Raw genomic sequence first — 285,693 nt, 5'->3', positions numbered from 1 at the left:
AGGGGGTCAGGGTGGGGGGAGCAGCATGCGGGGGAGACAGGAGGTAGGGAGTCAGATCAGAGGCATGAGAACAGATGGAAAGGGTAGGGACTATTTATCCAGGAGAAGATAAAATACAGTGGATTTACTCCACCAAGGTTATCCTAAGGGGAAGGTTGGCCAGCTGTTCCCCACACTCACGGGGTGGGGGGGGGTGGCTTGGACTGCAGTGGAAGGGTGGGCAGACACACTCAGAACAGTGAGAGAATGGAGAATAGGCGCAGAACATCAGAGCTGGTGGGGCCTTCAATCCCTTACTCTAACTCTCTCCTTTTATAGATGAGGACAATGAGGCCCAGAAGGGAAAGTGACTTGCTGAAGGTCACACAGTGAGATGGTAGCAGGGCCAGACCTCAAACCAGGGGTCTCCTCTTCCCAAGCTCATTGCTCCCTTTGTTACATTTCACCTTATTGCTTCTCCTCTCATCTCCTCCCTTCCTTGGGGGAGCAATTGGACCCCATAGAATGATACTATGGCTTCACTCTCAAAGATCTTTGGGGGAATCCCTACTGAGCCCAGAAAAATCCAAGGTATGTTTACGCTGTTGGTAACATTGCCCACTGCAACTTTCTTCCTTGCTACAGGGATTCCATTGCTGGGCCTTAAACACTTAAAAGCTATGCGTGTGTTTAAATCTGGCCGCTTACTACTCATGCTTTCCAGGCCTCACCAGTACAATGGGGACAATAATAGCACCCACCTCACTTAATCTGAGCCTCAGTTTCCTCACCTGTAAAATGAAAATTATAGTATTTGTACTACTTATATCCCTGGGGTGTTGCGTGGAAAGCACTTTGGAAACCTTAAAATATAACAAAGATGTGATTTATCAGAGAGTCAGAAAATCAGAGGACCTCAGAAGGAACTTCAGAGGCCTCCAATGCTTCTCTGGGTCCAGGCTGTGACTGCTCTTGTCATCCCCAAGGCTGGGCCCCCGCACCTCATGGTGCTGCCCCCCACACAGACAATGCCTGGGCACTGTGCCCTTCGGGGAGGGGGAGGGGAGCTTAGGACAGACAGTGGCAGCTGCCGTCCTATCTATAGCTCTCTGTGCCCTTCAATTGTTGTTCCCAACTTCAAACAATAGTCAGACAGAGGATTAGGACCTTCTCCTAGGCCCCTCCCCCACCAAGTGAAATGGATCCCCAAGGGCCTCCCCAACCTTGGCCTGCTGTGTGAAGGCCCCAAGGAGCCTGTGGCCCCGGGGCATCTCTGACCACATGGGGTATCCCTAACAGGCTAGAAGGGCCCTGGAGAGAGAGGCTAGACCCAATGCTAAAGGGGAGGATGAGCCCTCTGTGAGGCGGGGGAGCAGCCTAAAGTGGAAGGTGGATAGGCACTGCTGAAGGGAGCAAGGGAAAGAGATTGGGCAAATGGAGGGGTTGGGGGAACGTCACAGGCCATGGACTGTCGGATGAGGAAACTCAATGAAAGACCTAGAAATAGCTCAGTAAACAGACCACAGAATGTCCAAGTGAACTTTGGACCATAGAACATCAAATGGCAGACGAGGACAGAATCTCAAAAACTACATAGTGGAATGCTCTCATTTTACAGAAAAGGAAACTGAGTCTCAGGGAAGGGCTATGACTTTCCCAAGGCTGTAGAGCAAAAGCCAGGATGTGAAACCAGATCTCCTCATTCCCAGACCAGCAATCTTTTCTAGTATATCATAGCGAAGTTTTGGGGAAGGGGAGGGGGAGAGGGCCAGGTAAAAATGAGGGATTATAGAAAAGGAGTCAGGCTTTGGTGTGTTCTGGTTTGTGGCAGCTGAGCCAGTGCTGGTGCTGGACGGAAATGGGGTGATGGTGGTGGTAGTTGTAGTAGTAGTAGCCAGCATTTATGTAGCGTTTTAAGGTTTGAAAAGCTCTTTACATATGTTTTCTCATTTGATTTTCACAATCCAAGGAGGGAGGTGCTATCATTGCCCCCATATTACAGATGGAAAAACTAAGTCCAAGGGAGGTTAAGTAAATTTGCCCCAGAACACCTAGCCAGTAAGCATCTAAGACAGGATTCGAACTCGGGCCTTCCTGCCTCCATGTCCAATACTCTACCCACTGTGGTACCCAGCTAGAAGCTCCAGCTATAACCTAGAGACTAAATCCTTAGAGAGAGGGACTGTCTCTTAACTTTGAATCTTCCTCAGCAAGAAGCACAAGGCTTGGCACAACAATAAACACTTGCTAGAGTTCACTGAATGAATGAATTATAGAGAATGGATCACTGACTATGGTATAGGGGTACAATCTAAGAGAGGAGGACTGTAAGCTATAGGTAGACAAAGGCTATAAAACATGATAATGGGGGCAGCTAGGTGGCACAGTGGATAAAGCACCAGCCCTGGATTCAGGAAGACCTGAGTCCAAATCTATCCTCAGACACTTGTTTATTTTTTGGTAAGACAATGAGGGTCGAGTGACTTGCCCAGGATCACACAGCTAGTAGGTGTCAAGTGTCTGAGGATAGACATGATAATGGGCCACATCTGGCTAACAAGCTGTGCTATGGAGCCATGGAAGCCTGTTGGACTCTAATTGAGAAGAACTGCCTGTGGCCTGGTGAGGCCCAGAGCCCTAGCAGCCTAACATGGCAGAAAGAACCCTGAATAAGCAAGCAAGAGGCTGATTTTAGTCCTGGCTTTACCACTAATTTTCTGGGTAGCCAATCTAATGCTATTACAGATCCCAGCACATAGTAGGTGCTCGTTGACTTGAGGAAGGAAATGTCCCTTCAGACCTCAGATTCCCTAGATGTAAAATGAGGGTAAGAAGTATTATCTCCGGGCAGCTAGGTGGTGCAGTGGATAAAACACCAGCCCTGGATTCAGGAGGACCTGAGTTCAAATCTAGCCTCAGACACTTGATACTTACTAGCTGTGTGACCCTGGGCAAGTCACTTAACCCTTATTCCCCCCCCCCAAAAAAAAAGTATTGTCCTGATTCTCACACCAGGCTGCATAGAGAATAAGAAAATGTATTGGAAAGTGTTTGATAACCAAAGAGTGGCTACCTGACTGTGAAGGAGGATTCTTTCTAAGTTCCAGATGGTGAATGGCCAAGTACTTGACTTGTACCTAGTTTCTCCAGGCTTGTGTTGGGCCCTTCGAGGAGACCTGGCATGAGAAGACACAGTCTCTGCCCATGGGAGCTCGCAGTCTGATAGTGATACAAGAGTCATCCATAAGTAGAGGAGGGAACAAGGTAGAAGGGTTCAAGTCCTGCCTCTGGTGATTTGGTTACCTTTGTGACCTGGGGCAAGTCATGTCACCTCTTAAGACTCAGTTCCTCCTTTATAGATCAAATGAGATATTTGTAAAGGGCTTAGTCTGCTACCTGGCACATAGTAGGTACTCGATGAATGCATGTTCCCTCCCCTCTCCCTTAAAATGAGGAGGGCCTAGGTAATTTCTAGGTACCTTCCAGCTCCAAATCTTGAGATCCTACTTTTTACTCTTCTTTTTTTCCTAGCTCAAGGCAGTGGGGAAAACATTGGATTTAGAGGCTGAAGACCTGTGTTCAAATCCTGTCTCTGCTGCCTGTTACTAGTAGTGTGACCTTGTGCCAGTCACTTAACCTTTTCAGGCCTTGGTTTTCTCATTCATAGAATGAGGAGGGTTAGGTTTGATGACCTCTTGGGTACCTTCCAACCCTAAACGGATGATCCTTTGCAAGAGCCCTAAGCTGGGAATAAGGAATGCCTGGGCTCTGGTCCTACTCTGCCAGTCCAGTTTCCTCTACTCTAAGAGGTTGGCATTACTGACCCCTTAGGGCCCTCCAGCTCTTATTATTCCAGGAAAGAATCACACAAGCAAGGCAAGAGAGGAAAGTCTGGACCCATGCACTCCATTACAAGGTACAGTTATTTGTCCTTCCATCTCGAGGAGGACTGGAACATGGGGAGGTGATGGCATGACTTTCAGTGAATTGGATTAAAGTGAGGGAGGGCTGAAAGTGCTTTGGAAAGGAAGAGGGAGATATTGGGTACTTGGAGTAATCTCAGCAGGCTTCTCGAAGGAAGGGACCACAGAAATGGGCTCTGACTTGTCTCACCAGGGTTCTGGCCCACACTGATTCTCTCCAGTCAGCTATTCCCTAGCCCCACCCCCTATCTCCGCTCCTTCCCAGTAGCTATTCTTGGCCCAGAGATAAGGCCCTTCCAGCTGCTGCTGTTTGTCTCTGTCTACTCCCGGAACCACCACAGCCCTGGATAAGGGGCTGGAGCCATCCGAGGCCCACAGGCAGTTGGGGGGTGGGGGCCCGGAGGGTCCTGTTGTCAGGCCAAGGGGCCTACTTCATGCGCTGCTCCTCCCCAGTGACACATGGGCTAAGCAAGACAGGTATGTAGTAGGCGTCTGTCTGGCAGGCAAGTAACATTCAGGGGGCATGGACAGCAATACTCTCTTTCCTTGGGGCCCCAGGCTGGGGGCTCAGATACCAGACTTCCATGCAGAGAACCAGACTAGATGCTCTCTGAAATTCTTTACAGAACCCTAGGATTCTATGACCTTTTTAGGCCACAGGATCAAGACTGGAGATACCACAGAGGTTCAGGGGTGGGGTGGTGATAAACTGAGCTTTCTAACCCATAAAGAATATAACCTCAGCAACTCCCAAACTATCTCTGATAAAATGGGTGGAGGGAGTTTTAGGGGGCTCTGATATTCTAGGGGAAATATCCTAGATGCTCTGACACTTTGGGGGAGGTTGAAGTTTGGGGAAGTCTTGCAGAATGAGGGTTTGGGGACTGCCACTAGGAAGGAGTTATGAAAAGGGCTCTGACATTTCAGGGGGAGCTGAGTCCTTTTGTGAGGAGGAAAGAATAGGAAAGCAGCATGGTATAGTTAAATAAAAATTTTAAAAAGCACTCAGAGTCTGAAGATCTGAGTTCAAATCACATCTCTGACCTTCACTCCCTGTGAATCGATTATTCTTCTTGGGCTTTAGTTTCCTTATCTATAAAACGGGTGGATGGGGGTGTGTGTGGTGGGTGAAAGCACCTGAGAGCTGGTTCTATAAGCTCCATCTGTGAAGTTCACATCAGGACCACCTAGAATGGTCTCATCCGAGTTAGAGGCACTGCCACCCCCAGGATCCAAGAATGCCCACCCCCTGGAAACCAGCCCAAACTGCACACTCTCCCTAGTGACCGAGCCCGTATGCTGAGACTATGCAGAAAGAGGCCAGTGCTATAGAGCTGGCAGGGAGTCTTTTAGCCTTTATTGGACACTTGTTTCTTTCCAAATCCCAGGAAGCACTCCCCTGACCCCCCAGGATCCTTCAGTCCATCCCCAGGGTATTACTGTAGGACAGAGAACTTTGAGGGGGATTAAAATGTTGGATGGCCTAGGTCTGTGTCTGCTTTCATGCGAAAATGCTTTTTTCTATGTATGTGCTCATGCTGATGTGCTTGCGACGGCTTCTCTATGTGCATGTTCATGTCTGCGTGTGCCTGTGTGTCTGACCATTCACAGTAGGGCTTCGGGCTAGCACACCCTTGTGTGGGACCCAGGTCTAGATGAGGTGGCTGTAGGAGCCTGGCTTCAGGCTGAGGAGAGCCCCAGTATCCTGTGGTGGGCCGGCCTGCTTCTGAAGTTCCGTGATACGCCTGGCACACCCGAGTCTTAGGCCACAGCTGTCTGGCGGGGTCAGGCCTCATGGAGAAGGAGCTCATCAGCTCCTTCCTCTCTTCTGTGTCCATCCTCCAATCACTTTGTCTGGGGTGGGCAGATGCATTCTGCGAAGAGTTGCGTGTCACTGTCTCTGTGGCCTCCGGGAGAGAGAAGAGTGCTATGGGTCCCAGCTGCCCACAGTTACAGCTAGCAGGGTGCTCCGTGGTTGGGGCCCCCAGTGCCTCAGAGATGGGGACGAGGCTAGACTCCCACAGCAGCTTGCTTCTGTCCACGACCCCGGTGGATCCCTCCCCGTCAGGGAATGATACCGCATCCCAAGGGCCCTGGTCCCTCTCTGTACTGCTCATGCTGTCTCCCTCGGGGAAGTACTGCATGCTGTCTGGAAGGATTTCATTCTCCAGAAGGGCATCTTCCGCCTCCGATGGGGGGCGACCCATGATCTGCAACAGAGGGCCTTCAATCTTGGGCAGGAAAGGCTGGCTGTTCTTAGACCCTAGAAAGCGTCCAAAGCAAAAGCTCAGGATGTTCTGGATACTGATGTCCATTTCCCAGGGACTTGGGGGCCCACACTCATGGGCGGGCACAGAGATGGACCTGATCCTCCAAGGGGGAAGAGGAGGGGGGATATTCTTTTTTTTTTTTTTTGTAGTGAAGCTCTCGGACAAAGAGGTTTGGAACTACACAAGGAGTTGCCCAAAGGGTGAAGTCTCAGGCTGAGGGGATTTGACTTTTCTGTTAGACATTAGTTATCTGTGTCCCTGGGGGTGAGGGAATTGGTTTCCAGTCTTCTTAGTGAATCAGGTTTCTTTAAATCTGGGTGCTGGTAGCCAGATTTGTAGGCCTGGCCTTTGGTTTCAGGGTCTTGCTGTCTGACTCAGCTGCCCCTGGAGCCAGGGGTGGTCCTGACCCTACGTGGACTGAGCAGGCAACGTCCAGAACTCTCTTGGGCTCAACAGCTGGTGATGGTGTGTGGGGCCTGGAGGGATGGATGGATGGATGGATGTTCAGTTCCAGGTCCTGATTACCACCGAGTGGCCACCAGATGATCACAAGGGCAGGGGGATGTCTGACAGCCTCTCCCAGGCCCTGGGCCAAGGGACTGGGACAGCTTCCCTGCAGGAGAGAGGGTGGGATTGGAGAGGACAGGGTAGCTAATATTTTCAGGGCCCTGGGTAGCTGAGGTAGGGACTGTCCCCACAGGAGATGAATCCTGGGTTCTCTTTTACCTAGGAGGTAGGAGAAAAGGAGACCTCTATCCTTCTGCCCTGTTTCAGTCACTTATTATTCTAATTCCTTGACTATCTATCTCCCAAGGAGGGACAATTTTATAGCCCAGCAGAAGAGTGCTGTCTCTCTCTACAGTGGAGGGATGGAGGCAAGATGGTTCAGTTGACTTACCTGCCTAATGTCTACAGATAGTTAACCAGCCAAGGCCTCCCTGATGTCTTGGGACACCAGAAAAAAGTCTCTATCTAATACAGGTAGCAGGTATCCTGCTGGAGGAAAGGGATGTCTCCCCATGGCTATATTAGGATTCATCACTGAGAAGACTGCTAAATTTGCAGCCAAGGAGGTATGGCTTGAATTCCAGCTCCAATATCACTAGCTGTGTGACCTTTAATCTTTCTGAACCCCAATTTCTCAATATGCAAAAAATAGGTAGGGAATAATGCCTAATACTATCTACTTCACAGGTTTATTGGTAGGAATCCTGCACTTTGTTATCTTCAAAGTGCTCTGTGTGTGTGAGTGCACGTGTGTGAGGATCATTATTTTTCCTGGACTTCAGTATTTGGGTTTCTTGAGGGGAACATTATGCGTAGGCCAATTGGAATCTTCCCGGTGGGGATGGGGAGCTCACTCCTGGGTGTTTCCTGCCTCTTTGTCCCAGAGCCATCCCGGGCCCATCTCCTCCTCCCTCCTGGGGTCCTGTGACAATACAGCACAAGTAACACCACTCCCTTGGTAGACCGAAACTAAATTGAATTTGGGGAGAGGCTGTTGGAGGAAGAAAGAGGGGGGGGGTAATCTCTTGGGGCGGTTGAACCATCCTTACCCCCAAATAGTTTGTAGGAGACCTGGGCCGATTTCTGGGAAGTCCCCTCCCCATCCCAGCGTTTTCCCTTGAGTCTTGAGTTTTCATCATGCCCCCCGGGACTGCTGTAACTTTTCAGTGTCCACCCAGAGCGGTGTCCCCTGCCCTGATCCATCGGCGGGACAGCTCCTCCTCCCCAAACCCTCCCTAAGCCCTCCCCAAGCCCTTTTACTCACCTGCAGAGTCTGGCGCCGCCCGGGGTTCTGGTCCTTACGAGCATTGTGGGGGTCTCAATGCTGGTGCCGACGTCACAGCAGCCCCGGCCCCTCCCCCATCCCACTGTGAGCCAGGCTCTGGTCCATGTAGAAATCCCTCTCCCGTCTCTCCCACACCCACATTTCTAGGGGCGTCGTGACCTCTTTTTCCCGGCCGGAACGGAAGCGAGCCCAGGCGCACAGGGCTGCCTCGCGCTGACCTCCACTGGACGCCCTTGGACCCACGCCAAAGGAAGACTGCAAAGCGAAGACCCGATAGCTTCGCCCTCTTGAGTGGGGGGAAGGTTGGACAGCGCACCTACAACCTCACCCCACATCCCACGGAATCAAGTTCCAAACGACGTGTAGGAATGGATAAGGCATAATGTGAAAGAGGCTTTGTGTGGAGACCAACTTAGACAGCGGGATTCTGGTGGTACTATGGTGTCTGGGAATTCTCTCACCTATGTCACAAACTAGCTGTGTGACCTTAGACGAGTCATTTAACCCTTCAGTTCCCCCAGCTGTCAAACTGGGGCAGCTAGGCGGTGAAATGGCTAGCATACCGGGCCTGGAGTCAGAAGGACCTAAGTGCTAATCCGCCTCAGGCACTTACTAGCTGTGTGACCTTGAACGAATCACTCAACCCTTTTCCCAACTGTAAAATGAGTTGGGGAGGGGGCACCTAGATGGCACAGTGGATAAAGCACCGGCCCTGGATTCAGGAGTACCTGAGTTCAAATCCAGCCTCAGACACTTGACACTTAATAGCTGTGTGATCCGGAGAAAGTCATTTAACCCCAATTGCCTCACCCCCCCCAAAAAAAAATGAGTTGGGGAAGTAAAGGGCCAAACTCCTCCAGTCTCTTTGCCAAGTATATCTGCCAAGAAAACCCCAAATGGGGTCAAGAAGAATTGGACACTACTCAGAAACAACCAAGAATGGGGGCGAGGGGGGTATTGACCACTGCAGATGGCCTCAAACGTTCCCATGATTCCATTCATTTTAATTAAAGAAACATTAAGTGCTGACTATGGTCTACTCCCGACCCTTAGCGATTGATGTGGCTGCTACAAGCTAGTTCCTATCCAACGCCAGGTACTTTGCTAAGTACACTTTACAAATATAATGTAATTCTCTCTGGCTGTCTCCTGTGCCTGGTGTTTTCCCTCCTCCTTTCTGATGACTGACCTCCCTGGTTTCAACTAAAATCTAACTACAAATTGACTCCTCTTGATTCCCATACTTTCCATCTTTTCATTATTTCCTATTTATCCTGTATATAGCTTCCTTTTCATATATCTGTTCACATGTTGTCTCCCCATTAGATTGTGAGTTCCTTGAGAGTTCTTTAGCCTCTTTTTGTATCCTCAGTGTTTAGCAATGTCTGGCACCTATCAGATCCTTAATACATATTTATTAGTTGATTTTTGGATTGCTCCAATAACCCTGGGAGGTAGGTGTTAATATTATCCCCATTTTACTGTTGAGGAAACTGAGGCAAACAGGTTAAAGTGACCTTCCCAAGGTCACACAGTAAATGTCTGAGGTCACTTTGAACTCAGGTCTTTTTGAATAGGCACATCCCAGTAATAGCCATCACTAATGTTCTTCAAGTGGAGGCTGGATGACCACTTGTCAGGAATGTTCAATACAAGGGATTCTTGTTTGGGTCTGAGAGTCAGAAATGATTCCAAGCTTGAGAACCAGAGGATGTTAGATTGGGAAGAGTGTCATCTTAATGGGGGAAATTTGAGCTTTGCTTCCTGCCTCCTACCCACCAAGGGCAGAGCTGGAAAGAATGTGTGGAAGCTGTGGGAGAGACAGATCAATGTAAGGAGATTTCTCAGTGTAACACCTGTGGCCCGTGTGTTCACTAGGTGGATACCTGGAGTGACACTTGGGGTGCTGTAGTAGCAGCAGCCTACATCAGCTTCTAAACCACCTTCCTTAAGTCTACAAAAAAGTGTACCACTAGATGAGGGCAGTATCTGAATTGTCCACCAGGAGGCACTCTATCCACTCCCTCAGCCTACTGGTCTCATCAGAGTCTCTCTGGCATGCTTGTGTGAGCCTCCCACATTCTGGAGCTGTTGGGTTCCAGGTGGCTGAATAAATTAAAACCATTGCTGGCCACGTTCTGGATTTAGACTAAGGAATGATGAAATAATAGCTTTACAATTTTTAAGTATTAAATCTATGTTCTGAACACAGCTCTCTAGAGCTGTGACCCTTTACCTGCATCCGGACTCTTCTTTCTTATCAAACCCCAACCTTCAACAAACTCAGGCAATCAATATATTGTGGCCACACAGTTTATTAAGCATAGAGAAAGTAAAAAGGAAAAAAATAGGGGGCGGCAAGGTGGTGCAGTGGATAAAGCACCAGCCCTGGATTCAGGAGTACCTGAGTTCAAATCTGGCCTCAGACACTTGACACTTACTATCTGTGTGGCCCTGGGCAAGTCACTTAACCCCCATTGCCCTGCAAAAAAAAAGAAAAAGAAAAAGAAAAAATGCTTATGTGCTTCCCCCCTCTCCCATGGAGCCCCCTCTCTACTCAACCATTGGGGTGACATGGTAGAGTAAAAAAGAATATAAAAGACTTTGGAGTCAGAGGACCTGAGTTCAAACTCCATCTCTGATATTTCCTAGGTGTGTCCTTAGGAAAACCACATAACACCCTGGGATTCACTTTCTTCATTTGTAAATGAAGAGGTGGTTTTTTAGAGTCTCTGAGGTCTTAAGATCATCTCAATGTTGGTCACCATAGCTAAGAAGCTTGGGGTTGCAGCTGCCTTGGTCACATGCAACCTTCTCTCAGCTGGTCCTACTTACAGAAGATAAAGGTGCACATGGCTGTAGCAACCCAGGAGTCTTGACTGCCAAAGGCTGCTTCTCTGCTAACCCACGTGGAGGGCAGGGGAGCCCCGGTCTGATTATCAAAGCTTTTTGCTCCCCACACCAAGAATGATGGATGGGACATCTCATGGACAAAGGAAATAGGGAACCCAGAGCTCTGTTTTTCAGAAATTTCATCCCTTCCCAGTGTCTCACGATTTTGTTTCTCTCTATAGGAATTATTGGGGGTCCTTCAGCTCCCAGAAATGAGACAGTGCAGACATCTTTTACATGAGCTTTCCAACAACGGCAATAGATACTTCCAGATGTAATGGGTCTTCGGTTACTGCAGGTCTTCAAGAAGTGGCTGGATGAACACTAATCAGGAATGTTGCATCAGGGGATGCCCACACCTGGGGGTCTCTGCTGCCAAGGGAGCCTGAGATTGTGGAGTGCTTGAGTTTGGGAGTTCTAAGCTGCATTGGGCTATGCCTGGGAGGGTCTTTACTAAGTACAGCATCAATGTGGGGAAGGGGAGAGATGGGGGACACCAGATTACCCAGGGGGTGGTGAGCCTGCCCAGGCTGAACACAGATCAGGTCAAAGCTCCTATACTGGTAAGTGATTGGACAGAGTTTGCAAGTAGCCCTTGTACTTCCAATGTGGGCAATACGGGGAGGAAACTCAGTTTAAAAAAAAATGTTGGACAGCTAGGTGATGCATTGTATCTAGTGGTAAGAGCACTGGGCCTGGAGTCATAAAGAGCTGAATTCAACTCTGTAAGTGTGATCTTGGGCAAGTCACTTAACTTCTGTCTGCCTCAGTTTCCTCATCTATAAAATGGGAATAATAATAGCACCCACCTCCTAGGGTTGATGTGAAGTTCAGATGAAATAACTGTCAAGGTCTTAGCCTGGTACCTAGCATATAGTAAGCAGTATTTAAATGTTATTGTTGTTGTGGAGTAGCTTCAGGAATAGGTTGGACTAGATGCCCTCTGAGTTCTCTTTTACCTCTGAAATCCTGTGGGGTTTTTATATTTTCGCTTTCCTATTGTATATCCTGGTACAGAATCCTATATGAGCAAGTGCTATATACACTTTAAGCCATAATAAAGATATTGTTCTTTCTGTTTATAGACCTGCTCTGCCATGGAGCTCAATTATCTGCCAAAACTTGTGGGTTTTTTTTGTTTTGTTTTTTATTGGGCCTAGATCAGTGATTTAATTGACATTTGTTGTTGTTGCTGTTTAGTTGATTAGTCATGTGTGACTCTTCGTGTCCCCATTTGGGGTTTTCTTGGCAAAGATATTGGAGTGATTTACCATTTCCTTTTCCAGATGAGGAAACTGAGGCAAACAGGATTAAGTAACTTGCCCAGGGTTGCACAGATAGTGTCTTAGGCCAAATTTGAACTCAGGCCTTCTTGACTCTAGACCCAACACTGTCTCCACTTCACCACCTTAACTGCCCTTCAATTGATAATGAGAACTCCCAATTAAATATTCTTGACTAGTGAAGATCTGGCTGTGTGACTTCTCAGCAAACTACATAATCTCTCAGTGTCCCAAGCAAATTTCCAAGATTGTCAAATCCTTGAACGACATTAAAGATAATTCACATTTCTATAGCACTTTAAGGTTTACAGGGTGCTTTTCTCATAACAACCTTAAGTTGTTATGAGCAGTATATCATTATTCCCATTTTGCAGTTGAGGAAACTGAGGCTCAAAGGGGTTGGATGTATAAAATAGCTAGAATGGTGCTAGAATGTCTAGCATCTGAACTATTTACCCAGTTTCCCTGACAAGATCGATCCATAGGTGACTTGCTCCCCTGTTTCCCCCCACCCCACCACAGTCAGTTTGGGCAGGGGAAAGAAAGGTGGGAAATGCTATAATATGGAGTTGAGGGTGAGGGAAGCTTCCAGGCTATTGTACCTGGGTTGAAAGATTTTGAATGCATCATCTTTGTAACCTTCACCATCAATGCTTTGTACTTTTTTGTTGTTTTCCCCCAATAATTATGTAGCACTTGGGGACACCTCCCAGTTTAGAAAAGGATCCCCCAGACAAGGTTACTGTGGGGTCAATGTATTTGGCGGGTTCCCATCTTCTCAAAACCATAACTCCCACTAGTGTCCTTTTGGGTCTTGATATCACTCCCACATGAAATATACACCATGGAAGGAATGCTCATGGGGGATATGCAAATACCACTTTGTAGTATGGTGTTCACTTAGAGTTTGCCTTTTATGCACAATCACATAAGGTAAAAATCCAGCCAAGGGGGGCAGCTAGGTGGTACAGTGGATAAAGCACCAGCCCTGGATTCAGGAAGACCTGAGTTCAAATCCAGCCTCAGATACTTGACACTAGCTGTATGACCCTGGGCAAGTCACTTAACCCCTATTGCCCCGATACCCCCCCCCCCCAAATCCAGCCAAGGGATCTGAATGAGCTCAGAGTGCATTGGCTGAGTTATTTATTTAGGTCTTTCTGGACTGCTTATGCATGAGCTTGTCACTTTTTAGCAGAATGATGACTTGAACAAACTCAAACAGTTTTTAAGGAGATTCCTGCTATACACACACACACACACACACACACACACACACACACACACTATGAATGGGGAGAGGTGAGCAGGAATGAAGGCCCTGTTATTCTCATTGACTCATGTGCTCCCATTTCACTGAGAAAAACCCCATTTCCTACTAGATCCTCATGGTGCTTCACAAATCACTTCAACCTGTTAAACAGTTCAATTAGATGTGTAAAAGTGTGGTCATGGCAAGAAACATTAAACATATCATAGGATACAGTAACCCAAGGACTATATAGTCCATTTTCATTCTCCTAAACTGTGAAAGACAGCCAACTTCCAAATGTCGTATCTTTTAATAAATTTCCCATCTCCCATTGTGCATGCTATGCATGGGTTATTCACACTGGGATTGGAAAGTGCTGCAAAGGCTTCTGGTGACTGTTTTGGTCAAGGCTGCATGGGAGAACCAGACAGCCCAACCCCAACTCCACTGTCCCAGAGGCTGCCAAATTCTAGAAGCTACGTGGGATATTGCTCTGCTTCAAGAGAGGGAGCGTCTCTGAAACACCAGCCCAGGAAAGGAGTGCTTCTTAAATACCTAATAGACTAATAATGCTACAGGATGCTACACATCAAAAATCTAACACCAATAAATTGGGGAGAGGGAGAAGGCAGTCATAGCTATGTAGAAACCTTGGCCACCATTTCTTTTCCTGCTCTTTAAGGTCCTCATGCCATCCCTGATGTCTGGTATCTCATCTGTAGTCAAATGAATTTGGGTCCCGCTGACACCAAGCCAACTGTAAAGCGTCTTGGTACTGGCAGTCTGTGGAAACACTGTACCTCAATAGACACATTACGTATTTGAAGAATTGTAAAAATGTAAGCTATGAGCTACACTGACTATTTTGGATTATAAGTTCCCTGTGGGCCAGTTCGAAGACTTTTACCTTCTCTGGCATGCCACAGTACCTAGCAGAGAGAAGGCAATCAAATTATATACTAGATCAATGGAGTAGTAAAATAAAAAAAACACAACTGTTAAGGGAAATAGGGTAGGGGGTTTGGGGTAGGGGTTGGGGATAGGGGTTTGGGGTTCTTAGGAATTCCTCTTTAAAGAATTACACCCTCTTGCACACAAATCCAATAGAATATGATAGGAGTTTATTTAGGAGTTGGGGAAGGGAAACCAAGAGAGAAATCCTTGGACTCATGGGGAGAAGGCATGGCACAGAGCATGGCTCTGAGATACCAATCTCCTCGAGAAGGAGACAGGCAGATATAGAGGACTGATGGGGGTGATCATCTGACTGTGGAAAGTTCCCTTATTGAGGGAGGACCATTCCCCACTGGTGGTGGCTGGGGGAATTGGGTGAGGGGTAGCTTCGGATCTCTCAAACCATCTCTCTCCTCCTCAGGCCACAAAGGCAGCAGCCACATCTAATCTTATCTCCCCAGGGGTGGGGGAGGCTGGAATGAAGGGTGATGGTCACAGAGCTAGCTCAGTCCTGATCAGGTTCCACTTATCTCTTTAGGTGTGTCTGTCCTTTGGTTTAGTTTCTCAAGGAGAAGGTTCTTTGAGGTACCCCAGAGAACTTGTGGGGTGGCCTGGGCCCATAACAATAACCTTGCAAACAACATGCCTATCTGCAAAAATGGAAAGTATGACGATCTTCCTCCTTTTACAGCAGCTAATTTTTATATGATTTTGAAGTAGGATCTGGGTGGTCTTTTAGAAGCCCCAAACTACAACTTGGGGAGTTCATGCAAAGTCAATCGGCCCCAAATCTTTATTTCAAACCTTTCCCACTGTGGTTCTGTTCTCTGTTCTTTCTTCCCCCTCCCCCCCCACTTCATCTCATTAATTTATTCAACATTTATTAAAAGACATCCTACCCTTCTGTGTAAGGTCCTTATGGGAGCTGGGGAGATGCAAAGATGACCTAGTCACTGTCCAGGCAAGACTCACAGTCTAGTGGGGAATACACAACATGTTGGTGAACAATTAGAATGTAAGAGAATGTGTAATAAAATGCATCTAAACAGACGGAGCATGGGCAATGGAAAGAATGTTGCATTTGGAGTCAGGGGCCCTGGCTGCCAAGCCCAACCTTGCCATTTACAAACTTTGTGAAACTCATAACCTCTCGGGCCTCAGTTTCCTGATCTGTAAAAGTGAGGAGTTAGATTATTTCTAAGATCCCTTCCAACTCTAAATGTACGATCCCATACAAGGAAAATGGTTCCGTAGTTTGAGGAGAGAAGAGTGGTGGTGCAGTCTATGTTCTGCCAAGAACTTCCTATGTGACTTTGCAAGCCTTCTCTGGCCCTCCTGGATGGGAAGGGTGAGGACCAGGATCAGGTGGTTTGAGGTCCCCTCCGGCTCTGAATTTTTGCACTTGATAAGGGAAAGCTTTGCGGAAGGCAAATTTAACGATTTCAGAAAAATCTTTAAGCCCAGCCTTCATCAGCCGGTGCCTCGGGAAGGTGGGAAGGAAGCCTTTCTCCCGTTCCCATTGGAAAGGACCTTCAAAACGCTCATTTTACGGAGGAAGAAACTGATGCATGGAGGGTTGAAGCGACTTGTCCAAAGTCATACTGCTAGTAAATGGCGGGTAGGATTTGAACCCTTGTCCTTGGAGCACCGCACCACGCCTCCGGGGTCAGATTCCATCCCGTGAATTCCACTGTGTCACCGCGGGGCTCCGGAGCAGCGCGCGGAGCCAAGCCTGGGCAAGCTGGCGCGCGTGCGCGCCCGGAGTACCCAGCTCCCGCCCTTGCAGTCCGCGAGCCAGCCTGCCCTCCTCCCTCTCGGCCTCTCCACCTCCAGTGCACGTCTCTTCCCGGCCGCCGTCCAGCACTCCTTCTACCACTAACCTTTATCCTCCAGTCACATCTCCCGTCTCCCCGGCAGCACCCAGCGCGCAGACGTATGCTCCCCGGCCCCGCCTCCTTCATGTTCCCCTCCCTCCTCCGTTCCTCCCCTCCCTTCCTGGGCTAGGGGGCCTCCCACCCTGAAGCGGCGCTTGAAGCCAAGTTGCTGCGGCCTGGGCTGTGCGAGCGCTCGGGTAAGTGAGGGGACGCTCGGGACGGTGGCCTGCGAGGGACACGCTTCAGGAGACTTCTTCCAGAGAGTGGGGAGGGGCTTTCGCCCGCTCGCCTGGACCCGGGAAGGCGGGGAGGGAGGGACGGCGATGGCACCGTGGGTCCGCCCGCCTTGGCTGAGCCGGTGTGCGGCCCACATCCAAGCTTGCGTGGGTGAAGGAGGGAGCTTCTGAGCCTAGAGGAAAGATCGGGTTGGAGCTTCCAACCAAAGGTCCCACGAGGAGGCTGTGGGGCCCTGAACCCGAGGACAGTCGCGCCGCTTTCCCCGGGCCACTCCCTGCCTTCCCCTCCCCCCTCCCCGTCTTTTCCCCTCTTCCCCCCTCTTTCCACCTCCCTCCTTTCCCCTTCTTTTCCTCCTTCCTTTCCTCTTTCCCCCCTCCCACTCTCCTCTTTCCCCTCCCCTTTCCTGCTTCCCCCTTCTCTTTTTCCCTCTCCCCACATTTCCCCCTCCTTTTCTCTCCTTATCCCACTTCCTTTCCCCTCCTCTCCCTTCTTTATACCTCCCTTCTTTCCACCTTTTCTCCTCCTATCTCCCTTCTTTCTCCCCTTCTCCTTCCTTTCCTTTCCCTTTTTTTCTCCCTCATTTCCCCCTTCTCTTCTCCCACATTGCTTCCTCTCCAACCACTATTTCCCAGCCTCTTCCTCTCTCTTCTGTCCCTCTTTTCTCCCCAACCCCATCCACTGGGATGTCCAGCAACTTCTTCCCATAATGGGGACTTAAGTTGTTTAGGCTCCCAGGGAAAGAGCTCAAGGTTTGGAATCAGGATCTGAGTTCAAATCCTGTCTTTGCTTGTGTGACCATGGGCAAATCTCTTCTTTCCTACTGCAGACCCTAATTTTCTAATCCGTAAAACAAAATGACAGGTTGGACTAGGCGGTCTTATTTGAGGCTCCCTCCAGCTCTGCCTACTGTGATTCATGAACAAACCCAGAGCTTGGTTCACTCCTCTGTGCTCTTCTCTGGGGATGAGAGTACCACATTGTTCTTTTCCTTTGAGGAGCTCACAGTCTGACAGGAAGGTAGGAGGTAGAGGAGGGCGTGGGACAGAAGATGAGGTATGTAATCAAAATAAATGTTACAACAAAGAGTAGGATAAAAGCAGAGGGGGGTGCCGGGCAAGGTGCTATGAGAAATTTGAAAGCTAATCCTTGTGTTGTGAGGGGGAAAAAACAGTTTAAGCCTTCAAAACCCTATAGAAATGTGATGCTATTATTCAGGGCCTAGAGTCAGGAAGCCTAAGTTCAAGTCTATTCATCTAACTGCAGGTCATTGTCTGGACAACAGGCATGTTCAGTTGGTGGTTTCCCTCCTCCTTCCCCCCTTTGAAATTATTATAATTGTTCCATTTTTGTCTCTGTTACCCAGAATACCTCCTGGTTTATTTTTTAGTGGGGTAGAGAGAGTGGAGAGTCTAGAACTATGATATCACCCCTATAGGAAAGGCTGCATCCCTCATGGCAACATCGCTACTCATCTGTAACTTAAAAGTACTGGATTTGTCTGGGTCCCTGAGAGCCAGGATGTGAGGCCCATTCTCTGTCTACTATGCTACAATCCCATCTTGGCATAAAAGACCAAAAATGTCCCTTCCCTCAAGGAGCTTACGTTCAGTAGAAATAACATGTTTGGGCAGCTAGGTGGCACAGCGGATAAAGCACTGGCCCTGGAGTCAGGAGTACCTGAGTTCAAATCTGCCCTCAGACACTTGGCACTTACTAGCTGTGTGACCTTGGGCAAGTCACTTAACCCTCATTGCCCCACCAAAAAAAAGAAAGAAAGAACATGTTTGTATATTAGTATCTACAGAATAAATAGAAGGCAATTTGCATATATACCTCATGTATTTGAGCTGATCTTTGAAGAAAACTAGGGATTCTGGAGCATGGAAGTGAGGAATTGCTTTCCAGGCAAAGCACAGAGATGGGAAGATAGCATGTCTTTTGAGGAACAAGTTGAAAGCCAGTTTGGCTGGATTGAAGAGTGTGTGAAGGGGAGTAATGTATAAGACTGGAAAGGTAGGTTAGTGCTTGGCTGTGAAAGTCAGAAATTGAACCCAGATCTTGCTGACTTTGGGAAGGAAGCTATACTGACTGAGCTGCCTCTCACCTGGCATTTGGCAGTTGTTTTTTGGGGGGTTCTTTTTTGCAGGGTATTGAGGGTTAAGTGACTTGCCCAGGGTCACACAGCTAGTAAGTGTCAAGTGTCTGAGGTCAAATTTGAACTCAGGTCCTCCTGAATCCAGAGCCGGTGTTTTATCCACTGCGCCATCTAGCTTCCCCCACTTGACAGTTTTTAATAAAAGTTTGTTGAATGAACATTGACACTTAGTAGCTTTGTGACCATCTTCAAATTATTTCACCTCTGTAAAAATTGAGTGATACTTGTAATACTTACCTAACTGATTTTTTTGAGCGTGGTGGGGTGGGGTAGGTGGGAAATGCTTTGTAGACCTTATAGTTTTGTTATTATTAATTGGGAGCCAGAAACATATTCATTTGCTAGACCTGAATTTCCAGTAGTTGTTTTTCTTCCAAAGTACCTTAAAACATCTACCCCATTAATAAAGCTAAATATTCTGTCTTCTCTCCTCTTTATTCATCTTTCTTTTACTTTTCTTGTCATTCTCTTCTTTCCTCTTTCTCCTTTCTCTTTTCTTTTCCTCTTTATCTTTCCTTTTCCTTTTCTTCCCTCTTTCTCCTTCCTTCTCTTTTCTCATTCTCTCTTGTCTTTTCTCTTTTCTCTATATCTCTTCTCCCTCTATTGTCTGTTTCTGTCTATCTCTCTTCCTTCCTTCCTCCTCCATGCCTCACCCCACCCCCCATGGGTAAAAGGAATTTCTTCACTTTGTAGTTCACTGTACTAAAGAAATCACTCTATCCAATCCCTATGTATCTATATCTTTAAAGCTCTACATTTTCTAAAACCATCTGACTGATTCATCTGAATAGTCACTGAACAAGACTACACTGTTTAGTTTCAATTAAACTATGTGTTTTCTAAAACTACTAAATCAGATCATTTGCATAATTCCCTGAATGAAAATATATTTGGTTCAGTTTGGGACCCCATCTCCTATTTACTTGAAAACCCGAGGAGGCACAAACATACTAACAGGTTCTGTCTGCGTGACCCTGGTCTTAGAACTGTTAGCTGATACAGAACTGTTACTAGAGAGGTATGACCCAGAACATGTCTGACTTTGCCATGAAGCAGGCCTGGGCATAGTGTCCATCTGTTTGCCTCAGGGCAGGATTGAGGAAAACCTGTTTCCTGGTCCCTCTCCCAAGTTGACAGTGCAGTGGCTGGCAGAGCAGCTCCCCAGTTAAGGTAGTTAGAACTTTTTCCCCCGCTAGCAGCAAGATAGCCAGGAAGCTAGACTTTGCTTCTCTTATGGAATGTGTGGAATGGCTCCCGCCTCCTGCTAGGTGGAGAAGGAGAAGCAATAGAGCACCCAAGTCAAGAGACCGAGGTCCTCACCTCCTGTCTGCACCAATATGCTTTGTCATGTTGGACAAGTTACTTCACCTCCAATCTTTACTTTCCTCATGTTTAAAATGGGGATGATCCCTCCCAATCAGATTAGGTAATGTATGTGAAAATATGAAAAGTCACTGGAATGTAGCAGAAGAAATGCTGGATAGTGAGTTTGAGGATCAGGTTTTGAATCCTGGCTCTCTTATTTCAATACATGTGTGTGTACTAAGTACTGGGGAGATAGAGAGAGGCAAAAATATGGTTCTCTGCTCTCAAGATGCTCACAGTCTACTGGGGGGACAACATGCAAATAATTGTGTGCCTACAAGATAAATATAGTGTGAATAGAAGATAATAGAGGGAAGGGATGAGGGGCTGGGGGACAAAGAGACTGGGAAGGGCCTCTTTGAGCTGAGTCTTGAAACCAGGCAAGCCAGGCGGCTGGGATGAGAAATCAGGCGTGGGGCACAGCCCAGGCAAATGTTCAAAGATGGGATATCTTGTAGGAAGAACAGCAAATAGGACAGTGCAACTGGATCAGAGAGGATGGAAGATAGTCAAGTATCAGACGACTGGAATGGTTGGAAGGGGCAAGTTGTTAAAAGGTCTTTAAATGCCCCAAAGAGGAATTTATATTTGATCCTAGAGGTAACAGCGAGCCACTGGAGTTGGGGGGAAGGGCAGTGCATGAGTGGTGGCATGGTCAGAACTGAGTTTTAGGAAAATCACTTTGGCAGGTAAGTGGACTTTGGTTTGAAGTATGGAAAGACAGGGCAGGGAGACCCAATAGTAGAGTAGACTATTGTAATAATCCAGATAAGAGGTAATCAAGTTCCAAACTAAAGTCATAGCTGAGTGGAGAGAAAGTGTATGTCTATGTGTGTGATTTCAATCCTGTCCGACTCTCTGTGACCTCATTTGGAGTTTTCTTAGCAAAGATACTGGAGTGGTTTGGGTTTGCCATTTCCTTCTCCAGCTCATTTTACAGATGAGAAAACTGAAGCAAACAGGATTAACATACTTGCCCAGGGTCACATAGGTAGTAAGTGTCTGAGGCTAGATTTTAATTCAGGTCCTCCCGATTCCAGACCAGGTGCACTCGCCACTTGGCTGTCCCGTATCTTTTTTTTTGGGGGGGGGGGCTCGGTGCATTGAAGGTTAAGTGACTTGCCCAAGGTCACACAGCTAGTAAGTGTCAAGTGTCTGAGGCTGGATTTGAACTCAGGTCCTCCTGAATCCAGGGCCTGTGCTTTATCCACTGTGCCACCTAGTTGCCCCTGTCCCATATCTTTTGAGAGATGTTATGAAGGTAAAAATGACAAGATTTGACAACAGAGTGGATGTTTCTAGTGAATGAGCCAGTAAAATAACAGACCTGAGACTATCACCTTGGTCTCTCGATTTCCCGCAGTCAGCCGACAGTACTCTACCATGCTGCCCAGTCTAAGCACCAGTCCGAATTTAGAAAGCTTAAACAACTTTGGGGATCATGGCTTTAGAGCTGAAGTGGACCTTGGAGCTCATCCAGCCCAACCTGCTCGTTGTATAACTGAGACAGACAGAGGTAAAACAGTTTGCCTCCTGTTTAAGCATAGCCCTACTGCCTTCATGAAAGATGTATTAGTACAAAAAGCTCTTCTCTGGTGTTGTTTGGTGTGACTTAGTAGGCTCTAACTTTGTCTCTTACCTGTCCTAGCAGGGGTGATGGCGGCAAGCTGGGAAAGCATTCTGCAGAATGAACAGCAGCTGGAAGAGCTGGCCCGGCAGGCCGTGGAAAAGGCCTTCATGGAGGGAGTGGTGATGAGGACCAAGCAGGATCCCAGCTCCTCTGATGTAAGCTGCCCCGAGTGTTGTCAGGGGGAGGAGGGTGGTGGCCTGGAATGAGATTATTGGCTGCTTTGCTGATAGGGCAGCCACTGGATGCTGGAAATATCAATCCAGTTGCAATGGCTGGAGCTTCTCTGAGCCATTTGTAAAAGCCATGACAGGACAAGACTTTCCTTCCTGAGATTTCATTCCTCCAGTCAGTCAGCAGACACTGATCTATTGATAAAGGCTGACTGAGGTCCTGTACTTGGTCGGAGAGTTAACTCTGTGTGTGTGTGTTTGTCCATGCCAGCACATTGATTTGTATAGAGAGATAGTTTTGTAAGCAATAGCACCTACATGTGGGAATGCAGGTGTTGTAAGTTATGAGGCAGCTGGGAAGCAGCTAGGTAGTGCAGTGGAAAAAGCACTGGCCCTGGATTCAGGAGGACCCGAGTTCAAATGCAACCTCAGACACTTGACACTTACTAGCTGTGTGACCCTGGGCACTTAACCCTCATTGTCCCACAAAAAAAAAGGAGAAAAGAAAAAAAGAAAGTTATGAGGCAGCTGGAAGTTGTTGGGGCCTGCAGTCCACATTTGGGAACAGTGTGTTCCAACAAGCATAATTTTAAAGACGGGAAAGGACTGTGTAATTCTCATCAGTCAGTGCTTATTCCAGAGTTGAATTCCTAAGCTACCCTTGTAAACCTGTAACACTGAAAAGCTTTTCCCTCATAAAATTCTTCAGCTTAATATTGTTTGAAGACTGATGCCAATTTCTTTACTCTCAAATAACAGCCAAATACATTCACTCCAGTGCAAAACTCTTTTAGCTTTGTGAATTATGCACTCAAGCCATATCAGTTCTTGCCAGTTTCCTGATACAGAGAGTCCCCAAATTGTGAATATACTTTTTTTTTGCAGGACAATGAGGGTTAAGTGACTTGCCCAGGGTCACACAGCTAGTAAGTGTCAAGTGTCTGAGGCCGGATTTGAACTTAGTTACTCCTGAATCCAGGGCCAGTGCTTTATCCACTGTGCCACCTAGCTGCCCCGTGAATATTCTTTTTCAGAAGATATTTGTAAACTCCTTGTTTGGAACTCGGACTATATTTTTGATAGACGTGATATTAATGATATAGTTCAACTAATAATGGCTTAAATACGGGCTTTTCTAGATTGACTTGGGAACCTAACCTGAATATTAATGATTCTCTTACCCATTCTGAATTCTAATTTGCTGTCCTGGGAATATTTTTCTCTTCGGAAACCCTATCAGTAGGATCAGAGACCCTCCTCCCCCTCCTCCTGGAGCCCAAGAAGGACTTGGGAAATTTCTAGGGGCCTTGGAGAGAGGGTCACCATCATGGCCTGAAACTAGGAACTAGCACACAGAAGGTTAATTGAATATCCAAGACTCTGGCTTCATAGGGTTTACGAGGGCCAGCAGGGAGCAGCAGTGACCCAGCAAAGAACTTATTGCTCATGGGACACCAAGAATAGGAGGGAGCAATCAGTAAACCACAAGCACTTGCGTTGGAGATACCTACTTAGAATAGGGCAAAAGGCAAGGCCTGAAGCAGAATGACAGACAGGAACATATTTATGATATAAGCTGGGAATTGAAAGGCTTGGGAGGCAAACAGAGCACAGAGTCAACAAAACCAAGTGGATATGAGTGAAATCACAATCTATAGAATCAGAAAAAAACCCCACAAACAGGAAGTTTGAGCAACAAATGAAAGAGGTGAATTACCCCCTGACTGGGTTATAGGAACAAAGAACCAATGTGGATCTGTGTAGAAAATACCATCTTCCCTTTTAGGGTAAATGGTAAAGTAGATAGGAGAGTGCTGGGCCTGGAATCAGGAAGACCCAAGTTCAAACTCAGCTTGAGAAACTTATTGGCTGTGTGATCCTGGGCAAGTCACTTAACCTCTGCCTCAGTTTCCCCAATTCTAAATTGGGAATAATACTTGTACTTGCCTCATAGGGTTGTTTAGGATAAACTGAAATATTTGTAAAAAAGCATCTGGCAAATAGTAGGCACTATGTAAATCTCTATCCCCCCTCCCCCTAGGGTGGGATATTTCCTGGGGAGGTGGGAATGGGCATTTGGTTGGGCAGTAGCCATAGAAAGTCTTTGGAAGTCTTGAAACACAAATATCAGTTCTTAAATGTAGTCCTCCAGATAATAGCCTTTCCAGGCCACTATGGTGGACAGGTAACACATTATCTTATAAGCAGTAGGTGCTTCATAAATATTTAGTTAATTAAGTCATGGCAGCAGCCCAATACCCTAATGGCCCAGGTCTTATTCTTACTCATTTAATACTGGAAGGCCATCTTGGGAACTACAGGGTGGAGAGTTGGGTTGAGCCAGACTTGCCAGGACAAGGTTGGATTGGATGTGAAGGAAGTAGGTTATTGAAGGCAAGAGGTCATTGGTATAAGAAGGGGTCCCTCCTATAGGTAGTAGTCCTCTGTTTTTCAAAGTGGAAAGCTATTTCAGAAGTTATAAGTAGAGAGCCATAGCTGGTATCCTATTTGGAATGACTCCCTAGAGAAACAGAATAATATTGATATGACCATTGGAGGGAGCTTTTAGATTGACTTGCATCATCTCTAGTTTCTTCAAGAAATGTCTGTGGCAGATAACTTCAGTGTATAGAAGAGATAGAATCTGGGAAGTACAAGAGGTCAAAGCCATCATTTATTATGGAGAAGGGAGTCATCTATGCAGCTGACAGGTTATGGTTACAACAAAATTCAGACTAAAAGGTGACTTGGTTCTGTAGCATCAGATACTGCTTGAAAGTTTGTGTAAAAATGGAAAACAATAAATGTTGGAGAAGCTGTGGAAAAATTGGAACACTAATGCATTGTTGGTGGAGTTGTGAACTGATCCAACCATTCTGGAGAGCAATTTGGAACTGTGTTCATGATACATTGTGTGTGTGTGTGTGTGTGGGGGGCAATTGTGGTTAAGTGACTTGCCCAGTGTCACACAGCTAGTAAGTGTTAAAGATATCTGAGGTCGGATTTGAACTCAGCTCATCCTGAATCCAGGGCTGGTGCTCTATCCACTGCGCCACCTAGCTGCCCCTGTGCCTCTCTTTTGACCCAGTAATACCACTACAAGGTCTGTATCCCAAAAGATCATAGAAAAGGGAAAAGGACCACATGTACAAAAATATTTATAGCAGCTCTCTTTGGGGGGGCAAAGAGTTGGAAATCAAGGGAATGCCCATCAATTGGGAATGGCTGAACAAGTTGTGGTATAGGAATGTAATGGAATCCTATTGTGCTGTAAGAAATGAGCAGGCAGATTCAGAAAAACCTGGAAAGACTTAAGTGGACTGATGCCAAGTAAAGTGAGCAGAACCAGGAGAACATTGTACCATTGTATCCAACACTTTGTGATGATCAACTGAGATAGACTTGGCTCTTCTCAGCAGTATAATGATCCAAAACAGTTCCAAAGAACTCATCATGGAAAATGTTCTCCACATCCAGAAAAAAGAACTTGGATTCTGAATGCAGATTGAACCATACTGTTTCTACTTTTTGGTTGTTGGGTTCTTTTTGAGATTTTTCCCTTGTGTTCTGATTCTTTCACAACATGACTAATGCAGAAATATGTTTAATGTGAATAACCTATATCAGATTGCTTTCTGTCTTGGGGAGTGGGGAGGAAGGGAGGGAAGAAGAGAAAATTTGGAACTAAAAATCTAATGAAAACAAATGTTGAAAACTATCTTTACATGCAATTGGAAAATTACTAAAATACTTTTATGATTTAAAAAAAAGAAAGGTTTTATCTGGTGTGGTCAGCCTTTCTACCAGTTGAGGGAGATAGGTGGAAGTGAGTTCTCCTTTTGTTTACAGGATAGAGAACAAGGAGTTTCAGAGGTGGGAGATGATCTAGGAGTGGCAGTCCAAGTTGAGGGGCTTGGGAGTCTGTGGAGGCAGGTCATTTATTTTTATTTTTTTATTTATTAGTATTTTTCCAGTTACATGTAAAAACAATTTTCAACATTCATAATTTAGAAGATTTTGAGTTCTAAGTTTTTCACCTTTTATATATATATGTGCCTTACAGCCCCTTTAGAGGTATGCCACCCTACAACAAGCTTGCTGCCAGCTCATGCTTCCTTAGGTTTAAAAACATTGGTAAGCCTTCCCACCCTCAGCTGCTGGTTCTTCATCTCCACAGCCTGTTTCAGAGTTTGACATGTCTTCAGAGCTACATCAGCTCTCTTCTTTTTTTAAAAATTTATTTATTTGTTTATTTATTTTGGCGGGGCAATGAGGGTTAAGTGACTTGCCCAGGGTCACACAGCTAGTAAGTGTCAAGTGTCTGAGGCCGGATTTGAACTCAGGTCCTCCTGAACCCAGGGCTGGTGCTTTATCCACTGCACCACCTAGCTTCCCCCCATCAGCTCTCTTCTAAGGAAGCTGGTTTTCTGTCCATCCTGGTATATAAGATCCCATGGTGTTCAGGCAATCCAGACTGGTTCTGTATAGGGGTGCAACACAGTGGTTGCCAGGTCCAACCAAACAGCAAAGCAAGTAATGTAGTTCAGTCAGTACCTGTGCACAATCAAGGGCAGGTGAATGATGAAAACAGATAAGATCAAAGAAGAAGATCAGGAAACAGGCAAATAAGGAACTGTTCCAGAGGGCAGAACCACCCAACAAATGTGAAGGAAAACACTATTTAAATTTGAAGGTAACTTTGATTTTGAGAGTGCCAATGCTCAGTTCAACAGAGAAGAACTTGGCAAGGAATTTAAGAAGAAACTGAATTTTAAAGATGACAAAACAGTCAGAAGAGGAGGGAGATCCATCGGTAGTAACTCAGAATGATGACAGCACCCCAGAGGAGGGCCTCCTGGGGCCTGACTGCTATTAGGACAAATCCAAGTCATTCTTTGACAATATATATTCTGAACTAAAGTCCAGTTCTAGGTGTACAACATGGGCTGAAGAAAGGAAGCTCAACAGAGAGACATGACAGAGTGTCAGAAAGATTTCTTCAAGGCCATAGCTTGAGGCACGGCTTTAGAGGTGGAAGAGGCACTTGGAACAGTCTAGCACAACCACCTTCCCGAAGAGCTGGTACTGGGAAAGTTTAACTATTTGCTAAGTGGCACAAAGGTGATGCTGTATATATAAAACAACATTGAAAATGCTGCACTAATGTGGGGAGAAAATGGGTCATTTTGTTACTACTTTCTGGAAATCCCACAGTACTATAGCTTGTAGTTTAGACTTTAACTGAGCTTGGACTTGATCTGAGTAAAAACCCACTTGTTTTTTTTGGAAGTTTTTATGGGTAACCTCTTTTGAGATAGCTATCTTGGTATCTCCCCCCCCCCCCCCTGCCTTTTTTTTTCCTCTTAAAGCACAGCCTAATTTTAAGCTTTTGTTTTGGTATTTTGCAGAAGAGTTTCTGTATTCTTTAGTGAAGGTTTAATTAAACCTTCTCTTTTTTTGAGATAATAGCTTTGACTTTTTTAAAAGTTGAACTAAATTTCATTAAAAACAAGCCAATTGGGGGCAGCTAGGTGGCGCAGTGGATAAAGCACCTGTTCTGGATCCAGGAGTACCTGAGTACTCCTGAATTTGAATCTGGCCTCAGACACTTAACACTTACTAGCTGTGTGACCCTGGGCAAGTCATTTAACCCCCATTGCCCCACAAAAAAAACCAAAAAGCAAGCCAATTACATTTTTAGTAACCAGACTGACCCTTTGGTGCTACTGATCTATCACTCCTACTTCTAAGAAACCACATATTTCAATAACTCTTGGTGTCTAGAGACCTGGATGCCCAGTACTAAATGGAATTTACAAGTACTTGGGGTTGGTTTGGGGTGGGTTGAGAGGGAATAAAGGGATTATCTCATGGATCATGGATAAGCAAGCCACAGAATACCCAGGGTAGGTGTCAGCCAGAAGGCAAAGATGAGTTGTCAGAAGAGGAAGAGTTAAAGGTGCTTTCCAAGAGGCTCTGTGAATATTCAGAGTTAAGGGCCCAGAGTAGACCATTATCCCTATGGGAACTGATGGTGGGGTATAAAACTCGGGGCCAACCTCCCTAGAAAACTCTTCACCAGCCCTTCTTGTTGCTGCCAACCTGTCTCTGGTACATGCTGTTTACTAGTCATGTGCCGGATTTTGGCATAACGCTCTGGAATGGGGGGAGGAGAGAGGGTGGAGTAAAGGGCAACCCCCACCTCTAAGTGAAGTTGAGTTGGCAAAAGGCCATGTTTCTTCCAAGTTGTAAATAGTTCTGTTAGTGTTTTATTTGTTTAAAGGTGGGGCAGAGGCTGAGTGGAGAACATTAACTTGTTGCTTAAGTAAATGGGTTACATCTTTAGTGTAGCCATGTGCCCCTCTAGTTGACAGGGCATTTTGTTGAAATAAACACCTTGGTAAATGAAAACTCCCTTAAAATAGCTACAAAGGTTTGACTTACACATTGACTAAGTTACTGTAAAAGCTTGGGTTTATTTTTGTAGGAGTTAATTGCTAAGAATTAGAAACATAGCAATGCGGCTGCTCTGTTGGGGTATTGTAAATCATAATAAAACATGCAAATGTTTTTTTAAAAAAGTGTGACGTGTGTGGCCCCGTGTTTACTGGTGAACCCTGATGAAGGAAATTCTGCTAACTTCTAGTTGGGTACCTGGATGGGGACCATCCATGATGGCTCCCAGTATTCAGTTTTGTGTCAGAGTACCCTAGCCCTCTGATTCTTATGCCTAGACAGCTATAGAGTATATCGATTTGATTATATGAAGACTAGAGACCAAACATTTGCCATCAACTTAGCTTGTGGCTGTTGATAGAAAAATGAGGTTGGGGTGATCTGCTCTCCTCTTCCATGGCTATTTGGGCCCTACTTAGGTGGTATTGCTAAGCCTTTAACATGGCCTTAGTGAACAGGGGCTCCTTTTTCTAGGGGGGGTGCTTAGTGAAACTCGAGGTGGGGGGCCGGAGTTGGGTAGTGTGGTATATAAAGGACAAAGTTAGGAAAGCAGGAATACAGCCCTACAGGAATACAAGCCAGAAGTCCAGAAGCCAGGAGAACAGACTGATTACTGAGCCAATGAAACAGTCTGGAAAGCAGGGGACACAGTCAAGAACTGGACAAAACAGACTGGTAGGAGCCACCGAAGATTGGAGGTGGGGCGAGAGAGCCAGCAGACATGGAGCAAGCCGCGATTGGGAACCTGGGTAGTCGACTAGAGAGGTGTTTGGTGTGCCCAAGACCAATGGGGAAGTTGGAATGAGGGCTGGGAAGGTCAGGTAATTGTACCCTGTTTGTGTTTGCTCATCACTCTCTGCCCCTGAAAAATGAGAATCATGGATATTTATGTGTTGGGGGCTAGGAAAGGGGCTTCTCACCAGCTTCTATGGTGAGTGAGAGCTTGTCACTGTGCTATTGAGGAACAAGAAGTGGAAAAGCTGGGATTGGGATTGTAACGATTGGAATGATGCCACCTACTGGAGATTTACTGTAGAAGAGTTCTGCCCATGAAGCGAAGGTCTTTGAGGGCAAGACCAGGAGTCAGGAAGTGACCGGGCTAGTGGGAGGAGGAAGGAAGAGACTGGCGCTCACTCTCGCGCTCTTTCCTCTGGACTCTGGTGGAGAGCGGAGCTAGAAATGTGCTCTCCCTTTAATAGATAGGAATCTAGGCCTTTTTCTCTCTCTTTACCAAATTCTTATTCTCCTTAATAAATGCTAAAAGTCTAACTCTTGCTAAAGCTTATAATTTATTGGCGACCACTCATTAGATATTTTAGACAGTTTAGCTAGAATTTTAGCCCTTAACAGGATAGAGGGTGCCTATACAGCTGCTGTGGCTGCCTGTGTCTTGTTAGGTTATATTTTTCCCACCTTGAGGAGTCATCCTCCTTGTAGCCAGTGGAAGTCAGCTATAGGAGCAGGCAGAGCAAAGGAGTGTTGAACAGAGATGGCATGATTGTCATAATTGGTTATGAGGAGAGGGAGGGTGGGATGTGACCTATCTTCCCACTCTCTATTTATTCACTATACCTTGGGATCAAAGAGAATATGTGATCATGGATGCTGTTTCAGGATCTTAGTGGTCCAGAGATTTGGCTACCATGCTGCATGGTTGGGTGGCAGAGGTTTCTAGTATATGTGAATTGTTTCCAATTCTGGAGTAACTGTAGCTGGAATACAAGACCCCCAGAATATTTTCCATCAATCAGAAAACTAGTGGTTAGAGAAGTCTTGGCTTAGGAAGGGTCCTGCTTGTGCATGAGATATTTCTGCTGCCTGCATCATATCCATGTGTATAGAAAGGCTAATAAGTTATTTTGTCTTCTGTCATCTTTTCCTGTTTAGATTGTAAGTTATGCCCCCTTCACATTGTTCCCCTCCGCAGTACCCAGAGAACTCCTGGAGCAGGCCTACGAGGTACAAGCAGACTTCAACCTCCTTGTGGACACAGTTAGCCAGGACTACACCTTCTTGGAACAGACTCTCTCCAGGTACCAGGGCTTGAAGGTGGGAGAATGGAGGCCAAAGGAGGGGGATGTGCAGGGACTCAGGGCGGGGCCTACGATTTGACTAGGACTATTGACTTCTTATTTTGAAGACTTCTTTCCATTTGCAGTCAGATTGGGTGTGAGTGACATAACCAATATTTTCAACTAGGTTTGCCCAACTTCACTCCAGTTAAGAAATAAATACTCTGTTCTCCGTGCTGCTGCTTTATATATAGCCTGCCCCTCTTGAGCACAACCCAGGCCCATGCCTACCCTGCTCCCAGCATGATTGTGTAATCTGTTACACCCCAAGAGCAGCTGACCTCTTTTCTCCCAAGGGGCCGGGGGAAAGAACTGGCTTTATTCCCCAAAGCTCAGATGGTTTGACGGTGTGCAGTGCGTGACCTGTGGCCTTTAAATAGATAGAAATGTATTTCCACCACTGTTAATGGGGGCCATTGTTGGCCGTAATGGATTTCCTTTCCCCCACATGTTCCTGCTTCCCTAACTCACCCTTTCCACCATCTTCAATCTCCTGTATTGTCCAGGTTGCAGGAAGATGAGTCTAGGCAGGCTCTAGGGGTTCAGATAAACAGAATGATATCCCCTTCATGCCTCTGAGGGCAGAGCAGCACTCAGGACATTCTTATTTCCCTGAGGTCTAGGATGGGAATTTTCATATGAGGGTGATCTGCAGTCTCCAGCCTGACTGAGGGCAACAGGTTTCTAGCAAATGACAAACTGATCTGCTCTTTCATGCTCTTTCATCTCTTTTCTCCATCTCGGCTGGGTCACCATGGAAGAACATGTGATGAAGGTTACTTTGGCTCTGATGATGCAACAAATGTAATGTTACCCACAGGCCCTTGCTAGGGGCAGGTAGGCAATAAAGTGGCTAGAACACTGAGCCTGGAATCAGGAAGAGACTTGAATTTAAATCTGGCCTCAGACACTTATTAGTTTTGTGAACCTGGGCGAGTCCCTTAAACTCTCTGCCTCACTTTCCTCATCTGTATGTCTCACAGTTTTTATAAGAATTAAAGGAGATAATATTTGTAAAGCACTTTGCAAATTTTAAAGTGCTGTATAAATGCTAACTATTATTACTATCATCATCATCCAGTGTAGTTCTTCCTGAGCCTTTTACAAAATGGTAGCAGGACAGGGATAGCTTTTCCTATTTACAGCCTCAGATACATATCCCGAAAAATAAATCCTTTCTATGGAGAACCCTGCATCAGGGAAGGATCCTTGGTGGAAATAGGAAAAAGGTGATATTTGGTATTTACTCTGTGGTGAATAACTCTGCTTTCTGCTTCTTCTTCTAGCACCATTAAAATAGATGACTTCATTGAGAAGCTCTTTAGCATCTACAAACAAGTCCTGAAAGAGGGTGTTGCCCAGGTAACTTCCCCACCTCCCCCACCTGGCCCCTGACCCCACCACCTGCACTGCTGGGCATGGCTGCCTACGGGGCATCTTTTTCTTTCTCTAAAGCATTGTCCAGTGCAGGGGATCACTTGAATTTATCTGGTAGAGTTGACCGGGAGGAACAGATAGTGTCTCACTGGATTTGAAAAGTGTTAATGAGCTCCCGCAGGGTCTTTGGTAGATTCTCTAAGAGTTGTCCTGTAGTGATATGGCCCCAGGGAACCTCTTCCCCCCCATGGAAACAGGTCCGAGTCCCCTGCTTACTGACAATGCCCACACAGATCCCTGGTGACGGCCATCCTCGGCGTTTTGTTTTCCATCCTGCAGACGGTGTTTCTAGGACTGAATCGCTCTGATTACATGTTTAAACGCAGTGCAGCTGGCCCCCCGGTCCTGAAACAAATCGAGATCAACACCATTTCTGCCAGCTTTGGGGGCCTCTCCTCCAAGAGCCCAGCTGTGCATCGGTGAGCCCTTGATACACAGCCACTTCTAGGCCAGACTTTCTCAGGCCACGAGGCAGACCTAAGGTGTCTCCATCCACAAAGGCTGTTAAGACCCAACCTGCTGTAGGCAGAGAGCACTGGCTGTAATGAGAGAGTTTCAGTCACACCTGGGGGAAAAGAACACAACCTTGACTCACAAAGACAGGCCTGGGCTTTAGGATATCTAGTTCCTTAACCTCTCTTTATACCTTACCATAAAATTTTCAGGATTTAGTTCATTTCCACAAGTCGGTACTGAGTGGACTGCTCTGTGCCTAGCCCTGTTCAATACACTTTGGAAGTACAAGAGAACCCATCATCCCCTAACCTCAGCAAGTTTGTGGTCTGCCTGGGAAAAACGAACCATGAGGCAGATTTAAGAGACGTTGTGCAATGGTACAGCAAGGAGACTGATTGTCCTCCTGATGCTGCCAAAGCCCAAGAAGTGTTGTCCTGTAAGCACAGTAGCTCCTGTAGGAGGCTGTGCACTTATTTCAACTTAAAACATGCTTGGGACTAATCCTTAGAAACTGCCTTCAGTGTCAGGTTACAGGCCATCTAATGAGAGAATCAGCCTCATTACTTAAGGTATAAAAGCAGCTGACATTTACAGAACATTTCGAAGTTTACACAACACTTGTGTTCCCTTGTTTGATTACCATATAACCACAGCTTGTTTCTATCCCCAGGTAGTAATGCTTGATCCACCTTATTTGCTAGACTCCACTTAGCGTATTTTTTGCCAGTTTCTGCCTTTACAGGACAAAGATTTGCCACTGTTAAGGTTGTTCCAAAAGAAAGGGCTTTGGGCTCTCTCTGAAAGAAGCTTCCAATGCAGCAGTGGCCTCACTGAAATCAGTATGATGCTTCCCAGGGGGACTCCTTTACACAATAACACTCCCGTGGACAGATGAGTTCTGACGTAATTGATTTTTTTAAAAATATGTGTTTACATTATATTCACACTTCATATGAGATAGTATATAATCTGTCAAGGTGTGTGGTGTAAACAATGAGGTAGATCTCCCTTCAGCAGGAAGAGACCATGGGCTGGAATTGCCAGGGAAGACTCTGGATGAGGTGGGACTCATGGTGGGTCCTGGAAGATCACATTTCTAAAATTCTTTCTAAAATAGTTACTCAGTGGACAGCGTGGAGGCAGCGTTTCTGTTAGGAGGGTGATTAGTTAGTGAGAAGCAGAAGCAGAACACATTCTCTGGGCCCTCAGTAACCATTGCCTTTCCTCCTGCAGGCACGTCCTTAATGTCCTGGGCAAAACAAAGGAAGCTTCCTGTATCCTCTCCAATAATCCCAGCAAGGGGCTGGCCCTGGGCATTGCCAAAGCGTGGGAACTCTACGGTTCACCCAAGTAAGGATGAGAGCAGGAAGGGGCGTCTTTATTCGAGTTATGTGCAGATAGCAGCACCTCATGTACTCCACAGCTCTAAAGAACAGTTCTAAGACTAGGGAGGGGATAGTCCTCTCACTGCACTCTGATCTGGGTAGAGCAGATATGGAGAATGGACGTTATTCCTGAGCACCCCGTTGTGGCAGGAACATTGCTGAGCAGAAGGATGCCCAATATGGTGGAAAGCTTGGAGATGATGCCATGAGGATCATTGGGAGGAAATGAGAATGTTTCTTCTGGAGAAGACAAGACAGGATTCTCTTCAGAGGATCTGCCCTGGAGAAGAGATATTAGGCTTGTTCTGTTCAACCCTAGAGGGCAGAAACAGCGGGTGGAAGATACAGAGGCCTATTGAAGCTCTGGCTGAGGAAAAACTTTGTTACCAATGGGAGTTGTCCAAGGAGACACTCCCTGGAGTAGGAGCTGGAGCTAGGGGTCCTTGTGGGGTTTGTCATAGAGAGAATTCTTGTTCAGATAGGATTGAACCAGATGATTTCTAAGGCCTCTATAATTACAGTTAAATGCACAGTTGCCTGCTAGCAAACCCCCATGTCCCATCTCGGTCTGTCAAAGTAGAAAACCTTCCCTCTCTCCTTTTGCGGTGCCAGCATGATGTATGCTGGTCTAGTTGCCCCTACACCAAATTTTCTGGGCTCTGTAACATGGTGTTTACTTTTTATAATAGTTGTTTGACTGTGACTGCATCTAGAATCCATGCTCTTAGAGTTTGTTGCTTTTCATCTGCTTTGGCAAGCCAGAAATGCAAGTTCATTAGAATTATGAGCAGAGTAAGAGTAGGAAGATCCTGAATGAGAGCTGAAGGGCTTCCCTAGGAGCTTTAATGCCTAGACTTTTGACATTTGTTTTGGATACTTATTTTGAATTACTTTTTTGGTTTTCTTTTGGTTCTCACCTATGTTCTAGACCACTTTAGTTGCTAAATATTGTGTGAGTATTTACCATTGGCTACTGATGATCTTTAGACAAAAATTATTAAGAGATGAGGGGTAAGGGGCAGCTAGATGGCACAGTGGATAGAGCACCAGTCTTGGAGTCAGGAAGACCTGAGTTCAAATCCGACCTCAGATACTTAACACTTACTGGCTGTGTGACCCTGGACAAGTCACTTAACCCCAATTGCCTCACCCCCCCCCCAAAAAAAAAAGAAAGAAAAGAAAATAAAGAGATGAGGGACTGATACTACAATTAGCATTATTATTTATTCTTCGTGAGGCCCTCTCTAACACTTGAGGAAGTCCAGGTTCCTGTTGATGAAGTGGCCTTTCAGAATAATCTGTCGGGGCAGCTAGGTGGCGCAGTGGATAAAGCGCCGGCCCTGGATTCAGGAGTACCTGAGTTCAAATCAGGCCTCAGACACTTGACACTTACTAGCTGTGTGACCCTGGGCAAGTCATTTAACCCTCATTGTCCCACAAAAAAAAAAAAAAGAATAATCTGTCAAGCAGAAGAATTTGTTAAATCATATTTTTAGAGTCTTGGGCAAGAAAAAGATGAGCCTGGAGATTTGGGGGCTGTGCTGTTTGTTTTTCTGATAAGAAGAAGGGGCAGCGGAAAGTGTGCGTGAGAAGAGAAAGCTCATTTGCATAAACTCAGCTAGGGAGCAGCCCCTATTTGCATTTTTTGTCTGGTTCCCTAAGGGAGCACCCACCTGTTGGGAAAACTGTAATGGTGAGGTAGGCAGCACACTGCCCTCAACAAGCTGTCTTCTCTCTTCCCTTTGCCCCTCTTCTCTTATTTCTCTTCTCCTTTCCCATTCCTCTTTTTTTCCTTGTTTTCCGCTGCCTGCCAATGACCTCTGCAGCTAGAACATTTTTCCTTGGTCAGATGAGATGGCATGCTGGCTTACCCAACTTACATATTAATATTTTATAACCCATGAGGCCTCCAGCCTTTGCCCCCTCCTGAAAAGAGGGAAGTCCAGGGCCTTTCACCATGTCCAAAAAACGTGTTGTTAAGCACATCTACATTTCATCCTGGCTCTCAGGCAAATGCTATAGCCAGTCTTTGGGAATGTCACAGGATGGAGCGGATAGTAGCTCCATCTTTCTTGGACACCTACCCCTCATCCTACCATGAGACTAATACTCCCTGTATTACACCAGGCTTTGGACAGTGACTAAATCAGGAAGGCCTAGATTTGAGGTCCAGGAGAATCAGCTAAGAAAAGTCCCAGAGGTTCAGGTAGGGAATAGGTCCAGTTTCAGAAGTCAGGCAGGAGGCGTCAGGAATATGAAGAGAAAAGGGAATCCAGGCCTTGGGATCTAGGCAGATGACCCGAGCATCAAGTGATTACACTAGAGCTGCTATAGCTTCTGAGGCAGCTGGATGCCACTGCCTTCAGTCCATCTTCATTCAGCTCTCACCCTGGAAAGAGCCTATCCCTAGTGAGCCCAAACTGTCGACCCTCTACCTGCCCCTACATCCTTCCCTTCCTTTTTTCCCTAGGTGATATGCACATAATGCAGAGCCCTAGGAAATGATTTAACTCTTGCCTGGGCCTTCCCCATCTATTGCAGCAAGCCAGAAATCCAAGGCCATTAGAATTATGTGCAGAGTAAGAGTAGGAAGATCTGTGTGTCTTAGCATCAAGAGATACTGGGAGGGGGCAGCTAGGTGTTGCAGTGGATAGAGCACCGGCCCTGGATTCAGGAGTACCTGAGTTCAAATCCGGCCTCAGACACTTAACACTTACTAGCTGTGTGACCCTGGGCAAGTCACTTAACCCCAATTGCCTCACTAAAAGAAAAAAGAGATACTGGGAGGCTCCTGATGATGATAATGTTGAGAAGCCTCATATATGGAGTTCTGCATGAGTTGAAAACTATGTCTCCATGTGGGAAATTGACTGACCTCTTAGGTATTGGGGAGGTATAACAAAAAGAAAATGGGATCTATTAAATCAGTGTCCTTTTTGTAGGGCTCTGGTTCTTGTCATTGCTCAAGAAAAGGAAAGAAATGTGTATGATCAACACTACATAGAACATGACCTATTAGCCAGGTAAGTGTGACCCCTTTGAATCTTGCCTGCATCAGCAGTCCAGGGCTTCTCCCAGTGACTTGTGCCTTCTTTCAGGAACATCCATGTGATTCGGCGAACATTTCAAGATGTTGCTAAAACAGGAACTTTGACCCAAGACCGGAAGTTGTTTGTGTAAGTTCCTAGGTGGGCTGCTTCCTAAGCAGGGAAAGTGAAGAGGACTTTGAAAAAGCCACACACCCTTTACCATCTGTAGGAAAGAGTGTGTCAGCCACAAAGTATTCCAGTCAAGGAAAGTGGGTTTCTAATGGGTTGGACAATAATGTTAATAAATGTATTCTGGCCCATAAATGAGAGTATCCTTAGCATTGCCCTCCCTAATCCTGCCAAAGCCAGTATACATACCACATTGGCTCCCGTGTTCTGTCTCTTGTCCTCCATGACTGGGCAATCATGGAAGAGGAAGGGGGAAAGGAATTGACATCCAGTCCAATGGAAGATGTGCCTGGTATTCTGAGTTGGCTTACCCAATTTACATATTAACATTTTATAACCCATGAAGCAAGTTTTTTAAGAGACTGCTTAGTTCTTCCCTGAACTATGACCTTCTCATTCATGAGTTAATTTAGCCACCTGTTTAGGCAGAGACCTTTACGGTGGGAAGCCATGAATCCCTAAGGAAATCCCTAATCTCTGAGGATTTCCCTAAAGTAATCCTACACCAGAGCCTTTATACCGAGAATACCCATTTATTGTGATAAAACTAAAACTGATTTCTCCTTCTTTTAGTTTCCTCTGGCACATTGTCTGGCTCTCTCCTTTGTTTTTTCCCCATTCTCCTTTATGTTATGTTTATTTGTGTGCACATCATCCATCCTGTCAGGCCATAAGTTCTTGGAGGACGTGGTCTGTGTTGCTTTTCTTTATCCCCAGTGCCCATCTTGTATATGGGAAGCAACTTGTTGAATTGAAATGAATTCATGAATTACTTCTGTCATTTATCAACTTAAATAAACCAAACAGTACTAAGTATGGCAAAGGAAAGGGGGAGAAAGCCTTCCAAGTGCAAAAGAACTGTGCTAATTCACACATCTCAGCCTAGTCCTAGGTACTTTAAGCATTAAAGTCCTAGCACCTCGTCACCATAACCACGACATTGTACTTGCTCAGTTAAGAGTAGCACAATGGGGGGCAGGAAGGTGGCACAGTGGATAGAGCACTGGCCCTGGATTCAGGAGGACCTGAGTTCAAATCTGGCCTCGGACACTTGACACTTACTGGCTGTGTGACCCTAGGCAAGTCACTTAACCCCAATTGCCTCACAAAAAAAAGAAAAGAAAAGAAAGAGTGGCACAATGCCTTGGATTTACCTGACCTATTATTTTGTTTGTTTTCCTCTGGTTCTTGGTGCATCCGGTTTCTTCTTTTCTCTTCTTAGCCTAGCTCACCTTCTGGAATTGCCTCCTTTCTTTAGATTACCTGTACCTCCTTTCTTTAGATTACCTGTGCCTTTTGTAGTGGGAGGCATGTAATGTCATGAGGGCTTACCTAGACTGGTTCCAATTAACTCCTAGCTAAGCTTTTGCTATGTAAAGGACACTGCAACCTAGCTTTCTTTCTTTTTTTTTAAATGAGGCAATTGGGGTTAAGTGACTTGCCCAGGGTCACATAGCTAGTAAGTGTTAAGTGTCTGAGGCCAGATTTGAACTCAGGTCCTCCTGACTCCAGGGCCAGTGCTCTATCCACTGCGCCACCTAGCTGCCCCTCAACCTAGCTTTCTTAAGAAGCAAGACTCTTTGATCTGTAAGACATAGGTCACATTTAATTCAATCATTTAATCACCATTATGCATTAACATAAAAAGATTTCTTCATATTGGATTCCAGGAATGGCCAAGAGATTGCTGTGGTTTACTTCCGTGACGGCTACATGCCCAGTCAGTACAGCCCCCAGGTTGGTATTTTGGGTTTAAACCACTGTTTCCTTCCCAGAATACATTTCAGCCTCACACTGGCCCCAAGTGGCCTCCACTTGGGACTCTTCTACTATCAGCCCCTCTACCCCACCCTTTTTTTCCCCATCTTATAAAAATGCATGCATCTTTTTCTTCCCTCTGCTTTCCTGAATGTGATCCCTGAGAGGGGTTCACAGCACCTCCTCCCTGATCCTTTGGAGCAGCTGGGTATCAATGTCCCTTTCTTCCTCAGCTCCCCTCTTCGGTATCAGAGGCATATGCAGTCTTTTCAGAAACCTTCTCTGCCCTCTCTTTCGTGGCCACTTCAGGCCACGGTGGGACTCGTTTCTCCCCAGGCATGCTGTGGTTAGGAAAGACATGCCACAGAAGGGATGGAGGATCACAGGGAACATTAGATAGGCACAGGCTAGCAGCAAGTCATGCTGTGTGTGATACACGGGCACAGCATTGAGGGTTTGTCATACAAAAGTGTTCGGGACCTGGGCTGTCATTTTCTCTTTCCATCAGCTTGCTCTGTGACATTGGGCAGCCCCTTTCTAGGCCTTGCTTTCCTCCTCTAAAATTAGAGAACTGGACTGTAGGTTCTTTAAAGCATCTTCCTGATCCTCTGTGAGTTCATGAAAAAGTAAGAAACCCTGCCTTAGATTGGAGGCTGGCAGGATGGGAGATGGGAATGTCAGGACAGCTGCAATGGGCCTAAAGCTGGTCAGAGAATTGCCTGGGGGCTTCTGGGTAAATTGGGGTATATTATCGGAGGATATATGGAGGGAGGGGAAAACCAAATGAAATGTTTTTACCTCCACTTCTGACTGGATCACACCGTCTAGAGAATGGAAAGTATGCTGGGCAGGAGGCCAGGGAGAGCCAGGTCGGGAGGGAAATGTGCCTAAAGATTTTTTGTCTCAGAGGAGAGTGATTCCGCAGGGAACTGACTGAGAAAGGGTGACTCCTTAGGGGACTCCATACATTCTATGCCAAGGAAGCCGAGCACTTCGGGAGCTACAGAGACGTCCAGTCTGAGTGACATTCAGGGAAAGACATTCAGAGGCTCTGTCTGGTCTATGTGCCCGTGATTGCCAGCCTCATAGACAGGCCATGTAATAGTGTTATATTGGATAGGACTGACATGAAGACTGTGTTGTTTTGGGATACCCAATGACAGAGAAGAAGGGAATGGAGAAAGGACTAAATGAACTCTAGCAGGTTCCTGCTAGTTCTGATATTCCTGGTTCTGTCAGAGCATCTCCAAGCCCTTGGTTGTAAAATACAAGTGCTGTGTTGTTTCTGAAGACTGAGACAGGCTTCCCCAGTTGTCTTGGCTGTGAAGCCAGCTGCCCCATCATGACAGTCTGGGGCAGAGAGTGGAGAGAATGGAACATTTTTTTCCCCTTCTTGCTGCAGAATTGGGAAGCACGCTTGCTCCTGGAGAGGTCATGTGCTGTGAAGTGCCCAGACATAGCCACTCAGCTGGTTGGGACCAAGAAGGTCCAGCAGGAGCTGAGCCGCCCAGGGGTGCTGGAGACCTTGATACCAGACCACCCAGAAGCTGTAGCCCGCCTCAGGGCCACATTTGCAGGCCTGTACTCCTTGGATGTGGTAAATAGTCACCCAAAGCCCTCCAGACCGTTCTATCTCCTAAGATAGAATTGGCCCCCAAGGAGGAGGAAGATTTGGTGGGGAAAGCTGGGCTGTTTGTGGCATGGGTCCTTGGTAGAGAGAGGGGGACCCCTAGTCAGGGTCAGACCCGATTTGTGAGGAGGGAAGGGCTAAATGAACCTCTTGGTGGGACAGACATCAGCACTCTGTGAGAAGGAGCTTGGGAGGTGTGGCCATGGTCAGTCTCAGGCTGTGAGGGGGTCTGGGCCAAGGCAGGGTCACCCTTTCGGTGAAGATGGTGAATTTCTGCAGCTGTTGCTATTTCTGTGCCCATTGCATAGAGCAGTGGCCCCTGCCAGTGCTGGTGCCAGGAGAGGAGGGGCCGCCCTCATGAAGCTCATTTGTTGCTTCGTCTCAGGAGGAACGAGGGGCAGCCCCGAGCTGGCCCAAGGAGCTGGCTCTGACTGTCCTCCATTCCTGACCACTCAGTCCTCGGGTGGCCCGGTGCCAGTATCTGCTCCGGGCTCTTCTCCCAGCCCTGTTTAGTATTTGGCTTAGTGTTGGCCAGGCCCCCACCCCCACGTTAGAGCCATACACCAGTGATGCCAGTGATGGGTCCATTGCCTCATGCCAGGGTGAAGAAGGTGACCGTGCTATCATGGAGGCCATCGCTGCCCCAGACCGATTTGTCCTGAAGCCCCAAAGGGAGGGTGGAGGTAGGTGGCCGGTGGCCCTCTTTCTCTAGGATGTCCAGCGAGGGAAGTAGACAGTGGGACCTCTTAGGCCTTAAGCAGTACTGACAGCCTCCCCCTTCCCCAGCAGTGCCCCCACACCATGCCTCAGGGGTTCCATCCTCTCACCAGATCCTAGGGCCTTGTTTCCTCCTTCCTGCTGGCACCTTCAGACATGTGTTCCCAGAAGATGGAGGCTTTCCCTGGCTGCCAGGAACCAGAATTGTGCCTCTAGCCCAGGGGCAGGGTGGCATTCTCCTTCCTGTTGCCACCTGAATTTGAATTACCCCAACAATCTAATTACCCTATCTTAATAGAACCCCTTATGTGTCTGCCATTTAGGGATTAATTTCAACACTGCTTGAGCCTGTTTATACCTGCAGCCTAGACTGTCTCTTGGGGGAATGAGTTCCTCAGGATTTCAGTTCACTTGTACTCATCCTACACTTACTTCTTTTGAGTATTTATGGGATCTCCCAGTGCCAGGGGACAAGCCCCTGTCTGCCCTGCCCATGCACGGGATGATTTTGTACATGCCTGCAAGGTCCTCTCTGCTTCTTTAGGTAAATGGAGAACCACAAACCCAGCATGTGCAAACAGCCACCAGTGATTGGTGACCTTTGACTTCATGAACAGATGCACTGTGTTCAGGGGTGTCAGGCCTCCATCCAGGTGCTTTAATTAGTACCAACTCCAGCGCTAGGGGCCATATTTGAAGGACATTGACAGACTAGGTCCGTGGCCGGGGAAGGTGATCTGAATGTTAAAGGAACTGGAGGCCCCATAGGAGGAGGAGGAGAAGTAGTAGAGTATATTGAGCATTTTAAAGTTTGCAAAGCATTTTCCGTGCCCACACGTCATTGGAGCCTCTCATCAGAGCCTTACTATCAGGGCACAACCTCCGGCACCCTCCACACTACAGATGAGAGAGTTGTCAGAGTTTGTCAGAGGTAGAATTTGAATCCCGAATCTATTGACTCCAGTTCCATCATTCCATCCACTTACATGAAGGGGAATAGATTGGTTGGTTTTATACCTGAAAAAGACTTAGGGGGAATGTGATCACTGTATTCAAATATGTGAAGGTTTGTCAGGTGAGAAATTGTCCTAGAGGATGGTGGAAGTTATAGGATGCTAAGACATTTGAACTGTTTAGCACTGGAAAGAGCTGCCCCAGGATACACTGAGCTCACCAGGAGTGTTTCTGCAAAGGCCTCTTGAAGGGTCTTTCTCATTCCATCTCTTGCTCTCTCTGTAAACTAGGAAACTAGCTCCCATCATCATTCCTGGTCCTACTGACAGCCATTAGGATAGCCTTCTTGGACTGACCTAATAGGCCGCAAAGCCCCAGTGAGCTAAGCACACAGCTAGGAGCTGAGCTTGCTCAAAACTGGATCAGCTTGGCCCCTTGCAACTGCTAGGGCCTGAAGCCCTCATGGAGCCTTTGGGGTGGTCTGTTTCAGGAAACAACCTGTATGGGGAGGAGATGGCACGAACCCTAGAGCAGCTGAAAACCAGTGAGAAGAGGGCTTCCTATATTCTCATGGAGAAAATTGAGCCTGAGCCCTTTGGGAACTGTCTCTTGCAAGCTGGGATCCCTGCACGTGTGAGCCAGTGCATTTCAGAGCTGGGCATCTTTGGTGTTTATGTCAGGTGAGCCAGTGTGAAGGCTTAAGACAAGAATTGGAACCTACTTTCAGTCGGGAGTCAGGCCACCAGGTGGGTAGGGGTGGTGTGAGGGGATAAAAGGGACAGTGGGTCTCAGGACCTGGGGGAACTCCTTGGTCTGCCCCTACAGAAAGTCAGCCATTGACTGACTTTCAATTAGTCCACATTTCAGTCAGTCAATATTTATTGGGCTTCTACAATGTGCATGGCACTGAGGTTACAAAGAAAGGGGGTGGGGGGTGAGAGACTCTCAGCTCTCAAGGTGCTCACAGGAGGGAGATAGCATGAAAACAGCTGAGTAGAAACAAGCGGTATACAAGATGATTGGAGGCAATAAATAGTGAGAATGGGGAACAGTAAAGGCTTCTCATAAAAAGATGGAATTTTGGCTAGATTGGATATGGGAAGTGAGAGCCTGGGTGGATGGGAGGATGGCGGTGCTCAGAAAGGGGGAGAAATTGGGGGAAAGCATACTGAGATGTCTCAAGATGTCTGCATGACACGGCTATTAGGCAGTTGGAGATCAAGAAAGAGGTTAAGAGCTGAGAATATGATTGACTCCATGGGAGCTGATGGCGTCAAGTGAAATAGTATATAGAGGGAGAGGAGAAGAGGGTCTAGGAGAGGCCACTAGAAGATAGCCATCATTAGTGAGGGTGGGACTGGGACAAAAACCCAGCAGAGGAGACAGGAGCAGTGAGAGAACCAGCATGGAGTGGTGTCACAAACCTAGAAAACAGGCTGTCAGCAGTGTCCAAGGCTGCAGAGAGGTCAAGAAGGATGAGGCTTGGAAAAAGGGTTTGGCATTTAATGATCTCTTAATTTGGAGAGAGCAGTTTGAGATCAGAAGCTAGAATGTACAGAGCTAAAGAAAGCAAGAGAAGTAGAGATGGCCTTCTCAAGTTTAGCCACAAAAGGGAGAAGAGATGTGGCGCAATGACTAGTGAAGGTTTGTTGTGGTTGGAAGACAAGGGTATGTTTGCCAGCAGTAGGGGAGCATCTAGCAAACAAAGAGAGGTTGAAGGTAAGTGGGTAAGTAGAGATTGATGGAGGGCATAATCCTCTGGGGAAGATGGGACGGAATGGGGATCGCTTGGAACAAGGGCCACCTCTTGGTGTGAGGTGGCCAGGGGTAAAGGAACAGGAAGTGGCAGAAGTCTTCTGAGTGATGTGAGCTGAGGAGGGGGAGTAGGAGAGCACTTGATGAGTGGCATCAGTGCTTTTAGGAAAACATGAGGAGGAAAGGTTCTCAGGTGGAGAGGGGGCCACAAGGAGGGAGCTGGTGATGAAAGAAAGGCACCTGAGTTAGAGTCAGGGCTGGTCTTTACTAAAAGCCTTTCATGTCACTCCTCTGGAGTGAGACTCTTCCTCCTTTGCCCCTTCCCCAGCACACACACTCCCCCACCCCTCTGCCTAGGCCTGTTGGTTTCCTGCCAATAAGTATTTCTTCCTCTCTGTTTGCAGGCAAGGGAAGACGCTGCTGATGAACAAGCATGTGGGTCACCTTCTCCGTACCAAATCCACGAAACATGCAGATGGTGGGGTGGCTGCTGGGGTCGCTGTCCTAGACAACCCCTATCCAGTGTGAAGGGCTGGTAGAAACCTTGGTCACAGGGCCCCTGACCCCTGTGTGGATGCAGGTGTGGGGCAGGCCTGGTTAAGTAAATGACCTTGGATTCTCCCCCCCTTTCTTCAGACTTCCCCTCCCTCTCAGCCTAGATTGCCTTCAGATGGCCAGAAAAGCAGCAGGAAACTGTTTTTTTTCCCTGAGCCTTAGGCCCTTGAAACCCCGTGGGATCAGAGGCCTGCCCTCGCCCTCCCCTCTGCCTGTGGACTAGCTCCGCACCCCTCAAATAAAGATGCATTGATTAAAGCTGTGTTCCTGGTTTACTATTGTTCATGCACAGTTCTGTCCAACCCAAGCACAAAGCAGACATTTTCTCGCTTCCATATGAGCCTGAGAAGAATGGTCACACACAGCCAACATTCTTCCACTCGAGAGGATCAACCCTCAACTTACAGCCTTTCTGTCATGGCCAAGGCCTACCAAGAGCACTTCATATAGACTAAAGGCAAGGGTTCTTAGCCTTTTTGGTAAAAGTAGCTGGAGAAGGAAATGGCAAACCATTCCAGTATCTTTGCCAAGAAAACCCCAAATGGGGTCATGAGAGAGTCAGACACAACTGAAATGACTGAACAACAAAAATTTGTGAAACCAAGATGTAATTATTTTTTCCCATCCAGGTTCACAGACCCTCTAAAGCACTGGTGTGTGGTGAATAGGTCTCAAAGAAAGAATGTCCATTTCCTCCATTTTAGAGACTTTATTCCTACAACCACAGGGCTTGAGGGATTCTTTAGCCCCAATGACAGTGGGATGGAGGCAGGAAAGAAATCTGAGACCAGCACAAATGGCAGCAACAGCCCCTCACTTTCCCTGACCTGGCCATCGTGGGGCCTTGAGTTTTGTTCTTCCAGGAGAAAACATCAATGGGGCCCAAGAAAATAGAGGAGGTGCAGTCCTTCCAAGTGGTGAAGCAAATAGGAATCTGTGGGCATTCTTCCCCTCTCCTGATGCCTCCACCAGTAAAGGAAGCAGGATTTTGCTTTTGTTTTTCTTTAAATGGCCTTTTGCAGGCTGTCAATAAGGAGTGATTTCTAGAGAGATCTAAGATAAGTGCTGAGGTAAGTGGCTGGTGCTTCTGGGGAAGGGTCTGTGACCCAGTCCAGCTGAACGTGGACCAAGTGCCTGCCTTCATTTCCAGGACTGCAGCTCCCTTCCCCACCCCCAACCCCTCATCACCTGACTGGCAGAGGCCTCACTTCCTGGGGAGGCCTAGAGGAAGGGGCTGAGCCTGGGCTGTGAGGGACAGAAAGGCCCTGCCCCACATCTTCTGGCCCTGAGGGTACAAGCTACATCTCCTGTTAGTACTCCTGGGTGATGGTTGGCAAGGGGTGGCAAGTTGAACACAGCTTTGGAGAGTCAAGCAGGGATGTCTGGAGAAGGAGCTGTAGGTGGAACCTTGGTTCATAGGACTGTCTGGCAGCGGTGATTGAAAAGATGGCTGATGACAGACTGGTCAGCCACGGTGGATGTATCCCCCAGGTCATGGTCATTCTGTGCAATCTTCCTCAGTACCCGCCTCATGATCTTCCCTGTGTTGCATGACCAGACTGCGGTTAGTTACCCCGGCCTCCCTTTCCTTGACTGTCCCCCTCCCCAGATCTAGCTGGACCCGAGTCCAGCTCCCACTGCTATTGGTCAACCTCAGCCTACCCACAGGAATGAGGATGCAGGCCTACCTGAGCGTGTTTTGGGCAAGCCAGGTGCATTCTGGATGTAATCCGGGGTGGCAATAGGGCTGATTTTTTCTCTAACTGTAATCAAGCAACAAACCTTTACTGAGAATTTGTGCTAGGCACCAGTACTCAAAGAGGTTTTTATGGGGAGATGGTCCTGCTTTTGCTGAACCAAAGCCCATACCCTTGGTCCCCAGTGGGCCAGAGGGATGCTTACCCTGCTTCTTGAGCTCCTCAGTGAGGGTAGGGGTGAAGGTATGGCCTTCCCGGAGAGTGACAAAGCAATAGAGACACTCTCCCTTTACGGGGTGGGGGTGGCTGACCACAGCTGCCTCGGCAATGGCCTTGTGCTCCACCAGTGCTGACTCCACTTCTGCTGTACTCAGCAGGTGACCTGGCAAGGATGGGCATTGTGAGAAGGTAGCTAGTCTTGCTCCAGGCCTCAGAGAAAAGAACCTTGGCTCCTCACACTGATCCTGTATTTGCCATCCACAAGATCACCGAATAAAGGCCACAGGTGATTGTCCAAGGCTGCTTAAATCTCAGAGTTGGAGGAGGACCTCAGAAGGCATCTGATCCAAGCTCCTTCCCAGGCCTGACATCCCCAATGAATGGTCATCCTGCCTCTGTTTGGACGCCCCCACTTGCTCCTAAGGCAGTCCAGCTCCACTTGAGTAGTTCTCGGTTTCAGAAGTTTTTCCCTGAGCTTAGCCGAAATCTGCCTCCCTTGAACCTCTACCCTCGTACAAGTTCTGCCTAGTGCGGCTAAGCAGAGCAGGTCTAATCCTAGCCCTTCAGATATTTGAAGACAGCTATCTGCTCAAAATTTGCTTTTCTCCACGTTTATCGGTCATGATTTCTTTCTTTATCCCAATTATTTTCTTGTGGGTGTTCCGACTTGTCAATACCCCTCCTAAAATCTGGTCCCAGATGTGAGGCTAGGTTTGGAAGTATGGTGTGAAAAGGGATTGGTCAAATGAGACAGGTTGGCATTCCTCACCAGACACGTTGAGCATGTCATCGATCCTGCCTGTGATCCAATAGTAGCCATCTCCGTCCCGCCGACAACCTGAGGAAGCACACAGGGTCACACTCCATAGCTTTCTTGGCACAGAAGCCCTCCCCAGGCAGGGACCCACACCCAGGGAAGAAAGTTGAAAATGGTCCTGGAGCTAAGCAGCTCAAGAGAGGTATGATGCTCTACACAGGCAGATTGAGCCCTGCCTTTTCTGGGTGATACAGCCACAAGAGGTCAGAGACTGGGGAAGTGGGAGGGCTTACCATCCCCTGTTACATAGTATCCTGGGAACTTCCGGAAATAGGTGGCCTCGAAGCGCTCATGGTTCCCATAGACTGTACGCATGATCCCAGGCCAGGGCTGCTTGAACACCTGAAGGGTAGGGAAGGAACATATGGTATCCCTGTTAAGTGTCACATGCTCCAACTTACCCATCCTACTATAAGATAGTAACTGTGTAACCTATCTCATGAATCACATATACATGCCATTGTCATATATCAGCCCACAGGACCATGCTGCCTGTCATAAATCACAAATATCTTCCAAATCCCATTTCCTGTATACTCAGTCATCCACGTCATGGCTGTCCTACACCTGTCACCCCAGGCCTCAGATGCAGCCTTACCAGGTAACCTTCTGCTTCTCCTTCCAGCTCCTCCCCAGATTCGTTCAAGATTGCCGGTGCCACGCCAAAGAACGGGAAAGTCTGGGGGTACAGGCAGATCCAGTGTAGGCAAGGGGTGGATACTAAGGGGATCCTCAGTTTCCCACTGAAGCCCAAGAACTCGGGGCCCATAGAGGCATGAAGGCAACCACTCAACCTCTCACTGCCCCCTCATTCATTATCCTCCCTTTGGGAGATGGGGGGGCGGGGATGGCCAGGATGGCCTCACTCACCGCAGAGCCTGGCTTCATGGGTGTGGCACCAGGCAGAGAGGTCAGCATATGGCCACCCTGTTGGAAGTCAAAGGTCAGTCCTGACATCAGGTTCTCGGCCCCCCAGTTTCCCAGGCATTTCTACTCACTGTCTCTGTCTGCCAAAAGGTGTCCACAATAGGGCAGCGCTGGGCTCCCACCACGCGGTAGTACCATAGCCAGGCCTCCGGGTTGATGGGTTCACCCACTGTCCCTAACACCCGCAGGGATGCCCGACTATATCTGTGAGGACAGGAGCAAAGATTTGGGCACCAGCGACACCAACCAGTTCCCCTGTTACCCAGTGGAAAGAGCCCTGGCCTGGGAGTCAGGAGATGCGAACCCAGGCTGGAGGCTGCTATGACTTGTACATAACAAGGAAGGTGGCCTCCCAACTTTGCATGTCTGTGATGGGGCCAGCCTCTACAAAGAACTGATTCCTCCACCTCAGGGTCACTGCAGGGGTGCCAAGGAGGAAGGCAAAGGTGAGATGTGGGGCTGGGCCTTACTTGGTGACGGGCTCATCCCCAAACTTCATGAGCAGGCGGATAGCTGTGGGTGCTGTGTAGAACTTGGTCACCTTGTACTTGTCCACAACGTTCCACAAGCGGCTCACATCAGGGTATGTGGGGATCCCCTCAAACTGTACCCAACCAAGATGTTACCCCGTGTTACCTCAACCATCTCCAGGGCCTATGCACTGGAACACCCTTACCCCACCAGAACCACTGCCTCCCTCTCAGGAGCCCTCTCCTCTCCAAAACCACCCAGGCCCAACTCCCCAGAGTCCTTGGGGCCTGACCCCTGTCCCAAGCTGGACAGCCCACCCTGTCTCACCAGGACACTGGTGGCCCCATTAGCCAGGGGCCCATAGGTGACATAGGAGTGCCCAGTGATCCAGCCGATATCTGCTGTGCACCAAAACACATCATCCTCATGGAAGTCAAAGACATACTTGAAGGAAGTCGCCGTGTAGAGCATATATCCCCCTACTGTGTGTACCACTCCCTGTGGCAGGAGTGTGAGGCAGAAAGTTAGAGCGCATCGCAGTCGCAGTCCCTTTCTCCTGACAAGCTCAGCCCTAGCCCTCACCCTGCCGGGCCCTTACCTTGGGCTTGCCAGTGGAGCCGCTGGTGTAAAGGATGAAGAGTGGGTCCTCTGCATCGCACCACTCCGGCTCACACTCTTCTCCTTCTTCCCCCAGGATCTCATGCCACCAGAGGTCAACCCCCTGATTCCAGGGGATCTGCAGGGACAGGAGGAGGGAGGGAGGACAAGAACTATGTCCAGGATGGCTTTGGAGGAATTCCCAAAGGGTCTTGGACTCCTCAAGTGGCCATAAGCACCACAGTCTGGCTGGCATTGGTAAGCAAGTCCCACAGATGCAGTCAGGACTCTGTCCTGATACTTCCCTCTTCAGCCCTGGATGGGCCTCATTCAGCTTCTCACACAAAATCCCAGAGATGCCTTGAGGGTGGTCGGTCCCAGCCATGGGGCCTATCTGGTTCTTCAGTGTCTCAGATCTAATTTCTCCACCCTTTCTGCCATTACCATGCTACGTTTGACCCTTAATCAACTCTGGATTGCTGTCATAGTTTTCTCCCCCATTTTCTGGCACTGCCCCCACAATCCAGGGCCCTCATACTACAAGATGACTCTTCCCAAAGCTCAGATTTAGAGCCAAAAGGTCCTGAGAGATCACCAAGAGCACCTTCATTTTGCATATGGGGAAAGAGGCCCAGATGTCCTTTCCCTCCCCATGAACCTAGGGTGGCTTTCCATTTCCTTGGGGGGCTCAAATCCAAGCTCCTCTGCTTGACATTCAATGCCCTCTACAATCCAGCCCCACCGTCCTGCTCCAACCTCATCTTCCTCTCTGGTGAACCCTCCACTTCAGCCAAATTGGTTTCCGCCCTTTCTGACCAACCCCCATTTCCCCTTACGCCCACCCATCAAGGTTAGTACCCGTACTTTCTCCCATGACTGCACCCCTGTCCTTCAAAACCTGTTCATGCTTCATGGTTCACTTCAAGTTCCCCTCCACTGGGAAGCAACAGCTGATCACCCCAGCTCCCGATTCCCCTCCTCTGATTTCCTACAGTGCCTGAAGACTAAACCACAGACCTCAATTCCATCGTCTGGTCTGTGATCATTAATATAGTTTCACACGTAAGTCACCTCTGCCCAACCAGGATGAGCTCAAGAGCTACACTGCATTTCCTCCTCCCCTCTAGAGAGTCTCATAATGCAGCAGCCACAGGGCACCTAGTAGGTGCTCCATAAAGTCATGGGGACTTGAAGATGTCACAGTGTGGGGTACGGCCCCAGCCTCCCCTTTACCTCACCTCCCCACCCCAGAACCACTTTTCAGGGGTAGTGGTTCATGCCAAGAAGTTCCACCAGGCTCCCCAGGGACCAGCTCCCAAGGCCGTAGTAATATACTCTCACCACACACACACACACACACACACACACAGTGTAGATGGACAAACATGTTGATACATGAGTGTCCACAGCTTAGAAGCAGGAATGCATATGCACAAACGTTAGAAGCAACAGGCAGTCGGTGCCCAAAAGCCCAGATGCCACTCTGGCAGCCTGGTTAGCTCTGCGGCAGCGGCTGCTGCATCCCAAGGCTCCAGGCCCTCGCCCTGAGTCAGCAAAGAGGTGGTCTTGTTGCTACTACTCAGGGTAGTGGGCCTCAGGAGCTGGAGCTCCCTCCACTCCCCATGAGCAACTTAGGAAGAGTTCATGTACACATGCCCCACTGGGCCTGGGCACCTGGATCTGAAGCCTCAAGCCCCAGGCCGGGATGCCTACAGAGGCCTCTGTTGACAGGGTCAGGCTTTGGAAATGGATCAGCCCCAGTCATCCCAGAGGCCTGGCACTGATGGTGTCACTCACACTAGCTATCCTCCCATAATGTCTCCAAACAAATGAAGTTCTCAGCCTTGTATGTCTGTCCTCCAGCAATCTATCAAAAATCTCCCTAAATCTGCTTTTACTTTCAAACTATGTCATCTCGTGGGGAAATCAGTTTATATGCTGAGTGAGCATCTAAAGGCTTTGAGTTTGTGCTAAAAAGGCCGGGGCGGGGGGGGGGGGGGGGGGAAGGAAAAGTGATGCAACTCCACTGTCCAGAGCTAGTGAATAAGCATCCACTCCCCATTCCTCATGGCTTCTACTTGCCCCCTCTTCCTGTACCTCTCCACACACACAATTTAGCCATTCATTTAATCTGCACTGAGGTCAGGTAGTCTCTGAATACCATGGTATATTGAGGGCCAACCCCAAGGCCAGTACCCAGGAATGGCTAATCCAAGACCCACCTGCAAGGAAATAGGCCAAATCCAGTACCCAGAGTTTGAAAGGACTCTGAGACATATGAAACAAAAGCAAGCCAAGTTTTCTGGTTCTCTATCCTACCGACACTCATCTTATTACCAAAGGAGCCTTCAGGGAGGTCCCTTAAAATAATAACCCCAACTTGTGGGGCAGCTAGGTGGTGCAGTGGATAAAGCACCAGCCTTGGATTCAGGAGTACCTGAGTTCAAATCCAGCCTCAGACACTTGACACTTACTAGCTGTGTGACCCTGGGTAAGTCACTTAACCCTGATTGCCCGCCCAAAAAAAAAAAATTAATCCATTAAGGGGGTGGCTAGGTGGCGCAGTGGATAGAGCACTGGCCCTGGAGTCAGGAGTACAAATCTGGCCTCAGACACTTAACACTTACTAGCTGTGTGACCTTGGGCAAGTCACTTAACCCTAATTGCCTCACTAAAAAAAAAAATATGAACTATATTGTGACCTCTATCCAATCCAGCACTTGATTCTAGCTACCAATGGACATGCATACCCCTGCCTTCCCAGCAGGCTTTGCTCTGGTCCCATTTCTCCAGCAAGACTATCTGCCTCGCACAGGTCTAGATGCCACAGATCATAGAAACTGGGCACACACACCCCTCCCACAGCATGGTGTGGTTTTGGGTGGCTCACTGCCCCTCCCGACGTCCTTTGTAAAAGAGGTTGCCTCTGGCTTCCTTTCAAGTTCTAATTCCTGTAACTAAAGGCCACCTCCTTATCTTGCAGACGAGCAAACAGGTTCAGAAGAATGCAAGCTCCTGGAGGGTAGGGATCTCCATTTCTCTCCTCACTCAGAGCCCTGTACATGACAAGCATTCGATAAGTGCTTGTTGAGTTGAAATTGAATTGAAAATATTTGTGCAAGGGCACATAGCAATGAGAGACTGTCAAAGGTAGAACCCAGGCCTCCTTAACTCCTCCCACTGTATTGTACCTTTTTTTTAAAGCTGATTACAGGACTCCCTTCCCAGAGAGATCGTCAGAGTCCAATAGCAGGTATTAAATACCTACTATGTGCCAAGCTGTTAAGCCCTAGAAGCAGATGCACAGCCTAGTGGCTGATGACCAGGTTAAGGTCAGCAGGGGTCTCAGGGACCATGAAGCCAGCTCAAGTCCACACTAACAGAGCAAGCAGGTGCCAAGCAGATGGACACATAGACAAGGGCACAATGAAGCAGTGCCTGGGACAGTGGATACCTGGGGCCGCTTGGACATGGGTTTCTCTTTCGTTTTGTCCTGTTAAAAGCCCATGGAGAGGCTGGTGAGTAAGGGAGGGAAGTAACAAAGGGATGGAACTAAGATCCCCAACCCCAACCCACCCCCCAGGGGTTCCTCTGCTACTCCTCTGACTGGTCCCCCACCTCAGCAACCCTCTGACCTCAGAGATGCCCCAAACTTAGCTCTTGGGTCTGCAGGCCCAAATATCTCTACCATTTTCCAGCCAAAAGCAGATGAATAAATAACTAAGTTTCCAAGCCTTTCCCGGAGGCTCAAGATGGAGCTGGTGGTACCATGCTTGCCTGTGCTTATCCAAGACTCTTTCCTGGAGGCATCCCCTAACCTCCACACCTGGGCTCATCACAGGGACCCACCTCAGAGCATCCCTTGCCAAGAGTGTCAGTCCCCAACCTTGTAGACCAGTCCTGCCCAGAAGAAGGCAACAGCTCACCAAGAATGGATACCAGCCCCCAGGAGATCTCATACCCACTAGAACCCCAGGGTGGCTGGATGTTCCAAATGGGTACTTCAGTTCTACCTCCCCCATATATACACATATATATCACAGCCTCCCAGACCAGGCTATCTCCTTGCTGTGGATGTTGTCCATTCTTCCTGACTACATTCATCTTGTTGCCTGAGTTCCTCCGGGAGTAATGATGACAATAGTGTGATAGTTGTAGGTATCAATGAGGGCATGTAGGAGGGAGGGGCCTACCTGCAGGTCCTTGCATGGTCTCTTCAGTGGGGGGGAATGGCCAGGAGAATCGCCTATGCCCAGCTCTGCTCGGCCGAGGTGCTTGACTACAATACATTTCTTCACAGGGAAGCCCCTAGAGAACAGATGGGGCCCAGTGAGGTGTTATGGTGGGGAGGACCTGAGGAAAGCCCAGGGGGAACCCAGGATAGACTACTTACTTCTCCTGGCACTTGTGCAGGGCCTCATCCACAAGGTCCTTCAGGTTCACTAGTTTCTCTCCTCTGTAGAAGGCATCTATGGGAAGAGTAGGCATTATATGCTCCCAGGTCCCTCCCTAATTGCCAGAGGCAAGAGAAGGCCTTACTTAGCTGACAGGGACAGTGCCAGTGAAGGGAAAGGTGACAAACGAAAGTACTTGGAAGGGGGCCCTCCTGAACAGCTACTGGTTTTCCCATCAGAGCCCAAAGAGGGGTTTCACCCCCTTTCAAGATTCAGTGCAGCCTTCTTCCTCCCCCCCATTCCCACTCCCCTACCCCAACCTGGGAGCTGAAAGGTTGCCTGGAAGAGCCAGCCTAGCCTCGCTTGGGAGGAGCCAGTCACCTGCTGTAATAAGAAGGCTACAGCTTGAATCCAAGATCCGCTCACACAGGGAATCCGCTGAGAAGCCTGCAAACTGAGAGTTAAGGGGAAACTGAGGGTGGAGTCTTGGGGTACGGGAATGAGCTCCACTGGGGTCCCAGAGCTTCTGTCATTTCCCCACCCAATACGTTCTGTCCCCTCAAACCCCTACCACGATAGAATGCAATGCACCAAGACGAGCACAGGCAAGCATGGCCACCACCAGCTCCAGAATCATGGGCATGTAGATGGATACGCGGTCACCCTTCCGAATGCCTGCAATCAGGAGACACGGCCTATGGGCTTCTTGATCTTCCCACTCTCCAGCCACTTGTCCCCTCCTCTGGCTGACTCTCTCCCAGTCTTATGCCCTCCTCAAGTCTCCTGGCCCATGGACATCACCATGAGCTCTATCTTAGGCCCTCCTCTCTCCATCTACTTGGTACTATCAACGAATCTCCTGGATTCCATGATCTCTTTGCTGATGAAAGACCTCACATCTAACTTATCCAGCCTTAACCTCTCTGCTGACCTAACCTCTGGCCTGCATCTCCAACTGACTAGTGAACATCTTTAGCTGGGTGTTCTGAAGACACCTTAAGTTCAACATATCCAAACTAAACTTACTATCTTTGCCCCAAACCTCCCTCTTCCTCACTTCCCTATTACTGTGAGAATTACCACCGACTTCCCAGTGTCCCAGGCTCAAAACCTACGTGTCGAGCTCAGCTTTTCACTCTCCCTCACCGCCCCACCCCCACATCCAACCTGTTGTCAAGCCCTTCTCTCTTCTGACACTGGATCCAGGCCCACCTCACCTCCCCTGGACTACAGCAACAGCCTGCTAGTTGTTCTCCCTGCCTCAAGTCTCTCCCTACTCCCATCCATCCTCCACTCAGCTTCCAAATGTCATCTTCCTCAAGTGCAGATATAATCGTGTCCCCTCCCATTCAATAGATTCCTGTGGATCCTTACAACCTCCAGTATCAAATAAAAGCCCTTCATAAACCTGGCCCCTTCTTACACCTCAATCCCTACCCCACATCTTTGACCCTAACATTGAACCTTAGCATTTTCATTGGCTATCTTCCATTCCTGGAATTTTCTCTCTCCTCATCTCCATTTTCTGACTTCTTCCAAGTCTCAGTTAAAGTCCCACTTTCTTCAAGTTGCTTTTCCTGATCCTCCAGTTATTCCTCTATATACCTTGTTTGTACAGAGTTGTTTGCATGCTCTCTCCCCCATTAGGTCGTGAACTCCTTGCAAGAGGACACTTATCTTTTTTCCACTTGCCTTTGCTGGCATGCCCAGTGCTCAGCATAGTGCCTGGAGCACGGGGGGCATATAGGAATGCCTTCTGACTAGCCTTGCCCTATTCAGCCATCAGTACTTACCCAGTTTCCGGAGGGCATTGGCACACCGACACACCTGGGTCAGGAGCTCTCGGTAAGTGATCTGGGTGGCTTCCCCAGGCTCATTGCCTTCCCTGCGAGAGACACCAGAGGAATTTGTATCAATAGACCACTTTGGAAATCCCCAAGGAAAACCACAGACGAGGATACGCCCCTGTATTCAACTCACTGGCAGCCAAGCTGACCTCTAAGTTCTCTGTCACAGCTATTGCTCACACGCCTGTGCTCCAGATGGTTACACTTGCTGTGTGACTTTGGGAAAGGCATTATCCCTCTCTGAGCCTCAGTAAAACAGGGTGATTATCCCTCTCTCTCCCTTCTTCCCTCCCACGCCTGTTTAGAGGAGGGACTGAGTGAGTGGGAAAGCTGGCTAAAAACTACTCGGGGCCTCCAAACCTAGGGCTTTTTCACATGGGGTCAGGTGCAACAAGTATCTGAGGTAGCAGAGTGCAAAAGGAGGGATGGATGCAGGGCCCATGAGGATGGGACTTTCCTAACCTGGTCAAGGGCTTCAAAAGCTAAGAGACTGCTGGGCTGAGCATGTCAGTCATGCTCCTCACCTCAATCCAAACCTGGAACACTGAGGAAGCTCCTTAGGAATCAGAGAGCTCAGCTCAATGAACCAGGGCCTGGAGGGTTCAGGGTAGAAAAACCATCTCCTGGGCCAGACCCCTGGTAGCTGAGAGCCTTGAGAAGGCCTCTGGAGAGTGTCAATTAGAGTACTTTAAAAAGTAAAGGCCTCAGGGCAGTTAGGTGGCACAGTAGATAGAGCACAGGCCCTGGAGTCAGGAGGACCTGAGTTCAAATTCAGCCTCAGACACTTAACACTTACTAGCTGTGTGACCCTGGGCAAGTCACTTAACCCCAATTGCCTCCCCCCCTCCCCCAAAAAAAGTAAAGGCCCCGGGGGCAGCTAGATGGCACAGTGGATAAAGCACTGGCCCTGGATTCAGGAGGACCTGAGTTCAAATCCGGCATCAGATACTTGATACTTACTAGCTGTGTGACCCTGGGCAAGTCACTTAACCCTCATTGCCTGGCCAAAAAAAAAAGTAAAGGCCCACCTAGCATTCCACATAGCCATGCTCAACTGAATGCACATACATGTGCATGCTCCCTCCCCGTGAACCAGCATGTATATGAGGACCAGAGTGGAAGTGTATTTTAAAAATTCCTTTTTTGGCTTCTTCAGAAATATTAAGAAGTATTTTCCTCGGGGCAGCTAGGTGGCGCAGTGGATAGAGCACCAGCCCTGGAGTCAAGAGTACCTGAGTGCAAATCCGGCCTCAGACACTTAACACTTACTAGCTGTGTGACTCTGGGCAAGTCACTTAACCCCAATTGCCTCACTAAAAAAAAAAAAGAAAAAAGAAATATTTTCCTCTATGCAAATGGATTAAGATGGTACCAAACCTTTTTTAAAAAAAGAACTTTTCTTGGTCACATCATTGCCTTTCCTAGCCCTAACATAACTTGATTATTGACCTATCTAAGGGCAGTCTGCTCTTTATTTGTCCATAGGAAGTGACTGAGGGCTAGCACCCACCCTCCTCCATTGAGAAAGGAGCAAGTTAGTAATGAAAGGAAGAAGGTCCCTTTATTTAACTCCAGGAGTGAGAGAAATGGTCTCGAAGACATGAGATGGTGACTTGATTGCTCAATTAAGAAATGTTAATCCAAAGGAAATGTTAAAACATCATCTTTTGGTTCAAGATTCTTACAAATGCTACCTGAAATCTTCTTGGGACAGAGAGCCATGTCAGAAGACATGGAGGACTATACCAGTTTGGACATCTCTCCAAGATAGGAATGACTTGGATATAGATTAACAACAAATGAAATAAAATCATTTCTAGCAAACTGGTGCCTAAACACAGAGTATGTTATTAGCATTCATATTTTTTCTTCATTACCAGCATGTACAAAATATACATATCTTCTACATAAATCTACCCAAATGTGCACAGATAAACAGGCATACACACACATACTTGCATGTACAAAGCATGTGGGATGCCAATCTGTCCTTATCCTGAATTATTGATAGTTACCCCATAATATTCACTTTCTGTGAGAAAATCTGGCTCTAGGCCAGCTTTCCCCCCCATAAATACTGTTCTTCTAAGCAGGGGGTCAAACCATATGTCCCAAGGCCCAGCCCAGGGAATAGATGGATTTCTAACCTTGCCTAGGAAAGGAAAGAAACAAGCATTTATTAAGTACCCACTACATTCTTTGACAAATCCTATCTCATTTGATCTTCACAACAACCCTGGACAGTAGGTGCTTTCATTGTCTTCATTTAACAGATGAGGGCTGAAGCATACAGAGGCTTAAGTGATTTGCTAGTAAATAAGTGTCTGAAGCTGAATTTTTAACTTTCATCTTTCTCAATCCAGGCCCAATGCTCTGTCCACTTAAGACACCTAGCTGCCCAGATGCCAAGCCCTCTGCTCTTTAACCTAGAATCTAAGCCAAACAGGCTCAACCTCCATCAGCAGAGCTAAACTAGCCCTAGGCCAGATGATTCCCCAAGGGTTTTGATCAAGCTTTAAATCTGATTTCTTACATGAAACCTTCCGCTCACTATTCCATTAGCCCAGAATGATCACTGCCCTTTCTGAGTCCCCACAGCAACTGGGAGCCTGAACTATACACTCTGGCACCGAATTCTATTCTGTCTGATCTTGTTTTCTGACTGTACCCTGTGTGAGTTCTGTGTGTCTAAGCAGGCACTACATAGAGACAGGTTTCCTCCTTCTATCTCCTCCCTACAGCATAGTAAAGCCCAGACTTGGCAGTGTGAACTAGCCCAATCAGGGAAGATTCATAATACTCTTTAGATAATTGTTTCTTTTTAAAGGATAGCAATATCCTTGCTGCCTCCTACCCTCAGAATTTGGATTAGGGTTTGGCTCTGGGGGAAAGGGGAAGAACAGTCAGTCGGCAAGATGCAGCTGGGCATGCTCTGAGGTTCCTCCCCTACCTCATACATCATCTAAAGAGCCTCTTTCAAAAGAGGAAGTGAAGGCCCTGACCCTTGTAACCAGTAAACAAAGGGGTCCAGGTGACCCACACATAAAATAATCCTCTTATTGCCAGTAGAAATGGTCTGTGTAACTGAAGGCTTAATCATTTGCCATATTATGCTATGGGATTGTGGAAAGTTACATGGTGTGGAGCAGAGAAAGGCACTTAAGTCATGAGTTATCACAAACAGACCTGAGAAAGTAGGTGGAGCTAAGAAGCTAGTCCTAGGGGTGTCTATTAATCCAGCTCTGTGAATGGGCATCTGAAAACAGGAACTTGGACGGGGAGGTATCATGAGGTAATAAAAACAGTGCTGGGCACATAACAGATCTGCAGTTTTATATATAATCCTGTTTTTCAGTTCTTTGGGTATGGAAATGTTCATGTTAATTGATATTTGCCAAGTATAAAATATCAAAAAATTTTTTTTTGCAGGGCAATGGGGGTTAAGTGACTTGCCCAGGGTCACACAGCTAGTAAGTATCAAGTGTCTGAGGCCACATTTGAACTCAGGTCCTCCTGAATCCAGGGCTGGTGCTTTATCCACTGTGCCACCTAGCTGCCCCCTGAAATATCAAAAATTAAACCATTTTTTAAAAGAGTCCTGGCTCTGCCTTTACCAGCTGTGACCTTAGTTTCTCCCCTTTCAATTAAAGGGGTTGCACAGTCTAGTGCAAAGAGCACTGGATGTGGATTCAAATGCTGGCTCTGCTGATTTCCAGCTCCTTGATCTTGCACAAGATGGCGTCTAGGATCACTTCCATCTCGAATGTTATACAACTACCTCAGGAGATAACTGTAGCTTTATTGACTCTAGTGCACCATAGAGAAGATGAGAAGGAAGAGTCACTGCCCACCCCATCTACGGAGCTCAGTCTTGGCCAGTTGGTGTCACACTGTACTTCTCCTGCTTTGCCCTGGCCTCTCATTCCTGCCCAAACACCACCCTACCCTTCCTCAGGCTATTTCAGTCCTAGACCCAGAGCTCTCCTGCCCACCCCTAGGCCTTCTGCCAAAAGAGCTCAGGTACCTGTCTTCCCTGGCCCCCAGAGACAGCATGGCATAATGAAAAGAACACCACAGCCTGTTTGTACATAGTTGTTTGCAAGTTGACCTACCCCTCCTACGCCCACCTCAGCCATACACAAAGACGGTCATAACCTTGATCTTGCTATCACTGCCAAGAATTCTAGGATCTCCTTATCAGACTATAATCTATTGGCTTTCCACCTCTCCCCCTGCCTCCTCATATCAAATCTGGCTCTTCATCTACAGCATGATCTCCAATCCTTTGGCCCCTCCATTTTCTCCCAGGTACTCTCCTACACTAGTCATTCTCTCCTCTTTTTTTTTTTTTTTTTTTGCAGGGCAATGAGGGTTAAGTGACTTGCCCAAGGTCACACAGCTAGGAAGTGTCAAGTGTCTGAGGCCAAATTTGAACTCAGGTACTCCTGAATCCAGGACTGGTGCTTTATCCACTGTACCACCTACCTGCCCCACATTCTCTCCTCTTTTCCCTAACTTGAACCCTTAGTTATCCAGTTCAACTCAACACTTTCCTCTTCTTTGGAATCCCTGGACCCCTTAACATATCATCAATTGCACCCTGCCAAATCTCAGTTTTGGATAACTCCCACCATCTGTTGCTTTCATTCCTACACAAGTATTGCTGAATGAAGATGGAGAAAATCAAGAAATTATTCTGACCGGTGTACAACTTCAACTGGGTCCTCACTGATGCTAGGCAATCCTACTATACCTCCCTCCCCAATTCACTATGCCACTCTCTGTTGGCTCTTCCAAACCTTTTTATCCATCTTCAAACTGCCCATATCTCTCCCTCCTCCCACTCTTGCAGCTGAGAATCTTACCTCATATTTTACAGGAAAAAATTGAAGCCATCCACCAAATATTCCCTCTTCTTTTCTTCACCTATTATCACTCAGATGCTTTCTGCCACTATCTCCTCCTTCACACATATCTCAGAGAAAGAGGTATCCCCACTTCTTGTCAAGGCAAACCCCTCGACATGCACAAGTGATCCCATTCCATTCTGTCTCCTCCAACAGATCGTCCCCTCCGTCATCGCCACGGTCACTTATCTTCACTCTCTCTCTGTTTACTGACTCCTTCCTTCCCTATAAACATGCTAATATCACTTTCAGTCTCCAAAAAAACCCCTCACCTGATTCTTCCATCTTGCTATCATCCTATATCTCTTCTGTCCTTTGTAGCAGATCTCCCGGAAAAGCCCATCTACAATAGGTGTCTCCACTTCCTCTCTACTCACTCTCTTCTTAACCCCTAAAAATCCAGCTTTCGGCCTCATCATTCCACCAAAGCTGGTTTCTCCAAAGTTACTCATGGTCTCTTAGCTGCCAAACTCAAGAGTCTTTCCAATTCTCATTCTCCTTTCAGCCTTTGATGCTGCTGATCACTCTCCTCCCTGATCCTCTCTTCTCTCTTAGATGTTCAGGGCGTTATTCTCTTCTGGTTCTCCTCCTACCTCTCTGACTGCTCTTTCTCAGTCTTACTACATCCTCATCCAGACCATGCCCTTTTACCACAAGTGACCCACAGGATTCTGTCCTGGGCCTTCTCTTTTCCCTCTATACTTCTTCCCTTGGTGCTCTCATCAGCCCCCATGGATTTAATTACCCTCTTTATGCTAATGAGATTCTCAAAACTGCCTCCTGTCCCAACCTCTCTGCTGATGTCCAATCTCACCTCCACCTACCTTTTAGACATCTTAAAATGGATATTCAATACAAATCTTAAACTCAACATGTCCAGGGCAGCTAGGTGGCTCAGTGGATAAAGCACTGGCCCTGGATTCAGGAGGACCTGAGTTCAAATCCAGCCTCAGACATTTGACACTTACTAGCTGTGTGGCCCTAGGCAAGTCACTTAACCCTCAATGCCCCACAAAAAAACCCACAAAAACAAAAACAAAACAAAACCTCAACATGTCCAAACCTGAACTCATGCTCTTTCCCCCAAATCCTTTCCTCTTTTAACTTTCTTATTACTATAGAGGGCAACACTGTCCTCCCAGTCTCCCAGCCTCACAACTTAGGTGTCATCCTTGATTCTACATTATCTGACTCCCCATATGCAACCTGTCCGATTTCACCTTTGCACTTTCATTTATGCCCCCTTCTCTCCTGATACTCGCAGCACTCTAGTGCAGACCCTCATCACCTCACACCTAGATTACTGCAACAGTCTGCTATGGGGAGGGGGTAGAGATGGGGGGGAGCGCTGCCCACCTCAAGCGTCTCCTCTCCAGTCCAGTTTCCATTCAGCCCAATTATGTCACCCTCATACTCAATGAACCCCAGTGGCTCCCTGTAACCCCCAGGATCAAATACAAAAGCCTCTATTTGGCATTCGAAGCTCTTCGTGGCCTTCCAGTCTCCCCCTTTTACAGTCTTATTACAACTTAACTTCCTTCCCTCCCCGCCAAGTACTCTTCAAGCCAGTGACACGGGCCTCTTGGCTGTTATATGACAAGCTATTCCATCTCTCAGTGCTGGGCAGCCATTCTCTGGCCAGCCTCCTCTCCTGGAATGCCCTCCCTTCTCATTGCCATCTCCTACATTCTCTGGCTTCCTTCAAGTCCCAATTAAAATCCTACCTTCTACTGGAAGTCTGTGCCAAACTCTCTTAATTATGTCTGTTAATTATTTCCAGTGTATCCTGTATAGAGCTTGTTTGTACACATTTGTTTGCTTGTTGTCTCCCTCATTAGACTATGAGCTCCTTGAGGGTAGGAATGGTCTTTTTGCCTTTGTATCCCTGGAGCTCATGGTGATTTTTTTTTGGTAGGGCAATAAGGGTTAAGTGACTTGCCCAGGATCACACAGCTAGTAAGTGTCAAGTGTTTGAGACCAGATTTGAACTCAGGTCTTCCTGAATCCAGGGCCAGTGCTTTATCCACTGTGCCACCTAGCTGCCCACTCATGGTGATTCTTTGTTGTTGTTGTTGTTGTTGTTGTTGTTGTTGTTGTTGTTGTTTTGGGGCAATGGGGGTTAAGTGACTTGCCCAGGGTCACACAGCTAGTAAGTGTCAAGTGTCTGAGGCTGGATTTGAACTCAGATACTCCTGAATCCAGGGCTGGTACTTTATCTACTGTGCCACCTAACTACCCCTCATGGTGATTCTTAATAAATGCTTGACTGACATTTGGAATCAAGAGATCTGAGGTCTAGTCCTGGGCCTGCTACTAATTCTGTGTGACAAATAATGTATGTCCTTAGAGTCTAAGTTTCCTCATCTGTAAAATGGACATGGGGGTAATGTAAGACCCAAATAAAATAATGGAGAGAACTTCAAATCCTACAAGGATGTTCTTCAAGGAATGGTTAATGGTTGATAGACAACAGTCTAGTTGTCCTCCAAATGGCCTACAAGGAATAGTTTAAAGGCCTGGGGATTTTTAGCTTTAAATAAAAAGGTTTAGAGGGAATATGCTCACTGTGCTCAACTATGTGTCACAGTAAAGCATGACCGGGCTTATTCTGTGTGGCTTCGTAGGGAGGAACACGTGGGTTGGAGTTATAATGAGGCAAATATCAGCTTAATAGAAGGAACAACTTCCGCATAATCAGGATACTGCAATAATGAGGTACTTCCTGGGGTAGTGGATTTTTTATTACTGGAGGAATAAAAATTGAATCTGGATAACTCCTTAAGGATGTTATTGTAAAATGGGATTCAGGGATGCTGAGTGAAATAAACAGAACCGAGAGGGCAATTTACACAACTAACAATGTATATGAAAAGACCACTAAAAAGAAGCTGAGCTCTGTAATTTAAAAAAAAAAAAAGTAGGGGCAGCTAGATGGCGCAATGGATAGAGCACCTGCCTTGGATTCAGAAGGACCTGAGTTCAAATTTGGCCTCAGACCCTTGACACTTACTAGCTGTGTGACCCTGGGCAAGTCACTTAACCCCAATTGCCTCACCAAAAAAAAAAAAAGTAAATGGTGACAAAATAGAAAATAGACATATTTCCTCTCATAGCTGGGGCAGGGGGCAGGCAGGGAAGGGGGTCTTCTAGACCAGAATATTGTATACATTAACAGTCATGGTCAAACACCAGCTGTTTGAAGCTGGAGGAAAGGGGAAGAGAACAGAGAACAGAGAGGAAGGAAAATAAAGGGAGGATAATTATGGACAGGGAACAGAATTCTACAGGAGCTTGACAAGAGTCCTGGATGGCTAGAGAAGGGATCCTGAAGGACAGGAAAGAGATTCAGACTTAATCAAGAAGCCGGCAAAAAAGAATGTGTAAGGTTGCTTGCTCAATGAAATCTGTTCTGTGGGTGTAAACCTGACTTACTATAGAGACAAGGAATGTTGCAACTGAAAAGATTTTAGAGATAGATGATCCCATCTACCCAACATCCTCCTTTTGCAGATGGGTAACCTGAGGCACAGAAAGAGGAAATGACTTTCCAAAGGCCACACAATTGTTAGATGTATAGTACAAAAGAAAGATTACCAGATTCAAAGGGCCTCGGCTCACAACCCGGCTCTGCTACTTGTTACTTATAATACTTTGGCCACATCACTTATCCTCTCTAGGCCTCAGTTTACAAATCCACAATATATGGAGACAACATCAGATGACCTCTGAGGGATTTTCCGTTCCAAATCATAGGATCATAAGTCTTAGTGGCAGAACTGAAACAAGTCCCACAGCTACTTAGTGGCAGAAACCAGCAAACCTCGTGTGTGCCCCTATGCGGGGCATTTAGCCTCTCTAAGACTCTATTTCCTCATTTGTAAACTGTGGGGGTTAGATGAGATGATCTCTCCGGGCTCTCCCAGCAGCATTATGTGAAAAGGACACTTTGAAAACAGCAACCTGAGGCTCTGAGAAGGATCCAATTTCTTCCTTCACAGAGACTGGCGATGCTCAGGTGACAGCTGGAACAAGGGAAGAGGGGAGCCCCTGCACCTGGGCAACAACCCCACCCCCTTCAGCTGCTGTGATGCAAGAAAAAAACACCGGAGCACCAACTCTCTCCTTCCCAAGTTAAACTCAGGTCTGGAGGTCAAAACTCCACCCTAATTGTGGCCCTGTGGTAGAGCAGAAAAAACCTTGGATGGATTGAAGTTAGGCTAAATGGGTTTTCTTTCTAGCTCTGCTATGAATTTGTTGATTGATCTCTAGCAGGTCACTTCTCTTTTCAGGGACTCAGTTTCTTCCTCTGAAAAAATAAGGTCCGGCCTGGTGATTTGTAGGGCCCCTTTTAGCTCAGAAATCCTGTCTTCCCTGTTGTGTGTCTATCATGCCTATAGTTCAAAAGCTACTTGGCTCCTTTGTGTAATATTCACAACCAGCTTCCACCTGGCCAATCCAACTGTTCCCCACCAGTACTCAGCTTTCAGCAAGGGCTTCCTCACAGCCCCAGGACCAAAGACTTGGCTTTTTGAGGTTAGCAGCCCACCCAACAGCCTGATCGTCTACTGCCTTCTGTGACTATGCATCCTGACCCCTGATTCTCCCATCCTCTGCATGTAATACCACCATCACTTCACACATGTACAAGATTTTCCCCTCCTTTATCTCTTATGATTCTCACAAGGCCTTTTTGAGGCAGTAAGGGCAGGGTTTTTTTTTTGTTTTTTTTATCTCCATTCTACAGAGGAAATAGACGTTAAGTAACTTATCCAAGATCACATAGCAAAACAGTGGCAGAGTCACTCCACAGAACCCCAGCCTTCTGACAAGTCCAGAGCCCTTTCTACACACTTCCCTGTCTATACCTCAGATCGAGAGAATAACACATACCTTATCAGAGGCCCTTCCCAGCCTTCTCCAGTATCACTAGCTAGCTCTGTGTGTCCATGCTGGCGGCTGGACAGAGCGAGGGGACTTCTAAAAGAACTAATATGATCTTCGGCTGCATAGGACCCATGTCCAAGCACTCTTGCCAAGTCACATCTTGGATTCCTGTGTCCAGTTCTGGACACAGCATCTTAGAAGGAACACTGCAAAACTATGGGGCATACATAGGAAGGCTACCAGAAAAAGAGGATGGAAAAAAACATGTCAGGGCAGCTAGGTGGTACAGTGGATAGAGCACTAGCCCTAGATTCAGGAGGACCTGAGTTCAAATCTAGCCTCAGACACTTGACACTTACTAATTGCGTGACCCTGAGCAAGTCACTTAACTCCAATTGCCTCACTTAAAAAAAAACAAAAAACAAAAAAACATGTCATGTCAAGATCTATTAAAGAACCTGAGGTTGTTAACCTGGAAAATAAGAAAAATCAAAGGGAATGGGAAACCTACAGAACCATAGAGTAGTCTTCATTATCAACTGCCTGCTGAACATCTCTGCCTGGATGTCTGTAGATATCGCCACGTACCAAAACAGATTCACTGTCTTTTCTGCCAAATCCACCTCTCCTAACTTTGTCCATTTCCTACAGAAGGAGCCTGCCAATCAGTCAGGGTTGAAACATACGCATCATCCCTGACTTTTCACTCTCATCCCCCAAATTGAATGGGTTGTCAGATCTGGCCATTTTATTATCACCACATCTCTGGTCCTTCTCTCCACTCATGCATTGCCATTCAGGTTCCAGCCCTAGTCATCTTTTGCCTGGACCCCTGGAATAGTCTCCTAATCACCACTCCCCCCACACACACATCCAACTTCCACACATCTTCCAAACTGAATTTTTTAAGGTACGGTGAATGACCATATCATTCCTCTCCTCTGAAAGCCTTAGGGGCTCCTTATTAAAACAAAAAGTTCCAATACTATCTATCTCCTGTATGACATTTATAGCCTTTCACAATCTGGCTCTTGCCTACCCTTTTAAGTTTGTTCACATTATACCTCCTTATCCATTCTATGTTCTTTTTTTGTTGTTGTTGTTGTTTTGTTTTTTTAGTGAGGCAGTTAGGGTTAAGTGACTTGCCCAGGGTCACACAGCTAGTAAGTGTTAAGTGTCTGAGGCCAGATTTGAACTCAGGTACTCCTGACTCCAGGGCCGGTGCTCTATCCACTGCGCCATCTAGCTGCCCCTCCATTCTATGTTCTAACCAACCTAGCCTATAACTTGCTCGTGCCTCTACCTTCAGACAGGGCATCTCTCAGGCATGGGATGTTCTCCTCAAGGCTCAGCTCAAGTGTTAATTTTTATGCACTGGCTCTCCTGAGTCTCTATTCGTGCTCCCCTCCCCTTAAAAAACTACACTGTGGGACAGCTAGATGGCACAGTGGATAGAGCACTGGCCTTGGAATCAGGAGTACCTGAGTTCAAATCCGGCCTCAGACACTTAACACTTACTAGCTGTGTGACCCTGGGCAAGTCACTTAACCTCTATTGCCTCACTTGAAAAAACAAAAACAAAACTACACTGTAAATAATTTGTGTTTACTTCTCTGTGTATATAGTGGAGCCACCGAGCAGAAGATAAAAGTTCCTCAAGGGCAAAGACCACTTCACTTCTGCCTTTGAATTGCCCACCAACTAACACAATGCATTACACACAGTAAGTACTTAATAAATGCATGTTGAATGAATGGAAAAATAACTGAAGGATTGTCAAGTAGGAGAGAGGAGTTCTGCAGAGGACTGAATTAGGTGCTAATTCTGGGGCTAAGTTATAAAGAGGCAGATCTCAGCTTAATATAAAGAAGTGGCTTTTCCAGTAACTATAGCCTTCCACCAATAAGACAAGCTGCCTTATGAGGTATAGTGTTCTCCCCATCACTGGAAATCTTCCAGCAGGGAAGCTAGATGGGTGGTCACTCACCCAGTGGCTGGAGGGCTGACTCTGGAGTCAAGAAGGCAATGACTCCAGTCCTAGCTCTGATATTGAATAGGCAGGAGATGCTTTGCAAGTCATTTAGTTTCTCTGAGGTTGTAAAATGAGGTTTAATACCTGGAGAATCTAGCTCCAAGGTTGTTGTAGAGAGGACTCATGTACCATATAGGAGTTGGATTAGATAAGCTTTGAGGTATGCTTCCAATACGAACATTCTAGAATAGGGGTCTCCAGAAGATAAGTACTAGGGCAATTGTACCAGTTCCAGCAGGAGGCTCATGTGCCCAATGTCTCCCAAACCACAAGTGGTAAACGGATGGGAGATTTCCAGCTCCATGGCTAGTATTCAGTGAGCCACTTTGGTGGGTGCTTGGAGGGGGGTTCAGGAAAAATCCAACCTCAGTGGGGAGAATGAGACATTTCCCCCATGGTATCCATCCAAATGTTTCCCAAATGCCTATTCAGTCACACAATGGAAGCATGCAGGTAGGGGCTACTCCCAGAACTGGGAAACCAAATCAGAAACTACCACCTGATGAAACGGTCCCTAAGAAGAACACAGAATAGATAAGAAGTCAGTAAGGAGATGGTTTGTAAATGGATTCTAGTTGAGATATGTGTCTCCTCACTTCAGTCAAGAAAGCTGTTGATTCATCCCCAAAAAAGAGAAAAAGACCCATTTGTACAAAAATATTTATACTATCTCTTTTTGTGGTGGCTAAGAATTAGAAATCAAGGGAATGCCCATCAATTGGGAAATGGCTAACCAAGCTGTGGGCATGGAATATTATTGTGCTATAAGAAGTGACAAGCAGGATAATTTCAGAAAGGCCTGGAAAGCCTTGTATGAACTGATGAATAGTGAAGTGAGCAGAACCAAGAAAACATTGTGCACAGAGACAGCAATATTGTTTGATGAAGAACTGTGAATGACTTAACCATTCAACAATACAATGATCCAAGACAATCCCAAAGGACTATTAATGAAACATTCTATCCACCTCCAAAGAAAGAACTGATATTGATTGAACAAAGACTGAAGCATGCTATTTTTTACTTTCTTTCATTTTTTTCTTTTGTTCAAGTTTTTTGTGTAAAATGACTAATACGGTAATGTTTTACATAATCGCACATGTATAACCCATATCTGATGGCTTACCGCCTCAGGGAGGGGGAAGGAAAGGGAGGGAAAGAGAAAAAATTTGGAATTCAAAACTTTAAATAAAAATGTTTATTTTTTTTTAAAAAGAGGGCAGCTAGGTGGCACAGTGGATAGAGCACCAGCCCTGGAGTCAGGAGTACCTGGGTTCAAATCTGGCCTCAGACACTTAACACTTACAAGCTGTGTGACCCTGGGCAAGTCACTTAATCCCAATTACCTCACTTAAAAAAGAAATAAATAAAGACAGAAAGACAGACAGAGCGAGAGAGCGAGAGAGAGAGAGAGAGAGAGAGAGAAAGAAAGAAAGAAAGAAAGAAAGAAAGAAAGAAAGAAAGAAAGAAAGAAAGAAAGAAAGAAAGAAAGAAAGAAAGAAAGAAAGAAAGGAAGAAAGAAAGGAAGAAAGAAAGGAAGAAAGAAAGAAAGAAAGCTGTCAACTAATTAATTATAATTTATCCATCACAAGCTAAGGTTGTTATGGCAAATGAAATTGGTCTACATGGGTTCTGGAGTACCTAAGAGGAAAAAAGTACCTACACTTCCCTGGGAAGAAGTTCTTCTGGTTCTAGGTGACACCCAGCTTCTTTAGTCAGAAATATCGTTATGGCTAGAGAAAGAAAGTTTACCAAGCTATTCTAGCTTGCGAGAAACATCCCTTAATAACACTCAGTTTCCTTCTTCTCTGATTCTATGCTTACCAAGGAAACTTTCTGACAAATTGGGTTCCCTGAGTAGGTAGACCTACTCACTAAAGGGGGAGCTCCCTACAAACAGGTAAGAGCATTTCTGGAGCCAGGAATATTCCTATTGTAAATTAATACATTGGCATCTGGTTAATCAATCTCTGGTTCATGTGATCAATGGGAAGCAGGTTCCTGTAGCCCGATCACCTTTAAGAGGATGGATAAGATCAAATTAAGGAGCCTCTGGAGCTAAGGCTCAGACCTGGGGCCTGAAGTGACCCCCAGAGGACTACCACCCCATGAAGCCTGCTGCCTCTTTATATCTTCATTATCCATTAACTGCAATGCCTACGTGAGTCCAGCCTGGTACAAAGGGAGACAGGAAAAGGAGATGTGATTCTTCTCTTTCACAAAGCTCTCTAAAGGTTGCAAAAGAACTCCTGAAAACCACTTCCTTCCTCCTACTGAGAAATAGTCACAGAACCATTGGATGTCAGAGCTAGAAAGGATTTTGTCCAATTCCCTCATTGTGCAGCACTAGAAAAAGAGGCCTAAAGAGAAAAAAGGCGGGGGCAGCTAGGTGGCACAGTGGATAAAGCACTGGCCTTGGATTCAGGAGGACCTGAGTTCAAATCCAGCCTCAGACACTTGACACTTAACTAAGCTGTGTGACCCTGGGCAAGTCACTTAACCCTCATTGCCCTGAAAAAAAGGAAAAAAAGAAAAGAAAAAGAGACAAAAGGGGCTCACCAGAGATCACCTTAATCATTCTCAAATGTTTATGGAATTAATGACACCCAGAAGAGGAAGCCACTCAGCAAGGCCACAGGACATGGATGTAACGATCCAACAACATACCCAACCCCAATCAGTCTTGCCTCCTCAGGAGCATGAAGGGAGAAACTCAGTACCTACAAAAGGCAATCAGGCTGAACAATGGTGACAAAGATAAATCCATTAAATGCAGGAGCAGGAAAAAGAAGAATGGTGCTGGGACAGAGAGGAAAACCCCTTCCCTTTCTCTCAAATCTGGGACCACATCCTTTGAGAGCAAGAGTAGAGGAATGATAAAAAGCCATGACACCTCAGGAAAACTGGCACCTTGGGAGAAGGAACACAGGAAAAGGATGCACTTTGAGTCAAGGCCCAGGGGCCTTAGGGTTAGTGATTCTTTGGTTAGAGGTGCCATGGATATGGGCCAAGACATAGACACTCCTCCTCCCCCCTTTCTCTTTCTCTGACCCTCTACACACAGACACACACAGCCCAAGAACATAGACACAAGGAGCACATCTACATTCTCCCCAATCCAAACACATACAGCAATTTACATGGACTTAGACATACCCCAGATATGCAGAACCCTTTGTAGAACCTGATTTTATTATCATGCCCAAAGCTTGCTCCCTTCTCTATGGGTTTCACCACCAACAACCCCACCCTACCTAGGATCCTAAATCTCACATTCTGAGACCCAAAGCTCAAGGCCATCTGGAAGAACTCAGCCCTCTGGTGCTTAAGGTCAGAGCAAGCAGAAAGCAGAGCCTTCAAGGTTACCCACAAGGTCATCAGTTCCTCAACATCTCTAGTTTCAAAGGGAAGGTTTGAAATTGGTCCAAGAGCTGGCAAAGATAGAAAAGTGATTTCAGCTGACCTTGTCCAACTAGGGAAGAAGGGAGACCTTTCAATGGGCTTAGTCCCAGCCACCATACTGCTACAATACCAAATTTCCATGACTAATGACATGCCTGCAGGAGACTCAAGAGCAAGGACAGGGGGGTGGCCCAAAAGAAATAGCAAGTAGGGGTTTTGGCTAGGGCTTGCCTCCAGACATCCTAAGGTCATACAGTGAGAGGCAGTGATGCAGAAATCACTAAAGGTTCAGTGATAGCCCCCAAACCCAGCCCTACTCCTCTAATACAGACCCCTCCTCAGACTCTCCTCTTCCCAACTGTCCCCACTGCCTCTTCCTCTTCCTACCTACTTCAACCAAACACACATACTGTCCTACTTCTTTTTCTTTTTTTTGGTGAGGCAATTGGGGTTAAGTGACTTGCCCAGGGTCACACAACTAGTAAGCATTAAGTGTCTGAGGCCAGATTTGAACTCAGGTCCTCCTGACTCCAGGACCAGTGTTCTATCCACTGCGCCACCCAGCTGCCCCCACTACTGTCCTACTTCTAAAGCCCAATAGCTGGGAAGAGTTACTGATTAGGGTTATTGACTAATTTTGGTGGGGAATATGTGAGGTTCTGGGATCAAAGAAGCTAATACCTTTTCAAAACAAAGTTCTAGGTACAGATGTCAAAGCCCTATAAAATCTATTTTGTAAAATCTCTCAAACCCACCCCCACTTCTCCCATCCTTACTACCACTCTAGACTATACCCTCATCAAGAATCTAACTGTTCGGGGCAGTTAGGTGGTGCAGTGGATAGAGCACCGGCCCTGGAGTCAGGAGTACCTGAGTTCAAATCCAGCCTCAAACGCTTAACACTTACTAGCTGTGTGACCCTGGGCAAGTCACTTAACCCCAATTGCCTCACCAAAAAAAAAAAAAAAGATATTGACTGACTAACTCATATAGGGGTCTCTTCCCCATCTGTCTTCCCACTTTCTGGATCCCTTTATTGACCTGTAAAATAAATAACCTCCATTCTTTCAGTCTGTCTCCATATAGCACCTACCCCAGGAGGGTGGACACAAGATTTCAGGGCTCCAGCCAAGTAATAATAATATTATACTATAAAGTACCCAACAATAGTTCCTAAGTAGAGTCTCCTGGGTCCTAGCAGTTAAACATTCATTCCTGGATGGCCTTTAATGGTCTTTGATGTCCCCCAAATGCTCGGGAGGTAGCCTAAACCCACAGGAAACAAAGCTGGAAGCTGAACAGTGACTGAGAGCAGACAGTCGAGTGGTGCTGGAGACAAGATCAGAATAATAATAAATATAACCATAATAGCCCATCATACGTAGATAGCACTAATAACTTTTCGTTTGTTTTTTTTTTTTTGATGTTTTTTTTTGGGGGGGTGTTGCAAGGCAATGAGGGTTAAGTAACTTTCCCAGGGTCACACAGCTAGTGTCAAGTGTCTGAGGCCGGATTTGAACTAGGTCCTCCTGAATCCAGGGCCAGTGCTTTATCCACTGTGCCACCTAGCTGCCCCCTCACTAATAACTTTTCAAAGTGTTTTCATGTCCACAATATCATTTCACAGGACTACAGACTTAGAGCTGGAAAAACCCTTAAAGGTCATCTAATCCAGACTTCTTATTTTACAGTTAAGGAATTGAGGCCCAGAGGGGTGAAGTGACTTGTTCACAGTCACAAAAGCTATGAGTGACAGAGCCAGGATTTGAAATGAGGTCCTTTGACTCCAAATCTAGTGTTATGCCTTTTGTGATTCTCACAAAGATCACTCACAGTCTTAGGGCAGGCCAAAAAGATATTATCCCCGTTTAAAAAATAAGGAAACTCGGGCTCAGAGAGTTTAAAGTGCCTGGTCTAAAGTCACTAGAACCCAGGTTTCCTGACTGCCTGCCAGAGCTCTTTCCAGCAGACCATACTACAGAAGACTAATGTAACCAGGAACGATACTCCCAAAGGCCAAGCTACTCACAAAGTTGGTTCCCAATTCACCCTATCCTCCACCCTTTCCTAGAGTGACTACTGAAGGAGGCAGAAAAGCCCCCAGAATATAATAGCAAGGTTCTACCCACATTCAAGTGTGTAATGCCCACACCAAAGGGCACTGGGGCTAGGGACTCTCTGGTGGGGATGGAAGCAGATTCCAGGAGGGAAGAACAGACATCCTGGTCCCCATGTACTATGCAGGAATAAGAGAGAAGCCAGAGTTGCCCTTTTCTAATTTCTACCCTAGCCTTTACTCTGGCTCATGTTGCCTAGGATTCTATTACTAGGAACTGGATGTTTTTACCAGGAACTGGATGTTTTTACCAGTAAAAGGCCACTCGGTCTCCAAGTTTCTTCTCATTAACATTTCGATCTAGCACGTTGTAGCAGATGTTGGTGGTTGCTCCCTTCATCCATTCAATGAAGATCTTCCCTTTAGTCACATCAAAATTATACTGAAGGAAGGGGCCAGAACATGAAGTCTTCCAGTAAAATTCCTTAGCAATGTCTCCCCAAAACTCTATAGAAAAAGAAAGCCAGATTATTACTAACTTACCAGAAATACTTATTTTTTTGATCACTTCCAACTGCCTAGGGACCGAATCCAAACATCTCCCTTCCAGTCTGACCTCACCTACCCTCTTATCTCCCTAAAGTTCCACCAACTGCTACTGGCACTGGGTCTCCTCCCTATTCTCTACACACACCAGACCTTAATTTTACCTCTTAGCTCCTACTTATTCCTTTCTACAACTCCTTCTCCACTGATTCACAGATCCTGCCCTTCAAGGGAATAGGGACTGGACCCTGTAGTTTCATTTATTGTCATTCTCGAAGAGGATCATGACAAATGTCATCATGACTTACAATGAACTGGATTTAAGTGAAGAATGGCTGTGCAAAGTCATTAGCCTCCTTCTCTCCTCTGAAGCCATTTGGGTCGGGAGGCAAGATATGTTATCAGGATGACTGGAGATGGTCCCGGATGGTTAAGGCAATAAGTGACTTGCCCAGGGTCATAACAGCTAGTGTCTGAGGTCAAATTTGAATTCAGGCCCTCCCAACTTTAGAACCAGTGCTCTATCCATTGTGCCACCTAGCTAGATAACTCTTTTGGGGGGGGGGCAATGAGGGTTAAGTGACTTGCCCAGGGTCACACAGCTAGTAAGTGTCAAGTGTCTGAGGCCAGATTTGAACTCAGGTCCTCCTGAATCCAGGACCAGTGCTTTATCCACTGCGCCACCTAGCTGCCCCCATGGATAACTCCTGAATGGGAAACGCTCTTTCTATTCTCTCCTCTACAATTTACAATTTTAAAGAATTACCTAGAGCACTGAGAGGGTAAGTAACCTGCCCAGGATTACACAGCCAGTTTGTGTTTGAGACAGGTCTTGAACCCGGATATTTTTGGTTATCCACTGTGACAGACTGACTCTTTACTGGTCAAGGCTTAGCTCAAATCCAGCTTTTTCGGATTCCCCATGGATCTCTTTTCTTTGTCACAAGACAAAATATCATCAAGAGTTAGATTGTATGGAACAGATTGCAAATGCTGAAGGAATTCAGAAAGGAGAAATCAAAGTGGAGGACAGCAGAGAATATTAGGAAATGGTACTTGGTCCCTAGGCAGCTCTTTCTAGCTAAGGGACCTCGGGTAAGCCATCTCCCCTTTCTTGAGATTCAGTTCCCACAACAATAAAATGGGGATAACATTTCGGTTATCTACTTCACAGGGCTGTTGTGAGGCTCCAATGAGACCATGTATATAAATCAATTTGAAACCATAAAACACTGTGAATGGACACTATTGGTTATTATCATCACTAAATCAGTGTGGACTTTGGAGGTCAAGGGAGCCTTCCTGAAAGAGGCTGGATTTGAACACGCAAATAAAGGATGGTAAGGTCTAGAGAGGTAAAAGGAAATGTAAATAGGTTCATAAAGGGGAGGGAAGAAATGCCAACCACTTGCAGATTTGACTATGTACAGAAGCATGGAGACAGGACTAAGCATGGTATGTGAGACACTAAGAAGACTGGCTTGTGGAGGGTCTTGAGTGCCAAGTTAAGCTTGGGAGACACAGAACATTTTTGAATAGCAGATCTTAATCCTAGCTGCATACAAGGAAGATTAGACGGCAGAAAGTATAGGAGGGGAAAGAGACCGGAGGCAGGAATAATTAGGAGGCTATCGCAATAGTCCAGGGGAAAGGCAACAGGGATCTGACTCAGGGTGTTGGCAGCAGTAACAGAAGGAAAGGGAAAATTTGAAACACATTTTACAGGAAGAATAAACAGGACTTGGTGACTTGGTGAGAGAGGGAGTAGTCAAGGGTGACTTTTCAGTGATGAAAGTTTCAAGTTTGAATGACTTGGGGAAATGACAAATGTCACTAATAGACACAAGGAAGTCAGTCAGGAGGAACAAGTTAGGTGAGGGAAGATGAATTCAGTTTTAGCCGAAGTTAAGTCTGATCTCAGATACTGGAGTATCATGGAAGCAGAAACTCCCCCAAAGTTGAAAATGAAAGAACTGAAGAAGTAGGGAAGGCAGCTAAAACGGAAAAGGAGAGAGGCAGATCATAGAACAAGGAGGAAACTTAAGAGACCATCTAGCTCAACTCATTTTATAAATAGGGAAAATGAAGTTCAGAGAAATGACTTCCTGAAATGGCTTCCCTGAACGCAGGTCTCCTTGGCTCCTAATTCAATTCAATATGCACTCTGTCTCCTACGTACGGGCACTGTATAAGGGAATCAGAGACACAGACGAAAAACAAACGGTCCGTGCCCTCAAACAGCTTACTTTTACTGAGGTACACACCATGCATTTAGATAAGTAAACCAGACAATCTGAGAAGAGGATGAGGAAAGGAAGAAGTTGCCTCAGGTGAGGAGGAAAAGGGCTGGGGAAGGGATGCCCCTCAAACCCGGGCGGAGCAAGCAGAACCCGCCGTCCTTTCCCTTCCATCTCTCAACCTTTTCTTCCCCTTCCTCTAATTCTTGTCTCCTTGACACTCCACCTTGGCAAATCTCTTTCCCCCCTCATTCACCCTCCAAATCAAACTTTATCACCTCCACTGAGGTCTCCCCTGTCAACTATACTTCCTTCCCACCAACTCCCCTCAATAGTCTGTTCGCTGACTCCTCCCACTGAACCCTACCTTTGTACAGCCCTCAAATCATCCTCTTCCCACTCCCCACTACAGACAACCCTTTCACTCCACTCTCCCCCACAAACCCCCCTCTACAGACCTCCCCTCGATTCTCCTCCCCTTATAATTCCCCTGTCCCCTTCTCTAAGCTTCCCCGCTCCCAGAGCACCCCCCCACACGCCGCCCTTTGGGGCGCGGAGGCGCAGGCGCAGACTGGCACACTCACCCCGAGGCTCAAGCACCGAGCGCCCATGCAGCTCCCGGTAGCGCGCCATGGAAGGGACGTGCGCGGTGCGGCTGAGCTCCGGTGGCGGGGACCAGCTCCTCTTCCGCTCTCCATTCCCAGTACCGCCCCCGCTCCCGCTCCCACTCCCGGTACCGCTCCTTTCCTCGGGCAGCCCCATCTCGCCTAGTCCCAGTCCGTTCCTGTCACTGTCCGACAGCCCTGGCGCCCTCGCGTCAGTCACTGCTACCAACCCCGGAGAAAACAGCCCCGCCTGTCAGGTCGGGGGCGTGGCCAGACAGGAAGGGGAGTGTCCCTTCAGAGGGAGGGTCTAGGCTAGCGTGAGGCGGGGCCCAAATGGGAAAGAGAAGGAAGGAGATAGGTCGGGAAGATGTGGAAGGGGAGGGGCCAACTCGTGTAGGCGGGTTCAGGGCGGGGCCTGTTATTGAGGGGGTTACTAATGGGCGGAACAGGAGCTCCCTCTTCGGGACACCGCCCCATGGTGAGATAACGCTAGGAGAGGTGACTCTGATGGAGGCGGGGAAGAGGGTCCCAGAGTAGGCTCTGACCATCCTCAGCTGAAAGGACAAAGACCACCACCACCAAGTAACTCCCGGCCCCCCTCCTCCAGTCTCTGGAGTTCCATAACTTCCTCCAACCTCAAATTGACATAGACACCCCCTACCACCACCTTCAACCTCCAAGAGTGATCCCTTAAGCCTAGGGGCAGAATGCAACTCCGACCCTAGGGACGGAGCTCACCACCCCCAACCCTAAGTATAGAGACCTCCCTCCTCCTCTCTATTCTGGAGATAGACACCACCCCAGGAACAAACCTTCAACCCTCAAGGATTAAAACACCCTCTACCTGAGAGATAGAAATGCCCTCGACCCCACTCCCAGCCTAAGCCCCTTGCGGGGGTTGGGGAGATGTCTAAAATCACACGGTGAGTTACTGGTACTAAAATCAGTATCTCATATTCAGCAGATCAAAAACAGAACTCATTATTTTTGCTTTTACGCACTCCAACCCCAACGGTTCCTCCAAACTTCCTTATTCTTGTTGAGGCCACCATCATACTTCTCATCACCACAGTGTGCATCCTTGACTTGCATCACTGACTTTTCTCTTTCCTTTATTTTCATATCCATTTAGTTTAGAAGCCCTGTTGATTCTACTTCTATATTCTTCTTCTTCTTCTTCTTTTTTTTGCAGGGCAATGAGGGTTAAGTGACTTGCCCAGGGTCACATAGCTAGAAAGTGTCAAGTGTCTGAGGCCAAATTTGAACTCGGGTCCTCCTGAATCCAGGGCCTTTGCTTTATCCACTGAGCCACCTAGCTGCCCCCTCCTGTCCTTTTAAAAAAACGTATATTTTCTGTTTCAAATTCCCTCTCTCCCTCTACCCCTTATCTTTTTTTTTTTTTTAAAGAAAAAGAGCCCTGGATCTGGTGTCAGAGGACCTAAGTTCAAATCCTAGCACTGTCACTACCTGGGTAACTTGAACTTTTCTGGGTCTCTGTTCTCTCATTTGTAAAATGAGGGGGTAGGACTAGATAAATCCTGAAGCCTCTTCCATTATTCCCCCTCAGGAACTCTTGGGTATGGCCAAACTGATTTTGTTCTTTACACAAAACACCTTTTTTCTGTCTATATACATGCCTTTACACAGGCTGACCGCCATGCCTGGAATGCATTCCCTCCTCGTCTCTGCCTCTTAGAATCCTTAGTTTCCCTCAAAGCTCAGTTCAATTAGTACTTCTTACCTAAGACAGGTTTCCCAAAACTTGCAGCCTGATGGTGCCTACCACAAAAAAAAAAAAAGTTGCCTTGTATATTCTTTCTTATTTGGTAATCAGGTTAAGTGACTTGCCCAGGGTCACAGCTAGTAAGTGTCTGAGGTCATATATGAACTCAGGTCCTCCTGACTCCAGGGCCAGTGAGTACTCTATCCACTGCACCACCTAGCTGCCTCTATATAGACTTGTTTTGTTTGGTTTTGGTTTGGGTTTTTTGTGTGTGTTTTGGGGGTGGTTTGGTTTTTTTTTTTTTGGTGAGGCAATTGGGGTTAAGTGACTTGCCCAGAGTCACACAGCTAGTAAGTGTTAAGTGTCTGAGGCTGGATTTGAACTCAGGTCCTCCTGAATCCAAGGCCAGTGTGCCACTTAGCTGCCCCTATAGACTTATTTTGTATATACTAATATGTGTATATGTCTTTCCCTACAAAATGCCCTCCTGGAAAGCAGGGACTTGTATTTTTGTCTTTGTATCTCTAGATCCCATTACAGTGTCAGGCACATAGCAGGCACTTAAATGACTGTTGATTGATAGACTAGTTAAATTGTAAATCTATAATCCTATGATTCAATTATTAATATTCTCTCTCTATCATCAAAATATCCTTATCTGTGTACATGCTGCATCCCCCAGGAGAGTGTAATCTTTAGGTCAGAAGCTGTTTTGTTTTTGTCTCTGTACCCTTATTGCCTTATGCCTAGTAGGCACTTAATGAATAAAATAACAAAAGGTACATTTACAACCATTGCCTCTCCTCTCACTTCTCACTTTCTGCAATCTGACTTCTGACCCTACTACTCAACAGAAATGGCTTTCTGCAAAGTTACTAATGATCTCAATTGCCAACTCTTAGGGCCTTTTCTCAGATGTCATTCTTGACTTTCTCTTGCCTTTGACATTGTTGGCCAACCAAATACCCTACTGAATAATTTCTCCCCTCTGGGTTTTTGTGACACTGTTCTCTCTTAATCCCATTCCTTCCCTTTTTTTTTTTAAGTAATAAACATTTTTATTTATAGTTTGGGGTTCCAATTTTTATCCTTCCTTTCCTCTCTCCCCTCCCTCTTCCCTGAGGGGGTAAACAAGCAGATATGGGTTATACATGTACAATTATGTAAAACATTGCCATATTAATCATTTTGTATGTGAAAACTTGAATAAAAGAAAAAATGAAAGAAAATAAAAAATAGCATGCTCCAGTCTGTGTTCTATAAACATCAGTTCTTTCTTTGGAGGTGGATAGTATGTTTCGATGATAGCTCTTTGAAATTGTTTTGGATCATTGTATTGTTGAGAATCCACTCCTTCCTTAATCCCAATCCTTCCCTGTTCTCTTTGTGGACCATTATCCTCAGTTACTTCTAGATGTGGGTCGTATCCCAAGGCTCTGACCTACACCCTCTTCTCTTTTTTTCTCTATACTCTCTCACTTGGTAATCTCATTAGCTCCCACAGATTTCAATATGATCACAAGGCAGATGACTCCCTAACCTATAGATCCAACCCAAATATCTCTTCTAAGTATTAAAGACTCAGGAGACTTCCCACATTACCAGTTGCCTATTGGACACTTTGAACTCTATATTCTTTCCATAGGCATCTCAACCTTAATGTGTCCAAAATGGAACTCAATATCTTTTCCCCCAAACCTACCCCTCTCCCAGAGTTCCCTAGTACTGTCACAATGTGTCTTTTCATTTCTACTTTTACATCTCATTCATCCAACCCCTTCTCTTCACTCACACAGCAACTGCCCTAGTTCAGGCCCTCATTATCTTTTTGTTGTTGTTGTTGTTGTTGTTGTTGTTGTTTTTGTTTTTGTAGGCAATGGGGGTTAGGTGACTTGCCCAGGGTCACACAGCTAGTAAGTGTCAAGTGTTTGAGGTCAGATTTGAACTCAGGTACTCCTGAATTCAGGGCCGGTGCTTTAACCACTGCACCATCTAGCTGCCCCCTTCATTATCTTTTACCTGGACTTTTACTATAGCCTCTTGATTGGTCCCCAAACCAAGCCACCTTCACACATATGACAAAGTCATTTCCCAAAAGCACTGATCTGACCTCATCACTCTTCTCCTGAATAAACTCCAATGTTTCCCTATTGGCCTCTAGGATAGAATATAAAATACTCTTTGGCATTAAAAGTTTTCACAACCTGGTCCCAAACATGTCATGTGGGTCTTCTTATTGATTTTCATATCTGACTCTTCATTTCCTGTTTTTGTGTCTTTGCTTTGATTGAATCTCATGCCTACAACGAATTAAGCAATCAACAGGCATTTTTTTTTACATTTAATTTTTATTTTATCCTTTTTTCAATTACATGTAAACAAAAATTTTTAACATTTGTTTTTTTTTATTTTGAGTTCCAAATTCTCTCCCTCCCTGAGACAACAACCAGTTTGATATAATTTATATATGCGCAATCATACAAAATATTTCCATATTAGCCATGTTGCAAAAGAAAAAGCAGAATAAAAAATAATATATTAATTTTTTAAAGTATACTTCAATCTACAATCAGATTCCATAGTTCTTTCTCTGGATGTGCATAGCATTTTTCCATCATGAGTCTTTTGGAAATATCTAGGATTATTATATTGCTGAGAAGAGCTATAGGTCTTTGGCCATAGTTCCAAATTGCCCTCCAGAATGGTTGGACCAGTTCCCAACTCTACCCACATTGCATTAGCATCCCTACTTTTCCACATTCCCTCCAGCATTTGTCATTTTACTTTTCTGGCATGTTAGTCAATATGATAGGTGCAAGGTAGTAACTCAAAGTTGTTTTAATTTGTATTTCTCTAATCAATAGTGATGTAGAGCATTTTTTCATATAACTATTGAGAGCTTTGATTTCCTCCGAAAACTGCCTTCAATGGGCATTTATTAAGCACTAGGTATGTATTTGGCATTCTTCTAGGCACTGGAGACACAAATACAATAAATAAAACTATTTCTACTCTCAAAGAGCTTACATTACATTTAAAAATTATATTTTATTTTCAAATGATCTGCCTTCTCTCTTTCCCATCCCTCTCCCTATACATTGAGAAAGCAAGAAAAACAAAACCCCTGTTATAAACCTATATAGTCAAGGAAAAAATTCTTGCATTAGCCATGTCCAGAAAAACATGTCCTAATTTGTACTCTGAGCGCATTATCTATTAGGAAATAGATAGCATATTTCATCATAAGTTCTCTGGAATTGTGGCTGGTCATTGTGTTGATCAGAGTTCCCAAGTCTTTTAAAGTTGTTTGTCTTTGCACTATAATTGCCATTGTATATAACTTGCTCTCCTGACCTCATTCTACATCAATTCAGGCACATTTTCCCAGGTTTCTCTGAAACCATCTCCTTCATCATTTCTTACAGCACAACACTTTTCTGTCACATTCATTTACCATAACTTGTTTAGCCATTATCCAGTTGAGTTTCCCATTCTTTTCCACTATAAAAAGAGCTGATATGTATTTAAATTTTTTTTTACATATAGGTCCTTTTCCTTTTTCTCTGATCCTTTAGGGTAAAGACTTACTTAGTAGTGGTATCTCTGTATCAAAGGATTTATTAACTTCTGGGCCATAGTTCCAAATTGCTTTCCAGAGTAGTTGGACTAGTTTACAACTCCACCAACAGTGCATTAATTACATACTTGTTTTCTCATAGCCCCTCCAGCATTTGTCATTTTCCTTTTTTTTTTTTTTGGTCAATTTTTCCAATTTGATATGTGTGAGAGAGAACTTTAGAGTTGTTTTAATTTGCATTTCTCTAATTATTAGTGATTTAGAACAGTTTTTCATATGGCTTTTGACAGCTTTAATTTCTTCCTCTCATAGCTGCCTCTTCATATCCTTTGACCATTTATCAAATGGGAAAGGGTACTTGTTCTTATAAATTTGAATTAGTTCCCTACATATATCTTGGAAATGAGACTTTTATCAGAGAAGCATGCTACAAAGGTATTTTCCCTTTGCTTGCTTCTTTTCTAGTTTTAACTATATTTGTTTTATTTGTACAAAACCTTTTTGTCTGTTTTACCTGCTGCGATCCTCTCTATATTTTGTTTGGTCATGAACCCCTATCCATATATCTTACAAATAATTTCTTCCGTATATATATATGTGTGTGTATATATATATCTATATCTATATGTATATGTATAGAGATATATAGATATAACCTATATCAGATTACCTGCTGTCTAGGGGAGGGGGGGAGGGAGGGGAGGGAGGGAGAAAAATCTGAAATTGCAAAGCTTGTATAAACAAAAGTTGAGAACTATCTTTACATGTAACGGAAAAAATAAAAAAACCTCATAAATTTCCAAAAAAAAAAAAACCAAATAATTTCTTCCTTACCCCTCTAATGCTTTTATGATGTCACCTGTTATGTCTAAATCGTATATTCATTTAGAATTTATCTTGGTAGATGATATGAGGTACCTAGTTTCTATTTAACTCAATTCCTAGTTTACCTAACATGCAACTCACTTCTCTTCTTTTTCTACCACATAGGTGGGAGGTAGCTTCCTTTGTTTGGATGACTACTTTATATTAGAGAGACTGAACATTTGTTGTCTCTTTTTTCTGCTGTGTCCTTTTCAACAACTCTTATCTGCTGCATCTAGAATTCATCGACAGCATGGGAGAAATGGCCTACACAAGTGAGAAGGAGAGGAGTTTTCCTCCCTGCACCCTCTCTTTAATCCGGTTGCAAGAAAAGGGCCTGAGGACCCCTTGGTTTTCTGTCTATGTTGTTGTTTTTTTAGTTTCAAGTACTAGAGATGATCTTCATGTGACCTGGGAGTTCAAGCCATGCAGACCTTGGAGTAAGGATTGCAGGCAGGCCACCTGGCACAGAATCCCCTAGGGTGTCTAGATTTAAGCCCCCAGGGGGGTTTGAACTTAGAATTGGGACTGTGCTGTATAAAAAACTAACTAAACTATGAACCTAATATCTTTCCCCTCTCCAGAGATTGAGGTGGGGTGGGGTGAGGGAGAGGAGGATTATCCATCTCAAGTTGGGGGAGCAAATTTGTACTTTTATGATTTTACCTTTAGAAGTAAACATTTCTGGGGCAGCTAGGTGGTGCAGTGTATAGAGCACTGGCCCTGGAGTCAGGAGTACCTGAGTTCAAATCCGGCCTCAGACACTTAACACTTACTAGCTGTGTAACCCTGGGCAAGTCACTTAACCCCAATTGCCTCACTAAAAAAAAAAAAAAAAGAAGTAAACATTTCTGTATAAAAACTAATCTGACTGTTATTGGCTAAATGGAATTGGGGTGTAAGTGACCATCCCGTACAATAAAGGGAACAACATTGGAGGAGGCCGGAGCTATTTGCAGAGTTCCTAGAAACCTCTTAAATCCCTTTAATGGTACTGGAGAACCCTGGGGGTGGGAGAAAAGTAAAAATCTAATACATCTGGCTTTCATGTACTGGGGGCCAGGGTAGCCTGTGTTACAAACACACACACACACACACACACACACACACACACACACACACACACATATACACACACCCTAGCAGGGATTCCTCCAAGCATTTACACTATGTAGCATAACTGTTACAGGGCTACCATGGTAGAGTAATTCCACATGTAGTAATGAATAGGAATAGATTTCTTTAAATGTTTCCAGAGGAAGAATACTTCTATCTTTACATCTCTCTACATGGGCTTGGGAGTTTTCAGGGAGAGTCCATTGCTTGGCTACCACTTCCTACCTCCCACCCCTGCCCCATACATGCCCCTAAAGTGGTCGTGCTAGATAAGTTTAACATATTATCCCAGACTTTACTGACTTTTGCTTCCATTTTATGGGAGAGTTCATCCCATTCACATTCACAGTTATGATTACTAGCTGTATATTTCCCTCCATCCTATTTTCCCCCTTGTTTATACTTTTCTCTCTCCTTTCCCACTGTCCCTTCTCACCAGTGTCGTCCTTCTGACTGCTACCTCCCTCAATCCACCCTCCCTTCTATCAGCACCCCACACTTTTTTCCCCTTTTCCTTCTTACTCACCTATAGGGTAAGATAAATTTCTATACCTGACTGAGTGTGTATCTTTTTCCCGTTTTGAGCCAAATCAAATATGTGTAAGGTTGAAACTATGCCCACCCTGTCCATCTTTTGTGCTTTTTCATATGTTGTGATTTATCCCATTCTGTCTCCCTTTTCCTCTTCTCCCAGCATAATCCTTTCTGTCACCCTTAGACTTTTTCTTTAATATCATCACATCAAAATCAATTTATACCCACATCCTCTGTCTATGTGTATCTGCCTTAGAGATCTTAGAAATACAGTTCTCAAGAGTTACAAGTACCTCTTCCCTTATTGCAAAATGTTTTAGCTTTTCCCCCTTGTTTTACCTTTTTAGGCTTCTCGAGTCTTGTATTTGAAGACTAAATTTTCCATTCAATTCTGGAATTTTCATCAGAAAAGTTTTAAAGTCCCCTATTTTGTTCAATGTCTAGCTTTCCCCCTGAAAGATTATGCTTAATTTTGCTGGGTAATACATTGTTGATTGTAATTCAAGTTCCTTTGCCCTCCAGAATAACATATTCCAAGTCCTCCAATCCTTTAATGTTGAAGCTGCCAGGTCCAGTGTAATCCTGATTGTTGCTCCTTAATATTTAAATTGTTTCTTTCTGGCTGCTTGCCACATTTCCTCTTTCACCTGATAATTCTGGAATTTGGCTACAATATTCCTTGGAGTTTTCTTTTTGGAGACTCTTTCAGGAGGTAATCAATGGATTCTTTCAATGGCTACTTTTTCTTCAGGCTCTAAGACTTGGGGCAGTTCTCCTTGATAATGTCATGGAATATGCTGTCCAATCTCCTTTTTTTGATCATGGCCCTATGGTAGTCCAACAATTCTTAAATTGTCCCTACTGGATCTATTTTTTAGGTCTATTGTTTTTCTGAAGAGGTATTTTACATTTTCTTCTATGTTTATATTCTTTTGATTCTGCTTTACTGCTTCCTGATGTCTTGTTGAGTCATTAGCTACCATCTGCCCAATTCTGATTCTTTTTTTTTTTTTTTTTTGTGAGGCAATTGGGGTCAAGTGACTTGCCCAGGGTCACACAGCTAGTAAGTGGTAAGTGCCTGAGGCCGGATTTGAACCCAGGTACTCCTGACTCCAAGGCCGATGCTCTATCCACTGCGCCACCTAGCTGCCCCGCCCCAATTCTGATTCTTAAGGAATTATTTTCCCCAGTCAGCTTTTGTACCTCCTTTCCCATTTGTCCAATTGGATTTTAAAGGGGTAATTTTCTTTTTCCAAGCTATTGACTCTCTCAAATAACTCATTTTTTTCCCCAATTTTTCTTCTACCTCTCTTATTTGATTTATAAAATCCTTTTTGAGCTCTTCCAAGAGGGCTTTTTGGTCTTAAGACAAATTCTTCTTCCTCTTTGAGGTTTCTAGTATAGACATTTTGACATTGTTGTCCTCTTCTGAGTTTATTTTTTGGTCTTCCCTGTCACCATAGTAGTTTTCTATGGTGAGGGTTCTTTTCTGTTTTTTATTCATATTTTAGCCTCATTCATGTCTTTTAAAGTTGAACTCTGCTCCTGGGGTACAGGGTGCATTGTCCCAAGCTTCTTTTGCTGGGGGTCAGAGGCCTGATCACTGGCTTTCTGCTCTGAGGCCTCAGTGACTTGGAATTTTCTCATTGCAGTGGTTTGGCCCAGCCTAGTTGAACCTGTTGTATATCAGATACCCCAACTGGCAGGTTGCTTTCTGTGCTGAAGCTGGAGCCTTCACAACTGGCCTGCCTGTGCCACTAGCTTGCTGAGCTAGGACTGAGGGTCCTCAGCTGCTGATCTGTGCTGTGTCTGAGTCTCCTCCTGGCTTGCCCAGACAATCTCTGCACTGAGCTGTGCTTCCTTTTTATTCAGGTGAGATAGACCTTTCTTGAAGTCCTTCTAGGTTATCCTAAGCTGGAAGATTGTTTCACTATGTCTTTTGTAGGTTCTGTTGCTCCATTTAAAGGCTTAATTTAACATTGTTTCTGAGGAAAATTTGGGAGAACTTAGGCAATTTCCTGGTTTCTCTCTGCCATCTCCTTTCACTGGCTTTCCATTGCTATCACTCACATTACATCATGCAAACAAACATTAGTGGCCACTAATATATTTTGTATACCATTAGAATAAATAGTGACAGGGGCAGCTAGGTGGCGCAGTGGATAAAGCACCGGGCCTGGATTCAGGAGTACCTGAGTTCAAATCCGGCCTCAGACACTTGACACTTACTAGCTGTGTGACCCTGGGCAAGTCACTTAATCCCCATCGCCCCGCAAAAAAAAAAAAAAAAAGAATAAATAGTGACAAAGGAATGTATAGAAATCACAGGGATAAAAGGGGAATCTCTGTGAATATATGCTAACTAGGTAGAATAAGTGAATCACAAACTCTGGAGGAGTGGTGCATTTAATAGCATTTGCCTTCTCTCTGGCTTACAGCTATAGTAGAATGAAATTGTTTTTAGGGGCAGCAGGGGTAATCTGACCCAATCTAGACCACAAAGTTAAGTGCTCACTGATTGAGGTTATTCTTACTTTGTCTCAGCTGTTTTATTAAACTGGGTGACTGCTGCTGTGCTAGCAATAACTGCTTTTTTCAGTCTTTGACAAGAAGAGCCAGTTGTTAGTTGTTGTTTGTTCTTCATTCTCTAAGAGGACCATGACATCAGGAGGCAATGTTACGACTTGCAGTGAGGAAGGGCTGTGCAAAGTCACCAGCCTCACTCTCTCTTCCCAAGCCATCTGAGTCTAGTGACAAGTTATATATACATATACATATACATACACACACACACACATACATATATATATATGTATATGTATATATATCAGGACAACTGGAGATCTTTTTGTAAAAAAGGCCCTTCTTTGCCTCCTTTCTTAATCAAATGGACATTGCCTCAGGCAAACTGAGACTTGTGAAAGGCCTTAGCTATATCTTGCCAGATGGTCCTAGAGGAGAGAATGAGGTTGGTCACTTTGCACAGCCCTTCCTCACTTAAATCCAATCCATTGCAAGTCAGGACATCACCTCCCCAATGTCATGGTCCTCTTCAAGAACAAAAGACAAGGGCAGCTAAGTGTGAAGTAGATAAAACACTGCCCCTGGATTCAGGAGGACCTGAGTTCAAATCCAGCCTCAGACACTTGACACTTACTAGCTATGTGATCCTGGGCAAGTCACTTAACCCTCATTGCCACCCCCCCCAAAAAGGACAAACAACAATAATGACCAAGAAGAGCAGAGAAGCACAAATACAGTAAGTACTTGACTCTACAAAAATCTGCCAGATCTTAAGATGGAGATAAGTCAAACTTTCACCCCCAGGTCTTAATATACTCCTACTTCTGGCATCTTTCTCTCAGAATTCTCTCTAAATATGCCTTCACATGACTTCATGTGTCATGACCTCAGCTATCGATGAAATCAAGAAAATCTCTCTTGTTAAACTGATCCAGAGCCACATTCCTATAGGAGATGACATACCTTCCCGGGACCAGAAAATTTAGTTCCTTGCAAAAATCAGCCAGCATCCATCTGAAAACTAACTATATAGCACAAATACAAACTTCAATACTTTAAGAGAATAAGGATTATTTTCCTGGATTCCTATGTACCATTCTAAAGAACCTGTGAAAACAAATGCTCATTGACCCTGCATGAGATAGCTATAGCACTACACAAAACATTATTTGATGCTCTACTTCAAAGGCAAACTGTCTAGGTTACAAGCAGAACATAGTACATACACATCTCAAGAGTACATTTTTTTTTTAAAAAGTACATTCACATCCATAGGACATAGGAAATAATAATAAATAGCAAAAAAGCAATAATCATTAGTATGTACACAAATAAACAATGAGCAAAAACCAGATATTGTTATACTATAAACATAACATATGTACATAAGCAAATAAGCACAACAGCAAAAGAATAAATAAGCAAGATTCATAATTAACATATATGGTGCTAAACATGTGCCATTAAGTGCAAGGTGTACTTCACATGAGCAATCTCTAGTATTGTCAATTAATAAATATTTATTAAGTACCTACTAGGCACTAGGCACTAGGCACCATACAAAGCATCAGAGATACAAATATGAAAAAGCAAACAGTCCTTGCTTTCAAGACAACATGCAAAAGGACTATCACCTGGCTACATATGTAATTATCTCCAAACAGGTTTAGTTAGCTTAAGGGACTAGATGGATGGTGTCTAGTTCAGATTATCACTTGCTGACCTCTTCACTCCCATCTAAAGATTATAAATACAAACAAATACATTGTAGTTGAATACAAGATAGTTTGAAAGAGAGAGCCCTAATAAACGAGATTGGAAAGGCTCCATGTACAAAGTGATAGCTGAGTTGGTACTGGCAGGAAGAGAAGGATTGATTCTTTGAGGCAGAGGTGAGGAGATCGTGCATTCCGGGACTGAGGGATAGCCAATGGCAAGGCACAGAGACCAGAGATGGAGCCTCACATGTGAAGAACAGAAAAAAGGCCATTTTGACTAAATCAAAGACTGTGAAGGAGAGAGTAATGCCTAGTTGGGCTGAAAAGATAATTTTGGGGAAATAAAGTGAAGTGCTTTAAAAGCTAAACAGGAATTTGTTGCAAGAATTATTGGGGTCCTGGGGCAGGTAGGTGGTACAGTGGACAAAGCACTGGCCCTGGATTCAGGAGGACCTGAGTTCAAATCCGGCCTCAGACACTTGACACTAGCTGTGTGACCTTGGGCAAGTCACTTAACCCCCCCAACTGCCTCACACACACACACACACACACACACACACAAAATATTGCCTGGCCACAGGGAGAACACCCAAAGGAGAAAGGTGTCTTGAATAGGGAGGTGAAGACGGTTATATTTATAGTGAAAAATGTAGGTTATTTCCTCATTATCCTAATCTCCTTGTGGGAGGTTCATATCCTATTTTGGAGTTCTTAGGATGCTAAAATGTCCCTCAAGGCAGGCACCCTTTTCCCTAGGAGTGTGTTTTTGTGGTTTAAATGTCATAAGGTGAACTTGAGGACACATTTGGTCCTTCTGCGCATGTATCTAAAACATGTTTAACCGCGTCAGACCCCAAGGGTCTCTCTGTTTAGGATATCTCTTTAAGATCTGGTTTCTAGGTACAGTTTGTTTCCTGTCATCTGGGATTGTTAATTCCTGGCTACTGTTTCCTTAAACTTCTGTTGATAGTGTTTGTTGATAAGGACTCAACTCAAGCCTTAGTTTTTCTATTAACCCTTTTGGTCACCTCTATCACTATTATGATCCTTTTTTACAACTGAGGGAAACTGAGGCAGGAGTTAAGTGACCTGCCCAAATTCACACAGCTGAATTTGAACCCAGATCTTCTTAATTCTAGGTCCAGCTAGCTGTCTATCCACTGCACCACCCAGCCACCTCACTAAGGGAACACAAGACCACGCTTGGAAAACAGATCCTACAGAAGAAATACAGGCCCTGCACAGAGACAGGCCCTATTAAGAGGGCACAGACCCGACTTGGGAGACATACAACCCACTAAGAGGGACACAAACTCCTGTGAATATAGGCTTCACTGAGAGGCCACAGACTCCACTGAAAGGATAGGGATCTACACCCACTAGAAGAGACAAGGATACTTATAAGGAGACAAGCCCCAAATAAACGTTTCACTGAGAGGACATAGACTCCAGTGAAAGAGATAGAATTCACTGAAAGGACTTAGATCTTACCAAGGGAACACAGCATGCACTAAAGGATTCTCAGACAGCCTTAACAAGACGCAGACCCTGCCCCGAGCGGGATCTTTTCCACTCCAGGACTCGTGCTCCCGCGATCCCAGCGCTCTTCCGAGGAGGGGACCGGACGGCAGGATCGCGAGAATGACTGAGGCCGAAGTGAACCCCAAAGCTTACCCGTGGGCAGATGCCCAGCTCACTAAAAAGCTGCCGGACCTGGTACAGCAGTCCTGTAACTACAAGCAACTGCGGAAGGGCGCCAATGAAGCCACCGAAACCCTCAACAGAGGCATCTCGGAGTTCATCGTGATGGCCGAGCCCTTGGAGATCATCCTCCACCTCCTGTGGCTGTATGAAGACAAGAACGTCCCCTACGTGTTCGTGCGCTCCAAGCAGGCACTGGGGCGGGCTTGTGGCGTCTCCCGGCCGGTCATCGCGTGCTCCGTCACCATCAAAGAAGGCTCCCAGCTGAAGCCTCAGATTCAGTTTGTCCAGCAGTCAATCGAGAGACAATCTAGGCCCGCACCTGCAGCTCAGGTGTCTCTGTAGGATCCTACCTGGGAGGGCTGTGTGGCTTGTGGGTGAAGGATGGTGGGCAGAGACTGTTCTCAGGTGACTTTCAATGTTAAACATTTTTATTGCTGTTAGAAAAAAAGAAAAAACACAACACACAGACCTTGCTGCAGGTGCAGAGACAGTGTTCTTATTTATGAGACTCAGCCCTTATGAGCAGAGGGGAGACTGAGAGGAATGTGACACGGAGCCCAAATAAGGACATAGACAATATTGGGAAGCCATGGACCTCACTGAAGAGGGCAGACACCTTGAGAAGAAGACACAGACCCAACAAAAGACCCTACCTAGGGGCATATATCCCACTGGGAAAATGGGGTTAGCCCCTCAGGGAAGGGTCACGTACAGGAGTGTGCCGGAACCAGGTTGGAGCTTGAGAGCTCCCCGATTGTTAAATTTTAAATGTGAGCATTTATACCCAAGAAATCAGCAATGCTACAAATCAGGGCTTGACTTGTTTTAGTGATCTGCTAGACATAAGAAAATATTGACAATGTAGGTTAAACTAAAAAAAATATGTGTCAAACTCACATTTCTTTTGTTTCCCCCACCCCCATACCTTGGCCCAGTTGTTAAACATTTACCAGCACAACTTTGGCTACATGGCTGAGCTGGAGAAAGCAAGGGTTCCTCATTACTGAGCTGCTTCCCTGACAAGGACAGAATGAATGAAATGAATGAGTTCTCATTAAGCACTTACTATGTTCAAAGTTCTAACTATGCTCTAGCACAAAGTGCTTACTGTTGGGAGATACATACAGAAAATCAAGACAGTCCTGATCTGAAGGAGCTCACATTAGAATAGGGTGAAAGAACTTTTGTATCATGTCAGATGGAAAGACCTCAAGGTCTTTAGGGTGCAATGGACACAATGCAGATAGTAATGCAGATTCTTTACTGTTATTCCCATGAATAAAACCATGTCTGTTTCAGATGTTGAACCATTTGATGATGCCAAGAACTTTGGCATGAGAACTTTCTTTTCTGGGTCTTGAGTAGCAGGTGCTGATAAGGAAGAGCAGGGTGGGGAAACACTGAAGCACCTGCAGAGTCAGTTGCCAGGTCATATCTTCAGAGAAGGGTTTCTTCCTTAGAGAAGAGCTTCCAGAACAGACTAGAATAGAGGCTGATGAAATGTTGGTAGGGGTGTAAGACTGCTGTTCCTTTGGGCTTCTTGGGCTTATCTGTCCTACAATGGCAGCTGGTTGGTTGTTAGAATAGGTGGTGACAGGGGGCAGCTAGGTGGCACAGTGGATAAAGCACTGGCCCTGGATTCGGGAGGACCTGAGTTCAAATCCAGCCTCAGATACTTGACACTTAATAGCTGTGTGACCCTGGGCAAGTCACTTAACCCCCATCTCCCCACAAAACAAACAAACAAAGAATGGTGACAGGGGTGCTGACCCCTCTCTAGAGGAGGAGCTTCCCCTAGATGATAGCTGTGGTAACTTGGCTGGAAGCAGAGCAAATGAGGGGAGGGGGTGCTCTTGTTCCCAATATGGTATGTCATGAATTAATCCAGTCAGTCTGCATTTAGTAAGCACCTACTAAGTACAGAATGAATAAATGAATAAAAACATTTATTAAGGACCTTTTTTGTGTCAGGTACTATGCTAAGTGCTATGGCTACAAATAGAAACAAGCAAGATTGTCCCTATCCTCAATGAATTTACATTCTAATAGGGAAGACTATAGATATTGGGTGGCCAGGAAAGGAGGTTTTATCCTGCAAGTAATAGAGATGGTGATTGGAGTCACTGGGTAATTGATTGACTTGTACTTTTTAGTTGTGATGTGTTGATTACTGTGGATTGTGCTGATTTGTGTACCATTCTCTGAGCAGGGGGAGAGGTGAGTAGTTTGGTGAGTTTGAGTCTGGACTGGATATGGTAAATGCTCACCAGTCATGAGTCCAGGGTCCCAGGTTGAGAGCTTGAGTTCTGCGCTGGAGGTGGAGGCTAGACTATAGAAACATAGCAGCTCGAGAAACTTGGCCTTGGTCTTTATCCAAAGGTCAGATCAAACATAGTCACTGCCCTTATGGGATTTATAGTCCCTTAAGATAATGAGACACAAACACAGTTAACTGTAATAGTATTACAGAATGGGGGCAGCTAGATGGCGCAGTGGATAGAGCACTGGCCTTGGAGTCAGGAGTACCTGAGTTCAAATCCGGCCTCAGACACTTAACACTTACTAGCTGTGTGACCCTGGGAAGAATAGTATTACATAATGAATGCATCAAAGAGGTGAAAATCCGGTGCTATGTGAGGTAGGATCCTAGGATTATCAGAGTTTATGAAGCTGGAAGGGATCTCACAGATCATTAGATCTATAACTGGAGGGGGCGCAGTGGATAAAGCACCGGCCCTGGATTCAGGAGTTCCTGAGTTCAAATCTGGCCTCAGACACTTGACACTTACTAGCTGTGTGACCTTGGGCAAGTCACTTAACCCCCACTGCTCCGCAAAAAACCAAAAAAACAGAAACATAGATCTATAACTGGAAAGGACCTTGGAAGTCATTGGGTCAAACACTCTTATTTTTTAAAAACATTTTTTTTTTCAGGAAAGCTGGGACAATAATCCACTGTTGGTGGAGTTGTGAAACAATCCAATCGCTTCAGAGAGCAATTCGGAACTATGCCCAAAGGGCCATAGAACTGTGCATACCCTTTGATTCAGCAATACCACTGCTAAGTTTATATCCCAAAGACATCCCAAAAAGGAGAAAAAGACCTATTTGTACAAAAATATTTATAGCTGCTCTTTTTGTAGTAGCTAAGAAATGGAAATCAAAGGGATGCCCATCAATTGGGGAATGGCTAAACAAGCTATCGTATATGATGGTGATGGAATATTATTTTGCCATAAGAAATGACAAGCAGGATGATTTCAGAAAGGCCTGGAAAGACTTGTATGAACTGATGTATAGTGAAGTGAGCAGAACTAAGAAAACACTGTGCACTGAGACAGCAATATTGTTTGATGAAGAACTGTGAAAGATTTAACTATTTTCAACAATACAATGATCCAAGACAATCTCAAAGGGCTATTGATGAAATATACTATGCACCTCCAAAGAAACAACTGATATTGATGGAACATAGACTGAAGCATGTTATTTTTAACTTTCTTTCATTTTTTTCTTTTATTCAAGTTTTCATATACAAAATGACTAATAAGGTAATGTTTTACATAATCATACATGTATAACTCATATCTGATTGCTTAACACCTCAGAGAGGGAGGAGGGGAGGGAAGGAGGGATAAAATTTGGAACCCAAAATTATAAAAAAAATTTTTATTATTTTAAAAAAAGAAAGCTACCTACCTGTTTATATGATTTGATCATTTATCATCTGGAGAACGACTCTTATTCTTAAATATTTGAATCAGTTCCTAATATATCTTAGAAAGATCTTTATCAGAGAAAATTGCTGCCAAGATTTTTTCCCAATTGTCTCCTTTCTAATTTTAACTAAATCGGTTTTGTTTGTCTAAAACATTTTAATTTTATGTAATCAAAATGATCTGTTTTATCTTCTTTAATCCTTTCTATCTCTTCTTGGCTCATGAACTTTTCTATTTATGGGCCTCAAAGGTAATTTCTTTCTTGCTTCTTTAATATATTTATGATATGGGGGCAGCTAGATGGCGCAGTGGATAGAGCACTGGCCCTGGATTCAGGAGTACCTGAGTTCAAATCCGGCCTCAGACACTTAACACCTACTAGCTGTGTGACCTTGGGCAAGTCACTTAACCCCAATTGCCTCACCAACCCCCCCAAAAATATATATATATATTTATGATATGACTTTTACATCTAGTCATATTTCCATTTCAAACTTATCTTGTATATGGTGTGAAGTACTAATCTAATTTCTCCAATATTTCTTTCCAGTTATCTCAACCATTTTTGTGGAATAATGAATCCTTGCCAAATAACTGGGGTCTCTGGTTTATCAAACACTAAACTACTAAGATTTTTGGCTTCTACAATGACATGTGCCTCTTCTTTTTGAGAGCTGATACTGCTAAGTCCCCACTTCCGCCCCCCCCCCATTACTTCCCTTGAGATTTTTCACCTTTGTTCCTCCAGATGAACTTTATTGCTGTTTTTTCCTAGCTCTGTTAAGTAATCTTTTGGTCATTTGATAGGTATTGTAATGTCCAAATAAGTTAATTTAGGTTGTATTGCCATTTTTATTATATTGGCTCAGCCTATCTCTGAGCATTTAACATTTTTACAATAGCTTAGGTCTGTCTTCATTTCTATAAAGTGTATATGACTAATCTCTCCATGAATCTACCATTCCTCTTATTTTACCTTTTCCCATTTCATCCTGTTTCCCTATACCAGATTGTGTTTTCTACCCTCCTTTGACTACTTCAGATAAATGGGAGGTTCAAGAGATATCTGCTACCCCTCTCCTTCCTCCTTGGTTGTATAGTCTTCTATTTACACACACACACACATATTATGATATATTATGTGAAATAGCACAGTTTACTGGAAAGACCTACATGAACTGATTCTGAGTGAAGTGAGCAGAACCAGGAGAACATTGTACACAGCAACATTGTATGATGATCAGCTATTATAGACTTAGCTCTTCTTAGCAATACAATAATCTATAACAATTGGAATGATGCCACCTGCTGGAGACTTACTATAGGAAAGCTCCACCATGAGGAGAAGGCCTCTGAGGGCAAGGCCATGTGGCTTTTCTTTGGTGTCAGGAAGTGACGTTTGCTTGTGGGAGGAAGAGGGGGTGAGGCTGGTGCTCTGGGGCTCTTTTTCGTCAGGACTCTGGTGTAGAGTGGAGCAAGAAATGCGCTCTCCCTTTAATAGATAGATGAATCTAGGCCTTTCTCTCTTCACCAAATTCTTATTCTCCTTAATAACTGCTTAAAAGTCTAACTCTTGCTAAAGCTTATAATTTATTGGCGACCACTCATTAGATATTTTAGACAGACTAGCTAGAATTTTAGCCCCTTACAAATCCAAGACAATTCCAAAAGACTCATGATGAAAAATGCTATCTACATCTAGAGGAAAAACTACTAAATAAGAATGCAGATCAAAGTATACTTTTCACTTTTTTTCTTCTGTCTTTTTCTTTCTCATGGTTTTCCCCTTGTGTTCTGATTCTTCTTTGACAACATGACTAATGTGGAAATTTGTTTAATATGATTATACATGTATAACTTATATCAGATTGCTTGCTGTCTTAGGGAGAGAGAGGGAAGGAATTTGGAACTCAAAATCTTATAAAAATTAATGTTGAAAATCAATAAAGAGGTTAAAAGAATGAATGTTGACCCCCCCCAAAAAAACCCAACAAAATTAAGAATGAATGTTGAAAACTTAAAAAAAAAAGATAAGAAAACTCAAGAACCTAGAGTATCTGATACTGATGCTCACCCAATACTCTGCCATGTGACTGAATTTATGCTGTTCTTATTTGTTGCGTGGGTGGCAGATTAATTCCAGAGTGGTTAGTCAGAAGCCAAGACTAGAACTCTCCTGAGAAGACATGACCAGAAGCACTAGCTCTAGGAAATGTGTGGTGAGAGTATTTGCTACTCTATTTAGCTTATTTTCATTAACCTTTTATTCTGTTAATCATTATTCTTTTCATTAAATAATTTAATTTCTTTTGCTATTAAAAAAAGATAGCACAATTTAATTTTCTTCCTATGCCTTTCTTGTTTAGTATATTCATATTCCCCTCCTTTTTCTCTTTTTTTTTTTTTTTTTTTTTTTTTTAGTGAGGCAATTGGGGTTAAATGACTTGCCCAGGGCCACACAGCTAGTAAGTGTTAAGTGTCTGAGGCCGGATTTGAACTCAGGTACTCCTGACTCCAGGGCCGGTGCTCTATCCACTGCACCACCTAGCTGCCCCCTCTCCTTTTAAGATGAAGAAAGTGACTTCCAGTCCCTTTGTCTTAATTAATTTCTCCTATGACCCCTGATGATATTAGGGTACTGAAGGGACATTTGGTTCTTCTTCCCCAGTTAGAATGCAAACACTTCAATCCTTGAATAGTCCCTTCTAATTACTCAGATTATTCACTTTTTTCCCCACTTGATGACTACGTTTGTATTTCAAAGTTTCTAATCACCTCTAGTCTTTTTTCCCCCTCAGAAATCCTTGGAAAGTTTCAATATCATTAAAGGTACATTTGGATTTGGAGGGTGGGAGTGGAAAGGGAACTGAATAAATTATTTTTGGTTGTAAATCTATTCATTTGCCCTTTGGAATATTATATTTTAAGCTCTCTTTTCCTTTTTGGTACTAGCTACCAAATCTTATGTAATCTTGACTACAGCTCTGAACTGTGTGTTGGGGGGGGGCGGTTATCATAAAAGTATTTTATTATTTTCCAGTTACATGTAAAAATAGTTTTCAACATTTGTTTTTATAACATTTTGAGTTCCAAATTTTTCTCCCTTCCTCCCTTTCTTTTTCCTTCCCCAAGACAAGGCAACCTGATATAGGTTATATATGTACAATTACATTAAACATATTTCTGCATTAGTCATGTTGTAGAAGAAGAATCAGAGCAAAAGGGAAAAACCTCAAAAAAAGAAAAAAAAAGTAGAAACAGTATGGTTCAATCCGCATCCTGATTCCACGGTTCCTTTTTTCTGGATATGGAGAGCATTTTCTATCATGAGTCTTTTAGAATTATATTGCATCATTGTATTCCAGAGAAGAGCCAAGTCTATCATAGCTGATCATCATACAGTGTTGCTGTTACTGTGTACAATGTTCTCCTGGTTCTGCTCATTTCACCCAGCATCAATTCATGTAAGTCTTTCCAGGTTTTCCTGAAATCCGCCTTCTTCTTATTTCTTACAGCACAATCATATTCCATTACATTCATATAATGCAACTTGTTTATCCATTCCCCAATTGATGGACATCCCCTCAATTTCCAATTCTTTGCCACCACAAAAAGAGCAGCTATAAATATTTTTGTACATGTGGGTCCTTTTCCCTTTTTTTATGATCTCCTTGAGATATAGCCCTAATAGGGTTATTTCTGGGTCAAAGGGTGTGCACAGTTTTATAGCCCTCTGGGCATAGTTCCAAATTGCTCTCCAGAATGGTTGGATCAGCCTGAACTATTTTTTAATGGATACTTGAAATATATATATATATATATATATATATATATATATATATATATATATATATATATATATATATATATATATATGTATATGTATATATATACATACACACACATATATATATATTTTTAAGAACCTTAATAGCTTCCACATGCACTGCCTTTGGCATATCCTTGGCATATCTTGGTCAGATAGGATCACCAACACAGAAGTGCTCCAACATGCGCAACTTCCGAGCATCTACACGCTACTGAAACAAAGACAGCTGTGCTGGCTCGGGTCGTATGCACCACATGCAAGGCGGGTGCATTCCTAAAGACCTACTCTATGGCAAGTTAGCCTCAGGCCAAAGACCTGCTGGACGCCCCTAGCTTCACTACAGAGATGTATGGAAGTGAGACTTGAGGGCTCTGGGAATAGACACCAGCAGCTGGGAGATGGCCAAGAACCACGCCTGATGGAGTTCAGTACTCAGGAGCAGCTTGCGCGCAGCTGAGATGGGCATTCAAGCTCTGGAGGAAGAAAAACGAATGAGACACAGGAACCGACAGGCAGCAGAGAGCGCAGTTTTCTGATGTCCTTGTTGCGGCAGGAGCTGTGGCTCCCATATCAGACTGCACAGCCACACTGTGGCCTGTGGCTCTTCAAGGTGCTGATCCATGGTCAACTGTGACTGGTGGAAGCCTACTAATCTGGAAGCTCTGAATTTGAGCTATTGCATTCCTGGGAATTTTCATTTTGGAGTTTTTATTTTTGCTTTTTCTTCTGGTTCTAAAAAGGGTGGATAGGTTTCACTCATGATCTGGTATTTCCACTCTTTTTTTTGAGGGGGGGGGGTCAAAACTTTCAGGTAGTCCATTGATTTAGAAATTATCTCTTCACCTGTTTTCCAAATCAGTTTTTCATGTTACCTTATATTTTCTTTTATTTATTTCTAGTCTTTTGACTTTGTTTTAATATCTCTTGTCCCATGCAGTCATTAAATTCTGCTTTCTTCATTCTAATTTTCAGGGAGTCTGTTATTTGAATGAAGTTTTGTACCTTTTCTTCTAAACTGTTAATTCTCCTTCCAAGTATTTTCTCTAGTGTTCTCATTTCTTTTCTAATTCTTTCCTTGAGAGATCGCATATGATTTATAATATGATTTTTAACCTCTTGCTGTATTTCTTCCAAGAATTCTAGTTGACCTCATGGCTAAACTATATTTTTCTTTGAAGCTTCACGTATAGATATTGTGGAGTTATTCTCTTTTTCTGGTTGTGCGTCTTGGGCATCCTTACAGCTCTTTTTCATAATTGTTGCTTTTTTTGTTTACTCATTTTTCCAGCCTTAATTCCTAAATTTTAGCTTTATATTAGGACAAAGCTCCATACACTTGTGGAGGCAATGTTGGAGCCTTGCTTGGGGTGTATTCTTTGAAATCCTATTTGTTGTTGTATGTCCTTCATTCTCAAAGAGGACCATGACATTGGAGTGATGTAATGATTTGCAGTGAATTGGATTTAAGTGAGGGAGGGCTAAGAAAAGTCACCAACTTCACTCCCTCCTCCAGAGCCATCTGGATAGTGACAAGATATATATCAGGATGACTGGAAATGACTCCAGATGTGTTTAAAGCAATTGGGATTAAATGACTTGCCCAGGTTCATACAGCTAGTGTCTGAGGCCAGATTTAAACTCCAGTCCTCCCAACTTCAGGTCCAGGGCTTTAGCCATTGTGCTACCTAGCTGCCCCCAAGAGATCCTACTATTGCTTTCTCCAGGTAGTAAGGGCTGTGTTCTTCAAGGATCTCAGAGGTGGCTCAGCTCTGGGACTTATAAACTTTCAGTGTGCCTTAAGTGGTCTGATCTGAGGCAAAATGTCACTGCTGCTCTGAGCTTCGCAAGCTCCTGGTGCCAATTTGGAACTAGTAGACATAACTGCAAGCTTGTCCTTGACTGAAGGTCTAATAGACTGCTGCTAGCACTAGCCCCTGCCAGCTAGATGGGATATGTCCACAGGTTCAAGCAAGAAAAGTATAGATTCATCTTTGGTCTGAGCACCTTCCCCAGGTTACTCAACGGCACACCCCATTCCAGATCTGTGGGTTAAATCCACAACTCCCACCCAGCCACACAGCTTCTGATAAACCCCAACCATTCCTCCTACACAGCTTCAAAGCCCCCTCAGAGACCCAGGTCCTGGGTCAGAGTGATATAGCTACCTGTTATTGAGGTAGCTGGTGGCACAGTAGAAAGATTGAGGAGCCTGGAGTCAAGAAAGACCTGAGTTCACATATGGCCTCAGACACTTACTAGCTGTATTATCTTGTGTAAATCACTTAACCTCTTCCTCAGTTTCCCCAACTGTAAAATGGGGATAATAATAGCACTTATCTCCCAGGGTTTTTGTGAGGATCAAATGGAGCAAAACAAACAAACAAACACTTAATACAATGCGTAGCAGGCAGTAGGAGCTATGTAAAAGCTTATTCTCTTTCTAGCTAATTCTATTCCTGATCTTTGCATGGTACTTATCCCATTGGTTCTGTGATCCTGATCCTCGCTCTGGAACATAGCCCTGTAGGCTCTGGCCCAGCCATGCAGTAAAGGCTCTGCAAAACATTTCCATGGGGGTGCAGCTCTTACCATTGAGAGCTTCTGTATTGACAGGGAAGAGGCAAACACAAACTCAGATGAGGACAATACTCCCAAACTGCCTACATGTGAAGCCTCAAGAGGGAAGATGAATTGGTCTCAAGAATAAAAAGCCTTCTTAGAAGAGCTCAAAAAGGATTTTAAAAATCATTTGAGGGGGCAGCTAGGTGGCGCAGTGGATAAAGCACTGGTCCTGGATTCAGGAGTACCTGAGTTCAAATCCGGCCTCAGACACTAGCTGTGTGACCCTGGGCAAGTCACTTAACCCCCATTGCCTGGCCAAAAAAAAAGACTTTCAGGAAAGACTTCTGCTCTCCAATGCTCATGGGTCTCTGACTGCCTCCCTATGCTACCTTGGTTGGAAAAATGACTCACTCTGATTTCTTTTTGGATGTCCTGATCATTACTTGTTGTAGTGTTCTTCCTTTATGTATGTTAGAGTAATTATGGGAGAGAGCTGGACTGTCCTCTTACCCTGCCATCTCTACCATCCTCCTCCCTTCAGTTTGCAGATGGGGAAAATAGCACCCAGGGTAGTGAAGTGACTGCCCAAGGTCACAAAAGTAGTAGGCATCAGTTGGACTTGAACCAAGGTCCCCTGACCCCAGAGCCAGTGTCCTTTCTAGTGTATCAGATGATCATAGAATGTCTATATTTGGAGGAACCTCAGACACCATCAAACTCTATCACCTTAAAGATGGGTGAAATTAAGGCCTAGATAGGGGAAGGGACTGGCCCATGGTCACACAGATAGAAAATCATATTGATCAGAGTCTGAGAAAGAGGAACTTTAGTAACAGTTGGAATCAGGGAAAGCTCAATAGAGATGGTTACATATATACTGAGATCTACATAGACATGGAGGCAGCTAGGTGGCACAATGAATAGAGTGCCAGGCTAGGGGTCAAGAAGACCTGAGTTAAAATCCAGTCTCAGACACTTACTAGCTGTGTGACTCTGGGCAAGTCACTTAACTTCTGCCTCAGTTTCTTTAATCCCCTAGAAAAGGAAATGGCATTTGGTACTGGCTAAGAAATAGAGTGGTGAATCAGTGGAATAGGTTAGGTACAGGAGACACAGTAGTAAATGACTTTAGTAATATACTGTTTGATAAACCCAAAGACTCCAACTTCTGGGATAGGAACTCAGTATTTGACAAAAACTGATGGGAAAACTGAAAGATAGTAAGGTAGAAACTAGGCATAGACCAACATCTTACACCTTATACTAAAATAAGATCAAAATGGGTACATGATTTAGACATAAAAGGTGATACCATAGGTAAATTAGGAGGGGAAAGTATAGTTTACCTCTCATATTTATGGAAAGGAGAACAGTTTATGATCAAACAAGAGATAGAGAATATTATGAAATGTAAAATGGATGATTTTGATTACATTAAAATAAAAAGGTTTTGTACAAACAGAAGCAATGCAGCCAAAATTAGAAGGGAGGGAGAAAGCTGGAAAACAATTTGTATAGCCAGTATTTCTGATAAAGGCCTCATTTCTAAAATATATCAGGAACTGAATCAAATTTATAAGAATCCAAGTCATTCCCCAATTGAGAAATGGTCAAAGGTTATGAACAGGCAGTTTTCTGATGAAGAAATCAAAGCTATCTATTGCCATGTGAAAAAATTCTTTAAATCACTATTGATTAGAGAAATACAAATTAAAACAACTCTGAGGTAGCATATGACACCTATCAGATTGAATAATATGACGAAAAAGAAAAATAATAAATGTTGGAGAAGTTGTGGAAAAATTGGAACACTGATGCATTGTTGGTGGAGCTGTGAACTGATCCAACCATTCTGGAGAGCAATTCAGAATTATGCCCAAAGGGCTATAAAGCTGTGCATACCCTTTGGCTCAGCAATACCACTACTAGGTCTTTTTCCCAAAGAGATCATAAAAAAAGGAAAAGGACCCACATGTACAAAAATATTTATAGCTGCTCTTTTTGCGGTGGCAAGGAATTGGCAATTGAAGGGATGCCCATCAATTGGGGAATGGCTGAACAAGTTGTGGTTATATGAATGTAATGGAATACTATTGTGCTATAAGAAACGGTGAGCCCACGGATTTCAGAGAAACTGGGAAGGACTTACATGAACTGATGCTGAGTGGGATGAGCAGAACAAGGAGAACATTGTACACAGTATCAACAACATTGTGTGTTGATCAACTGTGATAGACTTGACTCTTCTCAGCAATAAAATGGTCCAATATAGTTCCAAAGGACTCATGATGGAAAATGCTCTCCAAATCCAGAAAAAAAGAACTGTGAAATCTAAATGCAGATTGAACCATACTATTTCTATTTTGTTTTTTGTTTTTCTTCTTTGAGGTTTTTCCCTTGTGTTCTAATTCTTCTTTCACAGCATGAATAATGCAGAAATATGTTTAATGTGATTGTACTTATATAACCTATATCAGATTGCTTGCTGTCTCAGGGACAGTCTAGGTGGTTCAGTGGATAAAGCACCAGCCCTGGATTCAGGAGTACCTGAATTCAAATCCGGCCTCAGACACTTGACACTTACTAGCTGTGTGACTCTGGGCAAGTCACTTAACCCCAACTGCCTCACCAAAAAAACCCAACAAAAACAAATGTTGAAAACTATCTCTACATGTAACTGGAAAATAATAAAATGCATTTATGGAAAAAAAGAAAAGGAAATGGCAAACCTCTCCAGTGTTTTTGCCAAGAAAACCTCATGGACAGCATTGGTGTGCTATTGTCCATGGGGTCATGAAGAGTTGTGCATTACTCAACAACAACAACAACCCAACATGGACAGAAGAGGGTTGGACTATATAATCTCAGAACAAAGTTCCTGTGATCCATATGATTATTTGTTTCATTCATGCTCATACTCATACATGCATATACATATTTGCATATGTTTATAAGGGATAAATATCTTTATTCATTTATCTGTTCAGATACCCACTTATGTTTACACATAATAGGCAGCAGTGTGCTGCAGCCAGTTCATACCTGTTCATAAGAATCAATTGTGAGGCAGCTAGGTGGCACAGTGGATAAAGCACCGGCCCTGGAGTCAGGAGGACCTGAGTTCAAATCCAGCCTCAGACACCTGACACTTACTAGCTGTGTGACCCTGGGCAAGTCACTTAACCCCAATTGCCTAATCAAAAAAAAAAAAAAAGAATCAATTGTAAAATTTTCACTATGACTATTAACAACTCAGAAATTGGCAAAAGCTACAAATAAGGGCTTGATTTATTGTTTTGTCAGTTTCCACACTTGAGAAAGGAATAGAGCTAACTAGGAAGAGAATACCCTTTTACATAGTTTCTACAATGTGTTAGGCATTGTATTAAGTGCTTTTTATAAATATTACCTCATTTACTAGCACATCCCTGTAGTATGGACAAAACCATTTGAGCATACACAGGGAACATACAGTCACAACCATAAGAATGCACACTCTCATGCACAGTATTTGAACACTACCTTTCTGCTTTTAACCTTGTTACCTTCTAAAGTATAGTGATCCATACTGCAGAGTTCTGATCATGTGCTGCCCCCTCCTGTCTATTGGGAGCTTTGCAGGCTCTGAAGGTCATATGTTCTTGCTGTTATTTTTATTTTTTTCCAATTACATGTAAACAAAAACTTCTTAAAATTCAGTTTTTAAATTTTAATTTCAAATTCTCTCTCTCTCCCTTTCTCCCTTTCCCCTTCTAAGAGAAGGCGAGCAATTTTATTATTACACATGTGCAGTCGTGTAAAACATTTCCATGTTAGCCATGTTGTAAAGGAAAACACAGACAAAACAAGAATAATAAAGAAGGTAAAAGTAGAATGCTTCAATCTGCATTCATCACCACCAGTTCTTTCTCTAGAAGTAGATCATATGTTGTTGCTGTTTGTCCTTCATTCTCTTCATTTGCCTTTTTTTTTTTAAGTGAGGCAGTTGGGGTTAAATGACTTGCCCAGGGTCACACAGCTAGTAAGTGTTAAGTGTCTGAGGCTGGATTTGAACTCAGGTCCTCCTGACTCCAGGGCCGGTGCTCTAACCACTGTACCACCTAGCTGCCCCTTGTCCTTCATTCTCAAAGAAGACCATGACTTCAGGGTGATGTCATGACTTTCCATGAATTGGATTTAAGTGAGGGAGAGCTGTGCAAAATCAGCAACCTCACTCTCTTCTTCAGAGTCATCTGGGTCCAGTGGCAAGCTATACATCAGGATGACTGGAGATGGCCCCTGATGTTTAAGGCAATTGGAGTTGAGTGACTTGCCCACAGTCACATAGCTAGTAAGTGTCTGAGGTGAGATTTGAATTCATGTCCTCCCAACCTCAGGGCCAGCGCTCTATCACTGCACCACCTAGCTGCTCCTTCAAGCTTCCCCTGAGACCTTTACTCCAAAGGCATAATAACAGTATGGCTTGTAGGATAGCGTCATTCTCTCAACAAGCATTTTTTTTTTTTTAGTGAGGCAATTGGGGATAAGTGACTTGCCTAGGGTCACACAGCTAGTAAGTGTTAAGTGTCTGAGGTCGGATTTGAACTCAGGTACTCCTGACTCCAGGGCCCATGCTCTATCCACAGTGCCATCTAGCTGCCCCTCAACAAGCATTTTTAAGGACTTACTATGTTCTGGGCACTGTGCTAAGCATTAGGGATATATAAAAAGAAAGCAAAAAGCAGGGTCCTTGACCCAAGAAGCTCATGTTATAATGTAGGAGACAACATGCAAATAATTATTTACATACAAGATATATACAGTATAAAAGGAAAGTAATCTCAGGGGGAAGGCATATGAGAGAGAGACAGAGAGACAGAGAGATAGAGAGAGAGAGAGAGAGAAGGGTGGGTGGTTCTTATAAAAAGTGGGATTTGATCTAAAGCTTGAGGGGGCAGTTAACAAAATGTGCAGAGTAGGGAAATGAAGTATCATGGGCAGGAACAGCAAGAAGACCAGTATAAATGGATTGTTGGATATGTGGAGATGAGCAAAATGTAAACAGACTAGAAAAGTGGAAAGAGGATAGGTTGTGAAGGGCTTTAAAAGTCAAACAGAGGGCAGCTAGGTGGCGCAGTGGATAAAGCACCAGCCCTGGATTCAGGAAGACCTGAGTTCAAATCCAGCCTCAGACACTTGACACTTACTACCTGTGTGACCCTGGGCAAGTCACTTAATCCTCATTGCCCCACAAAAAAAAAAAGTCAAACATAGGATTTTATATTTTATTCTGGAGACATAGGAAGCCGCTGGAGTTTATTGTATGGGGGGATGGAAAGGAGGTGCCATGGTCTGATCAATGCTTTAGAAAAATCACCTTGGCAACCGCGTGGAGGATGGGAATGAGATGAGATTTGAGACAAGGAGACCGACCAATGTCAGCATGAGATGATGAGGTCTGCACTGGGGTGGTGGCTAGGTGAGGAGAGAGAGGTCATCTCATAGGAGTAGAAATGACAAAACTTGACAACAGATTAGATGTGTGGGGTGTGTTTGAGTGAGGAGTCTTAGGGTGACAACAAGATTACAAGCTGGGGAAACCAGAAGGATGGTGGTGTCCCTAGTAATAGGAAAGTTAAGAAGATGGGTGGGTTGGCAGTGGAACAATAATGAATTTTGTTTTGGACAAATTGAGTTTAAGATGTCTGTGGGAGGGGGCAGCTAGATGGCACAGTGGATAGAGCACCAGCCCTGGAGTCAGGAGTACCTGAGTTCAAATCTAGCCTCAGACATTTGACACTTACTAGCTGTGTGACCCTGGGCAAGTCACTTAACCCCAATTGCCTCACAAAAACAAACAAACAAACAAAAAGATGTCTGTGGGACATATAGTTCGAGATGTCCCATAGGAAATTGGTGATGTAAGAGGAGAGTTTAGGGCTGGATAACTAGTTTCAAAAATCATCTGGCTAGAGATGATAATTGTACCCACGAAACCTGATAAAATATCAACAAGTATGGGGGAAGGGAAAAAAGTCAAGGACTGACTCTTTTTTTTGTGTATGTGGCCAAAAATGTAAATATTTGTAAGGAGAGGCTCTTGAGAGAGACATACAGTTTGGGAGTATAAGCTGAAGGAAAATTCAGCAAAGGAGACTGAAAAGGAACAATCAGACAGGTAAGAAAAGAACCAGGAGAGAGCAAAATCATGAAAACCCAGAAAGAAGATATTATCCAGGAGAAAAAGGCAACCAATAATGTCAAAAGCAGAAGAGAGGACAAGAAGGATGAAGACTGGTGAAAGTTCATTGATTTGATAATTAAGAAATCATTAGTAATTTAGGAAAGAGCAGTTTACAGTTGAAAGATGAAGTCAGAAACAAGACTGCTGAGGGTTTCTTAGAAAGTGAGGGGGCAGCTAGGTGGTGCAGTGGGTAGAGCACCGGCCCTGGATTCAGGAGTACCTGAGTTCAAATCCGGCCTCAGACACTTAACACTTACTAGCTGTGTGACCCTGGGCAAGTCACTTAACCCCAATTGCCTCACTTAAAAAAAAAAAAAGTGACAAGAAATAAAGTAGAGGTACTAATTGTAGGTAGCTTTCTCAAGTTCAGCCACTAAAGGAAGGTGATATAATTGGACAATAACTAGCAGAAATGGTTTTGGTTTTTTAAGAATGGGAGAGACATGAGTATGTTTGTGGGCAGCAGAAACAGATCTAGTTGATAAGGAGAGATTAAAGATTGGTGAGAAAGCAGGAATAGAAAAGAAATTAAACTGTTAGAGAAGATAGGATGGAAATAGGATCCAGGATGAATGTACAGGGGTTTGCCAAGGCATAGAAAAGGGCCTTCATGTGAGACAAGGGTGAAGGAGGATTTAGGAAGGAAGATATTTGAGTCATGTGAATGAGGAGCAGGAAAGAAGAGGGAGATCTCAGAAAATAACTTCCATTTTTTCAGTAAAGTTTGAGGCAAGGTTCTCAACTGAGAGGGTGGGAAAAAGGAATTCTATGGGAGACTTAAGGAGGGATGAAAAGGTTTGTAAAACTCACTGTAGGGGGCAGCTATGTGGCACAGTGGATAAAGCACGGGGCCCTGGATGCAGGAGGACCTGAGTTCAAATCCAGCCTCAGACACTAGGCACTTACAAGCAGTGTGACCCTGGGCAAGTCACTTAACCCCCATTGCCCAGGCCCCCGCGCCCCAGGGCCATAAAAAAAAAATTAAAAAAAAAACCTCACTGTGGTAAATGAGTTGACTAGTGAGGGAGTTGACTAGAGAGGTATGAGTTATTGACTTACTGCACTGATAGCCTAGGTGAGATTATGTAACATAAATTCATAGAATACATACTAAATACGATTTCATGATTTTATCCTGCTCCATCAATAGCACATGAATAGGACTGAAGGCAGCTGATGAGGGGAATAATTCTGAGTTGGGGTGTGACAAGACATGACTTCCTATAGGATAAGGGGACAAGAAACTCAAGTAGAGAATAGTGTAGATTGAACTAGCCCACCAAAAAGTTTCTGTATCTATGTATGTGCCTGTCATTGTGTGCATGTCAAAAGCATCTGAGGAGGTAGTATACATGGTACAGTGAAAAGAACACTGGGGGCAGCTAGATGGCACAGTGGATAAAGTACCGGCCCTAGATTCAGAAGGACCTGAGTTCAAATCCAAACTCAGACACTTGACACTTACTTAGCTGTGTAGCTGTGTGACCCTGGGCAAGTCACTTAAGCCTCATTGCTCTGCAAAAAAAAAAAAAAGAGAGAGAGAGAGAGTATGGAATCATTTATCTGTCAGACATGGGCAGAGGAAGAATTTAGGATCAAAGAAGATATAGAGTAAATCAAAATTTAAAATGATCATTTTAATTATATAAAATAAAAAAGCTTTTGCACAAACAAAACTAATGTAACCAAGATTATAAGGGAAGCAGAAAACTGGGAAAGAACTTTTGAAACAAATATCTCTGATAAAGGCCTCATTTCTCAAATATATAGAGAACTGAGTCAAATTTATAAAAGTACAAGTCATTCCCCATCACTGTGTGACCTTGAGCAAGCTCCTTCCCTTCTCTAGAATTTATTTTCATCATCTGGCCAGACTAGAATCCACTATTTGGTCTCTTTGGTTCCTTCTAGTTCTGACATTTTATGGTTATATGCCAATGCACACTGACATTAAAAGAAAAAGTTTTAAATAAAAGTTTAATTTTAAAGATGAAGAATCCAGAGAAGCATGTGAAGACCTATATGAATCAATACAATATGAAAAAAGCAGAGTAAGGAAAAGAATACATACAAGCCTGCAATAATGTAAATGGAAAGAACATAAAAAATGAAAATGAATGTTGAGCAATTAAAACTAGTGGAATATTACACATATTTTCAGACTTTTTCAATATATTGATTGATTTTGCTGATTTTTTTTTTACTTTACAAAACAATATTTGTTATATATGAGATGGCTCTCTGGGGAGGGGCAGAGAGAGAAATGCTGGAAGAAATTCTGGTGATACAAGAAAAAAAGAAAAAAAAAGATCAACAAAATTTTTTTTAACAATAAATGTTTACAAAAAATAATAAAATAACCACAAAGAAAACAGAAAACACACCTAACTCCTTTTTTTGCACAAGTAGAGAGATCCTGGGTCTGGACTATATTACATATACTATCTGATTTGGTTAATGTGTTGCTTAATATTGCAGAACTGCTTTTCTTTCTCTCTTTTTAAAATGTGTTGTTAGAAGGGATGGAAAAAGGGAGAAATTAATTTGGAAATGAATATTATATAGACATCAATAACATTTGGGGGGGGTGAGGCAGTTGGGGTTAAGTGACTTGTCCAGGGTCACACAGCTAGTAAGTGTCAAGGGTCTGAGGCTGGATTTGAACTCAGGTCCTCCTGAATCTAGGGCTGGTGCTCTATCCACTGTGCCACCTAGCTGCCCAATAACATTTTTAAGAATAAAAATGTTTTGACTAACATGGAAATATGTTTTCCATGACTGCATAACCTATATCAGATTGCTTGCCATTTTAGGGAGAGGTAGGGGAAGGAGGGAGAAAAATTTGGAACTCAAAATCTTATGAAAAATAAGTGTTAAAAATTATCTTTACATGTAATTGGAAAAAATGAAGTTCTAGTTACATTAAAAATAAAAAAGGGGGGCAGATAAGTGGTGCAGTGGATAGAGCACTGGCCCTGGATTCAGGAGGACCTGAGTTCAAATCTGGCCTCAGACACTTAACACTAGCTGTGTAACCCTGGGCAAGTCACTTAACCCTCATTGCCCCGCAAAAAAAAAATAAATAAATAAAAATGTTTTATTGATGCTCTTTTCTTTTTTGTACCATTGACACTTCCCAATGACTGTCACCTCCCTCTCCCCCTCCATCTTCCCTTGTAAAAAATTAAGTACAGGCAAACAGAACAAATAAACATGTTGGCCACATCTTGTATATGTCCATAATAGAAATACCCTAGTCTTCGGTCTACAAGGTACAAGGCAGGAACTTGCTGAACTCTCCCAAATTCACCTCCAAACAACTAAATAATGCATTCAGAATTCTGGAGTGGCAGAACCAACAAAAAGATGGGGTGAAACAATTTTCTAGCCCAAGACAACTTAGAAGGTCAGCAGGAAAGGTCTGTCTCACTTTGGTAAAAAGAGAGCATACGCCAATGTAGGTAGTGTCCTGGTAAGCCAGCAGTAGGCCATACCCCAGCAAGCCAGTAGGAGACCCTGAGTCCCAGTTGATGCTTAATTAGTACTTCTTGATTGATTGATTGATGGTTGATTTTTTTTAAACTTTTGCCATCTTTGACAATCTTTTTTTTTTTTTTGTGGGGCAATCTAGCTGCCCCTCTCCTTAATCTTTTAAAAGTCACTGACAGGGGCAGCTAGATGGCGCAGTGGTTAAGCACCGGCCCTGGATTCAGGAGTACCTGAGTTCAAATCCGGCCTCAGACACTTGACACTTACTAGCTGTGTGACCCTGGGCAAGTCACTTAACCCCTGTTGCCTGCAAAAAAAAAAAAAAAAAAAAAAGTCACTGACAGAGATCATTGTTCTCATCTCCAATTCTTAATCCTATCCTCAATTCTTTTGCTATCCTTGTTCCATTCTCAAACCCAACCCCATTACCACTGCTTATCTTATCCCTATCCTCACCTCTAACTTCATCTCTATCTCCAACAACATTCCAATATCCATACATATACTATCTCCAACTCCAGCCCTATGCCTCAGGAATTTGACCTCACACCTATAAGATTGTCAAGGGGCAGCTATGTGGCACAGTGGATAAAGCACCAGCCCCGGATTCAGGAAGACCTGAGTTCAAATTTGACCTCAGACACTTGACACTTACTACCTGTGTGACCCTGGGCAACTCACTTAACCCCAATTGCCTCACACAAACAAACAAACAAACCCAAAACCCAAAACAAACAAAACAAACAAACAAAGATTATGGATAAAGAGGAGTACTGTGTCACAAAATTGGAGAAGGGAAAATATCAGCCTGATTTTCAAAAAGGTGGAAAGAATGCAGTTTGAAGACTACAAATCAGTGAGATTGACTTTGATTACTGGAATTTCTAGAATTAAATTTATGGTTAGTGAACATAGAAAAGGAATCAATGATCAGAAAGAACTGGTGTATAATAGTATACTGATTCAACCACTCCATAGAAAAATTGGGAACTATATCCAAAGGGCTATAAAACCATGAATATATTTTTTAGTTTTTTAGTTCTCGTTTTTGGTTTGGGTTTTGCAGGGCTAATGAGGGTTAAGTGACTTGCCCAGGGTCACACAGCTAGTAAGTGTCAAGTGTCTGAGACCGGATTTGAACTCAGGTCCTCCTGAATCCAGGGCCAGTGCTTTATCCACTCTGCCACCCAGCTGCCCCCATGGATATTTTTAAATTTTTTCAAATAATAAACATTTTTATTTTAAAGCTTTGAATTCCAGATTTTATCCCTCCTTTCCTCCCTCACCTATCCCCCTCCCTGAAGTGGTAAGCAATCAAATATAGGTTATGCATTGAGTAAAAGGGAAAAAAAAGAAAAGTGAAAAATAGCATGCTTCAGTCTGTGTTCAAGCAATATCAGTTTTTTCTTTGAAGGTGGATAGTATTCTTCATCATTAGTCCTTTGGGATTGTCTTGGATCATTGTCATGAATACTTTTTGACCAAGCAATACCACTACTATTTCTGTATCCCAAGGAGATTTAAAAAAATAAAGAAAAAGGATATATATGTACAAAAATATTTATAGCAGCTCTTTTAGTAGTGGCAAAGAATTGGGCATTGAGGGGATATCCATCAATTAGGGATTGGCTGAAGAAATTGTTGTGTATGATTGTAATGTAATGCAATTGCACTATAAGAAATGATGAGGGGGCAGCTAGGTGGCACAGTGGATAAAGCACTGGCCCTAGATTCAGGAGGACCTGAGTTCAAATCCAGCCTCAGATACTTGACACTTACTAGCTGTGTGACCCTGGGCAAGTCACTTAACCCTCATTGCCCACCAAAAAAAAAAAGAAAGAAAGAAAAGAAAAAAGAAAAAAAGAAATGATGAGCAGCAAATATATAGAGAACTGAATCAAATTTATAAAAATACAAGTCAGTCCCCAATTGATATATGGTCAGTGGAACAATGTAGACAATAACAGCAACATTGTGTGATGATCACCTGTGATAGATTTAGCTCTTCTCAGCAATGCAATGATCCAAGACAAAGCCAAAGAACTCATGATGGAAAATGTTCTCCATATCCAAAAAAAAGAACTGTGGATTCTGAATACAGATTGAACCATACTGTTTCTACTTTTTTTTTCTTTTTTGAGGTTTTTCCCTTTTGTTCTGATTCTTCTTCCACAACATGACTAATGCAAAAATATGTTTAATGTGATTGGACATATATAACCCATATCAGATTGCTTTCTGTCTTGGGGAGAGGGGAGGGAAGGAAGGGAGGGAGAAAAATTTGGAACTAAAAATCTTGTGAAAACAAATGTTAAAAATTATCTTTATGTGTAACTGGAAAATAATAAAATACTTTTATGATTAAAAAAAAAGAAACCATGAATATGACTAACTACAATGCCAGAGGACTGATAATGATCCATGCTACCCACCTCCAGAAAAGAGGTATTGGACTCAGAGTGAAAATTGGGAAATACATTTTTTGGACATGGCCAATGTGGAAATTTGTTTTGTTGGACTATACCCATTTGTAAGAGGGGAGTATAAAAGCTGACTTGAAGCTTAACATAAAAACAAAACAAAACAAAAATAACAAACAAAACCAGCCTAAGATCTTAGCAACTGTTCCCATAATTTCCTGGCAAATAATGGAAGGAGAAATGGAAACAGTGTCAGATTTTATATTCTTGGGCTCAAAGATCACTGCAGATGAAGACTGCAGCCATGAATTAAAAGATACTCCTTGAGAGGAAAGCTATGGAAAATCTGGACAGCATACTAAAAAGCTAAGACATCACCTTGCTGGAAAAGGTCTGTATAGTCAAAGCTATGTTTTTTCCAGTATGACTGTGAGAGCTGGACTATAAGGAAAGCTGAGTGTCAACACTTTCAAATTGTGGTGCTGTAGAAGACTTTTGAGAGTCCCTTGGATAGCAAGATCAAATCAGTCAATACTTAAAGAAATTAATTCAAGCTATTGAGTGGAAGGTAAAATACTGAAGCTAAAGCTTAAAGACTTTGGCCACATGCTGATGAATAATACCCTGATGTTGGGAAAGATTTAAGGCAAAAGGAGAAGGAGATGGCAGAGAATTGAGATAGATAAATAATGTTGTGGAAACAATGAAGATGAACTTGGATAGACTTTGAGAGATAGTTGAGGCGAGGAGGGCCTGGCATGCTATGGTCCATGGAGTTATGAAGAGTTAGAAATGACTACACAACTGAACAACAACAAAAACCATTTGTAATGGGGGGATGTTTTTTTTCTTTCTTTCTCAATTGGGGTGAAGGAGGCAGGAGGGAAAGGAGAACTTTCATTGATTTTTTAAAAATGTTTTTTAATATACAGAAGAGAACAGAAGACCAAAAGGAAACACAAAGACAGCTTTGAAAATCCCTAGTCAAATTTATTATTTTACTTAAAGGGAAAGGCAAAATGTACACCAGAGAGATTCACAATTTCATTTACAATCCTCTTTTTCTGTTCTACTTTGTATATGAAAATACTTTAGTTGATGCTTGTTAAGTTCAGAATTTAAAACATTAAAAATAAAAATAGAAACTGAATATGAGAAATTCAGAGAAACATGGGGAGAATTGTTTGAACTGATTCAAAGTGAAATAAGCAGAACTAGTTGAACAGTAAACACCAATTACCACAATAATGTAAATGAAAAGGATGACTTAAACAAAGCTGAATGCTATATATTTGTAATGACCCATCCTGACCCCATAGAACAAAAAGAAAATTAACCTTCCTCCTTTCCTTGGGAGGGAGAACCCAGAATGTGGTATATCACAAACAATGGTAGACATGGTTGCTTTGTAAATTGGTTTAATTGTTTTTCTTTGTCATGTGCTCACACTCTAAACTCCATCTCCTGGCTTGGTGCATTTGTGTTGGAATTCCTCCCTGCCTTCACTCCTCACCTCTGTCTCCTAGCTCCCCTAATTTCCTTTAAGATTCAGCTCAAGGGGTAGCTAGGTGGCTCAGTGGATAGAGCACTGGCCCTGGATTCAGGAGTACCTGAGTTCAAATCCGGCCTCAGACACTTGACACTTACTTGCTGTGTGACCCTGGGCAAGTCACTTAACCCCAATTGCCTCACCAAAAAAGATTCAGCTCAGACTATCTTTGTGTTTTTCTAATGCTATCAGCTGAACACCCGTTCTAGTATGTTTTTCTCAATGCCAAACACTAGGGATTAATGTCCCAGTATAATTTGACATTAAGATCTCAGTATCATCAACAGCAAGAATTAGCACTCCATTATCAATTTAGCCTATTGTTACCTTCTTCTTCTTCTTTTTTTTTTTGAGGGGCAATGAGGGTTAAGTGACTTGCTCAGGGTCACACAGCTAGTAAGTGTCAAGTGTCTGAGGACGGATTTGAACTCAGGTCTTCCTGAATCCAGGGCCAGTGCTCTATCCACTGAGCCACTTAGCTGCCCCCTATTGTTACCTTCTTAACATCACTGATGATCACTCAATATCAATTTGCTTTTATAAAGGAATATTTGCTAGGTAGATATGGTAACATCAGAAGTATAATACATTCAAGGTATACTCTCTGCTCTACCACCTTGGCCTCTAGCGAGAATGGGTTCAAATTTAAAATAACTGTTACAAAGATTGAACTCATTAAGTTCATATCTGAATGCAGCATAATCAAATGGATGGAGTCCCTTGCTGGCTTGCAAGATACAAATTTCTCAGCTCCTGGAGCTGATCCACAAGGCTAAGTAATCCAGGTCATTCCAAAAACGACTTACTCTTGGCTCACTGAGCTCAGTTGCCATCAAAGTCTGGTAAGGACTCTACTTCCTGGACTTCTAGGAGCTCTTCAGACCCTACACTTAATTGTAGCCTAATCCATTTCATCTTCTACATTCTTTTACCCAACTATAGGAAATAATAAACACAAGCTAGAAAACCAACATCACCATGTGTTCAAAGTCACATAGTAGCCCAGGTACAGAGATAACAACATGAGACCTCTCAAGGTAGGAATGAATATTGGTTCTGAAAATGGGAAGAGCATAGAGTTGAGGAAATGGTTTGTGTTAGGAAGGGGTTAGAGATGAAAAGAGACCGTCTTGTTGACTTGTTTTTCCAATGGAGACACAATTGTGTGGCAGAAGAGGTTAGAGAAAGAGAGGGATTTGAGATCCATAAGGAGAAGGAAATTATAAAGGATTTCTAAGACTTTGGATTTGTGAAGATTGTGATTGGATAGGCAAAGGAGAAATTTGGAAGAACTTGAGGAAAAATTGAAGGCAATCAACTCAAGCAGAATGAGGAGTAGGGGAAAAGCTCAATCAGGTTTTTTTTTGGTTTTATTCTTGTTGTTGTTTCGGGGTTTTTGTTTGTTTTTTGGTGAGGCAATTGGGGTTAAGTGAATTAATTGCCCAGGGTCACACAGCTTGTAAGTGTCAAGTGTCTGAGGCAGGATTTGAACTCAGGTCCTCATGAATCCAGGGCCCATGCTTTATCCACTGTGCCACCTAGCTGCCCCAAAAAGCTCAATCTGAAGGAAGAAAAGAATTGAGGAAAAGGAATATGAGGCGAGGGAGAGGAGGAGAAGAAGGAAGAGGAAAACTCAAGAGAAGGTAGTTGGCAAGTGTGGTAAAAATTGTTTGTGGTAAAGATTAATATTCCCGTTTTTAGCTAACTCATTTGTGAGAGGCCACACCTGGCCCACCCGGAGGTTACAAAGGCAGCTTTTTGAAGGACCTCCCTTTTTGGGGGAGGGGAGACTGAACGCTCTGGAAAGGAGGCAGGCTACTTTCTGTACGCGATCTCCCTCTCGTTTTCTTCTGCTTGGGCCCTTGAGCTGGCTGTGCATGTTCATGCGCTCTCTCTGTCTGGCAACTCCCCTTGTGGTGGTGCATGTTCGCTCTGTCTCGGTGGTTGGTGAGTTACTTACAGAAAAGCCTAAATTCCTTTGAACTAGCTAAATTGGAAAGGGTCTGGGTTAAGCTTAGATTTAAGAATATCTATCTGTATTTCTATTTTCCTATTTCCTTATCTTTGATTTTTATTAGTTTCACCTTTGTTGTTTAATTAATTCCCAAGTAATAAAAATCTGATCCTTTTGTGAACTAAAGCTTAGAGGCTCCTTTCTTATTGGCCTGGGAGAAATATCTAAAAAAGGGCTGTTCAGAGGGGAGGGTTGAAACTTAAAGGTCCCTCATATTTCCGGGACCCCAATATTTAGGCGAGTCACCCAAATAACGCTCAGTATATCAAATTTTGGCCCTCACACAAGAAAACATAAGTTAAATTTTGGTAAGACAGGGTCAAGAATTTAGTGAGAAAAGGAAAAGGAAGTTGAGTGTGCCTCTTAAATTATTGAGAGGTGATAAAAAGGGTACAGAACTAGAAAAGGGTGGCCAGTCAAAATGGAGAACGGGGGTTATTTTGTTGATTGATAGCCATCTTTTTTTTTTTTTTTAGTGAGGCAATTGGGGTTAAGTGACTTGCCCAGGGTCACACAGCTAGCAAGTGTCAAGTGTCTGAGGCTGGATTTGAACTCAGGTCCTCCCGACTCCAGGGCCAGTGCTCCATCCACTGCGCCACCTAGCTGCCCCTGGGGGTTATTTTGTAATGTCTTACACCAAATGTTCTCCATTTGTATTTCCACCATGGTCAACTGACTGCTGATTATGTTACTGATTATGAAAAGGGCAGGCTGATTTCCTGCTTAGGAAAAAAGCTGACATGGCTTAAGAAATATCTTTCCACCATTCCAGGTTTTTAAGGACAATGAAGTATTCCTAAAATTAAAAACAATAACAACAAAGGGTTTTGGATATGAAAATTAAGAAGAAAAAGGATCTCAAGATTTAGAAGGGAATCTTGATTTTTGTCAGGAAGTTGTAGGGCAGAAGAATGTGATATAGAGGAGGAAAAGAAGAATAGCTACACTTGTAGCTATGAAGAAAATTTGCAGAGGATAGAGCTGGATTCCATTAAAGAAGAAGAAGGTCCTTGTTTTCCAAGGAATGGTGATATGGATCTCCAGGTGCTGCCATGTTGGACATCATCCAGTAAGAGTCAGAGAAGAAAGAGAACAGAATGGGTCATTCTTTGCTGAGGGGAATTGAGGAGGCTATTTGTTAACTTGACATCAACAACAAAGAAATCTGTTGCTTTTCCAGGGCATGTATCCAAGATAATGGAGAATCTCCCAGGACTTATGAAAAAGAGTGACTCCTACGTACTTTGGGTGGTTTACATCGACACAAATAATACTGCCAGAAAGAACCTAGAAGGCATTGCCAAAAATTAGGCATATGGGGCCAAGAAATTGAAGATGTTAGGAGCAATGGTAGTATTTTCATAATTGCTTCCCATTGAAGGTAAGGGGTATAGAATAGGAAATCAGGTTTGAGAGGGGAACAGTTTGTTAAACACATTGTTGTTATTGTTTGTCCTTCATTCTCAAAGAGGGCCATAACATCAGGGTGATGTCATGACTTACAGTGAATTGGATTTTAAGTGAGGAAGGGCTGGCTGTGCAAAGTCACCAACCTCACTTTATCCTCCAGAGTCATCTGGGTCCAGTGGCAAGATATATATCAGGACAACTGGAGATGTGTTTTAAGGCAGTTGGGGTTGTGACTTGCCTAGGGTCAGGCAGCTAGTAAGTATCTGAGATGAGATTTGAACACAGGTCCTCTGAACTTCAGGGCCATTGTGCCTCCTAGCTACCCCTGTTAAAACAGATAGTGTATGAGAAAAGGATTTGAATTTCTGGACCACAATTTAAAACAGGAGAGAAAGGTTCCTGGTGGGGAATGGAATATAACTAGTTAAGGCTGATAAGAATGTCTTTTCCTGGCATCTTGAAAATCTAATAAAAAAACTTTTAAAAGTTTTTACAGGGGCGGCTAGGTGGCACAGTGGATAGAGCACCAGCCCTGGAGTCAGGAGTACCTGAGTTCAAATCCGGCCTCAGACACTTAACACTTACTAGCTGTGTGACCCTGGGCAAGTCACTTAACCCCAATTGCCTCACTTAAAAAAAAAAAGTTTTTACAGAGATATTTACTTCTCAGATATGGCAAAAACAGAAGTATAAACATTCCCCCCCAACACCTCAGGGGACATACTCTGACACCATCTTGGTCTCTGGATAGAGTAAGCTAATATAACTAAGTAGCCTTGGGTCTTACCAAGTCCATGTTCAGGTGAGGAATGAGTGTTCATCTCAGCTATCCCTGGCCTGATATCCCAAAGGCCATTCCTGAAAGTCACTTCTCAAGGTGTTGATACTAAACTAGCTTCAAAATCCAGAAGCTAGAACACTGGGATACCACTCTCCCTTCACCTAAAACCCAAAGAACAAATGCCAAGGTAGGCAAAGAACACAGATCTGTATTCATTAAGCCACATGGACTTGGAGGGGAGCAGGCCCAAGGCCTCTCTCTTTATTTTAAAAAATATTTATTTATTTATTTATTTGGTTGGTTGGTTGGTTTTAGATTTTTTAAAACATTTTTCCAATTACATGTAAAGATATTTTTTTGAGTTCCAAATTTTTCTCCCACCCTCACTTCCCTCCCCTTTCCCAAAGCCAGCAAGCAATCTGATATAGGTTATACATTATAATCACGTTAAACATATTTCCACATTAGTCATGTTATAAGAGAAGAATAAAAACAAAAGGGTAAAAAAACATAAGAAAGAATAAACAACAACAGCAACAACAAGAAAGCAACAATAAAAATGAAAATAGTATGCTTCAATCTACATTCAGATTCCATAGTGGTTTTTTCTGATTGTAGAGAGCACTTTCCATCATGAGTCTTTTGGCACTGTCTTGTATCATTGTATTGCTAAAAGAGTTAAGTCTATCACAGTTGATCATCACACAATGTTGCTGATACTGTGTAGAATGTTCTCTTAGTTCTGTTCATTTCACTCAGCATCAATTCTTGTAAGTCTTTCCATGTTTTCCTGAAATCCATCTTCTTATCATTTCTTACAGCACAAAAGTATTCCATTATATTCATATACCACAACTTGTTTAGCCATTCCCTAATTGATGGGCATCCCCTCAATTTCCAATTCTTTGCCACCACAAAAAGAGCAGCTATAAATATTTTTGTACATGTGGGTCCTTTACCCTTTTTTTTTTTTTTTGCGGGGCAATTGGGGTTAAGTGACTTGCCCAGGGTCACACAGCTAGTAAGTGTCAAGTGTCTGAGGCTGGATTTGAACTCAGGTACTCCTGAATCCAGGGCCAGCGCTTTAACCACTGTGCCATCTAGCTGCCCCCTCCTTTACTCTTTTTTATGATCTCTTTGGGATATAGAACTAATAGTGGTATTACTGTGTCAAAGGGTATGCACAGTTTTATAGCCTTTTGGGCATAGTTCCAAATTGCTCTCCAGAAGGCCTCTCTCTTTATAGAATTGTCCTTCACTGGACTCTCTCAGTGAAGGAGTAAAATAGGTAATTTTATTCCTTCATCATCATTTTTAGTTTAAAGTTCTTTTGACTGCTCTTCATCTGTGTTCAAGTGGTTTTAATCCTTCATTGAAAATGACATCAGATTTAGAATTAAGAGATAACTAGGAGCTTTAGGAAGAGGAATTTCATTTGAAAGATGAGGCTGAAAGCCAGATTGCAGAGTTGAAAAATGAGAGAAGTGGAGCAAATGACTATAGGCAGAATTTTCTAAGGGTTTAGGGGAGTATTACAAAGCAGTAATCCTCAAAACCATCTGGCACTGGCTAAGAGATAGAGTGGTGAATCAGTGGAATAGATTGGGTAAACATGCACAATAGGTAATGAACATAGTAGTCTAGTGTTTGATAAATGCAAAGATCCAAGCTTTTGGACAAGAACTCACTATTTGACAAAAACTGCTGGGAAAACTGGAACAAAGTTTGGCAGAAACTAGATATAGACTAACACCTAACACCATATACCAAGATAAGGGATAAGGTCAAAATGGGTCCATGATTGAGACATAAACAAATGAGGAGAGCAAGGAATAGTTTACCTGTCAGAACTATGCATAAGGGAAGAATTTATGACCAAACAAGAGATAGAGGGCATTACAAGATATAAAATGTATAATTTTGATTACATTAAATTTAAAAATTTCTGCACGAAAACCAATGCAACCAAGATTAGGAAAGCAGAAAGCTGGGGAGGGGGGAATTTATAGCAAGCATCTCTGATAAAGGTCTCATCTCATTTTTCAAATATTTAGAGAACTGAGTTTATAAGAATTTATAATTTATAAGAATACAAGTCATTACCCAATTGATAAATGGCCAAAGGATAAATAGGCAGTTTTCAAATGAAGTAATCAAAGCTATCTATAGTCATATGAAAAAATGCTCTAAATCATTATTGATTAGAGAAATGCAAATTAAAACAACTCTGAGGCACCACCTCACACCCATCAGCTTGGATAGTATGACAGAAAAGGAAAACAACAAATATTGGAGGGGATGTGGGAAAATTGGATCACTTATATAATGTGGGTAGAGTTGGGCACCATTTGGGAGAGCAAGTTGGAACTATGCCCAAAGGGCAATAAAACTGTGCATACTAGTACTAGGTCTGTATCCCAAAGAAATTTTTTAAAAAGGAAAAAATATATATCTATATATACACATAAATACAAATTATAAATGTATGTATATATACATGTTATAAATGTATATACACATATATGTATATGCATACATACCATGTGTGTGTGTGTGTATGTATACACACACACACACATCAGCTCTTTTAGTGGTGGCAAAGAATTGGAAATTGAAGGGATGCCCATCAATTAGGGAATGGCTAAACAAGTTGTAGTATATGATTGTAATGGAACATTACTATGCTACAAGAAATGATAAGCAAGCTGATTTCAGAAAAACCTGGAAAGACTTATATGAACTGATACAAATTGAAGTGAGCAGAACCAGGAGAATATTGTAAACAGTAACAACAATACTGTATGATGATCAACTGAGAATAATTTAGCTATTCTCAGTAATACAATGATCTAAGACAATTCCAAGGGACTCACAATGAAAAATGCTATCCACCTCCAGAGAAAGAACCAATGGAGTCTGAATGCATATCGAAGCATACTATTTTTCACTTTTTCATGTTTTTATTCTTTTAGGTCTGTGTCTTCTTTTACAATGTGACTAATATGGTAATATGTTTTACATGATTGAACATGTATGACATATATCAAATTGCTTACTTTCTCAGGGAAAGAGAAGGTGAGAGGAGAGGAAAAATGAATGTTTAAAATTGCCTTTATATGTAACAGGGGGGAAATAAAATATTATTTAAGAAAAGAGAGAAATGATGAGCAGGATGTTTTCAGAAAAACCTGGAAAGACTTACATGAATTGATGCAAAGTGAAGTGAGTAAAACATGAAGAACATTGTACACAGTAACGGTAAAATTGTATGACAATCAACTGTAAATAACTAACCTATTCTCAGCAATACAATCCCAAAGGACTCATGATGAAAAGTGCTATTTAAATCCATAAAGGGAAAGAAACTGATGGAGTCTGAATGCAGATCAAAATATAACATTTTTCACTTTATTTTGTGTGGGTTTTTTGTCTGTGTTTTCTTTTATAACATGATTAACATAGAAATATGCTTTACATGATTGTACATGAATCACCTATACCAAATTGCTCAACATCTCAGGGAGGGCAAGGGGAGAGAAAGAGGGAATTTGGAACTCAAAAAATTTTAACAAGGAATGTTAAAAATTGTTTTTACATGCAATTGAGAAAAATAAAATATTATTTTTAAAAGAGTTTAGTGGAGAAAAAGAAGAGAAATATAATACAATAGCTCAAGGTGGGAGTGATAGAATCCAGGAGAGTTTTTTAAGGATAGGGGAGACTTAGGCCTGTTTGTAGGTAGTGAACAAGCCAATACATAGGGAGAGATTGAAAATGAGAGAGGGTGCAAGCTGCTGGAAAAGATGGGAGGGTATGTAACTCGAACAATACAAGTAAGGGTGCTGAACTTTGTGAGAAGAGCCACCTTTTCATCAGAGATCAGTACAAAAGAAAATGGGGGATAATATTAAACAGTTATGAGATATAGGATCGGAGATATGGGATAGATAGCCCCCCCTTGTCTAAGTGTGAAATGAAGTTCTCTGCTAAGGAGAAGAGTGTATAGCTTGAGAAGACAAGAAAAGGTTCAGAATAGAAGTTATGAGAAGCCCAATAGTCAATCAAAGAAAAGTAAAAAGATTGTCTTGAAACAAGTACCTAATTAAGGTTAACTAACTTAAATTTGTAGTAGACCCACACAACACAGTTGTTTGACTTCCTCTAGCGATTTAGCAGCAGGTGAGTAAGATCAGGTAGAATGGTGGGATTAATCTGGGGCTGGGATTTGGCAAGGCATGAATGATGATAGAACAAGAGGGCAAGAGATTCTAGCAGAGTCCAGTGTATAGTTGTACTGGCTCATTATAAGCTTAAGATTGAGAAGGGGGAAAAGGGAAGCCAAAGCAGCAGTGATGGCTTAGAAAAGTATTGAGAGATGGAAGAACTGGGAGACAAAGTGAGGCTACAGAATAAATTTAAAAGTGAGGCACAAGGGGCAGCTAGATGGCGCAGTGGTTAAAGCACCGGCCCAGGATTCAGGAGTACCTGAGTTCAAATCTGGCCTCAGACATTTGACACTTACTAGCTGTGTGACCCTGGGCAAGTCACTTAACCCCAATTGCCCCACCAAAAAAAAGAGAGAGAGAGAGAGAGAGAAAGAGAGAGAGAGGTACAAGGAGAGATGGAAGGATGGAGAAATTTCAGAGTTCTTGAACATGGACATGGAATACTTGTGTATGATGGTGAATTCAACAAAATGACTATGTCCATATATGGTTGAAGTGGAGTAGATGTGAACGTCATGAAACCTAAGGGAAGTGGAGTAGATGTGAATGTCATGAAACCTAAGGAGACTGATGAAATTGGAGGTAAACATGTATATTGAATTCTTCAAGTATAAGAGCAGGAGTTGGGATAGAAAGGAAAACTGTGAGTCAGGTATTGAATTTAAGAAAAGTGAGTCACCTAGGGTGATCTGGCTGATAAGATACCTGCCACCCAAATGTAGATAAGATAATATATCTAGGATAATATATCTAGGTAGGGTGAACTTCAAAGGATAAGTGATCTATGGAGAGGAAAATAATAAATGTCCAAACAAGAGATAGAGAAAAATATTATTAAATGCAAGATGGAAGACTGTGATTACATCAAATTTAAAAAGGTTTTATACAAACAGAAACAATGCAGCCAAAATTAGAAGGGAAGCAGAAAGCTGGGAAACAATTTTTACAGCCAGTATTTCTGATAAAGGCCTCATTTCTAAAATATATAGGGAATAGGGGGGCAGCTAGGTGGTGCAGTGGATAAAGCACCGGCCCTGGATTCAGGAGGACCTGAGTTCAAATCCAACCTCAGACACTTAACACTTACTAGCTGTGTAACCCTGGGCAAGTCACTTAACCCCAATTGCCTCACTAAAAAAAAATACATAAAAAATAAAATATATAGGGAATTAAATCAAATTTATAAGAATGTAAGTCATTCAGCAGTTGTGAAATGGTCAAAGGATATGAACAGGCAGTTTTCTGATGAAGAAATCAAAGCTATCTATTGCCATATGAAAAAATGCTCTAAATCACTATTGATTAGAGAAATGCAAATTAAAACACCTATCAGATTGGTTAATATTACAAAAAAGGAAAATAATAAATGTTGGAGAAACTGAGGAAAAATTGGAACACTAATGCATTATTGGTGGAGCTGTGAACTGATCCAACCATTTTGGAGAGCAATTTGGAACTATACCCAAATGGTATATGGGACTTGTTCATACCCTTTGACCCAGTGGTACCACTGCTAGGTCTGTATCCCAAAGAGATCATAGAAGAGAGAAAAGGACCCACATGTACAAAAATATCTATAGCAGCTCCCTTTGTGGTGGCAAAGAATTGGACATTGAGGGAATGCCCATCAATTGGGGAATGACCGAACAAATGGTATATGAATGTAATGGAATACTATTGTGCTGTAAGAAACGATGAGAAGGGGGCAGCTAGGTGGCGCAGTGGATAGAGCACCAGCCCTGGAGTCAGGAGTACCTGAGTTCAAATCTAGCCTCAGACATTTGACACTTACTAGCTGTGTGACCCTGGGCAAGTCACTTAACCCCAATTGCCTCACTAAAAAAAATAAAAAAGAAGAAACGATGAGCAGGAGTTCAGAGAAACCTGGAAGGACTTACATGAACTGATGCTGACTGAGAGGAACCAGGAGAACATTTTACACAGTAACGGCAACTTTGTGTGGTGAACAATGTGATAGACTTGGCTCTTCTCAGCAGTGCAATGATCCAAAACAATTTCAAAGAATTCATGACATATATTTTTAAATTTTTTTTTTGGGGGGGGGCAATGAGGGTTAAGCAACTTGCCCAAGTCACACAGTTCGTAAGTGTCAAGTGTCTGAGGTTGGATTTGAACTCAGGTCCTCCTGAATCCAGGGCTGGTGCTCTATCCACTGTGCCACCTAGCTACCTCAAGAACTCATGAGAGAAAATGTTCTCAACATCCAGAAAAAAGAACTATGGATTATGAATGCAGATTGAATCATACTGTTTCTACTTTGGAGATTTTTTTTCCTTCTTTTTTGAGGTTTTTCCCTTGTTCTCTGATTCTTCTTTCATAAGATAACTAATGAAGAAATATGTTTAATATGATTGCACATATATAACTGTGGTAAAATAATGAAATTTGGTAGATGCCCAGGGGTCCAACTTGATTGACTTAGTAGTACTTGAATTGGGTGTGAATGAGAAACCACTAAATACCCACTTAAGGTGATTAGATCTTGAGCCACACCTGGCCCATCCTGTCAGACCTTAGTCTAAATTTAGCCAACCCTGAGGAGTGTCCCCAGAGGCTGTGGACTTCATCATCAACAGAGAACCAGTCTCAGCCACAACTGCTTGAAGGACCTCCCCTTTGGGGGAGGGAGAAAAGGTAGAAAAGAGGACCCCAACAGGAAGTCTAATTGGGGGGCAGCTAGGTGGCACAGTAGATAAAGCACTGGCCTTGGATTCAGGAGGACCTGAGTTCAAAGCCAGCCTCAGACACTTGACACTTACTTCCTAGCTGTGTGACCCTTGGCAAGTCACTTAACCCTCATTGCTCCGCAAAAAAAAAAAAAGAAATTAGGCAGAGACCAACATCTTACATCATATACCAAGATAAAGTCAAAATGGGTACATGATTTAGACATAAAGGGTAATATCATGAGCAACTTGGGGAAGCATGGAAATTTTTAACTCTCAAAACTATAGGTAAGGGAAGAGTTTGTGACTAAACAAGAGAGGAATGGATAATAATGGATAATTTTAATTACATGAAATTTAAAAGGTTTTGCACAACAAACCAATGCAGCCAAAATTAAAAGGAAAACAAGAGACTTTGGTAAAGAATTTTTATGACATTTCCTTGATAAAGTCCTCATTTCTCAAATATATAGGTAATTGAGTAAAACTTATAAAAATAAGAGCCATTTCCCAACTGGTAATTGCTCAAAGGAAATTAATAAAGTTTTCAGAAGGAGAAACCAAGGCTATCTATAGTTACATGAAAAAAAAATTCTTTAAAATCACTAGGGGGAGATCTTTTCTTTAGACAATTAAAATACTAAATCCACTAAAATCCCCTTATGCTGTCTCCTTTTAAATTACTGCTGATTAGAAAAATGCATATTAAAACAACTCTAAGGCAACACCTCACACCTATCAGATTAGCTAATATGATAAAAAAGAAAAAGACAAATGTTGGAGGGGATGTGGAGAAACAGAAACACTAATGTGCTATTGGTGGAGTTGTGAACAGATTTAACCTTTCTGGAGAACAATTTAGCCCAAAGGGCTATAAAACCATATATACCCTTTGACCCAGAAATACCACTACTAAGTCTGTATCCCAAAGAGATCAAAGAAAAAGGAAAAGAACCTATAGGTACAAAAATATTTATATCAGCTCTTTTTGTGGTTGCAAAGAATTGGACATTGAGGGGAGTCCCATCAATTGGGGAATGGCTGAACAAGTTGTGGTATATAATTTTGATGGAATACTATTGTGCTCTAAGAAATGACATAGGAAATGATTTCAGAAAAATGTATATGTGTACATATATAATATATATGTGTGTGTATGTATGTATAAAACCTAGTGATCCCATTCAGAATATGCCATCTTTTGTTAGTTCTACATTCTCCAACACTTTGTTCAGTTCTGCATTTTCCCTTTTGTTTAGCTTTCTATTAGATTTGTCCAACTCCGGAAGAAGATTAAAGTTTCCTCCTATTATTGTTACTATGCCATTTTGCAATTCAGTTAACTTTCCCTTTATTAATTTAGATGTTATGCCAAGAATGCAGATGGGAATTAGGATGGGGATGCAACTGGGGATAAAGATAAAGTTAGGGATGAAGGAAGGTTGGAAGCATTGTGTAATGATGAGAACACTAAATATGGAGTCAGAAGACCTAAGTTTAAATGCTGTCTCTTCTACTTACTGCATATATGACTTTGGGCAAGCTGATCAATCTTTCTTAACCCTAGTTTTCTCACTTATAAAATGAGTGAGTTGCAGAAGATGACTTCTAAGATCCCTTTCAGCTCTAATTATATGATCCAGGAAAGGATGGAGGTGCAGGATAGAAAGAAGGATGGGAATGGGGATAGCAAGTGAAGATAGAGACAGGCATAAAGATAGGGGATGGAGATGGAGAGGGAGGATGAGGAAAGAGTCATGAAGATAGGTGTTGGGATGGGACTAGGATTGGGGTTGGGCCTAGGGATGAAGATGAGAATGGGAAACATGAAGAGGATGCCAATTATAATGGGCTTCCAATGAATGAGAAACAGATGAAAGAAGAGTGGGTATCCAGCATAAGTGGGAGGAACTGATGGAGAAAGAGGCATGATCTACTGGTTGCCTCCTGGGATCAGAGACCCTCCTGAGAGTCATTGGTAGCCTCTTCCATCTCTTCCTCCACACTGTCCTTCCTCCTCCAACTCCAGGGTTCTACCTGGACATGACGGACACTCAGATTCAGGGTCAACCTGGGACATAGCCCCACTTGGTGGGGTCACCTACCTTAGTGCCCCCAACTTAGGGCTTCAAGCCCCGCCCCCAGACCACAAGCCCCGCCCCCTCTCTGCTCCCCATCCCCCACCCCTCGCCCAGGCCCCGCAGTCACTTCCGCCGCTGCGCTGCTGGGGCAGCTTAGGGTGAGGATGGCGGCGGAGAAGGAGGCGAGCCAGGAGAGCGCCTTGGGCGCGTACTCGCCGGTGGACTACATGAGCATCACGAGCTTCCCGCGGCTGCCGGAGGACGAGCCGGCTCCTGCCGTCCCGCTGCGCTGCCGCAAGGACGAGGACGCGTTCTTGGGGGACCCAGACACAGGTGAGGGAGGGCCCCGCGGAACCGGGACTGACCACGACCCGCCGCGGCTGACCTGGCCTGACTGCAGCACCGCGGGCCCACCTCTGCATCCCTTCCCCGGTTTCATCCATCTTTCCTCCATTCGCCCTCTCCTAACCTTCTCTCCCCATCCTGCACCTCTGTGTCCCTTCTTCTCGGCTTTTCCTTCATCTCCGCTTCCATCCCCATCCTCGATCTGCCCTCCATCCCCTATCCGCATCCCCTCCCCATCTCCCTTCCCCTCCTCCTCCCCACATCTCCTCCCATCCCCCTGCTTCCACACTTCTATTATGGATCCAAGAGCAGAGAATTGCACTGGGGTGGAGGGGGGGGGGGAGGCCGAGAAGAGAAGTATATTTCTATCATCAGAGATAGGCTGAGGAGAGTGCCCAGATTTTTCCCTTACCCCAGGACAGAGCAGGGCAGGGAAAGGAGGGAAAGAACCAGAACTGTAGTAAGAGAAAACAAGGTCTGGGAAAAATAGGTCTGGGAAAAATTGACAGCAGCTGTGCGTGGGGTAGGGGGGTGATGGAATAGGGTACCTTAAGGGGAAGGGGAAATTGAATGGGTTTTCTTAGGACTCCAGTGGCTTACTAGAAAACAGGGGGATGCATTCAATGACCTCTCAAGGTCCTTGGAGTGTTCTTTCCTCTCTGGATTCCTCAGCATTCCATGGGCAGCCTAGCACCCTCTTCCCCAAACTGTGTCCCATCTTTTTTCATCAGGTAATTGTTTTGCATAAAATCAACATAGTTGTCTGATGGGTTTCCAAAGTCATTCCACTATCTAGTGCCTATCTTGGCGTTCAGGAAGAAGCAGGTCCCTGAACTCTCCTGCTCCCCCACCACAGAACAGATCACCAGGCAGGTTTCTTCTATTCCCACAAAACTTAAGGGGGTATAGGGCTGGAAAAGCACAAAGAAGCTGGGAGATCTGGAGAGAGAGAAAGGGCACCTACTGTCCCTGTAGTCTTCTCTCTGGTCTCCTCCACTTTTCCATATGGCCCAGCTCTCTCTCCATCCTTCCCCCATTTCCCATGACCCCTTAATCAAAAGCATCACTTCCTGTCTGTGAAGCATCCTTCCAGTAGTAGGCCTTTGCTTTGGGACCCACTTGCATCCCAAGGCACCCAAATGTTCCTTCCATCCTGACCCAGTAAGCTTCACTGGGTCCTTCTGCTCCCCTGTTTCTTCATTAATAGCGTATCTTGGGGCAGCTAGGTGGCACAGTGGATGGAGCACTGGCCCTGGATTCAGGAGTACCTGGGTTCAAATCTGGCCTCAGACACTTAACACTTACTAGCTGTGTGACCCTGGGCAAGTCACTTAACCCCAATTGCCTCACTAAAAAAAAAAAATAGCCTATCTCCCCCCATGCTCCTAACCCCAGACTTTTGTGTTCCTCGTTCCTTTGTCTACTCTGTCCCAGCTTCCCCAATTCCTGCCCTTCAAACACAAACTTCTGCATCCCAACACCCTCTGTCTTAACCTCCCAGTTTAAGTTCTCTGTTTCAATCTTTCCAGTTTTAGCTTTCCAGTCCTCATTTCCCATCATCTGCAGCCCTCTGTGTGTCCCTGAATCTCTAGCCTGATCCGTCTCAACCTTCCCAGTGCTGGCTCTTTAAGCATCAACTTTGCCATCCCAGCTACCTCTGTCTCACCCTCCCTATCCCAAACCTCTTTGTCTCTGTCACCAAGTCCAAGCTCCTGACCCCAGCATTCCAATCTCAATCCTGTCGAGTGCCTAGAAACCTAGCCCGCTGTGTTACTGATTGCCCAACTCCTTCTACCTCAGCCTTTCTGACCCAAGACCCTCTGAGCCTCTCCAGTTCTAGTCCTTTGTTACCCAGTTTTTCATATCCTAGCTAGCCCACAACATATTTGGCCCCCACAGTCTTGAGTCTCTAACGACTCTTATAGTCCTGTCCCTGCCCCTTGGATCACAACCTCCAGACCTTCTCTGATTCTGTCCCCATCTCTCCCAGGTCCAAAAGTTCTCTCAGATCTATACTTATCCCCTTACCCCCCCCAAAAAAAGTGATATACTTATCCCCTTATGCAGAGGATGTGGATTAGATGGTCTACTTCAGTCTAGACCTTTCCCCACCAGTAGATGTTAGTGTTGCTGTCAGAACCAAGTCACCCCTCCACCCTGCCTCTTATGGCCTTGTAGGAAGGAGGTTGGGGTGCTAGCCCTGCAAAGAACTAAGAGGTTGGGAGTTAGTGTCTGAGTCTCCACACTCAGACCCTCTTCCCGGGAGTCTTACCTACTGACTGTGTTGGATTGGAGGAAGAACTTCAGGTGGAAACACAGTACCTGAAAGTTTCAGGGATTGAAAGAGTTGCAAACTCATTGTGATATTGTGAGCCAAGAAGATAATGTGATTTTAAGCTGCATTAAGAAAGGCAGAGTGAGGGCAGCTATGTGGTGCAGTGGATAGAGCACTGGTCCTGGAGTCAGGAGGACCTGAGTTCAAATCTGGCCTCAGACATTTAACACTTACTAGCTGTGTGACCCTGGGCAAGTCACTTAACCCCAATTGCCTCACTAAAAAAATAAAAAAAATTTAAAAATAATAAAAAAAGGAAAGGTAGAGTGACCACCAGGCCTAGGAAGGTGATAGTCCCACCATCCCTACCCTAGTCAGGCCACATCTAGGGGATTGTGTTTAGTTCTGTGTGCCATATTTTAAGGGCATTCCTAAGCTAGAGACCATTCACAAGAGGGTGGCTAGAATGGGAGATAGACCTCAAGACCAGGCCATAAGAAGATCTATGGAAGGAACTGGGAATGTTTATACTAGAGGAGAGAAGACTTGGATGGGAGGGAGGGGAGACATGATAACTGTCTTCAAATATTTGAAGGAGTATCATGTGGAAATGGGATGAGATCTGTTCCTCTTAGACTCAGAAGGCAAAACTAGGAGCAACAACAGTTGAAAATTGCAGAGAAGCAGATTTAGGTTTTGATGTAAAGGGAAAACGTCTTAACAGTTAGAGCTGTTCACAAGTGAATGGGCTACCCTGGGAGCTACTTGATGGTGATGATGTAGAGAGAGAGAATTCTTCTTCAGGAAAGCATTGGACCAGGTGGCCTCTGAGGTCCCATCTAACTCTGAGAATCTCTGATTCTGTGAATAAGGGAAGAAGGAGGTTTTCAGAGCCAAGCAGCCATGTGGGTGGTGCCACAGGAGCAAGGAATTCAGACTCTGACCTCCCTTCTCCTGAATATCAAGCAGCCTTTAAACAGATTGTTTTCCTTGGCTCCTGGGGTTTTAGGGGAGATTCAGGAAGGAAACCCAAGTAATAATGCATGTATTTTGCTTGATGGCCAACAAGACTATGTCTCTTGTCCAGAAATTAGTGAGACATAACTTGCCTGGTGTAAGAAACTCTAAATTGGGCTTCAACCCTGGGTATTGGGGGAATCTACTTATGGTTTCTGGGTATGACTATGATCCAGAACCTGTCACCTTAGTTTTTAGATCCGTGGTTCTCCAGCTTTGTTCCCCAGAGGTCTGGGCAATACCCTCTGGTTTTTGGGTGTTTTTTTTTGGTTTTTTAGTAAGGCAGTTGGGGTTAAGTAACTTGCCCAGGGTCACACAGCTAGTAAGTGTTAAGTGTCTGAGGCCGGATTTGAACTCAGGTACTCCTGAATCCAGGGCCAGTGCTCTATCCACTGCGCCATCTAGCTGCCCCTGGGCAATACCGTCTGGAGCTTAGGGGAAGATATGGGCCCCATCTTTGGGCTTCCGCTTTTTTCTAAGGGGGAGATATGGCTCTGTCCTCAAGAAGTCCTGAGTCCAAGGGGAAATAATTGGTCCCTGCCTTGGAAGACTCTCCATCAGAGTATCCTAGCTCTGGGGTGGAGAAGAAATACAAATAGGACATGGTATTCAGAACAATTCCAGGAAAACATCAAGGAGGATGAGGTTATACAGTCTTTTAAGGCAGGAACTGGGTACTTCTTCTGTAATTCTATAGGACTTTGTACATAGCCTTGTCCTCTCAACTGATGACTAGTGAATACTTACTGAGTGAGTGAACTCGAGGCTGATATCATGCCATTTACCTATCCCCACCTCAAGTGGATGCAGTGATGGTGTCAGGTGGGCATCCTGCTAGGGTAAGATGGGAGTTTTGATCAGAGATGCACTGCACCCTATCTATATTGACCCAAGCATGGAAACAATGACTTCTTCCATTGACAGGTTTAAGGGGGGTAATTTTTCCAAGCCACTAACAGTAAACACAGAACACTAATGAGAATCCAGAAGGTGATTCAGTAGATGGAAGGAGGTACAAGCAGAAAGTCTTTGTTGAACTCAGGTGTCTGAATAGCTATGAATACTAAACAAAGGTACTTGTCTCATCACATTATGAAAAGGAAGCCTCCTTACTAAAGCAGCTAAGAATGCCATTTAGTAATCATTAATTATTGTGTTTTCTTTTGAATAGATTGTATGGATATCTTTTGTTTTGACCACCTAGATTTCCCCCCATGTCTCTCCTGAAGAGCCATCCCTTCCAACAAAGAATTTTAAACAGAAAGAGGAAGAAGAGAGAAAATAATCAGCAAAACCAATGATCACACACACAAATCTGTTTTATACAAATTGTATTTTCTTTTTTTTTATGTTTTGTTTTGTTTTGTTTTGTTTTGTTTTAGTGAGGCAGTTGGGGTTAAGTGACTTGCCCAGGGTCACACAGCTAGTAAGTGTTAAGTGTCTGAAGCCAGATTTGAACTCAGGTACTCCTGACTCCAGGGCCAGTGCTCCATCCACTGCACCATCTAGCTGCCCCTACATATTGTATTTTCAAGAATGGTATACAATTTAGAACAAGACTGAAAGAGATACCCTTAAATAACCCTTAAATGTTCTCAATCACACTCAGTAAGCCTCATCTGTCCCCAGTATGATGTAGATTTTTATTGACTCATTCTGCATCCCCAGATTTGAAGGTAGAAACTCCCTTGGGCTGGTCCATGGCTCTGGTCTGTTTAGGGGTTTTAGGACAATTTTCTACCAAAAGTCCTCAGATGGGCAGCTTCCATCAAGATGCTGCACTCTCAATAACAGGATATACTTTTATCTAGCTGCCTGCTTACTTCTAAGGAGCACTTCTTCCATTTTCTCTGGTTTTTCTTCTCCATACAGTTCTGTGAGGAAATTCACACAACTTTGTGTTATGCTCACCCTAAAAACTGTCACCAACTTTTTCCACACAGAAGGTAATCTGACAGCCCACCAGAGCCTCCCACCATAACTTCTCTCCCTTTCTATGATTCACCTTGGATCTATATATTCATCAGTTTATAAAGGAGGAAACTGAGACCCCAAGAGAAGGAACTTACTCAAGGTCACACAATTATTTAGTCTCCAAACCTAGATTTTTGACCTAGGGTTCTTCCCACCAAACCATACACTTTTTTTTTTCTTTGTGGCATAGATTTGGATAGGGACATCTGGGTTTCCATCTTGGTTCTGTAATGGATTTCCCCTCTCTGAGTATCAATTTCCTCATCTCTAAGATGAGGATAAGAAGAATCTGTCTAACATCTCTCTCTCACAGGGTTGTTGTGAGGCTCAAAGGAGATAACAGATTTAAAGCACTTTGTAAGCTTCGAAGTGCTATCTAAATGTAAGCTGATATGATTTTACAATTTTTGTCCTCCCGAAGAAAGCTTGGCAGGAGACCCAAATGAGCCCTATATCCTAAAAGCATTCAAAGATGAATCAAGTAGATGGAAAATGGGATAAATTTGTCCACATTTCCGTACCAATCTATTTTCATCATCAACATAAAAGGAACGACTACATTTGGACTCTAATGCCTCTGTCTCTGAAGTACAATATGGAGAAGCAGAAATGGCCGTTAGGAAAATGAACTTACCAAGAGTAATCAGACCAGACCATGCACACACCAAGGAAAACTGTACTGTAGGCAACACAACATCAAAGGATCCCTAAACAAGATATCTCAGAGAGATACTAAAAGAATGGAAAAAAATAATAATGTAGAGCCTTGTATAGTAGCACATAACTGTAATCCTTTCTACTGGGGTAGCTGAGGTTGGGGGATTGCTGGAGTTCAGGTGTTCTGAGCTATATAATAGGGCTAAACTGATTAGATGACTGCACTACGTTTGGCACCAATATGGTGGGCCCCCAGAAGGGTGGGTCACCAGAATGCCTACAGAGAGGCAAACCTGCCAACATCACAAATGGAGCTGTTCAAAGTTCTTGTGTTCATCAGTAATTGGATGAGTCCCATGAGCCCACTGCACTACTAGCCTGAGTGAGATGATGAGACCTAGTCTCAAAAAAAACTACAATCAGGAGCAGCTAGGTGGGGCAATGGATAAAGCAGGGTCCTCTATTCAGGAGGACCTGAGTTCAAATCCAACCTCAGGCACTTGACACATACTAGCTGTGTGACCCTGGGCAAGTCATTTAACTCTCATTGCCCCACAAAAAACCAAAAAACTACAATCATGTATTATAATAAAAATAGCTAACGTGTATATATGGTGCTTGCTATGTGCCAAGCACTATGCTAAGCACTTTATAATTATTATCTCATTTGAGCCTCACAACAAGCCTGAGAAGTAGGTACTGTTATTATTCTCATTTTACAGATGAGGAAACTGAAAAACGGGTTAAGTGATTTGTCCAGGGTCACATAGCTAGTAAGTGTCTGAGGCTAAATTTGAACTCAAGTCTTCTTGTCCCTTATCCACTGCAACTCCTCGCTGCTTCAAAAAAGACAACTGAGAGTATATAAACAATAGCCCTGCCTATTTTGGTATCTTTAAATAATCGTTATGTGAGTGATGTATTTACATATCAAAAGTATCCTTGGTAGAAATAGAATAAGGGAAAGGAATGCTTTTTTCAAAGGATTCTCTACATCAGACCACATTTTTTATAATTACACATTTGACTGAAAGATGGAGAAAATATAAGCTGCCACATCATGGTATTGTTTGTTGGTTACAAAAAAGATTTGACTCATTAAGAGAACCTTAAAGTCTATCTTCCAGAGTCACTCCCACCTATACTCTCATCTTTTTAAAAAATCTCTTTCATTTCCCAGCAACTCACTCCCACCCCCCCACCCCCCCTGACAAAAAAGAAGTCTTCCATTCTAACAAATGAGTGTACTTAAGCACAACAAATCAACCTTTTGGTCACGTCTGAAAATGTGTGCCTTGGTCTCATCCATCACCTCTCAGCCAAGAGGAGGAAGGCACGTTTCATCAGGCTTCTGAAGTCATTGTTGGTTATCTTTAATCAGCATTCTAAAATTTTTCAGGATTATTTTCTTTCACATTATTGTCATCATCATGTAATTTTTTCTCTTTGTTCTGCTCACTTCACACTCCATCAGTTCATTTGAATATTCCCGAGATTCTCTGAATTCTTAATATTTGTTATTTTTCATGGAGCAATAATACTTGATTTTATTCAATTAAAAATTTTTAATTAACAAGCATTTACTTTCTTTCCTTCCCACTCCACCCAATTTAAAAAGAAAAGAACTCAAGACCTTTTATAATATGTGTAAAACAAATTCCAACATTGTTCATGTTCAAAAATGTATGTCTAATTCTGCATCATGAATCTGTCACTTCTCTGTCGGGAAGTAGGTAACATGGGTCATCGTCAGTCTTCCGGAATCATGGCTGGTCGTGGCATTGGTCATAGTTCTTAAATTTTTAAAAGTTGTTTGTCTTTACAATATCATTGTTATTGTATAAATTTCCTACTTCTAGGTGCTTCACTCTGCATAAGTTTATACAAGTCTTCACAGGTTTTTCTGAAGTCATGCCTCATTTCTTTCTTTTTTTTTTTTTTTTAGTGAGGCAATTGGGGTTAAGTGACTTGCCCAGGGTCACACAGCTAGTAAGTGTTAAGTGTCTGAGGCCGGGATTTGAACTCAGGTACTCCTGACTCCAGGGCCAGTGCTCTATCCACTGCACCACCTAGCTGCCCATGCCTCATTTCTTATGGCATAAAAGCATTCTATCACATTTATATAGCAAAACTTGTTTAGCACATTCCCCAGTTAAAATGTTTCTTCTTAGTTTCCAGTTCTTTGCTCTATTACATTCACATATCTCTTTTGTTTAACCACTCCCCAACTGATAAACATCCAATTTTTTTCCATTTCTTCCTCTTGTGCATGTTAGGATCATACATGTTACTTTGTTTTTAAATTATATTTTTTATTTTGTTGAATATTTCCCAATTACATTTTTACTTTTAAAATTCATTTTCTTAAAATTTGGACTTCCAAATTCTATCTCTCCCTCCCTCACTCCATCCATTGAGAAGACAAACAATATGATATTGATTATATATGTGGAGTCATGCAAAATATTTCCATGTTAGCCATGTTGCAAAAAACAAACAAAAAAGCAAGAAAAATAAAGAAATCGAAAAAGCATGCTTCAACTTACATTCAGAATTTATCATCAGTTCTCTCTCTCTCCGTAAATAGCATTTTTCATCATAGGTCCTTTGGAATTGTCTTGGGTCATTTTATTGGTAAGAAAAGCTAAGTTGGGCAGCTAAGTGACACAGCGGATAAAGCACCGGCCCTGGAGTCAGGAGGACCTGAGTTCAAATGCGGCCTCAGACACTTGACACTTACTAGCTGTGTGACCCTGAGCAAGTCACTTAACCCTCATTGCCCCACAAAAAAAGAGAAAGAAAAGCTAAGTCATTCACAGTTGATCATTATAAAATATTACTGTTACTGTGTACAATGTTCTCTTGGTTCTGCTCCCTTTGCTTTGCATCAGTTCATATAAGTCTTACCAGGTTTTTCTGAAACCATCCTGCTCTTCCTTCCTTAGGGCAAAAGAGTATTCCATCACAATCATATACCACCACTTGTTCAGCCATTCCCCAACGGAGGGACATCCCCTTAATTTCCAGTTCTTTGCCACCACAAAAAGAACTGCTATAAATATTTTTGTACAAATAGGTCCTTTTCTCTTTTCTTTGATCTCTTTGAAATACAGACCTAGTAGTGTCATTGCTAGGTCAAAGTCTATGCACAGTTTTATAGCCATTTGGGCATAGTTCCAAACTGTTCTTTGGAATGGTTCACAACAATTCATTAGTGTCTATATTCTCCATATCCCTCTAGTGTTTGTCCTTTTCCTTTTCTGTCATTAGCCAATCTTATGGGTGTGAAGTAGTACCTCAGAGTTGTTTTAATTTGCATTTCTCTAACCAATAATGATTTAGAGCTTTTTTCCATATGACTATAGTTTTTGTTTCTTCTGAAAACTGCCTATTCATATCCTTTGATGATTTACAAATTGGGAAATTGCTCTCATTTTTAAAAAATTTGACTTATTGGGGCAGCTAGGTGGCGCAGTAGATAGAGCACCAGTCCTGGAGTCAGGAGGACCTGAGTTCAAATCCAGCCTCAGACACTTAATACCTACTAGCTGTGTGACCCTGGGCAAGTCACCCAATTGCCTCACCAAAAAAAAAAAAATGACTGATTTCCTTATATATTTGAGAAACGAGACCTTTATCAGAGAAACTTGCTGTAAAAATTATTTCCCAGTTTCTTGCTTTTCTTCTAATTTTGGCTGCATTGGTTTTTAAATTTCATGTAAACAAAATTATCCATTTGACTTCCCATATGTATCACAGAAATAACAATATCCATTCACCCCCTTGGTTATTAATACCAACTAACACATAAATTCATGCTTGTCAAAGTTGCTTGATGCTGACATAAAGGATGTCTTGTGCAAGGTTTAAATGGAAGATAACTTTACAGATGGTCTGAGGTCCCCCAGATGTTCCTTTTTTGCAGATGACATTGTGTTGATTACATCAAGTTCTAGAACATCACAAGGCTTCCTCAATGAGATTTCTGATTTTTCAAAAGTGATCATACTAAAAATCCATACAGGAAAAACTAAATGGATGAAAAATTCTTGTCCAGAATGTGATAGATGGGTCCAGTAAAGTAATATATTAGTGCATATCTGGGAAAGACTGCAAATGGAAAATGGCTTTGCCTAGAATAGGAGGAAGAGAGTGGGGTGGATTACATTTGGGAAATTACTCAGCTTTTTTTTTGTTTTTTGTGAGGCAATTGGGGTTAAATGACTTGCCCAGGGTCACACAGCTAGTAAGTGTCAAGTGTCTGAGGCTGGATTTGAACTCAGGTCCTCCTGAATCCAGGGCCAGTGCTCTACCCATTGTGCCACCTAGCTGCCCCTGCTTTTAACACTCTCGATCTGCTCCCTGGTACAAAGTTGCATTTGTTTAACCTAAACATTCTGTGATTATATGCCTGAATGATTTAACAGGGGTCACTTTGCTATACGACCTTCTAATTATTAACATCAAAATAGGCATAAAACAGGAAGATGTTTGTGTGCCAAAAGTGTTTGCCAGAATCAGGGAGTATGTTTACCACAAAACCTAAATGGAAGATGGATTCCCCATAGATAGCAAGATCTCTCAGATGCTCCTTTGAGTAGGTGACATTTACTGCTTACATCAAGGCCTGGAACATTGCACAGTTTCCTAAATGATCTCCATAACTATGCCAAAGAGTTCACTTTAATTATCCACATAGGAAAAGCCAAATTAATGAGTGCCCATTGTCTAAATTATGATATACATTTAGATGGACAGTCCATATAGTTGATCCATCACGTCATTTAGCATGTACAGATGACAGCATGGACAATGAAATGAGCTCAGAGTTGAACAAGGAGAGGAGAATGAGCTGTATGACCTTTGGGAGATGGCAGTCTTTTTAAGTACTTGAGTACTTTTTAAGTACCCTCTGAGATGATGGCTCATTTTTTTAACAGCAGTATTTTCCCCCAGGATGCTGTATATCTATTTTTGTTTTTGCTTTTTGCAGGGCAGTGAGGGTTAAGTGACTTGCCCAGGATCACACAGCTAGTAAGTGTCAAGTGTCTGAAGTCACATTTGAACTCAGGTCCTCCTGAATCCAGGGTCAGTGCTTTATCCACTGCACCACCTAGCTGCCCCTGATGCTGTATATCTGTGAGTCTAGGATGTCACAGTTTCTGAATAATGAAAGTAGAGGGTCGCTTAAAGTTCATTGGAGAGGAACATGGTAGGCATGAACAGGACATGAAGCATTACCAACCAAGAATTGTGTAGAAGTGATATAAAAGATATTATGAGAGAACTGAAATGGAAAAAAGAAAAACATAGAAGAATAAATGATGGGCTGGCCACATAGCAAGAACAAGGTGATAACAGTGTCAGCTCTTGTACTCTAATGATATCCACACAAGGTCAAGACATCTATAAGAAAGCCCCTGGCTTGATGGGTGGACCCTTGTGAGAGATGAAATAATATACGTAAAGACCTTTGCAAAGTGCTATATAAATAGGGGCTGCTAGGTGGCGCAGTGGTTAGAGAGCACTGACCCTGAAATCAGGAGGACCTAAGTTGAAATCTCACGTCAGACACTTACTAGCTGTGTGACCCTAGGCAAACCTCAATTGCTTTAAAAAATATCCGGGGTCAGGGCAACTAGGTGGCACAGTGGATAAAGCACCAGCCCGGGAGTCAGGAGTACCTGAGTTCAAATCTGGCCTTGGGCACTTAACACTTACTAGCTGTGTGACCCTGGCAAGTCACTTGACCTCAATTGCCTCACTAAAAAAAAAAAAAAATATCCGGGGTCATCTCTAGTTGTCTTGACATATATCTTGCCGCTGGACCCAGATAGTTCTGGAGGAGAGAATGAGATTGGTGATCTTGCACAGCCCTCCCTCACCTAAATCCAATTCAGTGCAAGTTATGACATCACCCCAATGTCATGTTCCTCTTCAAGAACAAAGGATAAATAACAACAACAATAAATGTTATTTAAGGCAGGTCATGGAGAAGAACCAGGATGGGCAAGCCCTGGAGGAGGATGTAAGTTCAAAACCTAGTTCTGCCACTTACTGCCTGAGTGACTTTGGGCAAGACAACTTTTCTGGGACTCAGTTTCCTCATCTGTAAAATGAGCAAGTTGGACTCAATGATTTCTGAGGTTCCTTTGGACTCTGATTCTATGAACCTCTAATTTATAATCTATCACTGAATGGAGTACTGATATCAAAAAGAGTATAGATAGGGACAGCTGGGTGGCGCAGTGGATAAAGCACTGGCCCTGGATTCAGGAGGACCTGAGTTCAAATCCACCCTCAGACACTTGACACTAGCTGTGTGACCCTGGGCAAGTCACTTAACCCCAATTGCCTCACCAAAAAAAAAAAGTATAGATATATAGAAGTATGTATGTGTGCATGTATATGTATGTATGTTATTCAAATGTTATTCGAAAGTTATTAGTACAGAAAAGATACCATTTATGGGGTTTTTTTGTTTTGTTTTTTTGCAGGGCAATGGGGGTTAAGTGACTTGCCCAGGGTCATACAGCTAGTAAGTGTCAAGTGCCTGAGGCCGGATTTGAAACTCAGGTACTCCTGAATCCAGGGCTGGTACTTTATCCACTGTGCCACCTAGCCACCCAAGATACCATTTATGTGACTTTGTATGGTTAGTTTGACTGGATGGATGACTTATCAGGTAATTAATTCCCTGTTGGGAGTTTTGAGCTTCCATTTGCCCATCAGCTTGAGTAGAGCCAGACAGGACAATAACCACTGGCTTAACAGCTTGGGACAGCTAGGTGACACAGTGGTTAGAACACAGGACTTGGAATCTAGAAAAATAGAATTCAAATTCAGCTTCAGACATTTACTAGCTGTGTGATCCTGGGAAAATCCCTTAGCCTCTGTTTGCCTCTGTTTGCTCATCTATAAAGTGGTGGTAATAATAGCACCTAGCTCTTGGATAAATAAACTGAGATAGAGCATTTAGCACAGTACCTGCCACAGAGTAGGTGCTATATAAATGCCTAGTAGTAGTAGTAGTAGGTCTTCCTGACTCCTGGTCCAGTGATCTCTCCATTGCACCACCTGGCTGCCTGTATGGGTTGCTCCATTGGGCAAGTTGACTATTCAAATGTTATAAGCAAAAATAATAGCTGACTGGATATGAAAAGCCCTGGGCCTGGGGCAGCTAGGTGGCGCAGTGGATAGAGCACTGGCCCTGGAGTCAGGAGTACCTGAGTTCAAATCTGGCCTCAAACACTTAACACTTACTAGCTGTGTGACCCTGGGCAAGTCACTTAACCCTAATTGCCTCACTAAAAAAAATTAAAAAGTCCTGGGCCAGCTGCATACTCATTTAGCTTATGTACCTTATATATTCCACCCTTTGTTTATTATTATAGATAATCAGGAACATTGGAAAGTAAAATAATCAAACATAACATGATGAATATAACAGTACCAATTGATCCTAAGTATTACATACATATATGAATGGCATCTTGAATTGTTGTGGACCCAGTTTTCCTTCATATTCTCCCCTTTCTTCCCTAATAGACATAAACAATCTTAAGTGTTTGCAATGGCCACATGGATAGCCATCAATCCTCCTATCCGTACTTATCTAGTCTACATGATAAATGACATGCATTCAAATGATACACAGCAGCCTTCAGTCAGTCCTTTTGCCTCTGAGAGATTGCTTTCTCTCTGGTCCTCTCAGAACTCTCCAGTTCTCTCCTCAAGCACTTTTATCTGGACTACATTTTTTTCCTCTAATCCTCTCAGAACCACCTATGGTTTTTTGTCTGTGTCCCCAATGCCTAGATAGCATAGTGTCTAACACTTAGTAGGGATAGAGATAGGACCTTGATATCATTGATATAGAGAACTCCCAGATGGGGAAATTCTCCATACTGATGCAGGTCAGTACCTTCCCTGCAATTTATGTAGTCTTAGAGAGCTGCCGTAAGCAGAGAGGCTAAGGGACTTATCCAGAGTCACACAGCCAATATGAGTCAAAGGTAGGACATGAATCCAGGTTTTCCTGGCTCAATGCTCATTAAGTTTTCTCCTCATTATCTCTCCCAAAAGCAAATACCATTTCCTGAGTACCATAGGGAAATTCCAATATTGGAAATGACTCATTAGATCTTTTAGGACCTGGTAGTGGCTCCAGGCCCCCCATAGAGTACAAACAGTAACAGAAAATGGATCCGATTGATGTCCACTAAGGTTGACACAGTGGTCATGTTGATGTTCACAGTGCCCATACCAATCAACTGGTCAACATTGTAGACACCTATCCATCATGTTAAATACTTTGCAAAATTGAAGACTCTATTTTAACATATAAACAAACTTAACTCTTTTAATCATAAAAGTATATTATTTTCCAGTTACATGTAGAGATTTGTTTTTATGAGATGTCTAGTTTCAAATTTTTCTCCCTCCCTCCCTTCCCTCCCCCTCCCCAAAACAGCAAGCAATCTGATATAGGTTATACATGTATAATCACATTAAACACATTTCTGCATTAGTCATGTTATGAAAGAAGAATCATAATAAAAGGGGAAAACCTCAAAAAAAAAAAAGGTAGAAACAGCCTGGTTCAATCTTTATCCAGATTCCACAGTTCTTTTTTCTGGATGTGGAGAACATTTTCCATCATGAGTTCTTTGGAATTGTCTTGGGTCATTGAACTACTGAGAAGAGCCAAGTCTATCACAGTTGATCATCACACAATGTTGTTGATACTGTGTACAATGTTCTCTTGGTTCTGCTCATCTCACTCAGCATCAATTCATGTAAGTCTTTCCAGGTTTTTCTGAAATCTACCTGCTTATCGAACAAACTTAATTCTTAACACACAATATCATATCATACCACAATAACTAAATCCAACAATCAAAACTAATTCCCCAATATAAAAAAATTGAATATTAAAGAAAAAAGGTAATTAAAACATTTCATTGAAATCTCAGGCATGATAGATAGCTCTTGCAGAACTCTATTCCACATTAATAGGCTTAGGAAGCTTACCCAAGCCAATAGATCCCTCAGGACATCCCTTGTTCATTCATTTTATTCATTCTATAGGCATTTTTTAATTACCTATCATCTACCAGGCACTAGGTTCTAGTGATTAAAAACAAAAACAGCCCCTGCCGGGAAAGATCTTCCATTGTACTAGGGGGAAATAATGTACACACAAATAAATACAAAGTAACATTAGGAAAGGCAGAAACAGTCTTGACAACTATGGCCTTCCTGTACAACTCTCATATAAAGTAAAGACCAATACAGTCTCCAGCTTCTGATCCCCTACCGTGGAGTATACTTCCAACCCCATTTCTTTGGCTACCAGGGAAAGAATGGTAAGCTAATGTTGTCAGAGAATTATACAAATGGGGAGGCACTAAGGTGGTAATATTGTTTTCAGATTACAATTTTTAGAGGGCAGCACAAGCCCTCTCAACTGTTCCTTTGTGCAATCAAGATTGGTTTTAATTTTCTGGGTTGGGGCCAATATAAGGTTTGTATCACTCCTGGGGGCTTATCATATGCTGCAGCACACTGCAGCTTGGAACTCCTTAGCTCACTTTTCCTGCATTAGCATCCCTAGCTGGGACTTTAGGGATGCTCAGTTGCTTGTTACGTTTCCTTTGCAAAATAGAAATATTCTCCCTGGATGCATACTCTGAGCCTTTTCTGGAGGAATCTCAGCCCATTTTTCTAATCCCTTCAAGAAAAATTGACTTCTGTGCCTTTAGTTCTCTTTGCTTACCATTTGCTAAAACTGGGAAGCAGTCACCACCTCACACCATAATTCCTGCCCTCTGAATTTCTCTTACTTTATTGTTGTGACCACTTTCCATTCAAGTTCCTCCCCATCCATGGGAACAACCTCTTGATACCATGGGATTACAGGGATGAATTGGACAAAATGTTGTGACTCTGGACTCTCTCAGTGCCTCCACCCCTGATCTAGGAGATTAGATAATATCTTTACTAGGCTGCTGGGGAGATGAAATCTTATAGTCCTCCAAAAGGCTGTGGCAATATCCAATGGGTCATTAAAATTCTTTTTTAGGGGCAACTAGATGGCGCAGTGGATATAGCACCCGCCCTGGAGTCAGGAGTACCTGAGTTCAAATCCAGCCTCAGACACTTAACACTTACTAGCTGTGTGACCCTGGGCAAGTCACCTAACCCCAATTACCTCACTAATAATAAAAAAAATTATCCTTTTGTTGATACCATTCATGCCACTCTTGTGGAATATATCTGTTAAGGCAAGGGCCAGTCAGTCAGTTGACTGATAGTAATAGGTCCCATCCCCTGAGTAGGATTCTCCTACTGACCAAATTGAATATCCAAATATTGTAAGCATAATAGCAGCAGAATGTGTGATAAGCATTGAATTTATAGCAAAATCATTTAGTTTATCTCCTTGATATGCTAATTTATATTTCTTCTGTTTCTAAAATACATATAAACAGAGCTTAACATGCTTAATGGGCAGCTAGGTGGCACAGTAGATAGAGTGCCAGGCCTAGAGTCAGGAAGACTCTTCTTCCTAAATTCAAATCCAACTTCAGACACTTACTAGCTATGTGACCCTGTGCAAGTCACTTAATCCCATTTGCCTCAATTACCTCATCTCTAAAATGAGCTGGAGAAGGGAATGGCAGAACATTCCAGTGGTACTCCAGTATCTTTGCCAAGAAAACCCCAATAATGGGGTCATGGAGAGTCAGATACTAAAAAACAAACAACAATAACATGCTTAACATTAACAAAACTTATCTTTTATACCAAGATACAAAGTGATTTCTTTACTGACCTCAACACCTACATTTTTAAAGGGACAAGAGGGAGGGAAGAAGATTGATACCTCCAGAGCACAACCACTTTGCTTATTGATCAATTGTGGGCAATCTCCAGATCCCTTCTTTTTTTTTTCTTTTTTTTTAAATTTTTTTTGGGGGGTTGAGGCAATTAGGGTTAAGTGACTTGCCCAGGGTCACACAGCTAGTAAGTGTTAAGTGTCTAAAGCCAGATTTGAACTCAGGTCCTCCTGACGCCAGGGCCAGTGCTCTATCCACTGCGCCACCTAGCTACCCCTCCAGATCCCTTCTAACTCTTAGACTCTCCAAGAATGATTTTAGAATCAGAGGACCTAAATTTTAGTCCTGGCTCTGCCAGTTACCTGTGCAACACTAAGCAAGCCATATTCATTCTCATTTTCTCTCCCTCCTTCCTTTCATCTCAGTTTCTTTCCTTGGTAAAATGAAAGGGTTACACTAGATGATCTCGATAGGGCAGCTAGATGGCACCATAATGCACAGAGTACCAGGCCTGGAGTCAGGAAGACTCATCTTCCTGAGTTCAAATCCAGCCTGAGACACTTGCTAGCTGTGTGACCCTGGGCAAGTCACTTCACCCTGTTTACCTCAGTTTCCTCATCTGTAAAGAGAAGAGGAGAGGGGGCAGCTAGGTGGTGCAGTGGATAGAGCACCAGCCCTGGAGTCAGGAGGACCTGAGTTCAAATCTGACCTCAGACACTTAACACTTACTAGCTGTGTGACCTTGGGCAAGTCACTTAACCCCAATTGCCTCACTTAAAAAAAAGAGAGAGAGAGAGAGAGAGAACAGGAGAAGGAAATGGCAAAATCTTTCAGTATCTTTGCCAAGATAACCCCAAATGGGGTCATGGAAAGTCTAAAATGACTAAAAGGGTTGAACAACAAGGCCCCTTCCAGATTTAAATGGTGCTATCTTGGGACTTTGGCCCCAGACCCAGGTTGTGAAGAGAGCCTTGTCTTTAACAGAAGTAGGCACAAACAGGGCTAGAGAAGTCAGCAGACAACAAAAGATGAAAATAATCAATGTTGAAGGGTCTATGAGAAGACAGATTCTCTAATGTATCGTCAGTGGCCCTATGGTTTGGTGCAACCATTCCAGAAAATAATTTGGATTTGTGTTAGAAAAGTCATGAAACTGTTTATACCCTTTGATGCAGAGATCCTTCTCCTGGGCATATACCTCAAGGGGGACAAAGACAGAAAGTTCCCATATACAGAGTGTCCCAAAAGTCTTAGGGTAAGCAAAGACTTTTGTTCTAATAGCTTAAAACTGAACATAGGAAGATTTGTATTAACTGATGCAAAATGAAACAGAGCCAGAAAACAGGGATCATTAAAACTACATAGTGTTTGGCTTCTTTTTGTATTTTAAAAAATTGCAAAAAAAAATTTCTCCTATTATACTTATTGTGTATAAATTTGGCTCTAATATAGATGAGGAAATGCAGAAATGCACCTTCCTCCTTTCTTTAGGGAGAAAGAGGGTTGGCTAGGTGGTGCAATAGATAAAGCACTGGCCCTGGATTCAGGAGTACCCGAGTTCAAATCCAGCCTCAGACACTTGACACTTACTAGCTGTGTGACCCTGGGCAAGTCACTTAACCCCCATTACCCCGCAAAAAAAAAAAAAAAAGGGGGAGAAAGAAAAGATGATGGGCATAGAATACTACATATACTGTCAAAAAAAAAAAAAAAAGAGCAGTGCAGCTAGAGTTTTGCCCTTGAAGGCTCTCAGGGCCCTCTTTTCTGTTCCCTGCTGGTGATTGGCCCTATCTGTAACCATTGCCCCCTAAGGATCAACTTTTCCAAGTTATAGGGAACAAGAACAGAATCTGGCCCTGTCACCCTTCCACCTTGATACCTTTCCCTCCCTCATCTCTTCTGCCACTTGTGGGAAATTAGAGTTTTCCCTGTGTTGGGTTTGGGCAGACAGAGACTGGGGGAGTCAGGAGACTGAGAAGATAGAATTGTGTGACCTTGAACTGATTATTTCTTTTTGAGCCTCAGTTTTCTCATTTGTGAAATGAGGCACCTGGTTGACACAGTAGACAGAGTGATAGGCCTGGAGTCAGGGAGACCTGGATTCCAGCCTCAGACAAACATTGACTAGCTGTTTGACCCTGGGCAAGTCCTTTGATCTCCATCTGCCTCCATTTCTTTAACTGTAAAATGGGGATCATAATAGCATCGCCTCCCAGGGTTGTGAGGATCAAATGAGATCATATTTGTAAAGTGCTTAGCACAGTGTTCGGCACACAGTAGGTACTAAATAAATGCTTGTTCCCTTTCATCTCAAATAGTTCTATGAGTCAGTGATTAGAGTTGGGGAAGGGGGAGGGGGGAAGAACTTAGGACCTCTGCTTCCCAGAGCAGGGAAGGAGGTGGTGGTCTTCTTAGCTCAGGGGCCAACCCCTGTCCCCACCCATCTTAGAACAGAGTGCGTCAGAAAGAGAATGAAAGATGATACAGGTTAGGGATTAGGGAACTGGGGGAACAGGGACTGGGGGAGGGAAAGACAGAGTCAGGAGGAAGCAGGAGGAAGGCAGTTTCTGGGAGGCAGGTGGAAGCATCACCCCAAGGCCACTTATTTGATGTAAGAAAGTGCTCCAAGAGGACAGCCCAGGGGCTGGAAGGGATTTGGGGGGAGGGGGGCAAAAATAAGCATGAGGAATTCTAATATTTCCTCCTTTCCCTTCACTCACTTTCTCCTCCAGATCCCGACTCTTTCCTGAAGTCTGCCCGGCTACAGCAGCTACCCTCATCCTCCTCGGAGATGGGCAGCCAGGATGGGTCACCTCTAAGGGAAACCAGCAAGGACCCCTTTGCAGCCGCAGCAGAGTGTTCCTGCCGCCAAGATGGACTTACAGTCATCGTCACAGCCTGCCTCACCTTTGCCACTGGGGTTACTGTGGCCCTTGTCATGCAGATCTACTTTGGGGATCCCCAGGTGAGACTGGAAAGGGGCAGATTTGGAGAAAATGGGGGGGGCTGAAGGAGAAAGAAAGATATGGCAGTGAAAAGGAGGGTTCTGGGGCTTGGAGGGATGGGGCGCCTAGGGATCTAGAGGCAGGGAGCTGACTAGGAGACTAGAGGGAAAGAAAGAGGTAGGTTAGAAGAGAGGCCATGGTTAGGAGATCGTGGGGCCCAGGAACTGGCAAAATAACCTTGGTTCAACAGACAATTACTAAACACCAGTTCTATGCTCAGTAATGGAAGGCTTTTAGGGAAACGCTTACCTTGGTGGGTAGTGGGCTGTCATTATCCTTGAACCCCAAAGGGTAGCTTGTTTTGTTTCCTTGGCCTCCTGCTTCAGAGTTTTGCCACCTACAGTAGAGGGTTAGTATGAGAGAGAGAGATGTTTCATGATAGCAGATTGCAAGCCTTTTCTACTGCCCTCCCCGCCCCCAACCTCTCCTTCCCCATTCTTTCCTCAAGATCTTCCACCAGGGAGCAGTTGTCACAGATGCTGCCCATTGCACAGCCCTAGGCATTGAGGTCCTGAGTAAAGGTGGCTCTTCTGTGGATGCTGCTGTGGCTGCTGCCCTATGTGCTGGCATTGTGGCTCCTCACAGCTCTGGCCTGGGTGGGTAAGTGATTTATCTGGAGCTCCCTAAATCTTTGCCTCAGAATCCCCTAATTTTCCCTTTCCAGTTCCTCCAGTTAGTGCTCAACAGTGACCCAGTTGGTCTCCTAAGAGTCTCTTAATCAGTCCCTCGGGTTCCTCTAATCATCCCTCATCAGGTTCTCCAAATAAGCCCCTCTGGGCTCTCCCAGTTTTCTGCTCTAGATTCCTCTGTCAGCAGCCTTCATTTTTCTAATAAGCACCCCCCCTAGTCCTCCAACTGCCTCCTCCAGACTCTTTCAGTTGGTCTTCTAGGGCATTCCCTTGCCTCTACACAGAAGCCCTGTTCATATTCCTGGGAAGGAGGGTGAGCAGGTAGGCCTTAGCTACTTCTCCTCAGCCTTTCTGAATTTAAACTAGGTGTAAAGGCCAGGGGTACTGGGAGCTAATGTCCACGGCCTAAAGTCTTCTCCCTTACATAAGCCAGCCCCAGGGGGCGGGAGCTAGCTGCTACTTCTTTAAGACAGGTGCAGGAAACTGGCAGGCACCCAGCCTAGGCCCCCCTAGGATTGGCCCAGTGCCCTCCTCTGGCTGATTCCTGCTAATCTGGGATTAAAATATTGGGTGTCTTGGTGGGGGGAACCTCTTCAGGCTTGCTTTGGAGAGAGCCAATACCCTTTCCCCTTACTTCCCCCATTAGTCTAGTCACCTCCTCCAACTCCAAGCCCTAGAAGAGGTTTATCCCAACACTGGGGCAGGGAGAGAGTGTCATAGAGTGAGGGGTATCTCATGCTTTCTCCTTGTTCTCCAATACTATTCCCCTTGTCCCTCCTGTTTCCACATGCTCCCGCCCCATGCTCCCCCCTCTCCCTACCCAGGGGAGGAGTGATGCTTGTCCATGACATCCGGAGGAATGAGAGCCGCCTGATTGACTTCCGGGAGACAGCTCCTGGTGCACTTCGGGAAGAAGCCCTGCAAAGATCCTGGGAGACCAAGGTGGGGGCCGCAGGGGAGGGGCTCCTATCCCCTTCCCTTCAGCCACTGAAATCAATTTTTGAGCACCCTTTTTGTGCCAGGCTGCTCTGCATTTACTATGTACCATGCCACTGTCCACCTGTAATATACAAGACTCATGTGAGCTAACCCTAACCCTCCTCCTTCTCCTCAATTCACATCATTCAAGTGCTTTCCCCCACTATCTCCTCCTTCACTCCAGTCTCAGATGAAGTGGCCCTTCTCCATGTAAATTATTCTCATTTTCTTTCTTACATTCAATCTATCTAATCACACCTTTCCTTCTGCCTATCAGCATACCCGTGTCTCCCCCGTCCGTTAAAAAAAAAAAAAGCCCTCACATGATCCTATCATTCCCCCCAGGTCTTGTTCCATATCTGTCCTCTCCTTATGGCTAAACTCAAGAAAGTTATCTACATTTGGTGTCTCCACTTCCTCTGCTCTCACTTTCTTCTAAACACTGCAATCTGGCTTCTAACTTCATTCAACTGAACTTGCTCTTTCCAAAGCTACCAATAGTCTTTGAGTTGCCAGATCTTTTGGCCTTTTCTCTATCCTGATCTTTCTTGACCTCTCAGCACTATTGATAGCCTTCTCCTCCTGGATGCTCTATTCTTTCTAAGTTTTTGTGAAATTACTCCTTCCTGGTTCTCCTCCTATCTGTCCAGCTGCTCTTTCTCAATCTCCTTTGCTGGTGTTCTGCGTGCTCTTCTCTTTTCCTCACTTGGTTCAGTTAGCATCTCTGTGCAGATGATTTTCAGATCTATATACCCAGCCCTCACCTCTCTCCTAGGCTATAGTCACACATCTCCAACTCCCTCTAGCACAGCTTGAATTAGATGTCTCAGAGAAGTCTCAAACTCAACATGTCCAAAACAGAATTTGATCTTTTTCCTAAGTCCTGCCTTCTTCTGAATTTTCCTATTGCTGTTGAGGGTACTACCCTGTCCCCAGGCACCCAGGCTCAAAAATTTTGTGTCATCCTCTCATCTCATTACTCTTACTCATCCCCATATCCAATCCAATATCAAATCATGTCATTTCTACCCTCATAACATTTCTCATTGGTGTCCCCTTCTCTCAGCTCAGATAGCGATAATGCTAGTTCAGGCTCTCCTCATCACTTGGACTACCAGAATAGCCATCTGCTAGGCCTCTCTTTCTCAAGCATCTCCTCACTCCAGTCTATTCTCTACTCAGTTACTCAAGTGATTCTTTTTTTTTTAATTATTTTATTTTTTTTCTCAATTACCTGTAAACAAAAATTTTAAACTTTTAAAAAATTTTGAGCTCCAATTTCTCTCCCTCCCCATTCCTTGAGAAGGCAAGTAATGGGCAGCTACATGGCACAGTGGTTAAAGCGCTGGCCCTGGATTCAGGAGTACCTGAGTTCAAATCCAGCCTCAGACACTTAACACTTACTAGCTGTGTGACCCTGGGCAAGTCACTTAACCCCCATTGCCCCGCAAAAAAAAAAAAAAAAAAAAGAGAAGGCAAGTAATTTGATATAGATTCTACATGTGTAGTCATGCAAAACATTTCCATAATAGCCATATTGCAAAAACATATAGAGCAAAAACAACAACAACAAAAACACCGAACCTAGAATAATTAAGAAAGTTTTAAAAAATACAGGTATGTCTCAATCTGCATTTAGATTCCATCATTTCTTTCTCTGGAGGTGAATAGCATTTTTCACCATGAATCCTTTGAAATTGTGTTGAATCATTGTATTGGTGAGAATAACAAAGTCATCCACAGTTGATCATCATAAAATATTGCTGTTACTGTGTACAATGATCTCCTGGTTCTGCTCATTTCACTTTGCATCAGTTCCTGTGAGTCTTCCCAGGTTTCTCTGAAACTATCCTGTTCATTTCTTACAACATAACAGCATTCCATCACAATCATACCACAACTTGTTTAGCCATTCCCCAATTGATGAGCATCCCCTTAATTTTCAATACTTTGCCACCACAAAAAGAGCTGCTATAAATATTTATGTATACCTAGGTCCTTTTCCTTTTTTTTTTTTTTTTTTTTTTTTTTTTAGGCAATGGGGGTTAAGTGACTTGCCCAGGGTCACACAGCTAGTAAGTGTCAAGTGTCTGAGGCCGGATTTGAACTCAGGTACTCCTGAATCCAGGGCAGGTGCTTTAACCACTGTGCCATCTAGCTGCCCCTGCGCCATCTAGCTGCCCCAAGGTCCTTTTCCTTTTAAAAAAAAATTCTTTGGGATACAGACCTAACAGGGTGGTATTGCTGGGTCAAAGGGTATGCATGGTTTTATAGCCCTTTGGGCATAATTCTAAATTTTTCTTCAGAAAGGTTGGGCTAGTTCACAACTCCAACAGTGCATTAGTGTCCTTACTTCTCTACATCCCCTCCAACATCTGTTATTTTCCCTTTTTGTCATGTTAGCCAACCTGATAGGTGTGAAGTGGTACCTGAGTTGTTTTAATTTGCATTTCTCTAATCAATAGTAATTTAGAGCATTTTTTCATATGACTATATAGATGGCTTTGACTTCTTCTGAAAACTGCCTATTCATATCCTTTGAGTGATTTTTTTCTACAGCCCAGGTCTGACCATGTTACTCTACTGCTTAATAACCTCTGGTGGATACCTGTTACCTTCAGAATTAAATATAAGGTCTGTTAGGCATTTCAAGCTTTTCATAACCTGGCTCCTTTCTACATTTCTGGTCTTCTTAAATTTTATAATCACACTATGATCCAGCTACACTGGCCTCCTTGCAATTCCTCCAAAATGACATACCTCTTGCCCTATGCCTGGGGGTCTCTGCCTCTCACTGCTGCCTTAGTGTCCCCAGCTTCCTTCATGACTCTGCTCAGATCTCACCTTCTGCTTGGAAGTCCTTTCAGCTGCTTATGTCTCCACTCTCAGATTACCTTCCATCTTTGTTGCTGTTGTTCAGTCATTTCAGTCATGTCCAACTCTTTGTGACCCCATTTGGGGTTTTCTTGGCAAAGAGTGGTTGGCCATTGCCTTTTCCAGCTCATTTTATAGATGAGGAAACTGAGGTAATCAGGGTGAAGTGACTTGCCCAGGGTCCCACAGCTAGTATGTGTCTGAGGCCAGATTTGAACTCAGGAAGATGAGTCTTCCTCACTCCAGGCCTGGCACTTTATCTACTGTATCACCTAGCTGGCCTCTACCTTCCATCTACTCTGTATGTATTTTTTGTATATACCTAGTAATTTAGATGTTGTCTCTCCCATTAGATTGTGAGCTCCTTGAGGGCAGGGACTGTTTTTTGGTTTTTTTGCCTTTCTTTGTATTCCTAGTGCTTAGCACAGTCCCTGGCACATAGGGAGGTGCTTAATAAATGCACATTGATTACCTAAGCTTACTGTATGCCTGACTGCAATGCACCTTCTGTATGTGTGTTTGCTAGGGAGCTAGTTACTGTATAGGGTGAGCACTGGCCAGACGTGTATCTCTTGTGTGCCTAATATATTCAAAGCTACTGTAGAACTATGATATACCAATGAACCTTGGGGGTTCCCTCTACCCTAGGGCTGTGGGCCCTTTAGAGCTCAGCCTAACCCCTCCCCTTCTAGTGACTTGGTCTCCTCTTTCCCTTGACTGCTTCACCTGACCCAGCCGGGTCTCCTTGTGGGGATCCCAGGAATGGCCAAGGGGCTGTATGAAGCTCATCAACTCTATGGAAGGTAAGGGGGAGGGTAACACCAGGGGCTCCCCCTGCCCTCCCCCAGCCCCCCCCAGATTTTTCATTCTCCTTCCCCTGCCTTGGGTTTCCTCTACCCATATTCCTCCCCCTCCTCAGGTTCCCACTTCATAGAAGTTTTGTCTCCACTTTCTCTTTTCCCACTCACACATCTCATCTCCCCAAATTCCTCCTCCCCCAGCTTGGGCTCCACCAACCTTGGAGTCCCCTGTCCTTTTTCCCCTTTCAGTTCTCATTTCTTTAGGTATATTCCCTTTTCCATGCTTCTCCCCTGCTCTGAGGGTCTCTTCCCCCTCTACCTCCCTTACCATGTCCTCCATCTTCTCTCTCTCAGGCTGCCATGGTCCAAGGTTCTGGCATTCGCCTCAGCTGTAGCTCAAGATGGCTTCAATGTGACCCATGATCTTGGTCAGTTAGGGGCCCTGGAGGTGGGTGGTGAAGCTGCAGAGGGGCTGAGAACAGAGGGCTGGGGCCCGGAGGGCTGGAAGTCTGTTCACCATGTTAGGAAGGGTGGTGAGGGGGTATCTGGGTTCTTAGAATGGTCAGGGGAGGAGAGGCTCAAGGCTGAGATACATTTCTGTCCTTCTAGCCCGGGCCATCCTGGAACAACCAGTGCCCAATGCTTCAGAACGTTTCCGAGAGACCTTCTTTCCTGAAGGCCGGCCTCTGGTACCTGGCACCTTTGTGCGGAGGCCAGACTTGGCAGCTGTTCTGTCTTCTCTGGGCTCTGCAGGAGCCACAGCTTTCTATGGGGGTGGCAACCTCACCCAGGAGATGGTGTCAGAGGTGAGCAAGGGACCAAGCCAGGGTAGGCTGAGGTAATAAAAGCATAGACCAACAAAGATATGTGAGGGATTTTAAATAGTATTGTACTAAAATAATAATAATAATATTATACTGAGTCCAGCCACTTTACTAATAGCTAAATTGAAGCTCATTTTTTAGCAAGTTTAGTGGCAAAATCAGGAGGAGAAGAACCCAGGTCCTAACACCTACTCCAGGGATTTCTCTACTTCTGCATTCTCAGGATCAACAAAATGTCCTGGACATTTTTTTTTTAATTTTATTTATTTTTTGTTTTGTTTTTTGGTGAGGCAATTGGGGTTAAGTGACTTGCCCAGGGTCACACAGCTAGTAAGTGTTATGTGTCTGAAGCTGGATTTGAACTCAGTTACTCCTGATTCCAGGGCCGGTGCTCTATCCACTGCGCCACCTAGCTGCCCATAAATTCTTTTTTTTTTTTTTTTTTTGGTGTGGCAATGAGGGTTAAGTGGCTTGCCTAGGGTCACACAGCTAGTAAGTATCAAGTGTCTAAGGCCAGATTTGAATTCAGGTCCTCCTGAATCCAAGGCAGGTGCTCAATCCACTGCGCCGCCTAGGTGCCCTGTATCCCGGACATTTTTAAAGGCTTTACAAGTCCTAGGAATAAAGATCAAGGAGCCCTTGGGGAGAGAGACATTGTCTTCACCAAAGTGGGAAGTGAGGGGAGAGGAAACGGTCTCCTAGGAATTATGAAGCTGAAGCTGATAGGAACCTCAGAGACCATCTGGTTCAACCCCCACATTTTATAGATTTGCCTATAGTCCCATGGATAGTATGTGTCAAAGGCAAGATTTGAACTCGGGTCCTCTGACTCAGAGTCAGTGCTTTTTCTGCAGTGTCCCAGTTTCTAGGGCTTGTATTATTATTTGGGGTGGAGAGAGATTAAAGCCACCAATCAATCCCTTCCTTGTGGTGCCCTGGGAGTGGGCAGAGTGAGGGCTGCGAGAGATGTTAACTGAGGCCATCTTCTTTTCTCCCTCTCTTCATCCTTGCCTCTAGGTGCAGCACCATGGTGGAGTCTTGACGGAGGAGGATTTCAGCAACTACAGTGTATTAGTGGAAAAGCCTGTGCGTGGCGTGTACCGAGGTGACCCTGTCCCTTCTTTCAACAGCCTCGCTCACCCTTCTTCTATGCTATCGGGAGGCTCCTGCCCACTATAAAATTTTAAAAACTCCAACAACCCCAAAACCGAGAACCTTGAGTGAGGCAGTGACTTCCCGAGGAGCCAGGGTCTGAAGCAGAGACTAGAGTTCAGCCAATTTCCCAAGTGCCTAGAATGTCAGGATTTGGGGATAAGGTGTGAGGTCTAGTCTTGCCAAATTTCCCTATTCACACCCTTCTTTTCTCCTACCTTTTTTTTTTTCTTTCTCTCTCTTTTTTTTTTTTTTAGTGAGGCAATCGGGGTTAAGTGACTTGCCCAGGGTCACACAGCTAGTAAGTGTTAAGTGTCTGAGGCCGGATTTGAACTCAGGTACTTCTAACTCCAGGGCCAGTGCTCTATCCACTGCACCACCTAGCTGCCCCTTTCCTACCTTTTCAGTGCCACTTGTCATTCAGTTATTTCCAACTCTTCATGACCCTATCTGTGTCAAAGATACTGGAGTGGTTTGCTGTTTCCTTCTCCAGTTCATTTTACAGATGAGGAAACTGAGGCAAACAGGGTGAAGTGACTTGCCCAGGGTCACATAGCTAATAAGTGTCTGAGGCCTGATTTAAACTCAGTCTTCCTGATTCCAAGCTCAGCCCTCTATCCACTGTACCACCTAGCTGCCTCTTCCCAATGCCACAGCCTCGGCCTAAAGGAACCACAGAAAGTCAGTACTAAAAGGGATTGAGAATGTAGATAATCAGAGCTGGAAAAGAGCTGAGGGGGAATCTAGTCCAACCATCTCCTTTTATAGAGGAGAAAACTGAAAAATGGAGATTGAAAGAGATTCACCTGAGGTTACACAGCAAGTATCCTGATTCCTAGGCCAGGGCTTTGGGTTCTCAGGACTCTGGTGAGACTTAGGTAAGATTGTGAAGTTTGTCTCCATCATTCTCAACCTAACCTCTCTGTGTCATCCTCTTATTTCTCTTCCCTCCCCTCCCCTCCCCTCCCCTCCCCTCTTCCTCTTTAAGTGCTCATAAAAACCTGCTTTCAGTGATAATTTAGCCATGTGATGTCCTGGGGATCAATCATTAAGCAATCTTCATTAAGCACCTACTATGTTTGCTAGGGGATAAAAAGGCCAAAATTTAACAGTCTGTTTTCATAGAACATATTTTTTTTCTATTGTGGGATATATATACACATACATACATATATACAAAGATGCAAAATAGATTCAAGATAGTTTTTCTTAGGAAGACACTAGCAGCTGGGGAATCAGGAAAGGCCTTGAGTAGGAGGTAGAACTTGAGGTTTTTTTTCCCCCAAATACATTTTAAAGCTATTATTTATTCATTCATGCCATCAGAATGGACCTCTGATGAAACTATTTAAATTCAGATTTTTAAGAACAGTGGATTTTGATAAAAATGAAATTGTCCATATTGTCTTTGCCCACATTTCTTAGAGTTTATCCGAGTTTTGAAGAAAACTAGGAATTGTTAGAGGTAGAGAGAAAATGGAATGTATAAAGAACGGGAAGGTGGCCAGTTTGGCTAGACTGAAGAATGGAAGAGTGATGAAAGGGTATAATTTATAATAAGGCTGGAAAAGTAGGTTGGAGCCAGATTGTGCTGAGCTTTAAGAGCCAGAGAGAAAATTTTATATTTCATCCTAAAAGTAATGGGGAACCAATGGAATTTATTGAATAGAGATATGAGTGATGTGATCAGAGCTGTGTTCTAGTAAGACTACCTATCATTTTGGCAGCTATGTAGAGGATGTATTGAAGGGGAAAGGGACTTGAGGCAAAGAGACTAATTAAGAGGCTAGGAGTATAGCCACATTTGGGTGGAAGGATAAGGATGATAATCTGTAATCTATGATAAGGAAACTAAGAAGGATTGATCAGCCAGGTAGAAGGATAAACAAGAGCAATGTCATGAAAATTCAGAGAGGAAAGACTTTCTGGGAAAGGGTGGTAAAAAGTTTCACATACTTCAGAAATGCATTTCAGAGACATCAAGAAAGATGAGGCTTGCTACTGAAAAAAAAAATCAGTTTTGTTTTTGTTTTTGCAGGGCAGTGAGGGTTAAGTGACTTGCCCAGGGTCACACAGCTAGTAAGTGTCAAGTGTCTAAGGCCAGATTTGAACTCAGGTCCTCCTGAAGCCAGGGCCGGTGCTTTATCCACTGCGCCACCTAGTTGCCCCTCAAACCATCAGTTTTGACAACTAAAACATCATTATTAATGTTGAAGAGTACAATTTCTGTTGCATGATCAAACCAGAAAACCCAACTGTAAAGACTGAGAAGTGAGAGGAGAAAGAATAGTAGCAATGATTGTAGATAACTTTGCTTTTTCTAGTATTCTGGCTATGAAAGAGAGGAAAGACTTGAGTGGATCACAGCATCAAATGAGAAATTTTTAGGATGTTGAAGGCCTAGGAATGTTTTTAGGTTGCAGGGAGGTAATCAATGACATGGGGAAGGGTAAAAGATTAGAGACAGAAGTTGAATAATTGTGGAGATAATTAGCTAAAGGAGTCAGAAAGGGATGGCCTTGGTAAGGAAAAGGGCTACTTTTCATCAAACTAGAGTAAAAGAAAAATTACTAATATGATAATGTTTTACATAATTGCACATGGATAACCCACATCTGATTGTTTACTGCATGGGTGGGGGGAGGGAATGAAGGATAAAATTTGGAACTCAAAACTATAAATAAAAATATTATTTTTTTTAAAAAAATTTTAAACTAGAGTAAAAGAAGAGAGAATGGGGAAAAAGATGTCAAGGAGTTTTGAGATGTGGAATAAAGGATTAGAAGGAGCTCATAGTGAATGGCTTCTGTTTTCTCAGTAACATATGAGGGGGCAGCTAGGTGGCGCAGTGGATAAAGCACCAGCCCTGGATTCAGAAGGACGTGAGTTCAAATCCAGCCTTAGACACTTGACACTAGCTGTGTGACCCTGGGCAAGTCACTTGACCCTCATTGCCCCGCAAAAAAAAAAAAGTAACATATGAGATGAGGTCCTCTGCTGAGAGGAAGGGGAAGAGAGATGTATAGGAGGAGAGAAGTGAAGGTTTGAAATAGTTCTCAATTACAGAGGAGTAAAAGGATTGCCTCGCTGTCCTGAGGGCCCTGATAGGATTACTCATATCAGTCATCTAGGTTTGGATCTTCTCTCTCTGCCTGCCATCTTGTGCAAGTCTTGGCCGTCTCTTCTCATGAGTCTGCTAGTCCTCCTCACCAAATAATCAATGCCTTTCCTCAATTTCTCCTGATATTTCAAGAAAAGCAGTAGAGCACATGACTGCCAGCCTTAACACTTGACTGGTCTTCCTATCATATGTTTCCCCAATGACATCTTTTACTCTAGCTCTTCTATGAAAGTCCTTATTGGTTACATGTTGCACTTGCCTCTCCATGTGGTTCTCCATGGTTCATGTTCAGTTCTTCAGAGACCATTGTGCTCCATGTCTCACAGTTCTACAGTGTTTCTAAGAATGATGGTTTGGAAAAGATGAGTCTTTGTTTCTGGGAGAAAGCTTGGGCTCCTCAAAAGAACCTTGCAGTTTCCTAAAAGCAGGCCTGCTCCCTCTTCTCTTCCGGGTTTAATACTGAAACGACCTCATTGTCCATTTGAATTGTCTGTCCTACATATGTATACTGATGGATGAGTTCTATAGTGGAAGTTAGATAACAAAGTTATAGTGGACCCTGTCTTCGTGGGATCAGGAGGGTCGGCCTTATCTCACTCACTGGGCATGAAATGCTTTGTCTTTGTTAGAAGAGTCATTTTTGGCTTTGGCAAATAGAGTGGGACGGGGGCTGGGGGGGTTAGGAGTATGTGTGTGGTGGGGATGGGATTGGAATGGGTCATTGTACAGCCTTGAATGAAGCCAACCTTGAGTGAATGAATATCTTGGATCCTTGTTTCTGAAGAGCTCCAAGCATTGGGCTGGACTTTAGGAAGCCTCCTGAGTTCTAGCTCTGCTTTGCCACTAACTTTACCAAGTCCCTTTTTCACTCTGAGCCTCAGTTTCCTTGTCTGTAAAATGAATACTTCAATTTCTAAGAATTTATTTTTAGTTTCTTTACCTCAGTAAAAGTTCTTTGCCCCTTTGTCCTTATACCTAGATTTGTTTCCCTTCCCATCCTTAACTTGGCCTCTCCCTTTCTCAAAGGCCACTTGGTGCTCAGTCCCCCACCCCCTCACACGGGACCCGCCCTCATCGCTGCCCTGAACATCCTAGAGGGCTTCAACCTTACCAGCCTGGTGTCCAGGGAGCAGGCTCTGCATTGGGTGGCTGAGGTATGGCTCCCCTTCCCTTTCCCACCATTCTCCCGGTCAACTTCTCAGCTTTCTTGTCCTATTTCCTGCTGTCCAGGGGACTGGGGTCAGTGCCAACCACCCACTTTCCCCCCTCCTCTGTCCTTCCCTGTGGGTTCTGGGGATACCAAGCAGTCCTTGGGGAGTGGTTTGGGTGTAAGGGAAGCCTTTTGGGCATGAGGTCAGTAAAGGTATTTTGGGGTATAGGGGAAGGGAAGGTCTTTGCAATTCTGAGGGGTGGGGGCATGTATGTTTTGGAGCTTGGGAGTCACAGGTGGATAAGAAGTCCTGATGTGCCTGGTGCTTATGCATGCCTTTGTAAACACAGACCCTGAAGATTGCTCTGGCCTTGGCTAGCAGACTGGGAGATCCCTTCTATGATTCAACCATCTCAGAGAGCACAGAAGACATGCTCAGGTAGGGCCAGGAGATAGGAAGGGATTGGGGGTGGGAAGGGAGTGTGGAGAGACCTGAGAAAAGCATTTATCTGAGGATTTTGCTTCCTCCTGATTTCACACACACACACACACACACACACACACACACACACACACACCATATTTGTATATGTGTATTTATGTATATGTGTATATTGATCTCTAAGATCCATTCTATCCCTAAGTCTTATAGTACTATTTATGCATAGACAGGGAGTCCCAAAAGTTTTGGTGCAGTTTTAAGCTATTAAGACTTAAACCTTATTAAACTCTATTAAAGCTTAAACTTTAAAGCTTTCAGTCACTCTGTATATATGTGCATATGTACACATAATTAATCACCAGCAATTGTGCTAGGTGTTAGGGATACAAAGACAAAATAGGAAACAATCCCTGCTCTCAAAGAATTTACATTTTATTAAAGGAGATAACTGTACATATATAAGTATATAGAGAATAAATGCAAAACAAATCCAAATAGGGAGGGAGGGCATTAGCAGATGAGGGGGATAAAGAAGGGTTTCCTGTAGGAAGTGTGTTTGAGTTGTATTGAATTTGTGTCTTATTATTGTCTTATTTCTTGCATTATGGTGTTTGGGTTTTTTGACTTGTCATGTTCTTTTAGGATACCTATAATCCTTAAGCTGTCTCTGTGTATCCTTTCTTCAAGATCAATATGTTTTGCTTATATGAATGTTTTCTTTTAACGTTATTGCATTTTGCTTCTCTTCTTCTACATCATCATTTACTTTTGCATATTTGCATTTCTTTGGGGACACTTGCTACCTTGAGTTCAAGCTTTTTCTCCCCATTCTGCCCATTATTTCTGCTATGCAGGCCACATGTTCTATTTCACAATTCTTATATTTTCTTTTAAACCATTCAGGAACATCTTACTGTGGTTTCATGCTTTCTTGTGAATCCATAGGTTCCTTGGCCTCATCAGATGTTGATTTATTTTCCCCTGTCTTCTTCTTGTTGTTTTGTCCTTCATTCTCTTTTTTTTTTTAAAGTGAGGCGATTGGGGTTAAGTGACTTGCCCAGGGTCACACAGCTAGTTAAGTGTTAAGTGTCTGAGGCTAGATTTGAACTCAGGTACTCCTGACTCCAGGGCCGGTGTTCTATCCACTGCACCACCTAGCTGCCCCTTGTCCTTCATTCCCTCAAAGAGGCCCATGACCTGAGGGTAATATCATGACTTGCACTGAATTGGATTTAAATGAGGGGGGGCTGTGCAAGGTCACCAACCTCATTCTCCTCCAGAGTTATCTGGGTCCAATGGTAAAATATATCAAGACAACTGGAGATGGCCCCACATGTTTTTTTGGTTTTTTTTTTAATTAATAAAGTATTTTTTCCCCATTACATATAAAGATAGTTCTCAACTTTTGTTTATACAAGCTTTCCAATTTCAGATTTTTCTCCCTCCCTCCCCCCTCCCCTAGACAGCAGGTAATCTGATATAGGTTTTATATATATATACATACACATAATAACATTAAATATATTTCTGCATTAGTTATGTTATAAGAGAAAAATCAGAGCAATGATGAAACACCTCAAAATAGAAAAACATCAGCAGCAAAAACAAAAGAAATAGTATGGTTCATTCAGCATCTACTCCACAGTTCTTTGCCCCACATGTTTTTTAAGGCAATTGGAGCTAAGTGACTTGCCCAGGGTCACACAGCTGGTATGGTACATACTTCCTATAGTCCTCCATCTTGTTAATATGTGACTCAGACATGTCCTATTACTGTTGAGGGTACCACCATCCTCACAATCACCTCAGTTCACAACCTAAGTGTCATCTTCAACTCCTCGATTTCTCTCACCACCCCATATCTGATCTATTGTAAAGTCCTGTCCTTTCTACATTTGTAAAATCTCTCACACATACCCCCTTCTCTCCTCAGCTACTGCCACTACTCTAGTGTAGACTCTTATCATCTCAGGCATGGACTATTGCAATAGCCCTCTGGTTAGTCTCCCTGTTTCAAATCTCTTCCAAACCCAATCCATCCTCTACTCAGCTAACAAAGAGATCTTCTTAAAGTGCAGCTCTGACCATGTCACCCCTTCCCCCTTTCAATAAATTCCAGTGGCTTTCTACTGAATTGAATCTAAAATCCTCTGGCTTTTTGTTTTTTGGGTTTTTTTGGCAGGGCAATAAGGGTTAAGTGACTTGCCCAGGGTCACATAGCTAGTTAAGTGTCAAGTATCTGAGGCTGGATTTGAACTCAGGGAGTTCTGAATCCAGGGCCGGTGCTTTATCCACTGCGCCACCTAGCTGCCCCCAGTCCTCTGGCTTTTAAAGCCTTTCATAACCTGCCCCATAGATTTCCAATCTTTTTACACCTGCCACATGCCACATACTCTTCAATCCAGTGTCACTGACTTCCTTGCTGTTTCCCATACCATCTCCCAACTCTGAATTTTCATTGACTGTCTCCCATACTTGGATTGTTATCCCTCATTGTCTCTGCTTCTCGCTTCCCTGACTTTCTTCAAATCTCAGCTAAAATCTCAACTAAAATCTCAACTTCTGCTAGAAGCTCTTGCCAGTCCTTCTTTGCCTTTCTTCTGAGATTACCTCCAATTTATCCTGTATCTATCTTATTTGTACCTAACTGTTTGCATGTTGATTCCTTCACTAGATCTTGAGCTTCTTCAGGGCAGGGACTGTGGTTTTTTTGTTTGTTTTATTTTGTATTCCTATCACTTAGCATAGTATGCAGCACACAGTAAGTGCTTAATAAATGCTTATTGACTTGACCTCATTTGACTTCATGAGCCTGAGAACTGATGGCTTAATGCAAAGGCTTGGAGATGGGAAATGGAGATTTTGCATGAGGAACAGATAAAAGACCAGTTTGTCTAGACCATACAGTAAAGGAAAGAAGATGCTGTATAAGGAGACTTAAAAGGTAGGTTGGGCCCAGGTTATGAATAGGAAGCCACTAGAGTTTATTGAGTAGAAGAATGACATGCTCAGAGATTCACGTAAGGAAAAATCACTTTGGCTGAAGTGTGGAGGATAGAATGGAGTGGGGAAAGACTTGAGGGAGGGGGACCAACTGAGGGACCATTGTACTAGTGCAGGCAAGAGGTGATAAGGGCCTGATCCAAGATTGTAGCTGCATGAATAGAGAAAAGGGGTCAGATATGAGAGATGTTGTAGTTTTTGAAATAGAAAGATTTGGTAACTGATTGGATATCTAGGGTAAAGGAAGAGTCAAGAATAACCAACCAGGGAGGCTGGAAAATGGGTTTGTCTGGGAAAGCTAGGTGGCACAGTGGATAAAGCACTGGCCTTGGAATCAGGAGGACCTGAGTTCAAATCCTGCCTCAGACACTTGACACTTACTAGCTGTGTGACCCATGGCAAGTTGCTTAACCCTCATTGCCCTGCAAAACAAAACAAAACAAAATAAAACAAACAAAAAGGAAATGGGTATGTTTTAGGGAAAAGATAATGAGTTCTGTTTTGGACAGGTTGAAGTTGAGAAGTCTTGGGATGTCTAGCTTTATGTGTCCAGTAGGCAATTGGTCTGGAGCTGACATGGTCATCAAAACAGAGAGAAGAAAACAGGTCCCAGAACAGAGCTTTTGAAATTATCCACAGTTGAGGGACATGATAGGGATGATGAGCCAGCAAAGGATACTGAGGAGTGGTCAGAATGGTCATGTATGCATGTGTCTATCCATATGTGTGAATATATTAATATATACATACATAGATGCAAACAAACATATAAGTATATTCATGTGTGTACACTTTGGTGCATGTTTATGAGTGTATACGTGTGTGTATATATATATATATATATATACTACAAACACAGTACATGTGTGAGCATGGGTATTTATGTATAGGAAAGATGTTCAGTCATTTTTCAGTTGTGTCTGACCCTGGGGTTTTCCTGGCAAAGATACTGGAGTGGTTTGCCATTTCCTTCTCAAGTTCATTTTACAGATGAGGAAACTGAGGCAGACAGGGTTGAGTGACTTGCCCAGGGTCACATAACTAGTAAGTGACCGAGCTGATTTTGAACTCGGGTCTTTCTGACTCCAGGCCTGGTGTTCTATCCACTGCACCACCTGGCTGCCCAGTGTGAGGGGTATCACAAGGCTAGCTCTCTCCCTTATAACCATTTACAACCCCCACAACTTTTCAGCCCTTTCTTTCAATTCCAGCTTTAGCCTGCCTCTCCTGGGAGTATGGAAACTGTAATTAAAGTGCTCACTCTCTAAGTCCTGCCTGGCACTGCCCTCTTAGCTCTATCTATTGTGTTCCCACAGCAAGCTGGAGGCTGGGTACCTTCGAGGCCATATCAATGATTCCCAGGCAGACCCTGGCTCACTGCTTCCTGCCTATGAGCTGGATGGCGGTGCCACAGCTGCACAGGTGCTGGTGATGGGGCCTGATGACTTCATTGTAGCTGTGGTCAGGTACAGTCCAGTGTCCAGAATTTGGAACCGAGTTCAGAGCCCTACCCAGGCCGGGGAGGTGGAGTAGGGATTGTCCCTGGCAAGCATCTTCTCCTTCCTTTGTTGGAACAGGGAAGTGGGTTTGGGTGCAAGGAGGGCAATGCTGATCCTATGGGCATACCCCATGGAGAAGAGCCAGGAAATAGATGGGGTCTCACCTATGTCTCCTGTCATTCTGCAGCTCACTGAATCGCCCCTTCGGCAGCGGCCTCATCACGCCTTCTGGGATTCTGCTAAACAGCCAGATGCTGGACTTCTCCTGGCCCAATAAAACTGCAAACCACTCAGCACCCAGCCTGGTACTTCCTAGGCTTGTCCAACTGCCCTGCCCTCCTCTGCCCCTCCCCTCTTTCTTTTTCCCCTGCACTTTCGGATAATTCTCTAAATGTCCCCAACCTCCCCCTCCCCACCCCCCCAAGTATACTGTTCTGGTCCCTGTACATAGCAGGTACACAGAAAATGTTTGTTTAATGATTTAGCCAACTGTATGCCCAGTCCTGTGCTCGATGCTATGGGCTCATCAAGGAACTTACACTAGCTGAGGAGACATAACATTTCATACATGTGTAAACACAACTAACTTGACTTATCCCAGGCAAGAATTACATCTGGGGATTGAGAGATATCACTAGGGGTTGGATGGTCCAGAAAGGCTTCCTAAAGAGAGGGCCCTGTTCCTTAAGCTGCTTCCTTCTGTTCCCCTGTCCCTTCTGTTCTCCCCCCTGTTTCTTTTCTCATCTTTTTGTTCCTAGCCTATTATTGAACACCTCCCAGATGGCCCTGGGGTGCAGGCATTCTGTCCATTTCAAAGACAGTAAACTGAGGCCTAGGGAGACAAGGACACTGGCAGAGCTGAGCTTGAAACTCCTTGCTCCAGATTTCTTTGAGCCTGGAAGAAGCTGGGGGCAAAGGGAATCAGTTCAGGTTCCCCCTCCCATCACCTATGAGATCTATGTTACTATGACAGGAGAATGCCATTCATCCTGGGAAGAGGCCACTGTCCTTCCTGCTGCCCACGGTGGTGAGGCCAGCTGAAGGACTTTGCGGGACTTACCTGGCACTGGGGGCCAATGGTGCTGCCCGAGGACTTAGCAGCCTCACCCAGGTGAGCCCTCCCCTTTGTCCCTCCTGACAGAGAATCATGGGAGCTGAGTCCTTAGAATTCTTGGCCCTGGGACCTTGTTCATGGGAAATGGGAGAGGGGCAGGGGCTACATTTCCCCTGGCCCTTCTCAGGTCTACTTCCCCATTTCTTTCATTTTTTTAGAGGACTTTAAAGCTGTCTTCCTGTTTTCCTAGGAAGCATAAGAGAAATGTAGTAGGGCAGCTAGGTGGTGTGGTGGATAGAATGCCAGGCCTGGAGTCAGAAAGACCTGAATTCAAATACAGCCTCAGATATTCACTGACTATGTGACCTTGAGCAAGTCACTTACCCTCTGCTTTTGTTTTCTCATATGTAAAATGGGAATAATGATAGCACCTTCTCCCTGTGGTTATTGTGAGGATCAAATGAGATAACAATTGTAAAGTACTTAGCACAGTGTCTGGCACATAGTAAATACTACATAAATGTTAGTAGCTGCTGCTGCTACACTATTACTATTATGCTAACTACTGTTATAATTATTAATATTTATTATTATTAATAGTACAAACAATAAAACAGTATGATACAAAGAGCACCGAAGAAGTAGGAGACCTGGAACTCAATTGTAGTTGTGATACTAGCTATGTGAGTAAGCGCACAGATCACTTAACCTCTCTGAGCCTGTTTCATCTTCTGTGAAATGGGCAGAGTAATACTTGCCTTGTTTACCTTGTAGGGCTGTTTTGTGTAAAGTGTCTTGTATACCTTAAAACATGATGGAAATGTGAGCTATTATTAATAGACAGTGTAAAGCAGCATGAAAGGAATTTTGAACAGGGAGTCAGACTAAGGTTCTAGTTCAGATCTGCCACTAACTTTTTCTGTGGCCAGTGGACAAGTAATTTTCTTTCCTTGGATTTCAGTTTCCCCTTCTGTCAAATCAGAACAATAATCTCTGACTTTCCTGACGCCAAGGTGCTGTTGTTAGTGTCTGAGATAATGGGTGAGGAACTGCTTTGATAAGTATTAATAATAGTGACATTTGTAAAGTGCTTTAAGGTTTGCAAAGTACTTTACAAATATTTCATTTTATACTCACAACCAACCACCCTGGGAGGTAGGTGATATTATAATCCACATTTTACAGGTGGAGAAACTGAGGCAGACAGAGGTTAAGCAATTTGCCCAGAGTCAGGCAGTTAGTAAAGGTCTGAAGCAAGATTTGAATTTATCCATTGCATTACCCAGCTGTCTACTGACAAGAGTGTACTGGTAAATGTTTTACAACAGGCTTTCTGGGAAGAAAAAAAATGTGCCCATGACATACTTTAAAATTTAATCTGCGTTAACATCTTCTCCATCAATTTCTTAATTCTAGACAATCAACAAAACAATGAATCAAGCTTCTATGTGTAGCATTTGCCAATTTCTAAGGTGTACATGATCACACAGAAAATGTAACAATTGGTACTAGTGAGTCAGTTGGAGCTGGCATCCCCGTTACTGTACCACCTAGTGCCTAAAAGTATATAATGTGTTACAGCTGTTATAAGGGATGATTTGCCTGGGCTCCTTGGGGATACTTCCTGACTGTATGCAACTCTCACCTCTGTGGCATCCTGCAGGTCCTGGTGAATGTGCTGACCATGAACAGAAATCTGAGTGACAGCCTGTCCCTAGGGCGCCTCCACCCTGAGCTCCAATCCAACATCCTCCAGGTGGACAGTGAGTACAGGGAGAAGGGCAGGCTGGTGGGGTCCTGATTCTGGAGCCTAGGTGGGCCACACCAACAGCAGGTACACCCCCCAAGGACTCTCTGGCTTCTGTTTCCTTCTGATGTCTCTGGCCATCCCTATGGTCTTGCACACAATCACATCCACACACACATCCACCCCCACCCTCCCACCTGCAGGGACACCTCCAGGGAATTTATTGGAACTTTGGAGGGATTATGTGGCTCTTGTGTTTGTATTCCTAATCATTAACACTGTTTGGGGCACATCGTAAGTGCTTAATAAATGCTTGTTAATTGACTCATTACTTAGTCATTCTCCCCTGTCCTGGAAGCTTAGTCTACTTTGCAGAGATAATCTTTTCATTATCTACTCCGGGCCTTTATGAGGAAGAAAGCTATAGACAGGAGTTGCTATCATCATCATTATTTATTATTTAGGGGCACAGTTTCTCTGAATGCTCTTTAAAAATTTTGAATGGACGTTTGTTTTATTTTTGTTTTGCGTTCAATTCCAATTATATCCTTCCTCTCCCCTCCCCAAAGAGCTTGTAGCCCAGAATAGAGGTACAGGTAGGGGCTAAACCTGTGATTTTTATTGGTATAGGGAGCTCCCAGGTGAGGAAATTCTCTTCTTGGCTGTTTTTTGTCTTAGAGGACACAAGGGTCAAATTTAGGCCCAGGGGACCACATGCAGCCCTCAACACCTTCAATTGCTCCAGAATCACAATGTCATTGGGAAATATTTGACGAAATAAATAAAAATGCAATAGAGCATAGATAATGTTAACATGTGACATTCAAAGTCACTAGGTAGCTCTGTGGATAGAGTGCCAAGTCTGGAGTCAACAGTTCAAATCTGGCCTCAGACACTTACTAGCCGTGTGACTCTGGGCAAGTCACATAACTGTTTGCTTCAATTTCCTCATCTCTAAAATGAACTAGAGAAGGCAATGGCAAAACACTCAAAACACTGCCCCCCCCCCCCCCAAAAAAAAAAACCTAAATGGGGTCCCGGAGTGTTGAACATGACTGAAAACAACTGAACAACTTGCTTTACCTTCCTCGGTGTTGTTATTGGGAGGAAAGGGCTTTGTAAACTTGAAAATGCTAAAAAGAGGTACTGTCTTTTAAATTGCTGTTATTTGATGACACAAAAGATTAAAGGTCAAGTTCATCTACATATCAGAAGCCTAGAGTTTTTTCCACCCAGTTCTCTGTGGGTGGTCTTTCTTTACTGAGTTAGGCATTTCCTCCCTCGCCTCAGGGTTTAGAGCCCTCAAGGGCTGGGGGGGGGGGCAATCGGGAAACTTAACCCTTTAACCCAGTTTAGGCTGGTAGTTCTCTGCTGAAGTGCTTGAAACTATGGCTCAACAGATGAAGACACCTGGTTGATGGCAGAATTACTGTTAGTCAAGTTTGTCTCAACACCAGCAGCTGCCTCTTTCCCACCTCTTCAATGCGTCCTTCTGATTCCTAGTGTCATTTCGCCACCCATCTACCCAGAGACTGCTCTTGGAAAGTGCTTTGAGATGACTTTCAGCCGCTTTCCCCGTTATAGGACTTGGGTTCCCTACCTTTAAAATGAGGATGGTTGGACTAGACCCTCCCTTTCAAACACTAATTTATCTGACAGTGGTCATATGACTATAGGTCAATCTCTTCACCTTTCTAGACCTCATTCCCTTGATTCTTATTACTTTTCCCCAGGCCTGGACTAATTCTGTAAGCCTTCTAGTTGGTCTTCCAGCCTCAAGCCCATCTCTCTTCCATTCTATCTTTCATACAGCTGCTAAAGAAATATTCCTAAAACACCTCATTAAGTGCTCATTGATCTGTAAAATGGGGAAGTTGGATTAGATAGCTCTGTTACAGACTGGTTGTGGTCAGAGTTAAGCTGTTTCATGTGTAAAATGTGAGGACTGGAGTAGAAGATCTCTAAGGTTCCTTCCTACTTTGACAGTTTATAATTCTCTGATGGGAATTTACTCTTTCCAATCTGATTTCTGGAGAATGTTGGGATTTGTCAGTGGTAAAGAGATTTGGGGAGCTGGAGAGAGATTTGGGAAATGATGGTGATTTAATAGGGGTGCTGGAATCGTCTACAATTTGCCCTGGACAGACAAGCCTGTCCAGTCCTGAAGAAGAACAATTCCTCTTGGCCACCAGTTGTGGGGTTATACATGAGTTGACGCAGCACCCAGTAGAGGGTTCTGTACAGAGGAGGTATTTAATAAATGTTTGAATTGATTTTGTTGCATGTCATTTCTTTCAGGTGAATTCACTGAGAAAGAGGTTGAGTTCCTGGAAGCTCGGGGCCATCGGGTTGAGAAGGTAGATGTTCTGTCGTGGGTCCATGGAGGTCGGAGAACCAACAATTTCATCATTGGGGTGAAGGACCCTCGAAGCCCTGATGGAGCTGGTGCCACCATCTTGTAGGGGTCGGTGGGTGGGGCAGGGGCAGGCGCTGCAGCACAAATACCCCTTTGCATGTTCCAAGAGCCCCTTGGAGCCCTGCCTCCCCCTGGGCAAGGGAGGGAGGGGGGACAGGCACAGAGTGGGTCTGAAGACCAGAGGCTCCCATTTGGTGCCTTCAAGCTCTACCCAGGGCCTGGGGACCAGAGGAGTTTTATATCAAACCCAATTCCAGCATAACTGACAAATTCCACAGTCGATGGGTGTGGCCTGACAGACCTCAGGCAAGAAGGCAGAAGAATAGTTCTGCCCCCTTCCTATACTTCACACTCCCGAGAGGCTTAGGGAAATGCTTGCTTAAAAAGAACAAAACAAAAACAAAAAAAACCCCACCCTGGTGACCCTAACCATTCTTCCTTCCCACCAACCCTCTGCATCTTTCCCCTTCCCTTTCCCCAGTCTCATTTCTTAAATGACTTTTTTTTTTTTTTAAACTGACCATCCAGAAGCAAGGGGCCCTCTTTCTCCTTCTCTCTGTCCCAGAAATAGTGAGGATCTGAGGGAGAGATGCAGGGAGAAGGGGCCACATAAGGGTGGGAGGGGGGGGGGGCGGGGAACAGCTCAGGGGCTTCCACTTCCCAAGAGGAATTAAAGAGAAAGTTGCTTAAGAAACCTTATCTCTGGCTTGGTCTGTTAGCTGGTCTCCAGGTCTAAGTTGGGACAGATGGCTGAATTTTGGGGAGAGAGGTCTCCTCACTTAGGCTTCTAATATGAGCACGTTAGGCTATCTGCAACCTTGGAGGCCATTTAGACCATCTCTGTACCTCTGGGCAACGTTGCCCCTGACTCACCCCATGAACAATTCCAGTCCCATGAAGTTCGACAGGAAATGACCCTAGGGAGGGAAAGTGGATCTTCCCAACCACTCTTTTTTTTTTTTTTTTTAGTGAGGTAATTGGGGTTAAGTGACTTGCCCAGGGTCACACAGCTAGTAAGTGTTAAGTGTCTTAGGCCAGATTTGAACTCAGGTACTCCTGACTCCAAGGCTGGTGCTCTATCCACTGTGCCACCTAGCCGCCCCCCAACCACTCTTTAAAAAATTTTCCTTAGTCTCTAGTAGACTGTGTCCTGGAAGTGGGGTGGAGTGGGGCATGTGTCATCTGGCACTTTCTTCCTCATTGAATGCTGACGTTGGAAACTTTTACTGACCCTCTAGTTGTACAGAAATGGAAACTGAGGCCTGGAGAAGGGAGAGTACATGCTCAAGGTCCTCAGCCTGGAGTTAATAGAGGTGGTACTCAAAGCACAGTATCCAACAGAGAGGAACCTCAAAGGTCACCTAGTCTGAATGGGAATGGAACGTAAATTCCTTTTTCAACAACCTTGACAGGTGGAGCTTTCCATGTTAGGCAAGCATTTTCCTTTATTGATCCCCAAATCGCCTACCTACCCTGTAACTTTCACCTCTACGGCTAGTTCTGTTCTCTGCAGCCAAGCAGAACAAAACTATAACCTCTTCCATAGGACAGCTCTTCATATACCTGAAGATACCGATCATGTTTCCCCTATGTCTTTTCTTCTCGTGGTTAAACAATCTGAATTCCTGCCTCCCAATCTAGTACTCTTTCCATGCCATCAGACGCATAACCCTGTTCTTACATGTCAACAGTGATCTCAAATTTACATCGTTTTTAGGCCGTTCCCGCTGGCCTCCCACCCCGAGATCATTTAGATGACTCCTCTTTCCAACCCCCACCTCTCTCCCTAATTTCAGTTCTGTCTTTAGCTTCTCAATGGGCCACTCCTACTCTTTAGTCCTACCATCTGACTCTACATAGATGCCCCACTAGTCCCCCAAATTTAACATGCAAGATAATAAATAGGATTTTAAACCTGGAGAATTGAGACCATGCAAGTCTCAGAAAGGTGAAGGTACTTAGGCCACGTAAGTGCCAGAGCTGAGGATAGAAGCCACGGAAGGCACAAGTCCATAGGAGGGAGATTTCGGACTGGTTCTGCCGCTGCATTTCTGGAGGGCAGACTATGGGCCAAGCGCTGAAGGCATAGGTTCCGAAGAACCAACCAGCCAGGCAGAAGAAGACCGATCCCTCGTTACCATTTCCTTAAGAGGGCAAAGCAGAGGGGACACGGTCCACACAGGCTGGGGATTGCGAAAAGAGGGAGGGTACTATGGGCTCTGGACTACGGGGAGTCGGGGAATGCGGAATCTGGCCTGGAGAAAACAAACCAATGGTTCAAGTCTAGCAAGGAGAAACGGGGGGCTCAGGAAAGAAAAACTGCCGAGAATCAAAGGGAAAAATCCGAGCTCCATCCAGAAGGGACCAGGGCGGGGTGGGGTGGGGCGGGCCTGGGCGCGCGTGCGTGCGGCCGCCCCGAGCTCCCGGGGACGTTCGCTCCGGTCACGTGCGCGGGGCCCCGCCTGCCCGGCCCCGCCCCGCTCCTCCCCCTCCCTCTCCCCCTCCCCTCCCCCTCCCGGGCCCCGGTCCCCTCCCCTCCCCCTCCCCGCCGGGTCTGAGGCCGCTGCCGGGTCCGGGAGTCCCGGTGTCCCGCTGTCCGGCTCTCCGGGCCGCGGGGACGGACAGAGCGGCGCTCGCAGGCCACGGGCCGGAGTGGGCCGCCGTCGGAGGCCCCTGGCCGGGCCGCAGGTGAGACAGAGGCTTTAGCTCGGGCTGGGTCCGGGGGGTGGGGTGGGACGGGACGGGACGCGAATGGGACCAGCCTAGTCCCTGGCCCCGGGAAAATGGCGCCGCCGCGCGGGGCGGATGACAGGCCCGGCTCGGCCGGGCCGGGAGACGCCGCTTGCCGCCGCCCGCCGCCCGCCGCCGGGTTCGCTCGTGTCCCCGCCGCCGCCGCCATGTTGGGGAGCTGGCCCCGGCCTGTGGGGGGCCGGGGCTCGGAGGGGGGGGAGGCCGGGGTAAGGCCTGCGGCAGGAGGGGGGGGGCTCCCCGCGGTGCCCGAGTCTGAGCTCCGCCTCCCAAACCCCCAGCCGGGCCGGGGGAGGCAGGTGTCCAAGTCCCGGCCCGGGAGGGCGAGCAGGGCAGGCCCACCTCATTGTGTGCCGGGGTTACCGACCCGGGTGTGTGTGAGCGAGTGTGCTCCGGAGGGAGAGGGTACGCAGAGGGGAAGGAAGGAAGGACGCGGGAGGACCACTGAGGCAGAGCCCGGGCCGGGGGAGTTTGACAGCGGGCGCTACAAAGGAGCAGGCTTCTCCTTCCCCCAGGCTTCCGAACCCTTAAGGTGGGGAGGAGAAATGAAGCCTCGAGATGCTCGGGGCCTGGCTGTGTTGTATGTATAAAAGAACCGTGGCATTGTGTGGGGGAAATGACCCCAGGCACTCACCCAGGGAGGATCCCCCTCCCCCCCGCATCCGAGTAGGGGTCACGCGGGGAGGTCATCACTATAGGGGGTGAGGAAGCAAGGAGGAGAACTAGCGATTTGGAACCCGGGAGCTTGGAGTCTGCAGTAATGACAGTCTAGATAGCCCAGCACGAGTCCACTGGACTTGATATGATTTAAACGTGTTGTGTAGTTGCACAGAGCGCGGTGCAAGGTGCTGGGAATACAAACTCGAAAAGGGCCCCGTCCTCAGAGAGCTTGAAATCTAGCTTGAGACTTTTGGGACACCTTGTGTAAGGATTTGCAGAATAAATACAAAGAAGCAAAGTAGGGAAGGAGGGCGCTAGAGTTGGAGGTATCGGGAAAGGTTGGTAGAAGATCTTGATTGAGCTGCTCCTTTGGAGGAAGTGGGGCTTGTATTCCAGGCACAGACGGCAAGCGGAGGTGCCGTGAATGAAGAACAGAGAACTTATCCCCTTTGGTTGTACCCTAGACTGTGGGAAGGGGAGTAATCTATAACAAGGTTGAAGAGATAGGTCGGGGCCAGGTTTTGAAGGACTTTAAGAGACAGAGAGGAGTTATTAGTGAAGCAATAAGGAGCAATCGAAAGATTTTTGAGTGGATGAATGGATTGACCATTAAACCTGTGCATTAGGAAGATTTATCAGTTGTGTGAAGCAGGGTAATGGTGTTGGAAAGGCATTGAACTATAGGTGGTAGTTCAGGCTCTGCCACCACCTGTGTGATTTAAGACAAGTCACTTCAATGTTTCATCTAGGTCTCAGTCTCCCCGTCTTGGAGTAATTCTCTCTGCCAAAATCTTATCAGCTCCCCTTCCCCAGAGTTACTGGTTCTAAGTTTTACTCATCCTAGCCTTTCACTAAAAAAGAACTCCTTTTTATCCCCTTTCAAATTCCTCATAATCCATCTCCTTCTCTTTTTACCTGTTCTAATTTCCTTCTTTGAAGACCATACTTAAGAAGTCAGCCCTTCTTAGTCACTCATCTTTTCAGTCTCTCTTCCACTGGCACCTTCTCATTAAGTTATATGTTCATTTTGATACATCCACTTTAATAGCTATCATCCCATCTTTTCCCCTTATGCTGCTAAACAGCTTGAAAAATTGTCTTTACCAGTTGCCTACATAACTTCATTATCCATTCTTCTCCGTTAGGAAAGGATTTTAGTTCCCATCTATCTACTAAAACTCCTTTAGGATCACCATTGTAATCACAAAATCCAGTGGTTTCCAACCCCCTTGACTAGTCAGTGTCTTTTGACATTCTTGACCACGATCTTCTGTTGAATACTCTTGTTTGTTGGCTTCAGAGATACCGTACTCCAGCAGTTTTCTTACTTTTCAAACCTTTTTCTGTGCTTTCCACTACCTGCTTAGCTTGGTCTCTATCCCTTAATGAATGTTCCCCAGCCATCTGTATTCAGTCCCTTTTTCTTCTCTATATTTTCCATTGACAAGCAAACATTCACTCCCAGTACGGCAGCTACTGCCTCTATGCAGACAACTCCCAAATCTATATCTCCAATCCTGACCTATATTCTGACCTCTAGACCTGAATTTCCAATTGCCTACAAGAAAGTTTCCCCTATTTGTCCTTTTGGCATCTCAATCTAACATGTTCAAAACTAAGCTTATTTCTTTGGGCTCTCTTCCTATCTTCCTTATTATTGTCTGATCTGCCACTGTTCACTGTGCCTCCTTCCTATATTTGAAACTTTGCGATTATCTATTAATTAGTCTTTCCTTTTCCTCATCTCATTCAACTAGGTACCAAGTTCTGCCCATTCCTCTGCAACATCTCACTCATCCATTTTCCTCCTCATTCTTCCCAACTACCACCCTAGTACAAGTGCTCGTTTCTAAGTCTATTTTAGGGGCCTCCTGCCTTCTCAAATCCCGTCCTTCATATTACTGCCAAAATATGCTTCCTTATGTATAGATCATAGTGCTCTTCTGCTCAAAAAACTTTAATGGTTCTTCCTACCAAGAAAAGCTCAGATTTCTTTGCCAGGAGTTCTAGGTCTTCTACATTTTGGGGCTTCCTACCTTTTCAGCCTTGTTTCTTTTTATTCCCCTCTGTTCATACAGTGCTTAAACCAAACTGTTTTATTCAAACACAGATTGTCCTCATTATCCTCTTCTTCTGTTGAATGCTTATTAGTCCTTTAGTTCTCAACTCATTTGTCACCTCATCCATTAAGTTTTCCTTCATCAGTAACAATTTTAAGATCTCATACCATTTTTAAATCACAAAAGTATTTTATAATTTTTTAGTCTCATGTAGAGATAGTTTTCAACATTTGTTTTCATAAGATTTCTAGTTCCAAATTTTTCATCCTCCCCTCTCCCTTCCCCAAGACAGCAAGCAATCTGATATAGGTTATATATGTACAATCACATTAAACATATTTCTGCATTAGTCATGCTGTGAAAGAAGAATCAGAACAAAAGGGAAAAATCTCAAAAAAGAAAAACAAAAAAAGTAGAAACAGTATGGTTCAATCTGCATCAAGACTCCACAGTTCTTTTTTTTTTCTGATAAAAGTATTTTATTTTTTTCCAATTACATGTAAAGATAGTTATCAACATTTGCTTATACAAGCTTTCTAATTTCAGATTTTTCTTCCTCCCTCCCACCTCCCCCTAGACAGCAGGTAATCTGATATAGGTTTTCATATACGTGTATATATATATAACATTAGACATATTTCTGCATTAGTCATTTTATAAGACAAGAATCAGAGCAATGAGGAAAAACCTCAAAATAGAAAAACAACAGCACCAAAAACAAAAGGAAGAGTAAGGTTCAATCAGCATCTATATTCCACAGTTCTTTTTTCTGGATTTGGAGAGCATTTTCCATCATGAGTCCTTTGGAGTTATCTTGGACCATTGTATTGCTGAGAAGAGTCAAGTCTTTCACAGTTGATCAACACACAATGTTGTTGGTACTGTCACACCATTTTATTTGCTCCTTTCTATCCCAGCACATTGAGATTTCTTTTTTTTTTTTTTGGTGAGGCAATGAGGGTTAAGTGACTTGCCCAGGGTCACACAGCTGGTAAGTGTCATGTGTCTGGGGCCATATTTGAACCCAGGTCCTCCTGAATCCAGGCCTGGTGCTTTATCCACTGCACCACCTAGCTGCCCCCCAGCACATTGAGATTTGCAAAGTGCTTTATATATTATCTCATTTGATCCTCATAACAACACTGTGAACTAGGTACTATTATTATCCCCATTCTACAAATGAGAAAACTAAGGCAGATGGAGGTTAAGTGACTTGCCCAGAGTCATACAACTAATAAATAAGACAGGAGTAGATTTGGGGTCTTCCTTACTGCAAATCTAGTTCACTACCAGACTACTTCTCTTGTTTGGGGAAATGTAAAATTTCTTACTTACTCTTATTTAAAAATTCACTTCCTCAGAAAGTATCTTAAATATTTCATTTATGTAGGGGTATTGTCAAGCATTTTAACAGCAGTAGAGTCCAGGATAGGGAGAAATATTTTGCTTTGAAAGATTTTACTTAAAAAAAAAAAAAGTCTAATTGGGTTTGCAGCTAGGTGGCGCAGTGGATAAAGCACCAGCCCAGGATTCAGGAGGACCTGAGTTCAAATGTGGCCTCAGACACTTGACACTTACTAGCTGTGTGACCCTGGGCAAGCCGCTTAACCCTCGTTGCCCTGCAAAAAAAAAAAAAAAGGAAAAAAAAGAAAGATTTTACTTAATTGAATTTAAATTTCATTTTTCTCTTCTTGAAATATTCACAATCAGTGCCTCAACCACATTATAATCATCGTAATTTTTCTCTGCAGTTGTAATCCCTTTTGATGGTGATGTGATTATTTCCAAGCTGCTTTTATTTGATTTGATAAAAGTTACAGTTTCTGGAGTAGAAAAAGAAGTTAATTTGGAGCCAGGAAGTCTGTCTCCAAGTATAAAGGTTCTGCCAGTTAAAACATATAAGAACTTGGGTAAGCCACTTAACCTCTCTGGGTCTCAGCTTCCTTATCTGTAAATGAAATAGTTGGACTACTACATATTTAATGCACTTATTGTGTAATATTATGTTTATGTTTACCCCTCTGCTAGAATGTAAGTTTCTTGAATAAAACTATACAAATTTGCTTTATTTAAATTACATCTCTCCAGCACCTAACACATTGTTCTTCATATAGCAGATGCCTAGTAAGTGTTCATTGAATGAGTGAATGAATAAGTGAATTCAGTTTTTAAAGAGTGGTTGGGGGGCAGCTAGGTGGCACAGTGGATAGAGCACTGGCCCTGGAGTCAGGAGGACCTGAGGTCAAATCTGGACTCAGACACTTAACACTTACTAGCTGTGTGACCCTGGTCAAGTCACTTAACCCCCATTGCCTTCAGTCAGAGGTTGAAATCACAGCTCTACTTTTACTACATTTGTGAGCCTGAGTTTCTAGGAAAGATGCCATAGGAAAATTGGAGGAAGAAAAGAAGACTTTCACCTGAGTTGGGGGGATTGGAGATTGGTATAATCTGGAAAGGAATCTGAATTTGAACTTTCAAGGATTCTGAAAGTTGGTGGCTAGGTGGCATAGTGGATAAAGCACTGGCCCTGGATTCAGGAGTACCTGAGTTCAAATCCAGCCTCAGACACTTACTAGCTGTGTGGCCCTGGGCAAGTCACTTAACCCCAATTGCCTCACCAAAGTAAAATTAAAATTAAAAAAAAAAGAAAAAGAAAAAAAGAATTCTGAAAGTCAGAAATAAAGAGGGGAATTAATTCCAGGCTTGGAGGACAGGTTTCATGGAGGGAGAAGATGGCATGTCAAGTTTGAGAACAACTAGTAGTCCAGTTTGGCTGGAATATTGACTGTAGGGAATGGGGGTAATAGAAAATTCAGAAAGAGAGGAAGATGTGGAAGAACTTAAGTTCCAAGTTAAGGAGTTTGTATTTTATTCTCTAGGTCAAGTGTTCTTAACTTTTTTTTGTGCCAGAGACTCCTTTGGCAATTAGGTGAAACCTATAGACCCCTTCTCAGAATCATGTTCTTAAATACATAAAATAAAATACATATGATTACAACAGAAACAAATTACATAGAAGTTATTATTTTTTAAAAATAACCTCAGATTAAGAACCTCCGAACTAGTTGATGTCCACGAGCTCCCTTAGCTCCTGCAAACAGGAACTGTGGAGTCAGAAAAGAGGGAATGAAAACAAAGGTGAGAAGATGGAAATATGTGATCTTGCCTTGAATGCCTTAATGTAGCATCTGTGCCAGTAGATTGGATAAATGAAAGTCACCCCTCCCTTTTACTATAGAGAGGATCTTGGTTCTTTCTTTCAGACAGTGCCTCCTTCAACTAGTCCCCAATTGTTTTCTGGGCTCTTTGACTTGAAATAGATGCATATGGCTTGGGGGGGGTGGGAAGAGAGGGAGGAAGAGAAGTTGGAACACAAAGTTTTTAAAAATTGATGTTAAAATTTGTTTTTACATGTAATTTGGAAAATAACATTCTAAAAAAGAAAAAGAAATAGATGCATATATGATGTGGGCTGTCCAATGATATTTGTGTCTCCTACAGCTGTAGTAGAGCCCATTTGAATTCTCAGCGACTATACCTTTACCATGATAGGACCTTTTGAAGCCAGATGATCCAACAGAACTGCTAAGGGATATTTTACCCCCCAATCAGCTGCTTCCTTTTGTTGTTAATATTCAAACTGACCTGTACCACTTTTATAGAGGAAGAGAGGAAGAGGAAGTGTACTAAAGTAAAAAAAGAACAATGATTTCAGAATTAGGAAACCTGAGTTTTCTTTCACCCATGCCTTTTAGATATGTGAACTTGGGCGAGTCATTTCACCTTTCAGTGCCTCTTTCTTCATCTGTAAGATGGTGATAATAATGCTCATATACCTACTACCTACCTCACAGACTTATTGTGAGGAGAGTGCTTTGTAAATCTTATAGCTCTAGAAAAATGTTAGTTATTATTTCTTTAGTAGTTCTTTAATTTCTTTGATGTTGGTACTTTCTCTAATGATACAGCTCACAACTCATCTACAACTCATCTTCCAGTATGATTCTTGTCCTTGTTTATCCAATACACTGGACATTTTCCTTTAGGGCTTTTTATGTATATGACAGGTAAAAGGGGCCATCCCGTGACTGATCCACCCTCCGGTTGGTATCTCTTATACTGCTTCTTGCACACAGGTCATGATTGTTAATAAGTAGGAGCCTACTTTTTTTGTTGTTTTTTAAAATTTTTTAAAAAATTTTTATTTTTTCGGGGGCAGCTAGGTGGCGCAGTGGATAAAGCACTGGCCTTGGATTCAGGAGTACCCGAGTTCAAATCCGGCCTCAGACACTTGACACTTACTAGCTGTGTGACCCTGGGCAAGTCACTTAACCCCCATTGCCCAGCAAAAACAAAACAAACAAACAAAAAATTTTATTTTTCTTTGCAGGCAATGAGGGTTAAGTGACTTGCCCAAGGTCACACAGCTAGTAAGTGTCAAGTGTCTGAGGCCGGATTTGAACTCATGTCCTCCTGAATCCAGGGCCGGTGCTTTATCCACTGTGCCACCTAGCTACCCCTGGAGCCTACTTTTGACTACCATGTTTTTCCTCTTAAAATTTTTTAAAATTTATTTTTAACATTCATTTTTGTTAAAACTTTCAGTTCCAAATTCTCTTCTTCCCTTCAGTCCCTCCCCTACCCATAGAGAAGGCAAGCAACATATCAATTATACATGTGAAGTCATGTAAAACATTAACCATGCTGCCCCCCAAAAAACAAACCAAAAAATCCCAAAAACAAACCCCGAAACATAAATAGTGAAAAAAGGATGTTTCAGTCTGTACTCAGAATTCATCAATTCTTTCTCAGGAGGTAGATAGCATTTTTCATTGTGGGTTCTTTGTTGCTGTTACTATATACAGTGTACTTCTAGTTCTGCATATTTTACTTTGCATCAGTTCATATAAGTCTTTCCCAGTTTTCTGAAACCATCCTGTTCTTCCTTTCTTAGAACACAATAGTATTCCATCAGAATCATATGTTCAGCCATTTCCCAATCGATGGACATTCCCTCAATTTCTAGTTCTTTGCCACCACAAAAAGAACTGCTATAAATATTTTTGTACATGTGGGTTCTTTTCCCTTTTCTATGATTTCTTTGGGATATAGACCTAGTAGTGGTATTACTGTGTCAAAGGGTATGCACAGTCCCATGGTCCTTTGGGCTTAGTTCCAAATTGCTCTCCAGAGTGGTTGGATCAGTTCACAACTCTACCAACAGTTCATTACTGTCCCAATTTTTCCACATTCCATCCAGCATTTGTCCTTTTTACTTTTCTGTCATGTTAGCCAGTCTGATAGGTATGAGGTGGTACCTCAGAGTTGTTTTAACTTGAATTTCTCTAATCAATATTCATTTAGAGCATTTTTTCATGTGACTATTTACAGCTTTGATTTCTTCTGAAAACTGTCCATTATCCTCTGACCATTTATCAGTTGGGAAATGACTTGTATTTTGATAAATTTGACTCAGTTCCCTATATATTTGAGAAATGAGGCCATTGTCAGAGAAACTTAGTATGAATTTTTTCTCCAGTTTCCTGCTTTCCTTTAGATTTTGGTCTGCATTGGTTTTGTTTGTGCAAAACCAATTTTTATATGTTCAAAATTATCTATTTTGGATAGGCCGAGCTAATATAATAAATATGACATTTCTGCCTAAATTAATTTACTTATTCAGTGCCATAATATACAGCTAGAAAAAATAACAACAAAATTCATCTGGAAGAACAAAATTATTCATTTTACTTCCCTACATCCCCTCTTATGTCTTGTTTTGTGATAAACTCTTCCCTTATCCATAGAACTGACAAGTAAAAATTTCCATGCTCCCCTAATTTACTTATGATATAATCTTTTATGTCTAAACCATTTACCCGTTTTGACCTTATTTTGGTATACAATGTGAAATGTTGGTCTCTGCCTAGTTTCTGCCCAATTGCTTTCTAGTTTCCCAGCACTTTTTATCAGATGGTGAATTCTTGCCCCCAAAGCTCCGGTCTTTGAGTTTATCAAACAATAGGTTAATATCATCCATCTCTCTCAATGACCCTTTCCGTTACCAGAAACTTCTATTTTGTGAACACTGGTATTGCTTGATTTCCAGACATATAAATATTACAAGCTTATTGGTGTTCAAAGGATTGTTTTTAGTGCTAATCAAGGAGGCATCATTGAATGTGCTACACAATTTCCTAAAGGTAGTCCAGCTCTTTCTTCCTCCTGTTTAATTTTGAGTCTAGTTTATTATTTGTTGACAGGTCCATAAATACATTTTGGACAAATTCAGTGGACTGCCCATCCAACAGCATGTAATGATTTGGGAGTGCTACACATTTTTCACCTTTTGGTTGGGGGGTCCTCAGGTGAATCTTGACCTTTTGACTGTCCCTGAATATCAGTGAATAGGCCCTGAAATACAATGCAGTCAGTTCAGTGTTACCTGGAAAAAGAAGTTTCTGGAGGACCTCACTATTTATAAGAAATCCCTCTTTCATTGCCAGAAAATCCTTTATAACATTTTGGTGAATATGTGTCTTCCTGTTTTATGCCACTTTGAGTCTGATAGAGAATTGAACAAAGCTATTTCTATGATTTTTATCAGTCCAGTAATCTTATATGATTTTAACATGTGCATTGAGACACATAGAGGGTTACTTTTTTGCTCCACTTAGTCAAGTGCTTTAAAAACAACAAATAGAAGAAAGCTGACAGGTAGGTGTCACTTAACTTCTAGTTGCCTCAGTTTCCTCATCTGTAAAATGGGGATAATAATAGCATCTACTTCCTAGCATTGTTGTAATGCTCAAAAGAGGTAATATTTGTACAGTGCTTAGTATAGTGCCCAGCACACAGTAAACACTATAGAAATGTTGGCTATCATCATCATAATTTTCAGTCACTTTTATGATTATAAAGATGAAAGCCTGCCTGTTTCCTTCTCATTTTCATCAAAGTTATCCTTAGTATCTGTGTACATTATTTTCATAATATTTTATAGTGATCTGAAAGTAGACAAATCAGTTGGTAGTTTCTAATGTCCTCTCAGTTGCCTTTTTTGGAGAATCATACTGTTTGACAATTTTTTCCTCACTTGGTATCTTACCTTTCCTTAAGATATCTGGAAAATGGATCTTTTAATGCTTCTAAAATTGTGTGTCTTTAGCCACACAGAGTGTACTTAGTCTTTTTCCCAACTTTATTTTCTTGATTTCCATTTCAGCTTCTTCATTATGGTATATTTGGTCGGTACTGAGATACTAGAGTCAAAATGTAATCAGTGATGTCAACAGCTCTGTAGAAACACTGGTAAATCTGTTCCATTTTCTAGATGGTTGTTGTCCTCCTTAATTTTTTTCATGGATGAATATGATAATCTTAGGTTAGCTGGGTTTCTCATTAAGTGATTTACAGACTCATTTTCTTCTGCTTTCCAGCTGCAGGACTTTCCCATCTCCTACCTTCCTGACTTGCTGCAGAGATCTTCAGGGTTTAGAATGTCTTCTCTGGCCAACTTGTGGCACATAGGGATGAAGGAGGGTGGCCCTACCAGAAAATTGGAGTTTGTGGAGGTAGAGAACTTCCAGGTGAGTTTGGAGGCGTGTAAAAATACAAACCTATTTCTAAGGTTAATTCTAAAATATTGTCAAGAATAATTTGCTAAATAAAGTGGTTCATGAGATTAAAAGATAATGGTTTCCAATTATATAATGCTTTAATGTTTGCAAAGTACTTTATATACATTGTCATTTGATCCTTAGACAACAACCCTGAGATTACTATTTTTCCCATTTTATGGATAATGAAACTTAGGCTCTGAGAGGTTATATGACTTACTGAGTCCCCCAGGGTCACATAGGTAGGTAGGTAGGTAGGTATCAAAGGTAACATTTGAATGAAGAGCTTTGTGACTCCAAGTCCATGATTATTTCCACTGTACCATACTGCTTAGCATTATGGTACACAATGAGGGAGGGCTTTTTGTTATTGTCGTAGAGCTCTTTGTAGTGAAAATAATTTGAAAAGGAGTAGGAAATAGGAAAGATCCTTGAGGGTAAAAGATAGTGAAGGCTTTAGGAACTATGTCTTCTCATCTCAAGAGCAGTGGAAAAAACAGTAAAAGGAAATGTGATAGCAGTTTTTAAATATCTGAAATTACATTTTAATTTTTTAAAAAAGTCTTGGACTTGGTTTCCTGGTCTTTCAACCTTTATCACTAATTTGTGAGATGGGGTTAGTATTACCACCCTGTCATATTCACAGATCAAATGAGATAAAGTCCTTTTTAACTATTTGTACAGGGTACTGTACAAATGTAGGTATTTTTAATTGTAGATATTTTAAGGGAGATGGGTCATGGTGGTTTTTTTTGTTGTTGTTTGTTTGTTTTTGGATAGGGCAGTGAGGCTTAAGTGACTTGCCCAGGGTCACACAGCTAGTAAGTGTCAAGTGTCTGAGGCCGGATTTGAACTCAGGTTCTCCTGAATCCAGGACTGGTGCTATATCCATTGCACCACCTAGCTGCCCCTGGGTCATGTTTTAATGTCAGGAAGAACTGTATAGAAATCAAGCATATTTATCAGTGGAATGAGAATGCTTCCTATCATAGAAAATATTCATACAGAAGTTCAAGAAGAGACTGGATGGCCGTGTCTATCAAATGATTTTAGAGCTCAGAGGGACCTGAGATATAGAGCTTTCTTTTTTTTACATGAGGAAACTGAGGCTTAGAGAGATCATAGGGTTACAAATCATAGCTCTAGATCTGAAAGGGATCTTGGAGGGAAGGGCTCTTTAGGCCAACCTAATTTACAAATAAGAAAATTAGGACTAAAGAGGCTAAGTGATTTGCCCAAGATAACAAAGGTAGGCAGGATTTGAACCCAGCAGTGCCCTTTCTTTCCTTTTTTAAAGTAATAAACATTTTTATTTAAATTTTTTAATTCCAAATTCTATCCCTTCTTCCTTCCCTCACCTGTCCCCTCCCTAAAGTGGTAAGCAATTAGATATAGGTTATGCATTGAGTAAAAGAAAAAGAAAGAAAGTGAAAAATAGCATGCTTCAGTCTTTGTTCAATCAATATTAGTTTTTTCTTTGGAGGTGGATTTTATTGCTTCATCATTCATCCTTTGGGATTGTCTTGGATCATTGTATTCTTGGTTGTTTTTTTTGTTTTTGTTTCTGTGGGGCAATGGGGGTTAAGTAACTTGCCCGGGGTCACACAGCTAGTAAGTGTCAAGTTATCTGAGTCTGGATTTGAACTCAGATTCCCCTGACTCCAGGGTTGGTGCTCTACCCACTGCACCACTTAGCTGCGCCCCCCCCCCCCCCCCCCCCCCCCCCCCCCCCCCCCCCCGTCTTGGATCATTGTATTGCTGAGAATAGTTGTTATTCACAGTTCTTCATCAAACAATATTGCTGTCACTGTGCACAATGTTCTCCTGACTTCATTATATATCAGTTCAGGTCTTTCTCAGATTGTCCTGCTTGTCATTTCTCATAGCACAGTAATATTCCATCACCATCATATACCACAGCTTGTTTAGCCATTCCCCAATTGATAGGTATTCTTTTGATTTCCAATTCTTAGCCACCACAAAAAGGGTGGCTAAGAAAGGACAAAGGAAAAGGAAATATAAACATTTTTGTACAAATAGGTGTTTTTCTCTTTTTTGGGATGTCTTTGGGATATAAACCCAGGAGTGGTATTGCTAGATCAGAGGGTGGGTATACACAGTTTGGTAGCCCTTTGGGCATGGTTCCAAATTGCTCTCCAGAATGAGTGGATCTTTTCACAACTCCACCAACGTTGGATTAGTGTCCCAGCTTTCCCACATTCCCTTCAACATCCAATATCTTCTGTTTTTGTTATATTTTGTTATATTTGCCACTCTGATAGGTGTGAGGTGATACCTCAGGGTTGTTTTAATTTGCATTTCTCTGATCAGTAGTGATTTAGAGCATTTTTTCATAAGACTATAGATGACTTTGATTTCTTTGTTTGAAAACCCAGCAGTATTCGTTCTGCTATACTAAATGACTTTTCTCAATATAGACAGTTCTCACTTTATGTAAATTTGCAATACACAAATTCGACTTTTACATAAAGAATTCTGAAAGAAATCTGGCATTCCCAAAAACCCATCTCTGTTAACTTTATTATACAATACTGTGCGCTGTCTGTCTGTCTGTCTCCCTCCTGCCCCTCAACTAAGTGCTCCATGGTTTCTCTCCTCCCTTTCCCATCTTCTCCTGTCTTTGGTCCCCACTTGTCCTTGAACCATGTAATCTCCCCCTTCCCTCCCTCCACTTCCTCTGGCAAATTCACATAAATTCACATTAGATCATTTTATGTAGAGGCCTGCAGAAAAGCCAGAACTGTCTGTATCTTGTGGGAATAAAGGAAAGAAGTGAGCATTTATTAGTCCCTATGTGCCTGGCACATTCTAAGTACTGAAGATGCAAATACTGTACATATAAAAAGAAAGACACTTTCTGCCTTCAAGGAGTTTATATTCTAATGAAAGAAGACAGCAGACCAAAATGAGCTGGAAAATTGGGGGGGTGATGTTAAAGAAGGGTCTCCTTCATTGAGTGATAGGTTGGATAAAAATAATTATTCGCGTTCTATACTATGTTTAAAATTTTGACATTATGATTCTTTATCAGAGAATGAAGTATGGTATAACGAATAGAGAGCTTTCCTCTGAGACTGGAAGACCCAGATTCAAGTCAGGCCTCCAATACTTGGCTTTGTGGCCCTGGGCAAGTCATTTAATCTCTTTTTTCTTTCTTTTTTTTGTGAGGCAATTGGGGTTAAGTGGCTTGCCCAGGGTCACACAGCTAGTAAGTGTCAAAGTGTCTGAGGCTGGATTTGAACTCAGGTCCTCCTGAATCCAGGGCCAGTGCTCTATCCACTGTGCCACCTAACTGCCCCAAGTCATTTAATCTCAAAGTCAGGACAACTCTCTTAAGATCAGAAGTTGTGGAATTGTTGCTGATGTGCTTTAGTAAAGGGAAATCTCTGGGGGTGGGGAGAGGTAGAAAATTATTCTGTATGAGTTTGTACTCAGGAAGCAATAAAAGTATTTAGTGTGAAGGAGAACAGCTTCTCTGTGAAACAAAAGGAAACCTATCATAATTGATTAATATCTGAGTACCTATTTAGTGCATGGCATTATAGTGTTTACAGAGCATACATAGTGGAGCATTGACAAGAGGCCAGAGGGACTTGCTTGCATTCCCCCAGTCATCTGCATGCCTTACTGGAATGGCCTATTGGCTGAAGAGAAATGGGGTCTATGAAGACTCTTCAAGAGGAGGCTAGTAGAGGGCTTTGTGCTTCTGGTAATGACTGGAATAGATAACTGCATAAGGTCTCTTGAATCTCCGAGCTTCTCAATCAAAAGAATTCTGATGTCAGATCCTCCTTCCCTTATTCATATGAAGGATTAAAGGATACTTTCATTAGGTGGTTAGGATCTTCCTTGAGATGATAAGGCCAGTAAATCCCCCAGACCATGAATTTTTTTTCCTGCCGCTTGATTCCCCCAACATTCTCTTGTAGTAAGAGCAATGTAAGGGAACTAGGTGATAGCCACTATTGTATTCTGGTTTCAACTCATGAGAAGAAATGTCTTGGGGAGGAGTAATTAGATTTATCCTCCATGGTGAAGCTAAGGAGGATATATGGCAGAAGCTATAGGGAGAAACTCAGAAAGAATTTTCTAACCATTAGAGTTATTTAAAAATGGAATAGGCTGCCTCTGAAGTTTGAGGTCCCTATTATCAAAGGTATTCCAGTACAGACTCAGGAACTTGCCAGGAAGGTTGTAGAAAAGATTCAAGTTTCAGTTACCCTTGGTTGACAAAATGTCCTCTGATCTCTCTTCCAACCCTCATCCTCCTGTATTCCTTTCTTTTTCTAAGGGTTAGAACCATGATTTTCCTGACAGTCTTCAACAAGCAGACCGAGGCTGAGCTTCCAGTTCTAGCATATATGATCAAAGATATGTTCATGTAGTTCAGTAGCTCTCATTGTGCTGGTGTCGTCTATGTTAGATATAGGCCTTACTGATTTTAAAATCTAGAAATTCTGTACTTAAAGAGGATAACAGCTGAGGAATATGATCGAAGGGATTGTTACCGTGGACAATTAATTCTTTTTTTTTTTTTGCTGGGCAATGGGGGTTAAGTGACTTGGCCAGGGTCACACAGCTAGTAAGTCAAGTGTCTGAGGCTGGATTTGAACTCAGGTACTCCTGAATCCAAGGCCGGTGCTTTATCCACTGTGCCACCTAGCCGCCCGGACAATTAATTCTTAGTAATTATTGTTAGAGAAAGAAGAGGCAGAAGTATCTATAGGGCATGATCTGAGTGTTACTGACCTTAGTACTAAGCATAAGGCTTTATACTACTGTCTTTCCAGGAAATGCTACCCTGCCCTTCTAAACCAGTCTCGTCTCACAACTCCCTTCCTATGCTCCAAGCAACTGAACTATTCTTTGTTTCCTTTTTATGTTCTGTGCTTTTCTCAGGCTTTTACTAATTCAGCTATCTATGCTTGAAATGCCCTCTATCAGCTCCTTCCTTCTCTACCCCGTGTCAACGTTTTGGAAGCCTGCCCACACCTTCCTTGAAGCCTTTCCTAATTCCCTTAGTCAGAAATGAAATCTTTCAACTCCCTTCATGGAGCTCATGTAACACTTGGCTTATACCTCTCATGTACTTAGCTTATTCGGTTTTGCATTATGGTTATTTGTATAAGTGTCATCTCTCCCAGACTGTAAGGTCTGTGAAGACAGAGGTCAGTGTCTAATTTATCTTTGTTCTTCCCTAGCCTAGCAAAGTGCTCTCTGTATAGTAAGTACTTAGTGTTTGTTCAGTTTTACTCAGTTTACATGGAGGTTTTGATTGCTTAATTGATAAGTATTTCTTATTATCTTGAGGTAGCATGGCATAGTGGATGGAGAGCTGACCTCAGGGTCAGAAAGACCTATGTTCAGTTCCTCCCAGGCCCTTGTGACCCTGGGCAAATCATTGAACTTTTCAGTGTGCTAGACAGCTCTCTAGCACTGTAATTTGCTGAGCAGTTGAAAGGAGTTTTCCCAGCAGTTCCCTGTGGGAATGAAATCATTGGTCTAGTTAAGAAAAAAAGAACAAAGATGATGCCTAGAAGCTATACTATATATTTTTTATGTAACTTTTTATTTATTTATTTAGAATTTTCTCCAAGATACGTGTAAAAACAAATTTTCACATTGATTTTTTAAAACTTTGTGTTCCAGATTCTTTTCCTGCCTCCCTCCCCAACTCTCCTTAAGAACTCAAGCAATTCAATACTTGTGCAGTCGTGCAAAACATTTCCACATTAGAACTAACAAAAAAATTATATTTCAGTCTGTATTCAGATACCATCAGTTCTTTCTCTGTAGATGGATTGCATTTTTCACAAGTCCTGCTCATTCTTTCTCAGCATCCTGCTCATCATTTCTTTTTGTTTTGTTTTGTTTTGTTTTGGTGACTTGCGCAGGTTCACACAGCTGGTCAGTGTCAAGTGTCTGAGGTCAAATTTGAACTCAGGTCCTCCTGAATCCAGGGACGGTGCCCTATCTACTGCGCCACCTAGCTGCCCCCTGCTCATCATTTCTTTTTTTTTTTTTTTTTTGGTTTGTTTTTTTTTTTTTTTTGCAGGGCAATGAGGGTTAAGTGACTTGCCCAGGGTCACACAGCTAGTAAGTGTCAAGTGTCTGAGGCCGGATTTGAACTCAGGTACTCCTGAATCCAGGGCCAGTGCTTTACCACTGCGCCATCTAGCTGCCCCTGCTCATCATTTCTTAAAGCACAGTAGTGTTCCATCCTAATTTCATCCCACAATTTGTTCAGCTATTCCTCAATTGATGGCCATCAACCCAGTTTTGTATTCAACTTTTTAAAAAAAATCTCTTTTAGGGTACCAACCTAGTAGTGGTATTGCTAGGTCAAAGAGTATGCATGGTTTTATAGTCCTTTGGCCATAGTTCCAAATTTCTCTACAGTATGTTTGAATCAGTTTACAGCTTTACGAAGAGTGCATTAATGTCTCATTTTCCCCATATTCCCCACAACATTTGTCATTTTCCTCTGCTGTCCTATTATCCAATCCCATAGGTGTGAAGAGGTACCCAGAATTGTATTGACCTGAATCTCTCCAATCAATAGTGAATCAGAGCATTTTTTTTGTATGGCTATAAGTGGCTTTGATTATTTCATCTGAAAACTTCATGGCTTTTGATTATCAATAGGGGAAATGGCTCTCTTTTTAACAAATTTGACTCAGTTTTCTATGTTCCCATACTATATATATATATATATATTTTTTTTTGGAGGCAATTGGGGTTAAGTGACTTGCCCAAGGTCACACAGTAAGTGTCAAGTGTCTGAGGCTGGATTTGAACTCAGGTCCTCCTGAATCCAGGGCCGGTGCTCTATCCACTGCACCACCTAGTTGCCCCTCCCATACTATATTTTTGATACTTTTTGGTGTTACATTAAAAATATCTTGGTTTTTTTTTTTGTTACTGGGCCATAAAGGATAAAAATTCTAAGCCGTTGTAAAATTTTGTTTAGTGATCTTGAGGATTGTAACATTTGTTATACTTTAGGATATTAATCCTTTTAATATAGCATCCAGTATGAGGGGAATAATTAATGCCTGAGCTTTTGATTTGTCTTTCAGACCTAGTATGCCAGGTCAAGTTCTTAATCACAGATGTCAGTCTATGGTTTTTTGTTTGGTTGGGTTTTTTTGGTATTTTTTTTGCGGGACAATAAGGGTTAAGTGACTTGTCCAGGGTCACACAGCTAGTAAGTGTCAAGTGTCTGAGGTCAGATTTGACCTCAGGTCCTCCTGAATCCAGGACTGGTGCTTTATCCACTGCCCCACCTAGATGCCCCAATGTCAGTCTATGTTAAGATGGATGGTTTAATAGGTTAGTTTCTTATTCTTTCTTTAGCTAAAGTGATAAGATTGTTGGCCTTAAAAGTTAATATGATGTTTGTTCCCTGAGTTTTTTGGCGGGGGTCACTTTGATGTAACACATAATTATTAATTGCCTAATATATCCACAGCCCTGGGCTAAGTACTATATTAGAGAGATGAATTTGGCATTGCCCCCCTTTCATGGAGCTTAGTAATATGTTATACTTATATCATACTTTATAATTTGCAGAAAGTTTTCTTCACAAAAATCCTGCAAAGTAGGTAGCGTGTTATTACTCCCATTATACAAATGAAGAAAGTGAGGCTCAAATAAGTGAAGCCAATTTGCTGATAGTCATAGGGATAGCTGAAACTTTTAATTTGTTTTCTGATTCCAAGGTCTATGTTCTTTCGCAGTGTAACAGGTATAAAATGACAGTATATAAGAAATGTGTAAATTATTATGAGGACTCAGAAGAGAAAGAGAAAACCTCAAAGATTGGAGGGAGGTACATGGAGATAGATACCAAAAAAGAGAAATCTACTATTTTTACTTTATGATCATCCCACTGTTAAAATTCTAATTTATTGACCAGACATTTTGTCAGCTATTCAAAATACTAACTTTCTCTTTTGGTCTGTGAGTTGCCCAAGTTGACCCTGAGGCCTCTGGACTTGAGAACACCCCCCCCCCCCCAAAAAAAAATAGTGCTTAAGAACCTCATATAACAGTGGATAGAGCACCGGCCCTGGAGTTAGGAGGACCTGAGTTCAAATGTGGCCTCAGACACTTAACAGTTACTAGCTGTGTGATCCTGGACAAGTCACTTAACCCCAATTGCCTCACTAAAAAAAAAAAAAAAAAAAACCTCATATGAGGGGTTGGAAAGATCAGATTTGTCTTGTATTAAATCTCCTATGGCTGTGTCCCTTTGAACAATTCATATTAATTATTCTCCCAGGTACTTTCTATGTACCTTATAAAAGTTAAGCCAAAATATTAAAATTTTGTGGTCAGAATATGTATTTCAGTTCTTAAGTGACAGATACAGCCATTTATTTGTTAGGCGACTGAGTTCTTTTTTTAATACATTCATCCTATGATCCAGAGGTTTCTATACTTGGTGAAGAGAGTCACATTTTAAATGTCCCCAGATTAAATGAAAGTATCAATATTACATTGGTACTGAATTAAGAGGAAATTCTCTCCTTATGTGTTTCCTCACCACATTGAGTTCTCAGTAATAGGTCTTTTTTCAAACTTAATGGAAATCAAATTTTTAGTATCCTTTAATAAAAAATATTAAAACCATCACCTGTAGAAACTGCATTAATTTAAAACCTGTTTACCTCACATTGATAAGTGGCAAATGTAAATCACCTTTGTAACAGTTACTTATGTAACATTATGATTTTGTTTTTCCCTATTTTTCCCCCAACTGTTACTGCAAACTACAGGTCCCCAAATGCCTGTTTGTTTGGAGTTAAAGGCAGTGGTCTGGCTAAATGATAAGACAAGACATCATTTTGGTAAGTGAAACCCTATCTATGTGAGAGACTTTGGGTGGGTGTTTAGGAAGCAATAACTATTACCTTTAACTCTCCATTTCCAACCCTGACTAAAAAGGATTATACCAGTAGTACTTGTCTGAAAGGATTTTGAGACTTAATTTACTCTCCCTGTCATCTTGTAAGTGTTCTTTCTTTGTTTTGCTAAATAGAATTGAGACCATTATGAAACTTTTAAAAAATTACCTTATTGTCTGGAAAGGGCTCATAATGCCTTGGAAAAGGCACGGTTTTTTGAGTCTGAGGACCATACGCCAGTTTTCTTAAACCTTATTCCTCATTCTACTCTTTTCTTTTCTTCTTCTTCTTCTTCTTCAGTGACTTTCCCAGGGTCACACAGCTAGTGTCAAGTGTTTGAGGCTGGATTTGAACTCAGGTCCTCCTGAATTGAAGACCAGTGCTTTATCCACTGCACCATCTAGCTGCCCCCACCCACTCTACTCTTTGATCCAGTGACATTGGTTTCTTGGAAGTTTCTGTTCTTTTTTGGGGGGAGAGGGTGGGGTGTTGTAGGGCAATGAGGGTTAAGTGACTTGCCCAGGGTCACACAGCTAGTATATGTCAAGTGTCTGAAGTCACATTTGAACTCAGGTCTTCCTGAATCTAGGGCCTGTGCTTTATCCACTGCACCACCTAGCTGCCCCGGTTTCTTGGAAGTTTCATGAACAAGACACTCCATCTCTTGGCTCCAGGCATTTTCTCTGGCTGTCCCCTATGCCTACAATGTTCTCCCTCTTCTGCTCTACCTCCTGGCTTCCTTCAGGTCCCAACTAAAATCCCATCTTCTACAGAAAGCCTTTTCCAACTCCACTTAATTCTAGTGCCTTCCCTCTCAATTATTTCTTTCCTTATTTTTTTAGTTGTTTCTTACTCGTCCTATATGTAGCCTGCTTGTATATATTTTGTTTGATTGTAGGCTCCTTGAGGGCAGGTACTGTCTTTTGCTTCTTTTTGTATTCCCAGAGCTTGGCATAGTATCTGACCTATAGCAAGTACTTAATAAATGTTTATTGATTATTTTCCTGGGTACAAATTCTGGCTCTGCTACTTACTACTTGTATAACCTTGGTCATATCACTTAACCTTTCTGGGCCTCATCTATAAAAGAAGGGAATTCAGACTTAAAATTTTCATTTAGCTCTAAATTCTCTGAATCATAACTGACTTCATTTTTCATTATCTGTGGCTCTGGAATGTCAAGATGGCAGCTAAATTACTGATTTTGATTATTGGCAAAGACTAATGAGAGTTACTTCATGAATGGGAAAAGTCCTAAACTTGGAGTCAGAAGACCTTGATTTGATTTGAATCTTGGCTCTTCCACTTATGTTTATGGCTCTAGAAATTTAACCTTTTTGAGCCCAGTTTTCTACATTTGTAGAAGGTGGAATAATTATCCTTGCCCTGTTTATCTCACCGGGACTGTCATGAAGATAATTGAGAATGAATTCAAAAGTGCTTCATAAATTGTAAAGCACTATATACAAATAGAAGAAATAATTATGGAAATATAAGAAATAACTGTAGTCTTTGGAGTCCAGCAAAGAAATTCACTAGTACCTATAGGGAACTGCATCTAATTATTGTTATTGCTGGGATGGGTAACTGGAAAATCATGCTTCCCTAGTTGTTGATCAGGGCTTCATCTGCTAGCTTCACCTCAGCCATGAGTCATGACCCTACCACCTCTGAATCTCTAAGTCCAACTACTGAGAGGTTATGCTTTTGTAAGTTTTGATGAGCAAGACCTCTTATCCTTTCTGGAATGCCTCAAGGTGAGTAAAGTCAATTCAACTACAGACTCTTCAACAGTAAGGAAATCCCTTTTTGGAAAAATACCTTCAAAAGCTGGCAGGAAATATATACCTAAAAAACAAGATCAAATCATTAAATTTATTCTTTTGTTCTTTCATTCATTCATTGAACATTTGTTGAATACCCAGTATGCTAGATGCTGCCTTGTTTAGATGATGCATGGTCCTTGCTCTCATAGAGCTAACAGGTGTAGTAGAGAATTGGTAACACACAAACATTGATGACTATAATATAAACATTACATGATGTATGTTAAAGGGTTACTCCCAAAAAACTACAAAATAACTTTTTTTAAAAGACCTAATCATATGTTCTTTGTATTGAAGAAGGAGATTTTTTTTCTTGATTATATTCGGGTAACTAAAAGCATGTAGTAAATTAACAAATTTGTAGTATTAAAAAAATTATCTGATAAAACTTGGTGCATTCTAATTTTATATTTAATTTTATTATATGTTTGGGTATTATTCAAGGCATATGTATGGTAATCATATACAATAGCTTTGGGCATCTTTTGATGAATGATGTTTGCAAATGTAATACAAATCCTAATGCTTTGAGGGTCCACTCTTCTAGAATAAGGTCATCAGCCTTTGGCATGACTACTAAGTATGACATACTAGGTAACTTTTTATTTTTTGCATTCTAAAGTAAATTTTTATTAATAAATTTTATTTTTTCATCACTTACACTTAGCATGTCTCTTTCTCTCCCTCTCCCAGACAGCAATACTTCATATAAAACAAAGAATAAAAGTTAAGCAAAACTAATCAACATATTTTAAAAGCTTGGTATTATATACCTTTAAACCCCTATCTTTTCAAAGAAGTAGGAAAGAGTGACTTCTTTCATTTCTCTTTTTCAGAGCCAAATTTGATCATAAAATTTTGAAGCATTGAGTTTCAATTTTTTCCCCATTTTCACCATTGTAGTTAATATTTATATAATTTTCTTGGTTGTTTATTTTGCATCCATTCATATAAGTCTTCCTATGCTTTTCTGTACATCATATTCATTGTTTCTTTCAACTTTTGTTTTTCAAAATGATCAAGCAGTACTTTTTTTCCCTCCCTCCCACAGAATGCTCAATTGGAGAGGTATTTTAAAGACATTTTGAAATGTATTGCAGGTTTGTTTTTTTGTCCTTGTGGATGTCCTTCACAAAAGGAAACAAAAATCACAAAGTTAACTTTTGAGACTTAGCCACTTGTGGATAATTCATTGTGTTATTGAATCACCTTCTCTAGCCATTCTTCAGTAAATAATATTTATCTTTTTGGTATAATTTATGGACATAGAAGAAAGGAAATAGATTGGTCTTCCAGATATGTATCTGTGTATGTATTTCCTAGATAATATACAGTGCTAAACACATGATCAGTGCTGAATAAATATTTATGGAGTTGAACTTAATTCTTTTTTTGCATTTATCCTCTCACCATTCCTTCCTTCCTGCCCCATATGCTATATGCATCTGACAGTAACATGAAATGGAAATAAAAGGAAATGTTCTTATTAAATTTAAAGCATTCTTTTAAAAGTTTTATTGATGCCTTTTGCTTTTTACACTGCTCATTTGCCAGCATCCTGGTCCAGGGCTCTTTGTAACAAAGAAAACTTAAGTAAAACTTTGTAAACTAATAGTATATGTAATCAGTATTCCATATCCATAGTCCTCTTATTTTTTATTGATAGGGAGGGATTATATATGCCTGTTTTTAATTTTGTTATTTTTTATGTTTATTGGGATACTCCAATTAAATTTTTTAAATTATTGGGGGGGGGCAGGGCTTTTCTTTTTCTTTTCTTTTTTTTTGTAGGGCAATGAGGGTTTAAGTGACTTGCCCAGAGTAACACAGCTAGTAAGTGTCAAGTGTCTGAGGCCAGATTTGAACTCAGGTCCTTCTGAATCCTGGGCTGGTGCTCTATCCACTGTGCCACCTAGCTGCCCCAAGGGGCGGGGCTTATTGATTGAAAAATTACACCTCTCAGAATACCATGGAATACAGCTGATCTATATAAGCACACATTGTAATATATGTACAATGAAAAATTTCATCTTTTTTTCTCTTTTAAAAGGTTGCCTCACTGTCTGCTTGGTGTGTTTGTACTGAATAATCAATCACCATGGTTTTGGATGACCTTCCAAACTTAGAAGATATTTATACTTCCTTGTGCTCACCAACAATGGAAGACTCAGAGGTGGATTTTGACTCTGGACTGGAAGATGATGATTCAAAACATGACAGTATTTTGGGGGATTCTACTATCTTTATGGCTTTCAAAGGAAATATAGATGATACAGACTTGAAATGGAAATTGGACACTATATTGGAGAATGTTCCCAGTCTTTTGCACATGGGTAATCAGCTTTAAGTGTCTGTTCTGGTGTTTATGTGGTTGTCTTGAATTATATATAGTCAAACCTTATTGGCAGGAATATAGGAGTGACTGGGGTTGGGACATTGTTTGGATTAGTAAAAAAACCTGAATTGTAGAACTTTAAAAAGAAGTTAAGGTATGTTATTTTCAAATAGGGAATTGTAACTTGACTTAGAGTTTTGCCTAATGTCCCTAGAAAATGTTTTATTAGATAAGAATGATTAGGAATTAGCTTATATACATAGAACTACACATAAGTACTAAAGAAGACTAGAACTAGAGTTTGTCCTCTTAATGCCTTAAAATTTTCCCAGAAGTCTTGTCCATACCATTAACACCCTAGTGCTAAGGTGGACTTTAGTGTAGGTTCTCTCAGAATTACCCCAAATTCTGATTTGTTGTAGTCTGAATTAAATAATTTTTCTGTAGTGTAATTTGTTTTCTATGGAGAAGAAATCTTTTTTCAAGGAATTTGGATGTTTTAAACCAACTTATTAGCATTTACTTAGTGTATGTATTCAGAACCATATATTTGTAAGTCACATTTATCAGTATATACTAAGAACCTTTTTATTCACGAAGTAGCTATTACATCATATTAGAATGGTGCATTTGGCATTGCTTTGCTGACTTAATAAAATATATAATCCCCCCTTTTTTGGTAATTTTAAGAAATATTACAAAGTAACTAAATTTAAAATGATAGCATTAGGTCTAAGTGCTTGTTCTAAAATAGGAAATGCTTTTAGACAGTCCCCTACTTCTGAATGACCTTTACATTTGCATATATGTATGATATCTCTGAAAACCTTTGATCTCTTCTCAGAAGAGTTGGATTAATGCTTTTGAAAGGACTTATGTTCTTAAAGTCTTGGAACCAATAACAGGAAGGTCATTTCCCCTTCTGCCTGAGTTTTTCTCCTGCCCCAGCAGACTCAACGCCAGACGCTCCAAGAGCCCCCCCTCCCCCATCAGTCTCTTCAATCAGCTCCACTATATCTCTTCTCCTCAAAGAATCATAGAACTCTAGAGTTGGAAGCACCTTAGAAGTTGTCAAGCTCAACACTTAATCTGAAATGTGATTTCCCATTATAATATACTATCCTTATCAGAGCTCCCATTGGACTAGCTATAGCAGAGCTAGGGGTAAGATGGTCTTCCATTCACAATTGGGACTTAGAGTCTGAGAGTGACAGAATTTAAAACCTGGAAGAAACTTCAAAGCCCATTTAATCCAATGCCTGCAATTTATAGAAAGGAAGAAACTGAGGTCCAGGGAAAGGATATCACTTGGCAAAGTCATGCAGTGAAGTAGTGGAGATTCTGGACTAGAATCCAGGTTTCCTGACTTCTAGCCCTGTGCTTTTTCCATTATACCATGATGGCATTCCCATCTATCACTTCCCACTTGAGAGTTATTCCTTAGTATTGAATCTAAATTCATGAACTTAGCATTCTGGGACTCCTACCAATATATTTCGTCTTGCCAACCTCAGTTCTCATTACTGTTGGGTGAAGAAGGTTTTAATCTTTTATCAATTCTACTTTTGCACTGTCACTTCAATGTAATATTCACACACTCTTACTTGTTTCTAACTTCTCTTTAGAAGTCACTTTTTTTCCTTCACCATCTGTCTCTTACTCCCTTTAAAACTTACCTCTTGGGGCAGCTAGGTGGCACAGTGGATAGAGCACTGGCCCTGGAGTCAGGCGTACCTGAGTTCAAATCCGGCCTCAGACACTTAACACTTACTAGCTGTGTGACCCTGGGCAAGTCACTTAACCCCAATTGCCTCACTTAAAAAAAAAAAGAAAAAAAAAATTTACCTCTTCCTCAATTTGTGTACTCAATTTGAATTCATTTAATTTTCATTAACAACTTATATTTAATAATTATTAACTAATTAATAATAAGCCAATAATAACATATTGCTTTACAGAAGACAAGGAGATTTCCTCATAATATTGTAAGGTAGGCAGCATAGTCATGATCATCCCCATTTTACCAGTTAGACAACTAAGACTTAAAAAGGTTACATGACTAGCCCAGGATCTTATCATTGTGCAGTAGAAAAAGTACTGTATTAAGGGTTGGAGGACCTAGATTTCAATCCCAGCTTTGTTATTTGGTATCTCTGTGACCTTGGGTAGGTCACTTGACTTCTTTGTTTCTCAGTTTCCTCATCTACTAGATGACAATTGTACTACCTGACATCTAAGACCCTTTGCAGCTGAAAATCATCAACAGCAACAACAATATGACTTTTGTAGTTAGTAAGTGGCAGAGCCAAAACTCAAACTGTCTTCCTGGTCCTAAGTCTTGAGCTAAGGCTGTATTATAGGCTTCATTACAATGAAATTTCACAAATTTGGAATAATTCCCAATAGTTTTACCAACTTCCGTGGATTCATGTTATATGCAGATGATTAATAGATTTGTATATTCAGACCTAGTCTCCCCCTAAATCCCAGTGGTACATAACCAACTGCCTTTTAGACATCTCCAACTCGGTGTCCCATGGGCATTTCAACCTCAGTGTATCCAAAGCAGGACTTGTTTTTAAAACTCTTTTATCTGCCTAACTGCCCTATTCCTGTTGGAGGTACCACCATCCATCCTTCTAGGTTTGTAACTGAGGAATTATCTTCAACTCTTCTTTTTCATGCCTTCTATCCAATTAGTTAGCAAGCCTTGGTGATACTATCTCTACAACTTCTTTGACATCTATCCCCTTTCTTCTACTCACACATGGTCACCCCTCAAATTCAGTCCTGTCTCACCTATTGGTCTAGACTATTTTAGTAATTTCCAAGGTGGTCTCCTTGCCTCTAGTCTCTCCCTTTTCTTATCCATCCTGCATATCACTGCTTTGTCCAAGAAGCTACAGTAGCTCCCTCTTGCCACTAGGATAAAATAATATGAACAACTCTTGTTTGACATTGAATGTCCTGCATTCGGCCTCCATTGTAGAGTTTCTATACAGTGTTCTTTATACACTCTATTTCAGCCAAACCAGCCATTCCCTATTTGGGATATTTCATCTATTTTAATACCTCCTCCTGAAGTGTACTTGCTTCTCACCTTTGACTCTTAATTCGTAGCTCCCTACAGGGCTCAGTTTAAATGACACCTCTTAAAGGGCCCATCTTGATTCCTTCTAGTACTTGATCCCCAGTAATCCTCTGAAAATTACTTTTTATTTACCATTCTTCCTTCCTTCCTTCCTTCCTTCCTTCCTTCCTTCCTTCCTTCCTTCCTTCCTTCCTTCCTTCCTTCCTTTCTTTCTTTCTTTCTTTCGCGGGGCAATGAGGATTAAGTGACTTGCCCAGGGTCACACAGCTAGTAAGTGTCAAGTGTCTGAAGCCGGATTTGAACTCAGGTCCTCCTGAATCCAGGGCTGGTGCTTTATCCACTGTGTCACCTAGCTGCCACCAGAAAGACTTCTTAATGGAGAAGGTTGCACTTAAGAAATGTAAAGTCAAACTCTTCAGTAACAAAGCTTTCTAACAGTTTGTTGGGACAGTCCCTTCCCTTTGGCCTTACTTTTTCTACTTTGAGTATCATAATGGTAATATATTGTGATGCTTTAACCTTTCTTGCCCCTGAGGTTTTCTGTACTTCCGTGAAGATTTATGGTAAAGCTTAGCAGAAAAGGATGGTAGCTTAACATAAGAGGTGTTAGAAGCTATCTTACTTACCCAGATTGACAGAGAGCATATTTCTGTGTGCCAGGCACTGTGCTGATATTGGGGTTACAAATACAAGCAAGCAAGATAGTCTCTGATGTTAAAGAGTTTTCCTTCTAATGGGGAAAGACAGACCGTAAAGGGGAACTGGAAAGGGAGGGTTGGGTGTACACATGAGACAGCATTATGTGGAGGCTTCACTCCAGACAAGAGAGGCAGGTGTTCACACCTTAGGGTCAAGAGACTGACAAGCAGAATCCAAGGTTGCAGTGGCAAGCCAAAGATGATTATGATTAGAGTCTAGGCACCATGGTGAGGAGATGGCTAGGAAGAGCATGCTTAGCTCCTTTCCATGACTGACACACTTTTTTTCTTTTCTATTTCTCTTTTAACCAAGAATCCAACAAGCTCAAAGTACAGAAGGTGGAACCTTGGAACAGTGTCCGTGTTACATTTAGCATCCCCCGGGAAGCTGCAGAGCGGTTACGAATTCTGGCTCAGAACAACAATCAGCAACTCCGGGACTTAGGAATTCTCTCTGTTCAGATTGAAGGTATCTCACCCTGCCATTTGCTCATGTAGATAGTTTCAGTTATGGCAGTGGTAGGAATCACCAGAAATAGAAAGCCTGCATTGTGTATTGGAGCAGCTTTATAGATATTTTAAAGTTATATAATTGTTAGGCCTGTTGAATGATAGCCAGATCATAAACCAATCTGTGTTTCCTGTTTTAGCAGCTAAGAGAGGAAGAGTGGTTGAGGTTGGTGCTGTCTTGTCACTCTGCTACCCAGTCCCCTTTGGGATCCAACTATACTGAATTTGTGAGTGATGAAATTCATGGATATAACAATGGTTGTCATGATATAAACATAGTTTTTTAACTTTAGGATGTGTGTACAGCAAACTTTACACCACTTGCTCCCCCTTCTCTCTGCCCTATGATGCCCAAGGGTGTTCAGACAAATAGTAGAGATGGTGGCGGCCACTTTTGCTGTGCTAATAGGATGAGGTGTTGCCATCTTATTGTCTATGGCTGTGGGAGAGTCGTCCTTAAAGTTATCACTTCCTATCCTCCCTAATCCATGTTTGGCCTAACATTGGGAAACAGTCTTTTTCTAAGGATCATTCATAGCTTTGCTATAGCTTCTCGGCAACCTGACCTTGAGTTATGACTAAAGATTGAGAACTAGTACTTTAATAACTTTATTAGGGTACTTATTGAAAAGACCCTGGCTTTAATATATTAATATGTTCATGGTTTCCTTCCTTCTCTTGGAAAGCAGTAGAAACTTGAGGATTTTTCCTTTTAATTCAATTACTTAATTTCATACTCTCTATTTAATAACATCTTCAGACAGTTTCTGCTAAAAATGTCAGTACTTTTATAAGCCTTCAGTAGACAAGTCAGAGTATCCCTCTAACAGCCCCTAGTAAACATGTACTTCCAGGATACACAAAATTAATACTATTTATTTTGTCATCAGTATGATGTGAACATTGTTTTTTAGTACTGGAAGATGGATTTGCACTGGTTATTCTACTCACTTTCTCTCTGTTCTCTTTTTCTTTAAAAACCTTAGATTGACTCACAAAAATTTTAGAGCTACAGAGAACTTAAGAGATCATCTGATCCAAACCTTTTATTTTATCACAGAAGAACCTAAGTCTCAGAGAGTTTACACAATTGGCCACAGTTATATAGCTAGTTAGTAGCCCAAACACCAACATGAGTTTGACTCTGTGCAACAGAGAGCAAAGTAACTTTCTTTGCTTTGTTAATACCATATTTTAGCCAACTGGGTTACATGGCTACAAATTTCAGGAAGAGAAGTTCTTACTGCACATGTTTTTTCTTTTTCTTTTTTTAACATATAAGGTATTTTATTTTTTCTGTTACATGTAAAGATAGTTCTCAACTTTTGTTTATACAAGCTTTACAATTTCAGATTTTTCTCCCTCCCTCCCCCCTCCCCTAGACAGCAGGTAATCTGATATAGGTTATATCTATATATCTATTTATCTATATACATATACATATATCTATACACACACACACACACATATATATATATATATACACATAATAACATTAATCCTATGCATTAGTCCTGTTATAAGAGAAAAAATCAGAGCAATGATGAAAAACCTCAAAATAGAAAAAAAAAACAACAGCACCCAAAACAAAAGAAATAGTATGGTTCATTCAGCATCTATACTCCACAGTTCTTTTTTTTTTTTTTCCCTTGGATTTGGAGATCCTCTTCTATCATGAGTTCCCTGGAACTCTTCTGTACCATTGCATTGGTGAGAAGAATATAGTCCATCACAGTAGGTTAGCACTCAATGTTGATGATACTGTGTACAGTGTTCTTCTGGTTCTGCTCATCTCACTCATCATCAGCTCACATAAGATCCTCCAGGTTTCTCTGAACTCCTGCTCATCATTTCTTACAGCACAATAGTATTTCATTGTATTCATATACCACAACTTGTCCAGCCATTCCCCAATTGATGGACACCCCCTCAACTTCCAATTCCTTGCTACCACGTAAAGAGCAGCTATAAATATTTTTGTACATGTGGGTCCCTTTCCCCTTTCCATGATTTCTTTGGGAAAAAGACCTAAAAGTGGTATTGCTGGGTCAAAGGGTATGCACAGCTTTATCACCCTTTAGGCATAATTCCAAATTGCTCTCCACAATGGTTGGATCAGTTCACAGCTCCACCAACAATGAATTAGTGTTCCAATTTTCCCACAGCTTCTCCAACATTTATTATTTTCTTTTTCTGTCATTTTAGCCAATCTGATAAGTGTCAGGTGGTACCTCAGAGTTGTTTTAATTTGCATCTCTCTAATCAATAGAGATTTAGAGCATTTTTTCATATGGGAATAGATAGCTTTGGTTTCTTCATCAGAAAACTGCCTGTTCATATCCTTTGACCATTTCTCAATTGGGGAATGAATTGGATTTTTATAAATTTGATTTAGTTCCCTATATATTTTAGAGATGAGGCCTTTATCAGAAGTACTGGCCTCAAAAATTGTTTCCCAGCTTTCTGCCTCCCTTCTAATTTTGGATGTGTTGCTTCTGTTTGTACAAAAATTTTTTAATTTAATATAATCAAAATCATCCATTTTGCATTTTATAATATACTCTGTCTCTTGTTTGGTCATAAACTGTTTTCCTTTCCAAATATCTGATAGGTAGACTATTCCTTTCTCTCCTAATTTACCTATGGTATCACCTCTTATGTCTAAATCGTGTATCCATTTTGACCTTATTTTAGTATAAGGTATCAGATGTTGGTCTATGCCTAATTTCTGCCATACTATCTTCCAGTTTTCTCAGCAGTTTTTGTCAAATACTGAGTTCCTATCCCAGAAGCTGGAGTCTTTGGGTTTATCAAACACTACATTACTAGTTGCACATGTTTTTTCAACTCTAGTAATCTGTGCTTCTCTCTGTCCATGAGATGGGGCTATTTTCCTGGAAAGAAAATTTGGGTAAACTACCAGATGTCTTATTCTTTGGAATTCCTTTGTTTCATGTATGGACCATTTCTCCTAGTACAAAAGTCAGTCAATAGTACTTTGGTAAATGGATTTTTTACTCCTTTCTGGATTAAAAAAAAAATGTGATATTCAATTCAAATCTAAGGGTTAACATTGCTTCAGCATTGAGTATCTAATTAAATATTTTCAGTCCACAAAATGGTATCTGGCTCCTAGTTTGGTGGAGGGAAGATGCAAATCTCATTTGGATATTGTTTTTCACTGCTAGGATTGTCTGGAATTCTAGAACTGGGAGAGACTTGAAAGGTTATCTAGTTCAGGGTTTCTTAAACTCTTTCCACTTGCTATCCCTTTTCACCCTAGAAATTTTTACACGACCCCAGGGGTGTGTGTGTGTGCGTGTGTGTATCTGTGTGTGTGCGTGCGCACGCGTGTGTGCATGTGTATGTGTATAAAATATAGGTATATAAAAGGTATATATTACCTTTTATTGTTGGCCAAATTTTTCGTGGCCCCCACATTGTTACACAATCCCACATGGGGTCACCACCCACAGTTTAAGAAGCTTTGATCTACTTCAACTCTTTTGCCTTTGGATAGACCCTTCTATACCAACCCTTGATAAGAAGTTGATCTTTTTTGGGTTGAGTTGTGTTTGGGTTGTCTCTGCTAGAAATGAACAAAGAAGAAAAAGGTGGAAGGAGACCTTTTTGACATTTTTCCTTGGGGACCCAGAATTCAAACTTTTGCCAGAAGATAATATGAAATTTTTCAACTTAAAGCTGACGTGGTTGTGAAATTGCTGGTAACAGTGGGGAATGGTCATTTGTTTACCTATACTTCTTTTGGTTTTGGTTTTGGGTTTTTTTGGCAGGGCAGTGAGGGTTAAGTGACTTGCCCTGGGTCACACAACTAGTAAGTGTCAAGTGTCTAAGGCTGGATCTGAAGTCAGATCTTCCTGAATCCAGGGCCAGTGACTTATCCATTGCACCACCTAGCTGCCCCCTTACCTATACTTCTTACCCCAACCACTTTATGTGTCCGAGTCTTGACACTGTCTTTAATCTGTTCCATACATCCACCTTATTTATGCATCAAAGCATCCCACTGATTGGGAAGCAGTGCATTGATGCCCAACATGGAGAGATTGTGAAAGGTCTCAGGATACTTTGTGTCTATTAATTTCATAGGGAGGGATTAATTTATCCATGAGTCTTATCTGATTCGTAGAAAATACTTAGCACCTAGAAAATTAGTTTCTTCTGAAGATATTAAGTCAATGACTAATCATCAGGAATATTTACTGAGGCACTTCCTATACTGGGAAGGAAGTTGGACTAGATATTTGAGTTCCCTTATAATTCACAAAATCACATAACTGTAACTTCGTTTTTTTAAAAATCTTTTTTCTTTCTTTAAGTTTTCAGCTGTACTTCGATTTTATATTTTAGTGGAGAAAGGGTTAAGTTTAGAAATTTGGCATTCTAATGCTCCCAGAGCAATTTATGCTTAGTGGCTTTACCTGTTACCTATCACTAATTTTATTTCCTTTTTAGTTTGTTCTTGATAGGTTTTATTTATATTATCTTTATTTTCAAATATATGCCCTACACTCCACCCTCACAGTGAGCTAAACAGTCCTTGTAACAAAGAATAAAAAAGGGGGAAAACACAAAACTAAACAACAAATCATCTATATCCAACAATATACACAGTATTCCATATCTATGGTACCCCATATCTACAAAGAAAAGAGGGAGATGTATTTTTCTCATCTCTTCTCTAGAGCCGAGCTCCTTTCAGCTTTCTTTTCTTCTCTTTTTTGTTCTTTCTATTTACATATTTATTTTGTAAGTTATTTTTCTGGTTCTGCTTACTTCACTGAATCATTTCAGAAGTCTTCCTATGCTTCTCTGAATTCTTTTTATGCATTATATCTTGTGACATAATATTCCATGACATTCATATGCCATAATTTGCTTACCTCTTCCCTGTTTGATGAGCATCTACTTTATTTTCAATCTTTGCAGCACAAATAGTGCTGTTCTGAATATTTTAGTATGTATGGAGCTTTTCTAACTGACTTCCTTGGCATATATGTACAGCCAAAGGGTGTAGACAGTTTTAGTGACTTTTCTTGAATGATTCCAAATTGCTTTCCAGAATGGTTAGACCAGCTCACGATTCTAAAAGTATATGAGTGTGCTTTTTTTTTTTCTACAGTACTTCTAAGACTATTCCTATCTTTTAACATGATCTCCAGGGGCAGCTAGGTGGTGCAGTGGACAAAGTACCGGCCCTGGATTCAGGAAGACCTGAGTTCAAATCCAGCCTCAGACACTTGACATTTACTAACTGTGTGACCCAGGGCAAGTCACTTATTCCCTGTTGCCCCGCAAAAAAAAAAAAAAAAAAAAAGATCTCCAATTTATTTGGTATGAAGTAAAAACCTTAAGTTTTTTATTTGCATTTCTTATTTCTTATTGGTTATTTGGAGCAGTCTTTCATAAAGTTGTTAATAGTCTTCACTTCTTTTGACAACTATTCATTCATATCTCTTGACCACTTAAGGCCCTACATCATACATATTTCTGTTAGTTCCATGTATACTGTGGATATCATATCCTCATCAGTGCTGTCACTAATTTTAAAAGCCATTTTAAAATGATTGCTGGACCTAATGTTTTGCCTTTTATTTTTAATAAAAGCTGCCATTTAACACTATACTGGGCTGTTGAAATGTTTTGGTCTATTTGGTAGATAGTAAATTAAGTCTTGTTTTTGAACAAGTTTCATGGTATTTACATTTATGTAACCTTTTCAGGTTTCAGTTTTTGGTTGTTGTGTTCCCTTTTAATTTCAGCACATGCTGCTTTGGAGAATTACAAGGACCTTATTTAGTGCTGTGTAGCCATTGTGTGTTCATGGGAGGACTCTTTCTAACTTTGTCCTCTCCTGAAAGTATTATTTAGCATTAGGATTGAAGTATCACTTTAACCGCCCATCCTTGGTATCTACTATTCATTGCATTATAGTGAGACTTTGTTATTTATGCTTTCTGTAACAATAATAAATATTTAATAAGTGACTTTTGTGTACGGGGCAACATGCTAGACCATAGGAGAGAGAGTTTAGATAAGACATGGTTCCTTCCATTTGGGAGAGGGCTAAGACACTGAGATAAGTAGCTTTACTACACAACGGTACTTCTGGTAAGTAACCCCCTTTAGTCAGGGAAGGAGCCATATGATACTGAATTCTAGACTGTATTCTTTCCTCCTATATAATAGTAACTTGTATAAAGGCACTATGGTAGAGTGGATTTGAGAGCTGACTTCAAAGGCAGTAGGACCTGGCTTCAAGTCCTGCCTTTGTCATGTACTGTCTGTGTGGTCCTGAGCAAGTTACTTAACCTCTCATTGCTCTTGGCAACTCTCTGAGACTGGAAGTTGCCCAGAAGTTGCTAACCTGCATTGGAGAGAAAATTTTCTCACTGAGGAATTCCTTGTATTATTAGCTACCTTGTATAGGTCCAACTCTTCATGACCTTATTTGTTGTTTTCTTGGCAAAGATACTAGAATGGTTTGCCATTTCTTTGTTCAGCTCATTTTATAGATGAGGAAACTGAGGTAAACAGGGTTAAGTGCCTTGCCCAGGGTCACACAGCTGGTAAGTGTCTGAGGCTGGATTTGAATTCAGAAAGATGAGTCTTTCTGACTTTAGGTCCAGTGCTTTATCCACTGCACCATATAACTGCAAATCTATCATAGCCAATAGAAATGATTGACATTTAGCCTATTAGGACTGTATGCTTATGTTTGTCGGGAAAAGATGCAGCTTATTCTCATAATTGACTTGGGAAGCATGGTTATTCTCATTGAAATAGTTTCCTCTTTTCAACCCGACTGCCCTTTTCAGGTGAAGGTGCAATCAACCTGGCTTTGGCTCAGAATCGAAGCCAAGAAGTTCGAATGAATGGCCCTGTGGGACCTGGAAATTCTGTTAGAATGGAGACAGGATTTCCCATGGCAAGTGGCCCAGGTAAGAATTAATTTATCACTATTAAGTATTTTTTGTTAGTAGCAACTTGAACTCTCTAGGACTCATTTTTGGTTGGCTGTGTCACTTATGGGAGGAAAAGAATGTCAATATATTATTTTTTTCCAATTTTAATAGTATTTTTTCTAGTTACATGTAAAGATAGTTTTTTGTATTATAGTTTTTTGTTTTGTTTTGTTTTTTTGGTGAGGCAATTGGGGTTAAGTGACTTGCCCAAGGTCCCACAGCTAGTAAGTAGTAAGTGTCTGAGGCTGGATTTGAACTCAGGTACCCCTGAATCCAGGGCCGGTGCTTTATCTACTGCACCACCTAGCTGCCCGTAAAGATAGCTTTCAACATTTGTTTCTATAACATTTTGAGTTCCAAATTTTTCTCCCTCACCCCTTCCCAAGACAGAAAGGAATCTGATATAGAGTATATATGTACAATCCACATTAAACATATTTCTCATTAGTCATGTTGTGAAAGAAGAATCAGAACAATAGGGAAAATCCTCAAAAAACAACAAAAAAAGGAAAAATAGTATGTTCAATTTGCATCCAGATTCCACAGTTCTTTTTTCTGGATGTGAAGAGCACTTTCCATCATCAGTTCTTTGGAATTGTCTTGGATCATTATATTGCTGAGAAGAGCTAAGTCTATCACAGTTGATCATCACTCAGTGTTGCTGTTACTGTGTACAGTGTTCTTTTGGTTCTGCTCACTTCACTCAGCATTAGTCCATTTAAGTCTTTCCATGGGTTTCTGAAATCTACCTGCTCATCATTTCTTTTGATTTTTTGTTTTTGTTTTGCAGGGCAATGGGGGTTAAGTGACTTGCCCAGGGTCATATAGCTAGTAAGTGTCAAGTGTCTGAGGCTGGCTTGAACTCAGGTCCTCCTGAATCCAGGGCCAGTGCTTTATCCATTGCACCACCTAGCTGCCCCCTGCTCATCATTTCTTACAGCACAATTGTATTCCATTACATTCATATACCACAATTTGTTCAGCCATTCCCCAGTTGATGGGCATTCCCTAGATTTCCAATTCTTTGCCACCACAAAGAGAGCTGCTATAAATATTTTTGTACATGTGAATCCTTTTTTTTCCCTTTTTTATGATCTCTTTAGGATGCAGGCCTAGTAGTGGTATTACTGAGTCAAAGGGTATGCACAGTCCCATAGCCCTTTGGGCATAGTTCAAAATTGCCCTCCAGAATGTCAATATATTATTTAAGAAACGACCAGTTGTCAGTCTTTAGCATCTGCAGTGAATTTGTTATGTTCAGGAAATCCAAACTAAATGTAATATTGACCTAACCCAGACAGAAACAAACTAGTCTTTTTGGGGAAAGAAAGCAAACCAAGTCAATCATGTAATTCATTTGCAGTGAAGTTCATGTTTTTTGAGAGTTTTCTTCTGCTATTTTTCTTCCATTAGTGATAGGTAACTGAGCATTGACTAATGAAATTTTCCCATTGCACTTAAACCTTAATCTTCAACTACAAAGTGTCTGCATTAGTATTTATTATACAATGTGAATATGCAAAGGATCTATGATTTTTTTAATTGTTGATATATTTTATTTTTAGACATCACCAAAATTTTCCCCATTATCCTTCCTCTTCCCCATATAACAAATAATATTCTCTCTATGTACTGTTTTCTTTCTTTTTAAAATAAATTTTATTGGTATCTTTTATTTAAATCACCAGACTTTCCCCCAGTACCCTTTTCCTTCCTCTCTTAGCCATCCCATATAACAAATAATAACTTTTTAAAAAAAAGAAAAAAAATGAACAGAACTGATCAATACATTGAAAAACTCTGAAAATATTTGCAGTATAGCAAATAGTAGGGATTGTCCTCATATTTTGCATCATTCTCTAAGTCTTTCTGTTTACATTGTTGTAGACATTGCATATATTATTTTCTTAGTGCTGCACTTTGGATCATATTATGTAAATCTTTCCCTTTTTTGGAGACTGTGAAACATTTTTACTTGTATATTCTTGAGGGATAATTTTAGCAAATAATCAAGACAAGTTAACAAGCAATTATTAAGCACCATCCATATGAAATAGACTGTATCTGTGTCCTCGAGCTCACAGCCTAAAGGGGAAGATAATAAGTAAAGAACTGTTTCCAAATAAAATATTCACAGGATAAATTGGAGATAATATCAGGGGGAAGGAACAAAGATTTAGGACTGGAAACAGCTTCTTATAGAAGATGGGACTTGAGCTAAGACTTGAAGGAAGCCAGAGAAACCAGGAGTTGAAGATGAGGAGGGAGATGCACATCTTCTCTGTGCATAGGAGAGAGCTGGGAGGTGGAGTGTCATCTAAGGGAAGTAGTAGGTCGTTAAGGTTTATGAAGGGCTTTAAAAGCTAAACAGAGAATTTTGTATTTGATCCTGCACATGATAGGAAGTGACTGGAGTTGTATGCCTTATATTTCTATCTCACTCTTCCTAGTCTTCATCCTCACTTCAATTTCCACTGCTTCTCTCTCTCTGTTCCCCCAAGTTATTATCCTTGTTCTGGCCTTAATAGTATTAAGTTAATTAACATTATTAACTCTATAGTTAATCAATTCAACTATATATTGTCTTCCATCCTTGACTGACTCCCTTTTCCTGGTTCTCTCAATCATTATGCTGAAGAAAGTTACATCTCTGTGCTAACTGGGTCCATTCCAATTTTATGTTATCTTATCTCAACTGGATCCTCATTGCATGGCATAACTTTTATTCTTTGTCTTGGTTCTCTTTCCCAGCTGATTCTGCAGTAGCTCCAGCTTTCTCTTCTCTCCCGATTCCTCCAGCTCCTCTAATCTCTCTCCTAGTAGTCTTTACCCCTTAGTATCCTGAGGAAATTGAAGTGATCCATTAGCTCCTCCAGCTCTTTTATCTCATATCTTAAAACTCCTTTGCATCTTTACTCAACCCCTTCTCCTTTGAATACAAGGTGAATCTTCTTGCTAAAGTCAACCCCTCTATAGCTATTGTAGGTCCTCTCTTCTCTCCCTTCTTCTGTGAAAGCTTATCCCATAGATCATTTCTTTAATCTTCAATCTCTTCCTATCTATTGGCTCCATACTGTGACAACTTCTCCCCACCCCCCAGCCCCTGCCCCAAACCAAAAATACTCAAAAAAAAACCCCTTCACTTGACCCTGCCATCTCATTAAACTTTCATCCTACAGCTTCCTTTTTCTTGCCACATATTGAGAAAGAATCATCTATGCTTGCTGATTCTACTTGATCATCCAGCCCCTTGCAAAATGGCTTCCAAGCTTATCTCCTTCTCTCCTCTAAGCTCCCCTCTTGATTTGGAGAGTACTACGGGCCTTTCCATTTTCCCAGATCTCCAAACTTGGAGTAATCCTCAATTTTACCTCATCCCCATAACCATCAGTTGCTAAGTCTTGCTGATTCTACTTCTATCATGTTCCTTGCATCTGTCACATTCTTTTGACTCACATAACCACCACCCTTTCTTTTTTTTTTTTTTTTTTTTTTTTAGTGAGGCAATTGGGGTTAAGTGACTTGCCCAGGGTCACACAACTAGTAAATGTTAAGTGTCTGAGGCCGGATTTGAACTCAGGTACTCCTGACTCCAGGGCCGGTACTCTATCCACTGCGCCACCTAGCTGCCCCCCCCACCCTTTCTAACCCTAATTTCATACTACTCCGTATTTATGGGTTTTATGCCCCATTCATAGCTTGTCTCTGAACTTGACTCTCATTTTCTGTCTCTGTATTTGCACAAGCCATCTCCTATATCTAGAATGTACTCCCTTTTTATTTATACCTCTTGAAATCCTTTTATTCTATTAAGGTTCGTCACAGGTATCCTTGTCCATGAAAATTTTCTTGACCTCCCACTATCCTCTAGTTGTTAGTGCTTTTTTTCCTCTTTAGTTTTCCTTGTATAATATATTTGTGTATCTCTCTTATCCCCTTAGTAGGATGTAAGCTTGTTAAGAGCAAGGACTATTGTTTTTTTTCCTTAGTATCCCTAGAACAATATGTAGTAGTAGCATATAGTACACAGTGCATAACTTAATAAATGTTGATTGGATTGAATTGAATTGAATTGAATGAGGCAGCATGGTATATTAGAATACTGAATTGGAATAGAGAGACTTGTGTTCAAATCCTAACTCTGACACCTATTAGCTGTGTGCCCTCTGGCAAGTCACTTCCTCTCTCTGCTTCTCAGTTTCCTCTTTGGTAATATAATACTTATATTGCCTACCTCATAGGGTTGTTCTTTTGTTTTGGGGCAGGGTTCTTTTTTAAAAGATACTTGGTTAACCTTAAGGTGCTATGGAAATGTGTATTTTGAGGATAATTCTAAGTCATTATTCTGCTCTTAGAAAAACTAATGGATTTCAAATTTTTTTAATAGGATTAATAAGGATGAACAATCCTGCAGCTGTTATGATGTCCCAGGGTGGAAATGTATCTTCTTCCATGATAGCAGCTGGTGCTAACCCAGAGCTGCAGACCAGAGCACCTCGACCTGCTTCACAGTCAGGTAATGAACTCAGGTATTTGGCTAAAAGTCCATTGTAAAGTTCAGGATGGCATTTTGTGGCGCTGAGCTTCTACCCACTTGTTTAGGTTAAGAGTGTGTTGAGAAGTTTTTAAAAAGGAAAAAATTAAGCCAAAATGAGTGGATCAGAGTCATTAGATAACGACAGTATGTATAGTGCCATATCCATTGTCCCCTACCTCTGCAAAAAAGTGGAAGATGTAATTTTTCCTACCTTTTGTTAGGGGCCAAGCTTAACAGCAAACATTTCTTAAATACATATTATGTACAGGGTTGTTTTTTTTTTTTGTCTTAGTAGCTTTCTTTTTTTTTTTTTTTGGTGAGGCAGTTGGGGCCAAGCGACCTGCCCAGGGTCACACAGCCAGTAATTGTTAAGTGTCTGAGGCTGGATCCGAACTCAGGTCCTCCCGAATCCAGGGTCAGCACTCCATCCACTGCACCACCTAGCTGCCCCCTTTCATTTTCTTAAAATGACAAAGGGTTCTGGGGGTAAAGTGGGGGAAGACTTGTTAGTTATCTTCTAGGTTATTCCTCTTAACACATTCATAGAATGTGAGAACTATAATGAATGAACAAGCATTTCTTAACCACTTACTATATGCAAAGCACCTTGGATACAGGTAGAAAGCGAGACATTTCCTTTTTTCATGGACTTTTTTCATATTCTTATAAGGGGATATAACACACAAAGAAGATTTGAACACAATCAGAAGGTAAGGCCTCTGACCCTTAGGTTTGCTGAAGCAACAAAGCAGATAGTAATGCATCTTCTTTAATATTATTTCCACTGATAAAGCCATATCCATTTCTTTTGTTTGTTTGTTTTGGTTTGGGTTTTTTGCGGGGCAGTGGGGGTCAAGTGACTTGACCAGGGTCACACAGCTAGTAAGTGTCAAGTGTCTGAGGCCGGATTTGAACTCAGGTCCTCTTGAATCCAGGACCAGTGCTTTATCCACTGCACCACCTAGCTGCCCCCAAGCCATATCCATTTCTGCTATCGAATCATTTGATATTGTTTGGTGGGCTTTGGTGACAAGAACTTTCCCCAGTGTTTTGTAATTGTGACTGTGGCACTTGCAGAAGCGGTTTCTAGGTCTTATCTTCACAAGAATTGATTCTCTGAATGATAACTATAGTAATTGTGTGCTAGAAGCCTGGAAAACGCTATTCCAGCCACCATATTTTAAAAGGGAGGAATCAGATCCAAAAATATTTAGATGTTTAACCATTTTTATCTGGGATTTTTGATCTTTTGCCCATTTAAACATTCTGGCAATTAGCTATTTTGAGGGACCTTATTATTAGCTCATGTTTATAATAGTACAACAAGATTTTCAAAGTCCTTAAGACAACCCCCTGAGACAGAAAGAATGTTGTTGTTGTCATTTTTATAGAGAAAGAAACTGAGGTAAAGTGAATTATCCATACTCTAATGAAAGTTGGACCCAAAATTTGCACCTGGGTTTTGTGATTCTGAATCTAGTTCTGCTCTTATTCCATCCTGCCTACTATTTCTTAATATTTGTGTAATTATTAGATTATTTAATTTACTTAAAGCAAAAAAAGTATTGTTTTTTTCTATTTGAAGGTCATGTAGAATCTCAGAGATGGAAGAAATATAAAAGGCTTTCTATTTCCACCCAAGATTATAGTAATAACTAATAGGATACAAATTTTAAGCCTGTTTTTTCATAGTTGGGGTTAGATTTATTTTATTTTACTTTAACTTAATGCCTTTATTTGGTCCCCTTTGTAGCCAGTGACACAAATTCCCAGACAACTCGCCTGAATTAGGCATGCAGATTGTAGCTAGGGAACAGAGCAGAGGCGACTAGACAATACAGGGATTGAACCTTGACATTGTGGGAGTATGCTTTAATCAATCCTTACTATCCACAGTCGTGGGGGTAGGGGCTTGATTATGTCATCTTTTCTTAGTGTTTATCTTGTTAGTTGTTGGATTCTTTAGAATATGAAAGTAGCTTGTGTGACGCGATTTTGTTTAGTGCTTGGCTCCTTTCTTTGTCAAGAAACACTAAGTTAAAATTAAAAAAAAATTTTTTTTTCAAAACAGTAGAAATTTGCCTCCTCTCCACATTTAGGATGAAAATAAACCACCTCTGTTACAAACTAATCAAGCGGAACAGACTTCCACATTGGCTATATTCTCATACACATATAAGTGCAGATATATGACTTGTTAGCACCAATTTATTTTTCAGTGAGCCTTGAGAACCTAGCAAAGGCATTGACTTTAGATAGAATTGATCTTGTTATCTTAGACAGAAAACCTATCTTTTCACCATTTCTTAATGTCCTTCCCTTTGCTGACTATTTTTCTCTTTGATAACATTAGTTTGTCTAAGCAGAAAGCTTGTTAGTTTTACTTTAGGCCTGTGGTTCCCAGTAAGGAAATTCCTTCTATTAGTGTAGTTTGGGACCTACTCTACCACTTATAGTAGTCCATTGCTGGGCCACTGAGGTTAAGTGATTTGCCCAGAGTCACACAGCCATTATAAGTCAGAAGCAGAACTTAAAACTCAGGTCTTCTGATTCCTAGTCTAGATTGATGTCACTATGCCATGCTGATTCTTACATGAGCATTTTCAAGTTGAAACTTTTTTGATTCTTTTAAAGCCTGTGAATGGGCCATTGCTTTAGGATTTGATTCCATTTATTTCTTTTCTTCTTCTTCTTCTTCTTTTTTTTTTTTTGCAGGGCAGTGTGGGTTAAGTTATCTGCCGAATTTGAACTCAGGTCCTCCCGAATCCAGGGCCAGTGCTTTATCCACTGTGCCACCTAGCTGCCCCATTCATTTCTTTACGCTTTACAGAAGGCATTCAACATATGATTAGATATGTGTACTTTGATTTTCTTGCTCTTCTCATTGAATAAATACTACATAATAAATACCTCTACTTTCTTTTTTACTGCTTTTCTTTAACAATTTTCATTGATATCAAACACAATAACACATGCACACATATTCAGTTTGCTTTACAACAATCACCGTTTTGTTGTAGTTTTTAGTCCAATGAAATTAACAAGCATTAAGTGTTATGTGTCAGGCCCTGTGCTAAGCACTGGCGATACAGAGAAAGGCAAAAAGCAGTCTTTGCCCTCAAGAAGCTAACAGTCTTTTTAGGGAGACAACATGCAAACAACTAAGTACAAACAAGATACATACAAGATACATTGGATGTAATCTAAGAGAGCAGATACTAGCCTTAAAGTTGATCAGGCAAATCTTCTTGCTGAAGGTAGGATTTTGGCTGAAATTTGAAGGAAGTCAGGAGGCTGAGCCCCTAAAAATACCTGGAGTCAGGCGATGTAGCACTTTGTTTGAGGAACAATAGGCAGGCCAGTGTCACTGGATTGTAGAGTACATGGAGGGGAGTAAAGGGCAAGAAAAGGAAAGGTAGGAATAGACCAAGTTATAAAGGGCTTTAAAAAGACCTGCCCTTTGAAAGCTGATTGGAGGATGGGCTGGAGTGGGAAGAGGCATGTGGCAGGGAGACCTACCAAAAAGCTATTTCAGTAGTCTAGGCTTGAAGTGATGAGAGCCAGCAGCACCAGTGTGGTGGTAAGGTCACAGGAGAGAAAGGAGCATATGTGAAAGATGTTTTGAAGACTGAATCAACAGGACATGGCAGTTGATTAGTTATAGGAAGTAAGGGAGTGAGGAATTGAGAATGACACCTAAGTTGTGAACCTAATTGACTAGAAGGATGGTATCATTCTTGATAGTAATAGAGAAGTTAGTTAGAAAGAAGTGAAGGTTTTTGAGGAAAGATAATGAATTCAGTTTTGGACATGTTGTTAAAGATTTCTTTGGGACAGGATATCCAGTTCAAGATATACAATAGACAATTGGATTGGGTTTCAGGATGGAGGTCGGGGCTGGATAAATTGATCTGAGAATCATCTGCAAAAATGATAATTGAATCCATGAGACCTGTTGAGTCATAAGAGAACCTCGTATAGACTGAGGATCATAAGTCCTGGGACTTTTTTTCCCCACCATTGGCACTAAATGTATGATTATGGGCAGGTCACTTCACCTTTTCAGCCTCTTTAAAATGGGGATGATAGTACCTAAGCTACCTATAATAAAGTTATTATGAGGAAAGTGTTCTGTAAAACTTCAATCTAATAATGGTTTGTAAACCTTAAAGTCTTATAGAAAAATGCTATTATTACTTGTCAGTGGCATTAGGAAGATTATCCCTTTGTTGATTTTCTTTAAAACAGATTCAGGGGATCCACTTCTCTCGGGGCTTCCTCTACAGCAACAGAGTCATACCTCAGGGTCTTTGGCTCCTCAACTCCACCAAATGCAGACTGTGCCAGTTAACAGACAAATAAATCCACCTAATTTTCAGCAGCTTCAACAGCAGCAGCAGATGCAACCTAGACCCCCACAGCAACATCAGCAGCAGCAGCCACAGGGTATTCGGCCTCCTTTTACTGCTCCCACTCAGGTGCCCGTGCCTCCTGGCTGGAACCAGTTGCCTTCTGGAGCTCTTCAGCCTCCACCAGCCCAGGGTGCTCTGGGTACTTTGACAGCAAACCAAGGATGGAAAAAGGCACCCCTTCCTGGTCCTATGCAGCAGCAGCTTCAGGCAAGGCCAACTCTAGCCACAGTACAGACTCCTTCCCATCCTCCACCTCCATATCCCTTTGGAAGCCAGCAAGCCTCACAGTCCCACACAAACTTTCCTCCAATGAGCAACCCAGGTCAATTTACTGCTCCTCAAATGAAGAGCCTTCAAGGGGGACCTTCCCGGGTTCCTACACCACTTCAGCAGCCTCACCTAACAAACAAGTCTCCTGCTTCGTCCCCCTCCTCCTTTCAGCAGGGATCTCCTGCATCATCTCCAACAGTTAACCAAACACAGCAGCAGATGGGACCAAGGCCACCTCAAAATAACCCTCTTCCCCAAGGATTTCAGCAGCCTGTCACTTCTCCTGGTCGAAATCCTATGGTTCAACAGGGAAATGTACCACCCAACTTCATGGTGATGCAACAGCAAAATCAGGGTCCACAGGGTTTACATCCAGGTCTAGGAGGTGAGCTGGACTGAACATATTTTTGCCATTCAATTTCTTAGAAAAATTGCTAGAACTTCATCTGCCTTTTTCAATTAGCATGGATAAAGCTATAATGTTAGGATCTAATTCATGTTTTACACTGCATGGTTAGTGTTGTCATATTAATTTAGCTACTTTGATGTATCATATGATATCTTGATAATTAAGCCAACCATCTTTTTGCAAATACAGGTAACCAGGTTAGGTGTGTTCATTTTGTTTTCTGAAATCCTTTGACTTGTCAAGTAAGAAAAATGTGTCAAGAAAATCACATTTTATAAATAATTAGTTCAGTCACAAAACTGAAATGTTAGGTTTTTCCTCACGCCAAAATAAAAAGATCAAGTATGGAATTTTATTTTAAGTCTTGAGAGAAAAAGAGCTGTCACCCATCACAGTCTATTGATTTTAGTACGTTGTTATTTAGTAGTTTAAGTTGTGTTCAATTCTTTGTGACTCCATTTGGGCTTTTCTTGGCAAAGATACTGTGTTTTCTTGGCAGAGATACTAGAGTGGTTTGCCGTTCCCTTTTCCAGCTCATTTTAGAGAAGAGGAAACAGGCAAACGGAGCTAAGTGACTTGCCCAGGGTCACATAGCTAGTAAGTGTCTGAGGCTGGATTTGAATTCAGGAAGATGAGTCTTTTCTGATTCCAGGCCCAGCTCTCTATCCACTGCACAACCTAGCTGCCTCTTTTAGTACACCAAATACTTATAAAACAGTAAACGTGATCTTTTGATAAGTTTGGTAAAACTTTGTTAAAATGCAAAAGAAGAGTTCAGAACGCATTGACTTTTACAGTATTGTAATGCAGATAGCTGCTCCTTAGAGAGGGAGCTCCACTAGTTAAACCTAAAGGAGATTTATTTATTAATTTTTAAGGTGTCTCTCGTATGAAGAAAAAGCAATGGAGCTTAATGTGTGAGAGGTAAAACGATTACCGTAAAACTTATCCATCTCCATGTTTATTATTTATTGTTATTAATCATTTATCTAGTGCACAAGAATGTGCTTGGAGCTTTTCAATAAGACATAGAAAGCACGGTTACAATTATCATCTGATAAAACATGCTAAAAAAAAAGTCACTTTCCCACCCCCAAAATATTCCTTAAAGCACTAGTACAGCATAGTAAAGGCATGTTCTCATAGTTTCTGGTGAACTTGAGTTGCTCATCGATCTTTTCACTGGCTTGCAATTTATTTTATTGACATGGGCTATAGTTATGGCTTTAATATTTGCATCTCTTGGAGAAAAGGGCCCTACCAAATTCATGTTTTCCGAAAAAGAAAAATGATTTCAACCCTAAACTTCAGCCCCCCAATATTCTGGACATTCTGATCCAGATCACCAGCCAGGTTTTATCTGGGTCCCGCTCTACAGATTTGATTACTGTCTTTTCAGGTACCATTAGATGGTGCAAGGGGACACGCTATTAAACAGATGCATAATTGCATGCAAAAAGTGTCTTTTAAGGAGAATGGGATTGAAAATATAACTGTTAAAGAGAGAAACGTGTTTTAATACAAGTAAATTCAAAAGAAGATTTTTGAGTTAAATGCCTTCCATTGAGTCCTTGATGGGTTCACCTAGATGATCTGACCACATCCAATCCTATATATTTATTCTCCTTCTAAATTAATTCTCAGACATCAAACCTTGTTATAAAAGAGAAGCAAGATTTCAGCCACTTCATATTAGAATGATTCTTTTTATCATGCCCATCAGAGGATGGAGCAGAGAACCTTAGGGCAGGTTCTGTGTAAAACTGATGATATCTTCATTTTGAAGCTTCTCTCTCTACCACCCATTATAAGGAGACCAAGACTATAATATTTAAGGGGGGGAGGAAGGGAGGGATGGAGGAATATCATAGAAAGAAATATCACATATCTCCTTAGATGGGATTGAAGCTACTTATCTACTTTTAATATCAGGACTCAACTGTTCACCCTGATATCTTGCATATCAACCTCTTCTCATGCTTTTTTGCATATTTCAAGGTTTAGCATGTTCCCTTGTTTCAGATGCTCCTTTGGGGTCTGTGCTGAGGAAATTCGGATTTTCCGGATTTGGTAGGCTACAGAACAGTGTGAGCACGTGAACCTAGCTGTGCCAGTGAGCTCTGGTCACCTCTAGGTAGAAAATTGCCCTCTTTTCCTTGGCATGTTCTGAGTATAAATTTTTAAATATTTTCTTTTCATTTTGACAATGCTCATGTGAGAGATTGTGTTGATTTTTTTAACCATCTTTTCTGAACTTACTATAAAGATATAGCCAGTGTGACTAAAAAAATACTAAGTAAGTGGACTCCTCATGCTGTTCATCCTTCCTTATTCATTCCATACTTGAGCAGAAGTACAAATTTGCTAGGTAACTGCCTTACTCGTTGTTTTCTATTAAGGAATGCCTAAACGGCTCCCACCTGGCTTCTCGACAGGACAGGCCAATCAGAATTTTATGCAAGGCCAAGTGCCTTCAACAGCCTCTGGAACCCCTGGGAATACAGGAGCCCCTCAGCTACAAGGAAACCAGAGTGTACAGCACACAGGTTTGTCTCATTCTCTCCCTCTGTCTGTGGACAGCAGCCTTTCATCTTATTGATTTTATCCCTCTCTTATGCCAGATTTGAACAAAGGAGACTTGAGGCTGGTGGGGTAAATAAAACAAGCATAATTGCTGTCTTAAGATATTTCAAGGATTGTGGAAGAGGTATTAAACTTATCCTCTTGTCCTCCAGAGGTTATGGCTATAGAAGTTAAAACTAGCTGTATGGAAAAACTGCTTAGCAGAGCTGTCCCCAAATGGTCTAGACTACTTCAAGTGTTCCTCTGTTGCTGGAGGTGTTTAGACAGAGGCCAGATAAACCACTTGCCAGGGATATTAGAGAAGGAATTCATCCATTGAGAGAGAGGTGAAACTAACTGAACTTTATGGTTCCTTCTAAATCCTAGGATTAGTTGATGAATATATGTCTCAATGAATGTCAGTGAAATAGGCTGGGTGAACAAGTTGGGGAAACTAACACCTTAAGCTTTCAAATTAATTAGGGAAAAGATTTCCAGGAAAGAACTTCAGGTCAGTGACTCCCTTCTTTGACTAGAGCTTTAAGGCTTCAGTAAAGTATTCCTATAATTAACATATTTTTTTAACCCTTTCTCAATTGAAATAAGGAGAAATGGAATTTGTCCATGTGTGGGCCAGGTTGATTGTCAGCCAGTGCACTTGAGAATCTGGGTGTAACGCTACCATCCACAGCTGCTGACCATGTATTCTGGGCAGAGTGAGTAAAGCTAGATTGAAGATAGGTGAAAGTAAAGGTCAAGGAGATCTGTAATGGCTTATCCCTTTAGCAAGGGACTTTTCTCTACAATCTATTTGAGAAGTGTTAGGTCATGTGTATAACTGATTTAGAACTCAATAAGTAAAATTTGTACTACATGTTAACTTGACACACAGAGAGTAGCTCCTGGTTCACTGTGTATTGGTTGCAGAAGCAAGAAAACATCCCAGTATAGAGTCAATCCCCATAGTATACTATACTTACATGAAATATTGGGAGAGGCTGAATCTGCTTACTCCAGGAATGAGCCAAGAAGTACTCAAAGATCCAAATTTCATCTCCATGATTATGTATGTACCAAGTGACTATTTCTATTCCTGTCTTACCCCTTTGTGTCATGGCATCATTTTAATCATAACATTAGTCTGATGTCATCAAAAAATATCCTAATAGCCCTATGTTCTTTCTTGGGGTTAATTTGATCATTTGGTCCCACTTTTCATTGCATATTGTTGACAAATTAGAAAAGCTTTATTTGCAGCTGATGGCAATTCGTATGACTTTTTGAGAAGGAAAGGCAATTTCCTTGACTTTTCCTCTTTGCATATGTAATAAATAGTGTTTGCTGAGGTAGCTGAAGAGGAAAGTCCAGATTAGCTCCCCAAGAAACTTTGTAGGTCTCTCTACCTTCTTCAGAATTTGCTTGATAGTAAGGAAGCATCTTCTCTTAAAAGTCTCTGCACTTGCATCTTATATTTCCCCAGCTGCTCTTGAGGCAAAGTTTAGTTCACTCACCAAAAGTGTTTTTAATTTTCTTCATCTTGCAGGTAGCAACAATCATCTTATTCAGTATTGACAATGAGATTATGTCCTCTTCCCTTTGTAATCTGAGAGAATATAAGCTTGATTATCCAGCAAAAAAATTTGTATCATTGAGTTGCCAGGCAGGAGTGGGGAGAACTTGTTTACCTCTATCCCTGTTGTGCAGTAAGATCTCAATGTAGATGATTATACAGCGTCACACGTTTATGACCCAGAAAACCCACCAAAAGCATTCTCAAGTGTGTTGACAGGTAATGGTATTTAAATTGGTCAATCAGAATGGTGGGGAGTGGGGTATCTTTGTAGTTAAGGTAATTGGAATGTACTGATGCCAACTGACTCATAAAAATTTCTTTCTAAAGTCATGCTTTTTCTTTTAAAGGTGGCCAAGGAACTGGTCCTCCCCAGAACCAGATGCAAGTATCACATGGGCCACCAAATATGATGCAGCCCAATATGATGGGACTTCATAGCAATATAACCAGTCAGCAAACTAGTAACAGTGGAGTTCCTCAGGTGAACATGGGCAGCATGCAAGGTCAGCCTCAGCAAGGACCCCCATCTCAAATGATGGGCATGCATCAACAGATTGTGTCCTCCCAAGGACAGATGGTGAACTCTCAGGCTCAAGGAGCCTTGAATCCTCAAAACCCAATGATCCTTTCTCGTGCCCAACTTATGCCACAAGGCCAAATGATGGTAGCCCCTCAAAACCAAAACCTGGGGCCTTCACCACAAAGAATGACCCCCCCAAAACAAATGATTCCCCAGCAGGGCCAGCAGATGATGGCACCACATAATCAAATGATGGGACCTCAAGGCCAGGTCTTGCTACAACAGAACCCAATGATAGAGCAAATAATGACCAATCAGATGCAAGGAAATAAGCAGCCATTTAATGGTCAGAACCAATCCAATGTTATGACGGGACCAGCTCAGATAATGAGAGGACCAACTCCAAACATGCAAGGAAATATGGTTCAGTTTACAGGACAGATGGCAGGACAAATGATGGCGCAGCAAGGCCCTGTGAACAGCAATCCATCTCAGGTTATGGGAATTCAGGGGCAGGTTTTAAGACCACCAGGACCTGGCTCACACATGTCCCAGCAGCATAATGATGCCACTACCCCCACAAATAATGAAGTCAACATTTCCCAGATGATGCCTGATGTTTCCATGCAGCCATCAAACATGGTGCCACCCCATATGCAGGCAATGCAAGGAAACAGCACCTCAGGGAACCACTTTTCAGGGCATGGAATGCCTTTTAATGCACCCTTCAGTGGAGCACCAAATGGAAATCAGATCTCCTGTGGTCAGAATCCTGGTTTCCCTGTCAATAAAGACGTCACTCTAACAAGTCCATTATTAGTGAATTTACTACAAAGTGACATATCTGCAGGCCACTTTGGGGTGAACAATAAACAAAATAATACAAATGCAAATAAACCCAAGAAGAAGAAACCACCACGGAAGAAGAAAAGTAATCAGCAAGGAGAACTTAAGTAGGTTGAAATCATCTTGCCTAAATGTTATTTGTTTGTTTCTATATCGAGGGGGACCCTGTAGTAGAGAGATCAGTAGACTAGGAGTCAAGAGAACCCAGTTGTAGTCCAAGCCCTGCCACCAACTTATGTACTTATGTAATTTGTATGTCACTTCTCTCTGGGCCTTAGTGTCCTCTATACAACGAGAGGGTTGGAATAGATGATTTCTTAGGACTCTTTAGCTTTAACATTTTATAATTTCATCACCTGGTGACTAGTAAAGACTAAGAAAATAACTTGTTTTGGGGAGCCCATGGCTCATCCCCCTTGGGAAGTCAACAGGGCTACTGTAGCGAAAGAAATAGATCCTCTGCTGCTATTGACTATATTTTCAGGCTTAATAATGACTAGTGAACCAGAGTGGGTAATGTTTTAGAAAAACAGCCTATGTGACCGATAAAGCAAAACCTGCTTAAGAAAACTCCCTGCTGTTTCACAGAAAATGGGTTGGGGTTTTTTTGACAGGTGTCTTCATAGAACATTGGTTCTTAATCATTTCCAGAGGCTTAAAATCTATGTTAAGAAGATTAGACACTTCAAATCAGGCCCCCTTTCCATCCCTGACAGATGGGTTCCTTGCATGTTCACAGAAGGCAGAACGATTAACAAATTCATTTATACTCTATTTCCAAAGGCTAAATGTTAGTTTGACTTGTTTTGTACCTTGATGAAAAGTGTTTTCAAGGAAACTTTTAACTGTTTCTCTCTGCTTCAAAATGTAAGACAGAAATGTAGTAGAATTTACGAAGACACTAACTGCTCCAGTGAAGGTAGAAAAGGTTGATTCAAATATGTAATTAGAATTGACGGTAGAGGCATAAAGAGGACCATAATGAATGAATGACTAATTGTTCTTCCCTATGTCTGGTCTGGGCTTTAGCCTGATATATACCATAACACAAATACGTGATAGATTTTAGGCTACAAAGCAAAGACTTTAGCAGTTGCAGATTTCCCCTGTGACCACTGCAGCTAAATTAAAAATACCAAATCTGATAAACCACTTTACATTTGTAAGAAGTACATTTTTAAAGCCTCATTTTGTGGTTGAGACCTGGCAAAAATTAATTTGTCGAATGAACTGCCTCAGAAGGTCCAGTGGGTGCCCCCTCCTTGGAAGTCTTCAAGCAGTGGCTAAATAATCCCTTGATGAGTTTGTTATGAGCGTTCCTTCTGTGTATTGTTGGATTAGATGGTTGCTGAAGTCCCTTTCAGCTCTCATCCTGTGATTCTGTTAATTAAAGAGGGGCTACCTCACATATGTTTTTACCTGATCATCTGGGACAAGAACCATGCTGTTGGAAAGTTACCTGTTGGTAAAGTTAAAAGTAAGCATTTAGTGCCTAGCACCACTGCTAATCTTACAAAAGGCTTTGCCATGATTATACTTCAAGATTAGTGAGCAAAGAAGTATTCATTACTTGGTGGCAGCATCAGATTGAATCTAAAGTAGAAAGCATCTGCCTTATGTACAAGTACACTTTGAAAGATCAGTGATTTCATCAGTATAGGTATTCCCAAAGCTGATGCAAATCTGTTAAAGAGTTCCCATGGCAAAGAAGAAATATATCCCTTGGTAGCCAGGCCTCCACACCAAACCAGGCTGGTGCATAGGTGGTGCATTTGCTTGGCCAAAGATTGTACTCTCTTAGCCTCTCCTTTGAGAACTCAAAGCCCCTTCCATACTATAATGAGACCTTCAAAGAAGACTTTAGTGGTGGTACAATGAACCACCAAAACCCTTGCATCGGCTTGAAAAAGATCAGGTTAGTTGAATGGCTTGTTAGTTTTGCAGATAGAAGTTTTTCCCACATACATTTTCCCCCTGCAGTTACTGATTTATTTATTCATTCTTTTTTTTTTTTTTTTTTGGTGGGGCAATGAGGGTTTAAGTGACTTGCCCAGGGTCACACAGCTAGTGCCAAGTGTCTGAGGCCATATGATTTCATTAATTCCTCTAGGCCATAAGGATATTTTGAATCAGACACCCTAAAAACTCATTTTTTTGTCTGATGCAAAGGATCATTTTGTAGAGGGTAAGTCTAGCAGGATGTGAATCTTTGTCATTTCCAGGATGGTAGAATGCCTGTTAGCATCATATTTCTTTAAGGGTGGTCTGGATTCTTCAGTTTTTGAGCTTTCGTGGGTTGGCTGTATGAATGTAGGCAATCCACTTAATCTCTCAGTTCCCCAAGGCTAATCTTTTTGTTTGTTTGTTTTCATAAAAGTATTTTATTATTTTCCACTTACATGTAGAGATAGTTTTCAACATTTGTTTCTATAAGATTTCCAGCTTCAAATCTTCCTCCCTCCTCTCCCTCCCCCCTCCCCAAGACAGCAAGCAATCTGATATGGATTATATATGTACAATCATACCAAACATATTTATGCATTAGTCATGCTGTGAAAGAAGAATCAGAAAGAAGGAAAAACCTCAAAAAAGAAAAACAAAAAAAATAGAAATAGTATGGTTCAATATGCATCTAGATTCCATAATTCTTTTTTTCTGGATTTGGAGAGCATTTTCCATCATGACTCCCCTGGAACTATCTTGGACCATTGTATTGCTGAGAAGAGTCAAGTCTATCACAGTCGATCAACACACAATGTTGTTGATCCTGTGTACAATGTTCTCCTGGTTCTGTTCATCTCACTAAGCATCAGTTCATGTAAGTCCTTCCAGGTTTTTCTGAAATCCACCCAAGGCAAATCTTTGACTGAATTGCAAAATTGGTACCAATATACATCGACAAGAGGAAGTTATTAGGAATTTCCTCTAGAGGACAGGTTATTAATAATTTTTAGAGACATAGTTTGTCGTTGTTTATGTAACTTTGTTTTGTGCGACTTTGCTAAGTTTCTGAAAGGTCTCAGAATATTATATACTAACATATCCATGTTTAGAATAAGAATTCCCCACCCCCAAAAAAAGAATTCAGTAAGATTTGGCTAGACTAGACATTTTCCTCACAAGAAAAAAGGGCAAGACTTTCTATTAATGAAATCCTACCATGTATATTCTCTTGTTTTTATGTGTGCAGTTTGTGATCTTTAACACTGGAAGTTCTTTGATTATTTTAATCATTAACTAATATAGATCATAAATTAAATGTTAGAATTGATGCAGAGGAATTAACATTCTCCCACAACTTGTCTTTTCACCCTAGCTGTCTAAACTTTGCCTGTTTGATGCAGAAGTTGGGGGTGGGGGAAATGAAGATGTAGGAACTTTGTTTCCTTAAAAGGTTGTATGACCTGGGTCAAAACACTTTAAGTTTTGTAGGCCTTTTTGCTAAAAGGGTATATAGGGTTAAGATGACTTTTTAAAAATTGCTTCAGCCTTCTTTTTTTCTTGCAGTTCAGGGACTGACTTGGGAAAAGCATGTGTCTTTCCCCAGCCTCTGACCTCAAACATGTAGATTTTGCTATATAGAGATATAGCAGATCTCTGGGGTTAATGGGCCCCTCTAGCATTTCATATGTTTTTGTACTCTTAAATGTGGTAAATGTTAACATCAGGATGTATTGTTTTACATACAGGTGAAAAATTAAGTGCTCTTAAGAGTTACGGAGAATCTAAAAGTGTTTTGATTTCTGAAACAGGAAACAATGATTCAACCGCACTCCTAACATGAACATAGCACTGTTCTCCCTCACTTTATGCAAAGATGTGTTTTTGAAAAATTGCATAAAAGCCAAATTTTGCAAAATTTTAATACAAAACACTGGGAGAGCTCATAATTTAAAGATAACTCTGATTTCGGGTGGTAGAACAAAGGCATAATGCTTTTGTTTTCTTTGTCAAGAAGGATGATCATTTGACAGGGAAAAAATAGGTCACAAATGTTTAATGAGGAATTGGAACCTAAGATAACTAATGAGATAATAAAAGCATACCTGGGTTCTCTCATCAAGCCTAGCCAGATTGCTTCCCAGAATTCTCCAAAAACTGGCAGATGCTATTTCTGACCCACTGTCAGTAATTTGTTTTCTTTTTAGTTTTTATTTTTATTAATAAATTGTGTTTTGACATTATACAAAACACCCTGGTGCTCACCGTTGAATCCCAAGTACAATCCCCCAAATCAATTAAGCTTAATTGTAACTGATAATGAATATACCTTTACACTTTCGTGGTTTTTCTATTTGTTTAAAGAAAGGATGGGTATGTACTTTATAAGTTAAACTCTGTAATGGTCAAAGTTTTTTATTTGAGTTTTGATGCCGTTTAAAGTTGTCTTCATTTAGATATATGTAGTAATTTTCATGTTTTATGTTTTTTCCTCGCCCCACATTATTTCATAAGTTTTCCCATATTTCTTTGGATTCTTCATAGTCAGTGCTCCTCATGGAGTAGTAGCATATCATTACTTTTATATACCACAGCTTTTTCAATGATTCGCCAGTTCAGTAGGCACACAGTTTACTTCCAACTTTATTGCTATTACAACTAATAATGCTTCTATGACTATTTCCATGCACATAGTTCTTTTCTTGTTGTTAAATAACTTCTTTTGGGTACAAACCAAAGAATAGTATCACTTGGGTCAAAGAATACAAGCAGTTTTGTAAGTTTTCTTTCCTAATTTCAAATTGTTTTCCAAAACAGTTGAAATAATTCATAGCTCCTTACTAGTTAGTCTATTTTCCAGCATTCCCACCAACATTGACTTTTTCCATCTTTTCCTTTATTAGCCAATTTGATGGATGTAAAGTGATTCTTCAGAGTTGTTTTAATTTTTATTTCTCTTATTAATGATTTTGAGCTCTTTTTAAGATAGTTCTTGATAGTTTACATTTTTAAAATCTTTGTTCACATCCTTTGATCACTTAACTATTGAGGAATGACCTTTTATCTTAGAAATTTGTACTGATTCCCACTGGAGTTTGAATGTCATGCTTGAATCAGAAATGTTTCATGACAAGTTTTTTTTTTCCTCCAGTCTTTAGCATAAGATACTTATATTTCAACAAAGTATTTAACAAATCCTCTCATTGCATCTTTATGGATAAGATGGAGAGAAGTGTGGTAGAGTTGATTATCTAGTTAGATGGATTCAGGTCTATAGTGGAAAGGCCCAGAATCTGTCTTTGACCCTGTGCTATTCAATACGTTTATTAAACTTGTAGGTAACCCAAACCTTCAAAACTGATAGGGACAGTAATATGTTAGGTAAAAATCAGGCTCCAGAGAGATCTTAGCAGGCTAGGATGATGAGCCAAATTTAGTAAGATCAAATGTAATAGGGATAAATGCAAAGTTCTGTTGAGGGGCAAGAAGAGAGGTGAGTCCTATCTGGGCTCTGTCCTGATCAGACCACGCCTGAAGTATTGTGTTCACTTTCAGAAGCTACATTTTAGGAAACCCATTGCCAACTTGGAACAGGAATTTAATAAGTGCTTGTTGACTGATAATCAGATGAAATTGACCAGGATGGTAAGGAGACTGTAGACCAAGTGTACTTATCTGAGATAATGCCTCAGAATATGAGAATTGATTGAAGGTGTTAGGCATGTTTAGCCAGGAAAAGAGAAAGAGGATATATGTAATAGCTATCCTCAGATATTTGGAAGAATGTCCTCTGAAAGATGGATTAAACTTGTTTTATTTGGCCTCTTAAAGGCAGATCTAGGAGCAAATTGACAGAATTTCCATTGGAAGGAACATTGGAGGTCTTTTAGTATAATTTGTACTTGAACAGGAATAAATACCCTACAGCATCCCTGAGCAAGTAGTCATCTTGCTTTCTCTTGAATATCTCTAGTGATGAAAAATCCACTACTCCTCAGTGTAGTCCATTCCATTTTTCAACATCTTAAATTTCTAGGAAGCTTTTAATTACATATAATCCACAATTTTCTTTTCTGCAACTTTAACTTATTACCCACCTTGGCAGTCCAATAACCCTTTCAACAAAGGAAGTGAAGTTCAATCTGGGGCAGCTAGGTGACACAGTAGATAAAGCACCAGCCCTGGATTCAAGAGGACTTGAGTTCAAATCTGGCCTCAGACACTTGACACTTGCTAGCTGTGTGACTCATGGGCAAATCACTTAACCCACATTGCCCTGCAAAACAAAACAAACAAAACCAAAAAAGATCAGCTCTTTTAGGGGCAGCTAGGTGGAGCAGTGGATAACAGTACCTGCCCTGGATCCAGGAGGACCTGAGTTCAAATCCAGCCTCAGATACTTGACACTAGCTGTGTGACCCTGGGCAAATCACTTAATCCTCATTGCCCTGTTCTCCCTCCTCCCCCCCAAAAAAAGAGTCTGTATTGATCTCCTTTGTTTCCAAATGTATTCTACAGGGGAGAAGAACAGTTCGACAAAACTAGCCAACGTATCACTGCTTCCCTTTCTAAATGTTCTTTAATTAGCTTTTTAATAACGCAATTTAGAATTTTTTTCCTAAGTTTATTGGCCGATGGTTTGGCGATGTCACTTTTCTCTTTTTTGAAAATTAGGACAAATTAACATGCTCCTATAGTACCAAATCACTTTTTCCATTCTCTATAACTTTTCAGACGTCGTTGATAGAACCTGAGAATGTAATTTGTCAGGCCTTTAGGACTTTAATTCAATGAAGGCAGCTAAATGGCCTCTTACTATCCTCCCACTTGAATTTGGGTTCCCTTTTAGCCATTTAGGGGGGGAAAAATCTATCCTCAGCCATAATCTCAGAAGGGATTTGTTGTCTTGAATTCTGATTTCATATACATTTTATTTTCTGTAAAAGTATCTGTTAATGAGATAATTTGTTTGGTGCCATCATTCTTTTTCTCTTTTGAGATGGTGGTTATTCTCTTCCCAATAGTCTGAATGTTAAAGACTGAAATGCATAGTTTTTTGCTATTGGCATATTCTTATTTTCTTGCTCTCTGTCTCCTTCAGTACTGAGGGAGGAATACCTCTCCTTGGCATCAAGAGACTTCCACCATTAATAAACTACACACTAAATTAGGGAGCATCCTAAGTCAGTCAATGACTGGCAGCTCCCTGAAATAATCTAGCAATGGAGTACAGTAGTGTATAGTGGTAAAACTTTTGAGATGGAGAGTTGGGTGTCCTAGTACCAGGCTTGCTTCTGATTTACTCTATGACCTTAGGCAAGTTCCTTCTTCTATTTGGTCCTCAATTTTCACCCCTTTAAAATGAGGAGTTTAGACCGCAGTCTTTGAGGTTCCTATTAACCCTAACCTTCTGTGATTCTAAAAAGAATAGTAAACTCCAACTCAACTTATTGGCAATATAACCTTTGAAAACCGGCAAATAGGAATATTGGTAGATTATAGTAAGTCATAAGGGAGGTAGTACAAGTATTATCGTTATCATTTACTAGCATTATGACTGTCCCACAGTCATAATGCTAGTAAATGTCAGCTACAGTTTTTTATTTGCAGTTTTCCCATTGTACCTTCTCCTCCCACTCCCTGTGGGAGCCACTGTTGAGGCTACTCACTAAATAAACAAATACTAGGCCCCTTGGTTATATTTTTCAGCTTCTGAGATTGTAGTAATGCAGATATTGATATTTCAGAATCAGCATCTTCAGACCTATTTCTGTCATAGACTGATAGTCCAGAACTTCTGTGAACTCTTGAACTATTCCTTCCACCTTCAACTCTAGGGAGGTTGGTATGGTAGAAAGGGAACCAGGAAACCTGGGTTCTAGCTCTCTGTAACTGACTTTTTGCTTCGACCTTTGGCAGGTCAGTTAACTATCTTGGTCCCTTAGTTCCTCATCTCTAAAACTAGGGGACTAGATTAAATCTTGAACTAAGGTAGAGGGCAACATGGTACAGCAAAAAGAACATTGGATTTAAAGGCAGAGGAACAAAATTAAAATCCTGCTTCTGTCAATACCTGGGCAACTCACTTAACATCTTTGGGCCTCAGCTTCCCAGTCAACAATCAGCAAACATTTATTGAGCACTTACTATGTGCTAAACACTGTGCTAAGCACTAGGGGTACAAAGAACAGAGTTTCCCTTTAAAAGCTCATGGGGGAGACAATTTGCAAACAACTTATGTACATACAAAGTATATATAGTATAAATGGGAGATAGTCTCAGAAAGAAGGCACTAAGAAGATTAGGGCCAGGAAGGAGATAGAGGGAAGGCATTCCAGGCTTGGGAGACAGCCACTGAAAAGACCCAGGGTAGGGAACTGGAGTGATCCTGCATTACAAAGTACAGAATATATTATAAGAAAACTGGAAAGATAGGAAGGAGCCAGGTTATAAAGGGCTTTAAAGGTCATGCAGGTAACAGGGAGGCATTGGAGTTTATTGAGTAGGAAGGTGGCATTGTCAAAACTGAGCTTAGGAAGATCACTTTAGCAGTAGAGGGGAGGATTGAGTAGAGTGGGGAGAAACTTGAGAGTGAAACCAAATAACCTACCTTTAAGATCCCTTCCACCTCTAAGTCTATGAATCATTCTTTCCACCTCCAAAATTCTTTCACTCTGGGTGATGTACAATAAAAATTGTAGTTGTGCAAAAATTACTTGGAATAAATGTTATTTTTAACATGGCCTGTAATATTTCACACAATTTCCAGATTATATAGATTATTTAAATCATGAGAAGCATCATGATTCCAATAAATGTTGGCTCATAAAAGGAGTAGCTTAAGATCAAATTAATTTTGCTTGTTAACTTTCAAATGCTTTCCTTTTATTTCTTTTTTCAACCCAGTACCCCAGATTCACGCTCAACTGGCCTTGAGGAGTCTGACCAACAATCACTGTCTGGAGAACAAGGAATTAACTTGGACAACACAGGCCCTAAACTCTCAGATTTTGCAAGTAGACCACCAGGTGATAAAGCATAATGATGTCACTTGTCTTGTCTATGACATATGAAAGGGGGCTTTGTTGGTGTTCCTCCTTCCCCTCAAGGAAGAAGCAACACTATTTTGTCCATTGTAAACCATGTGTATTTCCTGGACATTTTGGCGTGTGTGATGTTTGAGAATTTTGTGTGTTGTTGAATAAAAAAACCTTTAAAATAATAATAAAACCTGTCTGAAGGTACTTGTACCTTTGGACTCACCTCCACTTGGACCTTTCAGCTTCTTCCAAAGGAAGACTGAAATGGGATGGACCTCCCTGATCCTGACAGTATACATCCAAGTCCCAGCCATATTCAGAGAAGCCAAGTTTAAATGAGGAATTTTCCCTACTTTCTGATCTAATATGCTGATCTGCCCTTTCTGCATTGTAAGCTGTGGATTTCCAAGAAATAAATGCATATATCTATTCAATATTGGCAAGTTTGATGTCAAAAAGAAGTACCATCCTAGATCCTGTCACTAGCATCTAGGAATGTTACAGGACCCATCTCAGATGAAATATCGTCTATGCCTGTAAACAGTAGAGTTCACTAAGGTGTCTATTCATTAATCTGTGAAAGGTAGAGCCAAGAGGGATACAGGTTGTCCATAGCAGTAACTGATGGTAGGAGGGTCTTGGATGCCCCTGCCTCATCTTCCTTAGCATGTTCCTACATATACCATGTCTGTTCAACATTTCCATTGTTAGGAACTCCTCATCTACTGCCTGTCCCTGGATGTTTCGGGGCATTCATGTCTAGGATTGTAATTTCCACCAGTGATGCTACAGTGTTCTCTGCTACACTCTGGATAGGTACTCTATTTCCTGTTTCAGGGCAGATTTACCAGCTGCTGAAGCAGCAATTGAGAATCTTTCTCACCTGTGTCATGGCACTAGCACCAAGGAACTTGTGGAGAAACCATAATTGCTTTGGTGCTTGATATTAAGTAATGCACATTGTGGAAACTGTGCCTTACATAGGAAAGATTATTATATTCATCACATAATATGCTTGATTGTGTTAATGGATATCTTCCTCGTTTATTTTGAGAAAAATGCCTCAAGGACAAGAGATAAATATTTAACAATACTGTATTTTACCTTGGGGAACAGTTAATTTAAAAGAAAAGTTTTATTGCATTCAGTTTTACCAGGTCTAATTGGTAGGATTTGGCACCTACCAGTTCTAAAGGGCTGTGCCTGACTGTAGTACACTTTTAATGGTTTCTATGCTAAAAGCTGTTTCCCAGCCTCGTGCCCCTCTCCCTCTAATTCACTCTTTATTGGTGTTTGGTCAGCATCTTTTTTAGTACTTTTGGGGGGGGGGGCAGGGCAGTGGGGGTTAAGTGACTTGCCCAGGGCCACACAGCCAGTAAGTGTCAAGTGTCCGAGGCCAGATCTGAACTCAGGTACTCCCGAATCCAGGGCCGGTGCCCTATCCACTGCGCCACCTAGCTGCCCCCAGCATTACTTTTTATAATATCAAAAATAAGTACTAAAGGGGCGGCTAGGTGGCACAGTGGATAGGGCACCGGCCCTGGATTCGGGAGTACCTGAGTTCAGATCCGGCCTCGGACACTTGACACTTACTGGCTGTGTGGCCCTGGGCAAGTCACTTAACCCCCATTGCCTTGCCAAAAAAAAAAAAAAAAAAGAAGTAACGCTTCTTTGTAAACAATGAAGCAACTATTTAAGCCTTGCCTTTATGAAGCTCTGTGTGGTTATATCCTCAGCATCTCTTTTCCATTTGTTGTCCATTAGGTCAAATAGTGATGGATTTTGTCTTGACATTTTTGAATGGTATGAGATATTAAGAAATCTTTCTGCAAGTGAAAAAAATAAAGAAGTATAAGTAAATAAGGGGGTAAAGGACAATTTTAAAAGATGGACTTAAGAATAAATACATAAAGGTCCCTTTTGAGAGTTTATATATGTATTTCTTTGTGGTTTATAGTTCATTCAGCTGATAAATGTCCTGGGAGCCCAGAAGGTTCAAGTTGCCAATAAGATTTACTTTTCTTAAGGAAGTAAATCCTAGACTTATTTTAAAACCATCTCAGTTTTAAAAGTCATAAAACTTCCACAATTATCAACAAAACCAACACAGAAAATTAATTCTTACAGATGGGGAATCACTTATTTATATGTATAGTGAAAGTCAAATGGCATCTATATGACACTGAAGTTCTAGATGGTATAAAGCATCCATGTGATTGGATTTGGCACCTTAATCCACATTTTTGCCTGGACTTTACCTCTTGCAATGAATAGCTGTGTACTGTGGTTGGAACCTGGAATCAGTAGCACCTCATTCATATCCCAGGGGCTCAGGCTTACTAGTGGTTTTTGCCCTCTCTTAAGCTTTATGTTTTCTTAAACTATATGTATAACTAAGGCCAAAAGACTGCATCCTGGAACAAGGATTGTGCTTGCGCTGTTTGTATATATTTGATGTGGCCTTCCTCAGAAGTATCACTGAATGTTTGTGAAAATGCTTTACAGATTCCTGAACTTGTTAGAAATCTAACTTCCCTGATTTGGGGGCTTGTTCTAGGTTATCCATCTCAACAAGTTGAACAAAGGCCACTACAACAGATGCCGCCTCAACTCATGCAGCATGTGCCGCCATCCCAGCAGCCCCCTCCGCTGCAGCCCCCACCACCACCCCCTCAGCCTCAGCCCCCACCACCGCCCCCTACTCAGGCACAGTCGCAGCAGCAGCAGCAGCAGATGATGATGATGCTTATGATGCAGCAGGATCCCAAATCAGTCAGACTGCCTGTGCCCCAGAATGTTCACCCCACAAGAGGTCCCCTGAACCCAGACGCACAGAGAATGCCCGTGCAACAGAGTGGTGGCATGTCAGTAATGGTCAGCCTGCAGGGTCCTGGCTCAGTACCACCATCTCCTGACAAGCAGAGAATGCCATTGCCAGTAAATACTCCCCTGGGGAGTAATACAAGGAAAATGGTATACCCAGATAATATACAGAATCCTTCCCATTCACCTCTGGGAGAAGTGGCATCACTTCCTGAAGGAAGTGGAAATGAAGTTCCTCCAGTCTCAGGGGCTTCAAATAACATGGCTTCGCATTTAGTAGTTTCTCAAAATCAGTTAATGATAGCAGGGCCAAAACCAGGACCATCACCCCTTTCTGCTACTCAAGGTGCAAGTCCACAGCAGCCACCAGTTAATTCTTTATCTAGTTCTCATGGTCACCACTTTCCAAATGTTGCCACCCCTACACAGACATCCAGGCCTAAAACACCAAACAGGGCCAGCCCAAGACCCTATTACCCTCAGACACCAAACAATCGCCCACCTAGCACAGAACCTTCAGAGATAAGTTTGTCACCAGAACGGCTCAATGCTTCTATAGCTGGTCTCTTTCCTCCTCAGATTAATATTCCTTTGCCTCCCAGGCCTAATCTGAATAGAGGATTTGATCAGCAGGGTCTTAATCCAACTACTTTGAAGGCCATTGGGCAAGCCCCTTCAAATCTCACTATTAATAATCCATCAAGCTTTGCCCCTCCACAGACTCATAAGCTGGACTCTGTTGTAGTTAATTCTGGAAAGCAGGTTAATGCTGGAGGAACAAAGCGAGCTAGTCCAAGCAATAGTCGGAGGTCTAGTCCTGGGTCCAGTAGGAAAACTACACCAAGTCCAGGCAGACAAAACTCAAAAACACCTAAGTTGTCTCTGGCATCCCAGACCACCCCAGCTCTGATGCAGGGTGCAGAATTGCCAAGAAATGTGCTGGCCAGTTCTACTTCTTTACCCACACCTGTACCTGGAAATTTTCCCAATAGCAACATGCTGAATCCACCAAACCCAACTGTGCCTATGGCTGTAGTGGCTAGTATCTCTGAGGATAACAAAGAGAGCCTTAATGTCCCTCAGGACAGTGACTGCCAGACTGCCCCAGGTAATAAAGAGCAGGCAAATGTTGAGCTAAAAGCCATTCCTATCCAAGAAATGAAGATGATAGTTTCTGAAGACCAACAAAAGAAGGAGATGCAACCTGTAGACACTAGCAAGCTTCCTGTTGTAGAAGAGAATAAGCCTATGCTCTCTTCTGCTATGAGAGAAGCCCCAACATCTTTAAGTCAGCTTCTTGATAATTCTGGAGCTCCTAATGTTACCATTAAACCCCCTGGACTTACCAGTCTTGAAGTGTCACCTACAGTACCATCAGGGGAGGAACTAAAAAAGATAGCTGTCATTCCTCCACTGCAGGAGCCGCCTTCTGGTAAGGAACCTTCTAATCCCTTGAACTTGCCTCACAGTAATGAGCCATGTTCAACCCAAATGCACCAAGAATTGGGTGAGGTCAGTTCCAGTGTCACACCAAATGTACCCCAGATGATGTCCAGGCCTGTCAGCTCTTCTATTTCTACTCCTTTGCCACCAAATCAAATAACTGTCTTTGTAACTTCAAACCCCATTACCACTTCTTCTAATACATCAACACCTCTGCCATCTCACCTGCAGCCTGCATTAATGTCAACAGTAGTCACCATGCCCAATGTGGGAAACAAAGTCATGGTTTCTGAGGGGCAATCATCAGCTCAGTCAAGTGCTCGACCTCAGTTCATTACACCTGTATTTATAAATTCCTCCTCGATAATTCAGGTTATGAAAGGATCTCAGTCAAGTACAATTCCTGCAGCCCCACTGACCTCTAACTCCAATTTAATGCCACAGCCTGTGGCAGTGGTTGGCCCTTTACACATACCCCAAAACATAAAGTTTTCTTCTGCTCCTGCACCTCCTAGTGCACCATCCAGTAGTCCTGCTCCAAGCACACCAACCAATAGATCCTTGGTTCTTAACTCGAGGACCACACCCATGCAGCTTCCTTCTCCCCCATCCACGGCTTCTGCAGTTGTTCCTACACAGGCCCCTGTTCAGCAAGTCAAAGAGTTTAGTCCAGATGAGACTAGTGCTCAAGTTAGTGTTCCATCAGATCAGTGCCCGGTAGCAGCTGCACAGTCAGCAGTGATGGTTTCACCTCTTCTTACCAGTAGTCCAGGTTCCTCTGGCAACCGAAGAAGCCCAGTTTCATCTAGTAAGGGCAAGGGGAAAGTGGACAAGATTGGTCAGATTTTGTTGACTAAGGCATGCAAGAAGGTAACAGGATCTCTTGAAAAAGGGGAGGAACAATATTCTGTGGATGGAGATGCTGAAGGCCAGGGCCTGGAAATGCCAGCCCTGTGTAATGTGGGAACTGAGCAGATAACTACAGAACCGGACAATAAGGCCACCACTCCCCCAGCACCCACTCTGCTAAAGATAAGCACTCCTGGGCCTGGCACACCAAGTGTTAGCACCATGGCTATTTCTTCTTCCTCGGTACCAGTGGCGCCGAGCTTATTGAGCAACGCTTCTCCTGCTAGCGCACCATCCATGGTGAATGCCCCAGTGATTTCAGAGCTTGCTTCCACAACCCCAAATACTAAAAGTAATCATGGTGGCATAGTGACTGAACAGCTTGGAATTGGCCTAGTGGAAGAGAAAACAGGAACCCATCCAGAACTTCTGCAGAATATAGGTATGTACTCTGAGCCTTATGGTTTTTCTCATGGAGTGAGTGCTAACAATTTAACAGTGAATTTAAGAAGTTTGGGCCATGGCTAAAGGAAGGGAAGTTGATTTAAGACCCTCCTGCTGTCTTATCCTGAAGGAGAAAAAAAAAATTAGGGCTTTCTTTCCCTGAAGCTATTTATTCTATATAGGCAGACTGGTTATTTAGACATTAAAATTTTAAAAGCTTATATAAATTTTTTAAGTTAACATCAATTTTTAGAATTTTAGAGTTGGAAGAGACATTAGAGATCATCAGGCTCAGGCCTCTCATTTTATAATGGAGGAACGGCAAGAGTGGGAGTCTTACATCAAGGTCTCTCAATCAATAAGCATTTATTAAGTGGTTACTGTGTGCCAAACACTGTGCTACCATGCTCCAGGGATACGAACAAAAAAGAAGAGTTTGAGTTTGTCCGTGAGTGGTGGAACTAGCATTAGAACCCATGTCCCTGGACTCTTTCTTCAATGCTCTTTCCATTATGCCACATTATTTGATTTTGCCACATCCTTCCAAGTCATACGGACTGTCCTCAAGTAGAGACACCCAATTTAAAATATCCCTTTTATATGAACAGTTGGAATTAGATATTTAAGACAAAGAAGTGGCTAGTATTTTTAAAGTGATGGCTGTATTTGTTTTTCAAACAGCATTCTACTGATGCATGTGAAACCTAAAAAAATGACATGAAAGCCAGATGTTGCTTAAAGTAGACTCCTATCGTGTTTTTCCATTTCTTCCCTTCAGGGAACATTATTGCTTCACATGCCAAGAAACTAATGATACTTACAATCACATTTGGAAGACAGGTGTGATTAGATGGCATTCAGAACTATATAGTATTATTGAAACAATGACAGAGAAATCTTTGAATCTGAAATTATCTAGAAGAATTTAGAAAAAATATGTAAAATTAGGTAATGCTCTCTAGTGACCATTTGCTTTAATTTCCAAATACCTTCTGTGTAATTAATTGTTATAAGGGAGCATCACTGTAGTATAGTATTGAACTTTGTCGAGGAAATAAAATGATGCTTTAATAAGACTGACTCCATGGTGACTGACCATATCATTGAAGAAAAAGTGGATTCTACCAATTTGTAGTTTCTAGGAAAGAAAGAAACATGTCAGGGCTCAAGGAACCGAGCGCTCTTAACAGTCAACATGACCACCTAATCTTTGTCTTGAAACATTTGATGTTCATTCTAGTCCATCATACCAAGTATGTAAATTAGGATAAAATATCAAGTACCCTGTATGACTAGAATTTCTGCTGTTGAGTGCAGTTTTATCTCTGAAATTTATTGTACGTTACCTGAGAGAGAAAGAAATGCCCCAGTAGATACCAGTCAAGCCTGCAGTTAATTTCTCATTCCAGGATGTTCTTTGAATGATTGTAACTGATTCAGGTCCTTCACCTAATCTACTTCTATCTTTGCAGATGATATGTTATACTTGGAAAATCCTAGAGAATCAACTAAAAAGCAACTTGAAATTATTAACAACTTTAACAAAGTTGTAGGATACAAAATAAACCCACATAAATCATCAGCATTTCTACAATAATACCAACAAAGTCCAGCAACACCAGTTAGAAAGAGAAATTCCATTTAAAATAACTAGACAAAACCTAGTGTACTTCTACACACTGCAACCACAGCTAGTGGGGCTTTTCCAGACACCACCACCATCACTTGGTTATTCCTAGAAAATACTTATCCCCTCTGGTTCCAGTTACATGGGCAAAAGCCCTAGGGAACCAACCATACAACAGGCCAATAAGAGAATGGAATCTGACACCTCAGTGGTCCTAGAAACTGCAACTTCAAATCCAAAGCATCCTTCCTAAACAGCCCATGTTGCTTTCAGACCCACTTCTTGAGGTTTCACACCTACAAAAGTTAGTGGATTGTTGGCACTACCTTTCATAATGTACCTCCCTCACACCCAAGGGTGTGCGAAGCATTTCCCAGGGCCTTCCTCTTACAGTAATAGCTCCTGTGCTGGGAGGTAGGGTTTAATAGCCCTGATTCTGTGCAGTGCTGCTTATTAAAAGACATCTAGATACTTTTGAAAATTCCATTTTGATCTAATTAAACTTATATGAATTAAGTGCTTATTTCATGTCCAGCATTGCTAGGTGCTATAATGGATACAGAGGAACGTATGAGGTGATTCCTGCCCTTAGGAAGCTTATAATCTCATTAGGAAGTAGGACATGCTATGCTTTAATTACCAAAAGGTATGTAATAGACTATAAATCCTATGGAAGTAATTGCATTTCCTGCCAAGACCTTCTTTGAGGATTCTAAAAGTATCTTTGAAAAGCTGACACCGGAGAACAAAAAAATGGAATTGTAAAGGGGTGATTATCCTGGGGAGGAGGGGAGCTGGCATTCTTGAATGTACACATACACACACCTCCAAGTGCTGGTCTTCGCCAGTCAATAAAGATGAACTTCTTAATGAGGCTTGGAATTTATTTGTAAATTCAAATCTGCCTAATCTCCCTACACACACACACACACACACACACACACACACACACACACATACACACACTTCATTTAGAACTATAAGAAAGGCTGCTTAAAAGTTTTCTGTTCCCAAGCCATACGCTGCAACACTACATTTTATTTTGCGTTGAAAAAGAAAATTAGATCACCCTGCTTTCCTCACTTATTTTTAGCACCTTCACCAAATCTGGCCCAGAAGGATATCCCATCTGTACCACCTCAGGGACCTGCACACAGACCAGGTAGAGTATGCTTTGGAAAAGCTTCTCTTTGGGATAGAATGGACTGGAGGGTAATAATAGACTTAGCTTTAGGCCTCTTATTGGAGCTCACCTTGCTTTCATTTTCACACATTCTTACCCTGTTGGGGAAAAAAATATCAGCTCAAGGAAGGAAACTATTAAAAACTTTTATGTCATTTTAGGAACCAACTTTGGTGTAAGAAGACAGGCTTATGATTGCATTCTTGCATTCAGACCCTCTAGCCATCCCACCTTCTCCCTAATTGTAATAGTTAGCCAGTTAACTGACAAAAGATACTTTCATTCTTTCAAGAAACCTTGGAGATCATTTGCTCCAACTCCTTTTTTTTTTACTGAGCGTTGTATTACATGATCATGTCACATGCATTCAAGCAAGTTTCTCATCCAGTTTAATTTCTCCCTCTAATCCATCCTCCACCAGATTGTCAGTTCCATATACAAAAACATTCAGACACTTTTAATGGCTCTTCTGGCCATCATACAACTAGAACACAGGTGCCCTTATTCCTAATCTAGTGCCCCAGTCTATAAACCAGCAGAACTCATAGTATTTTTTTGTTGCTCCTCTGGTCCCATTGCGCCAGCCTTGCGAGCTGCTGTAGAACAAAAACCGAAAATGCTGTTTAAATAGTGTTCACATTAATTATGACTAAAGTTGGGGTTTGTATAGCAGATCTCTGGTTAAATTGTAAAGCGGTTCCAGCAAATGCAAGTCATCTCAGCCGTGTCTTTGTAGGTCTTTGCCCTCTAGTAGGCCTAGGATCCTACAAATAGTCCTAGAGGAGGATTTCTAGAGGAAGGAAACCAGGGTAATCTGACAGATACTATAGGATACCGTATTTTGTTAGGATCCAAATTCATATACGGATCCTACCTGAATCATTTTAAGAAGAGGGTTGGGGGTTGTGAGATTAACACGTGTTAAATGCTTGAAGATCGGTTTTGGGAAACAACATTTTTCTTATCTTGTCTCATACAATATATTCCTAAGACCTTCAAATGTAAGATTAAAAAGAAAAATGTCTTATGTAATCATAATATGCATTTTAGCTTATTTTTTCCAATCCATTTGTCATTTACCTTTGCAAAAAAAACAACCTTATATGTTTGGTGACTTTTCATCTTCACGAAGAATAAAGAAGCAACTCCCAGCCTAGTATTTAAGGCCTCCCACAATCTGGCTTTAGCCTCCTGAACTTTCTCCTTCAACCAGATTGTTCTTTTAGCTTTCTCCTAAGAATGCTGAGGCGTGTGCTCACAGCAGTTCTCTGCCCATCAAAATACTGCCTGTCCTTCAGAGACCAGCTCAAATCCGGCTTTCTACTTTGAGATTATACCCAACTATTCCAGCACAAAATTCCTTCCCTCTTCTGAATTCCTGGAGCTCTTAGTGCCTGTACCACTTGCTTGATACAGAATATACACATTTTTTGTTTGTAATTATATGTATGTAATTGGTTTTTATGTGTAACTGCCTTTTCATTTTATTTTTTCATTTTCCTTTTCTATCAAACTAGATTTTTAACTCCTTGAGGATAAGGATCATGTAATTAATTTCTTTGTATCTCCCATACTGCCATGCATAGAACCTGTAAGCACTCAATATTAATATTTGTTGATTGAATTAATGTGAAAGTTGTAAATTCAACTCAGTAGATTTATATCAAGTGCTTGCAGGGTCTTGTGCATGGAGCTGGAGTATTCAAACACAATTGAGAAACTTAAAGTCTTATAGGAAGTTATTACATACACAACTACAGTACAAACTGGAAAGCACCATGACGTTTCATGGGAGAAAGATAGCACTTTGGCTTAACAGAGGAGGGTAGAATTTAAATGGCCATTTCAAAAATAGGTAGACTTTTAGCAGATAGAGATTGTGTGGGAAAAGCCTTCCCCCACTAAACAATAGTATGTAAAAGGGCACAGACTAAGGGTAGCAAGTAGTTCCACTTGGCTGGAGCATAAAGTACCAAGAGGGTGGGCAGATCGTGAAACAAAGCTGGAAAGGTAGGCTACTGTCCAGTGGTGGAGCACCTCAAATGCTAGGCTGCGGAATGGGGGCTATTTCATAAGTAATAAAAGGAGTTAAGTTTTAAAGATAGAAACACACTCTTGGGGTAACTGTGGACTCCTTAGTCAATCAGTTACCTGTATAATCCTTTTCCCTTGTTTGTGTATGTAAATGTTGGTTTATGTTAATGGCTATTTAGAATTTTTCTTTAAAAAAGAAAACAACACTAGGCCCTTGCTCATAAAAAGTTTTTAATTGATCACTAGACATTTGTTAAGTGCCTGCTATGTGCCAGGCACTGTGCTAAGCTTAGTTGTAAAGGTAAAATGTAGATATATGAAACAATTGAAAATGTCATGTTAATATAAACAGAGAAGTAGAAAATGTTCCCAGTTAACAGTTTAAAAAGATAGTTTTTTAATTCAGCACTTCTTTTTGATGTGAGTGATCTGTTGTCAAGTCTTGGAATGAAGTTCTGTTTCTCTAAGGAATGTTCTTGTCAGCAAGAATCGCTCCAGCCCAGCTGACTTTCTTAAGTGACCACAAGATGGCAGCCATAAGCAGGGAGGCCTAGAAACATTACCCAGAATCCTGTATCCAATCCCATACCTCCCAACCCTGCCCTCAATCTTACATACTGTGTTGATTGACTATCAGAATTGAAGTGGGCTTAATTTATTCCTAAAGCATAAAAGCATTAAAATGAATAATTCCCAGGTAACACTTGAATACTGATATTTTTGAAAGTCTAGGGCTTAATGGATCCATTTATTTAAAAGTGAAACTCTAGATTTAGTTTCCTTAATGTCAGATGGTATTGATCTTAACTTAAAAGTCTTGTTTATGGGATAGAGTTGTTGAAAAAATAGACCAGATTTCATACAGCCCCTATTCATTGTGCGGTATAAATACTAGCCATGACTGCCAAATGTCATGAGTATCCATGGTCAAGGAGACCAGACACCTATATTTTTGGTTGTGGCCATGTCACAACAGCTTCTGCAAAGGGCATCTTCTCAGTTTCCTTTTATATTTTTTTGCAGAACTGGAAGCAACCGCTGCTGTAGTCTCCAGTCAAAGGTAAGATGATAGTTCCTGCAAATTCAGCAGGAATATAAGCCTCTTTGGAGGGTGTCAGCTTTCTCAGTTTCTAAATGACTTCTTTCCTTGTACTTTTTTTTTCCTCCTCACTTCGTTCACCTGTCTATTTTCCCTCTGAATTGTTCAGCTGTCATTGGCATTAACTAGGGATTAACTTTAGCCCCCAGAGCTAGGGTTTCTCCTAATAAAGTTTGGTGATTACTATTTTACTATTTGTGTGAGTATGCCCATCTGCTTCTTGTGTAAGCAAGAACATGGGTCTCATCTCCTCACATTGGAAGTGAATAACATAATACATTTAAACCAATTATCTACACCAGTGGAAAAACGGCTTTTTATGGTCATAGATTTCTTGAATATAAGAATGAAGAAAGAACTTTGAAATGCATCTGGGCCATCTTCATCATTGTACAGATAGTGTGACTGAGTCCCAGAGGTAAATGAATTGCCCAAGGTCACATAATAAATCAGGAGCAGAGCCATGTCTAAACCCAGTTCTGACTTTTAGTTCAGTGTTCTTTCATCATACTACTATTTTCAATGTGTAGCATTCATAAAGTCAGAAGATTTTATAGCTGGAAGAGACCTGAGAAGTTTCCGGTCAAACCTTGTACCCAATATAAGAATGCTCTTTATACAATCTCCCTGATATGTGGTCATTCATTGTCTGCTTGAAGACTCTCGGGAAGGGCTGTCATTTGAAAATCCAGTTAGATATTTATTGCCCCAGAAGGCTGAATTGGGTACAATTTGCACAGGGGCAGATTTCAGCTCTTTTTTTTTTTTTGCGGGGCAGTGGGGGTTAAGTGACTTGCCCAGGGTCACACAGCTAGTAAGTGTCAAGTGTCTGAGGCCGGATTTGAACTCAGGTACTCCTGAATCCAGGGTCCGAGCTTTATCCACTGAGCCACCTAGCTGCCCCCCTTCCCTAATTCTTTACCTGAGTATGTGCCCTTCACTAGAAATTCTGTGTTTTCATTCTTCCTCCAGTAATGAGCCCAAGGAAACAGGGGAGAAGTCTAAAACTCCAAGCCGGAGAAACTCAAGAGCTGAGGAGCCCACCACTGCCCAGGAGAGTGGGGAAAATGGGCAGCGCAAGCGTTCTTCCCGGCCGGCATCAGCCTCTAGCACTTCAAAAGGTGGGCCCTATTGTGTATCTACATTAAGGAGAGCAGGACAGGAAAAAGTAGCTTCATTACAACCAAGATGCTTTGACTGTTAGGCATCCCTAAGAGTAAAAGGGCACATGAATTTGGAATTCCCACCATTAGGTGGCTTATTGTTTACTGGTAAACAAGACCACACTATGCTATTTCTAGAAACTAGTGCAGGTGGGTGGAAGTAGAGAGGGGACAAGAACACTGTAGTTGGGTGGAAACTCACACTTCTCTCTATGTACCTTGAAGAGTCTCCCTTCTTTTAGTAAATATCCTTTGAACTAAATTTTGTACAGTAAAATAAGTGTCCTTGAAGAGAAGCCACTGCAATTAAATTGAACAAATATATGCTAAGTACCTATTATACACTAAGCACTGTGTCCTAGGAAGATATATAGATAAAATAAGCCTTAGTCCTTAGCCTCATTGTGCTTACATTATAATAGAAAGATATGATAGGAGCCCAAATATTTATAATGTATATTAGACTTTATAAGTGTATAATAGCAATATAAGCAAAATTATACATAAAGTCCAAGAAGGAAATACCACTTCCAACTGGAAGATTTTTTAAATGGCTTCATATTTGAAGTAATATTTGTAGGATAGACAGGATATCGACAGGGTTCAGGGAGGTTCTAGTGGGATTCTAGTGTAGGAAATGGAATAAAAAAAAGCATGTGTGTAGTGATTAAGCTAGCAAGGACAGCCATTCTTAGTATTAACTTACTGAGAGATTCGGCTTATTAAGACCAGTCTAGGGTCAGTAGAGATGTCGAAGGTCATCAGTGTTTCTAGGTTTTAATGTGCTCCCATAGATGAAGATAGGATCCAGGAGGCAGGAAATTGAAAGGAGTGGAAGTTTAAGGAGACCTAATCCTACCCCCTCTCCAGCTGTCATTTTCATCTTACCTGCTTTCCCTAAATCTGTGACATAGCCATTTGAGATTGAGGGGACACAAAATTCTTTGCACCATGGACTTTAGTTAACAGAATAGAACACTATAGACACAGCTATATTTTAGACAGGAAAGAAGGAAGAAGAGGTAGCTGGGCATATGGGGATTTCCTTTCTCACTTAAAATTGTCTTTCCAGCAGAAACTATTTTGGAAGAAACACTACTCAGTTTTCAAAGGACAGAATCTAAATTGTGGGCAGAAAGGCTCTGAAATATCTTTCCCCTTTTCTCTTCCTTATTATTAGCCCTCATTCACATGTTTGAAGTCTCTAGGCTATGTCTGCTTCAGACACCGTTAGGGCCAGAAAAAAGATAAACATTGCAAATGGCCAACACTGGAAGCCACATTGGATTGTTCAGGTCTTCCTGGTCTTTGCTCACCTAGACCATCCAAAAATCCAGAAGTATAAGGAAAATAACAAGTTAGGGTGCCTAATAGGAGAGTATGAACCAAACCAGTCTTGCAGGAACAGCTACACAGAATATATGTTGTATTTGTTAGGCGGGTGTTGCTTATTCTTTTTTTCTTTTTCAGTTTAGAGATTAGGGAGGTAAGAGTAGAAGGGAAACTAGGAAAGTCCACAGGAAAAAGAAGAAAGTAACAAGAGGCAAAGAAAGAAAAGAGGGTCATAATGCACAGAAGAGGCCAGAAAGAATCACAGACAAACAGGACAGTTTTGAAAGTTAACATGTTGAACTTAGTATATCTTTAGAAAAGAAAAGCAAGCTGTACATAATAGAGACTTGCAGTTTCATGCATAATGCTTTTTGTTTGTTTCTACTATGTACATGGCAATCCATGTTTTATTTGGTGTTTAAATTCAGAATTTTACAAAAGAACCCACTGCAGGATCCCTTCAGGCATTAGTCAGCTGAGAGGAGTGGGCTGGCCTGAGACTGCTGCAGGGTTTGGAAACAGGCATCGCTAGTTAACTCTGTAGAGGTGGTAATGGTAATGCTGTCTGTAGCTATTGCTCTATCTATATCTATAGGCAGGTCACTTGCCCAAGCAGAAAATGCTCTGGGACTCCAGGAAGAGAGTTCTCCTAAGGGTCTGTGCTGCTGGGGTGTGGGGTGTGTGGGTGTCTGTGTGTATGAGTGGAATTCATATGCGAGGCACTGCCTTCACAACAGTGAGCAACTTCTCTGAGCTTTCTGCTCCCTAGCTTCACCATCCCAGCCAATGGAAATATTACCCTCTCCAGATTTTCCTGGAGCAGTCTATCTAGATCTCCCCTTTGCCCCCATCTTGCATTCTGCTTGTTTTATACTTACGTGTATACATGTCATATTACCCTCATTAGAATGGAACCTGCACAAAGGTAGAGACTGTCCGTTTTTCAGAATCTTTCTGTCTCTAACACCTAAGCAATGCCTTGTACCTAGTAGATGCTTAATTGTTGAATAATATTCAATTGAATTGAATTTCTGATCCTGCCACACACTCCTCTGCTGGCTGGCCTGTACTTGGCCCTGAAAATTGTACTATAATGATAGAGCCTGAGGAGACCCAACGTTGCGGCTCAGCTCTATCTCTTATGGGATTCCCGGTGAGGAAGGTTTATCACTGTAGAGCTTGCCAAAGATAGTAGAACGATGGAGCCAGGGAGTAGTTGTCCTAAGCTGTACATGTCTTTCCTTTCTTCCTCACAGAGCCCGCGGCCAGCGTGATGCAGTCCAAACGAAGGAAATCCAAGTAAATCGCTTCAGGCAACTTGAGACTTGTAAATGTGTGTGAATTTTACAAAAAGCAATTTTGAGCTGTGATTTTTAAAAACAAACACAATGATTTCTGTACAGTTAATCATTTTAATAATGCTGCCCCTCTCTCAAACCATGTAGCCTCTTTATTAATGAGCAGCAAGAGCGGCAGGGTTGATGAAATGTTTGTTGTGGTAAGATGAAGTTTTCCAAAAAGAATTGTTGTCTCTTGTAAGAAATGACAACCTGCTGTTGTAAATGTCTAGATTTCACATTTGTTTCCTAAGCAAATTAGCAGACACAGTGGCCATTCTTAGGTAGCTGGTGATGTTTTGTGCAGTGGAAGTATTCTGTGAATAGCTGTAATGGGGGCAGAAATAATCCCTCTCCTTTGGAAATGTTGTAAATAATTTTATTATAGATGATTTCAGACATATTTGTTGTAGAAAAATGGACCAGTGAATAAAGAGAATCTAAGGATTTGTATAATGTGGAATTCCAAATGCTCTAAATAAATGTCATTGTTCTAGACCATGGAAGGGTATTATTAGCAATAGTGGAGCCTCCTCTAAGGAGAGGGCAAGGCTTTCTCATCTGTAAAATGAGAGATCAGAAATGCAGAACTGGAAGGAACCTCAGAGATCAGTTAGTCGAATTCCCTCATTTTACAGATAAGGAAACAGGCCGAGGGAGGTGAAGTGAGACTTACCAAAGGTTAAACAGGGAGAACTGGGGTTCAAAACCAGCTCCTGCCTACAAATCCAGGAATAAGTGACCTCGAAGATGCCTTCCAGTTCTAAGTCTGTCACCGTAGGTATAGAAGGAGGCCTTTATTCATTGAAGATGCCAAGCATCAGCCATTCTGTCCACAAGTCCTTAGGTGTTTTTGAGTAGCTAAGTAGCCTAGTGGATAATAGAGTGCTGGGCCTGGAGTCAGGAGGATATGATTTCAAATCTAATCTCAGACACTACCTCTGTGATCCTGGGCAAGTCATTTTGCTTTTGCCTCAGTTTCCTCTTTTGTCAAATAGGAATAATAATAGCACCTAGCTTCTGGGGTTGTTGTAAGGATCTATAGTTGTAAAATGCGTCTTCCAGTGCCTGGGACATAGTGGGCACTCTAAAAATGTTAGCTGTTTTCCCTTATTCCTATCTTCCCCAGCTGAGGTAAAAGGAGATTTGAAGCCTGAGGACGGGATCCTTGATGTAGCTGCATCCAGGCTTCTTAGGAGCCCTTGAAGGCCAAGATGGCTGTGCATTGGTTTCTCTTTCCTCCTTTGTTCTACTCCCCGAGTCTTCAGTTTTGGGGAGAGAAGCCTTGCTGTCATCTTTCCCATTAGGTCAACAGGCCTTTTCATTTGTGGTCCTTCCTCTCTGGCATTTGTGTTCATAGAGAGTATCCCAATCAGCATCCTGACCGGGGGTAATCTGAACCACATCTGAAGGCCCATTGGGGCTTCTCCCCCCCCCTCCCCCCACCAGCTAGGCCTTCTAGACCCTGACCAAGAAGTAAGGCTTGTGCCTCAGCTCTTCCTCAAAGATGACGCCACATTTCTGTGCTCTTATCTCCTCCTATTCAAGCCTTCTGCCTATGGATGCTATGATCCTCAGGTTCAACTACTTAGAGCAGAGCAGCCCAGAATAGAGATGAGCTTTTTAGGGAGGGGGAGAATAGCACTGGGCTGACTGGCCTTCCTCTTAAGATGCCAGTATACCCTGGGATCATTACCCATCGGAGCAAAAGGGGACTAGGAATGTGACCGTATGTCAGTGTGTGCCCAGAACATGTCACTTTTCCTGCTCAGTGCCCCACAAGCATGGGATCTCTGGCGCACTCCAAACAAAGGGAATCAACTCCAGTATATGCTTTAAATAGATTTTTATTTCTTGTGTTCTCCTTTATATTAATTTTTTTCCCCCACAGAGGAATAGCATTACGGTCTAACACTCAAGAGTCCTGTTACACACACACACACACACACACACACACACACACACACACACACCACGACAGAGTCAAGGTGGTTGCATCCTTGAGTCTACCAACACACATTTTAAACATCCTAAGGAAGGTTCCTCTTATAATCTGGGCTCAGCATATCACAGAGACGCAGCTTGTTAGCTTTGTTTGGAACCAGGCGGCAGGGCTACAGTCATAGGTATCAGAAAGTGGGTGGTTTGTCTGCATTAAGCCCCCTAGTTCAAAGCCATGTGGATTTAGTAAGGCAGTCAAGATCTGGAGCACCTGGGGGCATTGATGCCCTCTGAGAGAGGAGAGGAGGCGCTCTGTCTAAGGGGCGGATTGGTGGATTCCTGGTTGCACGTGTATGCTTAAAACCGGTCACAACTGCACAGGTAAAAACACACACACACACACACACACACACACACACACAGAGGCCCGCTTGGGACAAAAATGGGGAGCAGGGGGCCAGGAAGTGATACTTGGGGCAGGTTCATGCTCTCAAGACTCAGTAGGGAAAGAGTGATGCTGCCCTTGTGAACAGTGCTTGCTCTTTAAAAACAAACCCTTAGAACAAAAAGATGGGCATCTCCCCTCAACACACACACACACTCAAACACACACACACACAATTTTGTTGAAGTGCTGGTTATACTGATGTCTAGCTAATACTCCTCACAAACTGGTCATTTCCCCAATATCTCTGAAACAGTTGTCACTGCAGACTCTGACTTCCTGGCTTAGGTTGCATAGGACTTCATGAATCCTGGTTCCTTAATTTGTTCAAGTTCTGTGGTTTGAAAAACCCTGAACCATGCTAAGGGTGAAAGGCACATACACAGTCCATATAGCATGAGAAGATCTGGTGGCTCTGTAGTCGAACAAACAGGAGACAGAGTGGTGTCAGGTCTTAAAAATCTAGACATAAAATATTGCCACACTCAGATGCAACAGTGTCTGTGGGATGGTAGAAATGGTTTATGATCAGCTTGTGTTGATCCTGGGGTACAAAGACTACAAGGAGCCTTCAAGGGGAGAGGGAGGCATTAAGAGGGAGTATGCAAGGTTTAGGGTGATAGGCTCCTGCCCTCCAGGCTTCCCTCACTCCAGTCCCCATTAAACAGCTACTTGGAGCCAAACCCAACTCCCCAGCACTGGAACAGGGAAGATGGGAACTGTGGAAATGTCAGCTGTTAGGAAAGCCACAGCTTAGCTGGGTGTGAGGTGACTGAAGTTGGGGTTTGGGGAGAAAGACTCTTGAAAGAGGGTTGAGGGAACCTTAGATGGGACAGGGGATAATGTTAATCACTGACTTCGGAGGCAAGCTGAAAGTATTTTTAAAATGTTATCTTATTTTAATTTTTAAAAAATAATTTAGTCCGCTCCTTAGGGCTGGGGGCCTCTCCCCACATAGCTATGAAGCTAATGACACCTGGACTCAGGAAGCCGGCCCAGTAGTACTCTGGCTGTAAAGCAAGGGCCAGGTAATGGGAAAAAGGGTGTGTGGGCAGAATGACTCACGTGTTAGGAAAAATCAAGATGAAGAGACAGGAAAAAAAGAATGACACCTAGAAACTGACAGGGGCAATTCAGGGCATTGTGAGGAGATAGTTGCTGGTATCTAAGCCCAGAATTCACAGCCCACAGCATCAAAAGGGGCAGCTACTTAAGTCCCAGGCTGGCTATGGTTTGGGGACCTTCTCTCCTCCCACACACCTCAGGAGAAAAGAACAGCTACCTGGTTTCTGCAGGTGGAAAAGAAGGTAGGGAACCTCAGTAAAGGTTGATACTAATAGCTCCAGTTCCCTAGGGGTGAGAAATCTCAGAATGGGTGGGCAATAAAAGGGCAGCCTGTTCTAAACAATAGTCAACACAGGAAGGCTTGGAACCACTAGGAGATCTGTCCATCCTGGAGCAAAGAAGATTCTCCTAGCACTATGGTGGGTGAGACTTTTATGATGCAAAGCACAGAACTCTGATGTTGAGGCAAGAAGTAAATTGGGCAGCCTAGTCATTTAGAGCCATCAGACTGAGGTCAGAAGTTATCCTTTTCATTTCCCTCAACCCAGTCTCTAGAGAAGCCTCCCCTCACCAGAAAACTGCTAGCCCAGGCTCCACAGGGTCTCCTGGATCCCCTAGGGTGGTGGGTCCCTCTTAGCAAACAGTAAAAATTAAGCTTGGTGCTCAGGGGTTTCCTCTTCCAGAGCTGCTTCATCTGACTCTTTTATCTTTCTCAAGTCTGTCTCTGACTTTCTGTCCCTAAATCCCTCCGTTATTTCACTCTCAAATTTCACATCTCACAGCCCTCTCCAACATACTTTACCTTCAGAGGCCTGGGACAGCTCTAAGGAGTCTGTCCTAGGGTACAGACACTAGGAGCTGGGCCTTAGGGCAGTGCAGCCTAGTTGCCAAGACTTGTCATGGAGCCTGAGAAAAGTCACACTTCTGTCACTCACTGACAGATATCCTAGGAGGGAGGTTAGGGAGAGAGGGGCAGAATTGTGATGGAACCAGTGTTTTGTATATGTGTGTAGGTGGAGTCAGATGTAGGGAAACAAGGGGATCCAAGTTGAGGTCTGTGTTTAGTGATCGAGGAGGGCTCATGGTTGGGAGATGAAAAGGGGGATTAGAATTCACAAGACGGGACTTAGAGGTAGGGAATGGGAGGAATAAGTTTGGGCTGGCATCTCTGGACAGGGAAACGACCAGAGGGAGCCATTTACCGCACAGGGTTGGCTAGCAACACCTCTCTTCCTCTAGGCTCTCCTTCAGTAGGGGCTCCCTTGGGGAAGCAGGGCCTTGGCCAACAGGTCCATGGAGCATGTGGGGGTCACCGCTTGGGTCCAGAACAGGTGGCAGGAGCAGGCTGGTGAGAATAAGTGGATGAGGGGTAAGTGTCTGCGGGGAGGGTGGGGGAGGCTGGTGAGAGGTTTATTTGAGAGCAGTGTAGAGTGGAACAGCCCAGAATGGGCAGACAGGCGACCTCAGTGGCGTCAGTAATTGAACTGACGCTGGCACGGCTGGTGGAGAAAGCTGCCCTGGTGCTTAGACCGACGGGGATGGCGCTCTCGAACACGGTTCTGCCCGCTGGGACAACCTTAGGGCTCAGCTTCTGTCTGTCAAGCCTTCTGGCGGGCCCGTTGCACCCACCGGGCCTGACTGGCCTTTTCCAGCACTGCTGTCCGAGGGGGCATCGAGGCTGTGTGGTGCCTGGGGCCTGGATCCCGTTGGGATTGCATGACCTCCCTTGGGGAGAGGAGGCATATGGTAGGCTCAGAGCTGGGCTTGGAAGATGCCCATTCTCCACTGCCCACAACCCCAGTATCCCCTAAATTCCCCATCCTGCCTGACCTCTAATTCCAGGTCTTTGATTTACAGTGTCCCTTTCCACTGACAATTTAGACACTGGCTTCATCATTTCCTGCTTGGACTCTTGGCCACCTAACTCCCCTACCTCCATTTTTGCCTTGCCCCAATCCATCCTACACGATTTCTCTAACATGCAAGTTCCTTGCCTGTGAAGAGTTGTCCAAAGTACCCCCAAGGATGGCCTTCACTGATTGATTCTTCAGCCTTACTGCACTACTTTCTGGCTGCAGTATTCAGGACACTCCCCTCCCCCCTCAAACTGGGCTCATTCAAGGACCAGAGTCCTGTTTGGGCCAGAAGTTCTCAACCTGAGGTCTGTGAACATTTTAAAAAAATAAATCTATGGGCTTCATGGGCTAAGATGGTCTGTGTCACCCCCCCCCCCAAAAAAATATAAAGTTAACTCCTGGCTTAGGTTATTCATTCTCACCTGAAAGGTCCTTCCGCATCATCAGGGAATCTGTTATTCTCTGCCTTCCCAAGCACAGCCAAGCCCCACTTCATAAAGGATTTTGTTCTAGCCTAGTGATCTGGGACCCTCAAAGGACATCAGTACTTCCTAGCTAGACACTTCCCCTTCCACCTTTTCACTGTGATCTCCCAGGGACAGTGATGATTTTAACCATCACACCAGCCCAGTAGAGAAAGCTGCTTTGGTGCTTGGACTAGCAGCAGTGGCACTGAGACATGATTCTACCTCTGGACCACTGTGGGGCTTAGCCTCCATAGGCCCTCTGGTGGGGGGCTGTACCTACCCCAACTGGCCCTTTCCCAGCAATATATCAGATCACTTCAGCTCACCCAGTCCCCTCTATGCCCTAGGTCTTTACCCCGGCCTCTTACCCTGATCTCAAACTAGATTGTTCCTTCCCTATCCCTTCCCCTGAGGCTCACCGGTGGCCAGCTCTGGTTGGAGGTGGGCTCCGGGTGGGGTCAGGGTTGGGGTCAGGACCAGGCTCCAGGACGATGGTACTGCCAGTGACATAGACAGACATACTGGGGTGCTCGATGAGCAGGTCCTCCAAGGGGCTGCTCTCCAGGTGGGCAGGGCCCCAGCTCAGGCCCCTCTGCAGTGAAAACAGCGGGAGGGGTAACAAACCAGCTCTCATCCAGCAAGCAAGGGGGTGCTGCTTTGGGACTTGGTGGGGCAGCAAAACTATCTGAGGGGAGGGGAGTGGGGCAGCAGCAGGAGCAGGGACCACACACACAGGGGACACATGGTGGGTAGGGAAGAGAAAGGGGAATAATTAGTCAGACCCAAAGCCCACTGGGGTTAGGGAATCCTTTCCCCCCAGCGGATACCCTTCTCTGGTTAATTCTTCCTTCCTCCTCTTCCCAGGGCCAGGCCCACTCCCTGTTCTCCTAGGACTGGAGTGAGAAGCAAACCTTCTAGAAGCAGCTGCTGCCCTGGGGGAAGGGAGCGTGAAAGGACCCTTCTGGCCTCAGCAGCAATCCCCCTCCGCTTAGTCTGTCAGGGTCCCTCAGGTCCCAGACCTGTCCCCCCTTCCCAGTATCAACACCCCCTTCTCTGGGCTGATCAGTGGTATTCCCCACCTTATAATAAAAGCCACTCTCTTGGACCTCCACCACTCCAATAGCCCTGAATACTTTTCTTTTCTTTTTTTTTTTTTTTTTGGGTGAGGCAGTTGGGGTTAAGTGACTTGCCCAGGGGTCACACAGCTAGTAAGTGTTAAGTGTCTGAGGGCCAGATTTGAACTCAGGTCCTCCTGACTTCAGGGCCGGTGCTCTATCCACTGCGACACCTAGCTGCCCCGCCCTGAATACTTTTCAATGGGGCCTTGAAAGGGAATTTTGGGAATATCTCCTAGCCATCATTCCCCTCCAGTATGGGGGATATGAGAACCCAGAATTCTACCCCTGTTCCCAGCTCTCTGATTCCAGAGGACCTTGTGTGGACTCTTAACTGGAGTTGGGACTGGGGTCTGTGAATGTGCTGGACCAGGCACCCAAGGTCTTTTCCAGCCACTTACCAGGCAGGTCAATAATGAGCCATCCATCCACTTCTTCCTCATCCTCAGGACAGATGAAGGCTTTGGGGGAGGGGGGGCTCCTCCGAGGGGGGGGCTGGTGCTAAAGAAGAGGCTTGGTGAGGGCGCTGAAACATGGTGCACAAGTTGGGGTGGGGGAGGTAGCAGTGAAAAGGCCCAATTTTCAATTACTCCAGAAAGGACCTGAGGACAAGGAAACTAAAAATCAGTCTGGTCCTGGCTCCCACTCCATATCTCATAGCCAAGCTAGGGGTAGGGAAGACCCTTCTCTCCATCCAGGGATGCTCCCCAAGACCCGGACATGAGGTAGCAATGTCCTAAATCCCAATGAGGACAGATTTTGAGAAAGGTGTAGAATTAGGGTAATAATAAGCCTTCAATACTGGCAGGAAAGGGAAACTCCCTGGAGTGGAGTAGGAGGAAGCCAGGGAGAAATTATCCCTTCCCCTCTACTAAAAGCTAAGCAAGGTTTCTTGAAACGGAGAGGAATCCTCAGGAGCAGAGGCGCTCGGCCCAGAGAGGCAGCTTTCCCCACCAAGTACTGAGTATCTTCTTCCACCACCCCCTCCCACACCCCCTATCCCCCCAGGAGCAGGAGCTGAGTAAAAATGTTCTCATCTATTTGATCTGAGGACACTTCAGAGTCTTGGCCCAGATAATCCAGACCGGAGAATGGGCATCAGTCACTTCGCTTTTCTGCCCACCCTGTCCTAAGAGTCTGAACAGTGCCCTGTCTTAAGGGAGTGAGATAAGCCTGGACAGAGGACCTGGACTCAGGTTCTGCTTCTGAACACTGATTATATGATCCTGAGCAAGTCAGTCAGTTCCCCAGGCAAGGAAGACTATATAAATGTTGCTGCAGAGTTTCTATATGTATCAGTACAAGGAGTTCCTTCATCATTGCATTCCCTGTACCAGATCTCTCTTGCTTTCCAAAGGTCAGTCACAGGGGATAGCTCAGCCTAAGAAAGGGGTGGGGCTTGGCACCACAGGGAGAGTGATGAGGAGTGTAGAGGAGCTCTGAGGTCCAAGGGGCTCCATGGTATGATGGATTGGAATCAGGGGGACCTGAGTTCCAATTCTGCTTCTGATACTTCATTAGTTGTGTTTATCTTAAGCAAACCATTCATTTGTAAAGGAAGGGATTGGACATTGTGGTCTTTGACATCCTAGGGTGTTTTGTCCTATTTGGAGATCAAAGCAGATTCGGTTCATGAACTGAGCATTGCCCAGAACTGTCAGGAATTGAGCAGCCCTACACATCTGGTCACTCCACTCAGTCCCATCTTCCAGGGGGGCATCAGAACCCAAGCAGGGTTCCTACTAGCCAAACAATTTCCTTGTTTTTTAATTTCCCCAAATAGCCCTTGGGAGGACAAATCCCTTTAGTCATTTCAAGAGTGCCCAAATAGATTCTGTGGCTCCCAATGAGTCAGTGGTGCTGTGAGGAATGGGACCCCATGAAAAAAAAAAGGAATGGGACCCCCGAATCTCAGCTCTGAAAACTAGGCCTGTCTGCTTTCCTGGTCTCTTCCAGGAACAATTGTTTTGATGACAGGAAGGGGGATTATCATCACATTTCTGTAGTGCCTTGTAGGTACTTTCCCCATGTCAACCAGGTGAGGCAGGTAGTCTTACTATCCCCATTTTACAGATGGGGAAACTTGAGGTTTGGAGAGGGAGGAAAAATTTGCCCCAAAGCCCAGCAAGCTCAGCCTGTCCTGGAATCTAGGTCATCTGACCCCAAATTCAATGCTTGTTATACTGTATCAAGCAGGATGGGCAGGCCAAGTGCTAGGCACAGTTACCCTTCCATAAGGATGACTAACTGCCTGCCCACCCAACCTAGCTTCTCTTCAAGGGCAAGGAGAAAAGCAGACAAGGAAACAGGCCAGCAGAGAAAAGTAATACAAACCTTACCAGCTCCAACTGGACCACAGACAGGCAATGTTGCCCCAGAGGGTCATGAGCTTCCAGGATTGTATTACCTGCCCCTGATGCCTCACTTCCCTCATTCCCATGGGAAGTCTCTGACTATGGGGTGAAAGTCAAAGCTCCGTAGGCTATGGGGAAACAGCACCAACATCAACCTTCCAACTCCTGGAGTCTCTGAGTTTGTGTTTCTCTGGTCCCACTGAAAGGTCTCAATTTCTCCGGGAGTTTTAAAAGTCTAATGCGTGTCACTATTACTTGCTTCTGGGGTGGCCCTAGGGAGAGGACCAGATCCACTAAACCCAGATGTCATGCTCGGGTTTAGTAATTGGCACTTCCATACCAGGGTCCCAAGCCCAACCCTACCCCACCCCCATCCTTCCCGTCCCCCTCCGGTCCAGCCACCGGCTCGCCCCGTCAGGCCTCTATCCAGCTCCAACCCAGCCGGGTCAGCAGAGGACAGCCAGAGTTGGGGGAGCTGAGGGTGGCGGGGAGGAGCTGGCCTTGGTGACGACTCAATGTCATATGCAAATATGATGACGTAACCGCAGCGGACAACCCCCAGGGGAGCCAATGGGCAAGGGCAGTGGAACTCTAAGCTCTTGCGGTTGGTGAAGCGGCGAAGCCAAGAGGACAAAGGCCCAGAAGCGAAGCCGGATCTCGAGGCGAGGGAGGGAGGGCAGCCCCGCGGGGACTAAGGGTCCGGCGGTCCCGGGCCAGCCCAGCCTCCGCAGCCCTGGGGTCGCCGCGTTCAGGAAGAGGCAGGGTTTGCACCCAGGCCTCCAACACCGCGTTCCCGGAGCCTTCGAGCTTCCTCCAACCCGCTCAGTCCCCTCCGCAGGTAGCGTCTGCGTAGCTTCAGGAGTGTCCTCCCCTCTCCTGAGCCCCGGTTCCTCTAGGAGCCGCGGGTCCGGCAGAGAGCCGTAAGGCCCCCTTCCTCACCCACTTAGACCTCCGGGTTCTTCCCGCCCTCATCTCCGTGCCGTCCCCCGGGAGCCGGGGGTCGGAGCTACGAGCTGCCCCCCCCCCAAGTCCCCAAGAGGGTGCGAGTCCCTGAACATCCACAAAATAGCCCCGAGCCCCCCACTACGCTACGACTGCTGAGGAGCGCACAGGTCATCCCGGTTCAGAGCTGGCAGAGAGAGGGCCCAGTCCGGACTGCACTGACCTGGGGGCTGCTTCCACTAGCCGCACCACGTCCCCGGGACAGCGAGCGCAGAGCTGGCCCGGCCGGAGCTGGGGAGCAGGCGATGGGAAAAGGGGGAGAGAGCCTTTTGTGGCGGAGTGTCCCGGGGCTGGAGGCTCCTTAGAGGTCCAGCAGCATGATTGGGGCCGGCTCCGGGGCTGACTGGTTGCGGGGATGCGAGCTTGCTTCCAGCGCTCCCCGGCGGGGGGTGGTGTATTGGCAGCAGATCCACCAGGGCTCACGGCACAAATTGGAACGCTCAAACAGCTGATTGTGACGTCACAAAGGGGCCCGCCCGCTCTCACGGCACGGCCCGGGCGGCCCGAGGCCAATCAGAATTGGTGTCCCCGGGTCCCCTACCCCCCATCCTGGTGATCCAGTCACAAAAGGGCATACATACACTTTTAGGTTCCGACTAGCCTTCTTAGTCCTGGCCCGCCCAGTGGGTCAAGACTGCTTGACCCACTGGGTGGGCCCAGTTTATCCTCTAGCCTGGCGCTCTCCTCTTCCCCCTCCCCCCATGGGCTCCCTGTCGGTTGCTGCTCCCCAATTCTTTCTGTCCTCGTCGTTCCCCCTCCATTCTTTACCCAACTCCTCGCCTATCGTCTGGAGAAGGGGAGGTGAGAGAAGAGGATCCGGTAATACTGGCCTCCCGGGTCTTAGGGAGCTCTAGGGGAGATTGCTCTGCATGGGAGGGGCCCCTGCTGGGTCCTTCAGGGTTGAGTCAATCAGATATTTCCTGAGGGGTCCCAGGGAGACCTGGGGACGTCAAGAAGGCACAAGGTGCCCAGAGAATAGGGATAAGAAAACCAAGTCCTAAATTGGTCTTCAGGAGCAAAGCTTGGAGAAACTCTTGTGATAGAGTCCTGGACTAGAGGTCCCTTCACTATGTGTCCTTAGGCAAATCCGTGCTCCTCTCCTCCATTTATTCAGTTATTTATTATGCCTAGCTAGCATAAGGCAGTTGGACCTGACCAGGAGTCCTTAACCTTTTTTGTACTATGGATCCCTTTGGCAGTCTGGTGAAACCACTGGTGACCTCAGCATTTTTAAAAGCACAAAATAAATGCAAAGAAATAAAAATTATCAAAGTAGTTACCGATTTTTTAACCAAGCTCACAGACCCCAGGTGAAGAACTCCTCAAGACTTCTTAAACTTTTTCCACTTGTGACCCCTTTTCGTTGGAGAAACTCCACCGTGGGTATATAGGTATATGAAACATATACATAACCTTTTATTGTTGCCAAATTTTTCCCAACCCCCACATTCCATTAGGCGATCCCATAAGGGGTCGTGACTCGCAGTTTAAGGAGCTAGAGTCTAGATGATCTCTAAGGCTACCCTTAAGCTCTGAGGTTCTTTCTATGGTCTATAACCTCAGACATTTCAACCCAAGGTTTGTTCCCCTCATGACTAAGGGCCAGTGCTACTCTTCTGTCTCTCACTTTTGCCCCGGGGAATTTGAAGGTGGAAGCAGTAGAAACCAAACCTTGGACCCAATCACATTTAAACCTCCTTGGGTTCACTCAGGTTTCCAGAGCATTAGGATAGACAGGGACCTTCAAGAATGATCACAGGGGCAGCTAGGTGGCACAGTGATAGGCACTGGCCTTGGAGTCAGAGTACCTGAGTTCAAATCCAGTCTCCAGACACTTGACACTAGCTGTGTGACCCTGGCAAGTCACTTAACCCCAATTGCCCCACCAAAAAAAACCAAAACAAAAAATGATCACAGATTAGCTGAATTCTTAGGGGCAGAATTCAGAAGCTTCTGGCTCCAGGATCTTTACAGGAGGTGCAGGGGGAAGTGAAAACTGGGAGATGTCAAGGAGGTAAGGAAGACATAAGGTGGCTTGGAGGAAGGAGAGGCTGAAGACTATTTCCTAACCAAGAGAAAGCAGAGCATTGGAGAGAGGGCCCCTAGGGTTTTAGGAAGGGACTAAGGGAGTTCCTCAAGTTTCAATCTGGGTGGAATCTGAACTCATTCCCCAGAAGTCCAATTCTGCAACCTACAAACCTAGCACTTTCAAAACCCGGAGCCAGAATAGAGTAACTATAGAGACATTTCATTTTTATTTTTGTTTTGTCAGCACTTAGCACAGTGTCTGGAACCTAGTGGGTGCTTAATAAATGCTTGGTAATTGGTGGGAAGGCATCTTGGAGATCATAAGTCAATTCTCTTCTTAGGGTAGAACAAACTGAAGCCCAGAAAAGGGAAGACACTAAAGAAGACACACAGAGGACCTGAGTTTCCTGACACTTTAAATTCTAAGATTTTTGCCTGGCCCCTTCAGAGCCAGCTTTGCCATTAACTTGCTATGTGACCTTAGGCAAATTCCGTCTCTTCTGAGTCTTATCTTCCCCACTTGTACAATGAAAGGATGGGACTTGATCTCCACTCTAAATTCTCTATTTCCATTCTCTCCAGGAATCCACAGCCCCAGATCCTCATACTTCCAGTTTCTCATTTGCAATAGTATTCCCTAGCTTTGATCACTCCCAGGGTCCTACATCTGAGGCCCCTCTGAGGATGAGGAGATATGGGGGGGAGAAGGGGAAGTAGGGCCTGAGTCTTCAACCTGCTAGAAAAGGGGTCAGTGGGTAGGGACTGGATTGACTCATAAGCCTCTTTGGGGCCCACATTTGTCTGCCCACCTTGGCGCAACAGGAAGTTGTGGATTTGGGAGTCCTGGGGAACCTAGGTCTAGAACTGAGGTTAGGCCAGGGACATGCCTAGTTGCTTTGTCACTGACCACACCAAGTTTGGCCCCAGGACATAGGGAAGAGGTTCCATGTGATTGGCTCACCTAGAAGGGTGAGGTGAGGTCCAGGATGCCTGAACTTGGCAGAGAGTGATGACTCAATCTTCCTGCTGGTTTGCCCTTGCTAAGAGCCCAGGGTCCAGTACCTTGTAGGCCCCAGGCCCTAAGCAAGGAAAGAGTTGTGAAATCCTTAGGCTCTCACCTTGACCTCCTTGACCAATGTGTTTGTTTCTAAATCTTCCACAAAAGATAACAATGTGCATAGAAAAGGAGTGCTGGATTTGGAGTCAGCAGACTCCTGGATTTGAATCCTGCTCAGACCCTTCATCGCTGTATGAGTGACTGTGGCCAAGTCACTTAGTTTCTATGACCCTAATAGCACCTACTCAAGGGGGTTGTCATAAGATCAAATGAGATGATATATGTGTGATCCTTCTTACAATCCTTAAAGTGCTGTACAAATTATGACTCTGACCACATTTTTCCCCTGCTCCAGAAGCTTCAATGGCTCCTATTGTCCACAGAAGAAAGTCACAGGATCATAATGTGATTTAGAGCTGGAAGGGACCCCAGAGATCATCTTGCCCAACCTCCTAATGTTATAGATGAGAAAATTCAGGGTCTAGAGAGGTGAATTCACTTAGAGCTGGAATTTGAATCTAGGTCTTCATATTACAAAAGGAGTGCTTTTTACTCGGCATTCAAGTCCTAGCCACCTCTATATATTCTCCAACCTACCATCCGTAATTCCCCAGCTTAGACTGTTCCCTGTGGTCTCCCATACAGGCCCCCTTCCTTTGATCATACTCCTCCCTACCTATAATTTCCTTCTCCTCTCTAAGTCCTAAAGTCCTTCAGGGCCCCACCCAACTCTTGCTTCTTCCAGAAAATCAACTCACAGGGAGCTATGTCATTTTTCCATGAAGGGATGGGACAGTATCCTATTCAGCTGTCTGCCTTTCAGCCTTTGTACATAATTGATGCTCAATAAATGTTTCTGGATTGGCTGCCCCAGAGGGAGGAGTTTAGGCTCAGAGGAATCAGAGGGTCAGAATTATTAGTTTAGAGCCCAGAAGGGACAAATGTGGTCACTGCCCTGGCCTTTGCCCCAGACTACAATCAATTCCTGAGGTCACAGGGCTAGGGTTTGCCTACAGCTCTGACCTGGTCGAGGTTTGGAGTTTGAAGGTCCCTGTGGAACAGATGGATAAGATCCCAGATCTTCCCATATCTTAGTTTAATTCAACAAACACTAAGGTATCTGTTCTATGCCAGATGCCCTTGTGCTAGACTGGGGATACAAGGATTAAAATTACCCCCAGGAGGGGCAGCTAGGTGGTGCAGTGAATAACGAACTGGCCCTGTATTCAGGAGGACCTGAGTTCAAATCTGGCCTCAGACACTTGACACTTACTAGCTGTGTGACCCTGGGCAAGTCACTTAACCCTCATTGCCCCACAAAAAACAAACAAACAAAAAATAAACAGACAAATATTTTGGGGTAGCTAGGTGGTGCAGTGGATAGAGCACCAGCCCTGTATTCAGGAGGACCCGAGTTCAAATCCGGCCTCAGACACTTAACACTTACTAGCTGTGTGACCCTGGGCAAGTCACTTAACCCTAATTGCCTCACCAAAAAAAAACCCATTTTTTAAAAATTACCCCCAGGAGCTACCATTGTACTTGAGGAATACAAGAGATATACACAGAAGTATTATGAAAGGAGATTGGAGGAAAACAAGACATTAGCAACAGAGGTGTGTTTGTATGTGTGTGTGGAGGAGGGCGAGTGGAGAGTCCAGAATCAAGGAAGGTCTCACAGGAGAGTTAGCAGCTGAGCTGAAACTTGAAAGAAGGCAAGGATCCTGAGAGGTAATGAGGAGGAAGTGAATTCCAGGCATTGGATTCATAAAGCCACTCTCCTGGGATTCACAGGATCACGGATTTAGAGCTACATAGGACTTTCTGAGATCACCTCCTTATTCTCCTCCTCCTCCTCTTCCTCTTCCTCTTTCTTTTCCTCTTCCTCTCCTCTCCCCAGATTCCTAAGAATAAGAGACAGAGACCTCATACCTCTTCTACATCCCAGTCCAGATTTAGTGGCACTATGTCTCTGAGCTGACAGCATTATATCATTATATCACTAATCCTGACTGGGTCAGACAATAGAAAACAATCCAGACAAGACTCCCACTGGAGGGGACCTATAGAACCTTTTCCTCAGGTAGATAGGTAGGTGAATGCTCCCCTTTCCTTATGAAAATACTTAGTCTATATTTTCTCTCACACACAAATGTATAAAGGTAGAAGGCCTTGGAGTTAGAAGAGCTGAGTACAAGTCCAGGCTCTGACATCTTACCAGCTGTGTACTTTTGAGGAAGTCAATTCATCTGCCTGAGCCTCAGTTTTCACCATCTGTAAAATGAGAATAGTCATTTGCACCTACAGACTTCACAGAACTATTGTAAGGAAAAGCATCTTAGGGTAGGGACAAAGTTCTAGGACCGGACCTGGGTTTAAATTGTACCTCTGACTCATTTTCCCTTGTGATCATGGCAAACATTTAACCTAAGTCTGAGTGTCCTTGTTTGTAAAGCAAGGATAATAACTCCTTTACCTTCCTTATAGGTTGTTATTATTAGATTTTTTGGGGGTGGGGCAATGAGGGTTAAATGAACTTGCCCAGGGTCCCTGTTCTCAGGAATGGATCTGGAAGGGTCAAGAAGGAAATGAGAGAAATCTAGGCATTTTTTTTGGTAGGGCAATGAGGGTTAAGTGACTTGCCCAGGGTCACACTGCTAGTTAAGGTCACGTGTCTGAGGCTGGATTTGAACTTAGGCCTTCCTGAATCCAGGGCTGGTGCTTTATCCACTGCACCACCTAGCTGCCCCATAGAGTTGTTAAAAGCAGTGATTTTCATACTTTTTTATCTCAAGACCCATTTACACCTCTTAAAATTATTGAATATTCCCCCCCAAAGAGCATTTGTTTACATGGGTTATATTCTATCCATATTTACCATATTAGAAAATATATATATTAATATTATCATAAAATAGTTTTGACCCCAGGGACCCCCTGAAAGAGTCTCTGGGACCCCAGAGTCTCCAGACAACACTGTGAAAACCAGGGGTTTAGATAATCAAACAAGTTCATGTATTCTTTGCAAGGTGATGCATTCTTTGTACTTTTTCAAATCTTTTTTTTTTTCCTTTTTGCAAATCTTAAAGCTTTAGAGAAATGTCAGCTAAATGTACTATAAAAAATGTGAGCTCTAGTTATTGCATACATTCACATACACATTCACAAACACAGACCTATTCAGTGACAGCAGATGTGTCTCCCCACATATACATATCTGGTAATATTGAGGTTTCTGTGGGCACTTTTAATCCAAAGTGTTAGAACAAACCTTTAAGTACCATGGATCAACATGAACTTTTCTTGATCCACCCACCCAGCAGCTGCTAGGGGTCCCTCCCTCCAAATTACCTTGTGTTTATTGTGTGTGTATGTGTGTGTGTATCTATATATCTACATCTACAGGCTGTCCAAAAGTCTTGGTGCAGTTGTAAGGCAACTACAGCTATTAATAGAGCTTAAAATTGTACTAAGATTTTGGGAACACACTATAATTTATATATACTTAAATATGTACAGAAGTATTGTTTCCTCTATTGTCATGCGTAATGTGGAAAATGGCCAGTGACAGCCATGCCCTTATGATCCTGCACAGTATGTTCAGCCTGATGCAATCCCCCGTGTGAACATCAGAGCATGCACAAGTGTAACTGTTTCTGGTCCTGGTGGTAAGAGAAAAACCTTTCAGTTGGTCTCTAATCGGAACAGAATGTGAATACCAAGGGCTCCAATAAATTGACCTTGTTCTCTTTCCTGTCTTGATACCTTGGAGTGAGGAGGTGAGGAACTTCTCTAATTAAGTCCCCTGGTTGGGAGAGAGAACAAGCTATGAGTCCAAGAAGGGAAGTACAGTGTTGGAGTTTACAAGCAGCCAAGGCCACTGGGAGTGAAGTTTCCAAACTTCCTTCTTGATTTGGTCCAGTATTGAATAAAACCTAAGATACTGGTTTTTTCAAGCAAAGGAGCAACTCATGCAGTGGCCATGCAGCATTTGGAAAGTAAACTTGGTGGGGCAGAGCTTTAATAATTTTTAATTTTGTTTTTTTTGGGGGGTTTTGGTGGGGCAATGGTTAAGTGACTTGCCCATTGTCTGAGGTCAGATTTTGTGAGAAATGGGTAGTTGTCTCCTCTCAACGTGGATATAACAGTCAGTCATACTCCCCTGACCTGTTTGTAGGACAAAGGTCTCAGATCCCCTCCTTCCCCTCAGGTTAGCAAGGTCACATGGTGCAAGGAGCCTTGGTCTCAATTAGGTCCTCTCCAGAGTTCTGTCCATATAAGGAAGTATAAGGTCCACTCCTGAGTTATGCCCATACAAGGAAGAGGAGTGGGGAATACTGCGTTCCGATTAGCTAGTTTTTCCTCGTAGATTGTAACCCCGACTAGTGATGAAAAAGGGGAAGGTCCACTCTCGTTAGGGACTAGGGTATAAAACAAGGCCTTCGAGCCCCCTTTCGGGGGCACCCACTAGCTGCACACTAGGGTGCCTCCTTCTCATGAGAAGAAAATAAAGCCTTTGTCACCTCACTGCTGAGTTCCTGAGAATTATTGAGAAGAGGATGAATTTTTCCCTCACAGATTTGAACTCAGGTCCTTCTGAATCCAGGGCCGGTGCTTTATCCACTGTGCCACCTAGCTGCCCCAATTTTTAATTTTTTAAAGCTTTATAGAATTAAGTTTGAGTTCATTATTTCCAGGAGCTAGAGTGGTATAGGAGAGAATGTACCACTGCTGTTCTTGATGTATCTCTTCAATAAATATCCTCTTGATAAAAGTGAACTGAAAGGGGCAGCTAGGTGGTGCAGTAGATAGAGCAGTGCCCCTGGAGTCAGGAGTACCTGAGTTCAAATCCGGCCTCAGACACTTAATACTTACTAGCTGTGTGACCCTGGGCAAGTCACTTAACCCCAATTGCCTCACTAAAAAAAAAAAAAGTGAACCGATGTCAATTGGTTAAATGATATTGGGGTGCTAATCACTGGGTCAATCAATGTTTGATAGCTCTGCAACTAGCAAATCATGTTGAGGAAAACACACTCGAAGGGGGCTTGAGGCAATAGCTTAGAAGAAGCACCCCATTGCCCCTTAAGGATGGCTGTAAAGCTCCAAGGAAGGAGTTTTCCCCTTGCTCTGGGGGACTTGAACTACCAGTGAGAGTGGAGGTCTGGGAAGCAGTCCCAAGTCTTACAACAGGTTACAAATAGACTCTCCCTGAGGGCAAATCATTATTTGTATTTGTGTCTTCAGTAACTATCACAATCCTTAAACGGGATGTGTCCTCACATGACTTATCCTTGAAAAATGCATACTGGTTGATTGAGGAATGAGTTATGCATTGGGCTCCAGGTCAAGACACTAGGATTCTATTCCTAGTTCTACCCTAGGGTCAGGCTACCTTGTCCTTCCTTAATTTCCCTTTTTTGATGAGTCCCAGGTCCAGGGTTTGGGATAGAGCAGTCAAAGGTCAAGGGAATGTGTCATTACTGGGCTTGGTCACAGGACTAAAAAAAGAAAAGAGAAGACATGTCTCTGTGTGTGTGTTTGTGTGTGTGTGTGTGTGTGTGTGTGTGTGTGTGAGAGAGAGAGAGAGAAAAATGTAAAAGGAGCAATGGATTTGGAGTCAGATGACCTGGGTTTGAATCACCTGTGTGATTTGGTCAAGTCACCTTACCTTACAGATAGGGGCTGTTTTCTCATCTGGAAAAAAAAAAAATCAAAGGATTAGAGTAGATGATGTCTAAACTTCCTTCTAATCCAACCTTTTATGTAACTCCTTAAGAAAAGCTGGAAATTTGAGCCTGAGGTTTGAGGTGTTAGGAAATCCAGGAACTATTAAGCACTCCTTGCTCCTGTCTGGAGAGTGAGACCTAGTCCTGCATGGCCCCCTCACTAAGGGCCTGCAAGAGAATGACGGGACAGAAGCTTTGGAAATTTGATTCAGCTAGTTCTCCAGGCCTTAAGGAGCTAAGCTAGCAATATCCAACAAGTCGGGGAAACATTGCATTGTGGGAGGTGGGACCTGGGTTGGATTTAAGTAAGGGGAACAGAAAGGAGAGGGCAACCAAGTAAAGGGAAACAGATATTGGGCAGTGCTTTGTACAATCAAATCCTGACTGTGCGAAAGGGCCTTTTCCCAGGTCTAGGCCTACCCTGCCTCTTCATTCATGAAGATCTGCCTGCCTTTCCATTTCCTTCCCTTCCCTCTCTTGTCCTGTCTCTATTGTTGTTCTTTTTCTTCTATGTGGACCTCGGTTTTTCCCACCTGTAAAATGAAAGAATCCAACCCACGCCCCCATCTCCTTCCTTTCCTTTCTCTTTCTTCAACTTCCTGCTGCCTTAATCAGTACCTTAAGGGAGAGAGCCCTGAGGTAGAGTCAGGAAGCTGGAATTTAGTCTGGCTAGGTCACACATTGATTCTCTGGTGCAACTTTATGCAAGTTATTCTTCATCTGTGGACCTGTAACATGACAGGGGTTGATTAGTTTAGGGATTATTAGCCTAGGTTCTAAAGATCCCAATGAAACAGATTTCAGGGAATCCTTGAACTTGAACAGGAAAAATTATATCTTTATTTTCACTAAATAAATTCATTTCCTTTGATTCTGAGTTCTATAACCTTCACCAGACTGACAAAGGGGCATACAACACAAAAAAGCTCAAGAACTCCTGTATTGGGGCAGCTAGGTGGTGCAGTGAATAGAGCACAGGCCCTGGAGTCAGGAGACCTGAGTTCAAATATGACCTCAGACACTTAACACTTACTAGCTGTGTGACCCTGGGCAAGTCACTTAACCCCAATTGCCTCACTAAAAAAAAAAAGGAAAAGAAAAGGAAAAAAAAAAAAAGAAAAGAAATGGGCAATAGGAGCCAGGGCAGAGAACACAGGAAAGCTGGAAATTAGGGCTTCAGGTTTAGAGATCTAAGCTTCCCCTCCACATTGATTCACAGGTTTGTCCAGCCCCTCTCCTGCTCACTGCCAAAGGATCAGACCCTGGGATACCTCAGTTCTTCCTGTTAAGAAGTGACCAGGAAGACCCAGGAAAATTATAGCTCAGGCTGGGAGTAGATAAGAAGTCCCTGGAGAATGGTATTGGGATACTTTTATCTCATACATTTTTATTCATTCAAAGATTGGATACCTGCTTCCCCAGATAGATTTTCCCAGTGCTTATATGCCTCGATCCAGGGGTAGTTTCCTGCCCCTAACTTCCTTCCTTCCTTCCTTCCTTCCTTCCTTCCTTCCTTCCTTCCTTCCTTCCTTCCTTCTCTCTCCCTCTCCTTTTTTCTTTGTTTAAATAATAAACATTTTTATTTAAAGTTTTGAGTTCCAAAATTTATCCCTCCTCTTCCTCCTCCCCCATCCCTGAGATGGCAAGCAATCAGATATAGGTTATACTTGTGCAATTATGTAAAACATTATGCCCCCAACTTTCAAGGTGTTTGTCAGATTAAGTTGAAATTGGGCCTGGGTCTGAAAGAGAAAGAGGGAAGTTCAGGAAAAATATTTCTGAGTGGTCTGAGACAGGAGGCCTCTGCTTGAGTACTACTAGTTCTGACACCTAGTTATGTGACTCAGGGAAAGTCACAACATTCCTCAATGCCTATTTCTTCATTTGTAAGATGAAGATATTATTTTTACTACCTGCTTCATAGGACTTTCCAAGTAAAGTGTTTTGTAAACTGTAAATTGCTTTAAAAGTGTCATGACCTTGAGGGGCAGCTATATGGTGCAGTGGTTAAAGCACCGGCCCTGAATTCAGGAGTACCTGAGTTCAAATCTGGCCTCAGACACTTGACACTTACTAGCTGTGTGACCCTGGGCAAGTCACTTAACCCCCATTGCCTGCCAAAAAAACAAAAACAAAAACAAAAAGTGTCATGACCTACTAAGATACACTTAAGACATATAAATACAATTACTAAATACTTCATAGAAATAAAGGAAGACAGATAATTGGAACAATACTAATTTCTTTTTTTATATTTTATTTTCAGTTCTAAATTCTCCCTCCTCTCTCCTTCCTCTACCAAACAAATCTATTACAAATGTGTATTGTCATACAAAACAAATTTTCACATTCCCCCACATCCCCTCCCCACCAAAAAGAAAAAGAAAAGAAAATATGTTTCAGTCGTTCTCTGAATCTATGAGCTCTCTATATGAAGGTAGATAGCATATTTCATGATAAGTTCTGTGGAACTGTGTTGGTCATTATGTTGATCAGAGTTACTAAGTCAAAGTTGATTCTCTTTACAACATTGCTGTTACTATATAGGTTGTTCTCCTGGTTCTGCTCACTTCACTTTGCATCAGTTCATACTAATCTTTCAAGGTTTTTCCTGAAACCATCTCCCTCATCATTTCCTACTACACAATAGTTTTAGCCATTGATGAGCAGAGGAGTATTAATTTATTTTTGCCATTCCCTGGCCTGGGCTGCCAATGATAAAGCCATGCCAACATGTAATAATGATGAGAATACCTAAATTAACTTCTAAATGAGACATTTGTAACATGAGACATTCGATATTTTAATATAATATGATATGCTATAATGGTATTTGTCTTGTACCTGGATTTTTGAGTTCTGATTTCCTTAAGTTTGCATTACTACAGCATGTCACTATATTAATCATCCAGCAAGGGAATGCAAAATCTAAGTTGCCTACCAGTTAGTACTGGACTGCAACAACCAATCCAATAATCTTGTTAGTTGTTTTTTCCCTCTGGTGCAAGCAGGATAGATTCCCTAAAAAGCTAGTGTCCCCAGTGGCTACCAGAGGATACTCAGTCTACAAATACCTAGACTGCTCCTCACAATTCTATGCTCATGTTTGGGTGGAGGCATTAAACAATGTGGATTAGGGGGCAGCTAGATGGTGCAGTGGATAGAGCACCGGCCCTGGAGTCAGGAGTACCTGAGTTCAAACCCGGCCTCAGACACTTAACACTTACTAGCTATAGTGACCCTGGGCAAGTCACTTAACCCCAATTGCCTCACTAAAAAAAAACCAAACAAAAAAACAATGTGGATTAATCCTTGCTAGCCAGGTCCAAAATTAATATAAGGGGGCATAAAATATTACTCAAAATTTTAAAATATGAAAATTTACTGTCCATACATAGTTCATGAACCTCCATTCCATAGGACCATAGATCTAGAGCTAGCAGAGGATTCAGAGGCCAACTAGTCCTACCCCTTCATTTTGTAGATGAAGAAACTAAGGCCTAGGAAAGTTAAGTGACTTGCCTGAGGTCTCCAAGCTATAAAATGTAGGTTTGGGATTTGAACCTAGGTCTTCGGACTCCAGAACCCACCTGATCACATTCCTACTTCCATGCCCCTTTAGACTGTAAAATCCTTAGATAAGGACTGTGTCTTCTTTCATCGTTGCATTCTTACCACTGTGTACAGGGGCTTGCACACATCCCAGTATTTATTACACTGAATTGAACAACCATTTCAGGCAGTAAGAACTTGCTGTGCACAAAGCCTAATGATCCCAATGGGTGTTGGTGGTTGTTGTCAGAGCTGATGGAAATAAATAATGAAATCTTGGACCCTGTCCTTGCAAAGGTGACAGTCTTGTACCGAGCAGGGCAGCAATTGAGAGACCCCTACCATTCTACAGGAAGTACAAAGTAGATGAAAACTTATAAATGCTCAAGGTATAGAGTTAATTTTGGACTCTGGGGAGTGAAAAGTCATTTCTATTGAACCAGAATGGGAGCTGCCTGGCAAGTCTTTGAGGCAGAGGTGGCAACTACTGGACTAAGTTTGCAATTGTGCCATGGCTTTTCACAAGTCCCAGATGTGTTTACATGTCTGTGCTGGACAGGAGGAAGGAAGTGGAGGAGTCCAAGAGGCCTAGCCAGTGAGTGAAGTAAAGTCCTTGTGGTCCCATCCTTCCGGCAGCCTTAGCCCCTGACAAACCCTAAGGCCAAGGATAGGTACTTCCTTCATTGGGAAAGGGCTGAGGAAATGACCTGCAGTAGCCTTGGGCAGGAAATGACAAAGAGAGATAAAGAGAATAGTTTAGATTTTAATATAATATGATAGCTATAATAAGATATAGCAGGAGATCATGGATCAAATCTGTCATTTCACTGATATAGGGGAACTCTCAGGATGGAGAAACTCCTATCAATGCAGGTCTGCAATTTCTCTGCAACTTAGTCTTAGAGTTACATAAGAGAATAAGTTAAGTAACTTGCCCAGGGTCACACACATAGCCAGTATGTGTCCACAGACCACAGTGGGGCTTGACTCAGGTCTTCCTGATTCTGAGACTGGTTCTCTATAAACTATGCCATGTTGCCTGCCATGTCAGCATTCTATATGTATATGGATGGGGTATGATCTTGGGGACTACCCTTCAAATTATTCTTTGTTTTGTAACATCCCCAATATAGAGTTTACTCTGCAAAAATACCAAATATAGCAAGTTGAGGGGTCATCATAAATGTAGGTAAAAGCATCTCCAAGATTCCATCCCTTATGATTTCTTTTTCTTTTTTACCTTGTATTTGAAAGTCAAATTTTCTATTCAGCTCAGGTATTTTCATCATTAATGCCTGAAAGTCCTCTCTTTCATTGAATTCCCATCCCCCCTGAAAGATTATACTCAGTTCTGCTGGGTAGGTGATTCTTGGTTATAATCCCAATTCTTTTATGCTCCAGAATATCATATTCCATGACCTCTGGTCCTTTAATGTAGAAGCTGCTAGGTCTTGTGTTATCCTGACTGTGGTTCCACAATACTTGAATTGTTCCTTTCCGGCTGCTTACAATATCTTCTCCTTGACCTGCATGTTCTGGAATTTGGGTATAATTTTTCCTGGAGGTTTTCAATTTAGGATCTGTTTCAGGAGGTGATCAGTGAATTCTTTCAATTTCTATTTACCTCCTGCTTCTAGAATATCAGGGCAATTTCCCTGACAATCTCTTGGAAGATGATGTCTAAGCTTTTGGGGTTGTTGGGTTTTTTTGGTGGGCAATGGGGATTAAGTGACTTGCCTAGGGTCACCCAGCTAGTAAGTGTCAACTGTCTGAGACTGGATTCGAACTCAAGTCCTCCTGAATCCAGGGCTGGTGCTTTATTTACTGCGCCACCTAGCTTCCCCTTAAGCTCTCTTTTTGATCATGATTTTCAGGTAGTCCAATAATTTTCAAATTATGTCTCCTGGATCTATTTTTCCAGGTCAGCTGTTTTTCCAAGGAGATATTTAACATTTCCCTCTATTTTTTCATTCATTTGGATTTGCTTTATTGTGTCTTGATTTCTCATAAAGTCATTAGCTTCCATTTGCTCAATCCTAATTTTTAAACAATTATTTTCTTCAGAGAGCTTTTCCATTTGGGTTTTCAAGCTGTTGACTTTTTCCATGACCCTCCTGCATCTCTCTCATTTTTCTTTCCATTTTTTCCTTTACCTCTCTTACCTTATCTTCAAAGTCCTTTATGAGTGCTTCCATGGCCTGAGACCAATTCATATTTTTCTTGGAAGCTTTGGATGTAGGAGCTTTGACTTTTTTATCTTCTTCTGAGGATGTATTTTGATCTTCCTTGTCACCAAAGAAACTTTCTAGTGTCCACATTTTTTTCCTGTCTTCTCATTTTGCTAGCCTGTTTCTTGACTTTTAACTCCTTCTTAAAGTGGGGCACTGCATCCAGGGCACACTGTCCCAAGCTTCAGGGGGTCCCAGGTGGTATGATTTAAGGAGAGACACATTCTACACTCCCCTGGCCTGTGCTCTGGTCTGTAAGTAACCATAGGCCTGCTTGCTCTTTAACCTGGAAACAGAAATCTGGTTCACTGTGGTTGCAAGCTTGGATATGCTTGCATCCCTCCCCTATCTGGCCACTCAAGACTGCTTCCTGGTTCTGAGCATGGGCAACACAACCCAGTTTGATCCCAGCAACAGTAGAGATCCTTGCAATCTTCCCCCGGCCAAACACTTGACCCCCTCACCAGTCTGTGAGCAGAGTTCCAGAAGCAGCCACTACCTCAGTTGATTCCAAGGCTCCAGAGACCTGGGGCTGAGGCTGGGTCTGGGTCTGTGTGGTGCAGCCTGGGTCTGCACTCCACTTTTACCCTGGTACTACAGACCTTTCCTGTTGACCTTCCAAGCTGTCTTTATCTGGAAAATTATCTCACCCTATCCTTTTGTGGGTTCTGCTGCTCCAGGAATTGTCTTATGGCATTATTTGAAGGGATTTGGAGGGATTTGGGAAAGAGCTCCAAGGAGTGATTGCCTGTCCTCTGCCATCTTGGCTCCACCCAGGACATCCACGTCTTCAAGATTCCAGACAAGCACATGAAGGGCCCAGAGTAGCCTATAACACTCAACACAATTCTCCCTCCCTACTCTGACTAATTTTTTTCAATTACATATAAATATATTTTTTGAGTTCCAAATTTTTCTCCCACCCTCCCTTCTCTCCCCGCTCCTGAGGTGAGCAAACAATTTGATATAGGCTATGCATTACAATCATGTAAATGTATTTCCATATTAATCAGAACAAAAGGAGAAAAAAATGTAAGAAAGAATAAACAAGGGGCAGCTAGGTGAAGCAGTGGACAAAGCACCAGCCCTGGATTCAGGAGGACCTGAGTTCAAATGCGACCTCAGACATTTGACACTTACTAGCTGTGTGTCCTAGGCAAGTCATTTAACCCTCATTGCCCTGCCAAAAAAGAAAAAGAAAATAAAGAATAAATAAGAACAATAACAAAAAAGCAACAACAAAAGTGAAAACTGTTCTTCAGTCTGCATTCAGACTCCATAGTTCTTTTTCTAAATGTGGAGAACATTTTCCACCATAAGTCTTTTGCATTGTCTTGGATCATTGTATTGCTGTCTGACTTGCTTTCTATATGCAATAATATTGGTAAAGCTCTTAGCACAGTACCTGGCATATAGTAGTCGCTTAATAAATACCCATTCCCTTCCCCCTTCTACAAGATAAAAAAGTCCTTCAGATCAATCTTTTATCTAGACCAGACATATTCTTGTGCCCCATAACACTTCCTAGTGCTATCTGAACTAAAGTATAATTTTGTAATATTTAACAAAAATAAATAAAAATACAATCAAACATAGATAATGGCCCAGAAGCATCCTTAGGTACATTTAGTGACCTTGTTTCTATTTGCATTGGATACCACTGGTCTAGACCACCCTACAGAAGAGAAACATACCTGAGAGAGGCAAGCTCCCTAACTGAAGGAGCCACACAATCTGAATAGCTCACATTTTACACAACTGCTCACATATTACACAGTAATAATAGTGGAATCAAATCTAGGTTCCTTGCTTTCCCATGTCATACATTTAATCCTTTGCTACTCCTCCTCCAATCATCAGGGGCCATGTGCTTGGTTTTCTTCCCTCACCAAAAGGTGAGTCACTCAATAAATTCACCTTCTCTGACCAGATAGCAAGATTTTAGAACTCTTAGTCTTGAAAGGCAACCTCCTTCCCCCCCCCCTTCACTTCTTGGTCATGTGTTATCTCCTCTCCTTGGTTCCCACATGATAGGAGAGTTGTACCATTGCCTCTCCAAGGCTGGGGCCAGGAAATTCAACAACTGCTAAGAATTCTACTGTGGGGCTCCCCACAGGAGCCTACAGAGCACAGTTCCAAGTTCCAAGGCCAAAGCCCTCCTTGGGTGTGAGACCTAGGCACCCTGGCATTTGGGGGCTTCCCTTCCAGGATGGCTGGATGCAACATCCCACTTGGAATTCTGGCTCCAATCATGGCCAGGCCCATTTCTTTGAGCTGGGATAAAAGGGAAGAATACCTTCTCCCAGTTCATTTTACAGTGCCTAGCTGTGGGTGAATGGTAGATTATTTTCACCCCCTGGAAGCAGCAGGAAAAAGTGAACAGGAAAGAGAGAGATGGTCTCAGTCTGACCAGTTTTAAAGTCTCAGAATATTCTAGCTAGGCAGCCAATCAAAGGAGGTTCCTCCCAACCACTGTGCAAGAAAAGGTAGGATGCAGGATCCCTCTGTGATAGGCAATCTGTGCCCCCATCATATATGAACCAAAACAAATGGGTGACTTTCCTCCAAACAATGCATCCAAGCACTGGGGACCAGGTTACTGGTGGAACTGAGGAGGCTTAAGTTAACCCCACATGCTCCTATACAATACCACCTGGGATTGTTGTGAAAAAGAAAGCTGTGGGGCATATCAGGGGCAGTTTGGGTTCATTCTATCCCCAGGAAAATTGAAGGACCTAACTGGAGGTCCTTCAGGCAAGAAGGATATATAAGGAGTTTTTGAGACTTTGGTAGAGAGCTCTTGAAACCCTTGGGGAGCTTCCTTGTAGGCTAGCTTTTCATCTATTTTTTTTTTGGGGGGGGGGAGACAAGTGGGGTCAAGTGACTTGCCCAGGGTCATACAGCTAGTAAGTGTCAAGTGTCTGAGGTCACATTTGAACTCAGGTCTTCCTGACTCCAGGGCTGGTGCTCTATCCACTGTGCCACCCAGCTGCCCCTTCATCTATTTTTTAATGGCGTTGGGAAATACTTTTACAAGGTGTTATTTTAACACAGTTTTATTAAATGAATTATTTATTTGAACATGATGGCACTGTGATCCAATAAGAGCCAGACACCATGATAGTGGAATCCAAGCTATTTATCTCTGGAACAGGTACCATCAGTGAAATCCTTCCTCAAGGAAGTACCAAGGGGCATATCTATACCCTTCACCGGAAGATACAACCAATGTCCTATACAATACTCAACTGCCTCTAAGCTCATTAAGCTGATCATGGAACTCCTTTGGCCTACCCATTTCACCGATCTAAGTGCTGGCACATAATAAGTGTTTAATAAGTGCTTATTGAAGAAATGACAGAGAAGGAAATGGCAAGCCACTCCAGGATCTTTGCCAGGAAAACCCCAAATGGGGTCACATAGAATTGAATATGACTGAAAATGACTGAACAACAAATTGAAGAAATGAACGAGTAAATGTCCTCAGGTTTAGTAAAAGTGACCCTGAGGGGCAGCTAGGTGGCACAGTGGATAGAGCACTGGTCCTGGAGTCAGGAGGATCTGAGTTCAAATCCGGCCTCAGACACTTTTCACTTACTAGCTGTGTGACCTTGGGCAAGTCACTTAACTCCAATTGCCTCACTAAAAACAAAAAAACAAAAAAAAAAGTGACCCTGAGTTCCTGAGATGCAAGCTCTGGCAGGTCCTTCTGAGCTGAAAGACTGAGTTCTAGCACTGCTAGTAATATCATCCTTGAGATTTTATTGGCTTAGGAGACTAATGGACCAGGCTATTGATATAACTTTCTGGATGTCTACTCACAAAATAAGTGACCAGGAGGTCCAAGCAATGTCTGATGCTTGACTGGCTGATCACAGAAGCAGGAGAGCTTTGCTCAGCTAAATCATCTCATTGATGTATATTATTGTGGAATATCCCTTGCTATGGCTAAATAAATCCCCTTTTGTTAACTGTTGAATGATCTATATGCATCTCATTTTGTTCCAGTATCAAATATAAACCAGCAAAGGGACTGACCTGAGTCATGCCTATCCCAGAACATAATCCATTCCATTTTTGGACAGCTCTAATTGCTAGGAAGTTTTTACCTGTCATCAAGCTTCCATTTTTCTTTTTGCAACTTGCCCCCAGAGTTCTTGCTCCTGTTCTCTGGGCAGAACAAATCTAATCCCTGTTCCAAACAACAGCCCTTCAGACAGCTGAAGACAGCTATCATTTTCCCCTCTGAGTCTTCTCAGGCTAAATATTCAACAGGTGCTGATGGGATGTGTGCTCCTGTTGAATTCAGCACAACTTTTCAAACTTTGGAATCAGATTAGATATTACCATCCTTATTTCCTGTTTGACACTGATTTTTGGGTGTTAACTGCTCTTTATTACAGCAACTACTGAAAACCCACCTTCACAAAGATAGGAGATGAGATATTGAGATAACTAGAAAGTTAGAGAAGTTGCTGGAGTAGTCAAAAGTACAAGTAAATAGGGGCAGCTAGGTGGCACAGTGGATAGAGCACCGGCCCTAGAGTCAGGAGGACCTGAGTTCAAATTCGGCCTCAGACACATAACACTTTCTTGCTGTGTGACCCTGGGCAAGTCACTTAAACCCAATTGCCTCACTTAAAAAAAAAGTACAATTAAATAAAAAACCACCTCAAAATTTCAAGAACTTTATCAAACATAACATGGCTTTTAGTTTGACTGATTATTGAAAGTGAACTGAGGGCAGCTAGGTGGCACAGTGGGTAGAATGCTAGGCCTGGAGTCAGGAAGACCCGAGTTCAAATCCAGTCTCCGACATTTACTGGTTGTATGACCCTGCGCAAGTCATTACCTCAGATCCTCATCTGTAAAATTAGCTGGAGAAAGAAATGGCAAACCATTCCAGTATCTCTGCCAAGAAAACTCTAAATGGGGTCACAAAGAGTTGGACATGATTGAAACAACAACACTGAGTCACTGATGCAAGTGGAGTTCAACAGATGTTGCATGCTATGTTTCTCTTGAAAATTTAACTTAAAATATCTAGTGGTGCCTCTGTGAGTGGGCTGTGGTATCAAAGGGACCACTGTGCACAGTGTGGGAACAAGAGCATAGGTGAGAGAGGGAGAATTGGCCTCAGCGTTAAGAAGGCTTAGTCCTGCCTTTGACACATAGCTACTGTGTCACTTAATCTCTCAGTGTCCAGGAAACTCAGAGCATACGTTGCAGAGAAGATGTAGATCCTCCCTTCCCCCCCAACTCTTTACAGAAATTAAATAGCCCATCTGTTAAGTGGGTAAAATACATGCAACAATCATGTTAGATTCATATTATAGTATATACAACAATAATAGTCTGGTGATTATCACATAAAGATCCACAGGGACAGCTAGGTGGCACAGTGGATAAAGCACTGGCCCTGGATTCAGGAGGACCTGAGTTCAAATCTGCCCTCAGACACTTGACACTTACTAGCTGTGTGACCCTGGGCAAGTCACTTAATCCTCATTGCCCCACCAAGAAAAAAAAAAGAGAGAGAGTAAAGGAGCTCTCCTATTGGGATCCAGGTAATTTAGCTTAATCAAGAGAGAGAGAGAGTTCTAAATCTTACTCAAGTAGAAACTCCCCAAAGTCTCTAGAATAGCAAGATGGGCATGAAGATAGAAATCTTCCTGCTTCTCTTACGTCTCCCAAGAATCTCTTCCTTCAGCAACCTGAAGTGGGGTTGGCCTCTTCCATGTTCCCTCTTCATGTACTTTTTTTTTTGTGAGGCAATTGGGGTTAAGTGACTTGCCCAGGGTCACACAGCTAGTAAGTGTCAAGTGTCTGAGGCCAGATTTGAACTCAGGTCCTCCTGAATCCAGGGCTGGTGTTCTATCCACTGCACCACCTAGCTGCCCCCTCCATGTCCCTTCTTGAAGTGGAAAGCCAGAAGTCCCCAAAGAGACTCCAGATTGAAGAGTCCTTAAGAAGACTCAAAGCTCAAAGAAGAGTGAAGAAGGCTGGAGGTCTCTCTCACTCAGCAGGGCAGGGTCATCTCCACCAATGAGGAGTGCCTGATACCAACGGGCTTTGGGACAGGAGTTAACAAGGAAAAACATGAATAATCAGAAAGGTCCAAAAAGAAAATGGAATGCCTTAGGAGGAAGTATGTTTCTTTCTAAGCAGAAGTTGGATGGATACTTGTTGAGAATGATGGAGTGGGCATTCATAGTTAGGTTTGGGTTAGACTAGAAGACCTCTGAGGCCCTCTTCTAAATTTGAGATCCTGTCAATACTTCAAATTTAACTGTCATTGATATAGTGCTTAATAGTAAGTAGTACAAATATTAGTATCCCCCATTTTACAGATGAGGAAACTGAGGCATAAAGATATACTAAGTTCCTTAGGGTCACCAACAGATAGTATATATCAGAGCTGAGACTAGAATTTTATCTCCTGATTCTAAGTTTATTTCTTTTCCTAGGGAACTATAATATACATATTTCTTTGAGCTCTCTAACTTCCCAATGCCTAGCCTTCTTAAGTCCCATGACCTACTCATTCACTTCACCTCAGCCACACAAATGGATGGTTGCACACTGGATCTTACCAATACCCACAAGGGTACTAATTTCTAATTAGAAATTCTGAGCCTATTTGAACATAACCTCTTGCTATTCCACCTCTTACTACACCTCATCCCTCCTGAACCTATTCTTCATCCTCAAGGTGACCTCCAATCCCTCTATTCCCTCAGTACTTTCTCAGGATTTTGTTGTTGTTCTTGTTTGATTATTTCAGTTGTGTCCAATTCTTTGTGACCCCATTTGAGGTTTTCTTGTTAAAAATACTAGAGTGGTTTGCCACTTCCTTCTCCAGCTCATTTTATAAATGAGGAAACTGAGGCAAACAGGGTTAAGTGACTTGCCCAGGGTCACATAGCCAGTGTTTGAAATCACATTTGAACTCAGATCTTCCTGATTCCAGCCCCAGTGCTCTATCCACTGTGCCACCTTGCTGCCCATTCTCAGAACATTACCTCTCTTTTGATTTTAACTTTCCTTCCTTACCAATCTCAACCAAAGGTTAGCCATTGCAATTCCACCCTGTCCTCTGATCTGAAATCTCTTCCCTCTTTGTCTTATTGCTGTTCATATCTTGCTTTGCAATCCTCAAGCATGGATTATGCCCATCATTTGGCTTTTCTTTTGCTGCTGGATACAGCTGGAGGAAGCCTAACAAGTGTGCTGAATTACAGTACATTACATTAAAAATTCATGTTATCCAACCTCAACTTGGTTCTCACTATGGCAATATAGTATTTTTATTTCACCCTATTTGATTCCCTGCCTTACTTCCAGTGAAGCGATACCAAACCTTCTCTTCCGTTTTCATTTTCCTCACATCTCTTTCTCTTATTTTACTGAGAAAATGAGGCTATTTGTTCTGGGTATTTGTTTCTCCCATTCTCTTCATCCTTTTTTTTTTTTTATTTTTTGGCGGGGCAATGAGGGTTAAGTGACTTGACCGGGGTCACACAGCTATTAAGTGTCAAGTGTCTAAGGTCAGATTTGAACTTAGGCCCTCCTGAATCCAGGGCTGGTGCTTTATCTAGTGCACTACCTAGCTGCCCCTATTCTCTTTATCCTTGACACTATCTCCTACTCTCTCCTTCTTTCTTCTTGTTTGGCTTTTTTCCTTCCCAAGGCCTATCCCTTTATATATACACCTGATCCCCTCCTTTCTAGTCTTCTCCAACAGATAGCATGCACAATCATCTTCTATTCCTCTTGAATCTTCTACTTTTACCAATATACTGGTTCTTTTCCTATTGCTTTCAAATTTGCCCAAATCTCTCCCATCCTTAAATCTTTACTAGACTGCATAAGGCCTTCAAGCTATATCTACCAAAATCTCTCCTCAGCCAAATTCCTTGAAAAAGTTGTTTATACTTGCCACCTCCCCTTCCTTCCTTTCCATTCACTCCTCAACCTTTTTTTAAATCTCTATTTTGACCTCAAAACTTAACTGGAACTGCTCTCTTCAAAGTTACCAATGATCTCTTAACTACCAGGACTGATGGCCAATTTTCAGATCTCTGCTGCATTTCACACAGTTAACCACCCTCTTCTGGATACTTTCTCTGCTCTGTGGTTTCATGACACTGCTCTCTCCTGGTTCTTTCTCCTACCTGACCACTCCTTCTTAGCCTCCTTTGCTGGCTTATCATCTATATCATACTCCCTAACTGTGTGTGTTCCCTAAAGATGGTTCTATGCCATTGTCTCCCTCTATACTCTTTTGCTTGGTAATCTCATTGGCTCTCATGGGTTTAACTATAATTCTTATACAAATGACACCTGTGTTTATTATATTATCACATATAATATGTATGTGTATATATGTCTGTGTATATATCTTGTGTGTTTATATATGTATATTATATATCTATTGATTATCCTCTACCCATCCATTCTCATTTGCTCCCCTGAGCTTCAGTCTTCTAATTGCCTATTAGACATTTCAAATAGGATTTCCTGGAGACTTAAATTCATCATGTCCAAAACTCAATGTATTATCTTTCCCTCAAAATCCTTCTCTTTTTCAGATTTCCCTGTTTTGTAGAAGACATCACCATTTCTCTAGTCTCCCAGGTCTGTAACCTTGGCATCATCCTAAATTCCTTATTCTCTCTTTGTACAAATATCCAGTCAGTTGCCAAATCTTTCCATTTGTACCTTTACATCATTTCTCTCATCTGATACTTTCTCTCCACTCACATGACTACCATTTATGCTCTCATAATCTCTCACCTAGTTCATTTTATTTATTTTAAATAAATTTTATTCATTCATTCATTCATTCATTTATTTATTCATTTATTTGTTTGTTTGTTTATTTATTTATTTTTGGTGAGGCAATTGAGGTTAAATGACTTGCCCAGGGTCACACAGTTAGTAATTGTTAAGTGTTTGAGATCAGAGTTGAACTCAGGTCCTCTTGAATCCAGGGCCGGTGCTCTATCCACTGCGCCACCTAGCTGCCCCTCCTAGTTCATTTTAAAAGGTGTTTAAATTGATTTAAAAAAAAAAAGTTTCCTCCTCCATCTTTAAATTTCTGGAGAAAAAAGGGAAACAGAACCTTTCTAACACATAAGCATTGTGAAACAAAAACAAAACAAATTCCCATATTGGTCATATCCAAAAAATGTCTCATTTAGATTACATCAACAGTCTCCCTGCCTCAAGTCTCTTATCACTCCAGTCCATTTTACATTCTGTTGCCAAAGTAATTGTCCTTAACTGTGGATCTGATTATATGGCTCCCCTACTTGACCACTCAATGACTTCCTATTGCCTCTAGGATTAAATGGAAACTCTTTTGTCTAACTTTTAAAGCTCTATACCATATTGCCTACAAACTATCTTTACAGTCTCATTGAATACAATTCCCTAACCCTCTCTCTGTTCCCCACATGCAACACTTCCATCCTTACTTCATCTGTACTTTTGCACTGGCCATTCCACATGAATGGAATGCATTTCCCTCCTAACCTCTACCTCATACAGTCTCTCTCTTTAAGATGTAGCTCAAGCACCATTTTCTCCATGTAGCCTTTCCTGATTAGTGCTCTCCATCTCAAACAAATATGTACTGAACTGCTTTGTATATATACATACATATGTATATATACATACATATGTACTCACATATACACACATGTGTGTATATGCATATATATGGATATACTTGTGTGTGCATATATATACACATACATGCATATATATACACATATACATGCATATATATATAGGGAGACAAGTATATATATATATATATATATATATACTTGTCTCCCTATTAGAATATAAGCTTCTTATAGTATGGCAGAAATTAGGCATAGACCAACATCTTACACCTTATACTGAAATAAAATCAAAATGGGTACACGATTTAGACATAAAAGGTAATGCCCTAGGTAAATTAGGAGAGGAAGGAATAGTCAGATCTTTGGAAAGGAGAACAGTTTATGACCAAGCAAGAGATAGAGAATATTATGAAATGCAAAATGAATGATTTTGATTACATTAAATTAAAAAGGTTTTGTGCAAACAGAAGCAATGCATCCAAAATTAGAAGGGAGGCAGAAAGCTGGGAAATAATTTTTATGGCCAGTACTTCCGATAAAGGCCTCATTTCTAAAATATATCAGGAACTAAATCAAATTTATAAGAATCCAAGTCATTCCCCAATTGAGAAATGGTCAAAGGATATGAACAGGCAGTTTTCTGATGAAGAAACCAAAGCTATCTATTGCCATATGAAAAAATGCTCTAAATAACTATTGATTAGAGAGATGCAAATTATATATATATTTTTGAGGCAATTGGGGTTAAGTGACTTGCCCAGGGTCACACAGCTAGTGTCAAGTATCTGAGGTCAGATTTGAACTCAGGTCCTCCTGACTCCAGGGCCAGTGCTCTATTCACTGTGCCACCTAGCTGCCCCGAGAGCTGCAAATTAAAACAACTCTGAGGTACCACCTGACACCTATCAGATTGGCCAATATGACAAAAAAGGAAAATAATAAATGTTGGAGAAACTGTGGAAAAATTGGAACACTAATGCATTGTTGGTGGAGCTGTGAACTGATCCAATCATCTGGAGAACAACTTGGAATTATGCCCAAAGGGCTATAAAGCTGCGCATACCCTTTGACCCAGCAATACCACTTTTGGGTCTTTTCCCCAAAGAAATCATGGAAAGGGGAAAGGGACCCACATGTACAAAAATATTTATAGCTGCTCTTTTTGTGGTGGCAAGGAATTGGAAATTGAGGGGCTGACCATTAATTGGGGATTGGCTGAACAAGTTGTGGTATATGAATGTGCTGTAAGAAACGATGAGCAGGAGGATTTCAGAGAAACCTGGGAGGACTTGCATGAACTGATGATGAGTGAGATGAGCAGAACCAGAAGAACACTGCACATAGTATCATCAACATTATGTGTTGATCAACTGTGATAGACTAGATTCTTCTCACCAATATAACGGTACAAGAAAATTCCAAAGGACTCATGATGGAAAAGGCTCTCCAAATCCAGAAGAAAAAAGAACTGTGGAATATGCATGCTGATTGAACCATACTATTTCTTCTGGTTTTGGTGCTGTTGTTTTCTTTTTTGAGGTTTTTTCTTTTTGCTCTGATTCTTCTCTTATAACATGACTAATGCAGAAATATGTTTAATGTTATTGTATATATATAACCTATATCAGATTGCCCGCTGTCTAGGGGAGTGGGGAGGGAGGGGAGGGAGGGAGAAAAATTTGAAATTGGAAATCTTGTAAAAACAAATGTTGAAAACTATCTCTACATGTAACTGGAAAATAATAAAATACTTTTATTTATTTTTTCTTTTTAAAAAAAGAGTATAGGAGGGCAGATCCAGGTAGGACACTGGGAAATACAATGGTTAGCCTGAGTACTGAGGGGGTCACTATTTGATTTACTGAGAACCAAAAGGAAAAAAAAGCAAAGAAAAGTTCCTGAAGGAAAAGGACACATCAAATAAATATTTTGGTTACTTAAAAATTTTGTTTCGTTTTAGTCTTGGCTTCTGGGACACCAGTTCAAATATATTTAGTTATATCCAGGGGTAACAGGAAAGTTTTTGGTCTGTTAATTTTTATTCTTTTAGTTTATTTATTTTTCTGAGGGGTAGGTGGGAGGGGAATATTGAGATATAAAATAATTTGTCTAGGCCAACAGCCAGAATGGATTGGAAACAGGAAACAAACACAGATTATTCTGAAAAAAAAAGAATATAAATTTCTTACTGGCAGGGATTGTTTCATTCTTTGTAGTTGTATCTCTATTGCCTAGCATGGTGCTTGGCATGTAGTAAAGGCTTAACAAATGCATGTTAATTGATTGCTCGGTCCAAGCAGTTGCTGCAATTGTACAAACCCTGTTCCCCACACCCTACACTGCCTACTAATTTGTTTCTGACCAACCTTTTCCTCCAGTATACCACTTAAGACCTACTCATCCCTTCTACTGTGCTCTGTGGAATGCTTGCTCTTTAGGTAACAGATTTGCTTTTGTCTTTTCCTTTCTTTCTTTCTTTTTTTTGGGGGGGTGGTGGTGAGGCAATCGGGGTTAAGTGACTTGCTCAGCATCACACAGCTAGTGTCAAGTGTCTGAGGCTAGATTTGAATTCAGGTCTTCCTGACTCCAGAACCAGTACTCTATCTGCTGAACCACCTAGCTGCCCCCTTTCTTCTTCTCATTCCTTCCATCTTCTTGCATTCACTTTGAACTAGCTCCCGCCTGCTAACACTGCTAGCTTTCCTTTTCAGAATTGGTTGCACTTTTTCTCAAACCCCCAGAATCACTAATCATAGTGGGGGAGTCAGAATAGCCCATGCTCCCCATCACTACTTCCAATCTCTACCTCTACCACCATCACTCTATAACCTTTCTTCCTTTGAGGTTCATTCAGTAAATATTTATTATCCAATCAAGATTCTTTTAGCTATTATCTTCTAATTTCTAGAACACTTTCCTTTCTTCTTCAATAAGTTCAGTGCCTGACTCACATGCCTTTTTCTCTCTCCCAATTCATGTCCTTATGCTAGGGGTCTTCAACATATTGATACTATACCAGACACTCTAACTTCCTAATTCCCCAATTTACTCATTTCCATGACATACTTCCCCACTCCAGCTCAGCAATAGATGCTCATACTCTTATTCTTGTTATCACCCACAAGTGTTTTACTTTTATGTTCATGAAATCTGATATGCCTTTATCCAATTATAATCTATTTATTTTCACCTTTCCCTCTGTCTTTCTACTCTTAACTTTGTTCATCTTCATCATAACTTCCAATCCTTCTTTCCTTTGCTATCACCCCTGCACTGGCTATACTATTCTTCTTTCCTCAAACTTGATCCTTTGGTGAACCAGTTTAACTCTACACTATCCTCTTCTCTTGAATCCTTTGCCCCTTTATGCTGTCACTGATTGCCAAATCACAGTAGTAGATTGCTCCCACCATCTGCTACCTTTCTTATTGCTACATGAAGCTGGCGGAATCATAAAACCATGCTGATTGAGTCCACTACAAATTTATTTTACATAATCTCAACTGGGCCCTCAGGTAATCCTTTTATATCTCTAACCAATCCAGTAACTCACCCACCACAGCAACTTTTTCAAATATTTTCATCTCTCCCCCCAAACTTTCATGGGCTTTTCCTCCTCTCACTATCTCAACTGAGAATATTGCTTCATATTTTATTGAAAAAATTGAGGCCATTCACCAAAAATCTCCCTTTTCTCCCCTTTTCTTTATCTTACCCAGATGCCCTCTACCACAATCACTTCCTTTTCTCCTCTCTAACATAAAGAGGTGGGCCGGGGCAGCTAGGTGGCGCAGTGGATAGAGCACCGGCCTTGGAGTCAGGAGTACCTGAGTTCAAATCCGGCCTCAGACACTTAACACTTAATAGCTGTGTGACCCTGGGCAAGTCACTTAACCCCAATTGCCTCACTAAAAAATAAAAAATAAAAAAAAATAAAGAGGTGGGCCTTCTCCTTGCCAAGATACACTTCTCTACCTGCATGCACAATTGATCCCATTCCATCCCATTGCCCCAAGCAGATTACCACATCATCCCTACTCTCTCAATCTTTCTGTATCTACCAGCTGCTTCACTGCTGCTTACAAACATGCCTATTTTCCCCTCATCCTCAAAAAACCCTTACTTGATCCAACTATCCCCACTAGCTATTATCCAATATCTCCCCTTTTATGGCCAATCTCCTTGAGAAGGCTGTTTACAATAGTTGTTTCTCAATTTTCCTCTTACTTTCTTCTTAACACTGCTGTCTGGCTTGGGATCTCAATATTCAATTGAAACTACTCTCTTTAAAATGATCGATGATTTAAAAAAATTTTTTTTTTGTGGGACAATGGGGGTTAAGTGACTTGCCCAAGGTCACACAGCTAGTAAGTGTCAAGTGTCTGAGGCCAGATTTGAACTCAGGTCCTCCTGAATACAGGGCCGGTGCTTTATCCACTGTGCCACCTAGCCTCCCCTGATGATGTTTTAATTGCCAAATCTAATGGCCTTTCATAATCTTCATTCTTCTAGACCTCTCTAGAGCCTTTGACACTATTACTCATATGCGCTGGTACTCCCTTCTCTCAGGTTTTCATGACTCTACTTTACCTTGGTTCTCTTCCCAAATGTCTGACTGCTCCTTCTCAGTCTACTTTGCTGGATCTTAATTTAGGTCATTCCTACTAACTATGGGCATCCCACAGGCTCTGTCCTGGCCCGCTTCTCTTCTCCCTCTATTCTATTTAAATTGGTTATCTCTTCAGTTCCAATGGTTTCAATGGTCATCTCTGTGTTAATTCTCAAATCTATTTATCCTGACCTCCAGTCTTACATCTCTGTTTATTGGATATCTCAAACTGGATGTCCCATAGGTATATTAAACTCAATATGTCTGAAACAGAACTCATTATCCTTCCCCCCAAACCTTTCCTTCCTCCTAACTTCCCTATTTCTCAGGATGGTGGAGGGTAACACCAATTCATCTCAACTCTTCAATGTCTCTCACTCTCCATAGCCAATCTGTTGCCAGATCCTATCGATTCCACCTTTGAAAAACCTTTGGTAAATGCCCCATTCTTTCCTCCAATACTACCACCACTCTGGTGCAAGCCCTTATCACACGCTTGGACTTTTGCAATAGTCTTTTGGTAGGTCTCTCTCCTTGGTCTCTCTTTATTCCAGTCCATCATCTGTTAAGGGTCAAAATGGTCTTCCTAAAGTGCAGATCTGACCATGTTACTTTTCCAATAACTCCAATGGCTTCCTATTTCCTCCAGAATCAAATATAAAACTCTATGTTTGTTTTTTAAAGCCCTTTATAACTTGACCCCTTTCAACTTTTCCAATCTTATACTTCATTCCTTTTCACTTACTTTATAAGGCAGTGACACTGACTTCCTTGCTGTTCCTTCTAGAAGACACTCTTTCTCCTGACTCCATACATATTCATTGTTGGTCTCTCATTCCTGGAATGCTCTCCCTCCTCTTCTGACTCTTGGATTCCTTGGTTTCCTTTCAAGTCTCAGCTAAAATCTGATTTTCCGTAAGGCTAGTGCCTTTTCTCTGAGATCCTCTCCACTTTATCCTGTATATATCTTGTTTGTATATTGTCTCACCATTAGATTGTGAGTTCCTTTGAGGGTAGGGACTCTTGTTGCTTTGTGTCCCCAAGGCTTAGCACTCTGTGTAGCACCTAGTAAATGTTCTGATACATGCTCATTGACTTGGGAGCATAGACGGTTTTTGCTTTTCTTTTTCTTTCCAGCACTTAGCCCTGGCCCAGAGTAGGGATAGAGATAGTGACTGAACCTGTTACTATTTCTAAAAGCCTTCTACTAATGCTAGGTCATTACATTAACACCTTCTCTGGAATTTATCTTATTAGAGAGTTGCCTAGACTAGAGCATCTAGAGATTAGGTGACTTGTCCAGGGTCAAACTCAGTATGCCTCAGAGTAGGGACACAAGTTCAG

At 42.7% G+C, this 285,693-nt stretch overlaps 7 protein-coding genes across 16 annotated transcripts; 4 read left to right on the top strand and 3 right to left on the bottom strand.

The window, feature by feature from the left end:
• Positions 1 to 5,145: 5,145 nt before the first annotated feature.
• Positions 5,146 to 8,115, bottom strand: LOC122739807. Of its 3 annotated transcripts, none has more exons than XM_043981506.1 (2): positions 7,944 to 8,115; positions 5,146 to 6,785 (listed from the first exon to the last, which is right to left on the bottom strand). In XM_043981506.1, exon 2 carries the CDS (start codon positions 6,215 to 6,217, stop codon positions 5,369 to 5,371), a length of 849 nt encoding a protein of 282 aa, XP_043837441.1. In that variant the 5' UTR covers positions 6,218 to 6,785; positions 7,944 to 8,115; the 3' UTR covers positions 5,146 to 5,368. The 3 variants fall into 3 exon arrangements, with proteins under 3 accessions (XP_043837441.1, XP_043837442.1, XP_043837443.1); XM_043981507.1 differs by having other exon boundaries at positions 5,146 to 6,648; XM_043981508.1 differs by having other exon boundaries at positions 5,146 to 6,165.
• A 7,808-nt stretch (positions 8,116 to 15,923) lies between these two features.
• Positions 15,924 to 44,427, top strand: GSS (glutathione synthetase). Of its 7 annotated transcripts, none has more exons than XM_043982342.1 (14): positions 15,924 to 16,416; positions 21,340 to 21,492; positions 21,625 to 21,761; positions 30,120 to 30,265; positions 31,591 to 31,666; positions 32,021 to 32,160; positions 33,431 to 33,547; positions 36,525 to 36,605; positions 36,681 to 36,758; positions 38,471 to 38,537; positions 39,961 to 40,155; positions 40,790 to 40,871; positions 42,350 to 42,539; positions 44,019 to 44,427. In XM_043982342.1, the coding sequence occupies exons 2-14, from the start codon at positions 21,360 to 21,362 to the stop codon at positions 44,140 to 44,142; spliced, it is 1,566 nt and encodes a 521-aa protein (XP_043838277.1). In that variant the 5' UTR covers positions 15,924 to 16,416; positions 21,340 to 21,359; the 3' UTR covers positions 44,143 to 44,427. The 7 variants fall into 7 exon arrangements, with proteins under 7 accessions (XP_043838277.1, XP_043838283.1, XP_043838282.1 ...); XM_043982345.1 differs by lacking the exon at positions 15,924 to 16,416 and adding an exon at positions 16,499 to 16,664 and having other exon boundaries at positions 21,628 to 21,761; XM_043982341.1 differs by lacking the exon at positions 15,924 to 16,416 and adding an exon at positions 16,499 to 16,664.
• A 436-nt stretch (positions 44,428 to 44,863) lies between these two features.
• On the bottom strand, positions 44,864 to 76,064 carry ACSS2 (acyl-CoA synthetase short chain family member 2). Of its 2 annotated transcripts, XM_043982339.1 has the most exons (19): positions 75,787 to 76,064; positions 72,731 to 72,926; positions 55,085 to 55,176; positions 53,863 to 53,966; positions 53,673 to 53,745; positions 53,291 to 53,366; positions 53,091 to 53,205; positions 52,352 to 52,390; positions 48,899 to 49,036; positions 48,628 to 48,798; positions 48,300 to 48,433; positions 47,901 to 48,033; positions 47,773 to 47,829; positions 47,501 to 47,581; positions 47,136 to 47,244; positions 46,855 to 46,923; positions 46,072 to 46,248; positions 45,858 to 45,932; positions 44,864 to 45,710 (listed from the first exon to the last, which is right to left on the bottom strand). In XM_043982339.1, exons 1-19 carry the CDS (start codon positions 75,962 to 75,964, stop codon positions 45,583 to 45,585), a joined length of 2,145 nt encoding a protein of 714 aa, XP_043838274.1. In that variant the 5' UTR covers positions 75,965 to 76,064; the 3' UTR covers positions 44,864 to 45,582. The 2 variants fall into 2 exon arrangements, with proteins under 2 accessions (XP_043838274.1, XP_043838275.1); XM_043982340.1 differs by lacking the exon at positions 52,352 to 52,390.
• A 13,439-nt stretch (positions 76,065 to 89,503) lies between these two features.
• LOC122738886 (NHP2-like protein 1) lies at positions 89,504 to 89,908 on the top strand. The gene has a single exon (XM_043980772.1). It carries the CDS (start codon positions 89,504 to 89,506, stop codon positions 89,906 to 89,908), a length of 405 nt encoding a protein of 134 aa, XP_043836707.1.
• Positions 89,909 to 126,649: 36,741 nt separating this feature from the next.
• GGT7 (gamma-glutamyltransferase 7) lies at positions 126,650 to 168,982 on the top strand. Its single transcript, XM_043988837.1, has 15 exons — positions 126,650 to 126,889; positions 146,398 to 146,630; positions 147,119 to 147,270; positions 148,124 to 148,241; positions 151,887 to 151,954; positions 152,306 to 152,379; positions 152,561 to 152,757; positions 153,793 to 153,880; positions 158,075 to 158,202; positions 158,549 to 158,637; positions 162,960 to 163,109; positions 163,330 to 163,447; positions 164,116 to 164,253; positions 165,860 to 165,959; positions 168,242 to 168,982. Exons 1-15 carry the CDS (start codon positions 126,721 to 126,723, stop codon positions 168,403 to 168,405), a joined length of 1,986 nt encoding a protein of 661 aa, XP_043844772.1. The 5' UTR covers positions 126,650 to 126,720; the 3' UTR covers positions 168,406 to 168,982.
• Positions 168,983 to 170,911: 1,929 nt separating this feature from the next.
• NCOA6 (nuclear receptor coactivator 6) lies at positions 170,912 to 245,760 on the top strand. Its single transcript, XM_043982995.1, has 16 exons — positions 170,912 to 171,047; positions 181,270 to 181,419; positions 190,251 to 190,322; positions 194,256 to 194,538; positions 198,643 to 198,798; positions 205,679 to 205,801; positions 210,213 to 210,341; positions 214,611 to 215,429; positions 217,853 to 217,999; positions 219,936 to 221,061; positions 229,802 to 229,923; positions 232,493 to 235,492; positions 238,215 to 238,283; positions 241,362 to 241,398; positions 242,410 to 242,558; positions 245,189 to 245,760. The coding sequence occupies exons 4-16, from the start codon at positions 194,304 to 194,306 to the stop codon at positions 245,233 to 245,235; spliced, it is 6,159 nt and encodes a 2,052-aa protein (XP_043838930.1). The 5' UTR covers positions 170,912 to 171,047; positions 181,270 to 181,419; positions 190,251 to 190,322; positions 194,256 to 194,303; the 3' UTR covers positions 245,236 to 245,760.
• A 1,340-nt stretch (positions 245,761 to 247,100) lies between these two features.
• Positions 247,101 to 254,187, bottom strand: TP53INP2 (tumor protein p53 inducible nuclear protein 2). The gene is given in 5 exon segments (XM_043980771.1): positions 247,101 to 250,445; positions 251,463 to 251,620; positions 251,622 to 251,728; positions 252,560 to 252,659; positions 254,179 to 254,187. Coding segments are annotated over 5 exon segments (627 nt in total). The 3' UTR covers positions 247,101 to 250,192.
• Between the last annotated feature and the right edge of the window lie 31,506 nt (positions 254,188 to 285,693).

Source organism: Dromiciops gliroides, chromosome 2 (genome assembly GCF_019393635.1).
Source record: "Dromiciops gliroides isolate mDroGli1 chromosome 2, mDroGli1.pri, whole genome shotgun sequence".
Taxonomy (NCBI): Eukaryota; Metazoa; Chordata; class Mammalia; order Microbiotheria; family Microbiotheriidae; genus Dromiciops; species Dromiciops gliroides.
The sequence above is the reverse complement of the archived record's forward strand: the minus strand, read 5'-3'. Positions and strand labels throughout refer to the sequence as shown.

Coding starts and splice junctions, on each gene's coding strand:
- LOC122739807 (XM_043981506.1), bottom strand. CDS start 6,217: ATGGACATCAGTATCCAGAACATCCTGAGCTTTTGCTTTGGACGCTTT.
- GSS (XM_043982342.1), top strand. CDS start 21,360: ATGCTGCCCAGTCTAAGCACCAGTCCGAATTTAGAAAGCTTAAACAAC. Junction 30,266..31,590: donor TTGGAACAGACTCTCTCCAG/GTACCAGGGCTT, acceptor TTCTTCTTCTAG/CACCATTAAAATAGATGACT. Junction 36,606..36,680: donor GAACATGACCTATTAGCCAG/GTAAGTGTGACC, acceptor GCCTTCTTTCAG/GAACATCCATGTGATTCGGC.
- GGT7 (XM_043988837.1), top strand. CDS start 126,721: ATGGCGGCGGAGAAGGAGGCGAGCCAGGAGAGCGCCTTGGGCGCGTAC. Junction 126,890..146,397: donor CTTGGGGGACCCAGACACAG/GTGAGGGAGGGC, acceptor TTTCTCCTCCAG/ATCCCGACTCTTTCCTGAAG. Junction 163,448..164,115: donor ACCACTCAGCACCCAGCCTG/GTACTTCCTAGG, acceptor TTACTATGACAG/GAGAATGCCATTCATCCTGG.
- NCOA6 (XM_043982995.1), top strand. CDS start 194,304: ATGGTTTTGGATGACCTTCCAAACTTAGAAGATATTTATACTTCCTTG. Junction 218,000..219,935: donor CCAGAGTGTACAGCACACAG/GTTTGTCTCATT, acceptor TTTCTTTTAAAG/GTGGCCAAGGAACTGGTCCT. Junction 238,284..241,361: donor GGGACCTGCACACAGACCAG/GTAGAGTATGCT, acceptor ATTTTTTTGCAG/AACTGGAAGCAACCGCTGCT.
- ACSS2 (XM_043982339.1), bottom strand. CDS start 75,964: ATGGGGCTGCCCGAGGAAAGGAGCGGTACCGGGAGTGGGAGCGGGAGC. Junction 53,746..53,862: donor GTGCATTGCATTCTATCGTG/GTAGGGGTTTGA, acceptor CTTAACTCTCAG/TTTGCAGGCTTCTCAGCGGA. Junction 53,367..53,672: donor TAGCCTTCTTATTACAGCAG/GTGACTGGCTCC, acceptor CTCTTCCCATAG/ATGCCTTCTACAGAGGAGAG.
- LOC122738886 (XM_043980772.1), top strand. CDS start 89,504: ATGACTGAGGCCGAAGTGAACCCCAAAGCTTACCCGTGGGCAGATGCC.